This window comes from Ursus americanus, chromosome 12, assembly GCF_024610735.1.
Source record: "Ursus americanus isolate L20-20 chromosome 12, mUrsAme1.1.p, whole genome shotgun sequence".
Classification (NCBI taxonomy): Eukaryota; Metazoa; Chordata; class Mammalia; order Carnivora; family Ursidae; genus Ursus; species Ursus americanus.
The window spans coordinates 65027115-65315472 of NC_142138.1; the positions used below are offsets into that span (position 1 = coordinate 65027115).

At 39.4% G+C, this 288358-nt stretch overlaps 1 protein-coding gene and 2 non-coding genes across 3 annotated transcripts; all 3 read right to left on the reverse strand.

Moving 5' to 3' along the window:
- Positions 1 to 3622: 3622 nt before the first annotated feature.
- On the reverse strand, positions 3623 to 215678 carry SPAG17 (sperm associated antigen 17). The gene is made up of 49 exons (XM_087866202.1): positions 215572 to 215678; positions 204626 to 204701; positions 181934 to 182074; positions 181231 to 181314; positions 150003 to 150134; positions 137616 to 137802; positions 135682 to 135876; positions 132939 to 133120; positions 129388 to 129549; positions 128137 to 128209; positions 127819 to 127931; positions 123867 to 124004; positions 123665 to 123778; positions 122944 to 123094; positions 119725 to 119952; positions 119411 to 119629; positions 113427 to 113488; positions 112716 to 112829; positions 105616 to 105770; positions 101307 to 101489; positions 99676 to 99763; positions 86669 to 86908; positions 85565 to 85676; positions 83491 to 83649; positions 82179 to 82292; positions 68968 to 69143; positions 66806 to 66923; positions 62533 to 62711; positions 60459 to 60618; positions 53041 to 53258; positions 48385 to 48529; positions 46466 to 46620; positions 36463 to 36651; positions 34611 to 34756; positions 34185 to 34315; positions 31954 to 32081; positions 29491 to 29673; positions 28413 to 28526; positions 27842 to 27887; positions 25639 to 25738; positions 25369 to 25416; positions 22700 to 22799; positions 21853 to 21955; positions 19643 to 19771; positions 12718 to 12854; positions 11288 to 11472; positions 9283 to 9343; positions 6473 to 6617; positions 3623 to 3859 (listed from the first exon to the last, which is right to left on the reverse strand). The coding sequence occupies exons 1-49, from the start codon at positions 215676 to 215678 to the stop codon at positions 3720 to 3722; spliced, it is 6765 nt and encodes a 2254-aa protein (XP_087722328.1). The 3' UTR covers positions 3623 to 3719.
- LOC123795476 (small nucleolar RNA U2-30) lies at positions 41912 to 41981 on the reverse strand. Its single transcript, XR_006780523.1, has one exon. It is a non-coding gene; the product is annotated as a small nucleolar RNA U2-30 (small nucleolar RNA).
- Positions 42155 to 42234, reverse strand: LOC123795478 (small nucleolar RNA U2-19). Its single transcript, XR_006780524.1, has one exon. It is a non-coding gene; the product is annotated as a small nucleolar RNA U2-19 (small nucleolar RNA).
- Positions 215679 to 288358: the final 72680 nt, after the last annotated feature.

A 288358-nucleotide genomic window follows, 5' to 3' on the forward strand; every position in this document is an offset into this window, starting at 1 on the left:
TTGTTACATAGCAACACATAACTGATAGAGCTTCTATAGACCGAATTACTTAACGTGGTGATGCTTTGGATTCCTCATCTATAGATTAGGCACAGTAGTGTCTGCCTTCATAGAGTTATTGTGAAGTGCTTACTGACTCAAAATAAACACAAGATTTGGTACTATTGTTAACAGTGTGAGCTACACAACATCTAAAACTACAGAATGATTCCAGTACACACATACACACATAGAAGGGATGGGAAAGAAAGAGACTAAAATATCACCTGTTAGCTCTGGGCAATATAGAGAATCTTTACACTAGATGTTTGTCTTTAATGGAATAAGTACAGTAGGCATCTTTCACTCTCATTAACTCTGTGATAATATGAACAGAGGCATAAAGGCAACATCCTTAAGACATTTCTCCTATTAGGCAGATTCACGAAGTTACTTCTGATAGGATTGGTGCCAACAGGAATTAGGTATCTATTCGAAAGCTGTGCTGTAGTTTTGAGAGTCGTCTAGCTAGTGATGCAGATTTCACCACTTCTCAGTTTGGAGTAACTTCCAAAAGTCATGGAGTAGAACTGACATGAACCATGATTTCAGTGGTTCCCAAAGTATATTTTAAGACCCTTGGGGCCCTTAAGAACCTCTCAAGAAGTTTGAAGGGTCAAAATATTCTCAAAACAATATTAAAATCTGTAGTAATTTGAAGAGTGGTCTCCAAAAATTCATGTCTACCCAGAACCTGTGAACGTGACCTTATTTGGAAATAGGGTCTTTATAAATGTAATAAGATGAAGTCATGCTAGATTGGAGGGGGCCCTAAATCCAGTGACTGTTACCAGAAAAGAATGCAATGTAAGGAGACACAGGGAAGGAGGCCACGTGACCACAGGCAGAGATGAATTGGCGTGATGTAGCTATTAGTCAAGGCACACCAAGGACTCTGGCTACCACCAGAAGCTAGGAGAGAAGCAGGAACAAATTCTTCAGCCTCTAGAAGGAACCAGCCATTGACTACCTTGGTTTCAGACCTTTGGCTCCTGAACTGCAAGAAAATAACTAACTTGTCTTAAACCACCTAGTTTGTGGCAATTTGTTATGGAAGCCTCAGGAAACTAATAGTGATACCAGGAAGTGGGGTGCTACTGGAACAAATGCCTAAAAATGTGGAAGTGGCTTTGGAATCGGGTAATGGGTAAAGGCTGGAAGGATCTTGAGCAGTGTGATAAAATAAAAAGTCTAGGTTATCTTGAAATGACCACAGGTAAAAGTAAGGACTTAAAAACACTTTTGGTGAGGGCTCAGAAGGAAGCGATGGGGACAGGGAAAGCTGCTGTCATCTCTATCAACATGAACAAAATGTTGATAGAAGTATGAACATTAAGGGTGCTCCTGGTGCAACCCTAGACAGAAATTAACATGTTGTTGGATACTGGAGGAAAAGTTATAAGGTGGCAGAAACCTTGGCTGACTTGTGTTCTGCTTTTGGGTTTAAAGTAGAACTTGTAAACAATGACATTGAATATTTAGCTGAGGTTTCCAAGCAAAATATGGAAGATGTGGCCTGGTTTCTTGCTGCTTGTAGTAAAATGCAAGAGGAAAGAAATAATTTGAGGAAGGAACTGGTTAGCAAAAAGGAACCAAAACATGATGAGTTCGAAAATTCACATTCTATCCATACTGCAAAACAATGCTAAGGTGTACTCTGGAGCAGTCACCAAGGGAGTGTGCTGAGAGATTAGGTTTATGACCAAGGATACAATCAGGCATCTCAGCGGAAGCCAGGAAAAGAGGTGCGGTTATCCAGGAAGGATCTGTGGAGAAGCCTCATGTCTAACAATACCACTTAAGACATTTCCTTGACATCCATGAAGACTGACAGGGAATGTTACACCAGCAGAAATGCTGCTGGTTTGGCCTGATGGGGACAGAGATGGGACAAGATGAAGGAAGGCTCCAGACTTCTGGGATTCTATAAGCAGGAAATGGGCTGCCCAGAGGATAAGACTGTGTCCCAGGCCTCTGAAGGTCTAGAGGTTGAGGCTGGCAAAGCCTCTGTGGGCCCAGAGGGCAGATCAAGCCACAAATGATTATTCTAAGGCTTTGAAACTTCATGAAATTTGCCTTGCTGTGTCATACACTTGCTTTAGCCTAGTGACTCTATTCCTTCCACTTTCTTCCTTTTGGAAATATCTATCCTATGCCTTTTCCACCATCGTATGTTGCAAGCTGACAGCTTGTTTTCTAGTTTCACACATCCACCAATGGAAGGGAGACCAAGGCAGGGAATACCAGCGTCTTATGCATACTTGATTTAGAGGGATGAGATGTGAAACTCTTTGAGTTCATGCTTACTTTGATGAGAATTTAGGTTTGGAGTTAATGCTGAAACGGGTGAAGAATTTTGGGAATGTTGGGATGGGATGAATTTATCTTGCACATGGGATGGATGTGAGTATTGGAGGACCAGAAGCAGATTACACTGGGTTTGTCTCCACAAAATTCATGTCTATCAGAAACTCTGAAGGTGACACTCAGGATTAGGGTAGCCCCTAAATCTAATGAGTGGCGTTCTTATAAGGAGAGAGACAGAAATATATACACAAGGAAGAATGCCATTTTAGACAGAGGCAGAGATTAAAGTGATGTAGTAATAAGCCAAGGAACACCCACGAATTGCTGGCAACCACCAGACGTTAGGAGAGAGGCATAGAACAAATTCTCAGTCTCCAGAACAAATTCTCCATAGAATTTGTTCTCCAGAACAAATTCTCAGTCTCCATAGAACAAATTCTCAGTCTCCCCCGGCACCTTGATTTTGGACCTCTGGCCTCCTGAACTACAAGAGAATATCTGTTGTTTTAAGCCACCTGGTTTGTGCTACTTTGTCATGGCAGCCCTAAGAAACCAATACAGATTTGTTAGAGCAGTTCTAGGAAACTAATACAAGAAGCTATTTAGCTTTTTCTCTCATGAGCATACAGTAGAGTTTTCCAGAGGCTGTGTGATGTCTGATATCCTGACAGACTGAATATAGAGCAGGCAGGAGAATCCAACTGTGTTGTAATAAGCCAGACATCGAAGAAATTTGTAAAAAAATAAAACAATGTCCCATGAATAATAAATTTTTGTTTTGGAAAATAGTTATTTTTCATTAAAAAATAGATGTTAATATATTGGCGTTGTTATGGTTTTTATACTGAAAATGTTTTCCAGCTTTAATTCCAATTTAGTAAATGTGATAGATATGACCCACATGAATGAAAACTATTTGGGATCCTTAATAATTTTTAAGAATACAGAAAGAATCTTGTGTCCAAAATGTTTGACAACCATGGGCTTAACTGTAAATTTTCGGAAGGACATCCTGGTGTTGGTGCCCTTGCTTTTTGGAAGTTCAGCTTAACATTGAAAATCGTGCTTAAAAGAACTTTAGAATCACATTGAAGTAGGTTAGATTTTTACCTCATTTACTTAGGATTCTCTGAGCTTCATTTTCCTTATTTATAAAGTGGGAAAGATAACATCTATCTTCAGTAATATGAGGATTAGATATGATAATGTATATAAGGGAGTAGCTATTATAGTTATTTGAAACAAGTATTTCCACCCCACCAGGTTAAGTGGCTTACTGGTTTCTGGATGTAAGAAGACAGGAACAAACATGAGGTCTAAGGCCTCACATTTGAATGGTGGATGATCAAGGTTCCATTTGTTACTTACTGGACCTAACATTGAGAAATTTTACGGGACATGAAGACTCCGAGTGTAGAGGAAGAAATCGTTGAAGTCCTCTGGACCATGGGATTTTCTTTTCCCTGAGGAAAATCTTTTGGTCTGTTATCATAATTGCTACTTGTTAAAACTGGTAAAATACTTGTTAAGGACTATGACTTTCATGACCAAATGATTTGTATATACTAGCTCAGATAACATTTGAGAATCAGAACCTCTTCTCTAGCATCATTAGCTCCATTTTGGGTACTTTTCTATGCAATGTGAATTCTAGGCTTAGGGAATGAAGGATGGATATTGATTTCCTGGATTTCCCCTGTTCACCCAGTGTATGCTTCTCTGCCGACAGTGGCTAATCTTCCTACAGGAGCCATCAGTCACCATAACCAGGTTCCAAATCACATCAACATCCAGATATCATGCTTTTTTTAAGAAGGGATAGTTCTTGGGAAATGGGCTACGAAGTCTCACTACTGACATTAGAAGTAGATAAAAGATCTAATAAAACTCTCTTCCCCCTCTATCTGTGCCTAACTGATAGGTGGCCTTTAATCAATGAGCAAGGAATAGACACTTTATTAGCATAAATGTAAAATGACTTAATTGCTGAGACCGGCAGCAGGGATCAGGTACTCTGGATCAGCATCCAATAACCTGTATGAAGAGGATATGAAGACTTGATTTAATTCCTAAAGGAAAAAACTGGCTCTTTGGTTAGGTTCCTTCTATCACTACAGAAGAACCCTGCCATCAATATAGTAAAAAAAAAAAAAAAATCACATCCCCAATGAGGTCTTTCTGACTACCCCATTCTAAATCGGAATCCTCCTTAACACTCCCTGCACCCCCTTTCCTACTTTTCATTTTTCCCCATTGTACTTATTGGCACCATTATAGTCCATATTTTACTTATTTTGTGTACAGACTCCTCCCACTGAAACATAAGCTACATGAGGGCAGGGATTTTTGTCTCTTGTTCACTCTGCCTAGAACAGTTCCTAGTTTATTAGAGACACTTATCTTTGAAATAAGTGGACAGATGCTTTCAGCTCCATTTTGACTGAAATCACAGTCATTTGACACAAATTCCCCTAAATTTCCCCTTCACCTCAGAATGTCTGGATCCTTAGCCATCTTCACCCACTCCCTTGCCAAGACCAACCCTTCAGCTCTGTTCTTGATAATTCTCTTGATCTCCTTTAGATATTGCTGCTTTAATTACTTCCTCTCATTCATATTTTTTAATATTTCTCTTCTGATCCATTCCCTTCAGCCAAATCTAGCAATCTACTTAAACCTGAAATTTCCTTGACATCTCTATAGCATCTGTCAACTATGTCCATGTTTTCCTTGTAATTGTTTCTATGGCTTCTGAGATATTTCTTGGCTTTCTAATTGCTTGCTCTGTCTCCACTGCTTCCTCTTCTTCCTCCTACTCCCTAAACAGACCCCAGATCTCTGCTCCTTTCCCATACCTTCAATCGTCACCTCTGTGTAGATGATGCTTAAAATGATTACATCTCCAGTTCTAACTCCTCAATTGAGATCCAGTCCCACATATCCATGATTCATTCCTTGAGCCCAAAACCTTGGAGTTGAAATCTTAGGTCCTCTTACTTCCTCCTATCAATGGGTTCCACCTCAGATTTTACAGCATCCCCCCTCCCCTGCCTAATGTCTTCCCATCCATGTCTCTCTTCCACTTTTGCCACTTGATAGTTTCTGTCCTTACACTTGGTTTACTGAAGTGGTTTTCCAATGGCTCTTTGCTTCTATTTGTGTCCAGTGCTCTTCTTCAGCGTATCCAGCACAATAACACTGGATTCATTTTTATAAAAATATTCTGATTATATCATCCACTGGTTCGGAAATCTTCAGTGATTCACTCTTGCTTATATAATAAAGTTTAAGCAGGGATTCAGTCTTCCACAACTTGATTCCAACCAACTTCCCACTATGTTTCCTAATATTCCCTAAGTTCTCAATAAATCGAACTTCCTACACTTCCCAACACCTGGAGCTCTCCTATTGCTGTGGATTTGTTCATTCTTTCTATTTGAAGTCTCTTTTCCTCAAAAGTGCTTGCCTTTTATAAGACCCAGCTCAAATACCAAATAGGTACATCACTACAACACAAAGTACTATATGCTTCATGTCACTGGAGTGCAAAATGATATAGGAATCAAGTGGGAAGACTTTATTTCTGCTTCTAAATTATATGTCTTTTAAGAGTCCAATTGTCATTTTTATATATGAAAAAAATATTCTATACAGTACCTTGCATATAATAGTTTACTTGATCTCTGTATGGTATCCATATGCAAGAGACACCAGCATGAAGGTGTGTATGTGTGATTCTGTGAATATCCATTTCTCCTTTATAATAGGAAGGTATCTCCTACTCCCTAACAAGATTACAAGTTTGTTCTGATGACAAAGACTTGCTTTTCAAAACCATTCTAATTGTCTGATACACCATAGACAGCCATTAACATTGGCATTAGTTCAACTCACGGTTACTGTGCATGTACTGTGTAACAGGCATTTTGCTGGATGCTTACAAAGATGAATGAAGACAGTCTTCATCCTAAGAAATTTAACTCTATGGTCTTAAAGAATTAATAATGAAGCTAGGGAGTACGGGTGCGAGGGGATTAGAGAATAGCATTTTGACTTCTGGTTTCCCACTGTTGAAATGTAATTTTTGCTCTATTTATGACTACTTAAATTGAGCTTTAAAGGATATTTGCTTCCACAGGTAAGAACAGGACGTCATGTTCAGTCATAATCTCAATATTGTGCGAGATGTGCGTTGACCCCTTGACACCATCCTCTCCAACGGCCATGGCAAATAACTCCACCTTCAGTTCCGTCTGCAAACCAGCCGCCACCTGTAGCACACAATGTAGCTTTAGAATCAGACATATCTGGGTTCAGATCTTGATTTTAACCTGAATTTGGGCTAGTTACACTCTCTAATCTTATTTTCTCATCTATAGGTTTGGCGCTCATGAATGATTGACGTGATGGCATTTAGAAGAGTCACTTTGTGGATCAGTTAGGTAGAGTTCCATTGAGCAAATGGGACCAGGATAAATTGTTGAAGGAGAAAACAACCAGGTGCTATTCAGGACAAAAATGTCAGTGTGCTGATGGTGAAATGCAGGCAAACTTTTACAATACCACAGTTGTGCTCTCTCTTGAATGTCAGCAGTAGGTTTCTATGCGCATCCTTGTAGATAATGGTAAATCTAAACCAGGAGAGAACCTGAGCCCCACAACTTCCCTGCCCTGCCTCTTGGTTTATAGTGTGTCTAATGGAGGACCTGTGATGTGACAAAGCCAGCAGAGGGAGACAGAATGAGTTTAAATGCCAAAACTGCTTAGGTCTGAAAACTACATGGAAGAGGTCTGGACCAACAAAGAAGAAACCTGATATGTAATGAAGAAGAAACACAGGAAGGAACGGGCTTCTTGCCTTGTTCCTTGAAGAGAACACTGGCCAGGAAAGAAAGAGCTGTTTGTGTTCCTAAGCTGCCTCTCCAGGAGGTAGGTTAAAAAGCAGACTTGAGAACAATTATCTGGAAAAAAATACTCAGAAACCACCACATGGAAAGCAATTAGATACAAATATTTTTTTTCTTCAGTATAGTTTATAAATAATAGAACTGAAAGATGTTTCAACTGCTTCAACAATGTGCTTGTGAAGTTCTGCTTACTGGAGGGTATCCAACTCTCCACGTCTGAGGACCAGGCCCTTCGCCCTGGAGCCCAACAATGAGGGCAGGGCTGGGATGACGCCACTCCGCACGAGGCAGCTGGCACCCTGCCACCACTCAGGTCTACCCGGGCTCTGGGCATATTCCTTCAGTGTTGGCAACTAACCAAGCTGAACAGTGGTTAGATTTACATATGGAGAAGTCTATAGATTATATTTTTGCAGAGCCAAAACTTACTGTCAAAAAGGAAAAAAAATATAATAAAAAAACCTAATAGTAGAAAGTGAGCTTCAAAGAATACATGCTGGGTTTTTAGTACCTCCAAAGGTTGATCCAACAGTCATTTTGGCTTTTGGCATCACCCCGACTTTAAATGAAAAAAATTGCCAGCTTCTCAGAACAGTGGAAGAAGAGCTTGCTTTGATTTTTGCTTTTGCTTTATGTTGCGAAGTTTCTGGAATCTTGACACAGTACAATGATGAAATGTGACAGACAGACTCATGAATTGGTGGATCTAACCCCAACGTATATTTCTGTTTGGAAATGCAGCCTGCAAACTGCTATTCTATCAACCATAAGATATTAGGCCCTGAAAGGGACTAAGAAATTATTGGGTCCAAGCAACTTCTTTTGCAGATGAGGAAAGCAAGGTGCAGACGGTTAATTAACCAACAACAACACTGAGCTGCTGGTGGCACAGTCATAACAAGAGGCCAACTGATTCTGCACCCTATCAAACAGAACCTTCTGGGTCAATGTACAGCTGTGGCTATCTTAAGGTCTTGGGACTCAGTGAACACTGTGTGCTGGTTATGGAAGTGGATGCCCTTGCTTGGTATTCCCATGAGACTGTGCGTGTCCCTGTCTGTGATGAACAAGTATGTGTCTACCAGATGTCCTCACTGCATTCTGTCACTTAGTCATACATCGCGAGTCTCCACTATGTGCCCAGCTCTGGGAGCAACTTATGTGTCTACTCATTTTTAACATCCCCTGTCCCCTGTCCCTATCAGTGGCATTCAAAGTTGGTTGAAAAGATGGAAGGAATGTTAAGATGATGCACTGACCAAGAAATAAATGTTAAGATTTACAAGTGTGATTTTATTATGTTTTATATGTTATTTTATATATTTTGTCTATTTATAGATTTATAAACTTTTATTTACTTGATGCTACATTTCTGAAATTATAATTTAAAGCAAGTGGCAATATACAGATTTTTTATTAAATACCCCATTTTGGGGAATGTAGCAAATAAAGTTAGAATAAGGGTTGACATTTTAAAATTGGTATTTTCAGAGCTCTTTGGAGAAATGAGGCAACTGATGACTTTAATATACTACTATTTCTTAGAATGTCATTAAATAATATTCTCTGGCAAACAGCAAAAGAACAAACCAAATTTATATAAAATACAAAAAATAGCATATTTATTTTTCCTAGCAAATTTTCATTTTGCAGAAGAATTTATTACAGGATACCTTTAGGTAATCAGCTTTCCAAGTGCATGTCAAGTCATATTTAATTTTTAAAAAGGTATTTTTCATACAACTCTAGTATTGGGACAAATGAGTGAACTTCAGGAAAGTTTCCATCGCTGAAAGTTTAACTATTTACACATGGGATCTGTCTCACAGCTATTACATGCAGTACGCAATGTCAAGCCACACAGTGTACCCATACCAGGAATCTTTTGCGTATGATACTAGAAAAATTAGACTTACCCATCATTAAACTGAATGCGTAGAATGACTTAAAGAGCCCACTTCCCTGGGAGCACGCACACATTCACAAGAACACACACGGACACACACAGCAGATAGCGCGTAGGACTCACAGGCCCGGGTTTGTAAGTCACTTTCAGTCCTGTGCTGGGTGGGGGCTGCTTCACCCTAAACCTAAAGATGGAAAAAAGATGGAAATAAATTTACGTCATAATGAAAAAGCAATGAATAAACCGGGAAGTTAGGAAATCGGGAAGGTGTTAATATTTGCTACAAAGGAGCAGGGGGTCCATACCAATAGGAGAACAACCTAATCTCCACTTGGGAGAAGAATCTGAGGCCCGTTTCACAACTGTCTTTCCAACAACAGTTTTCATCAGCGTCAAACAGATTTCAACCCCAGTTTCAACCCTCGGTTATTGGATGCTGCTGAGGCGCTCGGCTCGGGCAGACTGTCGTCAATGTTTGGCTGCTCTGTGCGCTACAGCGTGGCCGCCAGCGTGAACACCGAGGCTGACTGCCAGATCATTAAGCTGAAGAATAAAGGCTCTTTTGGAAAGCGCTGGAGCATGGGAGCCAGTCTTGCTCTGTCGTGGTATGGGGCTTGCATGTTTGGGCAGAAGAGAAACAGAAAAGGCTCAGAGAATGTCAGAGAACTTGAAAAGCCCCGTGCTCACACGTGGTGCCTATTGATCTCTTTCCCTTCCTGTGGTTTGTGGGTTCTGCCTGAAGGTTAAAGACCTGGAGTAAATTAAAATGCCAGGGAAAGCCTACCTCCACGTTGACCTCAATCCCACTCCTACCATCAACTTTGCTGTCTGTGCTGTAGGGGCTGAATTTAACGAGCCGGGGAGTGGAATCTCGGAAGCTAAAATTCTATACTGAGTAGACAGGATCTGCGCAGATGAGTTCTACGAGTTCGAAGCTGATTCTCTGTTTTTCCCCACCCACCCTGTTGGCCGCAACCTAAAAAACCAATAATGTCTGATCCGGTGGCCTGGTTGTTTCTGAGGAAACAAACATAATTCCTGAAGCTGGGTATTGGCCTCAACTAAAATGGCACGTGGATCTTTTCAATGGGATGCGTCTGTAGCTTTTCCATTTGATGGCCAGTCTTGAGTCCAGAATCATAAACTGGAAGGACTTGCCACTTACACTGAGCATAGCTCTGCAAACGAAATAAACATTTATTCCACTTCTTATGGGGAACCCCCCCCCCCACATTGTGCTTAAGTTTAATTCAAAGTAGAATAGGGGAGCTTTTGTAATTGGGAGTTGTCCTGTATAGACAGAATATAGTGACCTGATGGGAAGGACTGAACTCCCATAGTAAGCAGTGAGCACAGCTTTGCGATAAAGCACCGTGCCACAGAGAGACAGCCTACAGGAGATCTGAGATCCAGCCTTGCTCTAGCCTACAAGACCTTAAGACATATTACTCTGATCCTTCGTAATAGTCTCTAAGGTCTATCTCTACAAGTTCCACACTTCTATTGATCTGGAAACGAGCGACTCTTTTTCTTGTCACTGAATTGCCAGATATAGTGTATTTTCAACTGGGAAGACAGGTTGTGAGTTACGGTCAAGACAGATCTTCAGAGGCAAAATGACCCTAATGATTCAGGTTATTTTTTTCCCCCCTTTTGCCTCAATTATGCAGAAATAAGGTAATGAAAATCACTTTTAGATTAGAGAGGGCAAACAGATGTCAGCCGGTATTACAGTTGGTGGCGGATTTGAGAAATAGACTTTCAGGTTTTGTGCATTAGTTCTTGTAACACTGGTACAACATCCCCTTCAGTCTTTCCTACTGCAGATCAGTCCTGAGTTGCTTCTGCCAAAGTATGAATAATGATTAATGGGAGGGCCAAGAAGTGCCCACCACATAGTTGTGGCTTGATAAATAAATACTGAGCTGATGAAGAATGAATGAATGAATGAATGAATGAATGAATGAATGAATGAGTAAATGATGGAATGAATGATGTGAAGATTCAGGAATCAAGGTGGAATTAAGAGTTCAGTTCAAATAAACATTCACTGATGGAGGCAGCCGAAGACAATGGTCCCAGCGTAGGAGAAGGGGACCTGAGTAGACCTTTGGCGCCTTGGCCTCACCTGCAGAAATCCACTCCCACATTCTTGAGCTTTACGGTGGTGGCATAGGTGTGTCCCTCTTTAAGCACTCCAAACTTGACTGACGGTGGGAGAAGGTGGAATCCGAAAGGGGATGAATTCACATTGTTAATAGCAGCAGATGCAACCGAGGATGTTTTCACTCTTCCTCCAACCGAATCTTGCACCTTTGCATTAAGAAAACAGTAATCAAATGAAAGAAAACGATTTCTATGTTGCGTTCCCAAGATAAGAAAAAGGCTCAACTGCCAGAGGAAAATAACTGCTTGGCCATGGGAGGAAATGAGCCTTAACATTTCTCCTGGAAAACTTACAAGAGCTCTGTAAGGAAGTCTTTCAGGCTTTGTTTTAAGGATAAGGAAGCTCAAGTTCAGAGACTTAGAAAGACATCATTTGCTCAAGTGGCAAGTGGCAGAGTAAAGTTTCAAACTCGAGTTTGCCTGATTCTAAACTTTATGCTCTTTGCGCCAGTGATTATCAAACTTCAGCTTCCATCAGAATCACCAGGGAAGCTGGTTAAGACCCAAATTGCTGACTCCACCTCCAGAGTTTTTCAATCAGTAAATCTGGGATGGGGCCCATGAATTTGCATTTGTAATCAGTTTCCAGGCACTTCTAATGCCGCTGGTCCGGAAATCACGCTTTGAAAACCACTGCCCTATGCGCTTGTTCCTCCCCAGATCGGCAGCATGGAGCTCACCTGGGAGCCGGCTGCAACTGCAGGTTCTCAGGCCCCGGTTACTCAGAATCTGCCTGCTAACAAGATCCCCAGGTACTCCTATCACATTGTTGGTTACGGACATTGCAATAAATTCTGTGGTGGCCATGAACATGGTGTGTCATGCAAGCATTGAAGGCTAACTCTCAAAACTGGGTTCCCAGCAGGGATGAGAGGGAATCTTAATCTCAGAGGCTCTGAGGAAGGAAGGAGCTTGGTGCTTTTGGAGAACTGAGAGAAACCCACAATGGCTAGAGTATGTGCAAGATGAGGGTAGAGAAGCAAACAGGGCTTGAGGTGATGCTGTCACTTGGATTTTATCCTAAGAGTCATGAGAAGGGTGGCCAATGATCCCCTTAGCCAGTAGTGTGCTGGTAAACTGGTTCTCTGCAAAGAACGTTGATCAGTAGCTTTTGCTGATTTCCATGGTGCAAGAACCCCAGCAGGTTGATTTCAAGCTACCAATGGTTTAAGAGCTGGCTCATAAAATGCCTCTCCCGAGCCCAGGTTACCTGGCTCCGGAAAAGCTCAGCCTTAGCTCATCTCTGTGTGACCTGAACGCCTTCATGGGGAGGTGATCTCGCACATACAGTGAGTAGCAGTACCCAGCGGCTGGAAATCAGCAACTTCAGTGAGTCAGGATTACATAAAATGCCGACTGGCTCTGGGAACTTGTTTCCCATGTCTGTGTTACCTTTGTGAGAGGTTGAGACTTGGGCTTGGAACTCAGCAAGTAGTGCGGCAACCTCACTTTCTCTTTCCTTGCTTGTCCTGCGACATCCTGCAGCAGTGACTGGGTTGGAATTTTCACAGGCGCACAGGATTCTGGGTCTGTTAGAAAGTTTGAATTGCGCCACATGGACATTTTATTCAAAGACATCTGAGGTCCTACCAGAGATTATGAGGACATAAACCAACTTGGGAAACTTTTCTCCTTTCCTTTTTAAAGAACTTATTTAAATAAATAAAGGCTTTTTATCAATTCTAGTGTTACATCTTTACATTTTACAAAGAGATTTTGCCTAACATCGATTCTCACAACACTCCTATGAGATGGGCAGGGCAGACACTTATTAGCATCATCTTTTTTAAATAAATGAGAAAAAACAAATTCTGAGAAGCTGAGTGACCAGATCTCCCCAGGGTTCTTACCATTAAATCAACAAGTACAATACAATAAACACTGACTGAAGGAACTCTTAAAACCAATGGGAGAGAAATGAAGAATTTTTTTGATTCAACTACTACATTTATACTTCTAAAAAGTGGCTTAGTATTTACAGATAAATTAAGCCAGGGAGTTAAATCCTCAGATCACTGAACTTGGCGAACGAGTGAGCAAAAGTAGGTAATTTACATAGCTGCAGCTGTATGCATTTCTCCAAATATCCAGGAGGTTGAAACAAAAACAGTATTTTAAATCATCATATTTAATATCTTTTCATGCATTCAAATCACCAAGAGAGGGAAGGCAAGGAAACCAAAATTCGAGTGTCCACCATCTGCAGGCAAGCACCACATGTATGTTTTTACATAAAGCATCTTACTTAATCCTCATAAAATCCTACGAGCTGAGGGCAATGGTGATTATAATTATTGTACGTTCGGCACTCTCCCCCTTGCCCACCTCTACCCCCAATTCCTACCACACATACTTCCGGTGCCACATCTCCAGCCCCAGCCATCAAGATGGCACATGACCCATGCACAGCCAATGCAGGCCTTTCATCAGGATATTCCCACAGAAGGCGACAGGGATAATCCCAGCTTGTCTACCGGGTTATGGATCTGGAAGCATCAAAATCTTGGACCTCTGTCACATAGTCCTTGCCACATGAACACAGTCTGTTCTTTGAAGGACAAGGTAAAACTGAACAGGGACAAGTAGGGATGGAGCAAGATGGAGGCAGGGGGGTTGCCCAGAGAGAGGGGCAATCAGACACTCTGAAAAGCCAGAGCGCCTGGATCCAGTCATCCCTGGGCTGGCACCATATCCACTACTCTGTGATGTGCTTCTGAGCACCAAGAAATGTCCCCCCACTTTTCTCTTCAGTGAGTTTGAATTCACTCAGTTACAAATCAAAGCATCTTATCTAATAGTATCTCTCTCTCTCTCTCTCTCTTTATTTATTTATTTATTTTTTACAAATGAGGAACCTGAAGTTAAATAACTTGTCGGAGAAACTAAAAGAAGTGGCAGGGCTGGAATGTGCATCTAAGTAAGTCAGCCCCCGCCAGGAACGCGCTCCTTCTGCTAGTGTGCGATAACAGAAAACCTATATACTGGTCTTCATCCCTGGTTCCCGGCACGGAACTCCTAAAACCCTAGAAATCTCCTAGACGATAAGAGCACTAGGAACATCTTTTGTTCTAATATTTGGTCTTTGACCCAAGTTCCTGACATGCAGCTCCTAAATGCATTGGACTTTCCTGGGTGATTGCAGTGTCTTTTGATCCAATGAGGCTACTCTTGGTGGGCTCTTGGATGGCTTCAAGATGGGGGCCATTCACCAGAAAGACCAAACCATGATTAGAAGCTTGGAACTTGCAGCTCCACCTTCATCCTTTGGGAAGGGGCGAGGAGATGGAGATTGAGGTAGTGATTGATCATGCCTGTGTGGTGAAGCCTCCATAAAAATCCCCATAGTGCGGGGTTCAGAGAGCTTCTGGGTTGGTGAACACATCCATGTACCTGGAGGGTTTGCACCCCAACTCCACAGGGGGAGAAGCTCCTGTGCTGGACCCTTCTAGACCTTGCCCTATGTACCTCCTCATCTGGCTATTCACCTGTGCCCTTCATCATATCCTTTATATAATAACATATGAGTTCTACCAAATTGTAAAGCCCTAGAAGGGGGTCCTGGGAGCCCCAATTGATAGCTGGCTGGTCAGAAGCACAGGTGACAGCCTGGACTTGTGACTGGCATCTGAAGTGGGGGGCAGACTTATGGGACTAAGCCCTTAACCTGTAAGGTCTGCAGTAACTGTGGTTAGTGTCAAAACTGAAGTAAATTGTAGGATACTTGGTGTCGTGGAATTCCTTGGTGTGGGAACCCCTCCCCCCCACATCTGGTCACAGAAGTGTTCTGTATAAATAGTGAGTTTTTCTAGACAACTACCCCAGTGTGTCCCTGAGCTGATTCTGGAAAAATAGCTGATACAAAGGTACTTTAATATTTGGATTGGGATGGTCCTCTAGTGGTATCTGAGTATGAACACAGGGCCTGACCCCCCCCCCCAAGAAACTATCATGGCTCCCCATTTCTACCCCGAGGCTGACTGTAGTATCTATTCACAGTAATTTTCTTTCCTTCCTCTCAGGGCATGGCTTTATTTGCTTCCTCTCTGAGCGCATCTTCCCTGCAGGTGGAGCATATTTCTCTGCCCCGCTGACCTTGAGCTCCACTACGGGACTTAAGCCGGCCAGTGAGAGTCTGTGTAAGGCGCACGGTGCCGACTCCGAGCGCTGTGAACCGGGGGGCAGCGCACACTGCCCCACTCACCTCTCTTGAGCTCTGCCCCTCCGCCCTGAAAGCAGCTAGTCCCAGGGGGTGCAGCCGCTTCCGTGTGGGAGCTGGATCACCCCCACATTTCACAGGCAGCCCTTGGAGTGCTGGTAAAAGTTTAACAACTGCCTCTCTGGAGAAAAACTGCCCTGGTTTGGACACTTTGCACATTTGCAGTCTTTGCAGATTGCACGCCCGGCCAACTCAAGCTATCGGTGTGGTGTCACTGAGTGTGGATTTGGGAGGAGATGGGCACACTCAGATCTCTGGGGCCTCATGGGGCACCCAGTGTGTCCACCCGCAGCCTGGAGCAGAGGCTGCCGTAGCCCACCCCCGAACCCCAAACCCTTAAAATGCTTGTTTTAAATTGCTACGGGATTTATACAGTTTTATTGCAGCAAATGCTGACAAGTACATTTTTACTTTACAAAATGCAGGCGTCCTCTAGCTGACTCTATTGACGACCAAATGAGAACCACTGAACTATTTATGCTAGTTTCCAGTTCATTTCTACCTTCAGGCTTTGGAACCCAGACCCCTCCCCCCACACTTTTGTTGTTGTTGTTGTTGTTGTAACAAAATATTCTTTTCTCCTTCCTACATCGGGAAGGAAGAGTAATAAAATACAGAGAACGAGGAGTCAAAAACCTCATTTTCTTGCCCTCGCAGATTTGCTGTATGACTTTAGAAGTTGCTTGACTTCCTCTAGGCTTCAGTTTCCTCAAGTAATATGAGAGCTGTCTCGGTGATCCAATCTTAAATCTTAAAACCTATGAAATCCAATTTCTTCTTCTAGGCCAGCTCTCCCCGAGAGCTTTCCCCATCTTTCTTTTTACTCTGAACTTCCTTAAACTGTATTATTTATATCAAAATGTAATCCACTACTTTTAGCGAGTGGCATTATTGCGTCTCATCTCAGAATCTCTGTGCCTGGGTCAGGGGGTGGGGGGAGGTGTCCTCCTTTCAAAGACTTTTTTCCTTCTTCAAAAACTCCCGTTTCTTAGAAGCTCGTGCCATCAGACTGTATTCCTGATGCCGTCCCCATGTACCTGTCATCTACTGACCTCTCAATCATTCCCTGGATTCCCCAGAGATCTTGACACCCCCGGTGGACTTCCAGTTCACCTCTTGGTGACATCACCTGACAACCCACCCAACACCCTGAGCTCTCTGAGTCTCCATCACCTTGTTTCTTCCTCTCTGCTTCTTCTCCACCCAGAAACTCCCATGACCGAATCTCGACCTCGCCAAGGCCAATAATGTTACCACTTTCAGAATCTGTTTCCACTTTCCTCTCTAGGTCATGACCTCCTAATCTTCTAGCTCATTACTCCATGGTATCTAGCACACATTTGACCTTGCTGAGACCTCTAATGAACTGACACTGTCACTTGAGACTATTGGTCACCCCCTTCCTGTTCTGCTTTCCTGTTTCTCTGGAATGGACTTTCTATCCTTATACCCGCTCCTCCCCCATCAGATTCGCTCATCTGCCCCATACCAAACATGCAAACCCACCTGCCATTGTATCCGCATTCCTTCCCTCTCCTGTCACTGTGGATGAGGGGGCCCTGTTTCTATCCAAGATCAACTCTGCCACTCAGGGGTTGCTCCAAATGTCCTGTCCTCTCACCTTCTATAGTACTTTGATCTCCTGCAAGTAGGCCCCCTCCTCCTGCATTGTAAGTTCTCTCTTGCTACTGAATTATTGTTTGCAAATCAACATCCTCCCGTATGTCTAATTTTTTTTTTACATCTCTCCCTTGGTCACACATCTTCCTCCAGCAGCAATGCCATTTCTCTCTTCTTTTCAGCAAAACTCTTGGGGGAAGGTGTGTGTTCCTGCTGCTGGCTCCTCTTCAGCCGTTCTGGACATAGCCCACAGCCCACGTCAGTTGGCTTCAGGCTCCGCCATGCCCTGAGAGAGCGCTTGTCAAAATCACCAGCAATCTCCATCTTACCCAGTCCGTGGTTATTCCACATCTTGCTGGGCCTTCCGGGGCCCTTGGATCCACTGGAAACACTGATTTTCATGCTCCTGTTTTTCTCCTACCTCACTGGCTTCTTCTTCTTAAGTAGCCTTTTGTGGCCCCTCTTCCGCCTGATCTTTACATTCCAGAGTTTGCCTTAGGGCCATGGTCCTCAGAGTGTGACCCTATACCAGCATCATCGGCACCACCTGAACCTTGTTACAACTACACATTCTCAGCCTCACCCCGGGTCACGCGGTACTTACCCTGGGAAGCACCCTTGGTTTCTCTTCTTCCTCAGCCCCACATCCAGTGGACGACCAGTGAATCCCGCTGGCTCTCCCTCCAGAATACGTGGTTCCAGTTAATTTGCTCCCCACCTTCTCCACCTCCACTGAGCTGGCCAGGTCTCTGCTGGGGCTCACATGTCCTGCCTCAGTGGCTTCCTCCCCCACCACGGTTTCCACTTGTCCGCTCCCCCTTTCCTCACCATGTGCTATTATCCACACAGCTACTGGGGTGATCTTTTAAAAATATAAATTAGTCGGGGGCGCCTGGGTGGCACAGCGGTTGGGCGTCTGCCTTCGGCTCAGGGCGTGATCCCGGTGCTGCGGGATCGAGCCCCACATCGGGCTCCTCTGCTGTGAGCCTGCTTCTCCCTCTCCCACTCCCCCTGCTTGTGTTCCCTCTCTCGCTGGCTGTCTCTATCTCTGTTGAATAAATAAATAAAATCTTAAAAAAATAATAATAAATAAATAAAAATATAAATTAGTCTTGTACCTACCCTGTTCAAAACCTTCCCGTGGTGTTTGAATAAAAACTACACATAGACTAAAACCCACAACTCCCTAAGTGGCATCACACAGTCTTATCTCTACCCCTCCCTCTGACTTCACCTTCCTTTGCTTCTTCCTTTGTTCATTTTCTTCTAGCTAAATGCCCATTTTTCTGCTTCTTCTCCCCTAAAGGTCTTCATACTTGCTGTTCCCGCTACTTGCACCATTCCCCTCCCCCAGTGTTTGCATGGCTGGCTCCTTCTCGTCATTCTGTCTAAGCGTGGATGTCCTTTCCCAGAAGGCCTTCTCATCCCCTAATGAAATGCCATCCTCTTCCCAAGACACTCACCATACATTATATATGGTTTCACTCTGTGCTAAGCAACCTGAATTTATCTAATTCATTTGTTTAGTTATTTATTGTCTAGGTCTGCCAATGTAGGCACAGCTCTATAAGACTTTAGCTTCTTAACTATTGCATTTCTGGGCCTAGAACATGCCTGGTGCACAGTAGGCATTGAACAAATTATCCACTAAATGAATAAACTTTAGACAAGAAATAACTTTAAAATCAGGAAGGCAAAAGGCAAATCCCTTAAGTCACCCAAAAATGTGGCAAGATGCTCCCCTGTAAGAGGTAACTAACGCCTATTGGCCGACTCCCAGCTCACTTTCAATACGGACCATGTCCACAGGCATCAAAAAGTGCAAATTCACCTACGTGATTTAAATTACTCTGTTTTTCTTTTTTCTGACCAACCATAAAGTTGAATTAACTTCAGTGAAATCAGTGTAATGTGATTCCCCTGTGCTACAATTACTTTGTATTATTCCAAACTTTAATTTCCACTACCTCGATGAGATGATGGGCTGCATACAGTAGAGACAACCCTGTTTCTCTTCTAGCACCTGCACATCAAAATACTGAAATGGCAGGTAAATCTGAGACCAACTACCGAATTACTGGCTCCTGCAAAAAAGCTACCAGGTTCCTGATCTTTAGTAAATAAAGCAAACTCTCAGATCCATGAGGGATAAAATCAAATGAGGCAATAAATTAATTAAAATAAAATAAATAAAATAATAATATAAAATAAAGAAATAGAATACAATAACAATCTAGAAAAACATATTTGCCATTTTTTCCTTTCAATCTGGGACTTGCAGTCATTCTCAAAATATTTTTTGAGATACTCTGATGTGCTAAGAAGCCTATGAAGTTCTTTAGCTCCAGGATCTGTGACCCTTTAGAATTGTTTCTATAACTGCCAACCACACACTCAGCTCCCACTACCATCTTCCCTAGTCCAAAAGGACATAATGTTCAGTTTTGAGAAAGAATAGGATAAAGCGAATGACTACCATACCTTTGGTAGGTTTTTCTAAATTTTCAGTTTGGTTCTGGCCAGCAGCCTCCTTGATATTCACAACATTCTTCAGTTTTGGAAGACCCAGTGGGGATTGTGGGGATTCCTCTTCTGAACCTGGCTGGCAATCTAGAAAGCCCCAAACAAATATTATAAAGTGATACTCTGGACGATGATACAAGAACTACTGATGTTTTTATTCTTCTTTGCAATGAGCAAGGTGCTCCCCCACCTCTGCCTTTAGAAAGATCAAATGGAAGGAGGCCAGGCAGAGTGAGAGGCTCTGCATTATATGATGCCGTGTTTGCCACTAACGAACAGGATAGTGTCGGCAAAGAACACACTCCCCTGGAGTTAGCTGGTTCTACAAGATAACACAATAGTTCTCTTGGTTGGGTTATGAAGCGGAGACCAAGTAATTTAGCCCACTCTCACCTAGCAAGAGTAACTGAGATGTGATTTTTTAAAAAAAAAGTCTCCAATCTTAAATCCATTCGTTATTATGTCGATGTAGCTCTTTATTAAAATATATCTAAGAAGTACAACGTGAAAAAAATTTAAAATAAATCTATCAAGGACAGCCTGGGTGGCTCAGTTGGTTGAGTGTCCCACTCTTGAATTCGGCTCAGGTAATGATCTCAGGGTCCTGGGATCGAGCCCAAAGTCCGGGCTTAGAGGGGAATCTACTTCAGGATTCTCTCTCTCCCTCTCCCCCTCCCCCTGCTCTCTCTCAAATAAGTAAATCTTTAAAAAACATAAATCTATCAAGGACTGGGGTTGCAAATACATTTCAACTTGTATGTGGGCCACCCTGGCTGAATGGTGGTGGCTGCCTGGAGAATTGTTGAGAAACCTGTGGCATCACCTCCTTTCAAGGGAACACTAGGCTGCATTGATTAGACTTGTCTGCCTGGGAGCACACGGGCACCAGCACCATCAAACTTCATCTCTAATTTCTCCCATCTTGTGTCTAAGTCATTGTTCCAGCCTTACTCTTTGCAAACTCTGCGGTAATCAGATGTTTTCTTTGGCTACTCATTCCAGGCAGCTGAGCCTCTGTATTGTATTGTGCAGTAGAAAACTCCTCTATCTGGAGAGTTTAACTACCTAGTTTATTAAAGAGAAGTATTAAATTCCATTTCATCCCTAAATTCTCCAACATGCATCTCTTGAAATGGAGACATTGTTCTATACATCCGTAATACCGTCATTACACCCAAGAAAACCCAAAGATATTCCACAATGCCCTCAACTATATAGTCCTCTATTCAAACCTGTGTAGTTGCTCCAAAATATCTTTCATAGCTGTTTATCTTCTCAATTCAGCATCCAAATTTATGTGTTCCATGTCGTTTATATGCCTCTTTAGTCTCTCTCTCTCTTTCTGAAAAAGATTTATCTATCCATTTGAGAGAGAGAGAGAGAGAGTGAGCAGGAGGAGGGGCAGAGAAATCCTCAAGCAGACTCCCCGCTGAGCAGGGAGCCCGCTGTGGTGATTTAACCCTGAGATCATGACCTGAGCTAAAATCGTCAGCTGCTGAACTGACTGAGCCACCCAGGTGACCCTAGTCTCTTTTACTATAGAACAATCATCCCATTTTTTTTTTCTTTTAATGCCATTGACTTTTTTGAAGAGTTCAGGACAGTTATTTCATAGAATGTCTACATTCTAGATTTGTCTGATTGTTTCCTCTTGGTTAAACTCAAGTTAAGGATTTTGGGCAAGAATTCTACATAGGTCCTAGACACTTCATGATGCGTTATATGAGAAAACACCTAATGCTAGGTTGTCACAATTGGTAGAAACTTGATCACTTGGTTAAGCTGGAAAATGCCATCACTCTCCATTGTAAAGACTCATTTTCCTCCTTATAATTAGGTATTATGTGAGGTGACAACTTGAGCTTGCATTTTTGCCCTGTTCTCCACCAACCTTTCATTACTCCCTTGATTGTAAATTAGTCAGGTCTTCTAAATGTTTTTAGGTGAATTTTAAGCATACAGGATGAAACTAAATTTTATTTATATCTTGATTTCCTCAACTCAGCCAAATTTGTAATATACAAGTCACAATAGGTTATGACACTAGCTAGTACTGAGACAAAAGGTGGTAGGAACTGGTTATGTCTTCAGACATCTTTGTTAGGTCTTTGTTAGGCATTCTTCATTTAAGCACATTTACAGTAATAACAGCTACATGAACACATTACCTGGATGAAGATCGGATGTATTCTCAAGAGTTGTTTTGCTTGCATCTTCCTCTTTCTTTGTAAAAGGAGGCAAGTTTTTAGAAAGGGTGTCCAGATAATTAAACTGAAAGGAAAAACCAAAAGACTTACTTCAGACTTAATGCAAGCCAGGAAGACAATCACCACAAGCACATCAAGTTGATAAGCAATGATGAAAGAAATTTTTTTTCTTAGGCTCTGAAAAGAAAGTTTGCAAACTAAAAGTTTTTCAAGAGACTGTTTAACTCAGTTCTAGATTTTGTCAAACTGTCGTAACTTCCTGTAACTTCTTCTCAGGCAGCTTTTGGTTAATAATAGCATCTGGAACATTCATAGCAATACAGGGAGCTCAAAACACATGAGAATATTCACTTTGCTTGAGAGTTTCAAGGTTTCCTAGAAAAGGAGTGCTCTGTCTCCACGGGCTTCCAAGAACTTGTAATAATTTAGGGCTATTTCAGCAGCAGAACGGTGCAGAAATTTTAATGGAATAAAAACTTCAAAATGGAATCTGTAAGAGGGTAAAAACAGGGAGAATTTGACCCAAACCGGGGCTTAGAATAGATGGTAGAGGGTAATTAATAGTGACAATGCAAGGCAGAGACGTGGAGTGGTAGTAATGCATTGGCAGCGAACTTCTCCTTAGGTGCAAGACCTGAAATTAGTTTTCCCTCATATGCTTGTGAGGACATGGATTTGATGAAAGGTAAAGTCAGTTGGGCTGATGCAGGCAAGAAACATCAGGAAAAGTTGACTACATAATGACATATGCATTGTATCAACTTTTGTAAAGACTCTTATTCAATTGTTGTTAATTACATTCAGTTACCTGAGACCGACAGAAGTTGCTCAATTCAGATGTGAAGTAGGGTGATATTACTTTGTTTCTAATTTCCGTTAAGTAGTTTTGTGTGTTTTCAATTTCCTTCCTGGTTGATATTTCCATAATGATAAAAAGAAGACACAGAATTTTAGCTTTAAATACCACAGAAAATGGAATCACCAACCATAAAACTGATAAGAATTAACTCATCAGATTTTTTTTTTTGTCAGTTTCTTTGGTTCATTTTCTGCTCCTTCTGGAATCAGTCACATTTCCTACTTCAGAAATCAGACTTTCCTTTAAGATAGGAAATGATGATGCCAGGTGGCAGTGTGTTTTTACAGTTGATCTCAGAAGACTAAAACCCACTTGGTTGACCTTTTTTGCATGTTTTCAATTCTCTGAGGTTTAAATGCCAGTTTGATTCTACTAATTTCTATAATTTCAGTAGCAGGGGTAACAAAAGCTAAAACCCAAACCTAAGGAATGGTTTAGGACTAGTATGATCAGTGATTACAAAGTAAAATAAGAGCAATCATGATAACCCTGCTAGTTGTCTTTCCAATATCAAAACCCTATATTGGGGAGGGGATACACCAGCTAAAAACTCCACTTTCCAGCCTTTCCTATATACAGGGAAGGCCAATGACAAGAAACTGAAGCCAATGGGTAAGACTCCAGATAGCCTTTAAAGAGGGCTGACACAGCAGAGAGGCTTTCCCTTTGTCCTTGTCTCATCTCTTTTCCTACTTCCTGAATTATGGATGAAATGGACACAGCTGCAGCAGTGACTTTGCAACTATGAGGTAAACTTGAGGATGGACACGATGTGCTAGGAATGATGGAACAGATAAAAAGAAGAAATCTGAGTTCCTGACAATGTTGTAGTGCTGCTTACCATGGACTGCCCACTTCTGACTTCTTTTGCATCAGGAAAGGTACACTTCTTTCTTGTGAAAGCACTGACTTGGGGGATTGTCTGTTCAATGTAGCTGAACCTAATCTCATTTGAGATAGTTCTCATTTTTAGGTTCTTATTACATGCCAGATATTTTACCAAGCGCTTTACACATCTACTCTTACACTAACTCTATGAGTTACTACTGTTATCCCCATTTTACTGCTCAAAATATCAAGGTGTAGAAAAGATAAGTAACCAACCTTAAATCACATAACTAATAAGAGGTGAAGTCTGAATTAAAACCTGGGTTGCTTGCCCAGGATCTTGATAAGTGCATATGCTAGTCAGCTGTTAGTCACCCAGCGTGTGAGCTGAAAGATACCTCAGGTATTAGATGGCCCAGTGGTCCTCATTTTACAGAGAAGCAAACTGAACTCCTGAGGTAAATTTTACTGAACTAAAACAACCAGCTGGCATCATTGAGCTGTAAGTAATCAAACTGGAACTGACTCTAGGTCTGCTGGCTCTGAGACCAGTGCCCTTTCTCTTATACTAGCTGGCCTGTCAGAAAATACTGGCCAAATCAAAATATCATCTTACTTAAACAATTTTAGTTTCCTATTAAAATATCTTCTCACTATTGCCTCACCTGATTCATTCCTGTCTATGGCAGTGTGGCCTATTGCCTACACCCTCTTAGAGCTGTTCTCACAAAATAAATCTCCCAGGTGATAAATCTGAATTCCTCTTTTCATTCTCCTTTCCAATCCCTCCACAGGGACACTTGTTGATCACCCTCCATTTCCCGGAAACTCTCTCATTTCTTAACCCTCCCCAGATCCGTTTCTGGGCTACCAACACTTCTCTTTCTATGACACAAATCTAATTAAGCATTTTACTTTCTTCTTCAAAAACTTTCGTTGGCTTGCCATTATCTTCCTGTAGGTTAACATCTGAAATTGTGAATGTTTCAAAAATTTTAAAAATGTAAATGGATAACACATGCACGTAATTCAGAAAGTATTAAAGAGTATGTAATAAAAAGGAAGTCTGCATCCCACACTGTCCCCCAAACCTCTCTATCTCCTTCCCCGTGGGTAATCGTTGTCGCCAGTCTCTTAAAACTCCTTCCAGGGATATTCTACGAGACAATACATACCTTCTAGTTTGACCTTGAATATAGGGGTGGCCCATAAGATGGAGGATTCTATCTCACTACTTCTCCCCCACATTCTACAAGGTAACCCAGACATTTTTATGAAGAAGAATCTTCATCTTTCCTGCAGTCATTTTGGAGAGGAGCTGTGCAAATGTGTGCAACAGTACCATATGCACTACTATATACTCGGTAAATGTATCTGGCTTCCTTTCCTGACAGGGTGGTATCCTCAGCTAGGAATGAAAGGAAACCAAAGCACATAATCCTTAGAGCACATTCCTCATCTGAATTATAAGAACCCTGAAGGTTTATGACTAGGCTCTGCGTTAAGTTCTAGGATACTTATCAGTATATTAGAATTACCAGGGCACAGAGAGTACCCGAGAACTTTCTTGTTTAGGAGAAGGAGTGGATCTATGTAATGGTCAAACAGGCTTCCTCTAGAGATAGTGACATCTTCACTCATAAGCTGAGTAAGCACTTGGCAAAAATGTAGAAGAGATTCAAATAACAGCGGAAAGCCTAGATGGTAGGACCTTTCAACCTGTCCCATATCCATGATTCCACAAAACTGGGCCTTTTCATATGCTTATGTATACTTCAAGACAGAATTACCTCTTTTGTTGCAACTTTTCTTTCCAGTGTTTTGCTTGTGTTGTATACCTGGGGAAAAGGAAAGGAAAGTATGATGGAAAAGGGCAATGCTCTCAGCTTACAAACAATACAGGATAAACCTCCACTGTATGATAAATCGTTAATAGTGTAGGAGGTGAGAGGCTGAGAATTCATTGATGTTGTCACCCAGAGTTAGAACACCGTGTCTCTCCATTTCCTCAATCACTGTATGCTTCACACTAATTGGAACTCATTATGGGATCAGCTTACCTCCATTTCTTTTCAAAGAAACCTGAACCAAATGTTTCTGGCAGATGTTCTGGAGGAGCAGGCAAAGATCGCTTGAATAAATCCATTAGGTGGGCTGCAACTTTAAAAAGAGACACATTTAACTTTTATCCTCAAATTTTTGATGGCATAGTGCATAGTCAGTGCCCGATTACTCCTTGAGAGGGTTTCTAAGAGCCTATATTTAATCTATCAAGTGTTTTCTAGAATTTCCATGACCAAGCTGTAATATACCAGTAAACCAGACCACTTTTAGGAAATGCCCTATGAGAGAACACACATCTTATTGTCAAAATGTAAAATGTAGTGACCTCTCTCATTTATCCCCAGCGTTAGGGGAATCAGTGTTTTACCTAACTGAATTTCTTCCTATCTGAAACACCAAAACTTAAAAAAAAAATTAACCATTTTGTTGAAACTGTTTTTCTAAAAAAAGAAAGATCTAAGGATATGAACATAACACAATAGTTATTTGATAATTTGGGTGGTTATTCTGAGCCTATTCTTAGAACATGGTCTCAGCGGGATGTTAACAAAGATCTGAAAAAATTAAAAAGATTCTATGTTTTATGGGTATATGATCTTGGAAAACACTGATTTATACAAGGTTAAATATGTTTTGTTGCTGTAGGACTTAGTTCATTTACACTGTGGCTCTCTAAGAAATAAGGCAATATACAGGATTATCCAAACTTATTTTATCATAAAATTCATTTTTGGTCCAGCCATTTCATAAACTAGTGTTTTGGGAAATACTCTGGGGAGCATTGACTTAAAATTGCCATTATTAATATTTCAAGGGCAGCTGTGAATATGCAAAACCCGGTTTGACTCTTGCATCTGTTTGTTTGTATGTTTGAAAAATATATTTAGTTCATCCTTCATTATCAGGCAGCCTGCCCATTTACCTCTATGGGGATTGATCCCTCATGCCACAGGTTACAAATTCAAATGCTACAAGGTACAGATCCCAGATAAAGTATAGGGCATCTAGTTAAATTTAAACTTCAGATGAGCAACAAATAATTTTTTAGTGTAAGTATGTCCCAAATCTAACATGGAATAACCTTATGCTGAAAGGTTACTTGTTTATCTGAAATTCAAATTTAACTGAGCCTTCTGTATTTTTATTTGCTAAATTGACAATCTTGGTATAACAGGCTACCCAGGTGACAGAGTGACAACAGAGTGGCAACTGAGGGTTGTGATCGATTCTTTTGTTCATGGTCATTCTAAAAGGGCAGCTGTTAATCATCTTTAGCCAAACGTCACTATGGGGTAATGTCCCATTTCGAGAGACAGAAAATTCAGATAAACAAAAATAACCGTACAAGCCAACACTGTGAGGGACACATAAAACACATCTGTGGGCTAAATGAAGCCTATGCCTGCCAGTTTCTGACCTTTGTCATACGACCAAAATAGAAAGGGAAAAGGTGACTAATATAACAAAATAAAGATTATTTTAAAAAAAAGGAAAAAAAAAAAAAGAAAATCCCAAACCACCAAATTCTTCCCTGCTTTCTGCTGTGAACTATGAAATCATATAACTAAGTTTGCTGGGGCTATATATTCCCCAAATGAATATGCTTTGAATGAGGATATTTTCTTAGACTGCTTGAACTATATATATATATATGCATATTTTAAACTATATATATGCATATTTTAAAATATGCAAAATTGAACTATATATATATAGTTTTATATATAGAGAGAAATATATATATTTGCATATTTTAAAATATGCAAAATTAATACTATGGACTGTTATATATATATATATATATATATATATACCAGTGCAAAGTTTGGGTGGTAACTGTAGTTGTTCAAAAGTTCTGTGTGGGGGGGAGGGGAGTGTTGGCTGGTTGATTGTGTCCCACTTGTATCCTAGCTATATTGGAAATACAAGCTGAGGTTAACCTAAACTTCAAAAGTCAACTGTTTTCATTCAACAAATCAAAGTTAAAAATAAATTAGAGGCAGTCATGGTTTTCAGGGATCCTACAATTTAGGCAGAAAAAATATGTAAATAAATCATTACAATACAACATGGCCAATATGGCAACAGAAATATGTATGTGGCACTTTGCTATCAGATGAAGGAATGACCGAGAAGTGAATTTAAGATTTTTAAATATTTTGCAGAAAAATATTAAAGTTAAAATATTAAAGTAGTTACCTTCAGTTACATGACTTGTTGTAGTTTCTTCCATTTTAGGGAATGACTGAAACGAAGATAGAATTTGTTAATGATGATGATTATATTACATACAAATTCACTTGCTTAAAAGCATTCTTCATGTGCTCAAATTGATATTTTATGGAAACTACTATAAAATAGTTTTTTTAATGCCAATACAAAATTTATTAGATTTTTTTAGCCATTCCTTTCACTTAACAGATTTTTTAAGATGCAAATCATTTTAAGTTGTAGAAATTCCTTTTCCTTCCTTCTTCCTATTTCATTCATTAATTCATTCAGTATTTCTGTGAAATCAGTTTCTCAGAAGACAATATAAACTTTTATTTAAGAGCCTTCAGAATTATTTATGATTTAAGGAAGAGCTTAAAAAGCATTTGGAAAATTCAGTACACGAGGAATCAGATTTCCCCAGAAATAAGAAATTAAAAGGAGGGAGCAAATGCTCCTTAGAAGTGGCAGAAACAGCTTTAGTTGGGATATTTTGTCTGGAGACACCAATATTGAAACAACAGCAAACATATTGGTACATAAAACATTTCTTTTTCACCATAACTAGCTTGAGGAGATCTGCAGCGTTGCCCCTCTCCTCCTCAGTTCTGGAATCTTTAACGGTCATTTCCTGTAGCTTGTCTTCTTTCTTTAGAATATGGTTTATATAATCCTAAATCAGCAGAATAAAATAGGTCAATAAAAAACAGAAATAAGGTAGAAAGAGACACCAAAAACAGTCGACATCAACTTGAAATACTACAAAAAGAGTAAGACTATGTAAGTTTGCAATGGTCAACAAACCAGGTACTGGTCAAGTAATCTGGAAAACCTTTTCCTTAATTATATTAATTGGCAAAGACCTGAAAAGTCCAAAGGCAAAGCTTTGAGGGCCAAAAGATATTAGAACTGCATGAAGACCCCAGAGAGGCCCGGCTTCTAACTCTATGCTCCAGTGTCCTCATCAATAAAATGTACAGACTTGGGTTAGATGGTTTCTAGAGTTCTCTCCAGGGATAGTCTTTATGATTCCATCTATGAATGTAAGTTTAGCCTTTGTCCACGCCTTTGCTTCCAAGAGAAATATACTTTACTTTTTCCATAAGTATCTATTTTCATAAAGAACTGGTCCCCTGCTCTATGCCAGGTGCTGGGTATATAACTGTAAACAAAAAACACACGATCTTGTTCTGAGACAGTTAACAAAGAAGACAGTGAGATCTTACAGATACAGCTTATACAATTGACTGTATGTTTACAAATTCTTAGACCATTTCCAAAATCCAACAATGCTTTTCTTCCATGGACAAGTATCAGATTAATAAACAGCTCTACCTTTTTCCAGAGGTCATTAAACCAGTTTCCCATACAGTAAGAAAGAAGGAGGACTCTGTATAGCAATCACATGTAAAATTATGTGTTTTCAATGTCTCAGGGCCTCAATACTTCCTATACCTTATGGGAACCATTAAGTATTTTCTACTTCTCAACCTCCTACCCTCTGGAAAATTGACATTCGTGCGTTGCATTAGATAAATATTGGTAGAATTACATAATTTCAGGTTCCTCCAAGAAACCAAGAGGAATAATTGTCCTGTTCCTGATTCTTCTGGGTCAGGTTACCCGAATTCCATTACCTTAAGGGAAATCTGCAACTTCAATTTCACCTCATCGTTTATGACCTCGTGCTGGATGAACTGGCGCATCTGTAGCACTTTGGGGCTCTTGAGTAGAGAGGCTGAGGCACTTACTAGCTGTTTGGACCCAAAGTCAAGGCCCTTCCAAATCTGAGTGCCAAATGGAGGTCCGGGAGTTTTTTTCTGTTAACAAAACAAAGCAAAACAACCATCGAAAAGAAAAGAAAAGAAAAGAAAAGAAAAGAAAAGAAAAGAAAAGAAAAGAAAAGAAAAGAAAAGAAAAGAAAAGAATGTTTGAACATTAATTTTATTTATTTATCTGTTTATTTATTATTTTTAAATTTATTTAAATTTATTTTTTTTTACTGAGCCCTTATTTACGTAGATACTATGCTAGGAACCAATTGTTAGGGAATACAATAGCAAAAAAAAAAATCTCTGCTCCCCCAAAGTTTCTCAAATATAAGGAAAATTGGTAATAGAACTGGGTAAGTTCCCTTTTTATAGGAATCTGGATATTTTAAAATCCTGCTGCATTATGTCTCACTGGATAGCGTTTAGGGGAGTAGTAAGCAATGTGGTATCATGGAAATGTAGCTACACTTACGCCAAATGCATGTGACTATTGCTTACTACCCACAAGTAGCCCAAGACAGTTGGAATAAGCAGTCTTTAACTTTCTGTTTTCATGTTCATTTTGCCCTAGGGAGATTGAGAGAAAATCATCCCATGGATTTGGGTGGTCTTTGAGCTCACTCTAGATTAAGCATGCTTTCAGAGTCTTTCCAAGGGCTCTTGGGCACAAATGTCCCCCTCAGGGTGGACTCACATCTTTATGTTTTCCTTGTAACCGATTTTTAGGAGTAGTGTGCTTTGATGCCCTATGTCCTGCAGAGTGTCTGATGTGTTTCATTGTTAGCTGCTCTTCAGTGTCTGATGCTTGGTCAGTGATAACCACTCAGACGTTTGCCTGGGCAGGGCCACTGCTACTGGGCATAGAAGGTCAGAGCTATAGGAGTTGCAGGGGAAGAGACTGAACTTCCTTCATTAAGCTTAGATGTGGCATATTATTGGTCATGAAGCACTACTTTCAACTTGGTTATAGCCTTAGTGAACCATTTGGTGTGGGCTTTTTATTTTTCAGATAAGGAAGTAGAGAGCCAATGTGGCTTGTCCCAAATCCCACATTAATAATTGGTAAGCTCAGGACTAGAATTCAGATCACCTTCTTTCACCATGTTGGTTACAGTCACCAAGTTCAAATATAGGACTAAGGTCTTTGTTATCTTTTTTTTTTTTTGAAGATTTTATTTATTTATTTGAGAGAGGGCTAGAGAGAGAGCACAAGAGGGGGTAGGGGTGGAGAGGGAGGGGGAAAAGGAGGATCCTCACTGAGCAGCACCCTGGGATCATGACCTGAGCCGAAGGCAAACTCTTTTTTTTTTTTTTTTTTTTTAAGATTTTATTTATTTATTTGACAGAGAGAGACAGCCAGAGTGAGAGGGAACACAAGCAGGGGGAGTGGGAGAGGAAGAAGCAGGCTCTTAGTGGAGGAGGCTGATGTGGGGCTCGAACCCAGAACGCTGGGATCACGCCCTGAGCCAAAGGCAGACGCTTAACCGCTGTGCCACCCAGGAGCCCCCGAAGGCAAACTCTTAACCAACTGAGCCACCCAGGTGCTCCAAGGTCTTTGTTATCTTAAATGTTCATTATCTGTGCCCTTGTTATTACCAGATTATTTGGGGGAGCAAACTTCATTATACATCAAAAACATTATCCTCCCTACCTAACACTAGTATGTCTCTCTGATCATATTATCAATGTCTTCATTGATTTAATAATTTAACATCTGACAATATGCTGGACATATTACACAAATTGCTTGCAAATTGAAATGTCAAATCTTGCACGATGCAGGACTTCATGATTCTTGCTTAAGATATTTTCTTCCATTCTTTAAAAAAACTTTAGGTGCGTCTTCTCTAATCTGACATAATTACAATGTTTACTTTTTAACATTGTAGTTGCAAATCCTTTGTATAATCCTTCACATTATTCTTACATGTTTCAGTCTTTGCATTAGTAAATTAGGGGAGAAAGGGAGTGTGAAAGACCTAAATTGTGTGTTAAAACTGACAGATAAGTAATGAGAGAAGGGAAGATTTATGTATTGCTTAATATTAGTAATTCCATGACAGGAGAGGTAGAACATGCATTACTCAGAGTGGTTGGTTATTTGAGCCTGCAACATCGGCGAAAAGAAATAAAACTGAGATTTAGCTAGTCAGGTATATGTCTCTAAAATCTACAAATGTTAAAGTCTTCAAATATAAAACTCCTGAGCCCATTAACAATTTACATAAGAATGAAAATATGTGAATATATAGGAGAAGATCCGAGACTCCAATATATTGATGGATGGATATGCAAGTGTAGTGACCTTCCAGAAGAAAAAATTTCTACCTCAATGGAGGGAAATGTCTCCCATGACCTTGACTGGAGATTAAGAGGAACAATTGTATCTAATTCTTTCTTCATTAGCCATGGTGATGCTTCATGAAGAGGGCGAAGGACAGTGATGCTCAGGGTGCCTGGTTCAAAGAGAGTTATCCGAGGATTATTTCTCTAGCAAAAAGATTCTGAGAAATTCAATAGGTTTTCACTAAATTCAACAAACAGTTTTTTAAAAAGATTTATTTATTTATTTATTTATTTATTTATTTATTTATTTGAGAGAGAGAGAGAGAGAGCGAGCACATGCAAGTGACAGGAAGGGCAGAGAGAATCTCAAGCAGACTCCGCACTGAGCGTGGAGCCCCCAACAGGGCTCTATCTCACAACCCATGGGATCATGACCTGAGAAGAAACCAAGAGTCCGACACTTAACCGACTGAGCCAACCAGATGCCCCTCAACAAACAACTTTCTGATAAGCAAGACACAGTGACTGCACTTAAGAACCTTATGATCTAACAAGAAAAGTAAGGTTTTTAGCCACTGTAACACCTAGAGACTAGGTTTAGATTGCCCAGAATTATTAACTGATGCCTTACCACCCTTCAAAAACCACATCCAAGTCTTGTCGGTTCACTTGAGCTCATCCGCTGACCTACCTTGGATCATTTGCCTCTGAGAGACCCTGTTCTGGGCTACAGGAACAACCAGCTTTTCTACCCAGACCTACTGCATGAATGAATCCCACTAGCAGTCAAGAGTGACTGATTATGTTATACTATGATTTAAATAATTCTTTGCCCACTGCTCACGGGAGAAAAATGAGCCCTCAGTGTTTTCTCATCCTGTCTCAATTCGCACCATTCCTCCTATGCATTGGCTACTTTGACCTTTTCCTCCCTGTTCTCCATGGCTTTTTGCTTTCTGCTCTGTACTGTCTCTTCCAAGAAAGCTTTCCCTCCTATTTTAATCAACAGCTACTTATCCACCAGTTCTTAGCTCCAGTGTCTCCAGGGAAGCCTTCTAGACTACATTGGGTTCCTGCTCTCTTGGAACCATATTCTTTTCCTTCAAAGACCTTATCCTAATTGATAATCATATAATCACAGTTACTGTGTGCTGTATAATTAATGCTTCTCTCTCTCATTAAACTCTAAGCTCTATGAAGGCAGGATCCATGCTGTTTTAGCTCACTACTGTATTCCCAATGCCCAGCCAGTGTGTTTGGCACATTGTAGGTTATCAAGTAGATGCTAGTTAAATAACTAACAAGGCCATTTGCACTGAATTCTCCTATAGTTCTACACATGCACTGCACAACCAGAGCTCCCCACTCTAAAAATTCACAAAGAGCAACATGCACATGTGAATGGATACACTAAAAGATACACTCAGTGTGCAGAGATGCAGGCATATTCATAAATAAGTGTAAAGTATATCCCACCAACCAGAGAACAGATAAAAAACGAACATACATAAACCTAGACGTAAAACATCGGTTTCATAGACAGATGACATCCAGGGTTATGTCTATGTTCAAATACACATATGACACACACTGATGATTCTTTCTTTTTTTTTTAAAGTTTCTTTTTAAAGTAATCTCTGCACTCAATGTGGGGCTCAAACTCACAATCTCAAGATTGAGAGTTGCATGCTCCACCAACTGAGCCAGCCGGGTGCTCCTGATGACTCTTTCTTAATGCATTATGTGTCTCTAATCTTTAGCCACACACTGATTTCTTTAAAATTGATGAGAATAATATAAACACACAATGAATATAATTATATATAACTTATCTCATATTTCAGGTTGGCTTTCTAACTCACACATCAAACATATTTTCTTTTCTTATTATACTAAATTCATCAAGGCAACACCTTCGAAATGACAGAAAAAATGAACTTACAAGGAATATCTCACTTTTCTTTTTTTCCCTACTAAGATGAAAGGAACACATAAATAGAATCATAGCTACATACCTAACATATCTAAAGACAGAGTCAAATCTGCTTACACGTAGGAAAGGGACTCATGCACAGTTTACATAGGCTGATGCTCAGATAAAGTTTGGAAGGAACATAAGTAACTGTAGACACAGGTTGACATGGCCAGGTGGCTAGTGGAGTTGAAAAGTGAGCAAAAGGAAGAAAATAGAGTTGACACGGGGGTAGGCTGCATAAAGAGGCTGGGAGCTGGTAAGCGGACACAGTGACTTCCAGACATTCTGGGTTCCCTACCTGGCTGTTCCTGTACTGGCTCCTGGAGAACTACAGTAGATGGTTCTCCATATGCCAAGGATAGGTATTCTTCTATGTCACTGTCGCGAAGAAGTTCCACTCCTGATCCATCAGCATAAATGACAAAAAACCTATTTGAAGCAATAAAATCAAATCACTTGAAGTATTAAAATGCTCTTTAAGCTTGGAATTTAAAATAAAAGTCAGTGGTGCTTGGGTGGCTCAGTTGGTTAAGTGTCTGCCTTCAGCTCAGGTCATGATCTCAGGGTCCTGGGATTGAGCCCCGAGTTGGGCTCCCTGCTCAGCTGGGGAGTCTGCTTCTCCCTCTCCCTCTGCCCCTCCCCCAGCTCTCTCTGTCTCTCTCTCAAATAAATGAATAAAACCTTAAAACAAATTAAAGTCATGGTATTATTTTTATCATATTACCTGGGCACGTGTTCACCATAGATTTGCAGATGATTCTTATAAAGATGAGTAGACGATAAATTATCATAGCCTTCAGCTTTTTCACTTAAATCCTCTTCCAGATTGTTTTCAGGTACCACAGTTGATATGCTGCCATCAGCCATAACCTAAGGGGCAAAGTATATAAGCAACTAAAAGAAAAGAAATGTCATGAGCTTCGTTTTCCATTTGAGAAAGCATGTGATTTTTTGGTATATTCAGAAAATCAGGGATATTTATTTTCAAGGTAATATTCACTGAGTACATTTGGCATTAATAAAAGTGAAAACCCAGTAGCACATCTCTACTTACAAACCACGCCTCAACTGTGAAGACAAACTGGAAGACAAACCAGAATGTACTCCGAGGAAGGTGATAAGGATAGCAGGGGACTCAAAATCTTATCTTTTGAGCTTTAGTTCAAGGAACTGGGGATTTAAACATTGAGGAAAGGCTACTCATGTGATCGTTGTCTTGAAATATTAAGGAAGTGATAGTGGGGAGAAGTTTATATTCTCTGATCACAAATGCAGCATCAGGATTCACGACACTAAATCTGTAGTATCAGCGTGAGACGCAGTATCAGCGTGAGACGCAGTATCAGCGTGAGAAGAAATGTCCCAGCCATTACACTATTTAGATATGGCGTGGGTCTGTCCAGGAAAGAGTGTGGTTCAGGCTGAAAGACCACTGAAGGGAATGCCCAAGAAGAGCATCAGTGCCTAGAAGAATGCTTGGCCTGAATGTCCCATATGTTTAAACCTAGAGGGGTTGGGCTTTAAGGTTCAATTTCAGTTCAGTATAAATTAAGATTTGTTAGCAGCCTGAACTCATGCTGGGAAGAATCTCATTTACTGAGCATCAAAAGAACCAAGCAGGATCAGAGCTAGTTTGCGTACCAAACCAAAGCTGGGGACTCTGTGCTATGGTTCCAAATCTGAAAAATAACTTCACCACCTATTATCTGATACACAAACTTCTGCTGCTGGGTGAGGAGCGAAAACAAGGAGAAATGCTTAGAGCAGGGGTTGGCAAAACGTTTTTTGTCAAGGGCCAGGGAATAAATATTTTAGGATCTGTAGGCCACACAGTTTCTGTTGCAACTACTCATGTCTACCATTGTATGCAAAAGCAGCCAGAGACAAATGAGCAGGGCTGTGTTCCAATAAAACTATATCATGACATGGAGATCTGAATTTCCTGTAATTTTTATGTGTCATGAAATATTCTTCTCCTTTTGAGTTTTCCCAACCATTTAAAAATATAAAAGCCATTTTTAGCTCATGGGCCTGTATAAAGAGGTAGCCATGGTTTGCCAGCTTTTGGCCTGGGTGTAAGAGGATAGTTATGGTATTGAAGGACGGAGAAACAAAAGACAGAGCTCTACCATCTACTAGCTAAGCACTGCTCTCACCTCCCCATCTTCAACCCGACTAGAACCCTCACTACCTGATATTTCTCACCATGGATTCTCAGCCTTGTCGAGCAAACTCGATCTCACTTTAACTTGGATAGAGACCATTCATATTGTCATTTCTTTTTGTTGGCATTATTTTTAAATGTTTAGTAATGTTTCTTTCCTCCCATTGTAATTCTTTATTTGGCTTTATCATTTCTACCATCCCAACTGTTAGACTTTCTATCCCCTGGAAATACACTTGAGAAGCAAAGATATTGACATTCATTACTGCTTATGCAAAGTATTGGCAGTAAGTGTATAACTAATCCCAAGGCAGCTAACGTATAGGGCTTCATAGAAACTCTCTAGTGTGAAATACCTCAAAAAAAAAAAAAAAAGTACAGCCCCTCTCTCCATACTAATGATGCACTTTACCTGAAAGGTATTTCCCTCAGGATCCAGGACCTCACAGATAACCTCTGATGTGTGCTTCATGATATACCTGCTAGCTCTTAGCTGCACACGTTTTTGGAAAGGATGGTATATATCACTGCTTGATTCATGGCAATATGTAGCTGAGCAATCCCTATCAATGTGGAGGCAGCCTGTGTTTGCAGGTAATACCTGGAAGGGTAACAGAAAGAGAGAAGTTATTGAAAATGTCATGTTCAACATGAGGGATTTGGAAAATCATTTTTAGGAAAAAAAATTATACATAGATATCAGCCATAAGCTGTTTTTTTTCCAGGAAAAACAAACAAACATTACCTAAGAGAGGACATTAGCCTTGGGAAGGGGTCCCTGATAAAGAGGCAAACTGAATAATTAGGGTACAATTCCTTTTATGTCCTCATAATTTATCTACTCACTTTAATATTTTTTCTAAGTAATTGCCTTGTGCCTTCTTCTGTCAGATACTTAGTATAAAATAATAAAAATACACTTTAACTGAAGTAAACACACTCACCTCTATTAAAAATGTTTGGAATCCTTCATGTTCTTGGGCAAAAAGTATCTCGAACAGAGTCAGATGCTATGGGACAAATGTTTTTAAGAGCTCTTATTTGTCCCCATTCCTCTGGTGGCTGACTCTCAAGTATTAGCTTTCATGTAATGACTTAAGTATTAGCTTTCATGTAATTACTTCTGATACAGATAGACTCATTTTTGAGACATAAAATCCATTGAGTGGATTTTACTATGTTCAAAAACATGTGCAGAAGTTATCACTAATTTCAGAACATTTTCATCTTCCCAAAAAGAAACCCTGATGCCATGAGCAGTCACTCTGTATCACTCCTGCCCCTAGCCCCTGGCAACCAGTGATCAGCTATCTCTATGGATTTGAATATTCTAGACATTTCCTACAGATGGAAGTATGCAATACGAGGCCTTTTGTGTCTGGCTTCTTCCACTTAGCATAATATTTTCAAGATTCATCTGTGTTGTAGTGTGTATTCATACTTCATTCTTTTTCATGGATGAATAATATTCCATTGTGTAGATTTGTCAAATTTTGTTTATTTGTGAGTTGATGGACAGACGTGTTATTTTCCCAATCTTGCTATTATTAACAATGTTATCAACATCTATATACAAATTTTTGAGTGATGTATATATTAATTTCCCTCGGATATTCTACTAGGAGTGGAATTGGTGGGTCATATGATAACTCTATTTTTAACTTTTTGAGGAACTGCCAAAATGTTTTCCACAGTGATTGCACCATTATACATTCTTATCATCAGTATATGAGGGTTCCAATTTCTCCACATCCTCACTAACACTTATTACTTACTGTCTCTTTTTTGTTCTAGTCATTTTAGTGGGTGGGAAGTAATATCTCATAGTTTAATTTGCAATTCCCTAACGACTAATGACGTTGAGCATCTTTTCATGTGCTTATTTGTCATTTATGTAACTTCTTTGGAGAAATGTCTATTCAGATCCTTGCCCATTTAAAAAATTGGGTTATTAGTCTTCATTGTTGAATTGTAGTAGCTCCTTATATATTCTGGATACTAGACCATTATCATTTTTATGATTTACAAAGAATATCTTCCATTCTGTAGGTTAACTTTTCATTTTCTGGGTGGTATCCTTTAAAACACAAACTTTTCTCGTTTTGACAAAGTTTGAGCTTTTGGTGTTATCTAAGAAACTGTTGCCAGATTCAAGGACATGAAGATTTGCACTATGTTTTCTTCTAAGAGTTTGTTGTTTGAGCTTTAATAATTAAGTCCTTGCTGCTTTTGAGTTCATTTCTGTGTATAGTGTGAGATACAGGTCCACTGAATTAGCTTGGCATGCTTATAAAGAAATTTGTTGACCACAAGTTGATAATAAATGAACGCTTAGTTCTATTCTATTGATATGTATGCCTATCTTTATTCTAGTACCACACTGTTTTATTACTGTGGCTTTTAGTAAGTTTTGAAATCAGGAAGTGTGAGTCATCTAACTTTGTTCTTTTTCAAGATTATTTTGGCTATTCTGAGTACTTTGAATTTACATAAGAATTTTGGTATCAGCTTATCAATTTTTGCAGGAAGGCAGCTGGGATGTTAATAAAAGAATGTAGGGAGTACTGCCATCTTAATAATATTAAGTCTTCCATAAACTTAAAATGTGATGTTTTATATTTATTAGGTCTTCTTTAATTTCTTTCAGTAATATTTTGTGGTTTTCAGTGTCTAAGTCTTATTACATTTATTTCTAATTATTTTATTCCTTTTTTAATCCACATCACCTATTTCATCCATCCCCCACTCACTGCTCCTCTAGTAATCATGAGTTTATTGTCTATGGTTAGGGGTCTGTTTCTTGGCTTATCACTCTTTTTTCCCTCTTTGGATTTGTTTTGTTTCTTAAATTCCACATATGAGTGAAATCATATGGTATTTGTCTTTCTCTGACTGACTTATTTCACTTAGCATTATAATTATATGCTTTAGATCCATCCATGTTGCTGCAAATGGCAAGATTTCATTCTTTTTTTATGGCTGAGTAATATTTCATTACACACACACACACACACACACACACACACACACACACACTACATCTTCTTTATCCACTCATCTATCAAGGGACCCTTGAGCTGTTTTCCATAATTTAGAAATAATGCTGCAATAAAAACAGGGGTGCATATATCCTTCCAAACTAGGGGTTTTATATTCTTTGGATAAATACCCAGTAGTGTCATTACTGGATCATAGGGTAGTTCTATTTTTAACCATTTGAGAAACTCCATACTGTTTTCCAAAGTGGCTGCACCAGTTTGAATTTCCACAAACAGTGCAAAGGTTTCCTTTTTCTCTGCACCCTCACCAACACTTGTTGCTTCTTGTATTGTTTTTAGCCATTCTGACACGTGTGAGGTGAGATCTCATTGTAGTTTTGATTTGTATTTCCCTGATGACTAGTGATGTTGAACATCTTTTCATGTCTGCATGTCTTCTTTGGAAAAATGTTCCCATCTGCCCATTTTTTAATTGGATTATTTATTTTGTGTGTTTGTTAAGTTGTGTAAGTTCTTTATATATTTTGGATACTAGCCCTTTATCAGAGATATCATTTGCAAATATCTTCTCCCATTCAGTAGGTTTTCCTTTAGTTTTTTGTCTATTGTTTCCTTTACTGTGCAGAAGGAATTTTGATGTTGTCCCAACAGTTTATTTTTGCTTCTGTTTCCCTTGCTCCAGAAAACATATCTAAAAAAATATAACTACAGCCAGTGTCAGAGAAATCACTGCCTGTGCCCTCTTTTAGGATTTTTATGGTTTCAGGTCTCATATTTAGGTCTTTAATCCCTTTTAGGTTTATTTTTGTGTATAGTATAAGAAAGTGGTTGAATTTCATTCTTTTGCATATAGCTGTCCAGTTTTCCCAACACCATTTGTTGAAGAGATGTATTTTATTCCTTTTGATGCTACTTTAAACAGAATTGTTTTCTTGATTTCAATTTTGGATTGCTCTTTGTTAATGTAGAAAAATACAATTGGCTTTTGTATATTGATCTCATATCTTCAAACTTGCTGAACTTTTTTATTAGTTCTAATAGTGTGTGTGTTTGTATGTACATTGTGTTCTTGGTAGATTGCATTCCTTAGGATTTTCTAAATACACTTTTATATCAACTGTAAAAAGAGAGACAGTTCTACTTTTTTCTTTCCAATCTGCTTGCACATTATTTATTCGTATTGTCTGATTGCCCTGGTTAGAGCCTTCAGTACAATGTTCAGTTGGAAAAATGAGAGCAAACATTCATGTCCTGGGCCTGATCTTAGGGCGAAAGCTTTTAGTCTTTTACCAAAAACAACGCTGTTTGTTAGCTGTGGCTTTGTTTTGTTTTATAGATGCCCTTTATGAGGTTGAAGAAGTTTCCTTCTATTCCTAGTGCATTGAGTTTTTTTTTTTTTTTTAATCATGAAAGGGTGTTGAATTCTGTCAAATGCTTTTTCTGAGTCTTATGTAGACGATCTTGTGGTTTCTGTCCTTTATTCTATTAATATGGTATATTATATTGATTGATTTTTGCATCTTGAGCCAACCTTGAATTCTTAAGATAAATCCCACTTGGTGACAATGTATAATCCTTTTTACCTGTTGCTGGATTCAGTTGGCTAGCATTTTCTTGAGGATTTTTATCTATCTTCATAAGAGATATTAGCCTGGAGTTATCTTGTGATGACTTTGTCTGGTTTTGGTATCAGGGTAATACTTACCTGATAGAATTAGTTGGGAAGTGTTCCTTCCTCTTCTATATACTGGAAGAGTTTGTGAAAATTATTCAGTGTTAATTCTTCCATAAATATTTGGTAGAATTTACCAGGGAGGCCATCTGAGCTTGGGCTTTTCTGTGTGCAAACTTTAAAATTACCAATTCAATCTCTACTTCTTATAAGTCTATTCTGATTTTTTAGTTCTTCTTGACTCAGATTTGGAAGTTTGTACCTTTCCAGAAATTTATCCATTTCATCTATGGTATCTAATCTGTTGACATTCATAGTATTTCCTTATAATTCTTTTCATTTCTGTAAGGTTGGAAAAAATGTTTTCTCTTTCATTCCTAATTCTAGTAATTTAGGTCTCTTCCTCCTTTCTCTTTCTCTCTCCCTACAATTGTCAATTTTGTTGATCTTTTCAAAGAAGCACCTTCTGGTTTTGTTGACTCTCTCTATTGTTTTCTATTCTGTCTTTTATTTATTTATATTATAATCTGTTATTTACTTCCATTTGTTTGCTTTGATTTTACTTTGCCTTCTTTTTCCCAGTTGCTTAGGGTGGAAAGTTAGGTTATTGATTTGAGATCTTCTTTTATAATATACACATTTAGGCAAAATAAAACTAGAAATTGTCTTTTATGCATTGCTTTTGCAGTGTTCCATAGGTTTTGGTACATTAAGGTTTTATTTTCAGTCATCTCAAAGCAATTTCCTTGTGATTTCTTCTCTGTGTTAATTTTCACATATTTGTGGATTTCCCAAACTTCTTTCTGTTACTGATTTTTAATTTAATTCCATGGTGGTGGTAGAAAATATTTTGTATGATTTTGATTGTTTTAAATCTACTGAGACTTGTTTTGTGGTTTAACATATAGTCTTTCCTGGAGAATGTTCCATGTGCACTTGACAATAATGTATTTTATTGTTGATGAGTGGAGTGTTCTGTAGATGTCTAGTAGGTCTTATTGGGTTATTCTGCTGTTTAAGTCTTTTATTTGTCTTTTATTATTCATTCTTTATTGTTCATTATTTTATCCATTACTGAAAATGAGCTACTAAAGTCTCCAAATATTATTGTTGAATTGTCTATTTCTCCTATTAACTATGCCAGTTTTTACTATTTTAAACTAGACTTTTTAATTTTTTTTTTTTAACTCTGAGCTCAGATCAAGTATAGAAGCCTTTATAGATTTAAAGGTCAGTAGTAAAACCTTTTCATCATTGCTCAGAACTCATTAGTCTCACACACACACATCTTGCCTTCCTCTTCCCCCAATCCCCTTCATCAAGTCCTCCGTTATACCTGGTCACCTTTATACACACACACACACACACACACACACACACACACACACACACACCTCCAGACACAAGCCCTTATGTTTTAAATTACTTTTGCTTCTCAGAACTGCAGAGATCATGTATCAGGTAGACTGGCAGGTCTTCTGATGCTCAGATTTGGCTATTTTCATCATTAATCCACTTCAGTAAGAGCAGATCTCAGAGAAAAAACTTGACATTTTAAATTGTATAATGTACAACTCTGGAAATACTTATGTGTTTTGGGAGTGTTGTTAGGTGATTAATATGTTTATAATTGTTGTTTTGTTTTCTTGATGGAGTAATCCTTTTATCATTATAACATAACCTTTTTGTCTCTGGTAATATTTTATTGTAAGATTATTTTGTCTGAATTTGTATAGCCACTCTAGTTTCCTTTCCATTATTTATTGCAGGTCTATCTATTTTCATCCTTTTCCCTTCAAACCGTTTGTGTCTTTGACCATATAAGTGTATCTCTTGTCAACAGCATATATGTGGATCATGTTTTTTAATCCATTCTTCCAATATCTGTTTATTAGATTTATATCTTCTAATTTTTTATTTGTTTTCTATGTTTAATGTTTCTTTTCCTCCTCTTTTCATCCATTAGTACCTTTTTTGTTTTAAATACACACTTTTAGTGTGCCACTTTAGTTCCTTTGTTTCTTTTACTATATATTTTTCCATTATTTTCTTAGAGTTTCTTGAAGATCACAAATAATGTCTTAATTTATAACCATTTAGATTGAAATAATACTAACTTAATTTCAATATTATATAAATCTTTGCTCCTATGTAGTTCTATTCCTTCCCTCCTAATTTGTGTTATTACTGTAAAAAAATTACATCTTTATCCATTATAAGCACATAGTCCTTGGAATCCAGAAAGCCTCATTCATGTGCAAGACTGTGTGCATGCCCAGAAAAGAACTCAGAAAACCTTAATCTTTCACTCTTGCTGATCAAGAGGATCTGCATAAACAGGGAGTGAAGACTGAGTAGAGTTATAAACTTCCAACTGGAACACTGAAAAAATACCCCAGTATGCAAACAGAGCCATCAGAAGAGGATGATTCCAAGGAATATGTCCGAGCTTTTCAAAACCTTACATGGGCTTCTGTTCCCCAGCTGTTCCTTCTAATTTTTTGGTTCACCCTCTTGTTTGTTATTGCCACTTCAGGCAGCTGTAATGTTAAATAATCACCTCCAAATGGGGAAAAGTCTGTGGTGAGTGAGCTCAGAGTCAGATCGAATAATGATAACCCAATATGAATGGGGTTTCCAGGAAACTGCCAAACAGGTCAACAATGATGGGATTTTTGGAAGGCTCTAAATCTATTCTTCCTCTTTCAGTGTTTGCTGGCATGCTGGTTTTCATTGCTATCCTGAATGTGAGGGTGTTGATTTTCAAGGCTACCGTGAAGCTAGGGAATAAAGGGGAATACGGCAAGTGAAATCACCATGAATCTTGCTGTACTTCCCAAGGCTGAGTTTTTCTCTTTCTTTGTTTTTCTGATTGTTGTAATCCTTTGGTTAATTTCCAGAGTTCTGAAAAAATTGATTTTGAAAATATTTTCAGTTTTCTAGTTGTTTTTATGTATATTTTTGGAGGTCCTTACTCTACCGCACTGGAAGTGTCTCATACTGACTATCCACCATCGCCCAGGCCCAGAGAACCCCATTTGACCTTAGCTAATTCTGAGATGTTTCTGTGGTTTCAAGCACATTTTATTTATTTATTTACTTGTTTATTTATTTATTTATTTAAAGATTTTATTTACTTATTTGATAGAGAAAGAGACAGCCAGCAAGAGAGGGAACACAAGCAGGGAGAGTGGGAGAGGAAGAAGCAGGCTCCCAGTGGAGGAGCCCAATATGGGGCTCGATTCCAGAACTCTGGGATCACGCCCTGAGCTGAAGGCAGACGCTTAACGACTGAGCCACCCAGGCGCCCCTCAAGCCCATTTTGGAGTAGGCACTGGTGGATGGTTAAGTTTGCAACTTTCCTGGCCTCCAAAACACCTCATCAAAATGGACCCAAACTGTCAGATTTGACTCTGTAACTTACTGAAAGCTGCTCTGGACAGAAAAAGATGTCCTGTAACACCCACTGTTGAGACACATACCATAGATCAGGTGAATATAGAAATGCCAAAAGTAAACCTGATAAACAAGACGTGCCCTTCTTTCTAGGAAGTTAACCTGGAGAAACATCCATGCTGAAGCCTAGAGACTCAACATGGCAAATACAGTGATGACCCACATTTTCTGCTAGAGATTGTTTTTGATTAACCCGATAGCCAGTTAGCAAATAGAATTCTCATGATTTTACATTCTCATATTTTACGTACGCTTCTCAAAGTTTACTATAAAATTTGCCTCTTCCAACTGATTTCACATTCATATATCCTCACCGAGTAGAAGATATAACCACATTCCATTATCATAAGGGGTTTGTTTAGGTATAGCTAACAAATCAAGGACTCTTGAAGTCCTTCTCCAAAGTATTCTTATAAATCCTTATTACATTTCTATATCTTCCCCGAAGGAACCACTTAGGCTGGGTCATACTGGCATAGAAGAGTAGTCTGACTACTCTCTTTCAGAAGCTTGTTCCAACACACACACACACACACACACACACACACACACACACACACACACATTGTCCCCAGAAAGACAATAGGTCTTCTGGTCTAGGGAAACTGGTTTCAGTTCCTAGAATGAGGGACAGAGGAAGGTTTCCCATGGGGGATAATAGACCCATAATGTGTCACCTTGTCTTCCTGAAGCCCTCTAGCTGAGTGGATGGTCCCACCCTCACTTGTGACACACGATAGTCATAGAAGATAACAACTGTTATACCTGCCTCCTATTTGCTGTCTTGGTTGATCTTTCTAGTGCTGCTAAGGTACAATGGTGGACATACCAAGCTCTACCTCTTTTTTTTTTTTATTACATTGCCTATAATCCAGCCTCGCTCATCATATAACCCATTGTTCTCCTGCTGGTGAGTGATGAAATGATGACCAGCCAACTGGGGTTTGGCAGAGGGTATTTTTGGACGCCATCTTTCAGTGCTATACAACTACAGAGCTATAATAGGTATTGGTATATTCATTTGGAGTTGTGTTTTTTTTTTCCCCAGTTGGGAAATAAGGTCTGTGTGTTTCTCAAGCAAGAGTGGTCAACCTTCCAATCCATTCTTGGGCTGTGTTTTGGGAGATTGGGCAAACTTGGAAGGAACAAGTGGCTACACAATAGTGGCAGACACTGAATGTCTTTAAGTTGGATCTCTTTTCTGTTTATGTCTCTTTCTCCAGTGACAACTGTCATTAGTTCTAAAATTCCTTTGCCCTCATAGTTGTAACCATTAGGATTTGGGACTATGATAAAAACAAGGCAAAAACTGGCCTCATCACAGAATCTTAGGGGATTCTCATGACATCTGGTAGCACACATGGTCCTGGAATATGGATGTTGCCAATCTGCTGGAAAAAATGGACATTTTGAATATTGTAGAAGAAAAGTTGCACCCCTTAGCCAGCTGCCACATTTCACAATTGTGTCTCACTTTCAGGACCTGCCTTGCCCCATAAGAATCTAAATGGAAGGAGAGGGAGCAGGATAACATTATTTGGAGAGATGTGAGGGATAAACTGACTTCAGCAGCTTTCACAGTAACAAATGTTTGTCACTAAGGTCTTTGTCATCTTCTGGTTTTGTGCGCTCAGTATCCTGTGACATCGTATGTAACATCCTGGCACTTGTGTCTCTTCTCCAGCAAGTGGAAAGATGAGGACAAATCCTTCCAAGGCTAAAGGGACTCCAGGCCGATACTAGGTGGTTGTGACTAATCGGGAAATATAGGAAGGTACAGGAGCTAACAGGGCTTCTCCCTGAGCCTTCAAGAACAAAGCCTTGCAAGCTGCCCTCCTAGGACCACGCAGATCATATGCTCCCTCCCATCCTGTGGGGACTCTAGGTAGAATGGAAATGGACTGGAGATGGGAAGGATGGGAGTGTGTGAATAAGGACAGAGGTGGCAGGAGTGAAGCTGGTCGGGTAAGCACAGGAGAGTTCATAAGTGTGCTTCTAACAGTGCCTGCCACCTGCCACATAGAAGTTCCCCAACAAATACATTCTGGTTTAAAATCTTGATCCAAAAATACCAAAGCATTGTAAGACAAGCAGGACAGTGTTTCTCTGTAACGGATGGTAAAAAGAAGATGACTAAATAAGAAGAGATTGGGAAGTGTATTCTAAGAACATGAGACAAAAGGAGCAACAGCTATACATGGCAGGAATGTTTACTGCCCCAGAGGAGTGGGTTTTCTTAGTTGAATGGACACCTCTTCGGGGCACTCCTTATTTCCCCCTAGACCCACCTGGTATGTTCCCTGTGGCTTTGCAATAATGGACGTCCCATCCCCAAAGGTGGCACAGCAGCTACTGTCCTCGCAGTTGGTGATGATAGTGGCATAGTGTGAGTTTTCTATCCGCATGCACTTCACCTGCCTGGTGACAGTTTGAGGACCTTCAGCTGCAAGCAAATGCAAGGTAAGCAGATCTGACCGGATGCACACATGGAAACACGCCTGCCTGCTGAGTTTGCTCTTGTCTCCTGGCTGCCTGGACTAGAAGTTGAGACCAAGCACTGCGAACTCACTCTACAGGGCTGGTGTGTGGCCTCCACACTGTCAGTGCAGAGTAATTCTTCAAAGAATAACTCTGCCTACTTAATTCAGTGTGCTGTTTTGTTCTTACCGTTATTTTTATTTTGAGAAATTGAAAACACCCAGAAGAGCATAAAACGTAATTTAACGGGGCGCCTGGGTAGCGCAGTCGTTAAAGCGTCTGCCTTCAGCTCAGGGCGTGATCCTGGCGTTACGGGATCGAGTCCCACATCGGGCTCCTCCGTTGGGAGCCTGCTTCTTCCTCTCCCACTCCCCTGCTGTGTTCCCTCTCTCGCTGGCTGTCTCTGTCACATAAATAAATAAAATCTTTAAAAAAAAAAAAAGTAATTTAACTATTCATATCCTTACCAATCAAAATTTATATTTGTTAGTATTTTGCCATATCTGTTCCAACATTCTTAATATGTATGTAAGAGGGAAATTACGGGTAAGTTGAAGTCTACTTTTCTCCTTATCTCTGGGTTTACTCCCTTCTCTTGAAGTTTACTTTTATCTTTTCTATAAATATATGTATCAAAATAATGTATAATCTTTTGTGGGCTTTAAATATGCACATATTATATTTTACCATATGTATCATTCTACCCTTACTCTTTCTACTTGACATTGCTTTGAGACTTCAGCCATCTTGATATATAGGTGTATGGGTCTGTGTGTACTTCATTCCTTTTAACTACTATGCAGGATTCTTTGTAAGAATACATTGCATTTTATTTTTCTATTCCACTGTTGACTGACATCTATTTCCCAGCGTTTTGATATTATACTTGGTGTTGCAGGTAGCACCCTGAACCTGTTTCCTTGTACAAATGGGTAAGAGTATCGTAAGAGTGTCTTTCTACACAGACCCAGAAGTGGCGTTATTGCGTCAGATGATATGCACATTTTAAACTATAGATATTTTTAAATTGCCCTCTCCAGTAACTCTTTTAATTCTCGCTCTAACCAGTGGGGTATGAAAGTTGTTCTTTTGCCAGTCGCTTGCCAATTTTGGGCAAGGAAACATTTAATGCATTAAACAAATAAACTCTGGAATTAAAGAAAAAGGAGTCAGGGAATAATTTGCCTTTAAAAATCTTGCTTAAATTTAGGTTAGGAAAGGCGTTATGCCTTTAGAGTCTCTGCCCAGGTTCCTGTTAAGTAGCACCTGCAGCTTGTTCTTCTCTCACGCCATCTCTCCGATAATGAGAGGCATGTCCAGAATTGAAGGCAGACTTTACTGAGGTCACCTATATGCAAATCAGATTCCATAAGGATCAACGGAAACAGGTCTGAGAGCTAACGTCCTGGGCAATGGAGTCGTGATTATTAACTTTTAGTTGCCACCAATCCAGACTATGTTTTAGCAGTGAAAATGGAAAAAGGGACTATTACTCTATATTACTATCCATCAGCCAACTAGAGCTTTTATCACTCCCATGTCTGTTGAGGATAAAAAAAAGTAACAAAATGGCCATAGAGGTCCTGCTCTAGACTGCACATGTATTCTTTGGTTGACAGATTCCAAAAATTATTTTTCTTATGTATGGGTTAAAAAAAAGCAGCGAGGTTCCTACTCATCTTAGTCTAAAGACACAAGTATTGTCACATGCTTGAAAGATAAAACTTACTTGTTTTGTTATCATCTGGAGGAGTAATACAATCTTCATAAACTTGATAAAAGGTTGTGATTCTGGTACCATCAGCGTGATCCACTATGCGAGTACCATCTTTTCTTTCCACAATGACCACTCTGTCTTCTCGAGTTGTCATGACCTGAACGTACAATGGCAGAGCGCGATCATTTGGTCAGGCGGTTAATCCCAAGAACGCTTATTTTTAGACCTCATTGAATACAATCAAAATCCTGGTTATCCATTTATAAGCTAAAGTTTATCCTCTATTTGGTCAAAGCTTTGCAACAATCCTGGAAGGCAGGCAGTGCTATCCCCGTTTTGTAGGTGAGGGAACGTAGGCTTAGAGAAGTTAAGAAATTTGCTCAAGGTCACTCAGCAAGCACCAGGATTGGTGTTCGACTAAGGCTGTTTGACTTGAAAATTGATGCTCCTTCCATTGTTGTATGTTTGTGAGAAAAAAGTTAACGTCACGACTGGCCTGGCCCCAGTCTGTCTGGGAAAATGACCCCAGGTCCTGCCTCCTTGAATATTACAGGTTTAAAGAGAGCATGGCCTGTGGAGGCTGCCTTGCCTGCTCTGCCAATCTCAGTCCAATGTCATCAGGACAGAACATGACGGTTGGTGGGGACCACAGGCCGTGGCTTCTCTGTGTCAAGCTGGTCCACACACTCACGGGCTCTTGTCTGCAGCTGCCGCTCGTGCCCCATGTGGGCTTGAGGGCTGAAGGAAGCTGTGCCTGTGGGTCGTTCCTGCATCTGCTGTCTTGTATCTCTAAAGCAGAGCAAATGCAGTTGCAGATTAAAGCCTAGATGTTCTGTTTGATTGTCAATTTTAGCCTGTAATCTCTTCTGTTCCAGTGGAGAGGATCGCTGTGGAAGATGGATAGAAGGTCTGAGAAGGAAAATAGCTGTTATCAACCAAGGCAGGAAGCCAAAGAGTGGTTACCAGGTCAGCCCAGTATGTCCCAGGTCTGCTCCGATGGGGAGTGCTGGCCATGTGCTGTGAACTGACAGGTGCTGGGGGTACAATAATGGATGAGACTAAAGTTTTAGTCCCTATCCTCCAGGAGTTACAAACCAGAGGAAAGACGGTCATTAAGGAAGACGCCAAAGGAGTCCTTTGAGGGATCACCCAGTCAGTGTCTATAGTGAGGCTTCTGATGTGGTCTGGCTTCGTCTCTGAGGAAGCAATGCCAGGGCTTGGGTTTGGTGCGTTGGTGCAGGGGGGGTAGCACGGGGGACTCAGAGGACCCCAGTAAGTAGTGAGGAGAAGGTGGGGGAGATGAGGCTAGAAGGTGAAGGACCAGATTAGAGAGAGCTTTAAACTCTACTTAAGGACCTCAGCCTTTATCCCAAGGAGAGCCAAAGCAGGACTAAAGAGGAGGAGTCACAGAAAAAAACTCACTCAGTCCTGGCAAGGGTTCAGTTTGAAAGATCAATCAGGCCCTGACATACAGTAACTCAATGGTTGACCAGTGAAGCTCTAAATCCCTGGTTGTGTGTGTGTGTGTGTGTGTGTGTGTGTGTGTGTAGATGTGGCAAACATGGAGATGCACGGCCTGTATCTCTCTTTGAGAGAGGACGTGCCCCCCAGCTGTGGGGTGGGGGCCATCAGCAAACAGCTTCCAGCTCTCAGGTCTTCCCATGTCTGCCCCAGGTGCAGAGAGATGCTTTGCCTGACTCACAGCGTTCCAGGGTCACTGTGTCCAGTGACTGAGTGAGGCAGGGGTATACCAGTCTGCTTCCTGCTACCAGACTGGGAACACTGGTGCAGAGCATACTGGCTCCTGCATCCCTGCCAGTTGGCTGAGGCTTTGTCGCCACAGCTCAGCTTCTCCCTCTGCCCATTTACGCTTCCTTCCCCTTCCTTGCACAGAAGGTGTCCAACTGGCAATAACACTATTGCAAATTATGTAATACATATTTCAATCATTGAGTATTTTCTAACTTGTTCTGTCCTAACTGTAAGGGACACAGTATTTCACTGAAGAGTCCAGATGGATGTGACAGTAGGTTTGTTAGCTGTGTTTTGACTCAAATATCTGGGGCTGTTGGAAGCAGATGATAATTGCCTTATCTCTTTATAGTAGGCAGGAATCATTATATGTGAGAGAAATGCATGCTGTCATTATTTTAGGTTCTTATCATTGGAACTCTCAGCCAATGTGTTTAATGAGAAGTACTGCTGAAGAATACACTGGTTGAGAGCATGAGCTCTGGAGTCAAGCTGCCTGAGTTCAAATCCTAACTTCATGGATGGCTGGGTGACTTAGGCAAGTGGCTTAACTTCTCTGTGTTCTACTTGCCTCATCTGCAAAGTGAAGGCAACACTAGTATCTTCTTCAGGGATGTTATGTGGAGTAAGCGAGATAATGTTGGTAAAGTGATTAACATTTAGTCAGTCATCAAGTCAGCGAGGGTTACTAATAGCTCTTCATCCAATAGAGATTTTTACATACTATTATTTAGAATTATTCAAATATTTCATAACACCACATAACACTGACACTTTCTGGTCACCATATGGAGGGAAAATTATTATTCTCAGTGGTGGTAAGAATACAGTAGCGAGAGTATTTACTGAACACCTGATAGTGTTGGATCTGGCATTAATCTTATCAACTATTTCAGGTAATGACTATTATCTCCATTTTGTAAATAAGGAAAACTGGATTAGAAGCTTGTCCAAAGTCACACAGCTAGTAGAGAGTGGGGCTACAGTTCAAACCCAGATCTGTGTTACCACAAGGGCGGTGCCCTCGCCTCTAATTTAGTGATACTTCATGTCAGGTGTCATGAAAAAACATCCATTTACAATTTTGTTTTGTACAAGCGTGTGATTTCTTGGCCCTTATTTCCCTGTGGCTAAGCGCATAGGGTCTGGAATGCAAACCTGGGGTCCACATTCTGACTCTACTACTTGCTGTGTGCTTTTGGGAAAATTATTTAACCTTTCTGTTTTTGCTTCATCTGTAGAATGGAAGCAACACTAGTCTTTTGTGAAAATAAAAAGAGAACAGAGCTTGGCAAACAGCGAGCGCTCAGTAAATATTATTATTACTGTTGTTTTTATTATTCTGTTAGGTGTCTGATGTTCAACGAATGCTTGAATCCAATGTTCATGCTTCAATAATGGTGATAGGTAATAATTAAGGAAATTGAGAGTTAAGAAATATTAATCGCTTTTACATATTATGCCAAATAATCTACATCAGGAACCGAATGAAAGGGAGTTATTTGATACCTACTTTGAGTCTCACAAAAACTACAGCTAGCAGACAAGGTAAGAGATTACAAAATTATTTCAGAAGTAGACTAAAGAAGAAAGGAAAACACGTTTGGTTAGGTGATTAATTCATCTCAATAGCGAGCAGTCATTTTGCTTCTGACCAGCAGCACGTGGTTCTAAACACGGGTAGGAAGTCCCAAACCCAGATATAAGGCACCTTTCCGTCATGTCATTTACATTCAGAGGGTACTGCAAAGCTCCACACGAGAGGTTAGAGGACTAGCCGAGGAATGGAAAGAGCTCAGTTTTCAGTCACCCACAACTGCTTTTAATTGGGATCCAGCACTTCCTGGATGTGTACTCTCGACCACATTACTTAACTTGCTGAGGCCCGATTTCCTCATCGGTGTAATATGATATTCATTGGTGTGGAGACTGAATGAGACAATGTACACAAAACCCCAACCCCCTAACAGAAAGCCTGCCACATAGAAGGTAATGTTGTTCATCCCAGGAGTTTTGATTTCACATCATAAGCCAAACCATTCTTTTCTTTTCTTTTTTCTTTTCTTTTCTTTTCTTTTCTTTTCTTTTCTTTTCTTTTCTTTTCTTTTCTTTTCTTTTCTCTTTTCTTTTCTTTTCTCTTTTCTTTTCTTTTCTTTTTTTCTTTTCTTTTCTAAGATTTTATTTATTTATTTATTTAGAGAGAAAGAGAGAGGGCATGCGAGTAGGGGGAGGAGCAGAGGGAGACAGAGAATCTCAAGTAGATTCTGCATAAATGCAGAGCCTGACATGGGGCTCAATCTCATGACCCTGAGATTGTGACCTGAGCCAAAACCAAGAGCTGGACGCTTTACTGACTGCGCCCTCGAGGTACCCCCAAACCATTATTTTCTATACCACTCATTTGTCACTTATTCTTAGGCTACAAATAAAGTCGTTTGTCTAGTTGCTCTGTAATGTTGCCAAATTCTTGAATTATTTAATGTGAACATCTCCTTAAATATACCGTACATTCTTTGAAGTCATGGATCATGAACAAATTTCTACCACTCATTTCAGTTGTGTACAAGAAGTAGGAACAAAGTATAGCCCCTCAACTTCTAGAAGATAAGACATACACACGAACACATTCAACATAAAGAGATATATCACACAATTAATCTTACATGTCTTAAATGTGGTATAGATATTCATGATATGTTTCTCATTTCAAAAATTAGTATTTCATGGTACATTTTCTAGTCAAATGAACCACACAAAGGTTTTGTGTTTGCGAAGATGGATCCATCTGTTCATCCCTCCACCCACTATTTACCAAGTAGTTACAGAAAATTAATTATTTGTCAGGTACTCTTCTAATGTGTTTTTTCAGAACTCTAATGATCTATAAATTTTGCATTATACAATAGTTTGCCATACCGTTCCACTGACAGGATCCGTGGCCTTAAAGGATAATAATGGGGTCATGTCTGTTATTCTTTCTAATCCTTTGGTGCCAATCCGATTTCCTTCAGGTGTGGTTGTAAACCAGGTGCCTACATGAACGTCCACAGGACTTACTGTTTGAACTGTCTCTGGGTGAGGCTCATGGGTTTCATTCTTATGTGCCATTGATGTCTGATTTTTGTGACTTTTTCCTGCAGAAGTTCAAGTAAAATCAAACACAATATAACTATAATATCAATTATATAAATTATCCATTAAGTTTTAACACATTGTAAGCTACCTCAGGCACTGTGGCATGGAAATTCTAAGTGGTATTCATCAATTACATTATTTCTCAAGGGGGAGAAATACCTATTCTGGGCAATTTCTGTATAATTTTGAGTGTTGCCTATAGCTCCCTGGATTCCAGATTTGGGGTTTTATACCTTAGTTTTTAAAGCCTACCTTTTCTCTCTACCTCAGATTCCTTCTTTTGACTTAATGAACTCCAGCATTTTACCAGATTTTTAACTCTTCATTCCCCTGATTTTGTCATTTAGTTAGTCACATTAGGAGACAGCTTTCTTTAGCTCTGGATCTGGAGAACTTTACCAACCAGGCATCTATCCTTCGCCTCACACTAGGGGAGAGGATTTGTACAATTCAACTACTACATTGATAATCATCTGATGCATCCCTCCTTCCAATCCCTCCCCACTACCATCTATTTGGAAAGGAATACAGAACTGAAAAAGCCTTATGGAACTCTGTGAATAATACCTCAATCCATCTATCATGGATAGATTTGCTCCATTTGTATAAATAATGATGAGTGATCTGTAGATGAGATTGGCCAGTGTTATCAAACCTCAATGATGAGGTAAACTCAGACCCAGAAGCAAATACAAGTAAAAACAGTGATGGATTGTTAACTCTAAGAAGATTCCTCAGATTCAGAGTATGAATGTGCATCAGAGCATGGATCTTGGCCTAAGATGCAGATTTAACTAATGGGAAGAGCCCAGTAAGACATATGCATGAAGCTAAGCCTCACCTTTGCCCTAAGATTTAGTTTGGACTTATTTCTATTTCCAGAGCATTAAGAGAACTGATAGACTTAAAGAATTATTTAGAATGACTCTCAGATAGTCAAAGTAATAGATAAAATAAAAGAGAGGTTAAAGTCTTTAATATATGCAGAAATGGAACAGAAGCAATATTTGAAGAGGTAATTACTGAGAATTTTCCAGAATAAATGAAAGCTATTAATCCATAAATTCAAGAATCCCAATTTATTCTCCCTTGGATAAATAAAAAGAAATCCACACCTAGCTAAATTATATTGAAATTCTAATAAGAAAAAGAAAATATTTTTAAGGCGGTTAGATTATCTTCACAGTAACAACAATTAGACTGAGAGCCAACTTTTCAACAGCAACACTAGAAGTAAGAAGAGTCTAAAGGATTTTTGTTAATATACTGGAGAAAAAACACCTATTAATCCAGAATTCTGTACCCAGTGAAATTATCATCCAAGGATGGGGACAACATAAAGACATTTTCAGAAAATATCTGTTATACAATAAATGGATTAGAAGCTCTGGTTAAAAGACAAAAATTATCAAACTGAATTTTTTAAATATTCACCTGTAAGTTGCTCACAAGAGATACATTTAAACATAAACCACTGAAAGTAAAATAAAGTATGAAAAAGTTATACTGCAAAGGGATTAAACAATAGCTGGTGTGGCTACAATAATATAAGCAAAATAGACATTACGGCAAAAAAGAAATCCAGAACAAAAAGCCATTGCATACTGATAAGAAGTTAAATTTGCCATGAAGATATCTAAATTTGTAAGTTAATAAAACCACATCCTCAAAGTATATAAAGAAAAATCTTACAGAACTATTAAAAGATATAATAATTTCAGAAATAAAGATTAAATTGTGAGGAGTATAGCACTGGATAGACTATTCTACCCTTATTTAAACATACTTCTGCTGAATAAATTGGTATAGTAGATTAAGACTATCTGTGAAGTTATACAATAGGGGTTGGCAAATTTTGACCTGTTGAGCCAATATGGCTTGCTGTCTCTTGCTGTAGTGTGTGAAATAATACTTCTTTTGACATTTCTATGTAATTAAAAAATGGAAAGAATAATATTTTGTGATATATAAAAATTATATGATATTCAAATTTTAGTGGAGGTGAGTAGTTGTTACAGAGACAATATGGCTCACAAAGTCTAAATAAATACTGGGTGTTATGTGCAACTAATGAATCATTGAACACTACATCAAAAACTAATGATGTATTATGTGTTGGCTAACTGAACATAATGAAAAAAATATTTACTATCTTGCCCTTTCCAGAGAAGTTTGTTGAACTTGGAAGTAGATTGGATAATACTGCTAACAATTTCGATCTAACAGCTAAAAGGGAACACTTTACTCAGTAACTGCAGGATACTTGCCCTTTTCAATAAAACAGATTTTTTTAAAACACTTGCCCATATTTGAGGCTATACATCATGTTTCAACGAATTTCAAAAGATTAGTTAAAAATCAATTATTGGTTTTCAAAAAATTATGAATAAATAATGAATATATGAAAATAAGTTCAAATAATAAAATAACGAAAATACTAAATAGTATTTCTTGTGAGATGGGAGAAGCACTTCTGGAATGACAAGAGAGGACCTTCAAAAAGCCATTCTTCCAAAAAAACAGTGAGAACACTGGAAAAAAAATTATCAACTCTTTCAGAGCTCAGGAAATAAACCAAAGAATTGCAAAAATCAGCTGAATCTCAGTAAGAACAACCTCTTTGTGGTGTTGTAACTTGCCCAATTCTCATCCTCTGTCTCCTGCGGCTCTAGCTGTGCAGTACCCTTGAAAAACATTAGCCTTGGAATCACAGTAGCTGTGAAAACCAACAGTGTGGCAGCTGCTGGAGGGGACTGATAGGCCTGGGATTCTCCCTAAAAGCCCCATTCCCAGAGATTCTTTTTTTTTTTTTTAAAAGATTTTATTTATTTATTTACTTGACAGAGAGAGAGAACCAGCGAGAGAGGGAACACAAGCAGAGGGAGTGGGAGAGGAAGAAGCAGGCTCCCAGCGGTGGAGCCTGATGTGGGGCTCGATCCCAGAACGCCGGGATCATGCCCTGAGCCGATGGCAGATGCTTAACGACTGCGCCACTCAGGCGCCCCCCTCCCGTTTTTAAAAAGATTTTATTTACCCAGAGATTGGTCATTGTTCACCTGCTCTGAAAATTCCCTGAAAATCCTCACTCTGACCTGAGTCAGAATTCACTCATTGTAAACAAACTTATCCTGGGGCCCTTGTTGAGACAATCGGTGGCAATTTTTCACAATGTGGCTGTCTCAGGCAGCAATAATAGTTGGGGCAAACAAGAAGCTGACCTAAAAACTCAAAAGGAAAAGCTGGAGAATGAGATGACTGTAGGGACTTTGAAAAACTCTGACATTTTCCTGTGGCTAGATGCACATGTAGGACTGTACTCATGTCCAGGAAAGACCTAAGAAACACTGAATCTCTCACCTCTGGCTGACCTTGAAGCTAAAGCTAGGGTCTGAACTGTGATAGTGATGAAGGAATGCCCCAATATGGACACAAATCCCTTTGACAAAGGCTGGGAGACTTTCTGGCTTGAGGCATGTAAGTAAATCCCTGCCTAATCACTAGCTGATCACTAAGCTAACACAGCAGAGACTTTAGCAACCACAGAAGACAAAGGAGAGAGAAGTGCAAAGTAAGTTCAGGAAAGTCACTACACAAACAGCAATAACAGCAAAAACAACAAACACTGAGGGTTGGGATCTTATTTCCAAAGTTGCTGCAAAGCAAAAAAGATTAGAATAAGAAAGCTCAGCAAGACTTCAAGACACAAGGCCAAAATACAAAAAAATCAATTGTATTGGTGTACACCATCAATGAACAACCCAAAAATAAAGAAAATGATTCCATTTATAATAGGATCAAGAAGAATAAAATAGGTAAAATTTAACAAAGCAATTGTTAATAATTGTATACTGAAAACTATAAAAAAAGTACTGAATGAAATTACGGAAGACCTAAATAAATAAAAAGATATTCCCAGTTTGTGAATTAGAGACAATATTGTTGTCAATGATCTCAAAATTCATCTACATGTTCAGTGGAATCTCTATAAAAATCCCAGCTGCCTCTTCTGCAGAAATTAACAATCTGATCCTGAAATTCATACAGAAATGCTAGAGACCCAGAATAGTCAAAACTACATTTAAAAAGTAAAACAAACGTGGATGACTCAAAGTTATAAAGGTATAGCAGTCAGGACAATGAGATGTTGGCAAAAGGATAAACATATAGATCAGTGGAGCAGAAATAAAAGTCCAAAAATAAACCATGACATTTATGGTTAATTGACTTTTGACTGAGATGCCAACCAAATCAATGGGGGAAATAATTGTCTTTTTTATAAACTCAACAGAATGAAGTTGGATCCCTATCTCATATCATATAAAAAATTATATAAAAATGGGTGTAAAAGCCCCTAATGCAAGAGCTAAAAGTTTAAAACTCTCAGAAGAAAATACAGGAATGTGTTTGTCACTTTGGATTATACAATTATTTCTTAGATATAATACCAAAAGTACAAGTAACCAGAGGGGAAAAAATCAGATAAATCGGACTTCAGCAAAAAGACACCATGAAAAGACACCATCAAGAATATGGAAAGATAACCCAAAGACTGGGATAATATAGTCACTAATCATGTATCTGATTTGTATCTGATCAGGAACTTGTATCCAAAATATACAAAGTATACTTACAACTGAAAAAATAAGAAGAAAAATCCATTACAAAATTGGGGAAAGGGTATGAATAGACATTTCTCCCAAGAAGATATATGAATGTCCACTAAGCACACGAAAAGGTATTCAATATCACTAACCATTAAGAAAATGCAAATCAAAATCAAAATAGGATACCACTTCACGCCCACTAAGAATCCCCTCATCCATGCTGGTGAGAATGGAAAATAATGCAGCTGCTTTGGAAAACAGTTTGTCAGATGCTTGAAATGGGAAACAGAGTTACCATTCTAGCAATTCCACTGCTCAGTATCTACTCAGGAGAAATGAAAATATATGTCCACACCAAAACTTGTACAGAAATGTTCATATCAACTTTATTTGCAATTTCCCAAAAGTGGAAGCAACCTGTATGTCCATCAATTGATGAGTGGATTGACAAAATGTGGTATATCCATACAATAGAATATTACTCGACCGTAAAAATGAAGTGCTGATACAAGTTACAACATAGATGACCCTTGAAAATATTATGCTAAATAAAAGAAGCTAGTCACAAATGGCCTTAGATTGTATGCTTCTCTTTATCTGAAATGTTTAGAATATGGAAATCCATGGTAACAGAAAGGAGAGTGTTGCTTCCAAGGTCCTCGGTGGTGGGGAGAAGAGAGTGTTGGCTCATGAGTACTGGTTTTGGGGAGAAGGTGAGGGGAGAGAGGAATAAATAGAGCACAGGTTTTTTGTTTTTGGTTTTTCCACAGGGGGTGAAATTATTCCGTATGTTATTGCAGTGGTAGATTCAGTACATTATGCATTTGTCAAAACTCTTGGAACTCTACAACGTGAAGAACGAACCCTAACGCAAACTGTGGACTTCATTAATAATCATATATTGATATTGGTTCATCAATTGTAACAAATGTGTTTAAAATAGGGACAACCGTGAGCCAGGGAGAGAGGAAGTGTAGGGGAATTCTGTACATTCTGCTCATTTTTTCGGTAAGCATAAAATTGCTCTTAAAAAATAGTCTATTAGATTTTGTTTTGTTTTGTTTTTTTAAAGTGAATGTGTCATCTTGGATGGATGGGCTTTATAGAAATCTGGAGCACACCATGCTGCAGGCCCTTTGGAACCCAGCTGGGCTGTAACAGAAGTGTCCACCTTTACATCAAGTCCTCTCTCATCAAAAAAGGAGGGGAGCCTTTGAGCTGGAAAGTTTGAAAGCTATGAGGACGCTTTCATTCACTTCAACCAAGAACCTTCGACTACTACTAAGGGAAAGCATATTTCATTAAATTTTGAGTAACCAAAAAGGAAATTCAGTTTGCCTCTATACAGGGTTACTGGTTACTGTGGGGAGATGTGTGAAATTGACAAAGAAGATTAAATCTTGGTCTCAGATCATTTAAGTCATATGAGAAATTGAGAAAAATTTGCAATGCAGGTGCCCAGACTCCAATCCCAGCTCTACCACTTAGTAGCTGAGAGACCTCGAGGAGGTTACTTAACCTCTCTGTGTCTCAATGTCCTCATCCGTTAAGTGGAATGATTAAAATATATATCACACGGAGTTGCTATGAGAACTAGCTGATTTAATGTTTTAAAGTATTCAGAATTGTGCCTGGTACACAAACACACATTTCCTACATATTAAGATCTCTTACAAATAAATATGAAAATAAGGAACATCCCAATAGTAAACTGAGAAAATATGTGAATAGAATTCACAAAAAGAAAAAAAATTGTTAAATGTTTAGCCTTACCAGAATAAAGAAATGCAAATTAACATAATAAAAAGATTGTTAATTATCTATCAAATCAAATGTAATAAGATTAAAAGAATAAGGAAATCCAGCATTAGCAAGGGTATGAGGAAGCAGATATTTTCATACTGCATTGGAGGTAGGGATATAAATTGAGAATATCTCTGAGGAGAACGATTTCATAAATTAGATTATAGCAGGCATGGTTGATTGCTTACTCAATTGTTATCCAACTTCTTTTTCCCCTACTAGTAGCGCTCATCTCCTAAGAAAAAAATCCAGAAATATCAGATGCTTGTTTTCCCAGCCTAGGTCCTTGGCCAGGTCTAGTCAATAGGATATGAGGGGAGGTCTGCTGTTAGGGGAAGGGGGTGGAATCTGGAAATGTTTTCCTCCCTGATAAAAAGAGACACTTGAAAGTTCTTGTATACTCTCTTTGCTTTTTGCTTTGAGAGTTATGAGAACCTCACACCTGGATCTGGGGTGGCCTTCTCCCAGTTCTCAGCTCGGAGGAAAAGGTCAAGAGAAGCAAAGAGATGCCTAGGTAGAACATTGACATCATTGATCTCCTCAACTAACCCTAAAAGAGTAGCCCAGGCATTAGAGCTAATGCTGTGTAAGAGCATATAATAACACAGGAAAATGTTCATTATTTATTACTAAAAGAAAAAATCAGTTCAAGAAACAGTGTATAATGCTATGATTCAATTAAGATATATTCGTATGTATATATATGTGAGTATGCATGAATATATTCATAGAAAAGATGAGAAGCATAAGATTTATTACAGCCATTATAAATTGAGAGGCGCCAATTATTACCTTTCTTTGGAATGCCAGTCTCAGACGGTACTGTTTCTGACTTTTGCTGAGAAACTGCGTCCATCAAGTCTCCGCTGTGAGGGCTTGGTGGCATTTCAACAGGAGGAACAACAGGACCTGAATCGGGACTACTGCTCACCACACCATCTGCGAAGAGAACCTGAAGGGAAAGCAGAAGTTCTTACGTTCTCAGAAGCAAGGAAGAGGCTGGTTAACATTTAACACTGTGTATCAAACTGGCATAGGTTAAAATTAATCTGAAGGAAAAATGCTGTTTGCAGACCTCCAGATTTAGCACAAAGCATATTATAGGATGGTAGCTTTGGAGTTCAGAGACTATAACTTAATAACCAGCACAATAATGTTGTTTAATGTTTTCCATTTACCTTCTATTTTGTTTCTTTTCTTTTTATTTCTTGTCTTTTAATGGATTGAGTTTTTATTTTTTATATTTATTTGTTTTATTTTTATTTTCTCCATTCTATGCAACTAGGAAAGTACCCACTCTATTTCAACTTATATAATGACTACATTTAAAATTTTATTACATATTCAAATGTTTAGTCTCTAGCAACATCTATCTCTAGTATGTGTCGCGTCTACAGGTATCATCAATACGTCTATCCGGATCAGTATCTATAGCCTACCAATGAACATGACAAAACCCCCACCAGTGCTGCTAATGATAAATCTAATGTCCATCCAGGTCTCACTCTGTAGTAGGTAACTGGTTTCCTTTAGGAAGCTTTTGGGATTGTCTATCTGTGCAGTCCCAAAATTGCACTATGACATATCTAGATGATCTTTTAAAGATAATTAGTATCAATCCTGCTTGGCACTTGATTGTCCTGTTTAATCTAAATTTTTTTTCTTTTTTTTTAAATTTGGAAAAAATTCCCCAGATTATTTCTTTCATTATTTTCCCCCTTCACTCCTGCTATCTTCTTCTTCTGGAGATTGTATTTTTTCAGATCCCTTTTCCATGTCTTTTAACTTTTCTCTCCCTCATAATCCACTTCCTCACCTTAATTTTTCACAATTGTTTTTTTCCTTTTTTTCTCCTTTAAAATTTTTAATTGAAGTATATTGACATACAATATTATATTAGTTTCAGATATATATATATATATATATATACATACATCACTGCAACACAGTGATTTGACACACGATTATCATTTTTAACATCTAAGAACTCTTTATTTTTTTCACAGCCACTGTTTTTTATTGTTATTTTGTAGACTCTTACCTCTCAAGTCTCTGCCTACATTTCTTTTATTCACTTTCAAGTTTTTTGTTTAACTATTTATTCTTATTTTTAGATGCTATTTCTTTACTTTTTTGATTATTCTGTAATTTACTTTCATGCAGTTGGTCTTCTCTAAGGTCGATGATTCTTGGGTGCATGGTCATGGTTCTCCTTGAGGATCCCTTTTCACTTCTTGGTGGTATATCCTGTGATCACAGAAACAGCTCCCCATGATCACTGGGGAGGGATGGAGCCGGGCATATGGCTTCTGGGTATTATGACCTGTGGTTCCCACCTTCCAGGTAGTAGTGAGGTACCTGGGGACACTAACTTAATTTTCTGGGTGCAGAGTTCCATCTGTGAAATGTCTGTGTTAGAACTTCTGATTTTTAATTTTGCTGAGGGCTTTCTCTTATACATGTTTTAAGCTTTGTTCTTGTTTCTTCATCAGTCTGATCTCATCTGACTTGCATTTTCTAGAATTTCTCCTAATCTTCTGATCCATTGATAGCACATTTTGTTGTTTTCCAGTACTATCACAAATTTATTATTTAAAAGTATTTTTTAAATAATTCTAAGGTGCCTTGAGAGGGGGAGGAGGTAAACACTGTGCTAGTCTGCAGTCTTGGATCATATATAGAATAAGTTTGTTTGTATCCTGTATTGCACAGAAGACTATACTATTCTCCATTTGTCATTTTAAGTGTCACTCCATTTTCAAATGAGTTATCCCTCTTGCCTGCCATAACACTGTTCTTTACCCACAGCTTGTTTGTATTTTACTTTACAGCTGGAAGGAGTATTATTTGTCTAACATTTTGTTACCTGTGTGGATCCATCCAACATGTATTTGACGACAGTGCCTTGCTTGGTGATAACTCTTGATGCCTCCTGATCCACTGGTGGCATCACGGTTTTGTAGAATTCATAGTGTTTCACCTTCTGGGGGAAGCTCTGCCGGACCATGATGTCCCAAGTGGGTTCCTCATCTGTAACATTCTGGTCTTAAAAAAAGAAAAGAAAGAAAGCCTTACTGTGAACTGGGCAATGCTGTGTAGCTGGCATTTTATCTTTTTGCTTAATTTTTTTCATTCTTCTGTCTACATCTGAATAATGGGGCAGTTTTCATATCATGACAGATGGCCCAGAGCACTGGTGCTTTGCTACCTTTTTATAGTCAAGTGTAGTAAATACAGTCATCTACAAGTACTTAATAGGCACCTTCTCCATGTATAACCCATTCTTCCAGTGAATTCTGGCAAAATTAGGAAGGAAGCAGTTTTGCTATCTTAGATGTTCCCTTTTCTCCCTGTTGGTACTTTTCTCTTTCCTTTGGGTAAGCTCTTGCCCCTGCATGCACAGTGCTCTCCTGGAGTCCCCTGGTTGCCTGGAGCCCCAGGGGAAGTTATTCAGGCTTGCCCTTCCTAAATCATTCATCATCTTTCAAAGTTAACCTAATCCCCTCATCTCTAACCAAATCCAGATTTTCCTCAAGGTTCTATTCTTAGCTGGTGATCAAGGAGAAAATCACCTAATAAATTGCTTCAAAAGAAAATATTATTATTGAGAGTTTCTGGCATATAGTAACTCTTCAGTTTTTGCTAACTGAATACTTTCCTTTTCTCAACTTATTTTTTTTCATTATAATAATATTTTTTTTTATTACCTTATGTTAGTCACCATACAGTACATCCCTGGTTTTTGATGTAAAGTTCCATGATTCATTAGTTGCGTATAACACCCAGTGCACCATGTAATACGTGCCCTCCTTACTACCCATCACCGGCCTATCCCATTCCCCCACCCCTCTCCCCTCTGAAGCCCTCAGTTTGTTTCTCATAGTCCATAGTCTCTCATGTTTCATTCCCCCTTCGAATTACCCTCCCTTTCTTTATCCCTTTCTTCTCCTACCGATCTTCCTAATTCTTATGTTCCATAGATGAGAGAAACCATATGATAATTGTCTTTCTCTGCTTGATTTATTTCACTTAGCATTATCTCCTCCAGTGCCGTCCATGTTGCAGCAAATGTTGAGAAATCGTTCTTTTTGATAGCTGAGTAATATTCCATTGTATATATGGACCACAGCTTCTTAATCCAGTCATCTGTTGAAGGGCATCTCGGCTCCCTCCACGATTTAGCTGTTGTGGACATTGCTGCTATGAACATTGGGGTGCATATGGCCCTTCTCTTCACTATGTCTGTATCTTTTGGGTAAATACCCGGTAGTGCAATGGCTGGATCATAGGATAGCTCAATTTTTAACTTTTTAAGGGACCTCCACACTGTTTTCCAGAGTGGCTGTACCAACTTGCATTCCCACCAACAATGTAGGAGGGATCCCCTTTCTCCATATCCTCTCCAGCAATTGTTGTTTCTTGCCTTGTCAATTTTTGCCATTCTAACTGGCATAAGGTGGTATCTCAGTGTGGTTTTGATTTGAATTTCCCTGATGGCTAATGATTTTGAACATTTTTTCATGTGTCTGTTAGCCATTTGTATGTCTTCATTGGAAAAGTGTCTATTCATATCTTCTGCCCATTTTGTGATTTGTTTATTTGTTTCTTGTGTATTGAGTTTGAAAAGTTCTTTGTAGATCTTGGATACCAGTCCTTTATCTCTGGCATCATTTGCAAATATCTTCTTCCATTCCGTGGGCTGCCTCTTAGTTTTTTTGACTGTTTCCTTGACTGTGCAGAAGCTTTTTATCTTGATGAAGTCCCACAACTTCATTTTTTCTTTTGTTTCTCTTGCCTTTGGAGATGTGTCATGAAAAAGGTTGCTGTGGCCGATGTCGTAGAGGTTGCTGCCTATGTTCTCTTCTAGGATTTTGATGGATTCCTGTCACACATCGAGGTCTTTCATCCATTTGGAGTTTATCTTTGTGTATGGTGTGACATAGTGGTCAAGTTTCATTCTTTTGCATGCAGCTGTCCAATTTTCCCAGCACCATTTATTGAAGAGACTGTCTTTTTTCCACTGGATGTTTTTTCCTGCTTTATCAAGGATTAGTTGCCCAAAGAGCTGAGGGTCCATTTCTGGGCTCTCTATTCTGTTCCATTGGTCTATGTGTCTGTTTTTGTGCCAGTACCATGCTGTCTTTGTGATCACAGCTTTGTAGTACAACTTGAAATCCGGCATTCTCAACTTATAAAGTGGTTTATCAACATGTAATGATGGCATTTCAAGGACTATATCAGGTTGATAAAAAATATTTTGGAATGGGGGCCCTTCATGATACCCTCTATGTCACAGAAGTATTAGTCATAATAAAATAATAAGCATTTACTGAGATGTTTATATATGTTAAATGCTTTGTATATGTATTTTATTCAGCCCACCTCAACCCATTAAGAGAGACACTTTCACTTTCCAGAGTTTCAGATGAAGAAATAGAGGCTTGGAAGGGTTATAGCTTCTCCAAGATCACAGTCAGTAAGTGGCAGGGCTTGGATTTGAACTGGTTTCTATGCTTAACTATTTTTTCATGCTGTAAAAACAACTGCTGCTACCCTGACCAAAAAACAAACAACGTCCCCCAAACCTAACACCAGAATACTATGCTCCAGATTAGAAAGTACGTTCTCACTTAATACTTGTGACACCCTGTTTAGTATATGATACAATTTTATAAATGAAGAAATTCAGGTGGAGAGGGGTTATGACCTGTCCAAGGTCACCCAAGAAAGCTCTTTCTTCTTACACTGGGTGACCTTCCCTTCCTCTGCCCAAGGCTGACCCTGATGAAAACATTGCTGCTTTGGTATTTATGTTGACTTGAATTAGGATATTCATAATATATGGAAGATTTTTTTAAAGATTAGGTGTTCCAAGCAGAGTTATTATTAACCACATTGTTTACGCTGACATAAGGATGAAAATATCAGACTAGGTAATGAAACTAATTAAAAAAAATGAGTGAAACAGGTATTAAGCTGGGATCAAGCAAACAAGCAAACCAACAAATATGGTTCTTATCTAGAAATATCCCTCTTAGTACACTCATAACATCTGACTTTGGAAGACCCTTACTGGCTGTTGCACAGTTAATCCCATCAGAAATCCCATCCTATCCACTAGGAATCCTTGGAAATAGAAATAAGGGTTCATGGTATATTTTTAATACTGATAAAGCTTAATGAAAAACAAAATTGAGACAAGCCAGATGAACTGCAACATTTAGTTTCTTTTCATTTGGGTAGCAAGTAAACATGACATTGCATTAGTTTTCAATAAGCATACTCTTTTTTTTATAGATACACTTTTCAAATATGTGTGTATAAGGGAATTATAATAAGGAGGATATTTGGTTGTGAATGAAAGGATCCACTGATACAACAAAACATTTATCAGATGAAGAAACATCATCTGGAGATAGTAAGTAATTGAAAGGGCCAGATACAGAACTCAAGTCCCAGGCCTGTCCTTGCTCTGTTGCATCTGCTAATTCTACTGCAACAGTGGGCTTCCACTGAAGTGATATTCAAATTCAGTCACTAATGTGGATGCCCCATCATGTCAATTAAAGAAGTCCTACTTGTACATAATAAGTTAGAGGCCATGTACAGAAATAACAGACTTTATAAAATTATATCTTAATACCTGGGAACAAGACTGATTTCCTTCAACCACTTAACCTGCACTTGCCTCCACTTACTTTATGCTCACTGTCCTTTGATTTGATCATACCAGCAAATTATTGTACCTGTCGCTCTTTGTAGAACCAGGAAGACAGTGTCCCACCCCATAATAGTTGTTAAGATTACTGGCTTTGCCATCGGTGACCAAGAATGACCTTTAATCTCTGCCACTTAGGAATTGAGTGGCCTAGGAAAGTTAATGAACCTCCTGAAGCCTCAATTTATTTTGTAAAATGGAATTATTGGAACTTAGTTTACAATACTTGTATATTTTCATATCTATTATGTACTTAGTGCTGGGGGTTCAAAAAATGCCAGTCATTATTATTATTAGCCTATTGTTCATTATCAACATGTTTAACTGGTAGGAAAATACACACACTTTCAATGGTGATTTAACAGTTTTCTATATAATTTTTGCTCCACTCCCTCCCTCCCCCATGCTGGCTAACTCTCACCTGTAAACTCTTGCCTGATGAAGGTCACCAGGAGTCCATTGGGGCAAGACACATTTAGATTTTGGAAGGTAGGAACATAAAGAGTCTCTTGTAAAACAAGTTCTGGTTCTACTTCTTCCTGTAAATAATTAAACACATGAATAATTGTCTGTCATTTTCTAAATGAGCTACGGATGTATTGTGACTAAGCAAGCACTTGCTGAGTGCTTACGATATGACTTGCCCAGGACTAGTGGGCTCTGCAAGGGAGCCTATAAAGTTACATGGGTCTCTACCTTTGTGCAACTTATATTCTGCTCATAGAATGGCACACAGACATGTGAAACAATTAGAGTACCAAACAGTTAGCATCTCTCCCCCAAAAATGAAGATATCAAAATTAATGAGAAAAATTAGGAAACAATCATGGAGGCGTTGGGGCTTGAAGTAGGCCTCAGAAGATGCCTCTGTTTGCCAAGTGTGGGTGTGAGGCCTGATCAACGTGCCCACTACCTACTTGGTCTATCTTTTAAACTTTGGGTGTTAGAGACGTTATGCGAGACGTTATGCTGTTAGGAAATGCGGCATTATTTTTCTCTAATAAGCATGCATTACTTTTGTAGTAAGCAAAAACAAAGAAGACGTGAAAAGATTATTTATAAATGAATGAAGTTTGGGTGTGTCTACTTTAAAATCCTAGTTAATTTTATGCTAACTATGCCTGAATCCCTTGTTTGGCTACTTGTACTCCAGAATGAAAGCTATTTAGTTACTCACAACCAATTTCTAATGGTAATCATCCCAGTTTTTCCAGTTGGCTCTCTTTTGTTAGCCTCTAAAATCATTCCAACGGATCCCCTGTTGATGCACTTGTAGTTTATTTTGACTAGTCTTCTACTGTTGATCATTTAGGTTGTTCTGCTTTTGTTACTAACAAATAATAAAATCTGAATAGTTAGCTAAAAATCAGTTAAAAGCACAAAGCAAAATTTAGAGGAAAAAAATTATGAAGTTCTGTAAAACGAACAATAATGCTCAAATACATGAACTTGTCATGACAAATTTATCATTACACTAAAACCACCCTTATCTCCCACCCTTCTATTATTGCCACTTTTTAAAAATTGTGGAAGAACTATTGGTTTGCTACCAAATTGCTTTCAGTCAAATTAATGAATTATCTGGGGCTATTCTGCTCAACTCTGTGAAATTTTTACTTATTAAGGGTCAAGTGTCCTGGCTTGAGAAAAGCCATCTAGTATAGCTAAGTAAATATGTTGCAGAGGCTAAGTAACATACAAACACCATAACTAAAGGGCCAAGGTCTGAAATCAGTAGCTCCGATCCCTTTCTAACATGTTTTTTTTTTCTTCTATTAAGTTGAGAATTTGTTCATTGTACAAACTGTACAGCTGTCCAAGCCAATTTTTAAGATTTCATCAGTGGTTTCCTTCTTGTCTATATTCTTTTGATCTGTATTTTCAATATTTAAGCTCACATCTACCCAATGGAAGTGCTTCCACTATTTAATTAGAGACGCTCCTCTTTCAATTCGTGTTTATTTAATGAAACTAAATAAAGTATTTAGAGAATGGTAGGAACTTAACCAACCAAAAAGCAAAGAATACCCAAGACCCAGAGTGGAAAAAAGGATGAACTCTCCATTCTGAATTTAGGATGAAAGACCTGAGTCAGTTTGTGTATGACAATATGCCTCCTGGTGTAGGGATCCAACTCCTGTGTGCAAATCTGTTCTTGTTCATTCAGAACTGAAACTTCAAGGATGTTAATGCGTCTGCACGATAACAGACATGTACTGAAATAACACTGTGGGTGTAACTCATGATTTTTAAAAAGTTGAAATTGAGGTAGAAGTAGGGTTTAAGAATCTACGGCAAGAGAGACTATGGACTCTGAGAAACAATCTGAGGGCTTCAGAGGGGAGGGGGGTAGGGGAATGGGATAGACCGGTGACGGGTAGTAAGGAGGGCACGTGTTGCATGGTGCACTGGGTGTTATACGCAACTAATGAATCATCGAACTTTACATCAGAAACCAGGGATGTGCTGTATGGTGACTAACATAATATAATAAAAAAAATTAAAAAAAATAAAAATAAAATAAAATACTCACAAAAGCTTAATAAAACAAAAACAAAAAGAATCTACGGCAAGTCCATGCACCTTTTTCTCTTCTTCTTTTGGGTGTTCCTCCTCTTTAAGAGATTCTTTGGGTTTTTCTTTGCCTTTTGTTTTTCCTTTCACTTTGCCTTGAGGAACAGTCTCCGAAATAGGAATTACTGTTGTAGTAAGTGCTGATGGGAGACTCAACATTGTTTCCAAATTAGGATCCTGATCCTCTATAATGAGAAGAAAGGAGAAAACAAGTAGATTGGACATTCACGTTTTATACGTTTGTTAACTACATATATACATGTCTGCATCGCAAACATGTTGCCATGCATTTATACCAGTTGGCAACAATTTTTACCTTGCCGAATGCGATTTTTCAGTTGGATAGATTTCAGGGGTAATGTAGTTGATTTAAAAATCAGAATTGTAAGTTAAAAAAATCTGAGGTACTTAATATTTTGACGTATCTGGTTGAGTCATTATTTCACATGTTCTTACCTTCCCATCTAGATTGTGAACTCCTAAAGACAGGGCAACAACCATCTATTTCAGAAATATTTACTGAGAGGTTCTTCTTTTTTTTTTTTTTTTTTTAAAGATTTTATTTATTTATTCAACAGAGATAGAGAAAGCCAGCGAGAGAGGGAACACAAGCAGGGGGAGTGGGAGAGGAAGAAGCAGGCTCATAGCGGAGGAGCCTGATGTGGGGCTTGATCCCAGAACGCCAGGATCACGCCCTGAGCCAAAGGCAGACGCTTAACCGCTGTGCCACCCAGGCGCCCCTACTGAGAGGTTCTTATATGCAACATGTTTGGAGCAGAGGGTAATAATGACAAAATATATAAAAAAGACCTTATGAAGCCAAAATAGTTTAATAAGAGTTATACTCAAATAGCTTTAATATGAGGACATATTAAATAGGAAAATAATGAGGCATATAAACAAAGAAATTCAGAAAAGAGGTTTTTCTAGTTGAGATGTTAAAAAGAAGTTTTAGATGTTGTAGAAAATTGATTTTATTCTGGGCCTAAAAGGATTGTCAGCACGCTCAAAGGTGAGCTGATCTCTGAAGGAATTATTGTCACAACCTTCTGAGCATCACTGGCGTCTTGAATTCTATTATTCTCGGGGCTCCAGGATAATATTCCACCTGGATTTCCTCTTCCTTCTCTGAACAGTTTTTTCCTGTCTCCTTTACTGGTTCTTCCTCTTTTGTGAATTCTTAAATGTCATTAGATTTCAGGGGTTTTTCCCTTTATGCTTACACAAGAGATGTCCTCAACTCTGCCTACTCGTAATAATTACTCATTGAATTTTTTGTAAAAAGCTCAGGCCCCCATCTTGACCCATTGAATCACACTCTCTAGGGATGAGGCACAGGCATTTATATTGGTGAAAAATCACACGTGATTGTGATACACAGCCAGGACTGAGCACCTTTATTATATATAGTAGATCTGAGTATCTCCCTCACTACTGGGGTTCAAACTGTCATTTACATGCCGATGACTCCAAAATTTACATCTCAATGCATGACCTTTCTTCTCAACATCAGATTAATATGTCCGACTGCCTTTAGATATCTCCCCCTGGTTATGGTACTGGAGACATTTTAAACTCAGTAAGTCTCTCTTCTCCTAGGAAAAGAAAGCCTCCTCTGCACTTAATCTCATTTAATGACCAACCAAGCATCTCATTTCCCAAATTAGTCAGTGAGGTATTTGCATTTTCTCTTTTTGACTGACCTCATACATCCAACCAGTCACCAAGCCATCAGAAATTTATCTTGAATGATGCCTCTTCTATCTATTCCTATCTTACCTCATATTCTCATTGATCTCGTACTTGATTTTTTGCAGCAAGTTTCCAAACTAGTATGGGACCTCCAATACCACCATTTCAGTGTACTTTCCTACTATCACTAAAATTATATTCCTAATATCAAATCCAATCATATCACTTCCTATCCTTTACTTAAACACCTCTAATGCTCATTGATCTTATAGGGCATTCAGTGCTGACATTCCACCACTCCAGCCACACTCAACTTTTCACCTTTCTGTAAAGATGCTATGCTTTTACACAATTGTATGCATATACACAAATGGTTCTTACGGTCTAGAATTCCCTTTTTCTTGTTGCTTTGTCTGGATAGTTTCCATTCATCTCTAAGATCCCACCTCAAATACTATACTTTCTCTCAGAAGTATTTTCCAGATGTCCCTAATACTATGTTTATATATAATTTCTAGCACTTCAGAAGTTATTTCTCTATTTATTCTTTTCCCATTAGACAATGAGTTTTTTTATTTAATTTTTTTAGTATGATGTTAGTCACCATACAGTACATCATTAGCTAACAATAATTATTAAATAGATTTTAAATAATTTAAATAAATAATTAATAATAAATAAATAATTTAAATAAATATTTAAAAACATTTATTTATTTCTTTATTTATTTATTTGAGAGAGAGAGAGGAGAGAGGAGGGGAGAAGAGGCAGAAGGAGAGGGAAAGAAAGAATCCCAAGCAGACTCCCCACTGAGTGTGTAGTCCAATGTGGAGCTTGATTTCACAATGCTGAGATCATGACTTGAGCTGAAATCAAAGGTTGGACCTGCAAATGATTGAGCCACCCAGGTGCCCCTAGACAATGAGTTTTTTGAGTAGGTGTACCATGGTTTTATTCGTCATTGTGGCTCAGTGCCAGCAAGATTCCTGACCCATAGGAAGTACAATACTTAATAAATGAATGGCATCCAGTTATAGGCAGCTGGAAACTCCTCCCTCTCATCCCCATCCATCTATTCATTCAGTAAATATTTATTAAGTACTACTACTATGTACTATGAATTGGGTAACCAATGATGAAGGAGGCTACAAGGAACTTATAATCGGTAAATCAAATGAAAAAACCCTCAGGTACAATGTCATGTGTTAAGTCTGTGATAGAGGAAAATCAGTGCTCCATGGAAACCCAGAGGAAGGACATCTAACACAAAATGCCTCCATAAAACTTATACTTTAGCTATACTGCACAGTTTGGCTTTCCATAAACAAGTCGTGCTTTTATATTGCTGAGCTTTCTCACACACTGTTCTTGGTATTTAGAATTCCCTTCCTTTGATTTTTTGCTTATGCAATTCCCACTCACTTTCAAAGACCCAGTTCACATGCTACTGCCACTTGGTCTGTGAAGTCTTTCTCAGAGCAAGTAACCTATAGGCTGTGACCTTGAAAGATGGGAGGAAGTTTAATTGTTGCAAAAGGTGGTGCACCCAGCAGGAAGAAGTGTTCTGAGCAAGTCGCAATGCATGAGAAAACAGCCAGAGGTAAAAGAAAGCATTTGAGGAACTAAAAATCACAAAAAGAATAAGGTAGCCATGATGTAGAAACAACCCAGACGTCCATCAATAGAATATATAAATTAAAGTTGCTATATACATATGATGGGATACTATTAAGGCTTGAAAAAAAAAAGTTCTACAATATGCAACAATACTGATGGATCCTTAAGGAAATTATGCTCAGTGAAATAATCCAATCACAAAAAGAGAAATATTGTATGATTCCATTTACATGTGGTATTGAAAGTAGCCAAATTAATAGAATTAAAGAGTAAAATGGTGACGGGGAGTCCAAGAGGGCAGAGGAGTAGGAGACTTTAGTTTCGTCTGGTCCCAGGAATTCAGCTAGGTAGCTATCAAATCATTCTGAACACCTGCGAACTCAACCAGAGAGCTAAGAAAATAGCTGCAACTCTATGAATAGAAAAGCGACCACTTTCTGCAAGGTAGGAGGTGTGGAGAAGTGTATCCAAGGCAATATATGAGAAGACAGACCGTGGGGGGAGGGAGCTTCTGTCAGCCAGCCACCAGCAAGTGATAGAGCAGCGGAGCACAAAATCGGAACTTTCAGAAGTCTGCCTCGGTGAGGGACATCCCTCAGGTGGCTACGCAGGAGCTGAACCCTAGCTGGGACAGTGTGGTCTCAGGATCCTCGGGTCACAGGAAGACCGGGATGCCTGAGTGCAGCAGAGCTCCCAGGCAATCAGAGCAAGGAAGCCGGCTGCAAAGAGTGAGCCCAGGAGTGGGCTCTCAGGTCTGGGTTGCATAAACCATGAACTGTGGCACAGTCAGGAGACTGATCTCTGAGCAGGGGCCCAACAAGAAGCAACAGAACTGGCGAGACCCCCTTTCCTCCCCCCGGGAGGAGCAGCAAGAGGGCATGCTGCTGGCGTCTGCAGAGTTTGGAGACTCAAAATGGGGTCATGTGCCTGAGATAAAAACACTCAAGCCACAGACTGGGTGAGCACAGAGTGCAGCCAGACTAGGGAGGCAGGAGTGATTGACTGCTTTTCTCTGAGTGCTCACTGAGGAGCGGAACCCTGAGGGTTTAGGCTCCAGGGCCAGAGACTGGGAGGCCACCATTATCATTCTGATCCTCTAAAGCTGTGCAGAAAGCAGAAAGCCACGGCAGGTGGGGGGAGCAAAAGCCATATAGAGCAAACCAGAGCAGATTACTTAGCCTGGCCCCCTGGCAAGGGTGGTACAATTCTGCCTGGAGCAAATATACTTGAGAATCAATGCAACAGATCCCTCCCCCAGAAAATTAGCAAGAACATCCAGCTGAGACCAAGTTTACCAATCCATGAGAACTGCAGAATTCCAGCGCTCAGGGGAATACAGCACATAGAATTCATGGCTTTTCCCCCATGATTCTTTAGTCTTTAAGCTTTAATTAATTATTTTTATTTTTTTTCCTTTTTCAACCAATTTCTTATTTTATCAACTCCTTTTTGAAATCTTTTTAAATTTTCATCTTCACAGTTACATTCTATCCTTTCAATGTATTTAATTTTATTTTTGTATATATAAGTTTTTATTTCTTTACAATTTTGAGATGTAGTTTCTTATAACAAACTGATCAAAATACACTCAGGAGACAGTGTTTTCCTATGTTCTGTTCAGCTGTCTGTTTATATCTTTTTTTTGTTGTTGGTGGTTTTTTTTCTCTTTTGGTTTTTCTTATCTTTTAATATCCAAGTCTATCCTTTCATTGTATTTAATTTTATTTTTGTACAAGTTTTTCTTTGTATAAGTTTTTCTTTCTTTACAATTTTGGGATCTAGTTTTCTAAAAAACAGACCAAAATACACTCAGAATCCAGTGTATTTTTATATTCTGCTCACCTGTCTGATTATATTTTCTCTCTCTTTTTTCCCTCCTGGTTTCTGGTCTCTTCTGATTTCTTTAGTATATATTTCTCTGGGGTTGTTGTTGCCATTTAATATTTTGTTCTCTCATTCATCTATTCTTCTCTGGACAGAATGACAAGACAGAAAAGCTCACCTCAAAAAAGAGAACAAGAGGCAGTACTAACTGCCAGGGACCTAATCAGTATGAATATAAGTAAGATGTTGGAATTAGAGTTCAGGATAACGATTATAAAGATACTAGTTGGGCTTGAAAAAAGCATAAAAGACACTAGAGAATCTCTTCGGGAGAAATGAAAGAACTAAAATCTAACCAAGTTGAATTAAAAGCCTATTAATGAGATACAATAAAAACTGGAGGCTCTAACGACTAGGATAAATGAGACAGAAGAGAGAATTAGTGATATAGAAGATGAAATGATGGAGAATAAAGAAGCTGAGAAAAAGAGAAATAAACAATTACTGGATCACAAGGGGAGAATTTGAGGGATGAGTGACACCATAAAGCAAAAGAATATTAGAATAATTAGGATTTGAGAAGAAGAGAAAAGAGACAGGGGAAGAAGGTATATTAGAGCAAATTATAGTGGAGAACTTCCCTAATCTGGGGAAGGAAACAGGCACCAAAATCCACACAGAGGCACAGAGAACCCCCCTCAAAATAAAAAATTAAAACAAACAAACAAACAACAGGTCAACACCCCAACATGTAATAGTGAAACTTACCAATCTTCAGAGACAAAGAGAAATTCCTGAAAGCAGCTCAGGACAAGAGGTCTATAACCTATGGCATGATATATTCAGGGTGCTAAATGAGAATATGCAGCCAAGAATACTTTTTCCAGCTATTATGTCATTCAAAATAGAAAGAGTGATAAAAAGCTTCCAGGACAAATAGAAACTAAAAGAATTTCTTAACACCAAACCAGCCCTACAAGAAATATTAAAGGGGATCCTCTAAACAAAGAGATAGCCCAAAAGTAATATATACTGGAAAAAAACAGAGACAATATACAATAACAGTCCCTTTACAGCTAATACAATGATATTAAATTCATATTTTCCAATAATTACTCTGAATGTAAATAGCCTAAATGCCCCAATCAAAAGAAACAGGGTATCAGATTGGATAAAAGAGCAAGACCCATCAATATGTTGTATGCAAGAGACTCATTTTAGACCCAAAGAAACCTCAGATTTAAAGTGAAGCAGTGGAAAACAATTTATAATGCTAATGGAAATCAAAAGAAAGCTAGGGTGGCAATCCTTATATTAGATAAATTAGGTTTTAAACCAAAGACTGTAATAAGAGATGAAGAAGGACAGTATATCATAACTAAAGGGTCTACCCAACAAGAAGATCTAACAGTTGTAAGTATTTATGCCCCTAACATTGGCACAGCCAATTTATAAGCCAATTAATAACAAAATCAAAGAAATACATTTATAATACAATAATAGTAGGAGACTTTAACACCCCACTCACAGCAATGGACAGATCAGCTAAGCAGAAGATCAACAAGGAAGGGCTTTGAATAACACACTGGATCAGATGGATTTCACAGATACATTCAGAACATTCCATACTAAAGCAACAGAATACACATTCTTCTCGAGTGACCACGGAACATTCTCCAGAACAGATCACATACTGGGTCACAAATCAGGTCGCAACCAGTACCAAAAGATTAAGATCATTCTCTGCATAGTTTGGGACCACAATACTTTGAAACTTGAACTCAGTCACAAGAAGAAATTTGGAAGGAACTCAAAAACTTGGAGGTTAAAGAGCATCCTACTAGAGAATGAAGGGTCAACAAGGAAATTAAAGAATTTAAAAAATACATGAAAACAAATGAAAATGAAATCATAACTGTTCAAAATCTTTGGGATGGAGCAGAGGCGATCCTAGGAGGGAAGTACATAGCACTACAAGTCTTTCTCAAGAAACAAGAAAGGTCTCAAATACATAACCTAACCATACACCTAAAGGAGCTGGAGAAAGAACAGCAAATAAAGCCTAAACTCAGCAGGAGAAGAGAAATAATAAAGATCAGAGCAGAAATCAATGAAATAGAAACCAAAAGAACAGTAGAACAGATAAATGAAACTAGGAGATGGCTCTTTGAAAGAATTGATAAGATAGATAAACCCCTGGCCAGACTTGTCCAAAAGAAAAGAGAAGGACCCAAATGAATAAAACCATGTATGAAAGAGGAGAAATCACAACCAACACCACAGAAATACAAACAATTATGACAACATATTATGAGCCAATATATGCCAACAAATTAGGCAATCTGGAAGAAATGGATGCATTCCTAGAGAAGTATAAACTACCAAAACTGAAACAGGAAGAAATAGAAAACCTGAACAGAACCCACAACCAGCAAGGAAATGGAAGCAGTAATCAAAAGTCTCCCAATAAACAAGAGTCCAGGGCCAGATGGCTTCCCAGGGGAATTCTACCAAACATTTCAAGAAGAATTAATACCTATTCTTCTGAAGCACATGTTTGCTTTTTGAAAGCAAAAACTAGAAATGGCAGGAAAATCTCCAAACTTGTTCTCTGAGGCCAGCATTATCTTGATCTCCAAACCAGACAAAGACCCCACCAAAAAGAAAAATTATAGACCAATATCCCTGGTGAGCATGGATGCCAAAATTCTCACCAAGACACTAGCCAATAGGATCCAACAGTACATTAAAAGGATTATTCACCATGACCAAGTGGGTCTGCAAGAGTGGTTCAACATCCGCAAATCAATCGATGTGATCCTCTCAATAGATGCAGAAAAAGCATTTGACAAAGTACAGCATCCTTTCTTCATTAAAATTCTTCACAGTGTAGAGATAGAGGGAACATACCTCAATATCAAAAAGCCATCTATGAAAAGCCCACAGAGAATACCATTCTCAGTGGGGAAAAACTGAGAACTTTTCCCCTAAGGTCAGGAAAATGATAGGGATGCCCCCTCTCACCACTGTTGTTCAACATAGCACTAGAAGTCCTAGCCTCAACAATCAGAAAATAAAAAGAAATAAAAGGCATCCGAATTGGCAAAGAAGTCAAACTCTCACTCTTTGCAGATGACACGATACTCTATGTGGAAAACCCAAAAGACTCCACCCCAAAATTGCTAGAACTCATACAGGAATTCAGCAAACTGGCAGGATATAAAATCAATGCACAGAAATCAATGGCATTCCTATACGCAAGCAATTAGACAGAAGAGAGAGAAATAAGGAGTTGATCCCATTTATAATTGCACCGAAAACCATAAGATACCTAGGAGTAAACCTAACCAAAGAGGCAAAGGATATGTACTCTGAAAACTATAGAATACTCATGAAAGAAATTGAGGAAGACACAAAGAAATGGAAAAACATTCCATGCTCATGGATTGGAAGAAAAAATATTGTTAAAATGTCAATGCCATGCAAAGCAATCTACACATTCAATGTAAACCCTATTAAAATACCATCATTTTTTTTTTTCACAGAACTGGAACAAATAATCCTAAAATTTGTATGGAACCAGAAAAGACCTCAAATAGCCAAAGAAATGTTGAAAAAGAAAACTGGTGGCATCACAATCCTGGACTTTAAGCTCTATTACAAAGCCATAATCATCAAGACAGTATTGCACTGGCACAAAAACAGACATATAGATCAATGGAACAGAATAGAGAGCCCAGAAATGGACCCTCAACTGTCTGGTCAACTAATCTTTGACAAAGCAAGAAAGACTATCCAATGGAAAAAAGACAGTCTCTTCAACAAATGGTGTTGAGAAAATTGGACAGCCATGTGCAAAAGTATGAAACTGGACCATTGTCTTACACCATACACAAAAATAGACTCAACATGAATGAAAGACCTCAGTGTGAGACAGGAATCCACCAAATTCCTAGAGGAGAACACATGCATCAACCTCTTTGACCTTGGCCACAGCAGCTTCTTGCTAGAAACTTCTGCAAAGGCAAGGGAAACAAAAGCAAAAATGAACTATTGGGATTTCATCAAGATAAAAAAACTTTTACACAGCAAAAGAAACAGTCAACAAAACCAAAACACAACCTACAGAATGGGAGAAGATATTGGCCAATGTCTTATCAGATAAAAGGCTAATATCCAAAATCTATAAAGAACTTACCAAATTGAATACCCAAAGACAAAATAATCCAATCAAGAAATGGGCAGAAGACATGAACAGACATTTCTCCAAAGAAGACATCCAAATGGCCAACAGACACACGAAAAAGTGCTCAACACCACTTGGCATCAGGGAAATACAAATCAAAACCACAATGATATACCACCTCACACCAGTCAGAATGGCTAAAATGAACAGGTCAGAAACGACAGTTGTTGGTGAGGATGCAGAGAAAAGGTATCCTCCTACACTGTGGTGGGAATGCAAGCTGGTGCAACGACTCTGGAAAACAGTATGGCAGTTCTTCAAAAAGTTGAAAATAGAGCTACTGTATGACCCAGCAAGTGCACTACTGGGCATTTACCCTAAAGATACAAATGTAGTGCTCTGAAAGGGCACTTGCATCCCAATGTTTATAGCAGCAATGTCCATGATAGCCAAACTAGGAAAGAGACCAGATGTCCATCAACAGATGAATGGATAAAGAATATTTGAGATATATATATAGAGATAGATGATGATAGATAGATAGATAGATGATAGATGATAGATAGATAGATAGATAGATAGATAGATAGATAGATAGATAGAATATTATGCCATCAAAAAATGAAATCTTGCTATTTGGAATGACATGGATTGAACTAGATGGTATTATGCTAAGTGAAATAAGTCAGTCAAAGAAAGACAATTATTGTATGATCTCATTGATATGTGGAATTTAAGAAAGAAAACAGAGGATCAAACAGAAGAGAGGAAAAAATAAAATATATCAAAACCAGAAAGGGAGACAAACCATAAGAGACTCTTAATCATAGGACACAAACTGAGCATTGCTGGAAGGGAGGTGGGTGGGGGGATTGGGAAACTGGGTAATGGACATTTGAGGAGGGGATGTGATGTAATGAGCACTGGATATAAGATTGATGAATCACAGACCTGTACGTCTGAAACCAATAATACGTTACATGTTAATTAATTGAATTAAAATAAAAAATGTTAACAGTTAGTTAACATACAGTGTTATGTTAGTTTCAGGTGTAAAATATAGTGATTCAACAATTCCACACATCATCCTGTGCTCATCATGACAAGTACACTCCTTAATCCCCATCACCTGTTTAATCATCCCCCTCCCCTCTGGTAACCATAAGTTTGTTCTCCTTTGTTAAGGGTCTGTTTCTTAGTTTTCCTCTCTCTTTTTAGTCCCGTATGATCTTTTGTTTCTTAAATTCCACATATGAGTGAAATCATATGGTATTTGTCTTTCTCTTACTGATTTATTTCACTTAACATTATACTCTCTAGCTCCATTCGTGTTGTTGCAAATGGTGAGACTTCATTCTTTTTATGTTTTATGTTGTTATTATGCAATTATTTCATTTAAAACTATATATATAAATAAATATATATCAAACAATATACGTCATATATATATATAGATATAGATATATATCTATATATATATATATCTCACATCTTTATTGTTCATCTATTGATGGACATGAGCCGCTTCCATAATTTGGCTATTGTAAATAATGCTGCAGTAAGCATATGGTTGTGTATATCTTTCTAAATTGGTGGTTTTGTATTCTTTGGGTAAATACCTGATAAATTATGAATCATAGGGTAGTTCTATTTTTAACTTTTTGAAGAACCTCCATTCTGTTTTCCAGAGTGGCTGCACCAGTTTGCATTCCCACCAACACTGTAAAAGGATTTCCCTATCTCCGCATCCTTGCCAACATCTGTTGTTTTCTCTGTTGTTAATTTCAGCCATTCTGACAGTTGTGAGGTGACATCTCATTGTAGTCTTGACTTGTTTTTCCCTGATGATGAGTGATGTTGAGTATCTTTTCATGTATCTGTTAGCCATCTGAATGTCTTCTTTGGACAAATGTCTATTCATGTCTTCTACTCATTTCTTAACTGGATTATTTGTTTTTTGGGTGTTGAGTTTGATAACTTCTTTATAGATTTTGAATACTAGCCCTTAATCTGATATGTCATTTGCAAATATTTTCTCCCATCCCATCAGTTGCCTTCTAGTTTTGTTGATAGTTTCCTTTGCTGTGCAGAAGCTTTTTATCTTGATGAGGTCCCAACAGTTCATTTTTACTTTTGTTTTTGTTGCCTCTGGAGACGTGTCTAGTAAGAAGTTGCTATGGTTGATGTTGAAGATGTTTCTGCTTGTGTTTTTCTCTAGGATTTTGATAATTTTCTGTCTCACATTTAGGTCTTTCACTCATTTTGTATTTATTTTTGTTTATGGTATAAGAAAGTGGTTGAGTTTCATTCTTTTGCATGCTGCTGTCCAGTTTTCCCAGCACCATTTGTTGAGGAGACTGTCTTTCCCATTGGATAGTCTTTCCTGCTTTGTCTAAGAATAGTCGTGGGTCCATTTCTGGGTTTTCTATTCTGTTCCATTGATATATGTGTCTGTTTTTGTGCCAGTACCATACTGTCTTGATGACTACAGCTTTGTAATAGAGCTTGAAGTCTGGAATTGTGATGCCTCCAACTTTGTTTTTCTTTTTCAGGATTGCATTGGCTGTTCTGGGTCTTTTGTGGTTCCATACAAATTTTAGGATTGTTTGTGTTAGCTCTGTGAAAAATGTTGTCAGTATTTTGATAGGGATTGCATTAAATGTGTAGATTGCTTTAGGTAGTACAGACATTTTAATAACAGTTGTTCTTCCAATCATGAGCATTGGAATGCCTTTCTATTTCTTTCACACTATAAACATTTTCAAATGTAGCACTTATAAATGTGAAATTAAGAACATTTGTTTTACATGGAATAATTGCATAATAACGATTAAATCAAGAATAAGGAAATCACTGAGGAAACAGCAACAATATAGTTGATAAAGAGTAGAGTGTAAATATCTTACTCTGAAATCATGATAAGCTGTGTCCAGAAGGGATAGGATTTTTTAGTGAATGTGTGTGATAATAGATTTAATACATAATTTGTTAGGCAGAGAATGACTTTAAGTGCTGGCTGAGAAACAAACCAAATATAAATTAAAAGACAAAACCCCAAATAAAGCAAAAATACTAACACATTTAATGGGCTCTTTAACTCACTAGAGTACTGCAATATTTTGCACAAGGTAAGAAAAAGATTATAATGATCTAATGGAATGATGTTTCTGCAGAAAAGGAGCTACATAGTAAGGTAGAGAATTGGATCACCATGATCTACACATAGTTTGAAGGCTATATAGCAGAGGGATTATATTTTGATTTTGTAAATTTTGTGTGTGTGTGTTTTTAATCTATGTGCTTAGATCCCTGTAAAATGCATGGGAACCCACAAAATTTCCTAATTGGTTCTTGGTTAAATGACATATAATTCTGTGGTTTGTAGGGAAATAGCTTCCAGTTGGAGAATTTGTTCATTAAATGTGGGGTAAAGAAATCCTTCAAGATGTCCAATGAATGGCTCCTTTAAGACTGTTATGTTTTGAAGCACACTGGGCAGTGCCACAGTCACAGGATTCATAAAAATATCATGTGGAAAACCAAGAGGATTCCTTGAGAAATCATGCCTTTTTGGGGACCAACTAACAGACTTATTTTCCTGGGCTAGTTAACAAAGATAACTGAAATATATATAATTTTATATGTATATGTGATTATATGTAAAGTTATATATATGATAAATTCTGTTTCAAATATCAAAGCACTGTTATTTTCTATGTATGAGTGATTATATATGTACATACGTGTAAACACACACATGTATGTACACACACATATACTCCCACCTTTCAGCAAAAGAGGGCATTAAATCAAAACATGTTTACCAACACGTGAGCAGATTGAGGATGGGCAGATGCCCTTGGTCATGGGACACTTATCTTTGTTATTGTGCTTATTTTACCTGGGGCCATTCCACTTGGTCCATAGTAACTTATTGAGAGGCAGATCCCATTTTCTAAGGTGGCAGAAAAAGATCCAAACTTGCTGACAGCTTTATTCTCTGCATCTGATTTTTCTAAAAGACAAATTCAAATCAAGGACACTTCTACTTTATTAAAAAGAAGTGTAAGCAAAACAGGGCAAAGTGGAAATCATGTAGATAAAAGCATGGATATGATTAATTAAATTATTAGTATGTATGTATGTACCAATGAATTATTATGAAATCATTAGAAAACTTTGTTCTCAAAGACTATTTAATGAATAGGAAAATGTTCATGATGATAAAGTAAGACATACACTACAATAGTGGCTACCACTGGAGTGGTAGAATTAGGGACAACTGTCATTGTCTTTAAATATTCTTGTATTTCCTAATTTTTTATAATAAACCACATATTCTTTTATCAAGCAAAACAAAGAAAAATAATTTAAAATTTTCTGTTTTACGTTCTTGGGTACACTCAAACTTGTCAAACATTGTGTTCTTGAGTTTGGAAAATCCTGGGACCATAACTGAATTCATTAGTAAGATTAAATTATATATCTTATTACTAATTTGAGTTTCAAACATCTTATTAATTAACTCTTCTCCTTTTGCAGGTATAACCCATGTCACATTGGGCAGAAAGCATTGTTTCTCCAGGCGGTGTTGCCTGGATATGTTAAATAATGTTATCGGGAAATTTCATGGTGTATAATCAATGAACATCCACCTAGAGCTCTCATCTACTAGCAGGTAGAGACTATCAAGACCAAATGTAGGATTTTTCTCTTGTCTTTGCAACCTAAGAAATTTGATACCATGGGGAGAACTAAGTGATAGAGCACAGAAGGAAACCCCGGCATTTGTAGTGAATATTGGAGAAAAGCTAAAACCAGTAGAAATCAATTAATGCAGACCCAAGTCCTAGAGACTGTACTTGATACACATTGTGTAAAACAAAATTCAGGCCAGAATGGATGTTGCAAATGCAATGTTACTACATAAATGTAGTAGACTCTGTATGACAACTTGAATCAGGAGCTGGGCATCCAGAGGGGGCAAAACCAAGTTAGCAGCCCACTACACATGCACCGTGTATACAGTGAAGGTACACATTACCTTACGGGAAAATGTATATCTGCAGAATGGCAAAACACTTGCCCTACCATCTGGAAAAATGACCCTAGTTGTTAAGTGGAAGAGACGCATGTGTGTTGCTGTCAGATGGGTGGGTTTGACACATTGCTGAAGTATTAACCTCCATGGACACAGAGATGCGGCTACTTACCTGTTTCAAGATTTTGCTCTTCCTCTCTTTTTTCTTTCTCATCTTCTGAAGAACAATACTCCTCTTTTTTTTCCTTTTTCACAATTTTCTTAGGGTCTTTTAAATGAATTATGAAAGTGTGCTTGTCCTTTTTCACTATCACCTTGATAAAAGTTGACCCTGGGGAAAATCATGGGATAGAAGATAGGCTGCTGCTGATGCCGCATTAGGGTCCTTGACAAGACATCTAAATAACGCAGCATAGAATGTAAGTAGGCATGGAAACATCTATGGACATCACTATTTTACAAAAAGATGCCTAAAGGAATAAAGTGATGGTGGAATCCCAGAAATAAATGGCAGGTGGATCAGGGAGATGTTTGCAGACTTTCTAATCAAATTACAGAAGAGAGCATTGGTTGAGGCTAATGTACGTCTATACTCAACGTGGTGATTAATCACATGAGTTAGTTGATGCAAAAGGGTTTTGCAGCTTATAAGGAATGACATCAATGGTAATTATGGTAGCTGTTATCATTAGCACCAGCAAATCAGAATTTTCCAAATGGGCACATTCCCTCTCCTAGTGTTCCGATTCATTTTTTGTCTCCTTTCTCAGCTTTCTCTTCTTTTTTTAAAATCTGGCTTATCCTTTTCAACTTCGATTGAGCTATCTTGTATCAAAAATTGATAGGATTGGGATTAAAATACTGTATTTACTGTGACCCCACCTGAAATTAATAAATGTGTGCATATATAAATTTCAATAAGTACAAGTAGTAGTTATGGAAAATAGAACAGAGCATTACAAAACTTGAGTCCAGTAGTTTTCTCAGTTATGTGATTGGGAGCTCTATTTTTAATTACTATTAATTGTACCCTATACCCAAGGATAATATTCAAAATATCAAATATGAAAACATATGATAATAAAAATATGTATACCTATATATTAATAACAATCCCTGTCATGTTTTAAATAAACAAACCTTATATAATTAAATGGTCTGACATTTGATGTAAGTTGCACCACCAACCACTGTTTAAATAATTTGAATTACTTTCAGGCCTTTTTATTTTAAAACTTATTGATACGATCTTTTGTTTGATGTGGCAGTTGCTATCTAATGATGCTTCCACTTGAGCCATGATTTCACATAGGGAACAGCATCTAACTTTTGCAATGACTTCCTTATTAAATTGATAGTTATATTAGATGACAAGAAAGGAAGAAGGAAAGAGAAAGGGATTGAGAGAGAGAGAGAGGAAGGGAGGGGAGAATAGAGAGTGAGGAGAGGTAGGCTGGTGTCAGGTAGAGTGTGGGGATAGGAGGAGCCCGTGTTGCCCCTTGCTGGGGGGCATAACCTAGTGGAGATTAAATAAGGCCCTGCTCAAGTTCCCACCACACTGACCTTCTCATAGCTCTCAGAGACAATAAGCTATCAGTTAAAGCCCAGGTTCTCAAATACACCTGAGAGATCTTTAAAGCACAGTGAAAAGACAGGCCCTGCAAGATGTCCCTGATAGGTTCCCTAGAGCCCAGATCCTGGGAAGAATTATACATTTCCTTTAGGGGTTTTCCAGAGTAGGTCCTCCTCAGTGCATCTGTATAAGGCTCCTCTCCCACTCAAAGGCTTCTGAATTCAAAAGCAACCTCTCTGTAGCAAAAATAATTGGGCCCTGGCAGCAAAACCCCAAGCTCTGTGCTCCAGAGCCCAAACTAGTAATTTGCTCTAAACTCAGTACGTGCTTGGTTTCTGAGATAACACTATGTGCTGTAATTAATATTAGTAATTAACTATTTACTTATTGTAGTTACTATCATGGTATTTCCCAGTCATATAGAAATATTTTAAGATTTTAACAACTAGAATGTTCACAACAGTGTGTCCCAGCTAACCTCTCACCTGGCCTGTGCTCTGCAGTCAATTATAGCAGAAGAATGTGAAGTCTGGAAATGCTAAATGTGGCGTATAATTGACAAAAGAGGGCACATTACCACTCTCACCTATCACACCAAGGGTACAAGGCCCCAAGATGATCTGAAATGGGTTAGAATCTTCCAAGCTATGAACCAGCTATGTTCAAAATGTACCTTTTTCAAATGTTGTCTTCTCTACTTCAATCTGTCCTCCGTCTGAAGGATACAGATAAGAATTTGTTCCTGAGATTTGGACGGGTATATCTCCCATATTGTATCCATGAAACTAGAAGGGAAAACATCACACTTTGAGTGTGGAACTGCAATTGACAAAAATCAACTCATCAGCGTGAGCCAGTCAAAGTTGCTGTAAGCTTAATTTCTGCTAAATGAATGTCTGTCCCTTTGCAGGCTCAGAGGACAGTGTCCATATTATCTTTAGCACCTCCTGGGATATTACAAGGACAGGCAGAATTAAAGGCGGTCCATGATTTTGAATCTGTTCACTGGAGCACCCTTACCGCTAGTGCAGATCAAAGCACCGTACTACTGAAAAGCAGTGGGAGAAGAAATCAACTTCTCTTTCACTGGCTATTAATTTTCTGTTTAAAGTGAACTGATATATTGAGGAATATTGACACTTTACACTTTTTTCTTGACACTTTATACTTCGGGAAGTCATATGGTAAAGACCTTTTTTGCTAAGTGCTGCTAATAGAGCTCCAAGTAGTTGTGATGCATGCTAACACCTGAGAACTGGCTTACAGTAGCAGCTAGAAAGGACAAGGGCTGTTACATTTCTGTCCATCTCTTTCGCATTAGGTTTTCCTCATACGCCTGCCTGAGGGACAGACTGTAAAGGGAAGGTTTTACCAAACCAGACAAGCAAAATACCTGGGTGCCTATTCAGCAAGGCCTGTCATCTGAGACAAATACAGCCAACCTTTGGGTTCACTTTGACTTTTCAAGTCTGCTTATTTACATTAACCTAAACGAATGCTTTTGTGTCAAATCTCTGTGTTCCTGCCTTTAGTAACCTAGTTTCATAGCACTCAAGAAAAACTGTCCTGCGGGTATTCCTATCTTGGTGACGGGCTACAAAGAAAGTCCTAGGTATCAGAGGGTGGAGTACGGGTCTGAGGTCATCTATGCTAGAAGAAACTCTAAGGCCTTCTGTGGTGTCAGTGAAGACTGGAACCTTGTGTTTTCACAGAAGCTGTGTTTCTCCCAAAACAATTAGTAAGGACCCAAAGAGGCTTTTTAGAACACTGATATTACCGGATAAAGGATCTCAGGTTCTGGTTGCTGGAGGGGCTCCTCCGCTACTTCTGGAATCCTCATTTGCTCTTCTTTAGATTTCTCCTTGGGAAGAGATTTTTTCTTCAAGGGCTTACTGTCTTCTTTCTCTACCTTTTCCTTGCCTTTCTTTTTACCGGCTTCCTTACCCTTCTTTTCTGCCTTTTTCTCTTCCTTTAAGCGCTCTTCTTCTGCTAATCGATCTTGTTCTTCTTTCCATGCCTATAAACACATAATTTAAAAAATTAACAGGATTTTGAAACAAATTCGGTCCCATTCAGGCTCATTTTGGAGAATGTTTCACATGCTTTTTGTAAGTGGTATCTGACAGATTAAGACACTGAGCTAGAAGCCTTGGAGTTACCCTTGATTCTCTTCTTTCACCCAACTTCTGTGTACCACACTCTGCCAAAGCTCTTCGGAGATCTCTCTTTACTCAGCTTCCTCTTTCACCTTCTGTTGCAATTTTCTTTAATCCAGGTATTCTCATCTTTATCCTGAACTATTACATCAGCCTCTTAGCTGGTCTCCCTGTCTCCTATACTTTCCACATGAGCCCAATCCCCAATTTAGGTCCTGGTTAATTCAGCAATATGGTGGACCAGATATTCAAAGAAACATTCCTGGCATAAAATATTTCAAAAATGATAGATAAATTGTAAAAATCATCATTGTAATGCCTAGCAGGGCTGGCAACAACGTAAAGGTACTAGACAGCACTAGTCTAGTGAGGAATATAAGTACTCGGGACAGAAGTTTCCAAGGGTTATATGCCCATCCCTGGCAGCCTAGAGCTGCAGTTTTAATGGGTTACAGGGACTAAAGAAATAACCTGGGAGGTCAGATTAGAGACCTCTGAATAGAGCAGGTATTTTTTAAAAATGACACCTTCACTGGATGAACTAAAAAAAATATCTTTCACTATAGAGGAAGACCATGAATTCTAGCTTGCTTCTTTGGCCCTATGTTAAAGGTGAGAAAGGGTGGGGGGAGTCTCCCCTGACAACTAATGACAATCCTGTCCTCACATAGATTTGTGGCCAAAATATACATCACTTAAAAATGTATTCTAAAAAGGTTCTGGGTAGATATGAGCACACAAATGAAAATCACAAAACATGAGGAAGTAAGCCAAAAGCAAGAATCTGAAGAAGAAATATACTGTGAAGACATATCTGTAAAGACTGAAGATACTGGAATTATCAAATAGAGGATATAAAATAAATATTTTAATCTGTTTAATCTTTTATTTGTTTAAAGAGAAAGAAGGATCCAAAGTATAGACAAGAAACAAAAAATTACCAGAAATAAGAAGGTGAGTTTGAAAGCTCTCTTATAAATGAAATAGAACTTTAGAAAATGCAGCATTTGAATAGATTATGGCTGAGCCATTTCCAGAGTTGATGAAAGACATGGATCCTGACATTCAGGAAGGTCAATGAGTTAAAAGCAGGAAGTAACAGTGGTGTGCTGACTTCAAAATAAGTCAGTCAGAGAAAGACAAGTATCATATGATTTCACTCATATGTGGAATTTAAGAAACAAAACAGATGAACATAGGGGAAGGGAAGGAAAAATAAAATAAAGTAAAAAAAAAGGGAGGCAAACCATAAGAGACTCTTACTATAAGGAACAAACTGAGGGTGGCTGGAGGGGGGGTGGGTGGGAGGATGGGGAATGGGCATTACTTGGGTGATGGGCATTAAGGAGGGCATTTGAAGTAATGAGCACTGGGTGTTGTATGCAACTGATGAATCACTGAATTCTACCTCTGAAACTAATAATACAGTATATGTTAATTAAATTGAATTTAAATAAAAAATTAAAAACAAACAAACAAACAAACAAAAAAACAGTGGTGTGGTAGACCTAGCTCATGTTGACTTGAAAGAGGTTACTGTTAAATTTTCCAGAATTTTATGAGCCGGTTGTTAACCACAGCTGTTATTTAAAATTAAATTATATAAATGCACAAATAACATATTTTTAAAAAAACATTAAATACTCAAAGCTTACCACCTTCCTAATTATTTTGTTACATTTCAGTATTATCTATGTTCTTGAGGTTATTTATATGAATTGTATCTGTATCAGAGAAATACAATATAATGCTATGCTACTGCATATTGCTTCCAATTCTACATTCAGTGCTGTCGTATTGATAGCCTGAATACAGCAGGCTATGGGCATATTTACACTACACATATCAGCAAATCCTACAAATCAGGGACCCACTGACTGTTGGTTATCCAAACCTATGACAGTGGTGGAGAAAATGTTAATAATGCAGATTAAATTTTAAAGTGTTATGTTTGGAGTTGTTGTTTTGTAACTGGTTAAAAATCTAGTTTATACTTCCTGTTTACATGATGTGCTTAAAATAAAAACACACACAAAGGTGAAAATAAAGAGATGCAATTTGCCAGTCAAATGTTATCTGACAGAAAACACGTATCCCTTTGTTTCTCTTTATTGATTTTAGAATCAGTTTTCTAAGGTTCATAAAATCTCTGCTGGGATTTGATAAGAATAACATTGAGTTTACAGTATATTTCATTTCCTAAATTGAATGTTCTCATCCATGACCATTGTATATTTTCCCACTTATTTAAGTGTTAAATGCCTCAGAATATGTTGTAATTTTCTCCATAAAGATTTTGCTTATGTTTTATTATTTTTCTTCACACCTTATAGTTTGTATTGTTCTTGCAAATAATACTTGTTTTCTATTATATTTCCTTTTTTTTTTCTTTTTAGATTTTTTACTTATTTATTTGAGAGAGCAAGCACAAGCAGGAGGAGGGGCAGAGCAGGGGGGAGAGGCAGTGGGAGAGGGAGAAGCAGACTTCCCGCTGAGCAGGGAGCCTGAATTAGGACTCTATCCCAGGACCGGGCTTTCATGACCTGAGCCCAAGGCAGTTGCTTAACCGACTGAGCCACATAGGCGCCCCTCTATTACATTCTTTAGTTGGTTATTGCTGGAGAATAGTAACTCCAATGGCTTTTTTCCATGTTAATCTTGTGTTCAGCAACCTTGCCAACTTCCTTAATTTATATTTGATTTTTTTAATTTAAATTCAATTAGCCAACATACAGAACATCATTAGTTTCAGATGTAGAGTTCAGTAATTCATATAAGTTGCATATAAGACCCAGTGCTCATCACATCATTGGTCCTCCTTAATACCCATCACCCTGTTACCCTATTTCCCACCCACCACCCCTCCAGCAACCCTCAGTTTCTTTCCCATAGTTAAGAGTTTCTCATGGTTTGCCTCCCTCTCTGATTTCTTCCCATTTGATTTTCCCTTCCAGCCTCTATGATCCTCTGCATTGTTTCTTATATTCCTCATATAAGTGAAACCATATGATAATTGTCTCTCTCTGATTGACTTATTTTACTCAGCATAATACCCTCCAGTTCTATACACATCAATGTGAATGATAAGATTTCATCATTTCTGATGGCTAAGTAATATTCCATTGTATATAGACACCACATCTTCTTTATCCATTCATCCATCAAGGGGCATCTCGCCTGTTTCCATTGTCTGGCTATTGTGAACATTGCTGTTATAAACATTGGGATGCAAGTGCCCTTTCAAATCACTACATTTGTACCTTTGGGGTAAATGCCCAGTAGTGCACTTCCTGGGTCATAGGGTAGCTCTATTTTCAACTTTTTGAGGAACCTCCATACTGTTTTCCAGAGTGGTTGCACCAGCTTGCATTCCCACCAACAGTGTAGGAGGGTACCCTTTCTCCACATCCTCACCAGTATCTGTCATTTCCTGACTTGTTCATTTTAGCCATTCTGGCTGTTATGAGGTGGTATCTCACTGTGGTTTTGATTTGTATTTCCCTGATGCCAAGTGGTGTTGAGCACTTTTTCATGTGTCTGTTGGCCATTTGGATGTCTTCTTTAGAAATGTCTGTTCATGTCTTCTATCCATTTCTTCATTGGATTATTTGTTCTTTGGGTGTTCAGTTTGGTAAATTCTTTATAGATTTTGGATACTAGCCTTTTATCTAATAAGACATTGGCAAATTTCTCCTCCCATTCTGTAGGTTGTGTTTTCGTTTTGTTGACTGTTTCCTTTGCTGTGCAAAAGCTTTTTATCTTGATGAAATCCCAATAGTTCATTTTTGCTTTTGTTTCTGTTGCCTTTGCAGAAGTTTCTAGCAAGAAGCTGCTGTGGCCAAGGTCAAAGAGGTTGATGCATGTGTTCTCCTCTAGGATTTTGATGGATTCCTGTCTCACACTGAGGTCTTTCATTCATTTTGAGTCTATTTTTGTGTATGGTGTAAGACAATGGTCCAGTTTCATTCTTCTGCATGTGGCTGTCCAATTTTCCCAACACCATTTGTTGAAGAGACTGTCTTTTTTCCATTGGATATTCTTTCCTGTTTTGTCAAAGATTAGTTGACCATAGAGTTGAGGGTCCATTTCTGGGCTCTCTATTCTGTTCCATTGATCTATATGTCTGTTTTTGTGGCAGTACCATACTGTCTTGATGATTACAGCTTTGTAATAGAGCTTGAAGTCCAGGATTGTGATACCACCAGTTTTGGTTTTCCTTTTCAACATTCTTTTGGCTATTTGAGGTCTTTTCTGGTTCCATACAAATTTTAGGATTATTTGTTCCAGTTCTGTGAAAAAAGTTGATTGTATTTTAATAGGGTTTTCATTGAATGTGTAGATTGCTTTGAGTGGAATAAACATTTTAACAATATTTTTTCTTCCAATCCATGAGCATGGAATGTTTTTCCATTTCTTTGTGTCTTCCTCAATTTCTTTCATGAGTATTCTATAGTTTTCAGAGTACAGATCCTTTGCTTCTTTGGTTAGGTTCAATCCTAGGTATCTTATGGTTTTTGGTTCAATTGTAAATAGGATCGACTCCTTAATTTCTCTCTCTTCTGTCTCATTGGGTATAGAAATGCCACTGATTTCTGTGTGTTGATTTTATATCCTGCCGGTTTGCTGAATTCCTGTATGAGTTCTAGCAATTTTGGGGTGGAGGGGTTTTCCACATAAAATATCAAGTCATCTTGGAAGAGTGAGAGCTTGATTTCTTCTTTGTCGATTCAAATACCTTTTATTTCTTTTTGTCTGATTGCTGAGGTCAGGACTTCTAGTGCTATGTTGAACAGCAGTGGAGATAGTGGACATTCCTGCTGTGTTCCTGACCTTATGGGAAAAGCTCTCAGTTTTTCCCCATTGAGTATGATATTCGTTGTCAGCTTTTCATAGATGGCTTTTATGATATTGGTGTATGTTCCCTTTATCCCTACACTGTGAAGAGTTAACGAAGAAAGTTTGCTGTACTTTGTCAAATGTTTTTCTCTGCATCTATTGAGAGGATCATATGGTCTTGCCCTTTCTTTTATTTATGTAGTGTATCACATTGATTGATTTGCGGATGTTGAACCATCCTTGCAGCCCAGGAATAAATCCCACTTGGTCATGGTGAATAATCCTTTTAATGTACTGTTGGGTCCTATTGGCTAGTATCTTGGTGAGAATTTTGGCATCCATGCTCATCAGGGATATTGGTCTATAATTTTTCTTTTTGGTGGGGTCTTTGTCTGATTTGGGGATCAAGATAATGCTGGCCTCAGAGAACAAGTTTGGAGATTTTCCTGCCATTTCTAGTTTTTGAAAGAGCTTCAGAAGAAGAGGTATTAATTCTCCCTGAAATGTTGGTAGAATTCCCCTGGGAAGCCATCTGGCCCTGGACTCTTGTTTATTGGGAGACTTTTGATTACTGCTTCCATTTCCTTGCTGGTTGTGGGTTCTGTTCAGGTTTTCTATTTCTTCCTGTTTCAGTTTTGGTAGTTTATATGTCTCTAGGAATGCATCCATTTCTTCCAGATTGCCTAATTTGTTGGCATATATTGGCTCATAATACGTTGTCATAATTGTTTGTATTTCTTTGGTGTTGGTTGTGATCTCTTTCATTTTTCTTTTTGACAAGTCTGGCCAGGGGTTTATCTATCTTATCAATTCTTTCAAAGAGTCATCTCTTAGTTTCGTTGATCCATTCTACTATTCTTTTGGTTTCTATTTCATTGATTTCTGCTCTGATTTTTATTATTTCTCTTCTCCTGCTGAGTTTAGGCTTTATTTGCTGTTCTTTCTCCAGCTCCTTTAGGTGTAAGGTTAGGTTGTATATTTGAGACCTTTCTTGTTTCCTGAGAAAGACTTGTAATGCTATGTATTTCCTTCTTAGGACCGCCTCTACTGCAACCCAGGGATTTTGAACAGTTATGCTTTCATTTTCATTTGTTCTCATGAATTTTTAAAATTCTTCTTTAATTTCCTTGTTGACCCTTCATTCTTTAGTAGGACGTTCTTTAACTTCCATGTATTTGAGTTCCTTCCATATTTCCTCTTGTGATTGAGTTCAAGTTTCAAAGCATTGTGGTCCCAAAACATGCAGGGAATTATCTTAATCTTTTGGTACTGGTTGTGACCTGATTTGTGACCCAGTATGTGATCTATTCTGGAGAATGTTCCATGATCACTTGAGAAGAATGTGTATTCTGTTGCTTTAGGATGGAATGTTCTGAATGTATCTGTGAATTCAAATAGGTCCAGTGAGCTATTCAAAGCCCTACTTTCCTTATAGATCTTCTGCTTCGGTGATCTGTCCATTGTTGTGATCATAAATATTTATAATTGTTAGATCTTCTTGCTGGATAGACCTTTCAACTATGATATAGTGTCCCTCTTCATCCCTTACTACAGTCTTTGGTTTAAAATCTACTTTGTCTGATATAAGTATTGCCATCACATCTTTCTTTTGAAGTCCATAATCATCATAAATGGTTCTCAACTCCCTCAATGTCAATCTGCAGGTGTCTTTGGGTGTAAAATGAGTTTCTTACAGATACCATATGGATGGGTCTTGCTTTTTTATCCAGTCTGACACCCTGTGTCTTTTGATTGGAACATTAAGCCCATTTACATTCAGAGAAATTATTGGAAGATATGAATTTAGTGCCATTGTGTTACCTGTAAAGTCACTATTTCTGTATATTGTTTCTGTTCCTTTCTGGTCTATGTTACTTTTGGGTGCTCTCTTCACTTACAGGATCCCCTTTAATATTTTTTTTAAGATTTTATCTATTTATTTGAATGAGAGAGAGAGAGAGAGGGAGAGCACTACTGGTGGCTAGGGGCAGAGAGAGGGAGAAGCAGACTCCATGCTGAGCAGGGAATCTGATGTGGGGTTCGATCCCAGGACCCAAGGATCATGACCTGAGCCAAAAGGAGATGCTTAACCAACTGAGCTACCCAGCACCCCACCCCCCTTTAATATTTCTTGTGGGGCTGGTTTAGTGAGCACAAATTCTTTTCATCTCTATTTGTCCTGGAAGCTCTTTATCTCTCTTTCCATTCTGAATGACAGCCTTGTTGGATAAAGTATTCTTGGATGCATATTTTTCTCATTTCTTACCCTGAATATATCATGCCAGTCCTTTTTGGCCTGCCAGGTCTCTGTAGATAGGTATTCTGCCAGTTTAATGTTTCTACCTTTGTAGGTTAGGGACCTCTTGTCTTGAGCTGCTTTCAGGATTTTCACTTTATCTCTGAAATTTGCAAGCTTCACTATTATATGTTTGATTATATGTTGATTTATTTTTATTGATTTTGAGGGGATCCTCTGTGCCTCTTGGACTTGAATGCCTGTTTTCTTTCTCAGATTAGGGAAGTTCTCAGCTGTGGTTTGCTGAAATACACCTTCTGTCCCTCTTTCTCTCTCATTTCCCTCACTCTGGGACCCCAATAATTCTAATATTTTTTTGCTTTATGGTATCGCTGATTTCTCGAATGCTCCCTTCATGATCCAGTAGTTGTTTTTCTCTCTTTTCCTCAGCTTCCTTACTTTCCATCATTTTGTTTTCTATGTCACTCAGTCTCTCTTCTGCCACATTTACCTTAGCTGTTAGAGCATCCATTTTAGAGTGCATCTCAGTTAAAGCATTTTTAATTTTGCCCTGATTGGATTTTTAGTTCCCTTATTTCTTTACTAAGGGATTCTCTAGTGTCTTTCATGCTTTTTTCAAGTCCAGCTAGTATGTTTATAATTGTTGTTTTGAATTCTAGTTCCAACATCTTAATTATATTCATATCGATTAAATCTACGGCAGAGCATATTACCTCTGGTTCTTTCTTTTGTTGTGAATTTCTCCTTCTAGTCATTTTGTCCAGAGAAGAATATATGAATGAGTGAAGAAAATAAAAAATATCAACCATGACCCCAGTGAAATATACACTAGACAAACCCGAAGAGATAGGAAACCAAAAAAGAAAGGAAAAAAAGGAAACAAGAGAGAATATAACCTCATAGGTGGAAAAAACAGGGTGATCCACTTAGTCCTAGGTGTATTTTGATCTGTTTGTTAGAAGATACTAAATCCCAAAATTGTAAAGAAAAAAAAAACATATGTATATATAAAATATATGCATGTATGTATATAAATAAAACTGAATACGTGAAAGGAAGCCAAAAATGAAGACTATATCTATAAATTGTAAATGTAAAAATGAAAATTTAAAAAAGACTTAAAAGAGTGGATAAAATAAGAAACTAGTTGGAAAGGAAAAAAAAAGAGAAAGACAATTTTAAACTGAATGACTGAAGAATCATGAGAAGAAACCTTGAATTCTATATACTATTTTCCCCTAGCACAGGAGTTTGTCAGTTCTGTGTGATCCATAAACTTGGTATTAGCCTAATATTCTTTCTGGTCTTCTAGGGGAGGGGCCTGTTGCCCTGAGTCTCAGGTGTCTTTGGCTGAGTGGAGTTGCACCACCTTTCCCAGGGGTCAGGCTCAGTGTAAGCTGTATTTTGTCCCCTGAAGGCTTTTCACACTGCTTAGAGGATGGGAAAAAAAAAATGGCGGCCTCCCAATCTCTAGCCCCAGAGCTGAATTATCATGGCCCCCATTCTTCAGTGCGCCCTCAGGGAAAAGCAATCAATCACTTTTGTGTGTGCCAAACTCTGAAGACTCCTAAGATGCACACCTCCACCAATCCTTCCCCAGGGGTGGGGGGGAGAAGGGTTTCTACAGTTCTGCCATTTCCTGGGCCCCTGCCCTGGGAGCAGTTGCCAGATCCTGTGCACACCCATACTGCTCCTCCAGAGGGAAGGAGGAGGTTCTGCTGCTTGCCAGGGCCCTGTTTGCAGAGCAGTTGCCTGATTGTGCCAGGCTTCATGGTTATGGCAACACCAAGATGAGATCCCACTCCCAGGCTCGCTGATTGTAGCCAGCTTCCCCGCTCCAATGCTTGGGAACTTTGCCACACTCAGTCACCCCTGTTCTTTCTGTGACCTTGGCGATCCTGAGACTGCACTGTCTCATCTAGTGCTCTGCCCTGCTTCACCACCTGAGCATCTTTCAGGCAGGGATGTCCCTCACTGGAGCAGACTTCTCAGAGTTACAGTTTCTTTGCTCTACTGTTATATCACTTTCCAGTAGCTGGATTACAGAGACTCCCTCCCCCCATGGTTTATCTTCCAATATATTCCCTTAGATTCACTTCTCTGCACCTCCTACCCTGCAAAAAAATGGTTGCTTTCTATTTGCTGAGTTGCAGCAATTCTTTTCTTAGATCTCAGGTTGGATTCACAGGTGTTCAGAGTGATTTGATAGATATCTAGCTGTATTCAGGGGACCAGATGAAACTAGGATCCCCTACTTTTCTGCCATCTTCCCTTCTCCTAGTAAAAACACTTCCTTAATTTATTTTCAAGCCAAATTAACCTTAATACTGATTCTTGTTAATAACAACATGGACGTCTATAGACTAATTTCATTTGTCATGGACACAAAAAGTCTAGATAAAATACTATCAGATCAAGCCCAGTTGTTTAATAAAATAAAAACCTACTATGAAAAAAATGTGCTATAATTCTTAATCTATAATGTGCATAAAAATGGTTCTAGGAGCTTATTAAAAATTAAAATTCCTTGATTCTACTCACAATGATGCAATTAGGATGGGGTAAAAGCATCTGTATTTTAAGTCTCTCCTCCCCAGAGACCCCTAGGCAATTATAAATACGTCATTGTATGGGATGAGGATTAAACTTTAGGAAATATTGAATAAAAATACAAAGGTTATTCATATTGTTAAATAAATCTCCACAATTCAATATATCAATAAAATAAAGGAGGAAAACCAACATACACTTTTAAAATTTTTTAAAATTAAGCAGCAACACATAATAAACTTAAAGGTTTGCCATGTAATTATTTTTACCACTAAGCCCAAGAAGCCAGGGAGGCTCACCAATATTAACCTACAATGTTTTGAGGTTTATTGCATACTGATGGGAGTGTGAAAGTCAGCTCTTGCCTACATGATATTTAAGTTTACAGCAAAGCTATTGCAATTAAAATTATATGGTGCTTGCAAAGGAATAATTGAGTAGACCACTGAAACAGAATACAGCATTCAAAAATGCATCCAAAAAAAGGTGAAGGGGGTTAAGAGGTACAAATTTCCAGTTATAAAATAAATAAGTCACAAAAATAAAAAATAAAATAAATAAGTACCTAATATGTTCTATAGTCAACATTCCAATTCAGTTGTGTGTGGGGGGAGGTGATTGAAGTCACATTTAATAAAGTGGTACCAGTAAAATGACAATCCATGTGGACAAAGAAAAAAACCCTTTCATTATACTATAAAAAATTAATTTCAGATAGATTTGATATCTAAATATAAAAAATATATCTATGAAAATATTCTAAGAGAGTACAGGAAAAGTGATGTATAATCAAGGTGGAATCAATCTGTTAGAAGCCCTGAAACCATAAAAAGAATGACAGATTAAAAAAAAATTTTTTTTGAAGAAGCTACAGCATACACACAAAAAGAGCATAAATCCTAATCCTAACCGAATAGCTGAATGAATTACCATGAAGTAAATGCTCCTGTAACCACCACCAGGTCAAAAATCAGACTATTTCCAGCTGCTCAGAAGCCCTCCTCAGGCTTCTTCCCAATCACTTCCTACTTGTACTGTCCTAAAGACAGCCATTATGCTAATTTGCAACACTTTAGCTTAGATTTGTGTTCTTTTAAGCTTTATGTAAGTGAAACATGTATAATGGATATAGTCTTTTCATTCTCTCTTCTTGTGCTCAACGTGATGTTTCTGAGATTCACCCATATTTCTGAGTGTAGCTGTTAGTCATTCATTCCCAGAGCTTTACCAGTGTTTCATTGTATGACTGAACCATAGTAGGAACTTCACTGATGAATATTTGAATTGTTTCTAGTTTGGGAGAATTAAAAATAATGCTGCACGAACAACTTTGTGCATGCGTCCTGGTGCACGCATGCATGCATCTCTATTAGGTATATACCTAGGCGTGGAACTGTTAGGTTAAAAAGAAATCGTATGCTTGATTTTAGTAGGTATGTCCAGTTTACCAAAGTAAAGTGCCCACTTATATTTCAACCAGCAGTGTATAAGAATTCACTTTGCTTCACATCCTTGCCAAAATGTGGTATTGTCTTTAAATTTTAGCCAAAAATGATTGATTTGACTACATAAAAGTAAAATATTTCTGTCTAAATAGAAACATAAATGGCACTTATTAATAAGGAAATTGTTCAATACTTTACATATATCCAAATTATAAACTAGCAATATTGCTATGAAAATAAGTTAGATCTCTAGATATTATCTGGAAGTGACAGTCATGATATGTTGCTATGAAAAAGAGGTATGTGGCAGAGTTAAAAAAAAAACAAAACAAAACACAAAAAACCCATACCAATCTAAATCAAAACCAAACAAATGAAGACCCTCTTTATATTTGTGCATATGTGTATGTGATGAGGGAACAGAAGGCAAGCTGAGGACAAAGTAGAAACTGATGCCCTGCAACCCCCCCCCCCATGGGATGTAAGTGACATTCCTCAGGCACCCCTGGCTGCCCAAAAGCTAAGGAAAAGAAAAACAAATGGTTAACTAACAGAGATCACAATCCTGCAAGACCTGAGTCTCCCTCAGTTGACACATGTCCTAGTGATTTACAAGGAAGAAGATTTCTTATCAACAGCCTAACTTCCAGAGACCCATAATTCAGTTTCCTGGAGCCCCAACATTACCATCCCCTCCATAAAATTGAGGGAGGCTGAGGCAGAAGGAAATGTAAATAAAATGGAATTTCTTTTAAACCTGAAGCCCATTGACAAGGACTTGTGATCATTCCTCCGGAAGACTCCCAACTGTCTTCATCTTAGTGCCTCATTAGAGGGAGGAACAGCCTTGGCTTGACAATAGCAAGGCCTCCAATATCCTGTGAGTCTTCTTTAACATATGAAAGTGCTTTCTCAGCCTCCCCTTTTCCTCACCTCCCCCAACCCCATGGTATATAATCAGCCACCTCTCACAACCCAGGGCAGCAGCTCTTTCTGCCCACGGGTCCTGTCCCCGTGCTTTAATAAACCACCAGTTTTGCACCAAAGATGCCTCAAGAATTCTTTCTTGGTCGTCGGCTCCGGACTGCACCCCACTGAACCTCACCTATATCCCACAACCTCATCACATGTATGAGTAGAGAGCATACCAAATAGTTATTATTTCTTATTTTCAGGGGCTTAGGAGAGCCAAAGTAATTTTGATTTATTATAAACTGTATATTAAGTTTGTAATTAAAATTCCAATTAAAAATTGGAAACAAAAAACAAACACCTGCAGCAGAAACAGAGTATACTAAGTATGAACAAGGTACTGCCCTGGATTTCAGTTATATAAAAATGAAGACACAGAGTCCTTTAAAGGTTTCATCTGGAGAAGGAGACAGCTCGGTGAAGAGACTGCTTTTTCATTGAAGATCAATTATCTCTGAGAGTTTAATAAAAAAATCACTTCTGTTACACCACACAAATTCTCTATCACACAATAAATTTGAATTTGTTATGACAAACATCCAGTGTCATTTGTCTTTCCTTGAATTACCTTGAGAGAGCCTTCTAAAATGAAAGGAATCTTTTCCTTCTCTTTTTCTTTTTCTTGATCCACTATCTCTGTTTTGCTCATTACTTTGCTACCTGTAACCAGAGAAAATTAAACTTCTTAGTAACTCTCTACAACAAAGTTTTAGAGAAGGACCAAATGTCTGGATTATAGGAGATCTTAAAGGCTGTTAAGTTCAACTCTGCATTCATTCTTTCTTGCTGTCTCCAAAATGGATGTCTGAACTCCTCCAGAGATGAGGAAGTCACCGTGGTTGGTGGAGGCAGTGCATTCCATTCTCACTGTGTTGTGATCTTGAAGCTTTTATTGAAGTGGACTCTCTCTCCCTAGATCTTCAACCTAATTAATCCTAGTTTAACCCCTTAAAAGACCACACAGAATAAATCTAATTTATATTGAAGCCCTCCTCTTGCCAGTATCGTCATTCTGTTTTGAAGATTCGTAAATTTCCTGACTTAAAAGGTCTCAAACTGAATGCAATACCTACCAAGTGTATTCCTATCCCAAACTGACCATTTTCTGGATTTCTCCCAGGAATCTAGACAGTAATTAAGCTTTTGAATCTATTCAGAAGCAGAATAAAGAAAAGGCAGTCAACCCACAACTTTTCCTACTCATAGGCAAGTGTTGCCCTAGATGCTATTGTGACAGCGTGGCCCTACCTCTCTTTTTTATATAGTCTCATCCACCATTCTAGGTACTTAGTGCTGTCCTTTTGTGCCCCCACCAGGAGGAAGGCCAAGCTGATGGGTGGATTGATTATATAAGCATTTTGGTGGATGGTGACTGATTCATTACCAACTTGGCTTTCTAATTCTTATTTTAAAATCAGGCCAAGGACAAATTCCTTTGGTAATTGACAGAAGTTGCAAAATCTTTGGAAAAGATATAGCTTTGCTTTTTTACGAGAAATCACTCTCAACTTCTGCTATCAGAAATAATGAATATTATTAACATGGAAAACATTCCCTATGCATGGACCTAGTGAGATATCCTTATTTTCCAGACAAGTTACCTCATTGCTTTACTTCTTTATCAAGTATCCTTCCTCTTTTTTTTTTCACCCTTTCCCTTCCCCCACAGCATCAAGGCCATGGCAATTAACAAAAATAAATGTATGTTTTGTTCCTACATCCTGTCAAGTGCCTGTCACAAGCCCGCAAGAATCCATTTTCCCTTTATTTTTAGGTTCCTATCCCCAACTAGTCTTGGGACTCTTCTGCTTGCTCTTCTAAGAAAGGTCTTGTTTTAATCTCACTTTCGGAATCTATAAGTTTTCTCATGGAGAGATACTGACTCTGAATTTGCCTCATATATTGTCAATAAGTCCTAGATAGCTGAACCTATCAACCTGGCATTTCCCTAACACCACATTTAATCTGCAGGACAGATCAAATCTTCCAGGTCTGATAGGCAGTGGCATCAATATAAGACAACTAATCAATTATCCCATCATCAATCTCATCATATTTGGAACACAGCTATTTTTCAGAGAAAGTGAAGAGTCACAGAAATTTATAGGCAACTCTTTTTCATACTTAAGTGTTCAGTCTTGATCACATTAACAAATAGGAGGATATCTTTGGATTTTACATGTAAGTTCAACCAGTTACTTACTTTTAGATTTTTTAATAGCATTACTCTTGCCAGGAGAAGTGATTTTGGCACCAGTGGATTTCAGTTCCAGCTCAACCTTCGTCCTAGCAATCTCCTCAGCCATTTTAGATTCCTGATATATGGCTTCTTCTTTTATGATCCAATCTTGAATGGATTTTGCCACAAGTTCCAAATAATTCCTTTAAAAAAGCAAAAAAAAAAAAAAAAAAAGAACAAATGACAGTTGAGTTACTCTTAGTTATAATCAATCAATACTTAAGATATGAACTGTGCAAATGAACTTTTCAAAAATGAACTGATCCTAAATTGTCCATGTAACAAACGCAATAGACTCAGATATATCCTAGATGTAATTTGTACAAAGTTACCAAATACCAGCATCCAGTGAGCATATGAAAAATGTCAACTTCATCCACAATTAAAGACATGCAAATTTAAAAATGTGATGTTTCCACCCTAGTTGAGGATGAAAAAGTTTGATACTTTCAATACTGTTAGCTGGAGAGTAATATGGTACAATCTCTTATTAGGGAAATTTTATATCATAATAGAAACTCTTTTAGTTGATGACAGCTAATTGACTCACTGAATTAACTGAAATGCTCCAGTCTTGCTGTAAAACTTACTGGCCTGCAAATACCCACACCCTAAATACTGTGCCCTACACTGCTTGTGTACTCAGGCTCACGCCAGTGAGTAGCTGCTCACCAGGATTCAGTCATATTTGTTCCCAAATCCATTCATTCTATTTATGCTGATGATTGTACTTATTTTTAATGAAATGTTATGTATACTTATAACATATGACTGTCCTGAGAGAGTTGTTTCTGAGGAAATAAGTTGAAATATTTAGGTTTGACAATCAAGATTTGTTACTGTCAAATTGTGTGAAAGTAAGGCCTAAGACTTAGAAAATAAAGCAAGAGAGGTTCTATACTCAGGTTATTTCACAATTTTCTTTCATTCTTGATGACTTTTAAAGAAGTAAACTGAAAACTGTAGACTATGAGTTACGGGTATGCAACATCTTCGTTGGGAAGGGAAAAGACATCTCAAACTCAATGTGTTCTCAAACTGACTGATCTTCCTCTCCAAACTGCCCCCTCAAGCCTTTTGGCATCTTAGCCAATGGCAAGTCTATACTTCCAGTAGATCAGCCCAAATGCTCTGAAGGCATCCTTGACCACTCTTATTTTCTCACACTCCTCTTCTAATCTGTCCGGAGATTCAAATGATTTTTTAAAACACAGATTTAAAATATATTCAAAATCTAATCACTTCTCACTTACTTCACTGTTATCTTCCTGGTCTGAGCCACCATCACCCCTTGCTAGGATGGCTGCAGTATCCTCCCAACCAGTCTCTGTGTCCCTACTCTTTTTTTTTTTTATTTATTTATTTATGTGACAGAGAGACAGCCAGCGAGAGAGGGAACACAAGCAGGGAGAGTGGGAGAGGAAGAAGCAGGCTCCTAGCCGAGGAGCCTGATGTGGGACTCGATCCCGGAACGCCGGGAACACGCCCTGAGCCGAAGGCAGACGCTTAACGACTGCGCTACCCAGGCGCCCCTCTGTGTCCCTACTCTTAACCCCCTGTAGTCTATTCTCAACACAGTCACTAGAGAGATTCTTTTCATTCTTAAGTCAGATCATGTCTCTCTCCAGTTTGGAGCCTTTCAATGAGTCTGCCTTTCAAACAAAACCTAGGGTTGTTTTTTTTCTATAACGAGGGAACACAGACAAATCAGTATTCAAATGAGATGACAAAATAGAGAATATTTCAGCATGTAATGTTTCAGGAATTCACCAGCCACAGATACTTTCTGAAAGAATTACTCACAAATGTACACCAGCTGCACTGAAAAAATAAATCCAGGAAAGAAGACAACATGGGATATAAATAAAAGGGCTAAAGAAAAAAAACAGCACAATTTGTAATTAAATGTAAATAACTGTGTTACTTGTCTGTGATTAAAAAATATTACTTAATAATTGGAAATAAAATTTCTATACAATTTCAAAATGGGAAGTAGGTGATTGGTTGGGAGTAAGTGAAAATATGTTAAAATTTTTAAAATTTTCTGTGAGATGCTATTAATACTCATTAATCCCAATTATGATATAAAATATTTAAATACATGATTCAAAAGGATAACCTCTAGAAGGATGTAAATAGAATGTATAACTTTAAAAACATCACACAGTAAGAATGAACTAAAAACTGAATCTAGCAAAAGGAAGAAAAGAGATTAATCCTAAAGTAGAAATATACCTATTAAATAGTAAGAATGAGGCCAAAGACATTACCGATAAAAATAGAAGTGAACAGATTAATTCTTTAAAATACAAAGTTTTAGGGGTACCTCAGTCAGTTAAATGTCTGACTCTTGATTTTGACTCAGGTCATGATCTCAAGGACATGAGATTGAGCCCCTTGTCTGGCTCTGAGCTGGGCATGGAACCTGCTTAAGATTTTCTCTCCCTCTGCCCTCCCCCCCCACTAGCCGTGTGCTATCTCTCTCTCAAAAAAATAATAAAATAGGGCTCCTGGGTGGCTCAGTTGGTTAAGTGTCTGCCTTCGGCTCAGGTCATGGTCCCAGGGTCCCAGGATCGAGTCCTGTATTGGGCTCCTGCTCAGCGAGGAGTCTGCTTCTCCCTCTACCCTTCCCCCTGCTCACGATCTCTATCTCTCTCAGTTAAATAAAATCTTAAAAAAATAAAATAGAATATAAAGTTTAAAAATAGTATTAATTATTATTGAAATCTTTTAAAAGACAGAGGATCTCAGAGTAGCTGAAAAAATCCAAGCTGATATTTAAAAGACATGTAGTTACAAATCAAAATGACGCAGAAAAATAAAAGGGTGGCAGATGGCTGGCTAGGAAGCAGAAAAGGTTGGTCCAGATCCTTGATGACTTTGGTGAGTAGCTGCACTATCCCTGAGACACTGCCCAATTCCAGATTTCTCACTACAGAAGAAAAATAATCTCCTTATTAGTCTCACCACTGTAGTCAGTTTTCTATTAACATAGTGAGACACAATTCCTAGTTGACATGTAAAATGATTGAGAAAGTTATATCAGTACATTTTTATATAAAAGAGACTGTCCAATTTCACCAATAACAAATGTGGTGAAATTCAAGGTCAAAAGCATTAAAGGGAACAAGGGAGACGTTTTATCATGATGATAAAAGTTACAATGCACTAAAAAGGATGCTTCTAAAAATACAGATTCAAAAATAAATTTAAACATACACACATATACACACAGTACACATGCAAAACTAACGGAGAAACACAAAATTATAAAGACAGACATTAATACATCTCTCTCAGGAATGGACATTTATCATGAGAATACTGTTTGATTTTATTCGACTAGACATCCAAAACCCAAATGTCACGCATGAAGTTGGAGATCAATGTAAATTACCAAAAGTAATTGAAGAAGAAATAGAAATCCTGAATAGAAGATTAACTTTAGAAGAACTGCAAAGGTTGAAGATAATCTGTTCCTCATCCTTCCCACTATCATCTCTTCCATTGGGCCTTGCCATCTAGCCTCTAGGGAGCCACTACCTCTAAATGGTTTTCTATGTGAAGTGTTCCTATGCTTCCCAAAATAATGTACTATATTATTTAAGCTGTATATGTGGGCAAAGGATTAGCACACGACCTGTTTCCCCAGTTATTCTCTAAGTCCATTCTCTATCTTTCTGTATCTCATTTGTACAGCTAAAACAATGCTGTACAAATAATAAATATTGGATATACGTTAGCCAGCAGAGAAAAAAAATAATGAAATATTCGCATCATTACTGAGAAGAGAGAACAAAGCTTTAAGATCGTGAAGAAATAAGGAGCTTGGAGGAAGAAAAAAAATCACTGATTCCTAGAGGTCTCAGTTTTCTGAGCAATTGGCTGCTGTGTTGATATGTCACTCAGTTGCCCTACTTTTGAGTCTTCCCCAGATCAAGTGGAGTTATCCAAAATTAGCATGCAGAATGTCATGCTTTATAGTTTCTAGTTGAAATCTTTCAGAGGCAGTTTTATTAGGACCTAAATAAATCAAGTGTAAGGTAACAGCACCCTCACTAGACTTAACTGGTCCAGGAATGATGTCTGTCTTCTTTAGTGATATAGCTTTGATGTTTATCACAGTGGCTAGTACACCTCAGACCTTTCAACTTGAACTGAATTGAAGTTTTCTTTGACTTGAAACACCTTGCTTAGACTAAGAAACTAACCAAGTAACTAACAAGCTAACCAAACTAAGATAGCTATTAACTACGTTATATTGGTTACCTGAATCCAACATTGGAGTGAAGAGCAATGTTCCAATCTTCACAATGCAGACGTTGTGTATTCATTGGATTATGAAAGACTAAAAGTAGAGAATTGTCCTGGGTATGATAATAAGAATCAATCCACCTGTACTGCTGGTTGGCTTCTTGAAGAACCTGAAATCAAAATATTTGATTGTTGTGTCTTCCCCCACCCCCCAGAAGAAGGGTCTCTTGCTAGGGCATATCTCAGCCCCCTTATCATCTTCCTTTTATTTGCACACAGTTAGTCTCACTGTTAGTGAGAATGTAAGTGGTAGATTCTTTTTGGAGCTGAATTCAGCAACTCTTACAGAAAAACAGATACTAGGTTCCAGGCATAGAGGCATTTGCTCAAGTGCTTTTTATTAAGGGTGGGAGATAATAATTAAGTCAAGCAGTTATTTAACATCTCCCATGCCTTCATACAGATCATCTCATTTTATCATCATTAAAACCCTCAGATATATAAGTACAATTATTTTTCCCATTTCAAAATACTAAAATCCTCATTTTTTCAGTGTAAATTGGGGTTGAGAGAGGATAAGAGATTTGTCCAACAACATAGAGTTCATAAGTTCTGGGGCCAGGGCTCACACCAGTCCAAGTGTCACCATTTTTGCACTCCAAAGAGTCTTCTCCACTACACCATGCTGTGGTATAGAGAAACGAGGTGAGTAGTCTTTCTCATACATACTATTTTCACATGACTTCTACCCCTGGCCTTTTCCAAAACATTCCACTCTCAGCATGCCCTGCAATTGCAGCTACCAATAGAGCAGCAGAAAGGGCAGGCACACTTGTGTCCTGTTTCCATTTTACTGCTAATCAATGTAAGGAAACATATCCACAGGAAAATAAATTAGATTGCCGTGGGTTGTTGTTTTTGTTTTCATTTTCAACATCAATCTCATGTAGGAACTTTGAGTTCTCTACTGTTTGGGTGATCCGAAGGCATGGAATTGCATATTGTGTTAGGAAAGGACTGTTATGCTTTTGCTTTCAATTTTACACTGGTAGCATTACCAAAATAATACATTTAGTTCCCCAATCTAGTCCCCTGTATGAGAGTCTTTATGGAGTGGCATTTAAACTATTACATCTGTTCCCTGAGAAGTAATACCAGAAATACACATGTGGTGAATATTTTTGCATTAATCGTTTTTGTTTGTTTTTGTTACATAGGGTACTTTCCATCACTTTACTTTTTGGAAAAGCAAATTCCTTTTAGACTTTAAACCCCCAAACCAAATATGTTCATTTCCGATGAATATGTATCTTTTTTTCCATTAGAGAGCTCTGCAAAATTTGTTTTCATATTTATTTTGGCTGCTAGAATTTACAGCACTAAGTTTCTCACAGCTATAGTTGCTCTCAATCAATGCGTGACAAGTTCTCATCTTTCCTCTTTTTTTTTACTATTTGGCTTTTGCCTATTATCCTATATAAATATTGCTGGTGCCATGAACTAGGTTTTTTTTATTATTAAAAGTAAACATGTACTTATTGCAGCATTATTCACAGTAACCAAGATATGGAGCCTGGGTGGCTCAATCAGTTAACCATCTGCCTTCGGCCCAGGTCATGATCCTAGGGTCCTGGGATTGAGTCCCTCATAGGGCTCCCTGCTCAGCGGGGAGCCTGCTTCTCCTTCTCCCTCTGTCCCCTCCCCTCAGCTCATGCTCGCTTTCTCTCTTTCAAAATGATAAAAAAAAAAAAAAAAAGATATGGAGACAACCAAAATGTTCAACCATAGTTGAATGGATAAAGAAGGTGTGGTATACACACACGCACACACACACACACATATACAATTAAATATGTATATACACAATATACAATGTATACTATATATATGTAACAAGTATTTATTATATATTTATATATTATATAGTATATATTGCATTATATAGTATTTATTGCATATATGTAATTAAATAGTACTCAGACATACAAAGAATGAACTCTTGCCATTTGCAACAACATGGATGGATCTGGAGGGTATAATGCAAAGTGAAAAAAGTCAGTCAGAGAAAGACAAATACCATATGATTTCACTCATATGTGGAATTTACAAAGCAAAACAAATGAACAAACAAAGAAAAAAGAGACAAACAAAAAAACAGACTCTTAAATACAGAGAACAAACTGGTGGTTGCCCAGAGGCGAGGTGGGTAGGGGACGTGCAAAATAGGTGAAGGGGATTAAGAGTACACTTATCGTGATGAGCAGAGAGAAATGTATAGAATAGGTGAATCATTATATTTTACACCTGAAACTAATATAACACTTTATGTTAATTATGCTTCAGTTAAAAAAATTAACACCTACTATGTGCCAGATACTGTGTAGGTTCTAGGAAAACAAAAGTGAACAACATAGATAAGATTTTCCTTTAAGGTCTGATTAAGACTTTTATAGATCATCCTGGATTCAGAGACATATCCTAAGAAGATGGAACTGATGGAACATCTGATGCAGAGAATGGATTGGGCGAGAGCAGATGGAGGTTGACTATTAGGAGGGTGCTGCTGCAGAACAGTGGGATGGTGGCGGAATTGACGTAGCAACAGTGGAGATGGTGAGGAGCTTTGATGGAATCAGAACGTGATGATGGATCAGACAAGCAGGACACAGGAAAAGCTGAGATAAAGGATGACTCTTAGCCTTTTGGCCTGAAGGTGATACTTTCTGAGATGGATGAGGAGAGAAACATGCTGAGGTGGGAAAATTACGAGCTTCATGTGAGACACTGAAATTGAGATGCCTGTCAGAAATTCAAGTGGAATCTGGAGTTAGGTATTCTAGCATGGAACTCAAAAGAGAAATCATTTGGAAGTTAAAATTTTAGGAGCCATTAGCATTAGGTCATATATATAGATGAAATCATCACAAGAATGCTTACAGCAAAGAGTAGATGGTTCAGGGCTGAGACTCCAGGCATTTCGATATCTAGACATTAGGTCAACAAAATTCCAGGCAGAGCACCAAGGAGAAATACAGAGTGAGGAGAAACCGAGAGTGAGGAGTGTTTCACAGTGAAGCTATCAGCTCTGCGATGCTGTTAAAAGGTCAAGGAAGATGAAGAAAGACAAATGTCCATTTGATCCAGCAGGACGGTGATCACGCACCTTCATGGAATGGTGAGGACAGAGCCAAACTGAAAAAAAAATAAAGTCTGAAATGAATGTCCATTGAAAGATGAAAGATTGAACACATGTACTCTTGACACCTCACTAAAAGAACAGTAAAATTGTTGGGTTTTAATGTCACGAAACTGAAGGTCACAGGAGAGGAGACAGGCAACAAGGTAGAAGGATAGGGGATGACGGACAGCGGACATAGAAAACCAAATTCTAAGGTTAATTTTACCAGAGGTCAGAAGTAACCTTACTTGTGTGCAAAAGTGCAGAAAGGCTCAAGAAATGGCAGTATTAGGTACTTTTGAGAGTGCGGTGAAAGTGGCACTGAAAATAGGAAGATTAAAATATTTTTAAGAAGCTCTTAGGGCCCCCAGAAGCCCTGGACAATTCTGAACAATGAGGTGGCTGCTCATCTCCCCCCTTAGCAGACAAAGGGAAGATTATTACCCACAGAATGATGCAGTGGAGTCTAAGAAAAGGGACCCTAGGCACTGCCAAGGGGGAGATGTACCACAGAAAAAAAAAAAAAAAGGAATTTCATGAAAGTACAAACTGAGGCCCAAGAAATATAAGGTGACCCACATGTGTAATTCTAAATTTTATAGTAGTCACACTTTAAAAGTAAACAGAAACAGGTGAAGTTACTTTTAAAAATATATTTTATTCAACCCAATCTGTCAAAAATATCATTTCAATATGTAATCAATATAAAAATTATTAATGAGATATATCACCTTTTTTCATATAAAATTTTTGAAATTTGGTATATATTCTTATACCAAAAAGATAGTATATACATTGTGATATACACAATAATAAGTAATATATACAACATTATATGTTATATATGTATATATATAGTATAGCAAACTAACAGAACATCTCAGTTTGGACCAAATACATTTTAAGTACTCGGAAGCTACGTGTGACTAGTGGTTACCACACTGGACGATGCAGATCTAGAGGCTGAATGGCCAGAAGCCTAACTGCCTTCCCCCCATCACACAGCTCCCAAAACCCTGACAGGTAAGTTATGTCTTTCGGTAGGAGATTAGGATTCCCCCCCACCACCCGGGAGAACCTACATGGCTTAAGAGTACAGACTAACATACCAACACTGATGGGTCTCGCAAGGAAACCACCCAGCCAAATCTCCCCAAATGAAGTCCATTTGTGGACTACTCCCCCCTGCTCTGAGCTCATGCATCACTTCCTATTATATTTTTAGTCTCATTATTAACATGAACAAAAGGGCAACTGTCATTAGATATTACTTTCTAATAGGAAAAATGGAGACCCCAAAACAAAACCAGGAAAGAAACTTGGGAAAAAAATAAAAAGAACTTGAGGAAAAAGAGATAATGCAGGGAGAAAACACTAAGGACTTCTAAGGACTTTAATATCCTCAGAGATAAGAGAAGATACAGTATCAGGCAATATGAACAAGATGCTATGGAAAGGTAATTTGCAATTATAAATAGAACTTTAGGAAATAACCCTTGATTATAACAGAAGCAGAAGGCCCAGTAGAAGAACTGGGTGAAAGCTGAGCTATAGCTCTTCTTGTTGTAAGAAGACAAGTGTTGGAAATTAGAGGAAAGGGAAGGAAATTAGAAGTTTAGTCCAGGAAGTCCAGCACCAGAATAGCAGGAGTTCCAGAAAGAAAGAGAAAAAATGGGAAAGGAGATGACTATCAGAGAAATGGTTGTAGAACATTTCCCAGAATAGTAAGACAGGAGTTTCTGAATTGTACTGGGCGTACCAGTATGATACTTGGAAACAGAACCACACCAAGGCATGGCCACAGGAAGTCAAGAACACTGGAACAAACAGAAGATCTTAAAATCTTCCAGAGAGAAGAAAAATACCAAACTCAAACAACTGATCAGGAATCAGAATTTCATTGTTTTTTTGTGGTTTGTTTTGTTTTGTTTTGTTTTGTTTTCCCCTCAAGGACAATCCAAGAAGCTAGAATACTACTGAGGAATGGCTTCAAAATTTTTAGGGAAAATGTTTTCTTCATATTTTTGCTTAATTGTTCAGAGGGTTTTTCTCTGACTACCTTATATAAAAAAGAATCCCCTCCCTAACCACTGTCACTTTTTACCCCCTCACCTGGCTTTATCCTTCTTATCATCTCTGCTATGGCATACAGTTACCTGTTTGCCCTGTTTCCAGCCACCAGAATGGATACTCTAGAAGGTCTGGAGTTCACTGCTAACTCTACTGCTGTGGTCCCAGCTTTTCCTATAATCCTTGACCACTAATGTTTCTGGCTGGAAAGAGAGGCCAAGGCTGTGACCAGGATGACAATAAAGGGAGCTCCCAGGTCCACAGCTGCGAAGCAGGTTGGGAGGGCTAGCAGGAATTCAGAGCATACGGGAGAGAGGGGGCTTAGACCGTAAAACTGATAGAATGCCTGTTAGTTTGGATGTCCTGAGAGGAGATTTTACTCTTTGGTAGAGAGCTTGGGGATAAGTAATGATAAATGAATAGTAAACTACACCAATGAAGAAAATGGGAAAACAATCTCCAGGGTTTTCAAAAATAGTATCAAAAAAGGAAATGTAATCATAGAGTATTTACATAGTTCAGCTATGAATAACATTTATACAAATGAAATAAAGTAAATATTGAATATTAATCTAACCAAAAATGATGATATGGTTAACAGCATTAGCAGATGGCAAGAAGTTCTAGTGTGCGTGTAGGAGTGTATGAGTGAGTGTGTACTTGTGTGTGTGTGTGTTTCTGTGCGTGTGCCCGCACCTACATGCACATGCTGCATGGGGGTTGGCAGAGCTGTTTTCTCAAGAGGGAGTCAATTGTTGATGATGCCCAACCGAAACTAAAACTAAACAAAATGTACTTGTGATTAGAGATAACTGAGTTAAGTAACACCAGAAATAGGTAAATAAATACTTCTACCTCTGGAAATTTAGGCATAGGGGTGGGAGAGAGCTGCTATTTTTCATAAGACTCTATATAGAACTTTCTGGCTTTAAAAATGTGTGGATGGAAAACTTTGATACTGGTCAGATTAAAATTAAAAAGATAAAACAAAAATTAGCACAGGTTGTTGCATAAAACATGGAAACAGAAAATGTAGGATCCCTTGTTATTTTGCATAGTGGTTAAGAGCACAAGTTCTGGGGCCAGATTTCTTGGGTTCATATCCTGCTTCTGTCACTCACCAGCCATGTGACCTTGGGCAAAAGTTACTATTGGTCAAGTTGTCTCAGTTTCCTACTATTTACATAGTTCCTATTTTATAGGATTGTTGCAAGGATTAAATGAGCAAATAATATTTACAAGCCATGGCAAGCATATGGTAAGTGCTCAATAAATGCTAGCTATTGCAGGTTCCATCGACCTGTTAACTGCACCAGGTCAATACTTTGAGGGGCGCCTGGGTGGCTCAGTCAGTTGGGCATCCAGCTCTTGGTTTTGGCTCAGGTCATGATCTCAGGGTCCTCGGGCTCCATGCTCAGTGGGGAACCTGCTTGAGATTCTCTCCCTCTGCCCCTCTCCTGTTCTCTCTCTCTTAAATAAATAATTAAATCTTAAAAAAGAAAGAAAGAAAATACTTTGAAATGTGATGAAAACTTAATAGAACGGATAGGCAATATGGGAAAAAAATAAGGTTGCTGTCCCATAAAGCCTGACTTTTGTTCTTGGAAAATATGTGCAGCAGTCGTGTACGTTTCTTCTTTTTTCTTTATAAAAACATCTCTTTGGAAAATATATTTTAAACTATTTTGGAGATTGCCTGGGCATGCATAGCTTAATTTGGGAATAAATTCTTTTATAGCTGAAGTAAATGGGAATATTGATCAGAATGAGATCTGAGACAGTGACCTAGAAGTGAACTGTTCTAAATCATACCATGACTCCCCAGACCTGTCCAACCGTCTCCTGGAGACTCACGGTCCATTAATACCTGAAGCAGAACTTTCGGCTTAAAATGTTCAGTGAAACTCCAGTCCATTAGACTGCGTTGTTGTGTTTTCTTTATGTCCTCTAACTCGGCTTCCACAGTCATCTTCTTGGGTTTCTAAAAAATCATAGGAGTGCAATTTCAGCTTTAATTTGTGTAAGTCCAAATGGAGGCCTCTTGGACTCTATCAACGAACCAGCATGCACTTCATCTAATTGGGGAGATCTGCATATGTATAAATCCATATGGCAACATTTTAGGAGAACTGCTGCCAGAAAGAGTATGCCTTTGAGTTTTTTTTTTTTTTTATGGGCAACATAATCTAAATATTTTTATTGTTAGGTTATACTCTTCTGAGTCCTGTTAGCAATTATAGGCAGGTTTTCTGAACTCACTTCAAGACAGCATTAGTTCTCCATGGCTGTATGGTCAGCAGGTGTTTGTGAGTTTGCCAAGCCACACTGTCTAGAGAGGAGCATGGAGCTTGGAAGTTTTGCTTAAGCCGCTAGTGAAATTAACTCCTTTCTCTCCAGTTGGAGCTGGGCTAAGGATGTCTGAGCAATCCCCCTCCTTCTCCTGCTGAGCATCTGCTTTGTGTGTGTGTGTGTGTGTGTGTGTGTGTGTGTGTGTGTGTGTGTGTGTGTCTCACTCTGGGTCACAGTTTTTTCAGATCATCTTACATGTCTCTACACTTTTAGGAAAACAATTCCTTACCTTTTCAAGAGGCTCAGCCTTTGTGACTCCTTCATCTTTGATCTCATTGTTCGTGGTCTGTTCTGTAAATCAAAGACACCAACATTCAGTTGTGTTTGGGCTTTGTTCTTGCCTTTGTCAGTGCTGGGCCTTTTTGCCGCCCATATGATCTATGTTTCTGTGCTGAAAAGGTAATTCATGAAAGGCATGTTTCATGCCCCCAAAAAGGTGTTTGTGTCAATAATTCTACCTAGAAGAGTTCCACTAAATCCTTTGAAAAGATCGCAGCTTCCTATATGAGGCGTTCCTAAATCATCAGATATTCTGCCTTCAGAGTATCTCCCTCACTTCTAAAAATGCACCTTTACCTTTTCAAGTTGCAAATACTCACTGATTAAGCTGTAGCTCCCGTGATTCTGAATCTCTCATATAGAAATGGATAAACTAGAGAGCATGTTCCAAGTTTGACCAAAGAAATGGCGTGGGTGATGAATATTCTGGTAACATATTTGTGAAGCTACTGAGTAACTGAGCCAACCTGGCCTTTTTCACCCTTAGAACATCAGCAAGTGGATCCCTACACAGTCACATATAAAATGGTTCCTCCTTTGCTCTCCAAACACACCCCTTCCACTCGCCTTGCTCATTCCTCCCAGACGCACCAGCTGCCTTGCTGCGTTTTAAAGTGTTTGCACTTGCTTTTCTTTCTGACATGCTTTGCTTCGAGATAATCACCTGGTTCAAACACTTACTTCATCCATATCATTGCTCAAACGTCACCTCCTCAAGAGCCTTTCTGCCTTTTACCCTGCTTTATTTTTAACCATAGCATTTACTGGTGCCTGATGATGTTTACTTGTGTATGCCTATCTCTCCATCTCAACTTGAATTCCTGGAGAAAAAGGAAGGTGACCTTATTTTCCATAACTCTACCCTGAGCACCCAGCCCATGGGAGGGATTCAGTACATTTTGTTTTGATTGAATGAGGAAAATCTACATCATATAATAAAACTGGAAATGTATGTAAAGCTATATAGAGAGAGCAGAACTGTGGTAGAAACTCAAAACAAAAGCTTGTTTTAGGGTAAGCATAAGATTCAGCTTCATTCTGTGGCAAAGAGAACCATATCTGCCCTTTTAGAAGGTGTAGTTAATTGTGCCTATCTACCAAGGATAGGCCAATGTTTTTCTTTCTTTTAGGAGCGTAGTTACTTACATTTTCGCTACTGGTTCCGTCTTGCCTTGGGCTGGTGGAGGTGACGGCATGAATGTTCCATTTTGATTTAGAGGAAAACTATAAAGTCAATTCAGTTCAGTATTTATATAAATACATCTACTCAAGAGAAAACTCAGGCCAACTATAACTCTAAATAGACCATGATGTCCCATGTGTCCTTGAAGCAACTGATATGAAATCTGTGGAATAAAAATTATTCTATTCTGTGGTCTGCCAGATTTCCGGGAGATTTGATATTCCCTCCTGTGTCCAAGGATCCAGCAGAAAAAGTCTCCAGTTCAGAAAGTATGTTCTAAAAAATTGTGCCTCGGTTATTTTGTCAAAGGAGAGAACATTCTAAAACTAATCTGAACTCTTCATTTACTGGTAGAGTAAAAATCATATTTTTTCTTTCTTTCGGATTCTGCCTTTGACCGCATAATCCTTTGACAGTGTGATTCAGTAGTTTTTGACACATCTGGAAATGGATGCTTTCTCATCCCTTTGAAAAACAGCTTTCCTAATCTGTTTTACTTTAGAGATAACAAGATCCCTCTGCAAAGCAGTTACTTTATTAAAAAAACACCCAACAAGCATAAAGGGCACATCTAAACCCATAGCCTCACGGTTATCAACTCTCAGGTTTTTCATAAATATCCAATAGGCCCTGTCAAGTTCAAAAACAGTCTCAGATGGAAATCCAGTGTTTGGTTAAGAAAAGCACAAATATTCAGTCCCTCACATCCAGGAAGAGGTTTTCATATGTATTTGATGCTAAGACGGTTGTGCAGGAAATACACGAACAATTTCTGCTCTGCTTAAAATGATTTCAAGTGGCTTCTTTAGAAATACGATTCAGAGTTAGGGGGGAAAGAAACGCAAGATCAACAGCAACAAATCCGCTTAGACATGGCAGCCACGGTGAGGCACCAGGGCTCAGCCCCCCTCCCCTGTAAGAGTTCCTTGATGCGGAACAACATACACCACACAGGATCCTTTACAGGCTGTGGCGGCTTAGCTCTCAAGACTGCTCAGCCTTGAGGATACACTAGCCATTACAGCATTTTTAGCCCTGACAATTTAGAGTTGCTCTAATCATCTATTTTCCACCAGGATCTGGAATGCCAATTGACATGGTTTGACCACCAGGTGGCAAAAGTTGCCTGAGGAAAACTATACACCAGTTGCTCTAAAGAAAAAAACAAACTACAAAGAAAAAAACCCTCAGGCCTTATATCTCTCCTGGCTGATTCTGGATCCGTATTAACACAAAGTGACGCCTTGGTCATATATTTACATTCCCACAGGATGCAATAAAGGCATAACATCCCAGGTCGACTTACTTGGCTTAATTATTTTTGTGAGCTTGGCTAATAGGTAAGGGGCTTAGAGAAATAGGGAATCAACCCTTTTGGTAACAAAATCCGGTTAAGAATCAGTATGAGGAAGAGACTGTGAGTATGGCTAAACCACTGGACAAGGAATTTCAGGAACCGAGGAAGCCACAGGACACAGTAGAGGAAGCATTGGTTTGGAGTTAGTGCTCTGTTGGAATCTTGACTTCCTACTCGTATGTAGTTGAACAAGTTGCTTAACCCCTCCGAGTCTCCAACTCCTCGTCTCTAGAATTAGGGTAATAGTATCTTACTCACAGACTTGAGGTTTATATCAAATACTAGTTAATATATGTAAAATGTCTTAGCAGAGTGCTTGGAATATAGCAGGGCAATATTAAACAAATGTTATCTCCTCTCTCCCCTGACCCCTCACCCTCACTTATCTGTTCTACTAATAAGCAAGCAGATTTTCCCTAATTCTACTTCATCGATGACTTTCTCTTTCACCATTATCTAAACTGATGAAAATGGCAAGATGACCATTCAGTCAATACTGACTTAATATCTGTTCTCTTGTGCCACAGACCACTTACTCTTGTTTAATGTTTTTTAAAATTATAAATTATAACACATACAGAGAAGTACACAGACTGTAAATGCTTAGTATAGTGAGTAATGAGAAAGGAAAGACCCAGCACTGCGGACATCATATGTGTGTCCTTTCATAACCATGACTTCTTGTTAAACTATCATATTAATCCTGATGTCTTTGTGTGGATTATTTTGGGTTTTCTACATAAACAATATTTACAAATAGTAACAGTTTTGTTTCTTCCTTTTCAAACCTTACATTTTTATCTCTTTTTCTTGCCTTACTGAGTTGGCTAGCATCTCCAATGTAATATTGAATACAAGTGTCTATAGTAGATAGGTTCCTGGTGTCGAGGGAAATCTTTCAACTTTTCATCTTGATATATAATATTTGTGGTAGTAATTTAAGAATAAACCTTATAAGGTAGAGAAATTTTCCTTCTCTTGCTAGTTTGCTAAGATTTCTTTCATAAATTGCTATAGAGTTTTAAGTGCTTTTTCTGCATCTATTGAGATGATGATACCATTTTTCTCAGTGTTAATTAATAAATTGTATTGATTTTTACAATGTATGTTTTTCCTTTATTCCTATTATAAAAACAACTTGTGATGTATTATTGTCATTTTGTATATTGCTAAATCAGTTTACTTATGTTTTATCCAGGATTTTTGCATCTATGTTCATGAATGAGTTTGATTTATAATTTTCTTTTGTTGTACTATCCCTGACCGTGTTATTATAAGGTTTATGCTAGCTTCGTAAAATGAGTAGGGGAAGATATCCATTTTTTATTTCTGGGAATAATTTTTAAGACTAGAATTATTTCTTTTTTTGAGTGTTTGGTATCACTAGTAAATAAGATCTTTTGAGTTTGGTATGTCCTATTCAGGAGGATCTTTAATTATTAATTTAATTTATTTAAATGATTACAACACTATTCATGTTTCTATTTCTTCTTGAGTCACTGTAGGTAAGATATACTTTTCCAGTAATTTGCTCATTTTATTTTAAGACTTAGTGGAATAAAGTTGTTAATATCCTCCTACTATTTTTTACATTTCTGTAGGATCAGAGGGAAGTCTATTTCTTTATTCCTGATGATTTTTACTCCTGTTATGGTTTTATTCCTAATATGGCTATTTACACTTCCTTTTTCTGTGGTTCACCTTTTATTTAAAAAAAATTATCAAATTTTAAGTCTTTTCAAAGAACCAGATTTTGTAGTATTTGTTCTTCCTTATTACATCTATATTTTCTTTTTTTAAAGATTTTATTTATTTATTTGCTAGAGAGAGAAGAAGAAGAAGAGAGAAAGAGAGAGAATGAGCCAGGGGAGGGGCAGAGAAGCAGGCTTCCCGCTGAGCAGGGAGCCCAATGTGGGACTTGATCCCAGGACCCTGGGATTATTACCTAAACCAAAGGCAGACCTTTAACTGACTGAGCCACCCAGAAGCCCACACATCTATATTTTCTGTTAATAGAAAATGTTTATTTTCTTCCTTTCACTTTATTTGGATTTATTTTTTCATCTTTATCTAACAACTTGAAGTTGATGTTTAGCTAATTAAGTTTTAGCTTTCTTTTAAAAAATGTATTCATTTAAATTTTTGAGCTTGTCTCTGAGTAGCCCTTGCTTTAGTTGCATTATAGAAATTTCGATATTCAGTATTTTCATTACCATTCAACTTGAAATATTTCCTTATTTCTATTGTGACTTTTTCTCTTTGAAAATTTGTGTATTTTTTCACTATTTTTGTAACTAATGTCCACCACAATTTCACTGTGGTATGAGAATATACTCTAGTTTTGATCCTGTGAAAATTTGCTGAGCCTTGTTTTATGGTCCGGTATACCGTTAATATTTTTAAGATAAGCATACCTGTGATCTCTAAGAAGCTATAGTATTATGGAAACTTAATATAGGCATATGAGTAATTGTAATAAGTAGTAGGAAATGATAGCTAATGCCATAAAGGAAGCACAGATTAATTATGACCATGGGAATGCTAAGGGAGCCATTTCGAGATGGACACATCTAACAAAGCTTCATGGAAATGCTTCTGAAATCTAACTGTAATCAAAAAGAGACCTCTAGGTGGAGGGTTTTGTGGACATAGAGATTGAAAACAAAAGGCTGTGTAGAGGAAATAGAGCCTAATTCTGTTTGGCTAGAGCATGGGACGAAGGAGCAAAAGGGAAAAAGCAGAAAGGTTTTGGAAAAGTAATTTGATACTACTGGAGAAGCATATGTAGCAGGCAAAGAGTTGGATTCTGTTAGTAGGGAGCCATTGAAGGTTGTAAACAGGAAACAAACAGCTGGATTTTAGGTAATTAATCTGACAGCTATGCATAAAATAGCTCAATAAATTTAGCCTAACAGTCTCCCACATAATATAACAATATTTATGATGGTATATTCTAGAGTAAGAGTCACTACCTGAGCTATAAAGAAGAAAGAGAATCCTAGTTCTTCATTGAGCACTGATTTTGTACCAAGCTCTATAGTGGGCAGTCACTATCTAATTGTAGGTATTTTTAATATTTTTTTCATATAATCACACTAACCCTATAAAATACTAATGAGGAAAGTTTTAATTATGTTCACCTTACTGTATTTATAAGGTAAAAGTGGACTAATAGACCTTAAGATATTTTTAAAAACAGGGGTCAAAATAACAAGTACTGAATAATAACAGTAGCAAAGTTTAATTTTAACTTAGATATTAAACAGTCTTTCAGTTGACACAGAATGGCATTTAAATTTAGATAATGTTTCTTGAATCATTTTTGGGGTTAGTACATCCTATAATAGTGTATACATACACACCTACACACCCACACACACCCACGTTTACTCACCTGAAGGCCCAGACTGGACCTGAGTCTTCAAGCTGGTCTCCTGCTCTGACGGCTGTATATTATCAGGGTCTAAGGGTTCCTTACGGTTTGGGTCAGAATGCTTCCTATTATTAGAATCAGACTGACAAGCATCTGAAGGTTCTTTAGTGATCTCATCCTCTTGCACAGATGTTGACCAATTCTGATCCACAAATAAAATTCTGTCTTTGGTTTCAGTGTCTAGTCAGTTTAAAGAAAATTCATTGGATATTATGCTAGAAAAATTGACAATCATAAAATGTAAGAATTCCTTTGATTCCCTCCATGCAGTATACCTGTTTGGTGTTTGGCCTCTTGGGCATTTGTTTTCATGATGTATTGCTGCCTTATCTGTGTAGCAAATCTGGCAGGGTTGTCCCATGGTATGTTGAACATCTCAGAATCTGTCCCATATATCATCTCAGAAGGCATTAGCTTTCCTTCTTCATTAACCTCAGAGAGTTTCAGGCTTTCAAAAGTAAACACTTTGAAGGCTCGTTCTACTTCGTTCCAGCTCAAGACCTCTGTAAGAAAGCAGAAACTATGCTGCTAGGAATGCTCTTATTACCACATGGTACAGGGCTGACAGAGGGGCACCCAGGGGATCTGTCCACCACAATGACAAGGGAGTCACATCATGCTGGGTGTTGACCTGACTTTAAACAATTTCGCAACAAATATGGGTAGTACCTAATAATAAAAAAGCTGCACAATCAAGATATGACAGATCAAGACAATGCTCACAAATGGCTTCGTAGCTTAATCAGTATTAGGTGTATTAGTATTAATTCACACGGACTCTCCAGGGTACCATATTGGTTGAATATGTTTAAAACTTATCATCTTTAAGCAAAAGCACCTTTGCTAGGGTTCTAATTTGAAGTAAAAAAATTACTCACTTGTGTCTAACATACGCTGTTATGTTCAGCAGGTTTTATTGTTCCTTAGGGCTCAGAAAAGGCCACTTTTCCCCTACTCGAACTGCTGTAGTACTTTTCAAAGGTTATCAGCTTTCAGTTGGCCCTATTTATTTGTGCATTTATTCTCTGACAGCATTTATTTATCCATTCACCCACTCCCTCCCTCCCTTGCTTGCTCACTCGCTTTTGTTTTCTATGTGTTAGGCTTTTTCATAGATCCCAGAAATTCAAAGAAAGGATTTGGTTCTTGCATTTTAGAAGTGCAGGGAGAGGGGTGGGAGGTAGGTACTAGCAAATAATCATGGGATTCCATGAGGAAAAGTAAAATGATTGTGGCAATCAATGGTTCTGGAGTAACCTCCACTTTTTCTCCAATAGAAATGAGGACACAGGGAGGGTTCCTTTGGAAAAAAACATGAGGAAATCCAGAAGAAGGACAAGGAACAGGTAAAAGTTACAGAATTAAGGAAAGTTTGCTCATTCATTCATTTTGCAAACACCTTTTGAGCACATATTGGTTGTCAAGGATTATAGTAAAAGCTGGGACCACAGCAGTAAAGTTAGCAGTGAACTCCGTATCTTCTAGAATATCCATTCTGGTGGGTGGAAACAGGGCAAACAGGTAAGTGTATGCCATATCAGAGATGATAAGAAGGATAAAACCAGGTGAGGAGGTAACAAGTGACAGCGGTTAGGGAGGGGCTTATTTTTATATAAGGTAGTCAGAGAAAACCCCTCTGCACAATTAAGCAAAAATGTGAAGGAAGTGGGAGAGCAAGTCCTGTGAATATCTGGAAGAAAAAGGATGGAGGCAGGAGAAATAGCAAGTGCAAAGACCCCGAGGCAAGGGCTTGGCCAACAGGTTCAAGGAATCACAGCAAGGCCAACGTAGATTGAGTGGAATGGAATGATGAGAGCTTGACAGGTGATGAGTTCAAAAAGTGGGTGGCAGGCCAGTTTAGATTATACTTTGAGTGACATGGGTGGCCACTAGAGAATTCTGAGTTAAGAGGGTACATGGTGTGACTAGCATTTTGGAAGGGTGATTCTGGTTATTGCGTGAAGAAAAGACTAGGTTAAAAGGTGAAAGCCTGTAGACCAATTGGAAAGCTATTGAAATAGTCCAAGTGAGAGGTGGTGGTGGACTGGGCTGCCATGGCGGTGAGGGATGTGGTGGGATTGGTTGTGGAGCATAAGAAACAAAGAGGAATCAGGGATGACTCCAAGGTTTGGAAAGAAAACAGTTGTCATTTACTGAAACAAGGAGAACTTTGAAGGGACAAATTTCGGGCAGTCAAGAGTTTGGTATTGGATCTGTTAAGTATGAAGTGCTGATAGAGAGGAGAGAAGAGGAGAGAAGAGGAGGAGCAAGGGTTTGGGATGGGACATGTAAGTGGGATATGTGTGATGTGGCAATGGTAGCTACAGAAACAAGAATCCTGTGCTGTGTGTATAGGACGAGGTGGAAAGAGCATGGAGTCATACCACAGGCAGAAGGAAAGATGGAGTGGGCAGGATATAGGCAAAGGACAGGCATTCTCAGGAACATTAGGAATGGGTGGTTATGTAAACAAAGGTCTCCATATACCCAGGCGGGGAGGCTCTACACTGCTTTTCCATGAAGTGATGGCATGAAAGTATTCAAAAGATTTTGTTGTTTCTTTATTATGCCTACTTAAAAATCAAAGAAGAAATCAAGAATAAAATATTTCATGATTTGCCTAGGGTGAGAAATGAAACGAGGTGATTTTCTCTTTTCTAGGGCAAATGCTTTCTTGTCAAATAAAGATGTCTGTAATTTCATGTTCCTTTTTGTAAATAGGAATATATCTGCTAATTGCCTCAAGTGGAAATAAAGTTGGGTTTTTAAAAAGATTTTATTTATTTATTTGAGAGAGAAAGAGAAAGAGAGAGCACAGCAGGGGGAGGGGGAGGGGCAGAGGCAGAGGGACAAGCAGACTCCCTGCTGAGCAGAGAGCCCAATGCGGGTCTCAATCCCAGGTCCCCTAGATCATGACCTGAGCTGAAATCAAGAGTCAGATGCCTAACTGACTGAGCCACCCGGGCACCCCTGGAAATAGTTTTTGAAGGAAGTCCCAGTGAACTCTTCAATGAGAAGCTGATTTTAGATCCTCCAAATTACCTCTCTTTCTGCCATCCTCAAAGAGCATAAAATGACCCCTCCTCCTTCTGTAAGGGGGGGGTGAACTTGAGTCAACACACTCTCGGCGCTACACCGTCAGGGGGGCTCTCTACTCTGCGCTCTTACCTAGGATAGGGATCACCATGTCTTCCAAAATGATGTCAAGGAGGGGATGTAGGGGGGGGGGGGAGCGGGGACAGGGGGAGGAAGGAAGAAACAGATTATTCTTGTCATGGAAACGCAGTGGACAGAAAACCCAGTGCATCAAATCGAAGAATGTTACGCATCGTAGCTGTCATACTACTGCTAATGACATTATTCAAGGTACTCATCTCAGCCTCTGAAAGCTCTTCCAATAATCAAAATACTTTTTGCAAATAGGAGTGTAATCTTAAGAAGCACATATGACCATAAATGAATGGGTTTAAGCTAAGGCAAAAAAACGCACTCACCATTTGTACAGAAGTGCATGAGCTCATGAATTGTAGCTAGACGTTTAGTGCTGTTCCATGGCGGGGGCAGAGGGAATTTAAGGAACTCCCACAGTGGCAACTTGGACTGCATCTCCTGCTCAATTTGAACTGGATCAAAATTCTTTTGGTCCTGATGAAAAAGAGTAACATGACAGAAGACATTAGAGTAAGCTGTCAAGTGCCTTATGCATATGGAGAAGGCAAAACCTGATACCTTCGCTCTCATTATTTGGAAACAGGGGAAATCAATGGTAATTGGGGAAGACAAACTGTTGGTATTTTGCTGAAGGTCAAAAAAAAGCTCGTTCTCACTTTGCCTGAGGTTCCCAGATTCTTCACTGGCTGTGACAAACTGTCGAAGTCTCGGATATATTCATCTCTCCCTTCCGAGATCCTTCTCTAGCTTCCACTAGTTTTTCACATTGGTAAGATATTTAAAGCAAATAACTGTAAGGTTTGAATGCAAATTTGGTGTACTCACAATCAATTACATGGTTAACGGGACCTTTATAACTAGACAAGTTTTCTTTGCTCCGTATGCACCTCTCTTTCCCGAGGTCTCACTCTACAAGCAGGTACCCATTTTGTATATTACTTTTACTTCCATTGGTAAAAGTAACTAACCACAATTTCTTCAATGAACAATTACAAATAGGCTTTCTTGCATCACTTCTCCTCGGGGTAACCCAGTTATTATTACCTTTAGAGCGTACTTCTTGTGGGCATGCGCATCGTGATAGTCCAATAGGAGAGGGCCTTTGGGCACTGCTGCGCTTTCATTTTCTTCTTTAGATAAGAATATTTCATGGAGATTCTATTCAAATTGAAATAGAGTGACTTAAAAAGAGAATCCATACTTTTTCAAAGTATGCAAGCTCTTTGGATATCTCATGCCATCTGACCTTTTTCTCCCTCTCTGTGAGACAGAGAGAGGGCAGGATGGACACAATGTGAGCTGCGATTCTGTGGTCCAGCCCATCTGCTCTAGGAGGCGGCTGCACCAGGCTGGGTGGGACAAGGTCTTCTTCAGTTGCCACAACCTGTTAAAATACACAGGTGGAAGGAGTCAGTTTAATGGTCGGCTCTTTACCGAAACTCACGTATTTCCATTGTTCTTGGTAAAAACAAGGCGGTTTCTATCAAAAAATGTACAGTGATGATACAAAGTGACAGCGATTACCAAAATAAAAGGGAAAATGTTTACAACCCATGCATTAAAGTAGATATAATTTTAATGTATGCATTAGGATAGATAACAGAAAACACAAATGGTAAACAGGAAAATTTACTGTGACAGAAATCAAAATAACAATATAATAATTTTTTTCTTAATGATTTGCTCCTTCTCTTAAAGAACTCGAAACCTCTCACATCTTTGGATCCAGGAAATATTTACTGAGTGGCTACCCTATGCCAAGCACTGTATGGGGCATATTCTCGTATATTATCTCATTTAAGTATCACAGCAACATGGTGGAGTAGATATTATCTTAATTTTACAGAGGAAGAGTTAGGGTGACTGAGGTTAATGACTGGTGCAAGCCCAAGGCTACTGAGTGGGAGGAACTGGGGTTCAGGTCAAGTCCTCATTCTTTCTTCAAGAGAGTGATAGATGGTCAGATCAGTAAGGGGTAATAGTCGCCTTTATATGGGGAAACTGAGGTCTAGAAAGATTATGTGGCTTGTTCAATTTTACCTGGCAAACAAAACAAGTTGAAACGTAATCAAAGTAGGCACCTAATTTATAGTTTTTCTCTTCACCTTAATCCTGCAGCCACCCTCTGTGATTTCACATACTTTTACAGGGTTTCTCTACTTTAGACCTTAAGACATTTTGAATTAGACAGTTATTTGTCACGGGTTCTGTTCTGTGCAGTGGAGAATGTTCAGCAGTATCTCTGGCCTTGATTCATTTGATGCCAGTATCACCCCTCCAATTGTGACAACCAAAAATATCTCCAGACATTGCCAAATGTCCCCTGGGAGGAAAAATCGGCTGCTGTTGAAAACCACTGCTAGAGATGGGTAACAAAACAGCCTCCCATCCTTCACCTTTTGTCAACTCCTTACTTTCAAAAGAGCCACTCATATGTCCACTCTCTATCTCGGATCATCTCTTGGACCCACTCCAATCACAAAAGACCACTCAAAGCTGTTCTACCTCTGAAACGTTAAACTCTAATACCCTGTCTTGGAAAATCCTATTCCATTTCTCTTATATTTCAGTTTTTTTCCATCCCATTATTAAGCATTTTTTCAATCAGCATAATCTATTATTGGTTGTCTTCTATGTGTCAGGCATTGAGGTCATCGGCTGGTGCCTGAAATATAGCAGGTGGCTAATAAATGTTTGTTGCTTTGAGTTGAGTTGAATGAAATAAGAAAGACTAAGATAAATAAAGTGACAACACTGCAAGCTCTATAGGGCTTTTCAGCTTTTACAGATTTATTGACATAATAAAACCACTGGTCTTCCAGAAAGCTTATGGGGGTAATGAAAGGCAACTGTGAGTGTGCTTATCTAATTGGTTAGAAAACTAAAGCAGATATAAAAATGTATACTGAAGGCAAAAGAGATGGTAGAGTCTGAACAGGAATTTAAAATAAACATTTAAATATTCAGAGAGATAAAGGAATGTGTTACATCCATGCAATAAAGACAATGACAGGGAGTTGTAAAAAGAAATTGGAGAATTTATAAATTAAATACATTTATTGTTGAGAAAAAAAACTTCAATAGCAGACTGGACTCCACTGAAGAATGAATTAGTTGGAAGTTAAGCTGGAATTCCCCAAAAGATAAAACTAATAGAAAATGTAAAAGACAAGGAGGAAAAAACAGAAGTTCCACCATCCATCTAATACAAGGATAAATCAATAGAAAAAATAATATTTGAGGGTGTATTTAATTCAGCAAATACAGATTCAGCGTCTGCTGTAGGTTAGGTGTGGTTATGGTATGCTGGGCATAGAGCGGTGAACAAGGTTAGATTAAGTCCCTGCTTGCATGGAGCTTATATTCTAGTGAGAGGGGGAAGGTACGACACAAAGAAAATAAGTTATTTAAAGAAGAGTCATTGTTTATAAGAAAATAAAACCAAGTGCTGTGGTAAAGAGCACTTTGTGTTGTCAGGGGCTCCCTTTGGGTCAGGTGGGAGAAAGGCTAAGGAATGCCATTTCCACTGAGCACTGAATGAGAAGGAGTATCCACCAGGCAGACATGTAGGTGTGGAACTTTCTAGGAAAAGAAGTTGGAGTAAAAAGCTAAGGAGGAATTAAGTAGTGTAGTTGAGGAAAACCCAGAAGGCCTATGTAGATGATGAGTAGTAAGAGAGAGAGAGAGAGTGTGTGTGTGTGTGTGTGTGTGTGTGTGTGTGTGGTGAGGGGGGCAGGAGAAGAGATGGCAGATCAGCCCAGACCCATATTTTTAGGGTCTTCCAATGTAAGGAATTCTGATTTTTTTCAGAATATAATCAGAAACCAGATTACAATCCTGTAGATTGTTAATAACAATGATAAAACAAAGCCCTACCTGGATATGGCCTTGTGTTATGAATTATGAAGAGAAAACTCTAATAGCTGCCAGAAAGAAAAAACAGATTACCTATAAAGAAAAAAGTATCAGATTGACATGAGATTTCTCAGCAACATTAGAAGAAAGAAGACAGCACAACAATGCCATCAAAATATTTTTTCACTCAGATAGACTAGGTTCTAAGGCAGTTTCTGACACTTACTACTCGGACAAGTTACTTAACCTTTTTATGCCTCAGTTTCCTTATTTGTAAAATGGGGAACAAAAATAGTCTCTGCTTCATCGGGTTGTTCTAAGGATTAAATGAGTTAATTTATAACAATTCTTTTCAAACACGTATAGAAAACCCTGAGAACTGACCACGTACCTCAGGTCATACAGGAAGCTCAGGAAATTTAAAAAGATTTTTTACATGCAGACCATGTTAACTGACCATAATGCAATAAAAGTAGGAATTGGCAATAAACAATGGAAATGAAAATAAAAGATTTAAAACTGAATAGACTGAAAGCATCAGGATGCAGCCAAAGAAATACTCAAAAGGAAATGCATAGCCTTAAGTAAAGCAAAAAGCATGAAAATAAATGAAGTAAGCTTTTGATTCAAATGAAATGAAAAATAAACTCAAAGAAATCAGCAAGAAGGAAATAATAAAGAGGAATGAAGAAATTAATTAAACAGAAAGTAGAAAGGAGTTTATCAATGAAGTAAAATGCTGGTTCTTTGAAAAGACCAATAAAATAGATATACCATTGACAACCATGATCAAGAAAAGAGCAGGGACAAATAAATAACATCAGTCATAACAAAGGAGCATAACCAGATGCCAAACAAATTTTAAAATGCATATAAGTGAATAAAGAACTTTATACGATATTGAAAGCACGAGTAAAATGGGCATATTTATTAAAAAATACTAATGACTAAAATTGGCCTCAGAAAGAGAAAAATCTGATTAAACCTACGAGTATAAAAGAAATTTTAAAGATAAAGACCATTAACCACCCATCCACCTGTCTACCTCCTCTTTCTTGTCCATTAAAATGACACCAGACACAGATGGTTTAAAGGATACGTCTACCGAAAGTTCAGGGAATGTGAGATCAATTGTTCCAGAGCATAGCAAAAGAAAGAGCATTAAAACAGATGATCAAAGTAAGCTTTCGTTTTATCTTAAGTGTTCTATAATCTTTGTAAAGGAGAATACACTCAGGGATTATGTGTGAGGTTTAAAACAGTTAACACCGAAACCAAAGAAATGAAGTGATGGACTCAAGGTTACCCACCTGGGAAAGAAGCCTCGGTGTGTACCCACCTACCTGTTCCAGCATACAATGCAGTATCAGGGGCACAGAGATGAATTCTTCTGGAATTGGATTCAGCAAGTCATTGTAGTATCTCATGTCTACTTCAGTTGTGAAGACAAAAGCTGCTGTAAAATATACAATACATCACTGCTCAGATAAGATGTGTTCTCCATTTCTTCCATCAAAATTTAATCCATAAATTCAAACTGTCACGGTGCACTAATGAAAGTGGGACGTGTAGGTGAAGGGGTGTTTGAAGGCAAGATGGAGGACAGTCAGTAGTCCTTAAAGCAACAGCTCACGGTGTTGGTTTTCGTGTTTCATACGTGCCTGATGGGGGCGCTTGTGGCTCCTCATTCTGTGTTTTCTTCTTGCCAGGGGTTGCAGCAACATGTTGTGATGCCTAAAAGTAGAAGAATTCCGAAGAGACGACTGAGATATCCAGCTGAGAGATGCTTTCATCAGACGCTGGTATTCTGGGGTCTGACAGGATTCTGAGATTGTAAGATTATGATCACATCACAGGTCATTGGCTAATATTAGGAGCAAATGAAAGGGTTTTGTCTGAAGAAGGGAAGAAGTTAGTGGGTATGGACCCTTCTCAGTTTTCCCTAACAGAGCCCATTGAGCCATGAAAGGTGTGGGGAGATGGGGCACTGGTCCCTGGGTAACTCAGAATCATACCATTCTCCCCTTTTGAGTCCTTCAATGGTTCCCCTTCACCTTCCAGGTACAACCCAAACTCTTTAACTGAGCACCAAAGGACATCTGCTTCCATTCTCCAGAGGGAGTTCGTGTTGTTCTCCATTTTGCACGTACTACCTGGGAGTACAGACCTATCCTGTGGTCCTGTCTTGTGCCTTAATACTTCTTTCCTTTGACCTCATGTCTATGTATGCCCATCTTTGCCCCTTTCTTGAGAATACTTTTCTGTCCCTTCCTCCACTAGGCTTTCCTGTAGGCAATTCATAAGCAGCCTTCACCACATCACCCTGCTGGGTGATGCTCTCCTGACTCCTGCCTCTCCCCCACTGGTCCTTTCCAGGTCAGTTTAGGTGCCATATTTTAGTGTTTCTACTGCAGCCTGAGCTGACTGTTCTCACAGCACACATCATGCCATGTTGAAACCACTGTTGACATGACTGCCATCCTCTTTAAAAGTTAACTTCAATGGGGGGTGGGGGGCTGGGGGTGCATCTTGTTCATTATTGCCAGCACCTTGCATAAGGCTAGTACATGGTAGGTGCTAAATAAACACCATGATTAATTTATCAGTAGCCCTCTCCTTGTTCCAGGTGTGATTTATTGTGCCATGGACTGAAAATGGCTTCTTTCATCAACTCTCCATGTGGCAGGTAATTAGGAAGCTTCATATAAGCCCTGACCACATGGGTACCCTTTAATGCTGTGCCTGGGGGGGGGGTCCCTTCTTGCTCCCACCCTCACTACCTAAATTCCAGCAGGCAGTATTTCCTTCCCACAAGTATTCATGTAATTTTTCCTTTGTGTGTTTTACAAATGTGAAAATCAACTTGTTCGGTTGATCATTCAGCCCACTAAAGACATTCCAGAAGTGCCTACCTCAGTAATTGACATGGCTTCCAAGATAGGTTTCTCATTAACCACTTGTGGGATATTGATGAGCTGCATACTTTCCAAATAGTGTTGGTGCTGCCTCTTCCAATCCAGGGTGTCATACATCAAACAGGCAATATTTTCAAAAATATCAGTACCCAATTCCAGCTACCAGTGAGAGAATTAATGACAGTTAGTTATTAGTGTTTTGTTGTTGGAATCAGATGTATGGTTTGTTTCTCTCTTAACAGCTAAACCAAGCACTTCCCCGACCACTGAATCCCAGCCATGGTGAGTGAGTCTTCATTTGTTGAACCCTTCTTGTCCATCTTGTTCACTACAACGCAGACTGTTCCCTTTGGAGGGTCGTATGGCTGCATAACAGTGTAAGAATCAACTAAATGAAAAACACCCTGTTCATTAATTTCAGTAACGTGGCCTATATTCTGATGTCTCAATTTCTAAAACAACATAATAGATAGATAATTTCAATAATCTCTTCTGTGCTACCTTCGGCAGAAAAAACCCCTAAGAAATAGATAATCTACTGCTTCTATATCTAATACCCACAAGTCTTATTATCTAGCAAACAAGTTGTCGATCCGATACCCCTATTACCTGGGCTTTCATTTCCAGAACTGGAAAAGTACTGTTACCACTAGGTCTGCCTGCCTGCAAGCAAAGAAGGGTTAAGTAGGCTTATCTTAGATCTGAGTTACAGAGTAAGGTAGGATGAGATAGCTTCTTGGGGAGGGGGGGGCAGTGAATCACAGTCTGGCAGGAGTCCAGGTAAGCGCGGAGCTCTGCCCATCTTCAAGGCATAGCTGCCAGTCTGGGCTTCACATGCCTACTCTAGGACTGAGCATTCTCCAGTTAAGCTTCAACCTGCTAGTCTTCTGCACAAATTCTGGCAGAGAAACATGTTTTTCTTTGTATTTATAAGAAATATGGTAGGACTTCTGCCCCTTCTGATCCCTTAGCTTAACTAGTTCATTCATTTTTAAATCAAACAGCAAATCACATGCTAAAAGCCAGAAAATTATTTCAGCAACTAAGGTCTTAACTTGAGATGTTGCAGATGTCTTACATGAGCAGTTAGCACTTCTTGATGGGCATTTATTTGATGTAAAGCTTTCGTTACCTTGGTTCAGCAGAAATATAGCCGTCTTGCTTGCAGACAAGGGTACTAATGCTTTCCTTCTTCCAGAGAAGAAGAGGACCCTTCGGCTGGCTTCTGCTTTGGCTATGAGGCCATTACCAACTTACATATATGGCTGAGCATGTGACATCATGTATCCACACCATGTATTTAGTCTATTTCTACGAGAAGTAGATTTATTACTTTTACGTTTCTCAGGTGATCTCAACTTTACTGTGAACTTTGTTCTTCAATATGAAACCCAAAGGCCTTTCTTTTCAAACCCAACTCCAAGACTGAACTGTTTTCAAGACTCTCTTATCCCATCATGCTCAATGCCGGGTTGTTCACCCACAAATCATAACTTATGATTGGGCTCTAAAAAAAAATACTGCAGTTGGACCCAGACCACAGCCCTGGCATAAAGAAGATATTCAATAAATACTTGCAAATTGATTGATAGGAGATCAGTGCGTCCAGGTGGGCGGCCCAGCCATAAGTGGTTGCCTAGACGACTGAATGTTTTCATTCCTGACTGTTACTTTTGTGACCCAACTAGATGCCCTCGATGTTAACTTTCTAGTTTGGAGGTCAAGACTATTTTACCATAACTAGTATTTCAACTGAGATGATAATATTTTTTCAACATAAAGTTTTCTGAACTTTAATCGCCATTTAAATTCTTCTAGTCTGTATTTTTAAAAAGTAATAGTCTTTAAAAATGGAGTGATTAAAATCTTCTAATGAACACAAAATTGTGGACACTGGAGGAGGAAGCAGGGTGCTGGGAATGGTGCTGGGTCTTTTGAAGCTGCGATTATGTGCCTTGGTTTTATGACATCTATGTACTGAAGGTGCAGTGGAATGTACTCCACCTTGGACTCAACACATTTCAGCTCTTGTCAGTCCATGCCTGGGGGGTAAATAAAATACAAAGAAGAGACCCTTAGCTGGAGCAAGAGCAAAAGATACTTGGCCTGAGGCTGACTTAGAAGACTCTTCTTATTGCTTCCTCTGAATTATGGCTCAGGAATTATATGGCTGTGACCTCCTATGCCCTATTGAACCAAAACGTACGCAAGTTCTCGAGATGGTGTGACATGGAACAGTAAAGGACAGAGGGTAGTGCATTCTTTTCTGAACTCAGGTTGAGGAGGCAGAAGAGTGAAAGACAAGGCAGGAAAGATGAAGATATCTAGATGAAAGGGAGGAAAGAGGCCAAGCCAAGGAAGCTTGGAGTAACCACTTTTGCTTAGAACAAGCTCTGCCTTCGACCACAGCTTCTTTATGTTTAGCTTCTTTTCCACGTATAGGTCAAGGCTAATATTTATTCTTACTATTGGCAAGGCATCAGGCCTTCAGTGTTCTGTTTCTATATAGTGACATCTAATGCTTTATGTTGACAGTCTTAATAACTCAAACTGATCTGTATATTGTTACTTATTCAAATCCCGTCCATCCTTTAAGGTTCGAATCTGGGTCTCCCTCTCCTCAGAGTTTTCCTTACTTCATCACGTGCACATCCACCTCAAGGTTGTACAATCAGGGACTCCAGTCATGAGAAATGTTCATGTTCCAACCCTGGAGCCTCTGTTTGTTGGAACAGGGGATCAACCAGACAGAGAGCTGAGAAGTTTTGTGTAACAGGGATGCCTGGATATCTTCCACAACATCCGTGAGAAGTAGTCACTCAACCTTCTCTTTAAAAACACCCTCGTGTATCAAATATTTGCTATTACTTTGTGGTGTATCCCATTTCTTCTTTTTTTGAATTAGTAGGAAATTTAGAGTGTGTTTCACATAACTGAGCACATAGGTGTATGGCACCTTGAACACTGCTTCTCAGTTTCATGGTTTTGCTCATGCCTCTCTGTAAGATCCTCAGTAGCAGAGACCAGTAAATGCTCTCAGAAAATGCCTATTAATTGTGGGGGTGGGGCCAAGTCATCCTATTAGATAGGCCTTGCTGGCCAAATATATTAAAAATAATATTTTGGCAATAAAATTAAGGACCTAGAAAAACAATATTTTGAACTGATATATAAAAAAAAGAAAGACAATATAATTTGAAAACCTATAAAATTTACTATTTTCACAATTAACATGTTATATATTAGGAGTCTGCCAAGAACATGGTTGTAGTATATATCAAAGTCTCATGCCACCAAATAAAGGATTACCATCTTTCATCTCCATCTCCACCTTATTCTTTGCCATTAATTCATACACTTAAAGCTAAAGAACCAGGCTATAACCATCACTGGGCATTCAGTCTTATCACTGTCTTGAAGACGAAGGAGTCTAGCACAAAGCTATGTATATAGTCAGTGCTCAACAAATGTCTGTGGAATGAATGAATATGATAAATGAAACTACACTACCACATGTCCAAACCACCCTCACAAATCCATGTACTAACCATCATCTCGCTGTCTGCCCAATCGGAAGGAAAGTTTTCTGCCTTGACCATGTATTCAAGTCGAGCAACATCAAAGAGATTTGTCTCAGGTTTCTCATTATTCAGGATTGGTTCCAGGTACTTCCAGAAAATTTCAAGTTCTCTTATGGCATTCTCTTTCTTCAGTTTCTCAGCCTCTATGTCTAATTATAGCAACATGTTAATACAACAAAATGAGAATGTTGAATTTCTTCCCACTTTAAGTGGATATGGTCAGTTATATGCATTGCAATATGTCTGTGCCGTAGCAGAAAAGGCAAACGAAGAAATATAATTTTGAGAAGGTTTTGAGCTTGGGTTATACAATTATGAAACCAGAGGATTTTACTTTCAAAATTGATATTAAACTTGAGCTTATCCCACCTCTTCATTTTACTCTTGAGGCCTAGAAACATTATGATAAGTTCACACATTTGTGGAGTTAAATGTGTTCGATATTTCCATTACCCTTAGATTGCATCTATGTGGAGCAGTTTTTCTGCGAAATCATTTTTTGACCATCTCAGTATGTTTGCTTCATAATTGGTTAGAAATGCTGCTGATCCAATTCTCCTCCCCACGTGGCTAAAAATAGACCAGATCAATGATTGATGCTTCAGATAACCTTTGGTCACATCCAAATAGATACAGGCTTCTCTGGGCCTTTATGTTCTGACTAAAATCATGACAGTTCCAATAAAGTTACACATGATGTTTTGCCTAAAATATTAATTTTTATTATACCTATAACTAAATGGGTTCTACTACTAAGACCTCATGGTTCTATTATGAAGTCTATTTTTCTGTGACTTTATTTCTATATATTAAATATTTTTTATAGAGAGGCTATGCACTTATGGGACATATTCTCACTGGCTTCAATAATAAGCTATTTAATATTACAATGATTCTTTGAGATAGGAGCAGCTGGGTCTGAGTCTCAATTCTTTTAGTTAAGAGCTGCCTCTAGGCTGTGAGTTCTTTTGGTAAAATGGAAAAACAGATCTTCCTTGACTTACAGTGGGGATGGGGTTATACTCCAATAAATGCATTATAAGTTGAATATTTGTTTTTTTTTAAATTATGTTCAGTGAGCCAGCATATGGTACATCATAAGTTTTTGTTGTAGTGTTCAATGATTCGTTAGTTGCATATAACACCCAGTGCTCCTCCCAACATGTGCCCTCCTTAATACCCATGAAAGTGATAAAGTACACCTAACTTACTGAGCATCATAGCTTAGCCTAGCCTACCTCAAATATGCTCAGAACATTTACCTTAGCCTACAATTGGGCAAAATCGTCTAACACAAAGCCTATTCTATAATAAAGGGTTATTTACATACCTCATGTAATTTATTGAACATGGTACTAGAAGCGAGAAACAGAAAGTCTATGTGGGTACAGAATGTCGTCAGTGTATTGGTAGTTTTCCTTCGTGATTGTGTGGGTGGCTTGGGAGCTGCCACCATCCAGAATCACAAGAGAGGATCATACAGCACGTTTTTAGTCCAGGAAAAAATCAAAATTCAAACTTCAAAGTATGGCTTCTACTGAACGTGTATCTTTTTCATACCATTGTAAAGTCGAAAAATTAAGTCCAACCATCATGAGTTGGGGACTGTCTGTAATAAAACACACTTCCGTGGATGGCAGTGGAAACTGCATAAATCAATGCACTTAAAACCCTTAGCCCTGAGCCTAGTCCCAAGGCATCTGCCCAATAAATGGTAGCTTTTACTTGCATCAGTGGTAGTAATTTCTAACTTGGAAGAGCCAATTTTTTTTAAAGATTTTGTTTATTTATTTGAGAGTGAGCGAGAGAGAGAGAGTGAGCGCGCACACATGAGCAGGAGAAGGGGCAGAGGGAGAAGCAGACGGCCCACTGAGCAGGGAGCCTGATGTGGGGCTCAATCCGAGGACCCTGGGGTCATGACCTGAGCCAAAGGAAGACGCTTAACCGACTGAGCCACCCAGGTGCACCCTGGAACAGCAAGTTTTTAAAATTCAGTGTTCTAGAAATTGAGATGTAGTTGTGTAGATTACAAAACACTTGTGCAAATGATATTATTAATAAATAACAATAAAAGCAACAGCATATGACAGAAAAACTTGAACTTCCAGATCACACAGGCTTACATAGGATCCCTGTTCTGTCACCTAAAGTACATAGTAACTTTCAGTTCCCTTCCCACAGTGGCATTCTAGCACAACTCCCTTGGATGAAGACCCTGTGGTCCCAAATGGCTGAATGGTAGCCATGGCTACCTAGTCTAAAGCTCGGAAGATAGAGTGCCCTCTCCGATTCATCTCAATAAGCCAGAAGCAAAGCAGAGCAAGAATCCAAGGCTGTGACCTCCCTTGGGCCATGTGGTGACTGTGGCTCCTGGAAGAACACATTATCTACAGTTGATCTATCCAGCCCACACATTAGGTAAAAATTATGGGTTAAATGTTCCTGAGAAATGTAGTTAGATAACCAAGTCTTCTGACCCATAGCCCAGGTTCTCTGGGGCTACACAGGGATATAAACAGAGTATGATTTTAATTTGCAAAATTTACAGCACCTGGCTAGTGCAAGCAGAATAAAGAGCAAATCAAAGTCTTAAAAGGATTTAATAACGAATGTATTGTGTGACTATTTTTTGGACAGAAAATTCTATCTGTACTTCACAGACAGTGGATAATATTGAAAGATTCAGTAAGTCGTGTAGCAGACTGCATACCTTCTGGCTGAAGAAGAACTTCCTGCTGCTGGCTAACTGCTGCCAGGTGTGTCTGCAGAGGTTCATAATTCTCTGAAGATATTTTAATCACGCTGCTGATGGGAATGCCAAGCTCAGTCATAATCGCTAATAGCTGAGGATTGTTGAAGCCCACAACTATAATGTAATGCTGGGCACCATCATCTGGCTCATCGTCTGTTCAAAATACCACAAAGAAGAGCAGCCGTCATTTTAAAAGAGAACAGGTTGCACTCAGCCAGTTAGATGGCTACATACATTATGCATGCGTTTATAATACCTCTGGCTCGCCAAAAACAGTCCACTTGGCTGGAATGCAAGCATGTTGACTGGTTTTCATTATTACCCTTCCAGTAAGAAGGCTGTGGCCATTTTACAAAATATTAAATCACTTTTGTAAATGAGATATAGTCATAATAGAAGGACAAACATACATGGGGCCTGTGCTCATGGAAAATGTGTGCTTGGGTTTTTGCAAAAAGAAGAAAGCTTAGGCTGTGAATTTTTTTTTTTTTGGTTCAATCTCTTTTGAGCAACATCTGGCTTTACTCCTGAATTACGAGTAGCTGCAGCTTTTTGTGGTATTTTATAAGTAGAGGTGTTTACAGGAGAGGGAAATATCGAATATGGACGTGCCCCCTACCAAAGTATTCTGTGTATTTACGTCCATAGGTGTGAATGCTAAGTGTGGGTTATGGAGCAATGATATATTTCTTGCATTAAATTTTAAAAATATATATTGTGCACTTTTCTAAAATGTTTCCCCCCTCTACTTAGCCCTGGTTACACTGTTTTATTAATGTTAAAACATAAGTTTCTCCTAGACTGTGAGATTCAGAGAGGTAAAAATAATTGTGGTACTTTCACAGTCACGCTGGGTAGTACACGAAAACGTTAAATCCCACAATAGCCCATTAAGATAAACTTACAAATAATGCAATATGCCCAAACTTTAAATTTTTAAGTAAGAATTTTTCTTCTATCCCTAAACAAATCTGCGTTGATATTGCCTATGGAAACCATAATATCATGGCTTCTAAGTCTTGTGGATTTACAGCGGAGTCCAAGTGACAAGGGGTGTGAGGGCCTGCCATCTCATTTATTTATTTATTTTTAAAGATTTTATTTTATTTATTTGACAGAGATAGAGACAGCCAGCGAGAGAGGGAACACAAGCAGGGGGAGTGGGAGAGGAAGAAGCAGGCTCCTAGTGGAGGAGCCTGATGTGGGGCTCGATCCCAGAACGCCGGGATCACACCCTGAGCCGAAGGCAGACGCTTAACTGCTGTGCCACCCAGGTGCCCCCTGCCATCTCATTTAAATGGGATGCAAATAATAACAGGAAGCTCCATTTGGGTTCAAGGGTAGGTGGCAATGAATTACTCACAAGCTGCACAGGTTAAACCAGTTTTACATCAAAAATCAAAAATGAAGGAAATTCTAGTTGCTCTAAGAGAAGCTAATAGTGGGAGAAGCTGAGGTCAGGTCAGGAAGCTGCGTGCTCTGTGTGAGTCTCAAAGTAACTGGTCTGATTTTAGCACCACCGTATTTCACTCATTACAACAATCACTTTCTAGTTTGCCTCATAATTATGTCTGAGTTTTTAAAATGTTCTGAACAAGGTAGTAAGCTATGTGGTGGCAAAATCAGCTCGTTATTTCATCCTTCATTTGCGTTATGAAAACGTGTCCGCAGCAAGACACGAGCTAAATAAATATTTGCTGAAAACATAAATGAATTGCAGAAAGCACTATTTTCCTATTAGGGTGTCATGGGTGGTATGTGATTTCTGATTTTATAAAGAGAGAAAAGCCTGGGAAAGATAAAGCATCATTACTGAAATGATTTCTCAAGTTGCTTTGTAGATTGGAAGGCAGGAAGTGAAAGGTAACCCACAGGAAGAGCATCTCACTGACCAATGTAATGTTTAGTGTCATCGTCTTCTCCCCTCCGTTTTAACTGCGTGGTCTTTTTCACTGTTGTGTTTGCCTCAGGCTGATCTTTTCCCTTTCCTTTGGCAACCTTGGTACTTGAGGTCTTCTTCTCCTTGGGAGATTTTGCTTTCCCTTTATCCTTTTCTATCTTGAATCTATCTTCTATTACCTGGAAAGAGAGAATACTTTTTCTCCAAATCATATGGTGAGCAAGCAACAGCTTTTCTACTGTTGGGTGAATTAATTCTTTATTTCGTTCAATTGCTTGTTTACACATTTATTTTTCAAGTAGTCATTCTTCAAGCTGGGATAGTGGAGATCCCAGGTTGGGCCCAAGGTGTGATAAAGCACAACCACGCGTGAGGACTGAGGGGTGGGTGCTAGGAGACCTTTTACACAAGTGAATTTCTAGAAGAGAATTCATCCTAAAGGAGACTCAAGTATGGGCCTATAAACTACCTTAGTTGTTGGGGGAGGGTGAGTGGGGGATTCTGAGTACCTTGTGATGGCTGGAACTTAGGTTTATCTTGCATCCTAACCCTGGGGAGTGTCAGTCTGAGTATTAGAGAGAGGTTGGCTTGTTCATTAAAAACAAAACAAAAGTTTTAAAAAGACCAAAAAAGTGGTGCAGCCACTCTGGAAAACAGTATGAAGGTTTCTCAAAAAGTTTAAAATAGAGCTGCCCTACGACCCAGTAATTACACTATGAGGTATTTATCCAAAGAATACGAACATAGTGATTCAAAGGGGCATGTGAACTCCAATGCTTATAGGAGCAATGTCCACAGTAGCCCAAATATGGAAAAAGCCCAGATGTCTGCCAACAGATGAATGGATGAAGATGAGGTGGCATATATGTGTGTGTGTGTGTGTGTGTGTGTGTGTGTGTGTGTGTGTGTGTATAAACTGATGGATATTATATAATGATGGAATATATACATAATGATGGAATATTACTCAGCCATCAAAAAGAATGAAATCTTGCCATTTGCAATGACATGGATGGAACTAGAGGGTATTATGCTAAATGAAATACATCAGTCAAAGAAAGACAAAAACCATATGATTTCACTCATATATGGAATTTAAGAAACAAATCAGATGAACATAAGGGAAGGGAAGGAAAAAGAAACAAGATGAAAATTGAGAGAGAGGCAAACCATAAGAGATGCTGAACTCTAGGAAACAAATTGAGGACTGCTAGAAGGGAGGTGGCTGGGGGAAAGGGGTAACAGGGTGATGGGCATTAAGGAGGGCACTTGATATAATGAGCACTGGGTGTTATATGCCACTGATGAATCAATAAATTCTACTTCTGAAACTAATTTTAAAAAGTAAAAAAAAAAAAAAAAAAAAGCAAAGAATAGTTTTCTCTAAAATCTCCTTGATAAAGTTTTTCAAAGTTTTAGTGTATTAACAAGTTTCAAAGGTTAATAGATTCTTTGGGGAACCTAACATTGACAAATTATTTTTATTATAATGCTACTTAAAAATGTATAGACATAATCAATGGTTGCTATTTGATACATTCAAAGATGGGATCAACACAAAACATCAGCTGGCAGAGCAAACTCTTTACACATTGTTCTGGAGCATATTTAGACTGCCATATACCATGTAAAGACCTAATTTTCCCACATTTTTTTTTCTTTTCAAAGAATTGCTGAAACCTTTGTGCATTATTTCATAATGTAATTACACTTTCAATGCGTTTGTTTATAAATACAAATAGATTGTGTTCATTAAAATTATGTGGGACGTACTGGAGCATAAGGTGGCCATACAGAAGATCCAGAATATGCTTCTATTATTTGCTTTTTCTATACTCCACACAATTGGAACAACAACAACAAAATTATTGTAGCAACACCTGGGCTCTGTGTTTTCCTGAGATCAATAAATCAAATTTGAAAAATTCCATTCTAATACATTAGAGACAAGGAGAGTAGAAGATATGTTGCTTTGGCACCCAGCTAACAGAATGTAACACAGAAGGGGAGAGAAGCATTTCTCTACTTCATGTGTCTTCTGGATGTTGAGGGCTCCAGAGGACAGTTTAGCTTTGGCACCCGGAAGAAGTGTCAGAGGTACCTATGGATTCTCCATGAGGCCCTAGCACCTGTGGCTCTAGTGGTGGGGAAACTCTGTCTCCTCAGCAGCAGTGGAAAGCATCAGGGAAGGTTGCCGATGTCACCACTAGCCCTGGGTGGAGGCAGCAAGGAGTGTACAAGGTAAGGGGCAGAGGTCTGAAAAGCCCCAGCATTTCTCTTTGCACCAGATATAAACTGGTGCATGAACTACAGCTGGGCTTCTCCCCTCGAGCTCCGAGCCTACTGGGGAAGAAAGAGGCAAAAAAGCACATACACAAACTGGCAAAAATATAACTACAAAATTTCAAGACTTTTAGGAAGGATAAAACCCAAAGATAGGCACACAATTGAGGAAACCTCTCTAATGAGTTGGTGATGGAGGGTGTCTCTGAGGAGGTGACATATGAATGAAAACCTGAAAGATGAGGAGTCATCTGTGGGAGAAGCAAGGAAGACAGAGTGTGTGCACGAAGGCCTGGAGTCATAAAGGAGGTAGGTATGTTCAAGGGACTGACAAGACATGAGGATAGCAGGAGAATGATGGGCAAGGGAAAGAGTAGCCCAAGCTGACGTGGGGGAGGCAGGGCATGGGACGGGTCTTTGGAGGTAGGGCTAACAAGTTTATATGTTATCAAAAATGTAATGGGAAGACCATAAAGAGTTTTAAGTGGAGAAGTACTATGCTTTTGCAAGACAATAAGCAAGAAGACTGGAAAGGAAACTCTCTAGTAATGGTCCAGAAAAGACCTAACAGTGACTCAGATTACAGAGATAGAGAAGTTGGGGTGAGAAATGACTTTTACTTAAGGTGAGCAGACGGACTCTTCAGAGACCATGTTAACTTTGAGATGCCAAGAAATGTCGGGAGGCAGTCAAGTACACACATTCTCTTCTGAGAAGAGAGATTTGGCTGGAGTTACAAAATCGGATGTGGGTCACATATAGTGATTAATTGACTGGAAGAGAGGCAATGCCCTGGGAAGATGTCAGTGGATGAGTGCATTACAGGGGCATATGAGGTCCAGTTAGGAGATGTGTTCACTGTCTGATGGAAAGGCCCAGTAGAGAGGGAGACGCTGAAGATAGCAGGGAGATTAAAGTCCTTGAGGAGGTAAGATGGAAACAGATCAAGAGAATGTGTCCATTTCCTTTGCTGGGAGGAAAGAGCATTTCTCAGTTTAATAAGAGGATCAAGAAGGGGGACGGCTGAGTGTGGGTTCAAGAAAGAGAGAGGTCTTCATGGTGTTAAAAGAATGTTTCAATTTTTTCAAGTGAAGAATGAGGCACAGTTATTGGCTGAGTACAGGCAGGTACTAGGTAAGAGGATTTGAACAGAGACGGTAACATGAGTCATGTCAGAAAATGGGAGGGCAAGCTTAGTGAAGAAATATGGTAGAACTCTCTGCCAGTGTTGAGAGCTTATTGGAAATTTTGAGATTGTTAATTTAAAATGAAACCAGAGCACAAATCAGTGCCCCTGAGTCCAATTAGCTTGGAGGCATTGGCAGACTCATGCAGGCGCTCAAACAGCCACACTGGGATCATGGTAAATCCACTGAAGTGAACACTCTGGGTAGCTCCTTGGTGGACAGCTAGCCTTGTCACAAAGAAGTCCTAACTCTGATATCAAAAGCTTCCAGAAACTTCCACAGCTGTGATTTTAAATAAAATCTCAGGGTGATCTTTAGGATGGAAAAGGAGAAACTGTTTCAGATTAAATTGTTCTCAAGTTCATCCAGAAGAATAAACATGGATATATTCATACATACATTCACTTATTCTATCTTTCCAAAAAAATACTGCCAAGTATGGAGGGAGTTTAAAACTAGTTTTTTTATTCTTTTCCTGATACGACAGTACAAGGGCCCTCTGGCCCTGCTGGCTCTCCTAGGTGGGGTATGAGCACCTGTGCAGGGTTGAGGTTCTATGATGTAAGGAACTCCCTGAGCCCTTTCTTCTGTAAGGTTTCTTGGGACCCCAGAGAGAGCAGGGCTGATCACAACCAAGATGTAAAATTAGCAGTAAATTACAGAGACTCAGCTCTGTAGTATGATAGGTGCTTTCCAGACATCATCATTTTCATTTGTTCTCACAATGCAACCTGAAAAATGGGTAGTTTTGTTCACGTTGTATAAGTGACAAATCAGAGTTTGCCCTCAGACACTCCGCCATAGTAGAAATACAAGCAGGTTTGACCTCAAAGCCTAAACTCATTAATTTCTCTGGTCCTGTTAGTCTCAGTCTTTGATATCTTCCTACCTTCTTTCCCAGGCCTTCTGGCCTCTTTCTACTCTGTCTTTCCAGGGGCTAAATACTACTACTTGCTGGATGCTTTTTTGTTTCTCCATAGCTTCACCTCCCTGACCTCCTCTTCCTGTGGAGTGGCCTCTTCTTTTTCTCTATTTCTTTTTGCTTTTGCGTTCCCTTAACAAGGCAAAGCTTGGTTGACCAGAGAAAAGCACCTTTTAAACACATTTCCATTGACACTGAAATTATCAATATTCATAAAAGTACCTTAAAAATACCGATAAATCCTGGTTCATTTAAGTAGCTTTTTTAAATTATAAAGATAATAATTATTGAAAAATATGAAAGCATATAGAGAGCTGACAAAAAACCACCAGAGAAGACGAGTGAAGAAGATCTTTTAGTGTGTTCTTTCAAATGATTCATCTTTTTAACATCATTGTTACGGTTCTCTCTACACAATTTAGTGTTCTGCATTTTCTGTTTAACAATGATGTTATCTTCAATGGGTAGAATTTCAAGAAGATTGCATAGTAATTTATGTAAAGAATGTCCTACGTAGAGCGACTATGTATGTACTTTCCTGGTGCAGAGACATCATACCATAGAGAACAGAAGCAAATGGAAGTACCTAGGTTCTTCTGGGCGCCATATCCAGGCAGAGAGATCCTTGGTGCATTTCTGAACGTGGTGCCCTACCCAGTGCCTTTGGCTGTCCCGTGTCTGACTCTAGTTGTGGTCCACCACTTCTCCTATATTCCATCTGTTCCTCACGCCTCTAAGCCTCCACACTTGAACTGAACCAGGACAGTCCCTTTGTCCCTGAGGTTCTTGACAATGATGACTGTTTGGCCCCTAGAATTCTACTTTGGTCAAAAAGTGACACATCCTTTTCTACCAAGCCCCAATCATAGCGAAATCACCTTCTGTCTTCTTCCCTCCCCTCTATTCTCCCATGTCGGAAATAAGCCCCTCCTTCTATGAGTTTATGTCTTGAGGTTTGGAGATGGGGGGTGGCAGAGAGTGAACCAGACTAACTGAGCATTCACCAAATTTGACCCCTTCCTAAATCATAAACTAAAATTTGTTCACACCAACTTTTCTTCTGGCCTTTCCTGCTTCCGGGTAGCGCAGCATGCATGTTCCCCTTCTGTGGTCATCTGCACAAAACTTAACTCGGGGGATCTTGCCAATTCAAGACAAAAATTTAGCAGGGGTGTATCCAAAAAGCCCGTCTTTCCACTGTGTTTGGGGAACACATGTTCCCAAGCATATGAAGGCAGAGTCAAGTACATTTTCTTTAAAATGCACTGCTACAAAAATCATCTGGATGCCCCTACTGTGAGAAGGCTGTGGCTAGGCAAAGAGATTTCTTACCCAGTTAAGCTACATAGCAGACGTAGGGCTCTTGTTTTAGCCACAACCAAAAGAAGTATTAGCATGTCACATACTTAGTTGAGTATCCAATGACACCTAGAATCCTCAGTCTTGTTATTCTCACTTTAAAAAGGGAAAAATACAGAATTCCCCCTCTCTCTAACAAGGCAACCTAGTTATTTGACACTTCAGAAGACTTTAGATTGTACTTTATTTTCTAAATGGCTCTTGATGTCAACATTCAAATGCTTTCAAATACCTTCAGAAACCTTGGTGGGTATTCATTATGTTATCACACTAAAAGGGAGACAAATAGTAAAAGTCAGTGGAACTGCGGGTGAATAGCTCTACTTCATCGTTTTCTTGTAGCTAACAGCGCATCTGCATATTTGTGTAGTACTTTGTGATATCACATATCTTCTATCATAAGATTCCCACAGTAGTATTATTAAGGGTATAGATAAGGAAACATGTTCATGGCGGTTAAGTAACTAAGTCACTCCATTATTATGTGGCTTATGAGAAACCATATCTGTCTTCCGAATGTTACTTCAGTTCTCTTTCAAGATTACTCTGTCTCACAAATGATCTATTGTTATGGTCACAGATGATAAGAGGACAATAGATGGGCTGAAAGAAATGTATGCGTCAAATATGGTTGAGAGACAGTAGATTAAACAATATTAAACAGATTTATTTTGTTTAATAACTCCTCCATCTTTAATAAATTAATGCGCTGTTAATCTCCAAGAGTTGTGCATAATACACAGTGGTTTTGAAGTTCATTTGACCGGTGCAGGGGGGAGGATTTTTTTTTTTTTTAAAGATTTTATTTATTTATTTGACAGAGAGACAGCCAGCCAGATAGGGAACACAAGCAGGGGGAGTGGGAGAGGAAGAAGTAGGCTTCCAGCGGAGGAGCCTGATGTGGGGCTCCATCCCATAATAACGGGATCACGCCCTGAGCCGAAGGCAGATGCTTAACGACTGCGCTACTGAGGTGCCCCGGATTTTTTTTTTTTTAATGAAAAACTGGGTCTAAACGCTTCTAGAACCTACTTTGGAAACACAGGTTATGGGAACATTTTGAGGCTCCATTTCTCCATTTCTATAAACCAATGCTAGGGAAATTATCCAAAATATGAAGAATTCTATACTATAAAGGTATTGATAACAACATAGCTTATTATTAAAAATATGGAAATAACTGAAATGTTTAACAATAGAGGAATAGTTGAGATAATTATGGTAGTCATAGAATATCCTATAACCAACAATAATGATAGATGTGGATGTTGAGGTAATGAATAAAATTGTGATACATTTTAATTTACAATGGTAATGTAAAGAAACAAATTCACAGAAAGAAACAAAGGAAACATCTGAGAATGTTAACATTAATTGTAATGGCGTTATGGCATTATGAACATGTTGTTTTCCCTTTTCTATATTTTCTATTTATTCCTTCCCCTCTGCTCTCCTCCCTGCTCCCCTGCCAAACAGAAATATGATGTACACAGTTGAGTTAGGGGCTCGCTTTTCTAGACAGCTGCCGTTGTGTAGAAAATGTAAGTCTAGGTATGTTGTGGGTTCACTTGACCCAATGATGCAATCTTCAGAACCCTGCAGAACATCCTGCGTGCCATATTGCCGTCTTCAGGTGCCATTCCTAATTCACAGAATCAAAACATGGCCATGACTGTGGTTGGTGATGGTAAGGGAGTGGGTCTGATGTCTGTCTGCTGTCTCTCTCCTACAAGGTTCTATGTGATTCAGAGGCTTTAACAGTGGATCAGCCAGTGTAGTTCCTACCTCAACATTCAGAAGGGCAGAGAGAAGGGTGAGGTTGTTCGGAATAATCTCAGGAAGTCTAGTTCTAAGAGATATCCCCAAAGACCAGGTGATTTTTGGGCAGGGGGAACGGGACCAGAAATGAAGCCAGAATTCCCTTGGGAACCAGTGGTTGCTTAGCTCTGTGGACTTTGTCTTTGGAGAGCTTTGTTCCTTTCCTTGACTCATCTTCACACTTTCCCTCAGGATGTTGTATGCAACGTAATTAGTGGGACCAGATGGCTGATGGTAGATCACTGAGCAAAGCCCTGCGTCCTACAGGGAAACATCTCTGGGCAAGCACTCTACTGATTGTGAGCCAAGAGTGCCATTGTGCATAACTATTGAGACACATTCGGATGGCGTCTGTACAGTGGTTAGGAACATGATCTTTAGTGTCCGGCAGTTCTGGATGTGATTCCCAGCTACACCTCTGAGCAGCTATTTAACCTTGGGAAAGTTGCTTAACTTTTCACACCTTTAGTTTCCCCATCTGCAAATCAAGAATAATACTCTGTACCTCATAAAGTCATTTGAAAGATTAAATGATATAACATGTGTAAAGAGCTTAGTATAATGCCAAAGAGTCAATAACGGTAGCTAAATGTGATCCTTAGCTGTTGTGACGGTAGCTATTTGTACTTAAAAATACTACTCTATTTTAAATCTGGGTGTTTCTTTATATTTTTTCCTCAAGTCCGTAAAAAAAGTTTTTGTTAATTAAAAGCATCCCAATTAGGAAAACACTTCTCTTCTACCGATCAGTTAGCTAGGGAGTCTTTTTATTATTTACCGTGAGTTGCTGAATTTTTGTAGCTCTTTAGATCCAACGGTTTTGTTGGTAGTATCCTCATTTTGATAATCCAGCTTCAAAGAATTCCATCTAGTCAGTGAGGCAAGTTGTTCCTTTCCTGAAACCACACGGGTCCCTCTAAACTGAGTTCCTGCTCTTCCTCTGCTTGATTTCTTAAAATAGTTTTTGAAGATTTTAACCACAACTGAATCAAAACTAACCAGCCCATAATTTCCTTGTATGTCCCTATGGCCTTTCTTTTAAAACAAAACACACACACACAAATGGCATTACATTGGCTGGTTTCCAGTATTTTGGGGTTTCAACTGGAGTAAGCTCTAAAATGTCTGTGAAAGTTACCCTAATTTCTCTTCGTCCCGTCTTCGGAGCCGGCTCTGGGCTGTTTGTGGCTTCAGCAAGATGTCTTACTACATTGACGTACTTTTAATTTGGGGTTGTTTTAAGAAAAGTTTACCAATACCATCTCTGCATAGTTCTTGACTGCAGACCTTCCTTCTCTCCAATTCTAGTACTTTGGAAAATAAGGCAACATGCACTAAGTATATGAGCCAGAAAGAAACAGCACTGCTCTGCTTTTGCATAAAAGGTAGGCTCAAAATATCCAAGAAACTATGGACTAATTATTTGAATTCACAAATTAAAAGCACAGTTAGAATATATTTGAATCTTTTCCTAAAACCTATGCAAATTTTCTGAACTGGACTCAGAGGCATAGGAAGACTAGATTTAATTTGGCTGATTATTTAAATGGTTAATTTTTTTTGTATTATAGCCATTTTTCATCTCTTTTTTTATGATTAAGCATTTCCTTTTAGTTGAATTCTTAATATATTTTAAATATATTCACAATAAAGTGCTTTGGCTTTAAATAAATGTTTAAATTAATATATAATGTGGAAATTGGAGTGAAACATAAAAATGTGAACAACGCTATAATATTCAGATAATGACTACATTAAAACATGGATCAGAATAGAAACAGTAATTTATTTTAAAATTATAATGAACAATATATATGTGCCTAGTATGTCGTTTCTCTAAATATTTGTTTCAATAAATGTTAATAATGAACAACAGACTGACAATGATAGAACTAAAAATGCAGAATAAATGTTATGATAATGATGTGTGCAAGGAAAAGTCATTTCTAAACAAAACACTCTCATTCAGATTTTAAGATATAACAAAATCTAATTTGGGATTAATGGTATGAAAGAGTCATTCAGAATTTCTGAAATTCTAAAATATATTTATAGCAACACAATATGTTTTCTTCAGGTATATTTGGAAGGAACCAATAAGGTGTTTCCAAATAGATCAGTTTTCAAATATTTCCAACTTAATTGTAATTATAGGCAGGCATTGATTTGCCTTTCAGAAATTCATGTGCTAAAGGCTTCATAACTGTTCCTCTAAAAAATATCTTCGCTTATATTATTTTTTATAATATTAATTAGCCAGCAAACTTTCCTCAAGGACAAAGCAAATGTAATTGTAAGCAGAGCCCACACTAATGTGCTACAGATTATTACAATCAGTAGAATCTAAAATAATGATATTTTTACTGTATTTGGCAACTGGAGCTCTATTATTCACCATTTATTTTTCTTTTTCACCACATATTTTTTTAAAAAAATTTTGGTTGATTAGAACAGGATCGAACATATAATGATCTATTTGTTTCACTGGGGATAAAGGACAGGGACCTAATTATATTAAGTTATTATTGTCCACATCTTCTCCCTAGTCTTTTCAGTAATTACCTGCTATGGAAATTTTTTAAGCCTTCATTTTTAAAAATATACTTCTGAAAATTCAGCAAAGGAGATGCAAAACACAATTTGGGTTGCACAGTTGTAGGCAACATAATTAACATTTGAAAGAAAACATCTACATACATTTCAGGTTGCTGTTAAAAAGCTGAAGAGACAGTCACTCTCCTTGTAGGAGTCTCAGAATCCCATCCTGGGTTCAGGAAAGAGGAAGAAATTGGGTCAAGCCCTCTTTTCTCTTTCGCATTTTCTAATCCACAGCATGGGTCAGTTTTCCATACTTTATACTTATTTTACTTTCTGCCAAACTCATTGGCTGACAAGCATTAACCTCAATTGTTCTAACTGACTGGTTAGGTGATGTTGTTGAAATGAACAGAGATTATATCATCCCTCAAACCACTCTCTTCTTCTTGCCTTTACTATGAGTATTTTCTGGAGAGTACTCCATTCCAATCAGTTTTCATCAATTTACTTAGCACTTACTCGTATGGTTGCAACTGAGAGATTTGGGGCTGGTGTTTTGGGAGCCCAATCTAAGGAAGACATCAAATTAGACTATGTAATTGTTGGCTCTTGATTGCTCGGAGTTCTCGTAGGCATCTATTACATATATATATACGTATATATAAATCTAAAATTCAAGCCCCAATTCCTCTGGACTTTTGAATTTTCAGAAAATAAACTAAAATTATTTCCATAGCTTCAGAATCTCGGAACTGTAGTGCTATAGTTCACCTTTCAAAGAAATGCTGAGCAAAATCACTGCAGAAATATTTTTTTATTGTCGTTAGCTTTAAAAACTTTTCCTGAGCTGCCAGGATATTCCATGTACTTTAAAATTCGTGAACTGAAATCTAAAACTTATTCCTATTACAAACAATAGCTGACCTGAAATAGTTGGCAAATAGGAAAACTGATACTCTGTAGCGTGTTAGGTATATTTGCCGGTGCTGTGGGAAAGCACAGAGCAAACAGAAGATGCAGAGATTTTCACAGGATTCACAGTCTACTTTTTATAATTCAGATTCCCATGTGACATGGGAATTTAAAAAGGCAAAAAAAGATGTTTCCATACTAGTTTCAAATTTTCCGATTTTTCTTCTGCCAAGTCTTCATGTCCCCGAATATTTCTTAAGGTACAAATCTCCTGCACATGATGAAAAGAGCTTCGATAGATGGAAAACTAGACCATCATTTGTGTTCGTATGAGTAGAGTTTTCCCCAGGAACGATACGTGCCACCCTAGTGAGATGTTATATGGGGAATATCTCTGAAAAACATACAGCCCTCTACTGCACATCTAAGGTGGCATTATTATTTTGTCCTACAATTATCCTGTCAAGAGTCCAATTCAAATAGGAAACCTAGATTTGGGGGTCTTGCAAAGGTGAGGAAGGTATTGCTAGAACGTGTTCCCTTTTCTCTTTCTTCTTCCATGAGCTGATTTTGCCACTTCCACTGAGAGGCATAAAGAAACAGCTTACATGGGAATCCATTTCATATACACATGGGCACACACACACTTTACACAAGTACAAACAGAAGCATTTGGCTTTCCAAAAACATTTCAGCATGACTGGGAAAATAAGAAAAGCCTCATATTTTGAGTAATGATAATAACAAATGGGTTTGAACCTGGGATCGTTTTGCTAAAGGTATTTTAGACTTTTTTTTTCGGATGAAAATATGAATCTTTGGAAAACACACAGATTGATTTCCATCGGCAAATGAAAAATCTACACGTGAAGAAACAATCAGGCATGTGATATGGGAGTAGAAGTGATGGATTGTTGCTGAAATATTCAGATTATGATGAAGGCACAGACGTAGCCCGCTAGTTTAATAGGAACTCCTACTGATAAAATATTTTAAAAAGTCAGAGCCCGACTTTGTAGGTTTTTTTCACATGACATTGACTTCTCCTGACTCTGTCTCTCCTTGATTCCCTTCTTTGCTACTAGCATGGAAATAGACTAAGAAAACAACCTCAGGCACATGCTCTGACTGTTGTCCTATTTCTGCACAAGGGAATTTATTTTTACTGGGTCTGCCTTTGAGAAAACAGAATTTGTCCAATGGATCTTTGGATGGCCTTTTCCCTGTCGTTGAGGCGACAGCTGAATGTGCCAGGTAACACTTAATGGAAGGCTTATGAAGAGAGGAAGTGACCTGGAGAAACCTGGCTCCATTTTCTCCCCTGTTTGCCCTCTTTAGAAGACCCACCACCATACAGTACCTTCTTTTCATTTTCCCGTCGCTGCTGGTCCTTCATTTTAATCTGGAGAAGCTGAAATTTCAAGAGTTTCCCTATCAGTGGTAGAGTGAATTTCTCTCCGCTGTCCATAATTGCCTTTGCTGCTATTAACACCTATGAAGAAACACAATTAATAGGAAAAGTGGCATTTTATAAGCTTTGGCTCAGTCTGTTGGTGATGAAAGGATGAAATGGTGTTTCAGTTTTGTAATTTTCGTCTTATTGCAAAGGTGCCTCGCTGCTGGCCAAAAGAATTAGAGAAAAATGCCCCATTGCCATAGAGAGGGGGCATTTCTCTTCTACTTTACAGAAATTGGGTTGTCTGAAAATGAACTTCTTTTTCCAATGAGGCACAGAGTGCGTCCCACAATGGTGCTAGACTCAGACTCCCAAAAAAGGGACAGAGGAAAGATATGCCAGGGGTCCCTTTAGGATGACTGATAGGTCAGTTTCGTGCTACAGAAAGTCTATTGTTTGGCGTAGCCAATCGTCTAAACTGTCAAACTTTGACTTGTTACAACAGTATAAATTAAATAGGGTTTTATAATAATGGAAATAGCTATGTTAGCCATCTTTGACTTCTTGGTGACCAAATTCAAATGAAAGATAAAAACTGCTTGACACAGAGGCACCATGGGAATGTTTCTTCCCTGCCCCCTCGCAATTTAATGTTGATCCTGTTGGTATGCAGCCTAATTGGGGTGAAATGAGGTTATTGGGTTTTCTTTGGGTGACGACAGCCACTAGGAACATACAGCTGTATTGTCCAGATGTGTGGCACTGACAGCCTGTTTTATGACTGCGCTTTTTACAGCTTGTTTCCCCTAAATTTCACACAACTCTCTAACATCTGGGCCCTTTTCCTTGGAGCCCTATAACCACTTTATTTACTGCAAAAAAATAAAATCATGTAAAATATACCATAAAAGGTTGTTATGTGTTTCTCTTTATTCACGTTGTCTCCCTAATAAAGCTCACCTCTGCTGGGAGCACTGTCACAAAAGTAATCTGGTCAAAGTATTTTGCGACTTTTGTTTTTAAGCACGCATTAAGATTTATTTATAACCTCAAGATGAATTAGGTGTTACTAAAATGTTCTGACACGTTGCTTTTCTCCCCCCTTGGAGCAATTACTCCTCGGGGCGCATATGGTGTCAATTTCAGACCCTCTGTCTCAGACAATGACTGCGTACTCGGCATCTCCTCGAGCTGCGTCTTGTCTGAGGTGCATACCAGCTCTTGGTCAGGGCTTTCCTGACCGATCCGGTTCCTGGTGACTTTCCACTTTGCCAAAGGAAATAACGGAGAGAAGGGGAGATGGTTATTTTGCTTCTAACTGCGGAAGGCCCTGTGGCTTATCCCAAGCCAAAAATGTAACTGGACCTCTTAGAGACCGTATTGCATCGCAGAAGGGGAAGGGCCAGGGAAAAGAACTCCTTTAAAGCTGCTGTTTCTGAAAACCAAAGGAACAAACCAAGTGTCAGACAGCTTTGTGTGTGTCTAAGCAAACACCCTCCATGGAACAGGGTACTTTGCTTTTTATGGGAGTTCTGCTCCTGCTACCACGATTTAGGGAAAAGGACATGACGGCTGTGATTTCTGGGAGCAGGAAAGCGTGAGGGTACACGTGCAGAGCCTCACCATTTAATGATGGCCAGATTCAAGAGGGAAGGGAGTCCTAAGGGGACGGACGGTCACACGTTTACCATAAAATGAAAGCTGTTCGATGGGGTCCAACCCCAACGGTGGATGTATTTGGTTTGCAATGACATTTTTCAATGCCAGTTCAACAGTGTGCTGACAGTCAGGCTGTTTTGTGACATTTGGTTCAAAATACACAAATTCGGGTTTTAAGAAACTCACAGCAGTCTAGTACGGGGCGTTTCCCGGTAATACAAATATAATGACAGTGTTGAAGGGAAGTCAACACTGGAATGGGTTACCAAAGAGTGGTGTGGAGTCTCTTTTCCTGATGACCTGTGAACACAGGATATTTACCTATGTCTGGGATGGTTTGGGTGAAGCCTGCCTGGCGTCCTGGTGATGGATGGGATGTCTCTGGAATTGCTTTCTAATCCCGTGTCTCTGTGAGTCTATGAATGTTACCTCAGTGTGTTAAAATGTATTCAAAGCACAACAAAATGTCCTGAGAGAAAGGTATTTTTCAGGCCATAAAAGTTATTTCTGGTCCATCTGAAACTGTCTGTACAGAGCTTGTTTTAAAACAAAAATCTGGCACAGCATCAAAATAACTGTGATCTCCTACTGTGAAATGGGGAGATTAGGGATGAGAAGTGTCACTGGAATCGCTGGGTACCTGTGTTCTTCTGATGCATGAGCACAGGGTGAGTCAGAGAAGTGGCAGGGCAAGGCAGCATTGAGGAGGGCCTGATGGATGCTCCCTCGTCCCTGAACAGCCCTAGGGAAACCCACGCAGAAGCAGGCTCCATGTCAGCGAGGCATAGCACTGCATGTGGCACCATGAGCAGGGGCAGAAACCACGCCTGCCTGTCCTTCCCCAGGGCTGCTCAGAGGATACTTGACTCCCACACGTGCCATTTTCCCTGTGTGCTTCCCCCCAAGAGGAATGACAGTGTGAATCCTTGGGATAATTTTTTTTTTTTAAGATTTTATTTATTTATTTGACAGAGAGACAGAGATAGTTAGAGCACAAGTGGGGAGGAGAGGGAGAAGCAGGCTCCCTGGAGCCCGATGTGGGGCTCGATCCCAGGACCCTGGGATCAGGACCTGAGCCAAAGGCAGATGCTTAACCAACTGAGCCACCCAGGTACCTCAATCCTCAGGATAACTCATGAGGACAAAAGTCTCTGCTGAGCTCAAAATCTGAGACTGAAAATTTTTATGGTTTGTGGGTCCCCCCCAGGAAAGGCAGAGAAAGAAAGATGTTTACAAGTTCAATTCTACTGAAAAGTCTTTCTTCTCACAGTCCATGGTTCACAATTCTACCCCATCAGGAGTCAGGGTTTGGTCTCAGATAAAAAGCAATTCCTTAGAGGGCCTTTCTTCGAAGCATGAGTCTTTGAGGGAAGATGAAAAAACTGCATTTAGAAAGAAATGCAGCATTTCAGGAAGACTTTGCTTCCTCACCGTACTTGGAGTAATTGACATAATGATCAAACCTTCAACCTTCCATCATTGTAAAGGCTACGCGTCCAGTATCTAGTCAAGGGATGTGTGTGTGTGTGTGTGTGTGTGTGTGTGTGTGTGCGTGTGTGCTGGGGAGACACACTGACAAGGGTGGAAGGTATTGGGATGATAATGCATACAAGAGAAAATGGGAGTGATGAGTTGGTCAGGGTTGGGGAATAATCAGACAAAAACCGGAGCTTCCAGAATGAGGCAGAAAAACAGTCCTATGTGGGTTAAAACCTGGGTACTCATCAAGCCAAAATACCAAATAAATGAGCCTGGCATGAGCCAGAAACTTAAAAACAGGCCTTATGGGCAAATGAGACTCATTAAAATGGAGTAAAACTGTTGCCAGGCAAGACTGTATGTGTCTCCTGGACATATTCAGGCCAGGCCTTTGGGCCTGCCAGGGCTTGGTGTGGGGGGGAGCAGTCCAGGCCAATCTACCAGAGGTATTTGGTTCTGGGAAAGCCTGGTGCAAGAGGAAACTTAGTTTGGGAGTGTAGCTGAGGAAAGAAGACACATCTGCATTTTCACATCTGTGAAGATCTTATTTTGAGGGTAGATGCCCTTTGTCTGTTAGAAAATTCGTGATTCTGAGCATACTAAGAAACACAAGCATTTCCCTCTTTATCACTGACCTGACTTAAAGACTTATGTCATATTTACTATCTTATGAGCTGATCCAACAAAAATATATCAAATAAGCCAAATTCTTTCCTTGCCTGGGGATCAGGCCCACCCACAGACACTTGTGCCCTCCCTTCCCCTTCTCCAACCCTCCTCTCTGTGCTTCCTCCCACGTTAACAGTAAGCTCGACATCTGCCTGGACAACAGTAAGAAGCGCTTCAAACATTCCCATGGAAACCAAAGGTATGCATGTGTGCAAGTGCTTGCACATACAAACACATAGGCATACATGCATGTGGATGTGTACATGTATATATGACAGATGATAGATAGATAGATAGATAGATAGATAGATAGATAGATAGATATGACTTCATGAGATCTGCGGCCTGGATTCCCCGATGAGTTTACAAGGAGGCATACGGAGCAGCTTTTATCATTGCCTAACTTGGTCATGCTCAATGCAGGTGAGTTCTGAGGAAGGGCAAAGATTTGGGATCTGCATTTCTCCTGCTCGGAGCAGGCCACAGAAGGTGGTGGGAAAAGTGAGGGAAAAGTGTGGCTGTGAGGGGTGGAGGAGGGTGGGGTGATGGGAGAGGAATGAGCAGAGGGAAGACATTCCTCTAGGAACTCCAAGTAGCCACCAGTTTCCCTAAAAAAAAAAAAAAAACAAAAACCAAAAACTTTTCATTTCAGGGCCCTTCTTGGGGGTCCATGATGTTTGTTACAGCAGCAGAAATAATGGGTGGGGGTACGACTTCACATTGAACCCATTATCCTTGAGTCAATGACTTAGGGTTGGTTTGGACATGCAGAGGCACCGGTGAACGGGGGCACAAGGCAGTACCTGGACTCTGTCCAAGCAGCACAGGACTGAGCAAACAGGTTTTTGACACACAGAATATCTAACTCTTGAAGGTCTGTATGTATTCTTTCATTCATTTGGTATCCCATTGTTTCAAGTAGCTCATTTCCTTAATATACGACTAAGTGCAATAGTTCATCATCATTGTAAAAACTGCAAACAGCACCAGAAGGATGTACAATGAAAATGCTTCCTGAACCGGCTCCACTATCCCCTTTCCAGAAGGAAACCCTTGTGTATCCTTAAGTAATTTCCTATACATAAAATAAGGATACACGTGTATATCCTGTACGTTTTAATACAACTGGGATCATGCTTTCACATGGGCGAGTGGCTTGCATTTTTACATAGAAAGTTATAGGACAGCTTTCTGTGCTGACATGTATTGTGTATGTTTGTATTTTTATATTATTTTCATAGTCTCTTATTGTTTGGACATTTGGGCATTTATTTTACCAGTGTCCTAATGATGGACATTTTGGCAATTTCAGGTTTTTTTCTTCTAGTAAGGGCATTATTTTAAATACTTATGGCTCTTTCCAAATGGAGATTTGAAAAGTTTGTAGCATTTTTGTTCCCACCACCACTCTGTGAAAGAATGTGTTTCTCCACCCCCCTCATTAATACTGAGTATTCTCCAGCTTTTCTATCTTTGTCAAGAAAAATGCTGAAAGATCTTTCTGTGATGGAAATGCCCTGTGTGCTGTACAAAACAGTAGCCACCAACCACATGTGGTTAATCGAGCACTTGAATATTGCTAGTCTGATAGGAACTGAATTTTTCATTTTATTTTTTCGTTGATTAAAATTTAAATAGCCTCATGTAGCTTAGTGGCTACTGTTCTGTGTGATAGCCAAAAGGGAAAAAAAAAGTATCTCATTTAAAATTATATTTAATTATCCCATCATTCTGTCCCTTTACCCCAAAACTGAAAGGAAAGATATCCTATCTGGCACCATCTTTGCAAATTTTATTCATGTAGGCAATGCTTAAATATAGTTACTAAATGATAACGGTGCACTCAGATTTACACAGTGCTCAGGGTGAAAGGTAATGGAAAGCTATGACTCCCAGGCTAAGGTCTTTGTTTCTGGCCACTCAGGGAGTTTGCCCCAGTAAGGTGAAGATGAACAGGGCTGGCGTGGGGCAAAAATGGGAAAGATAGAGTTTGCTTCTGGCTTCTTTATATTACCCTTTTCTCCTCTGCTGTGTTCCTCCTTCTAAGTACCCGGTGCCTTTCTGCCTTCCAAATCCCTCTTGCTACTGAAATAGAAAAGCTTTCACTTGGTAACTCACTTTGAATGAAGCTCATTCATACCAGCAATTTAGCCGTGTTTCAAGATTTGATCCCTTAGTTACAGGATGAAAGGGACTAGAAACTGTGAAATAATTTCAAACAATAAGTAATAGGTGTGGCTGTTCAGAATGTAGGGAGGGAGGTGGCTGTCCTTGCTAACCTGAAAGCTTGCAGTGCCTAAGGCTGGCTTGAAGGTAAATTCGGTTTCTGTGTTCCTGGTGCTGTCTGCTGGGAGGCCTGGAGTGACAGCAGCATTGAGGCCTTGTCCAGTTTTCCAGGCACCCGCCCTTGGGGCTCACTGCTGGAGTTGCTGATAGATTCCAGGACTGGGTCATACAGAGGAAAGGATCTGAAGGGAATGGGAAATCTCCCTGGGATCAGGGTCGGGGGAGCACCAGAGAGGCCGAGTGAGTGAGTGGGTGGGTGGTGGGGCAGAAAAAGAGTAAGGGGGCAGCTGGGTTCTTCCCCGAGGAAGAATAAAGGCAAAGGAAACTGCTCCGGGAGTAAGACCGGGGACTTGTCTGTGTGCGTGTGTGTGTCTGCGCATGTGTGCCTGTGCGCACACGTGTCTGTGTGCAGGTGTGCGCAAGACCTTGTGTGTTTATGTGCGCAGCTACCTTGGGGATGATTAAGATGGTTAAGACACTCAAGATACTCTGTATCCAAAGACAGTGTCAAAACGGAGATTGTGGAGATTGGAGAATCAATAAAAAAAATACTAACACTTTTGATTGGCACTTTAAAAAGACAGACTGTTGACTATTTACCATTTCTATCTAATTATCCTGCAGAACACGGGGTATTATGTTTGTCGTTAAACACAGGTCAGACTAAAGAAGTATAATTTATTCATCAAAGGGGACCGTGTAACTGTAGGAGCCATCTTCAAAATTTGCTGCTTGGTAGCATCATTATTTGCTTATGCATTCTGCGTTAATCTCATATGTTATATCTGTTTACAACATTAAAAAGTCAGAGGAACTATTGCCCTAGCGTGTGTTTGCATGTGAGCATGTGTGTGCATGTATGTGCATGTGCACACGTGTGTGTGTGTGTGTGTGTTTTACAAAACTTCCAATATTTAGATGGGCCTGATTCTGCATATTTGATGAAAAGGATGGATGAACAGAGGCTTTGTAAAGACTGAAAAGGCCCGCTTATTTAGAGATGCCCTCACAGGAAAGAATCCTGTGGGGAATTTTAGCTCCTGCGGTACAAGGGCTGAGAGACCAGCCGCTGGAAGTTATCATGACTTCCTGTAGCATAACGAGAAAGCACAGGTGCGCTTGTGTTCCGGTCTTCTCAGACCCCACTGGGCAAGCGACCGAATCCCCCTTAAACCTCAGCTTTTTAATCTACAGCAGGGTTTCTCAACAGTAGCGCCATTGACATTTGGCGCCAGGTAATTCTTTGTTGTGGAGGTTTTCCTGTGCCTTGAAGAATGTTTTGGTGCAACCCAGGCTTCTACCCAGCTGCGACAACCAGAGGTCTCTCCAGACATTGCTAAATGTCCCCTTGGGGACAAAATTATCCCTGGTTGAGAACCACTGATTTGCAGAAATGAACATAACTAGAATTGAATGAAATGACGCATAAAAAGACAGAGCATGGTGAATGACATATGCACAGTAAACCCTCGCTAATATCAGCTCTTACTGTGATTATGCTTATCTCCAGGGGGAAAAAATTGGAATTCGTGAAGGCCTTAAAAGGAATGGGGTGAAGCATGTTTAGGCTGGCAGATAGAAAGTGACCTTAATTTATTACCAGCTGGTGGTAACCTGGCTTCTCCTTTCATTTAACCCCTTCTCTGCTCAGACAGAAACAAATCAAGATCCATGCAGGAAAGGCAGAGATAAAGAGAGAAGGTGTGAAAACATATTTTGTTATGGCGCGGTGTATACTGGCAGGGGGAAAAGGAAGAGGAAGGTTGCTGTTCTTAATTTCTCCTAAAATTCGAGCTGGGGGACTCCTACGAAGAGCGTTCTGCAGTCTCACAGTGCCCCTTTCCTGCTCCCTGGGCTCCCCTCCTCCTCCATTCCTTCCACATTTACTGAGTGCCCAGCTATATTGCAGTCACTGCATTACCTGATCCTCTACACGTCTGGTCTACCCAATTCACATTCTTTAAGTAATGAATAATTTCCAATGAGACATAATTGGAAAAACAGCTGGAAGCGTAAGGGTTGCAGTGAGAGGATGCGGTGGAGAGAGAAAAAGAGGAAAGGAAAAGAATGGGAATGACTGAAACATATTTTCTCACTTTGAGCAGAGGAAAAGAAAATAATCAAGCGATATTAAGCTGTCCATACATAGGTTTAAAGGTGACAGGAGAGACAGGCTCCGTATGGACTGCAGTGCCTGTCTAATGCAAATGGAACGTTGTGAAGGTGCTCAGACTACAGCTGGGTGAGAAGTCATTATGATGATAATACTCATAGCAGGTGACTCCCAGATCGTTCTCAGCTGTCCGTCATTAAACTGCTATCCACCTCTCGGTAACGTCAGGGCTGTAAAATAATTCCGGTCATTGGACCCCTTACATCTGTGCTGAAATGAAATAATATTTGGCAGTAACAAGAAGTCACTGAAACTAAATAAACAACCCCTTTCAAGACTACATAAAAGTCGGTAACATAATAACATTTGACAGGGATTAAGACTTCTTTGGGGCTGTAAGGAAGTTTCAGAAGCAGCAATAACAAATACATGGAAGGTGGAACAGATCTATGCTTTCACGGGACGTAGAATTGGAAACGTGATGGATTTCCCAAAGGAGATGTGCGTTTCGAACATCTAATACGCACGTGTCAAAAGGCGCCGGACTGTATTTCAGAAACGTTTGTTGGGATTACTCTGCCAATGAAGGATAATGCAAAGCTTCCCTCTCTTTATTAAGGAGTGTTTTGGCTTTTGTATTTCTGCAAGACACATAAAGGCACATAGAGCTGCATGTGATAATATATGGGAGAATGATCGAGAAAGCTCAGATGTGCATTAGCTTTAGGTGTGTATTAGTATCATGTGGATCCATAATCATGGTGATCTTTTTTTTTTTTTTTTTTTGAGATCAAGACCTTTCCTTAGTCCCCAAATGCTCCCACCCCTCTGAAATCATTCTTGGTTCTTTCAGCTTGTAATGAAAGCTACAACAGAACAATCCTACAACTTTTTTGAGTCTTTCCTAAGGGGGTTAGCTCTCTTGTACTGGAATTATTGGCATCCAGGGTTGGTCTCCTCTAGAAGCTCAGAGGTCGGGTCCTTATCCTTACCTAACTCGCCTTTCTAAATCTCCTCATAGAATAGTAGGGATGTAGACACGTAGACATGTAGTTCACTCTAGCCCCACATCGGTGTGACGATGCTGTCCTCCGAGTTGTTATTTTCAAATGTTTTCAGCTACGGTTACAAAGCTGTAGGAATAGACTGTAAGTAGGTTCTCAGTCTAGGTAACGCACAGATGGTCACATAGCACACACTACATACAGGGAAAGGATGGTTCTAACAACCACACTATTTTTTATTTTAATCTAAGGACTGCACTGCTGGTGTTCTAACTCATTTAATTCTTGCCTTTCCTTCCAAGTGGATACTCTTGGTATCCCCATTTTATTGACAAAGAAAGTGAGGCCTGGTGATCACAGAGCCAGTAGTAGAGATGGGATTGGAAGTCAGGTGATCTTGTTCCAATCCTGCTCCCCATCACCATATTCTGTGGCCTACAGTCGGGCTTCTCACCCCTTAGCTGGGCTCCTGTCTGGGCCCTCAGCCCCTCCCCAGGCTCCACACCCAATCCTCATCTTGGCTTGAGGGATGAAAGACTTCTTATTTTTGTTTTTAAGATTTTATTTATTTAAGAGAGAGAGAGCAGGGGAGAGGCAGAGGGAGAAGGAGAGAAAGAATGTCAAGCAGACTGCGAACTGAGCACAGAGCCCAGTGTGGGGCTTGATCTCACAACCCTGAGATCGTGACCTGAGCTGAAACCAAGAGTCGGATGCTTAATCGACTGAGCCACACAGGAGCCCCTGGAGGGCTTCTTAGACCAAGATTTTATGTTTAAATGCTCTTGACACTCTTACTAGTTTGGCTCTAACCTGGTTTCTCCACTCTGAATAGCTGAGTTGTGTGTGTGTGTGTGTGTGTGTGTGTGTGTGTGTGTGTGTTTCCTGACACCTAGTGGGGACCTGAGACTCAGAACTCTGGGTCTTAATGGCTCTGAAGGGGGGCAGAATACACAACCTCCAAATATGCCACTTTGGCATAAGGATTATTTTGAGCTAAAAGCACTTAAAAAACAGTAGGTCTAAGAAGGGCCTTCCGATCTCCCCTTTTCTTAAGGAAAACAGGAGATAAAAACTTCCCTGTGAAAGATGCCCTCCCCATACCAGAGGAAATTAAACACTATCATCATCAAAGGATAAGAAGTTGAGACAGAGAAGTCTATACAAACAGGCCTTGCTAACATACTTTTTACTTTTCTTTAGCCTTCCCATAGAGTTCGCCTGCTTTTCCACGTTGCCTCTCTGTTCAGCTTAATGTGAAGGCCTGTAGGGTTTGCCGTTTTTTTGAGGATCTTCATTTCCTTATGAGGGCTCTCTCATCACATAAAACTTATGTCAGTGTGTATGTTTTTTATTCTGTTCATCTGTACAACTCCAATCTAATTGTCAGGCCCAGCTAAAACGAACTCCACGAGGGTAAAAGTTGACAGTTACCTTTCTTATGGCTCCCTCTGTGTCTTGTCCCAGGGTCTGAATACTAACTTAGAAATGGAGAAACTCAGGCTGGCAGCCACCTCTGTTTCCTAGCTTCCTCCTCCTTAAATCCTAAGTCATTCTCCTAAAATCCTGCCTCAGTCTGAGTCTGTACCTGAGACCCTGCTAGTCATCGACAGACCTAGCTCTCTAAATATGGCTGCTCCCTGCACTTCCTGCCTCCACACACCAGAGCATTAGACGCACCATCACTATTTGGCTTGGGTACCACATTCACCTCCCACACTGGAGGTTCTGGGTGCCCACCCATCATCCTTGCTTTCTTCCTCGGAGACTCTGACTTTGTTACAGGCATTCGCCCCTCTCCTACTTGGCTCATGTGCCTCAGAGCAACCATGGCTCCATGGGTGGACCTGTTTGTACAGGATCCTAGCCCCTGCCCCCTGCCCCCCATCCAGGGTTGGTTCAGGATGAGCGCATGATCTAGTTCAGGCCAGTGGGATGGAGGAGTGGTAATCTGGGGCTGCTTCACCTGTCATGAAAAGGTGTGAAGAAGCATTTCTGCCGCTATGTCACCTCCGTCAGCCACCTCACAGATAAAGGAAGGGTCGGAGCATTGAGGAAGTGGGGCTGGAGCCGTGGCCCATGCTTAGCCTGAGCCTTGCCTAGGCTTCCAGTTATACAAGCCAGTACGTTCTCTTTGGCTGAGGCCAGTTTTAGTTTTACTTGCTCAACTTAGAAGGTAGAAGTAGGGTGACCAAGTTGATATTGATATGGTGAGATTCATACTTTCTAATAAATGGAGATCTTTAACCACCCCCCCACCCCACACAAGACAGAGATAATCCAGGTGTGTTCCCCAGATCAGCAGTACCAGCATCCCCTGGGGACCCGCTGGGATATGCGGATTCACGGATTCCACGTCAGAGGATCCAATGGTGTCTCAACAAGCTCTCCGGTGATTCAGACGTACTTTCGGTTTGGGAGCCACTGCCTCACACCTGGTTTCTTTTGTGGCCTTTTATGCTAGTGTACTGAACCCACATGTGGTCGGTTTCACCCTAGAATCCCTGGCTCACTCTCAGTTATTGCCTCACTTGTTTTTTTTTTTTTTTTTAATATAGAGTCACCATGTTGCCCATTTCAGAAGACAGCCTGCAGTGGGGTTTCTGCTAATGTCCTGCCGGGTGAAGAATGTTTTCAATATGTCAGCACTCTCTGCTTTTTCCCAGGGTACTTTGTTCCTCCACCATTATGGGAAAGTTGTAGTGTTTCTCTAGCTTGATTGTGGGCGGTGTTCTTCAGGGATGGTGTTGCCCCTTAGCTTTCAGTTGATCCCAAACCTGTCCCACAGAGAGGGCTTGTTTCTCAGTTTCCCTATTCCTTCCTCATCTCCTTGACTCGTTAGTTAGAGAGGAGGCATAGAGAATAAGGGTGGTCCATATTCTCCTGGCTGGTCACTGGCAGCGCCCTTTATCAGCAGATGGATGCCACATCGTTCCCCATAAGTGTTTCTCTGGTGTCCCCTGTGGACCGCCTGCCCCAGAATCCCTGGGACCCTCATTAAAGATACAAGTGGTCCAGGATCAACCCCTAAAACTACCAAATCAGCCTCTGGAGGTGAGGGCCTGAGAGTATGAAATTATAACAAGCATTCTTGGGATTCTTCAATACCCTGGAGTTTAAGAACTAGGACAAAGGCTATTTATATACTAACACTAGAACGGCCAACAGAGGAGTGCCCCCAGGGTGTGGTACTTTCAGAGCTAAAACGAAAAGTCCCTGGCAGGCAGGATGGTTGGTCAGCCTGAGAAAGCAAGTTCAAGGTGAGCCATCCTGAGACTGTCTGCTACAGCGTTAGCGGGTCATGAGTCTGGCTTTCTCCTTCAATCTGCTTTCCCGTGCTAACTCATCAACCGATGGCCTTCTCCAAGCCTCATGTTCACCCCAAATCTTGAATCAGTCTATCTGAGGCAGCAAAGGTATTGACTTCCCCTTCTGGCAGTATCATTTGACATGATTATTCATCTCCGAGTCAGATCCTGTAACCTAACCACAGATATTCACAGGGCACTGGGATGTAGTAACTTGCCCACGGGTACTGGGGTTAAATGGTGGTACTGATGGTTAAACACAGCACCTTCTGATCAGAGTGGTATCTGCTTCTAACTTCTAGAATTGGCTAGTATTTTCTCCAGTGAACTCCAGAAGAGTCTGAAATGCAACACCAAGGAGTTATGAGCCAGACTGACAGTTTAGACACTCCCTTAACATTTTTATTCCTTAGGCTCAGACTCTTAACCCTACGCTCCTATGCCGGGTGAAGGTTTTGCTCCAAATGCTCTCAGTAGCTCCAGATCACTTCCTCGACCTGAACCTACCTCGTGTTGCTAGCACTCCTTGCCAGCACACTGTCTTCTTGGGTGTCCACCAAATACACATCGGAGCCTTCTCGCACACAGCCTTCTCCTGCTCGGGAGGCTCTTCCTCGGATAGCCACATAACTCCGTCACCTCCCTCAGGTTTTTATTCAGATGTTTCCTTCTCAATTTTACGCACTCTGGCCACCATATTTAAATGAGAAACCTGCCCTCTACTGACCACGCTTCCAACACTCTATGCTTTTTTTTCTCCATAGCATTTATTACTATCTAATATAATACATACTTTATCTTCTCTATTATTTCCCCTTGATGTAAGGGCATCAATTTTTATCTATTCTTACCCCCCCCCACTGATCTGAATTCAAAGCCCAGAACATAATAAACACTTAGTAAATAATTACTGGACCAATTAAATCAGATGGCCATTGTAACCCGTGTTTTATAATGCTTAATCGCAAATTTCACCACTCTCTGGAGCCCTTACTGTCATGATTCATCCATGCTTGGATTTTCCTGTTGGCCTGGATCATATCTGACTTAACCGGGGCCTTCTGGCCGGTGTACTATCAATGCTGTTTACCCTTCCTCAGAGACTCATTCTAGAGACAGATTGTTCTTGTGGTGCAATCCTGGTGATGTTCCTTTTTTCACCATCCAACTGTTGAGATGAAGCCATTCTTGGTTATGAGTTAATTAACTTGGCTCACACTTTAAGGTTCCATCTTGTCATTCATTCATCTGACATTTTACAGAGCACCCACTACATTCCCCATACTGGAGACCTAGAGACAAAAGCTGTAGCCTCTGCGCATAATGGGCTCTCTGTCAGGATGTGGAGGCTGACCACAGGGTGCATAGAGCATGTCCTATGGTATCCTGCTCCCTGCCCAGTGATGGAGGTGAGCGAGGTGTGGTGGCTATGGGAGGGCACCTCCTCCAAACACGTGTTTAATGACAAACATAATACCTTGTGTTCTGCAGGCAGCAAAGGTTTCCTGCAGGTGTCACTCCTGAGGGAGTCTTGAAGGATCCGTGGGAGTGACTGTGATTGAGGCTCGGTGGTGCGTGATGGCAGGAAGGGTGTGATCCCAGGCAAAAGGACTGCGGCCAGAGAAAGAGGCATATTCAGGAAACTAGAAAGTGGCTGGGGCTGGGATGGTACAGGTGACTGGAGGACAGAAGTGGCATAGGGTCATGAAATGGGAAGGGGCCGAGGGAAAGCTGACATTGGAGAGGCCACGAGGGGTGAGGACAACAGGGGCTTGAATGACATATTAAAGGAATTTGGATTTTATCCTGAAAGTAATGAGATACAGAGAGTTTTAAGCAGGTGAGAGACATGATCAGATGTATAGAGGTCTCCTTGTGAGTCTTGGCATTTTATCTTCAGTGCCTTCTCACATGGAGCAAAACGCAGGCTTTATGGGAGGTCCCGATAACCCATGGCAAACTTCAAAATGCTCAAATGTGTATCTCAGAGTTTACATTCTGTATCTTTTCCCTCCAGCTTTGATTGTCACATGCTCCTAGCGCTTGAGGGATATATGTTTATCAGAGGTATTCTAATTTGCCCAGAAGCTATAGACAAAGCTGTGGTTAGACAGGCAGCACGATTGACCTTGAAGAGCAGGGAAATGAGCAAAGCCTGAACGCCTTCTGGCCCTCCTCAGATCAGTTACTTTGGCAAAACCCAATAGGTTGGCCTTTGGATATCTTGACCTTTGGGTATTTACAAAGGCAGGGGCCTCTGATGGCATGTTCCTCTGTTCCTCCAGCTCCCAGAACAGCACTGGCACAAGTGCTCAAAATGAAAGAAAGAATGAAGAGGATGAATGAAGCACTGAGCAGTGGAGAACGTAAGGAGGAGTGAGAATAAGTGGAGCCGCAGTCCGGGTCCAGGCGGATGGTGAGGGGCATCCACAGTAAGATGGAGAGCTCCTTGTGGAGGAGGAAGGCCCCATTCCTGGCCCTCCGGGCAGCACGTGGACACAGGGAGATTGATTTCTCCAAGTGCAGGCTCAGAAGTGCCTGGGTGCTAGCACGGTGTGTCCTTGGACTTGGCCTGTGACACCCCTGATCGCCATGACCACAGCCAGGATCTGGAACTGGCCTTTTTAATGAACTCGCCAGGTGATTTTGAGGCATGCCACGTTGAGCACCACTGACATAAGGAGACAAGAAGAGGATAGAAATCGGATTGGCTCACACCAAAGAGTGTCCTCAGTCAACTCTTCCCAGACTTCTTATCTGAGATCACTCTCCCCGGGTCCCAGGGTCCTGGTCCTCAGTCTAATTCTCGTGGAGGCCCCTCCTGTGCCTTTATTAGCAGTGTCGTGCATGTGCCCTTCTCCTGCGGTGCACCGTTGACTTTGCGCGGGGTTTGGGTGATGGCTCTCCCTTTCATCCCGCACAGCACCTAAAATCTGTTTGGAAATCACTTAAAGCAAACATTCCCTATTCTGAACTCAGACAATAGAGGGTCCCCTCCCATTATCAGAAGAAATCTGAACATGGAATTACATAATCATTTCACTTTAATGAATTCCATACTCCCAAAATACAGCCAATAAACATGCAATTAAATGTTCAACCTTACAACTTTTGCTTATCGAATTGACCAAGAAAAAAAATGCAGTGTTGAAGAGGGTGTGGCTAAATTGGAACTGTTAGAAGGAATGTAAATTGGCACAAATTGTCTTGAATGCATTTTGACAATATGTGTCAAGAGCTTTAAAAAGACATATATTTTGACTCAGTAATTCCACTTCTTGAAATTTTTCATAAGGAAACAATCAGGGTCATAACTGTTGGTAAACAGTCTAAATTTAGCAAAGGGGGGAGTGGTTAAGTGAGTTATTGAATAGAGATATGCTTTCTATTATCTAGACACCGAATACGGATTTAGAAAGAGGCTACTGTCATAATATGTGACATATATATAAAGCATATATAAGATCGTTTCCATTTTTAAAAAGAAGCACACATCTCTGAATGATTGAATATTCCATAGACACTTCTGACTTCCAGTACTTCTTCCCTACTGCTATATGGACTATGCCTTTCCTACATCCTCCAAATTTTCTACAATTAAAGTGTATTGCTTTTAAGATAAAACAGCTAATAAATTATATACAGGATGTAAATGCTAAACAGCCCCCTCCCACGGAATGCTCCTTCCCATACACTGATGCCAACATTTCTACCTGTCATACTGCTTCTCACTTCAGAACCCTTCAGTGGCCCCCACACCTTCGAGATAAACTGTACACTTTTCTGCAGGGCATGCCAAGCCCTTTATGGCCTGGCCTTGACGTACCTGTCCAGTCTCACTCCTGGCTGCTCCTTCCACATCATTTATAATTCCTTGGTCATGCTATGCCATCTAGGTCTGCATGATTTTGAATGAGCTGATTCCTTTGCCTAGAATTCTCTTTTGTTACTTTTTAAAGTCCCCATTCAGCTCTCAAGGTTTTTTTTTCCTAAAGCCTTTCCCTCAAAACTTCAGGAAGCTTTAGTCATTGTTCTGTGCATTCATTATACCTTTTAAAACTTCTTTGTTATCATACAGTAATAGAATTGTTCATTTCTGTATCTGTTCTCCAGGCTGAAGGCTGGAATTAACTTTGTGATTGGCGTGTGGTAAACAGCCAATAAAGTGAGTGCTGAATGAAAGAATCAGCATGCAAATCCCACAGACCTTCGTAAACATTGTGCAAGTTGTGCCTTGTAAAAGGGCGCCCTGCCATGGGTGAGTGTGGGCTAACACCCAGCCAGACCTCCTCTCACCAAGCCAGTGCGCTCAGACTCGGAAAGCAAATGGTGCTATGCTGCTAATTAATTAATTAATTAAATTTCAAAAAAAAGATTTATTTATTTATTTTAGAGAGAGAGAGAGGGAGAGAGAGAAAGAGAGTGAGGACAAGTGGGAGTGGGAAGGGCAAAGGGAGAGAGAATTTCAAACAAACTCCACACTCAGCGGATCCCAAATGGGGGCTCGATCTCACCACTCTGAAGTCATAGACTGCCGAATGATTAACCAACTGTGCCAGCCAGGCGCCATGTAATATGTTTGTATTGTTATACATTGCTCTCTCTTTCTCTGTGTACACACACACACACACACACACAATGTACATGGAGTAAATGCTCACTTTTTTTTTAACTGCTAGGATACGTGATCACAATGGTTTAGGATTGCTAGCCCAGAGCACTGGGGTTTTAGTGATGAGTAACACATGGCTTCTAATGCTCATACCATTCACCACGGAGTAGGGGGAGTCACACACAAACAAACAACTGCAATATAACAGAGCAAGATGAATTTTGCCTGGGAGAATCCGAGAAGATTTCATGCAAGAGATGGCATCCGAACAGGGTTATTTGGCTGATAAATGGAAACATCGAAGTCTAAACTGTACATAATTCTCTTCAACTCAGTGCACTTTGCAATTAGCAGCGAAGGAGTATAACGTGAATTGAGTGTTGTAAATGACGGGAGAGGGATGAGCCAGAGTTAGCTCAAAACTGAAAAGAAATGGAGCCATGCGTGTTCTGTTACGGAGCCGGGTAGAAATCCTGGATTTCACAGTCGCGTCACAATGCCAGATCAGACTCTACCCCACTTTCTATCTATTCTCAAAATACCCCTGAATCCCAAGGACTTCTAGAGAAAATCCTAAATTAATTTCCACCAATTCATGTTTCTATTTTCCATATCTAATTTGGCTTATTGTTGCATTTTACGACTCTGTGCACAGCGGTCAGTTCTCTAATCAGGGGATGTTTGTTGCCTGGGGGATGATGTGAATGACTGATAAAACCTGTTTTCTGAGGCCAATAGTGTGCCTGCAGAAGCCTGCATTCGGCCCAGTTCTTTTTAGAAACTTCAAGACAAGGGGAAACATTTCCTTAGTAATCACACTAGAAAAACCTCCCGGAACTTGCTTTTTTGCTTAGTGCGTTACACATAACCCTCAGCTCCTTGACAGTAGGGACTGTATCTCCAGGAAGTAACAGAGTGAACCTTGAGTTTGGAGTCAGAATGTCTGGGTTCCGACATGGGGCTCTGCCATGACTAGCTGCTGGCCGTGGAGCAAATCACTTAACATCTTTGAGACTCTCCGCATTTGCCACCTGAGAATAGTAAGACGTACAAGGCTGTGGTTGGGATCGGATTTGACATTGGGTGTGAAAGTATTTTGCACTCAAAAAGGCATTTTCCGAATGTGAGCCATGGATATGACTCTTGTTTTCCTTAAGGGTCCCAGCGAAGAGCATCGCCCGCAAGAGAAAATGTCATCCTCCGAACAGTGGTTCAAAAACGACCGGCTGCCTGACCCATGAATGTGGAAGAGGTTTAGTTCCAACAAGCTCACTCATGATCAGGCAGAAATTGCTTCTGGTGACGGTGACTTGCACCATTATCCGCAGCATGGACCTTGCTGACCCCTTCCCCTCCTCTCCTTGTACAAAGGGCATTCCCCCAAGGTCCAGCTTTTATCTCCGCTAAATAAAGGCGTGCTGATAGGGTAATGGCTGCAATGGGTTAACATTCTGAAAATGCAGTTTCATTTCATTTAAACCAGGGTTTTATGGACACTGTGCTTGAACTCAACAGGCGGCTGTGGGGGCTATTTTTGGACAGGCAGGACTTCCAGCACCTCTTAAATCACATCACACGGCAATTTGCCTACTCCACCTACACACAGGGCGGGCCTGAGTACATAAAACAGGACGCTGGCCATGGGTGAGACGAAAAACTCTTTCCCTCATCTGATGACTAATATTTGTCTCTGCTTTCAGAAAGGGAAAGCACCATACACAGACCTTACCAATGCAATACATTTTCCTTTGCTTGCTCCAAAAAAGGGGGAAAAGAAGTGTGTGTGTGTGTGTGTGTGTGTGTGTATTCCTCCAATGATTGCGGAATCCTGAAATGAACTTCTATAGGAAACCTCTGATAATCTTCTGCGGACGGTTTTACACAGGGAATTGAAACAAGTTGGCAGGAAGAAGAATTCTTTCTGTGTAATTCAAAGCAGACATTTTACTGGGGGAAAAGCAAATCAGAAATTTGCTGTCAGTCCTTGAAATTTTATTAGTTACAAAAAGTAATATATTAGCCCTTTGCATTAAGTCCAGATAGGCTCTGTCCTTTTCTTTTTCTCAGTGATAGTCCTAAAATGAATCTTTGAGAATGCAGTATAAGACTAGCTCCTCATAAAGGGTGTAGGACCCCGCAGTGGTCACATGTCCCGTGTTATTAGACCCTGCTCTGCTTCTCTGTAGCTCCAGAGACAAATAAAAGGATAATATCATAAAACTTGGAATAACTAAAATAATTAGCTCTTCCTTCTCACTAATAGGATAATATAATTAAAGATTTCTTGATGAATGAGTGAGGCCAGAGTGAGTTTGTCTTTTCCACATAAATTTTAATAAAGGCTAATTAGGATAATGATAAACTTATTAGTTTGGGAGTGTCTGGGGTTGTACAGGACACTATGTTGGGCATTCTTTTTTTTTTTTTTTTTTTTTGGTCTTGCTCACCATCGGAGTTCTGTAGATTTCAAATGGTTATGCACATTACAATGCAAATAAGTATGAAGTTGAAATACGAAATTTTAAAGGCAGGGGTTTGTTGAATAATTTCACTTTTCCTTGGTAAGAATTTTTGTAGGATTGTTTTCCTATGTTTCAACATACTAAATTTGTAATTACATATGTTTTATACATTTCTTGAAGCAATGTAGAGGCCATATTTTAGCTAGCTTACATTTTCTTGCTCCTTAACAAGGTTTGAGGGTTGTTTTGGGCCAATCAAGTTTGTGAAATAGAAGAATTGATGCATTTTTAATATAAAAATATCCATTTGAAATTCATTCATTCAAATTAATATTCATTGAGTATTTAATATGCACGTAGCTTTTCTATAAATATAAATGAATTTCTGATAGTCAATTCTTTCACCTCGAGTTTGGCATTTCTTCTTCCTTTCTTTGCAACCAAAGATCAAGGAAAGAGAATTTCAGAAAGAGAAGTTGTATTAAAAACATGTAGAAGCATGAAAATTGTTACCATACTTCAATTCCAGCAATATTTTCTCTCCCTCCAAGGAAGCAGGCTTTCTGTATGTTTGCTGTATCTCTGACTGTTTTGGTGTGTCCTGCCCTCCCGCTCTCCTCTTTCCAACATACCCTGTCTGGGGACCATTGCCCTTTCTGCTAGAAGTTGTGAACAATAAGTGAGGTCAGCCGCAGGACTCAATGAAGAGCAGACTCGGTTGTAACTGGGGATTAAATCTATAACTCTTCCATCAGACTTGCTGCAAGGTATTAAAATGAAATAGCAGGAAACAAATACATTGTTTACAAAATTATCCACTAAGAGCTCGTAAGGTCAGAGCCGGGGTTCAATTTGATCCTGTGCCCATCATCCAGCATACAACAGAAACTCAGTCAACATCTGCTGAGTAAGGAGAGGGCTAGGATGAGGATCTGCTATATCCATTAGTACACGGTTATGTGAGAGACTGAGAGAGACGAAAATTCAGGAGGAAGAGGGGTGGATTGAGAGGATCTGGGCTGTGGTTTTGCAAACATTTTTGGACCTGTATTTATAGCGAACAAATATTTACCTCACAGATCACACACATACAAATACAGCTGCAGCCAACTAAACATCCTCGTTAACCACAGGGTTATCAGCCGCAGTTAGGAAACCACTATGTAGGACACGGAGCCCATTAAGGTAAGACGGAAGGGACTGGAACTGCTAGTACCTGGGAAGTGCCGCCGAGCCACTATTGCTGAAGTGGTCTGTGCTTTACTCTCTGCTGTCTCTACCAGGGACCCTCACTAGCCCTGCGTTTAATAAGCCAGGTCCTTTAGGCAACAAGCACCTCTTCCATGCTTACTATGCACCAACACTGAGGCAGGAATGTGAGGGCACGAAAAAGGAAAAAGACTAAAATATCTAATTTCCTCTTTGATATCTCCTCTTAGCTGTCTCTCATACATATCAGAATTGCCCCATTCCAAACCGTACTTTTAAAATTTCCCCAAATTTAAACTCCTATTTTCTCTATATCAGAAGATCTTTTTCGCTCAGTTTCTCATGCCACTTTGGAGTCTCTTCTGATGCCTACTTCTCCCCCAGCTCTCACATCTCACATTGGCACCATTCTGCTGATGTGCAGAATAGACTTTAATCTGTCTGCACTCTCCGTCTCTCCCTGGATACTCCTAGGGCCTCCTAACTGCTCTGCTCACTCCCATGTTTGCCTCCTGCCCTATCCCTATTTGGGCTTCACTCAACAGCATGAAAACATTTTAAAAAAGAACTCAGATGGTGTCACTTTCCCCCTTTAAAGGGTTTTATGGCTTCCCATTTCCTATGAAGTAAAAATGCAAACTCTTTCTTAACAAGGACCCACTTTGTAGGTCTGGCTTCTGCCCCTCTCCACCTCAATTTCTGTGTTCCAGGCTTGGTAGCCTCTTGTTCCTCTAACAAGCCGACATCTTTCCTCTCCTGCCTCACGTTCTTTGCACCTGCTGTTCCCTCTGCCTGAATATTCTCCCCTCCTCTTTTTAGTTGGCTCCTTTTTGTCATCCAGCTCATCTCCATTCAGTCTAAAGCATTCTCTCTGATCTAAAGCAATTATCCCAATTAATAATTATGTACATATTTGTTTGCTTGTTTGAGCTTTGCATAATGCCTGACTTCCCTATTTGGATATAAACTCTGCGAGGGCAGGGAATGATATCTGTTTTATTCACCAAAATAAACTCAGTCATAGATTTGGTATATAGTAGACACTCAAATATTTGTGGGATGCATGAAAACGAAGCATTTTCTAAACCTTAGTCATTGAGCATCCCTTGATGAGTTAGCCAAAGCTGTGTACCAGCTGTACTATGCAGGTAATATTTTTCTCTAAGCCTAGGATAAAGCAAGTTAAACAAATAATTTGGCTCTATCTTGAGCCACAAAGTTGGGGACATTGCAAATTAGTATTCTGTTTTTTTTAATGCATATTAAAATATATGTTTAACAAAATATAAATTTTGTATCTATAAACTGTCTAAAATTTTCTTGTGAGAAATGCAAGAATAAACAAGAAGTTCTTAATGAGTGAGGCTTGCTTTCTGTTAGGTGAACAGTAGAACCCTGGACTATGAGTCAGGAGGACTGACACTCATCTTAACTCTGGCTGGTGACAGGGAACAAATCATCTGAGGTTCCTAGGTTTCCATTTTCCCATTTACACTACAGAGATAATACCAGCTTTTCAGCTCAGCTCACATGAAGGTGTGAAGATATAATGAGAGAGTGGTTGCAAAATCCTTCTTTTTACCTAAATGTAGGATTTTATTATTATAATTACCATTTGAGAAACGGTACTACTGTTGTTTATTCCCTAGGGTGTTCAGTCATATTTATCCCTTATGTGACATAACAAAGAAGAAGAATGTTTATTAGTTTCCATCACGGCAATGAAGACTAGTATAATAGAAAAACCCAAATACCCTTTGACCATCAGTTTGCCTTTCCCCCCTTATTCACCTAGCAATTAACTTATCTTTCATTAGTTGCATTCCACTTGGTGAAAAGCCTGCTCATAATTTGCATACCAGTGTTCATAACAACATAATTCACAATAGCCAAGAGATGGAAGCAACCCAAGAGTTCATCAATGGTTGAACGGATAAATAAGATGTTATATGTACATACTATGGAGTGTTAGTCAGCTTGAAAAGGAAGGAGATTCTGACATATCCTACAATATGGATGGACTTTGAAGACATTATGTTAAGTGAAATAAGCCAGTCACAAAAAGACAAATACTATATGATTCCACTTCTATGAGGTATCTAGAGTTGTCCCAATTCGTAGGAAGAAAAAAGTAGAATGATGGTCATCAGGGGCTAGGGGAAAGAGAAATGGACTGTTTTTTACTGGGTATAAAATTTCAGTTCTGTAAGATGAAAAGTTGTGGAGACTGGTTGCACAACAGTGCATATATATATCGCACTACTAAATTGTATGCTTAGAAATAATGAAAATGACAAATGTGATGTTATGTGTTTTTTACTCTAATAAAAAAGTAAAAATAAAATACCCTGCTCATAGATGTTTCTAGTTCTTTCATGCATCTTAAAGTACAAAACTCCAACATTCACTATGACTGAGAATAGAAATTTAAAACATAAGAATAAACTATAATAGCTAAACTTTAATGGACACTTACTGTATGACAGGGACTACGCTAAGTGTTTTATATTTACTATCTCATTTAATCATCACTACAACTTGATGAGGCAGATACCACCATCAATGCTGACTTTACAAAGAGAAAACAGGTACAACAGAGTTATGGAACTTGCCCGAAGTCCCATGGCTAGTAGGTACTGGAATCAGAGCAGGAGCCCAGGCAGACTGGTTTGGAGCAATGCATCTAACCACTAAGGGTATGTCTCACCAAGCTAGCAGAAGGCACTCTGGAGATGAAATTCACTCTCGCTTATTTGCTTAGGATTTCAGACAGTTCTCTTTCTTTCCACACATTCATCTCTAATGCGTATGTATTAACTTTCCTCTCATTTTCCATCCTTCCTTCTTTCCTCTCCCAAAAGACTTAGTCACCTAACTATATAAACCTAAACTGTTAGAATGAAAAGTTCCAGGTGATCCAAACATTTGGGCAGAAGCCCCTCATCAAGGTGGCTCAAAAATAGGACTTAAGGTTTTTGGCACCTTCCTCATGTGCAGATACACCATTGCCTTCGCCAGAGCAGTAGGAAAAGCAATAAACATATCACAGAACTACTAGAGGCTTAAGGCTTAATTCTAATTACTAGCAGTAGCTTGTATTCAAGAAATGTTAAACCACAACAACCACTTGCAGAATCTCAACTATTTACCCTCAATTTTTATGTGATGCAAGCAGAGGGAAGAGAGGCTTCTGAGTCATTGAGGTACTTAACCTGACTGAGGCTCCACTCCTGCCAGGCTGTTGGGAAGATTAGGTTAGCTAATATATATGAAGTACCATGCACACAAGACTTGCAATAAACTATGCAGTCAAAAAATCATAACTAGTATTATTACCCTATTCAAAGGCAGATTATTCTCAGTCTCAGCTAGAGGAATAGAATGATATAGTCTTCCTCGTTCCTTCCCTGATATCCTTCCAGTCATGGTGGGTGTGGAGTGTAGAGTGTTGGAGAAGCTCCAGGATCTACCCTGGCCAAGACTGTGATGGCTGCTCTTCACGAGCTGAACCTTGCTTCGTTCTTGTGGCTGCTCCTCCACTGATAGCTCTGTCCTGGGCTTCTTGACTCGATTTTTGTCTTGTCTGGCAGTTCTCCCATGGGCTGAAAGTCCAACCAGCACCCCTGTCACCAGCGCTTGGATGGTGTGGTTTCCTGGGGCTGAATCCCAGGGGTCTCAGCTTCTTCTTCTTTTTTTTTTTTTTAATATTTTATTTATTTATTTATTTGACAGAAAGAGAGAGACAGCCAGCGAGAGAGGGACCACAGGCAGGGGGAGTGGGAGAGGAAGAAGCAGGCTCCCAGCGGAGGAGCCTGATGCGGGGCTCTATCCCAGAACGCCGGGATCACGCCCTGAGCCGAAGGCAGATGCTTAACGACTGCGCTACCCAGGCGCCCCCCAGGGGTCTCAGCTTCTGATTTCACTCCTCATCAGTAACTACTTGCCTTCTCCTGAAACCCATGGGCTTGGCCAACTGCCTGTGCCCCAGAGTGAAAAAGAGCTGGGGGGCATGATTTGGTTGTTTTTCAATGCCTTTGCTTGAGTTAGCTTTTCTTTGAAAAGAGAACTCCAGGTTTCTGATCTGAGAGGCAAACATTTTTGCTCCCTAGGAGCCCATTCCTAAGGCAATGGAGGTCTGACCTTCCACCCCCTCACTGACTCGCCTGGACTAAACTTTCTCTGCTGGGCTGCTCTGGCCTTCTCCAGGGCTGTAGAGGCTCAGGGTTGTTAACACATCTGACTGCTCCTTTTCCCATCTTGACAAAATTCATTCGGTTGCAACTTTTCATAATTCTTTACCCTACAACCATTTCTAGCACTGTAATTTCTTCTCATTTTTCCTTCTTTGGGTGAGAAATGCCTCCAAAGCCCAGATTTTGGCACAATAACTCCCAGATTGTTTTTATAGTCCCAGTGTAGTACTTCTTTGTTACAGCTCAATATTCCTAAATTTTGTTCCAAGTCTTTATTTTACATTTATAAATATCAGGTTGTATTAATTGGTTCCAGCTTTAAAAATGTTCCATCAGAGGTTATTTTCTGCTATTTTGATAGTGGTTTCGAAACCCGGAACACCAAGGCCCTGATGTGGGCCATGTTCTGCAAGCATCCCTCAAGGACCAGTGCGGAACGGAAAAGATACGCAGATCCTGGGCCTCGCTGTGTTCTTTGAAGACTGTACTGGCCATAATAGCTTCAAAGAATTTCAACAAGTTCCTAAGACATGACCTTCCCTTTCCGAAAACCACGTTGGCCAGGCTTGCCTTAATCAAGCTGTGCTTTTCTAAGCATCCTTTTACTTGATCTCCTGCAGCAGTTTTTAATACTTTCCCTACAAGTGAAGTTAAACTAACTGGCCTGTAATTTCCTGGTGTGTCCCTAAGCTCTATGAAATAACGGCATTAGGTTGGCTACCTTCCAATTCTTCTTGAATTTTTTTTTGTTTTGTTTTAAAACGCAGGATTGAAAAGGCCAGAGAATGCTTCCTGTCTCCCTTTTCCTTCGTTTTCTTCCACGACATACTGCTTTCTGGTCCCAGTAGATCTGCCATTTTAATAACTTCAAACCTCTTAAATGTTTCCACATATTATTTGTTTCTATCTCTGAAGCATGAGTTTTCCATTTTTCATTTTGACAAGCCTCCCCTCCCCCCTGCCCCAAATAAGGGCTTACAATTCCATTGAATAGACTGTTAATTTGAGGCACTGTTAAAAAAATGAGTTTCATATTAGAAATGTGGACAAGGGAGGCAACTAGATTATCATTAATTCTGTGGTCTTACTTGTGAGTTATTATGAATACACATTGGGGAAGGAGCTGAAGAATATATCTACATGCATAGGAATAGGAACCAACAAAATGAAATTACATCTGGGGATACTAATTCAATGTACCAGCAAAGTACCTTAAGAACGTGATGAAACTAATTAGATCTTTATATATAAAATTTGCAACCTGTATCTTTTTAAACTGCATTTGATTCACTACTTTTAAATCCAATATCAGAAGAATCTTTCCATATTTAATGCTCTCCCAGAATGATCTCCCAATAGAAAAGCCCATAAAATTTCTTAATTAAAATATATCAGTTAAAAAAATAACGTCTTATTTTTTTACTGGTAGGAGTAAAGAGGAAAATTAATAATTATTTGTATTCTTAAAACTACACTGTATCACATTATCTTTCAGGTTGCCCAGATTGTTTGTTGTATAGAATCGATTAATTTTTAAAGTAAGCGGGTCACCAACTAAGGCATACAAACTTTTATTCTTTATAGATGTCTTTTGTTTCAGCAAGCTTTTGTGTTTTTAAGAGTTTTTTGTGGTGACCTAATTTGTCTTTTCTGAATAAATCACAGGTAGGCAAACTATGGCCCATGTCTGGATGGGTGTTTATTTCTGAGTTGGAAGTATGATGATGGCCACCATGAAAGAAAGCCAAACACAGAGTGGAGTCTAAAACTTTTAAGACAGTTGACCCTGACTTCAGAGAAGTTTAATTAACAAACCCCTGTCCAATGGGTAGTTTTTTCTTTCTAATTTATCAAAGTCACAAAGTCCGAAATTTGTACATCTCTTAATAAAGCGCACGTACTACATATCAGATTTAATCACAGGTGGGAGAATCTTTGCATGTATGGAACATGTAGACCTCTCTCATGGGGAACATTTCAATCGGCTTGAATGATCCTTAATATTTTCCTTTCTGGTTTTGGGCAGGACTGAATAAACTTGCAAATGAACAAGTCAGATTCTCTCTGAGGACCATCAAACAGACACACACAGCCAAATATTTGTGCATATTCAGCAAACAAATTTAAGTTTAGGAGTAGATTTTAAAGCATGGATTTTATTGAGTGCTTGAAATATTTTCTCATAGATACCCATCTTCAGGATTTTAAAGTTGTAATTAAAGTACTTGTAGACTTTACCTTTCCTATTGAGTATATTTTATACCATGAAATTATAAATTTAGTACATTTTCACTCTTCTCCCACATCTATGCCTTTGCTGGAGCTGCTCCCTTTTCTTGGAATGCCCTCTCCCACATTTGAATGTCAAGACTGCCAAGATCTACTCATCCACAGGTGGACAGCTTAGAGCCCAGTGGGAAAGTACTGGGTTTGTGGTAAAGAAGAACAACTTGAGGCTATGGACTTAACTATGCCTAAACCCAAGTTCTTCAATATTCTAATTATAAACTTCCTACATTCGCTATGCCTCCATCTCCCTATATGTAAAATGGCAATATTTGTATCTCCTTTTAGAATTGTGATATGGGCTAATTGGAATTATTTATTTATTTATTTATTTATTTATTTATTTATTTATTTACTAGAGAGAGAAAGAACAAGAGAGTGCTAGTTGGGGAGGGGCAGAGAAAGAGGGAAAGAAAGAATCCTAAGCAGTCTCCATACTCAGCAGCATGGACCCTGAGACGAGGGGCCAGAACCCACAACCCTGAGATCATGACTTGAGCCAAAATCAAGAGTCGGATGCTCAACCGACTGAGCCACCCAGGTGTTCCTGGAATAATATATAAAAGATTAAAATTAGCTACCCTTTCTTTCCCTCCCAATGCCACCTGCTCCACAAGGCTTCTCTAGATCCCACCCACAACCCCACTCTAATGGTAATCTCATTTTCCTTTGAATGCCCATAACACTTCATCTGTCCCTCATGGACTTCAATGCATTATGTTATTCACTTTTTTTTTTTAAAGACTTTATTTATGAGAGAAAGAGACAGAGCGCGCACAAGCAGAGGGAGGGGCAGAGGGAGAGGGAGGAGCAGACTGTCCATGGAGCAGGGAGCCCGATGCAGGGCTCTATCCCAGGACCCTGGGATCATAACCTGAGCTGAAAGCAGACGCTTAACCGACCGAGCCACCCAGGCACCCCTTCATTTCTTTAACAAACATTTTTTGACCATTTGCTACGTGTTAGGTTATATTTTTTTTCCCTTTTTACCCCCAACTAATCCTTAAACTTCTTGAGGTTAGAGTCTTTATAATATTCATATCCACCCCCATTGTCTGTATAGTGTTTAACCCCCTAGTGTTGAACAAGAATGTACTTGTTAATTGCTTGGTATTTGGTAAAAACTGGTGACAATATATAATGCAGACAATATCTGTATATCCATTTTCATATAAGTACACATCCTCAACTAGGATTACAAACTGGAAATTATGTTCATGTGTAAGGCCAGTGCATGGGATCATCATCATTTTCATCCTCGTTATTAAATACTACAAGTACTACTAATAACATAATAAAGTAATAGCTAACATCCCTAATGCATAAAGGAGAATATTTTCTTCCCATTGCCATATGAGTCCTTAGAGTAGTTCCTGCTAGAGCAGAACATGGTTTCCAAAAAGAGAAGGTGAATGAACAAATGGGCTGTAGCCGTGCCTCTGTGGAATTACATTAACACAAATCTGAGCATATTTTCAAAGAACTGTGGTTTATAAATAAAGACTCTCTCTCATATATACAATCCTATGGCTAGATGAACTCTACAGTTTCAGGGGAAATTACACAATTTCAAAATGAGGCTATGTGTACACAACACCAAGCCATCCAAGTGAAAGCCTGAGCAAACCACTTAGGAATGCGGTCTTTGCTAGCCCAGACGTTTCAAGTCGTTATTGCAAATATGTAATGTGGTTCTGACGCTGTTTTACTACTCATGGATGAACTGCACTATGGTGACATTTCACTTTAATTTGCTGTTCCTAATTGACTGCAGGCAAGGAAACCAGAAAGCCAAACTGGTTAGAACTATGTTTAAAGTGAGAACGACTAGGCTCTGATTTAAGGCCAATGAGAGTAGCCTACAAACAGAAGTAAATGTTAAGGGTATGGCCTTCACAGCATCTACCTTGAATTCTCCCTCCAAAATGGAGGATACAGAACTCTATGAATTTCACATGCAGCATAAACAACTTTCTTAGATTACCTTTTCTTCCCCAGTGCAGAGTTTCCTTTGAGAAAGAAAATAAAAGACTTCCCAAAGAGGCTTCTGAGGAGTTTAACTGTGGCAAGTGTCCTAGTTGCTATAGCCTGTGCAAGACTTCAAGCAGAAACAGACTCATGAGCCTTAAAAGTTTGCGAGTCCCAAAAGTGTTTGGGTCTGGGCCTCTTTCATGGTCACCACTCACAATCACAACCGCCTTGGGGTTCTCAGTAGGCACTGCCTACTGCAGCTTTTCAACTCACTTGGGATGAGGTACCAAGTAACTGAGTTCCTGAACAGGTCCTAAGGGTGAAGGAACTGAGATTGGAAATGCACCCTCTTCTCCAGATGTGCATTCTGTCCTTGGCTGACGCTGATCAGGAGCCTGACTTTGTTTTGTGTTCTATATCTGTTTTTACTGAAGCAAATTGATGTTGATGTATGTCTGGTATACCCAAGGTCCAATCTCCGTGGTGCTCATCCTGCCTTCCCTTTTCTTCTGGAACCATTCAGGAAAGGGTATGTGAGTGGGTGTGGGAGGCTTATTGCCCAAATGCTCCACCGGAAGAATGTGGTAGAGCCAGATGTGAAATGGACCTCCCCTGAGTGAAGGAATCACGACCCAGAGTCACAGCACATATTGGAGAGGAATGGCTTTCTTACTGAACTCTGCAATTGTAACATTGTGCTATCCCACATCCAAGTCAAAATGTCTGTCCAGATTAGACATCAAAACTGGCCTGTTATCATCTCTGATTTTTACTGAGCATCTTTGAAGAAGAAAGAGTCCTTTGGGGGGCTAAATGGTCCCAGGCCCGAGAATTGGACAGGGATTTCTATGGCTACTTCAGAAGAAAACTTCCAATATTTTAAATCCAGGTATCACATAGAGTTTCAACTGGAGCAGACACATTTAGAACACCATAACAAAAGGTAGCAGGTATGTTATTTGACTCCAAAAGCACAGAATCACTTTTTCGTAATAGTGAGAACGGTGGAATAAGAGTTAATACTGTAAAATCCACACTATTGTCAAGCATAAATAAACCCAATGAAACTTGTTCAGATAGTACTCAGGCAATACTAAAGAGCCCATTAGGAAATCATCCAAGACCTGAGACACATAAAAACTTTATTAGATCACTGAAATAAAGTGCAAACAAGTTTGTCTTAGAAAGATCCAAAAATCTTTATGCTTTCAGTCTGAAGAGCCATAAAACAGTGCCTGACAAATTTTAAATGATATTCTAATTAATCACTGAATTTTTATAGCTTCTTGCGAGCTGTAAGTTAGATATTAACAAGGCAGCATGAGAGGCAATCCCCTTGTACTGAGCATGAGTTCTAAGTCTTTGCATAAACCCAATGGTCAGCCAGGCCAGACTTTTGTGTTAAGCATCTGCTAGAAACAGAAAGGACTACCGACCTAAAAATTGTCATTATTTTCATGTTGGTTAAAGTAAGATGGAAAATATGCCCAAATCTCATAGACTGATGGAAAATTATAACAGCTGTGTCTCTGTCTCGTTCAGGGAACACTTTCTGGGGGCATTTTTACATTGTTCCTTTGGTGAAACTAACACTTTGTAATACACTAGTCATACAACTCCCTTTAATACCATCACACACTCAAGAATTACCATGAAAAATTATGACCCAATTCTTTTGTATATAAAAATTTCTGATTTATAGTCTTTAATTGGATACAGCGATGGTGTAGACAATCTAGGACAATTTTATTCCTAGAAAGGGATTTTGTTAGAAGCAAGGCAGATTTTTTAAGTGCCTACCATCAGGCAGCTCCAATGAGGAGCAAGAATTTGCTTTCAAAGAATGAATTTAAAAATTTCTTTTTGAAGTGACTATAAGATTATTACTTCAATTCTCATTTTCTAAAAGTTACAAAAATCTCTTCAATGAAGATGTTCACCTACCTCATAATACAAGGGAGCGCTACTGCCTAGAGGTTTCTTTGCCTTTTTAGATGGAGTTCCGAGAAATGCATTTGATTCATCGATCTGTAAGAAAATTAAATTAATCTATAATGAAAAAGAAAGGCATACTTAAAGAATACTTAGATATAAGTAACTTTCAAATACCTAGGTGGCTTGAAGGGTTGAGAAACCTAGCAAGGAAGAGATATTCACTAACTAGGCAAAATATTTATAGTCACTTTGGTAAGCTGTTAGTAATCGTCTGAGTATAGGTCAGCTGACAGGACTTTTCTATGTGGTCATTCCTCGCTGTCCTCTGACAGCTAGGTTTCTCTGTAGACTTAATTTTTCTTGCTATGGACTACCCTGAAACAGCAAATAGTTTAGTCTTTTACTATTATTAAATATTTTATTGAATAAATCATTCCTCAGAGAGCCTAGCATGGAGCCTGGTATGGCCACAGGAATTTTGTTAAATGAATGAGTGCTGAAAGGGCCTAAAATGGGCCTAAATAATGGGCCAAAATAACTCTTCCGGGTTAAACAACACAAATTTATTCTAGCTAAGTTTTGTTTAAAATAATCCACCCCAATTTACCAAACAGCCCAAGGATATGATAGTTGCATTTATTTTTGTTATTTTATTCTATCATTTTAAGCACAAAAGTCTTCACGGGGCCTAGAGGTGGGAAGGGACAGGTACCTGCTGGAGAATGTCTTGCCAGGACACGATACTGAAGGATTTCCGCTGAGGGACCTGGACAGCAAGGGTGAGGGCTCGGATGAGAACATCATCCTCAATTCGGTTTCCAACTACAAAAGCGACGGAGCCCTTCCAATCATTCTGTTAAAACGAAACAAAACAAAACAAAACAAAACAAAACAAAACAAAACAACAGAAGGAATTAAATTCTAGATACTCCTGGGTAGGTAATTTTGTGTCAAAGGTTTCCACTAAAACAAGATAATTTTCCCTTTAAATTTTACCTTAAAAGGTAAGAGCTGACCACATAGTGTATGTAAATTCCTGACTCAAGTAGCCGCAAGGCGGCAGTGTTGTGCCAAATTTCATGCAACTTGACAAAAAAAAAAAAAACAAAAACCATTTTCTTGAGAAACTAGACCTTTCATGTTAAGGAAGACAGTGTTTAAAAAATGACATGCTTTCAGTAGAATGCTGTCCAAGAATAAGTTGGTCCTGGGAAGAAATAGTTCATTCATATGTTACAAATATATACTAAGATATAATCTTGAAAGCAGAAATCTTTGTTTTTGTTCCCTGATACATGCTAAGACTCTAAATAGTGCCAGAGGCACGGGAGGAGCTTATCAGTACTTGTTGAACGTCGGGTAATTGAATGAGTTGCCAAATGGGCCTTTATATGGGGTAAAAATGTAATCCCCAGAGTTTTTGTAAAGCACAGAACTAGAACACATCTTTTCCTCCTCGTGTAACACAAGAATCTCATTGCTAATTCACAAATGAGTCCTTTCCCTTCCTAGGACGTAGGCTAAAAAATTACACTTGGACACGAAATGTTGCGTCAAATAATTTAAAGAAATGTTATTAAAGACAATATTCTCTTTCAATAATCCCCCTTTTTTGTCTATTATAATGATAATTTCTCTTGGGAAGAAGCAGTTCCCTGGAGATTAAGAAGGGAATTTATTGAATTACGGGCTGGCTGTGTGGTGCTGAGAGTCAGAGTCACGAATACCAGGCCTATGGCTTTTGCACGCTAACAGTCGTATGGGGAAACGGAACAAATGAACACAATAAAGGCATTTGGAAAGAGAAATCAATAATAAGGGAGGGCAGCCTAGCCATGGGACCTGGCTGGGCCTTACTTTCCCCATTTATAGCATGAAGGGATTGGGCAGGGCAAAATTTAACGTCCCTCTAGAGATCTGACTCAAATAGGGTAAAACTCCCTGTTGGTGGATTCCAAAACAATGTCTAAGATGATGTGAAGAGATTTTACACAAATGTAATGAAATGCGTAATTTTCTGTGGTTCTCTCTGGTTTCTGTCCAGCCATGGTCAGGGTGATGACAGAACTAGGGTATAGGTGGGAGAAAAGACCTTACTGCAAATTCCTCCTTACCATCAAATAATCAGTATCCTTAAATGTCTCTTATTTCTCTCCGTGAAAACTTGCTAACTACCTAACAACCCCCCCCAATTTTCAGTTCAAAACAAAAACCACAAATGAAAGCATAAAAATGTGCATTTTACCTACAAAGTGTGTGTGTGTGTGTGTGTGTGTGTGTGTGTGTGTACATGTCAATGTGGCTCGATGCGTTTCCATATGTTACACTGAGTTTAAGAACTTTTCTGTTTGTTTGCTAAATCACCATAGGAAGACTGAGCATCTGTTTTTCTAAAATATTCTGACTCTGAAAAGTAAGTATGACATTTATAATGTATTCTTTTGGGAAAAAATTCCGCTATCACGAAACGACCTTTCCCATATTGGATGCCCTTCTTTTCTTTCGTCTGCTCCCACAGTCAAAACTGCAACTATAATCATTGAAAGAGGACAATCTCTTATATTCTCACAATAAAGTACACATGGTTCCTAAACAGGCAATACCCCAAACTTCCCATCAGTTACATTTTCCCACACTGAAGATTTTAACGACCTCCTCTACCTTACCCCCTCCCTGCTGCAAATGTCTTTGCCAGGATTTGAAAGCTAATGGTGACAAGGAGGGGTTGCCTCTCCACTGTTTGGGGGGCAAATCAGAAAAAGGGTATTGTAGTCCACCACCTATCCATTAGTATCTGGTGTCAAAGGCAGGTGTTGACTATTTCAGACCAGAAAAAAATAAGGGAGGAAGAGGAAGGAACTAACAATTATTGAAATTCGCCATGTGCCAGGCATATGTTATCTCACTGAATCCCTGAGTAATCCCTTTAAATAGGTGCACTAATACTTTATAGATGGAAAAACAGAGTCCCAACGAAGTCAAACAACTTGTTCAAGGTCATCATGGCAGAACCTCATAGAGACCACATACGTGGCTTACAATTTTGTGAACGTTTTAGAACAGTTTTGAGAGCAAGTCTTTGGGGTCAGAACGCCTTTCCATAATCCTTAAATTGCAGCTAATGGCTACCTCATTCATAGTAAACATAATAGATGAAGATCTGTATCACATGTTAAATGTATAAAACCTTCAAAAATAGATTATGGAGTAAATCCTTAAGACATCTTAAGGTTTCTTTCTTTTTTTCTTTTTTTTTTTTTTTTAAATCAATGATAGTTTTACAAAGGCTCAAAGATGTTAAGGAAATTTCCTGAGCTTGTCTCTTTCCAAGTTGAGTGTTCTTGTTACTTTGGTCTGCATGCACTTTAACACAAGATCTGTTCCTCCTGTTCACGGTACTATACTGAAAATTCTGGGCCCGGTTTCTCCACTGGAAGGGGTCTGGCGAGTCCAGCTGAGACTCCGTTTCCATTCTGTACTCGTTAGTCCCCCAAACTCCTGCTCCTGGAATAAGATCTCCTTGGCAAAACGGGACCCATGAAGGACTTTGTCTGAGTCATGGATTAATGTCAAATCACATTGCCAGAGAAGCCAGGTAAGCATGAAATGGACTGATCAGACAATAATGCAAATCTAGAATGTCTGCAGAGAAGGATGCACTCACTAGCATGCTGCACTAGGGGGCAGCGAGATGTCAGGAAATGCATAATATTCAAGTAATGAAGAGTAAGTTATTGCTCTGGGGTCTAATTAGGAAGAACCGTTAAATGAACAATGCTCAGCGAATGTAATTTATCAATCTTTCTCTTACTACTTCAGGATAACTACGGATTCCAAAATTTCCACTAACTGGCAGCAGTTTTAGAAATAGGAAATTGTTTTGGAAAAACGGGGACACAAATCGGATTTGGTAAAAAAGCTATTAAGAATACCCCTCCATCATGTATCCCACCCCGACATGCAGTTAAACACAGTCCTTAAATTTGGGTTTGCAGGGCAGCAGGACAAAGTGAGTATAGAGAAAACAAATGTGGACCATGGGTGAGAAACGAAGGTACGATGTGTACATTTGTGTCATCACACTTGGGAGCCCCGAGGTGCTGGCTACCTGTGGGTGAGTTTCGCACAGCTCAAGAGGTTTGTATTAACTCTTAGCATAAACCTAGACAAAGAAAACATTAATAATTTTAGGAAAACTACACTGGATGTATCCGATGGTGGAGGATACAGGATTTCAGTCTGGGCATACCTCAAAAGCCTTAGGAAATGAAGTCGGCTCTCCGCTGGCTGGAGGCATATACCGGACACAGTTATTGCTGAGTCTTGCTTTCTAGCCATTATTGATAAAGTCATTCAAAGGATGGAATGAAGTCATGTATGGACACAATCCATTACCCTTTATTTACTTTACCAGCCTCACCTAATTGAAGCTTGGCAGGAGGGCGTCTTAACCCAAACACAGACATACTACTCTTCCAAAGCAAGAAAGTATTCAGACCCCAGCTGTCTCACACACGCCTACTGTCCCAGAGACACAGGGTAGATTTATGACTCCTTTCTTTCATACATTGCAAACTCTCCAAATTTTACTTAGGCACTTCTATATTCTAAGATAATTACAACAACCCTTTAAGACAAGTGAGAAGTAGCTTTTGGACGAGGGGAAGGTGACTGCTTCCTTCTATTACCACAAGGAATCAGCTGGGAGGGGAATGGCAAGGACACACATGCTGTCTTCTGCTGCCTTTGCTGGCATGTGGCACGGGGCCTGCTGCCCTCAAAGACCTGAAATGAGATTCCCACAGCCCGCTCCCCGGAGCTGAGCCCACCCTGAGGAGCTCGAAGAACCAACAGTAGTCGCAACTTTTCTTTGGAGAAGATGTATACAAGCCCCAAGTCAAATCAGCTCAACATTAAAAAAGTCAAATTCTGTGCAGTTCTTTAACAACTGTCCCGATACGCAAACCTATACTTTCTGTCGATACTCTGCTGCAAGGATGACCTTCTTGTCAAGTAGATTCACTGCCAAACGGAGAGGGATTTGTGACTGTCTGTCTCATACCAGGTTTTCTCTTCAAAGGGGTCTTGGATCTCCATCAGCCGAAGAGTGTTAGTGTGGGCTGTTAGCCAGCAGAAGAAATATTTTTATTACATAGAACTGGCTGCTATAATCGTATTTGTTAAAAAGGGGTTATAACTATAAAATGAGTTGGGAATAGAGATTAAAAATGGGTGCGCATTGTTATCTAATAAACAGGAACAATACAACCGCCCAGGATGTGCGGTCATCTAACTGCTTTGACTGCCTTTACTAAACAATTTCTTATTATAGATTCTTCTTTAATGATCGATTCCTCACAATTTATTATAAATACTATAGCTTGACGCATTGTCATCATACTATTAGAACGGCTCCTTATTTAGGAATTAGTTCATGTGGCTGTCACATTTTCTCAACTAGATTATAAGCTCTTTAAGTCAGAAATTCTATTTGATCGCTTTTGTACCTCATGGTGCCCAGCAGAGAAATAGGAAATAAAGCAAGGCTCTCCCTATAAACAACTGTTGATCAGTATTTTAAAGCAACAGAGAATGTGCTTGGACACTGAGGATTTTGACCCCGAAAATCATAAAGCTCTAGAACGTAGCGTATCAGGAAACTGGGCAGCACATATAGAGCCCACAGCTCTTTTTGGGAGGAAAACGGGCTGTCTCTGATCCAACATGATTTCTGCCAGGCATCAGTGACAAGGGTGTGAGGAGTTAGGACCTGCAGCCATTCCTCTGCCAAGAAAGGTTTCCTGGGCATAGCTCAGACAAGCAACCAGATGGTAGGGAAAGGAAGCAGCTCTTCCATTGAAGAGGGGAAAGCCAAGGCTCACATACAAACGTGCATTGGCTATAAAACCATTCCTCCTTCTCGTTCCTTCCTACTGTCTCCTGTCATCCAACGAGAGGGAACTCAATGGCCTGCTCCTTCTTCCCCTCCACCTAACTGCCTCCAGGCTGCAAGTTCTGTGATTCCTTTCTCCTTCAAGGTGCCTCCGAAATTCTCATGGCGAGAGCATAAAGGGGTGGGGTGGGGAGAGAGGACAGACAGAAGCTGCACACGGTATCAGGGGTCTAGATCCAGAATCTGCCAGATGTGCCGAATAAGAGCCTGACACTTGCCTCCTGCAGCAACGTCACTACCCCCTCCATCCTAATCTTCCCCTCCATCAGGAGTGTGCTGGATCTGACTGCCCCCGCACTTCCGGGCTCTGGCCGGTGAGGTTGCGTTGATACCGTGAAATCCACCATGGCGGAAGTGTTGAAGCTACAGCAATGACAAGTGCCACAAATTAGAGCTTTGCCTTGGAGAACAGGTTGTTAAAACGTTTAGCAGCAAGTCACAGCTCCCTTCCCAGGAAGGCCCGTGTGTCTAAGACTGACTTAGGAATGACTGAATGAAACAGTGAAGACTGTCTCAGGGAAAATATTGACGGCAAAGCAGATTCTATCCACCTGTCACATTCCCCACTCCCATACCTGTTCAGCAGCGCATGGTGGGAGAAGTGATACTGTCTGCTGATGGATGCTGCTTTGGGTGGGATTCAGCCTTAAACACTATCTTTCAAAATGGGCTCTATGAAAAGCAGGTGACAAGGTAAGGACAGAGAGGCTATTATGGGAGGAGAAGGGGCAGCCTACTCCAAGGCTCTCCTTTTCTCCTGACCATCTCGGGGCTACTTTCCCACTCAGGCATCTGAGTCACTGGGACCACTGCCTCCTGGGGGAGGGTCCCCAAGTACCCCTCACCCACAGATGGTAAAATTCCCTCACACTTCCATGACCTGCTGGAAAAGGTCATTTTGATATAGTGATTAAGAGCCTGGGCTCAGGAGGCAGACTTCCTGAATTCAAATTTCAATGTACCATCTGCGTGTCCTTGGGCAAATTACTTAACTTCTCTGTGCCCCATGTATACATGAGGATAACGACAGTACCTGCCTCATGGGATTGTTGTGAAGATAGAATGAGAAAACCTATAGAAAGCCCTTCAGAGCACAGCACCTAGGAATGATCATAGCCATTATGAATATTATCGTTGGTGGGGGGCTTCTGCTCTTGGTAGTTGTTAAAACAAAGATGGTTATTCCATACATACTGTTCCAAGTGTGGAGAACTTATGAGTGAATCAAGAAAAAAAACCAAACAGAGTATCAACAGTTGTATCATGAAAAAGAAACTCTTCATTTGAATGACAGTCAATTTGTAGAGTAACTTGGTCTTTGACAGTGATAAACTTATTACCTGCTATATTTCTAAAATATTTAGGTGCTTGGAAGAGAGAGCAAAAGTCATGAACATACTATGTTTAAAATTCTAAAGGTATATAATTGTTAGAGCTATGGGGAAAAATGTGAGTGTGTGGCAGAAGGGAGCTCTAAGTGATTTTGTGATCGGTAGAGGCCAGGTCGAGACACCGACCCACATCCAATGGTGAAAGAGACAAGGGTTTGAGTCAGGGGAAAAGTGTGGAGCTGACTAAGGAGACGGTGAGCTCCAAGGTGGCCACACAGAGGTCTGGGGGACGACAGCTGCACTGCACTAATTCTTACTAGAGACAGAGACCAGCTCACTGGCTTAAAAAAATAAGAACACGGATCACACGCTTGGTATTTGACTTGCAAATATTAATCTGATTAATTTTGTGGATGCAGACTTAAAACACAGATATCAGGCAGGGCTAGTTCTTAAAAACAAAAGCAAAGTGAGTAAAGTTTATTTTTGGTAGAGAGTGTTTGGGCACCTCTTTCTCCAGATAAGACAGGCTCCCTGGCCTGTTGCTATATTCTGGCTCCCCTGGGCCCCTTACAGGGCTAGAATTCAGCATCCCCTTCCCCTGCATAGAATACAATCTACCTGCATCACCTCCTATTCAGCTCAGGGACTTAATTCTTGATTTGTTAACTAGATAAATAAACAGACCCCTCAGCATTAGTGACTGGAGCTGTCTTAAAATATTTTTTCTCTCCGTGCTATCTGCATTTTCAGAAAAGAATCCGAGCAACTCCTGGACTAACTCAAAGGGATGCCCTGCTAATGGGGGTATGTTAGCAGTGGTCTGGGCTAGTGGAAAAGGCTCCCCTAGAGTCATATCACCTCAACAACCTCCTACTTTGCCCATGGGCCTGGCATATCGTAGCATTCAATAAATGTCTCTTGAACTTAGCAGCCAAAACCACACAGTAAAGAGAATTTTTACACACGTTTAGTATGGGAATGACAACTAAGTATGTGGCATTTTATCAGGTACGCTCAGCACTTTGGAAGGAACTATGCCTCTGAATCACTGAATGTTTGAATTAAACAAAGAGCATATTCCTTTGATAGAGAGACAACACCGTAATGTCTTCTGTTCACTGATGAGAACACAGCAGTCCAGAAATATCTTCACTGTGCATGCACATGCTATCTGTCTGGTTTTCCTTGTCTTCACAAATATTAAATATGATCACTGATTAAAATAATTGAAGTTCTGGTGCAAAAGACACAGAGCTCTGAAGTACTGTCAAATTCTCCCTCTGCGGTTTCTTAGACAAATGACCTTGGGCCTACCTTTGTGACTCAGTTTCTCACTTGTAAAAATGGATCTAATAATATAACCTTCCAAAAGTTTTTGCTGGTCTCTAGTAAACAAATACACCTAGGATCATTTTGCACATTGTAAAGTACTGTGCAAAGGTAAAATATTAATGTGTGTAAGGGAAATAGTATTTCCCTTAGAAAGTTCTGCAAAGATGGGTTAAAAGAGGTGATCACTTCTTTAATTTTGAATATGGATATGTCCTGCAGATCTTCTTTGGATGGTTTAGCCTCTGAGCTTGGCTGTTTGATTGTTTTTCTTCCGTTTTTCAGAGTCCTCGGCCCATCCCACCAATCTAGCACATGAGCCTAATTTGGTTTTGCTCCATACATCAGAGAGTTTTAAGACAGCTATTAAAACACCACATGGAAAAGCTTTGTAGGGAATTCTACTCCACAGAGAAACCACAGAAACCACTACACACCTTAACTATCTCCCCACCCCCAACAGTTGGCTAAAATTACGGCTCCATTATGTTCGTACAATCCAACCAGTTTTATTGCTTGGAGCAAAATCTGAGGTCCAAAATGAACTTCAGAACATAAAAAGTAAGGCAAACCTCAAAAGGAAACAAGCTTCTTTGGGTTTTCAAACAAATATTACATATCAGAGGCATTCTTCTAACGGAGGAGGCCAAGCAAAGCTAAGAGGAGTCCTGCTAATTGCTCCACAAATGTAAAATTGGAATCAGGGACTCACCCAAAGAAAGGAGGTCTCTTTTCATCATCAGATATTAAAGGCTACAACCTTTCATCAACTCCATCCTCAGACATGAGACCCTCTTGTCCCTCCCTCAAGTCTCTTCAGTGTTGTTACTATCTCCCACATTAAAAAATAAGACGTATTTTCAAGACTCAATATTAGCTCATTATTACCCTATTGTAGCCCTTTTCTTTGGTTTTTATTCCCCCCCACCTTCATTTCTCTATTTTTAAATGTCATATATCCACTGAATATTGTGGTATGTTCCATAAATTTGTATAACCTTGGCACTGGGACTGCTCAGAGGAAACAAATAACCAGCCAGTACTCTTTCTAATGAATCATTTATGCCCCATAGCTGCTTTTTGGATAGTTATGTGTCATGGACAACTCATTTCCTTGCACTTAATTCAAGTGTCCTCATTTACCATTTGTTTACCACACAGCCACTGATGGAGTTTTTTGTTTGTTTTGTTTTGTTTGTTTTGGTTTGGTTTGGTTTTTTTGTTGTTTGTTTGGTTTTTTTTTTTTTAGCCACTGTTGGAGTTTAATTTCTACATCCATCTAGAGTGAGTACAGAAGCTCCAAGGACACTTCTGAGTACTACAAGGATATAAGACTGTCTTGATTATAAACACTCTACCTTATTCTCCCACCAATTCAATGAAATACCCAAGAAATGCCAAAATTTCAGCCACCAAATTATGATGCGGGGAAGAAGGGGCATCCAAAGATGGTCCTGGGGCAATGCCAGATCTTCTAGATACCCAAGGTCGATCATGCTCATAGGGAATGATGGGTCAATCTGAAAACTCCCAGAGGTTCTCTCAGAAAAGCTATGAGGGTGCACCTTGAGCAAAAGCGTGCTCGGGAATCTGTGCTCTGCCTTAATTCAATAAGAAATGAGCAGCAGTTCCACTCAGCACGCCTTTATTAAATCAGTGTGATTAAATGTCTCTGCTGTAAGAAACTGTAGTGGTTACACAAAACCAACTAAGACAGGAGTTTGAAAAGTAAGCAAACAGTGTTTATGTTTCACAAGAAGTTTCTTAAGAGACCTTTCCTTTGTTCAGGCTGCTTAACGGCCCCAGTTGCTCTGATGGGCCCATCAAAGCAATTAGAATTTGCAGCTTTCCAGAGCTGGCATCATGCAACGATCTTGACTTTCCCAGCCTCCCAGGAATCAGGAGTTTCTCAATGAAGGCAAGAGGTGGTGGAGATGTGTCTCTGTGAGAAAACTGGGGTAAGACCACCAGGCTGACAAAGGGTAAAAAGAATTCAGCAGTATCAGTCAGTCCTGGCGGGAGGGCAGAATAAAGCATGGGTGACTGTCTGAGGCAGTTCTTGAGATCTTTTTCCTAGAGCGCTCATGACTTTCTTCAGATCTTCACACCAATGCCACTGCTTTAGGGAAGAGTTTCTTGGGAGGCTGACGAGAAATTGGGGTGGAGGAGAGTCAGGAGGGAGGGCGTCACTGAAGTCAGGGGAGGAGCGGTGTATATCGTCAAAGGCAATTAGAAGGTTACCAGTGACCTTAGCAAGAGCAGTTCTATTTGAGTGAAACTGCTTCCTGCTCATTTCTTCATTCCTGCAACACTATATGCCCTCATAATTCACATATCTCCTTTACCATATGAAACTCGTGTAAGGACCATGTGACTAAATATTCCAAGTTAATGATTATGATAAATTTCAAGCCCTCAATCTGGATATGGTTATTAATTTTCTCCAATTACACAAGTACATGGGGTCTATTTATTGGTTATATCAGGGCAGTAATTCATTATAATTATTCCTCTCCTATTGATTCCCTAATATAGTCCTTACAATAGGTCTTTCAATGGTGTAATAAAAAGAGCACTGGTTTTAGTATCAGAAAACCTGGTTATTAGTCCTGATTCCAACCACATGGGCTTGGAAAAACATTCAGGTACTCAGAATCTGGACTGTAGTAATACAATGTTTATAGCAGAGAGTCATTCATTCAACCAATATTTACTGAGGAGTTACTAAGTGCCAAACATTGAAATGGGCATTAGGAATAGGATGTATAGGCATAGGGCATAATCACTATCCCTAAACCACATCAGCCTGGGAAAGACGATACACAAGTGAAAAGAGATTATTTATAGAAGTATTTCCTAGCTATAAAGCACTGTGCAGTGTATTCATTTAAATTATTATATTGTTCATCCTAATTTATTCACTAATAATTAACATTTACTATGTGGGTACCTATGTTGTATGTGCTGTCCTCGAAAGGGAGGATGCAAAAATAAATAAAAGCAATTAAAAGAAATGAACTAAATCTGTATATTTCAACATGGAAGACTTCAAAACACAATGTGGAATAAAAAAATTGCAGGATGAAATATGAGAGACTATGGACTCTGGGAAACAAACTGAGGGTTTCAGAAGGGAGGGGAATGGGGGATTGGGCTAGGCCGGTGATGGATATCAAGGAGGGCACGTATTGCATGGAGCGCTGGGTGTTATATGCAAACAATGAATCATGGAACACTACATCAAAAACTAGGGATGTACTGTATGGTGAATAACATAACATAATAAAAAATTTTTAAAAAATGCAGGATTGGTAATAGAAAATGGAACTAAAAAGTCATCGTACAGTAACATACAGTAAACAATACTATGTATTATTCATGGATATAGATAAATAGGTACATAGGTAGGCTGAAAGGATATACATCAAATTCTTGATAGAGTTTGTTTCTGGGAAGAGAGAAAAAGGGATGGAACAGGGGATGACAGTAAGGACAAAGTTTTCAGGGTTTTTGTTGTTGTTGTTGTTGTTGTTGTTGTTTTGGTGTTTACTTAAAAAAAAGCCAGCAAACTAACAGTTGTCAATTTCTCATGATACAATTTTCCATGGTACAAATGTGCTTATTATATTATCCTTTGAGCTTGTCTGCTCTTTAGAAAATCTGTAAAGAGGTCTGCTTTCAAAAGATCCACAGTCTAGTAGGGGAGACAGATGTATGTATGAAAGTCACAATGTAAGGTGATACGCATTTTACTAAACCACATCTCTCCCTGTGTCTTAGAAAAAGTTTCATGGGAAGATGTCACTTGAAGAAATAGCAGAAGGAATTCTTTGACTATGTCTCCTGCTTGTCTCTTTGCTGTCTACACAGTGGCCTCACTTCCACTGCCTCAGAGAAGCAAGACTTTCTTGCTTAGGTTTCCTCCCCTGTTCATATTTCATCTCAATACATCCTTCGCGAGTCTCAAGAACTTGCTCCTTTTGCTTAGGCTAAGGAAGATTCTGACCCTTCTCTGCTGTTCTAGAGCCAATGACCCACTTTCCTTTGACCTTGTCTATAACTTTGTTCCTTCCATTCTCCCATCTCTCCCTCTCCAGTTTTCCAGCCCTTTTTCCCCTTTCCTCTCTATGGTATTTCACACTTAGATAACTATCTTTACCTAATTCCAGTCTTCCTACTAACAATTTCCCATCCGATCTTCTTTTCTTCATGATTGAACTCCCCAGAACATGTGACCTATACTTAAGGCTCCCATATCTTGATAAGCCCCATGTTCTTAAATCCTGTAGTCTTATTTCCAACTCCCTTCCTGACCACCATTACCCACCACCACCCACCCTATTGAAATTTCATCTTTGAAGGTCACTAATGATGTCCTCATCACCAAGTATGGTTGTCTCTCCCTATTCTCCCTATGTCTCCATAGGTGGGAGAATTTACCCTTCTCCTTGATCTAACTTCCAGGATTCCACCCTGTCCTCATTCTGTCTTTACTCCTTTGGTCATTCCAACTCTGACCATCAGGCTCTTTCTTTTCTTTCTGTTTCATACATGAGGATCTTTTAGATATTCCACAGAATTCTGTTCTTAACCTGTTCTTCTCCTGGCACATACTCTCTATTGAATATTTTAGCTGCTCCCACGGCATCCACTACTTTCTCTCTACCGACAACCCCTAAGTTTATGTTTCCAACCATGGACCGTGAGCTTATTTTTGACTTCCTGATGAACATTTCTACTTTGATGTACTACCATCATCTCAAAGTCAGCATGTCTAAAAACTGAGCTCTTTGCCTCTTTGTATCCTAAAAACAAACAAAACAAACAAAATCTCCCCTATCAAAACCAGTAAAAATCATCTAAGTTCATTCTGCTGAATTTGTCTGTTTCCGAGACTTTGCATTTCTCCCAATCATCGTAACTTCAAATCCTTTCCCATTCTCCTCTTGGATAGGCAACTACAGTTACTTTCTTCCCAGAGTTTCTTGAATCTGCCCCTTCCTTTTTACTCTCATGGCTATTCCCCCAGTTCAATCTATAACTACCTTGAATCTGGACTATTGAAAACACCTTCTACAGGGTCTATTCAAGCCTCCAGGTTCTTCTATCTCCAACCTGTTAATTTTCCTAAGACATCAAATTCATCATTTCACTCTTCCTTCACAGAATTTATTTTAATTGTCTAATTCTTGGACTCCAATGGGATATGATATAGTCCAGACTCTGAGGACAGGAACTCAAAGCTCTTTACATTTCCTTCCTCATGTATATTTAATACCATATCAACCATTACTTTTCTAAACTCTCACAGTTCAGGCAAATTGTTCTCTGCAAATTCTTGAGCTTCAACTTTCTCATTTAAATAGGAATAATATTTTTAGGGTGTTTGTGAGGGTTAGCCATGATGGTGTGTGAAAAGAACCTAATACAGAGTCTCATTGGTGGTTAACTGTATATCATAAATATGCCATTTGTTTTCCCAGTTCTCTGCTCACCTGGTTCTTTTATACAGAATGCCTTCCTTCCAGGGGATGCTTCATTTGTCCCAGCCCATGCTTCATTTGTCCCAGCCCAATAGTGATCTTTATGTCCTCTGTCTGCCTATAAAAACTCACTGTCAACACTATTTAGTACTATGCTAGTAATATAGTTACATACATTGTGATCACTCTATTAGTGTATGTTTTAAACATTAGTGTGCATCAGACTCACGCTTGATAAAGCACAAATTACAGGGTTCTACCCTTGAATCTCTGATTCAGTAAATCTAGGGTGGGGCCTGAGAATCTGTATTTCCTATAAGTTGCCTGCTATTGCTGTAGCTTCTTTTATTTATTTATTTATTTTTGTTGGTTTTTTTGGGGGAGAGGGGCAAAGGGAAAGGGAGAGAGAATTTGAAGCAAGCTCCATGCTGAGTGTGAAGCTTGCTTAAGACTCTCTCTGTCCTTTTCCCTCTGCCCTATCCCTCTCTCTTCCTCTCCTCTCTCTAAAAAAGAGAGAGAGAGAGAGAGAGAAAGAGAGAAAAAGAAAGAAAGAAAAAGAAAATTATATTTTCCTCTGGAATGCATTTCAAAAGTTATATTTTGGGATGGCCTATCTTATATTCTGGAAATTCATAAAGCACTAAGTAATTTCCCTAAGGGAATTACTAACATCCGAAGGGATGTTTCTGTGTCAAGGACCACTCTCTGCCTTCTCTGAAACAGATGATGGATGGAGGAAGGAGGATTAAGAGGAAGGTGTCAATAGCAAAATAGGATAAGAAATGAAAATGGGGAAAACTTTCAGAAGATAATGAAAGGGTAATTCTGTCCCCAAATCTGGGGAAGATAATGGCTGGCCACTTAATAATGGCCTACTCTCCCTGTAACCTACCCACATCTCAGCTACTTCTGGGCTGAAGGCATATTATGTGAAAAGGCTCCTGCTCAACAGCTGGCATTTTCAATGTTTAGAATTGACTGATGGGCAAGGTCTATAAAGACTGACATAAGAAAGATCTGGAAAGGCATCCACCTTGCCTAGCTTGGCTTTGTTTTAATCCCACCTTTTCCAATCTAAACTAGGGTATATGGTCTTTTCTGCTGAATTAATTTAAAACAATATGTCAGGCACAACTGTTCTGTTTCTACATGTTTGTTTGACTGAAAACTTTCATTGACCAAATTAAGTGGGATGAGTTTAAAGACTTTTTCAATAGCTGAAATTCAAAGTAGAGAGGAAATTTTCAATCTTGTTTTTGCTGGAACACTGACTTCTATAACATAATAATAATTTGAGATGGTGGTGAGGCCAAGAAACAGATAAAGCAAAAGGAGGAATCGTAAAGAAGCTGAAAGCAAACTTTCACTGAAGCTACAATTGGATAAGTAAAGTGACTCTTTATGGTGTATGCCATGAAAGATGAGCTGGTTTCCTCAGCTGTGTCGGTGATGGTGCTAATGAGGTTACAACCAGAGGGCCAGTTCCTATATAGACTTCACATGACCAGAAATTCTGCTTCACATGACCAAAAGCTTTGATTTCTAGACAAGATTGCTCGTCAATGAACTCAAGGGGGACTAAGCAAAAACCTTCTGAAGCAAAACAGGCCATCATTACTTTAAATATAATTTAAAGTGTATACCCTTCTGACCTACTGTTGTCTTCATCACAGAAAGTAATAGTGTAATACATCTATAGTTATTTCCATAGCAAAAGTTGAAAATGTGGTCACAAAAAACCATTTTTTTCCATGAACATTTTCCTAGGTTGGTGCTAAATGTACAAGATATGCAAGACAAGATAAACAATAGGCATTCTTTAATGCTTTGCTTTGTAATTACAATAACAAGTGTAAATAAAGAAACCATTTTTATCCTTGCGCTGCCTTCTAAATATCTGATATGAAGATAGAAGTGGTTGAACTGAATATTCCTAATTTTAAGCTAGTTTAACAAAAACTCAAGGATTATATACATATAAGGAGTCATATACATTTTTAGAGATCATATGCTTTTTCATTGGTGTTTATATAATTTTGGGGGTTACTTCTCTGTTTCTATTCAATCTATGCTGCCTGAGAAACTTATTTTTGCCTGTGCCACCCAGGGGCATACATTAGAACCATATTTAGTAGAAGACGCCATAAGAACAACACAAAGAATAATGATTGTGAGGGGTGAGGAAAAGGGGAGGCCAGGAAACAGAATTTATTTAATTTTAGAAAGCATTTCACAAGTTTTCATACTCCAAATATTGGGTTACTATGGAAGTAGAGGAAATGTTTTGTCATGGTTAGAGAACACAAAGGTAAGGTTAAGCAGGCACTTCTCTGGATGAAGCAATATTAACAGTGGGGAGCCCTAGGGATCATTCTTGGATAGGTCTTATTTAACTTCTTTTATTCAAGATATGAAAATAGATTACAATGAAATCTAAAATTGCAGAGTCCAATCCTGGGAGATTTCCTTCATTGTCATTTAGTCTAATTCCTTTATTTTGCAGATAGAAAGAAAATCTATAACATTTTGGTCAAGGTGACACAGAAGCAAGAAGCATGTTCTGATTTCCAGACAATGGGCCTTCCTCTGCCACCCTGACTTGCCTTCATTGTTGGATGTTGTGAGAGTGACACGGCACCATTAAGCACTGCAGGGAGATTTCACAAAACTCTGTGAGCTGAGCAAGCACATATGTCCAATGAGATTCAGTGTAGGAATTCTAAGTGAATGCTTTGGGGAAAATATAAATTAGTCACAAGTGTAGAGGTTTTGATGATCAATTATAAGAAATGTGTCAATATGTAATGCTTTCCCATAACCATCAGCTTAATATGTTACAGATCTATTGAAAGGCCTTTGTACATCATATCTGGGAAAAATGGTAGGAATTAATTAGAAAACATTACCCTACCATTGCACAAAACCAGTGTCTTTATTCTTGGAAAGCTGTGTTTTAGGCATGAAACCTAAGAAAGGATTGAATAGCTGGAAAAATTCACAGAATGGCAAATAAACTAGTCATGGAGAAGGAGGGACTTCAGTGGGACAACTGACTAAAACACACTTAGGATACAGAGGGGGAAAATACACAGTATGTCTTTGTCTTTTCAGGCTGTTATAATAGAATACCATAGATTTGATGGCTTATAAATAACAGATATTTATTTCTTACTGTTCCAGATTCTGGAAAGTCTGAGATCAAGGAACCTGCAGATTCGTTGTCTGGTGAGAACTCACTTCCTGGTTTATAAATGCTTCTTACTAAAACCTCATATAGCAGAAGTGGTGAGGGATCTCTCTGGGGTTTCTTTAATTAGGGCACTAATCCCATTCATGAGGGCTCCACTCTCATGACCTAATCACCACCTAAGGCCCTACCTCCAAATACCATCACAGTAGGGATTAGGTTTAAACATATGAATTTGGGGGTGGGGGAAGCAAGGCACAGTTAAAAAAATAATGGAATTAAAAAGATTGATAAGTGGCTTGTACTCTCATATATTACTGATGGGGGTTTAAATTGCTGTAAACCCTTTGGAAAACTTTATGGTAGTAGCTACTGAAGCTAAACCCATGCCTATCCTATGATCCAGCATTTCCATTCCTAAGTATATGCCCAAGAGAAATGAGTACATATGTCCAAAGAAAAATTTGTACAAGATGTTTATGGCAGCATTTTTTGTATTATTTCAAATTAGGGATGACCCAAATGTCATTCAGCAGGAGAATGCATAAATAAATCATGGTATAGTTACACAATGGAATACTACAATGCCATAAAAAATAATGCACTATTTATATTGCAACAGTATGTATGAATTTCACAGGCATTACATTGAACAATGAACTAATACATTGTGTATTAGTTCATTTCTATAAAATTTATATAAAGTTCATTTATATAAAATTAGTTGATTTATACAAAATTATATAAAAGCAAAACAATTGATGATGATAGAATTCAGAGTAATGTTAACTCCCTGGGGTGTAAGTATTGACAGGGGAAGGCTTGAGGAAACCAACTGTAGGGCTGGATGTGTTCTGTATCTTCATCTCGATGAGGGATTACAGGGGTGTGTACATATGTCAATATGTACTGGGCTGCACACTTAAATATTACTGTTGCTTGTCTTCCAGTGATAAAAAAAGAAGAAAAATGATGGAGGGTGGGAAGAACGTGATTTAAAGGAGGGTAGTTTTAGTACAAATAATAGGAAAGACTCCTGCGTTTGTTTTGTCATTTCTCCAATTCAGATTGACTATGTTCCAGGTACTATGTTCAGAGAGGATACCCAAAGATACTATGACTCACTTCTTGTGCTTGAGAATTTCACAGTCATGTGAGAGAATAGACCCATGTCTAAAATGAACAACTCAGGAAACCACAGATGTTGGCAAGGATGCAGAGAAAGGGGAACCCTCTTCCACTCTTGATGGGAATGCAAACTGGTGCAGCTACTCTGGAAAACAGTATGGAGGTTACTCAAAAAGTTAAAAATAGAGCTACCCTAGGACCCAGCAATTGCACTACTAGGTATTTACCTAAAAGATACAAAAATAATGATTTGAAGGAGCACATGCACCCCAATGTTTATAGCAGCAATGTCCACAATAACCAAAATATGGAAAAAGCCCAGATATCCATTGACTGATGAATGGATAAGAAAGATGAATGGATAAGAAAGACTGATGAATGGATAAGAAAGAAAGAAAGAAAGAAAGAAAGAAAGAAAGAAAGAAAGAAAGAAAGAAAGAAAGATAAGAAAGATACAATGGAATATTGTATTACTCAACCATCAAAAAAGAATGAAGTTTTGCCATTTGCAATGACATGGATGGAACTAGAGGATATTATGCTAAACCAAATAAGTCAGTCAGAGAAAAACAAATGACCATATGATTTTACTCATAAGTGGAATTTAAGAAACAAAGCAGATGAGGGGAAGGGAAAGAAAAATAAAATAAGATGGAAACAGAGATGGAGACAAACCATAAGAGACTCTTAACTCTAGGAAGCAAATGAAGGTTGCTGGAGGGGAAGTGAGTGGGGGGATGGAGTAACTGGGTGATGGACATTAAGGAGGGCACCCGGTGGAATGAGCACAGATGTTATATGCAACTAATGAATCACTAAATTCTACCCCTGAAACTAAAAATACTAACTAATATATTAACTAACTTGAATTTAAATAAAATCTTAAAAAAATAACTGATGACATGGTAGGTACCATCATCATGGTATTAATAAGAACCATGGAAACATGATGAATTGAATGTGGGAATGGAAAGTCAGGGATAGTTGCATGGAGGAAGCACATTTGAATTGTGACTTCAAGAAAGAGAAGAAGCTCAACAAGTGGTGTAGGGGAAGGATGGGTAATAAAAAAAATCCTATATGTATGAAAGCACAAAATTACCCAGAAGGTGTGAGTTGTCTAGTTGTCAGGCATGACAGGGAGTCTGGATAGGGGAGGTAAGATGAGGCTGGAATAGAGCAGGAAGATTGTGAAGGACCAGTAAGTAATTGAGACTGAAGCAGGAGGTGACATGGTGATATTGGTATTACAAAAAGACAACCCAGGTAACCTCAAAAGGTACATAGAGGGGAGAAGAGGAGGTGGTGCTGATTGTCACTGAACACACACAGATGTGCTGATCTAGTAGTTGAACTGAAATGCATGGGTGTTTGGTAGATAGAATAAAACTAACTGTGCTAAGTGGTAACATAAAGAATGCAAAATCTAATAACCTGTTAGTACAAACTGATCGTTATAAGATGTTGCTATGATCATTGGTAACTGGGCTTGCTGGCATTGTGACATCAAGGTAACTTTTGCAGCAGTGTCTATGGATCTGGACTATGTCATGGTAGGCAGCAAGGCTACATTGCACAGCTTTTAGTAAGCATTCCAGGCTTCCGGAGGATCCCAGTTAATCATTACCCTCAACCTCAAACTATTGTTTCTGACTTGTTTAGTTTTTACTTTTATTTTTTAATTTTTAATTTTTAAAATTATTATTATTTTAATTAGGCTCCACGCCCAATGCGTGGCTTGAACTCACAACCCTGAGATCAAAACCTGAGCTGAGATCAAGAGTCGGATGCTCAACTGACTGAGTCACCCAGGCACCTAGTTTTTACTTTTATTTTTATTATAGTGCAGTGCAATTCTGTGTGTGTAGTTTTTGATATAACATATACATTTATGATAAATATCTTACATGGAAATCCACAATGAAGAAACTTCAAAGTCTGGATATGTTTCTAAAATTTCTTTTAAGTATCATGACCAGGTAAATATTCTGGATTTTCATGAGATCAAAGAAGAAAACAGTAATCAACCACAACATGTATGTTCTGATACAGTGCAAAAATCATTACGACATTAAAAATGTTTGTTTTCCAAAATGAAAACAACTTGATTCTTTCAACATAAAAATCTGATTAACTTATTATTACAAGTGATATAAATGTTGGATGGAAATAGAGCTCAAAGGTTATGCTGTTAAAAGCTGAGCAGGCGAAACACTTTTTAAAATCAAACTGCCTATCATGTTTTGTTAAAGGTCATGATTTCAAAAAAGAAAATTTCAATCATTAATGAAGGAAAATTTAAAGAACACAATAAATCAGTTTCATGCACTAATGTGCTTAAAATAAAAACTTTTTTTTATCAACGTGTGTCAATGGGTAATTACACAACATTTTTAAACGTATCATCAGAACTTTTAACACCATCTAGTATGTAGTTAAACATAAGTGAACGTTTTGACACATGAAATACTTGGTTAAAATCTGAAAAATAATTTGTATAGGTGTATCACAGCAATGTAGCCTGACGGTCTTGACTCCGGCCAAGCATTTATCTACTGAGATGATAAAGGAATCTTTTGGAAAACATAGAAATCAAACCAGTAAAATTTTAATCACTATCTATAGAGCTTTAAGAGTTTCATGTAAAAGGATTTTGATTGTACCTAATACACAAAATTCAAGATGCAGAAGGGGGTTAGGTATTTTTTGTCGATCTGGTAGAGCAAGATGGGAAATCATCTGTGATATCTCAAACCATTTCAATGGGCACCAAGAAAAATGGTTTCACTGAGAAGTATTCACATGAAAACAGTGCCAGAGTGGTAACATGGAGAATGCCTGGAATTTCAGTCCACAAGTTCGAAGAAAGTTCCAGATGTTCGTTTTCATCCCAACTCAATACATTCAATATATTCAGCTAATGCAATAAAAGATGTACATCAAAGAGATCAGTGTTAGTAACTTCTTTGTGAATTTTCTATTTATTACCATATATTAAACAAACACCAGAGATAATTAAATAATATATCTGAAGAGAGCTCAGGATTGAACATTAGAGAAATACTATGACCCCAATGGGCAACCACTGAGACAAAATCATGCCACGCCTGTGTGTTCGTTTAATGTAAATCATGAGGTGGGAGTAGTTAAACATTTGAAAAGTGAAATTAACTTTCAGGGATTTGGTTGTTTTTTTTTTTTTAAAGATTTTATTTATTTATTCGACAGAGATAGAGAGAGCCAGCGAGAGAGGGAACACAAGCAAGGGGAGTGGGAGAGGAAGAAGCAGTCTCATAGCGGAGGAGCCTGATGTGGGGCTCGATCCCAGAACGCCGGGATCACGCCCTGAGCCGAAGGCAGACGCTTAACCGCTGTGCCACCCAGGAGCCCCTAGGGATTTGGTTTTAATGAAATATTCTACTAGAAATTTCACTACCTTCTTTAGCTTTATAAGAGAGAAAGGAAAATATGTTGCCCTTATAAAATTAATAAAGCAAACTATAGAGAAGCAGAAGATATAGAGAAACAAATTGAACAAAGGGTATAATTTGAAATAAAACAAAATAATTATAAGAGAAAAACTATTATATTGTCTAATAAATTACACAGAAATGGGTTTATTATTTTATGACAAAAATGAAAAGTATAATGAATTAATAACCTCTTTCAATTTATTCAATCCTAAACTTTAGCCACATTATGTATGCTAACCAAGTAGGTTTGGGGTGATCAAAAACTTATAAAATTAAACCAGCTGATTAAATATGACAGTCCAAGAAATGGTTTTGTGACTTAATAGATAATAAAGAAATTACATATATAAAAACCCAGACAGTATTATGAAGGCTACAAAAAAATTTCAATGTAGTTATAAGTTCAAAAGCTGGAATTATAAAAAGAGCAAAAGTATAATTGATTACTTTTAGCATGATGAATGTTATTGTTGTTATTGAGAGACATTCTCTACATACAGAGAACTACAAATTACATAATGACTACCAATGTAGAAGGAAGGTTATAGGAAGAGCCTATGTACATTCTTCATGTCACCTCATGGCTCAGACAAAGGCAACTTTTAGGACGTGAACCCCATCAACCAAAGGCTGTACCAACACTGCGGAAAACCAACAAATGATTTTGAAATCACTAGAAAAATGTGATGACTGATAAGTACTAAAAATTATACCATCTGGCAAGGAGTTTCATAAGGTACACATGGTATAGTTTTTATAGAGAATAAAAAGTGAGTTTAAGTTTTTTAATTTTTTAAATGTAAATGTTGATTTACATATAGTTGTGATAGTTAACATATTTTTAAATTTTCACACCTGGATGAAGACAGGCAAGAAGGAAGTTTAGAAGGCTGCTGTAATAGTGTTGGAAGTTATGAGGGGTGAAAAAGAAGGAACTGAAATAGAGAGGTGACAGTAGTAGGAGTTGCTGACCAATTCGATATTAGAAGAGGTGGTGCTGGAGTGTTTCTAACTTCAATGAACAGGATAGTATCAGTTTTGAACATACTGAGTTTGAAGAACATGTGTAACATCCATATGAAAATACATAAAAGAGTAATAACACGAATAATTATTGTTTTCATATGATAACATAATAATTATTATTATTAAAAATATTTATATTGGGCTACACATTGTTCTGTATTCCTTCCATACTTTGATTTTCATATGTCCAGTAAATACAGTAAATACAGTAATATGATTATTATTAGGAGCTCCTTCTTATTGAGCCCCTAGTATTCCTCCATTCAGCAATGTTATTTGAGCCCCTCTATATGTCAGCAGGATAAATCCCTGCTTTCATGGATCTGAGGTTGTCATGGAAGAAAACAGACAACAATGAAATATATGTAAAGTAGCAGGTCAGGAACAGAGTCAGGGTTAAGTGGGTGGAATGTGATGGTGTGGTTTAAATAAGATGGTCAGGGAAGGAGATATTCAAACAGAATCCTGAAGGAAGGGAAAGAGTGACTCACATGATTATCTTGGGAGGGGCCATTTTTGGCAGAGGGCACAGCAAGGGCAAAGATGGCAATGTACTTTCTGATGGACCTGAAGATTGGCAAAAAGGCCAGTGTGGTTACCACAGACTGAGTGAAAGGGTGAGTCATAGAGGATTCAAGATCAAGTCAAAGTAGTTGGCAGAGGACACACACACACACACACACACACACACACACACACACACACACGGTCTTTTAAGGCCATTGTAGAGCATTTGGATTTTACTCTAAGTCTTACATATTGAAAGAACCACTCTAGCCCTGTATGGTGACAAGACTCTAGGTCAGCAAGAATGGGAGAAAGAGACCAAGTTCTGAGGCTATTGTGCTACTCGTAGCTTAGGCAAGAGATGATGACGGTTTGGATTAGGATGTAACAGTGGGGGTGGTACCAACAGGATAGATTTTAGATACATTTCCAAGGTAGAACCAATATGATTTACTAAAAGTTAATTATGGGGTGCATAAAAGGGGGAGAAAACTTATGAATGCAAGATTTTTGGCCCTAGTGACTCACTGGGTGAATGATGAGACCACTCAATGAGAAGGTGAAGAGCAGGTTTGAAGGGTAAAATCTGGGGTTTGGGTTTGGACATGTGAAGTCTGAGATAATATGTGCTAGATGACTTTAAATCCTTTCAACAGTCCAATATCTGCAAGGGAGGTATGACCATTGTCCCTGTTTTAAGGTTGCAAAAACTAAGGCTTTGAGATTTTCTTCAAGTTCCTATAACCAATGGGTTGGGACTAATCCTAGAGCTCAGCCAGGAGGCAGAGACAGTATAATATACTCAATGTATTTAATTCAGAAGTATTTCTTGAAGATCACTATGTACTTATTTATCACTCTTAGGTGCTGTGACCAGGAAGGAAGGAATTAAATATGTTAACCTTTAGCTGCCTTCCAGGAATTTGCAGTGTTGAAAGGGAATGTAGATATAGTAGATGAGAATGAAATTGTTGGACCACAGCTCGAAGTAGAATAGCAGTAAAGATAAGAATCACTGGAGTAATTTAGCATAAGGAGAAAAGTCAGTAGGGACAGAACCCTCTGACTTGAGCTCCTTTTTGGAAGATATGAAGGGGGATTTTAATGAGAAGGAGTCGGATGGTCTTCAGGCCATGAACCTGCATGGGTGTAGTCAGTATGTGCCTGGGGATACCACAGAGACCATTCAACCGAAGTAGAGAGAAAAAAGATGGACGGGCAGAGAAAGGCCAAATTAGGTAGGGCCATGAAAGCCAGGCAGAGCATCTTGGATTTTATCCTATGGGTAACTGGGAGCAAATGATGGTTTCTAAGGCTAGAGCTGAAACATGGTCAACATTCACCATTTCTTAACTAACATTTTCCTAGAGGGTTGCCAAACTCATATTGGCAACACTGATATTTTACTTATAGTTAATATTTTTCATTTGCAATAAAAGTGATCACATATAACTTCTAGGTAGATATTTTGACATGCTAATTCCTTTTGGTTCCAAACTCATTCAAATAATACATTTTTGTCCAAAAAGGAGAAATTATAATGTGGGGTTATGAAAAGTCCATTTCCCTCTTAACATTCTTCCTAGCAACTCAGTTGTTTTCATTGGCTTCTATTAAAACAACCTTTGTGTGAACTGGCAATTTGTTTTGTAAATATCAATGAAAGCATATTTCAGAAAATATAGTAATAAAAACCAACCCAATTTCAGAAATATGCTTGCTGCCAGACATCAGTCTTCGGCTCATATTATGAGTATTTCCAGTAAGTCTTAAATACACATTAACATGAGAAATACCTCACTGTTTAAGATCAAAAAAGTTGAAAAATCCTTCACTGCCTCTCAAATACTGTTTAAGGATTCTGCTCAATAAAATGTATTTCCCTTTTTGATAAAATATATTTGTAATGGTTCAAGCAGTTCATTTTAATTGAACATTTTCCCCCGGAAAAAAAACTGACTTAAACTGTTTATTATCATCTTAATATCTATGTTTTATAACTTTGTTTGTTTAACAGGTCTAGGATATTAACATTTCAGCAATACTTGTCTTGAATCCTTATCCACCTTATTAAAACTTTACAAGAATTATAAACTTTGTCTAAGACTCAAAAGAACTCTATTATTATTTTTCAAATGTGCACAACTCAGCTATTGTCACTAAATTACATTTAATAAGAGAAAAATATTATTCCTCAACTGAAGTACAATAAGGAGAGACTACCAGCTAAATGTTCTGAAGAACTTTCACTTGAATGCCTCCTGGTTGGCAGACTAAATATCTGAGGAGCGAAACCGTATCACTGCATAGTTGTTTTCTAGGCACTGTCATAATCACGCTATGTATCTGCTGTGATGCTTTTTTATGTGAATGTTTTCTGCCCCTTCCTTTTCTCTTAGAACACATCTCCATGATCTACTAACTGTCCCTGTTTCCACGCTATAGATTTCTTCATGTTTCTAAGTAAATCAGTGAATTAATTCCATTAATATAGTTTGAGTGTGCTACCTTGTGCCCACAACCATGCTAGTCATTGTGGGGTAGGTACAAGGGGTATAAAGCTATGAAGCAGCTCACATTATACTTGTGCTCTGTAAAACATGACCCGATAGCACATAATTCAAGGCATTCTGTAACTAAGTACTGAGTTATAAGATAAAGCCTAGAGCCAAAAGGGAAGCTAGATCACTGCATGTTTAAGAACCAGACCTTGAAATGCTTAGATTGTCAGTGGTGTGAAAGGGGCAGGTTTGCCCAGATACCCTGGGACTCTCTTCCTCTGAGTGAGCATAGTAAAGGAGGGTACTACCATGTATAGCAGCAATTTGTGTCTTTGTTGCAAATAATATTACTTACCTGAAAAGCGTCATACATTTCAAAGTATAGAAACATACGTTGAAAATGAAAATATAGGAACTGGAAGCAAGACCTCCTGAGTCTCAGTAAGGACCTCAGTATATTATGGTATATTTTTAAGTATACAGTTATTTATATTACAGAAGAATGGAAGTCTTAATCAAGAAAGTAAAATCTTAATAATAAATGTAAGGCAATTGAAAATAAGTGTCTGCTCCCTTACGTTGGGTATTAGGGACGTAAAATCATAATTACAAAATGAAATCAGTGAATTAGAATAGCGAAGCTCATTCGGTTAAGGGCTATGTGGATTGCTATAAACTTTTTTGCTGTTTTTTTAAATGTTCTTTGTGGTGGGTCACAGTAAGCAAATGGAATAGTTGCTATGCCTAAAAGTGGTCTCATGAGTTATGACTGCCTTTTTCCTACACATAAAAATGAGACCTAAAACCAGGAACAAATGAGAAGAAATAACCATCCTCAGATAATCTGAAAATATGAAAGGATTTAACAAAATTAGTAAAATCCCCCAAACCCTACCTGCGAGATATCTAAATCAACCCAAACAAATTTTGGGAAGCCAGGAATTGTAAAGAACACATTTGAGACAAAAATCCATAATATCTTAAAGGGAAAAAAGGGGATTTTTATCTGACTTCTGAATATTTTCTGTAGTGTTATCATGCTGTCACTTACCATAGAAAGCATTGTGAGGTTCTTTTACCCTGTGTTGACAGAAAAGTTCTGACCATAACACAAAATTCCAATTGAAACATATAACTCAGTCATTTTAAATCTATGTGACATTTACCCAGAGACAGGCCTTGTGTAATCTGTAAGCTCCTAGAGGGAATGGTTATGTTGTTTGGATAATTGTGGAAAATTCTCCTAAACTGTCACGAACAAAGCTTCCACTAATCTCCACTTTCTCAGCATCACCTGTCATATGATGACAGAAATGGAAAGATTGAATAGATTACAAATTCTCTTAGACCACAGTGACATCAACAAAATGGCAGACTAAGCAGTTAGGTGCCCTCTGTACCCCCTGGAAACATTAGAACAACAACTAGAGACTGACTAAAATAACTGTATAGGAGCTCTGAAACCAGTCAAAGATCTAAAGCAACCAAGTGAATGCCTAATCAAGAAAAAGCCACATTCAATATGGTAGGAAATTTTGTGGCATTTGTACTCTTCCATGTCCCACCCTTTCTCCCTGAGAAAGGACAGCCTTTATAACAATTGGTGCTGGGAGAACTGGGAATCCCATGCAAAAAAATTAGGTTGGACCCTTACCTCACAGCATATACAAAAATTAACTCAAAATGGACCATATATCTAAAGTCAAAGTTAAAACCATAAAAATCTTAGAGGAAAACATAGGAGAAAAGCTTCATGACACTGGATTTGGTAGTGATTTCTTGGATGTGACACCAATTGCACAGGCAACAAAAGTAAAATTAGATAAATTGAACATCATCAAAATTAAAAACTTAGTGTGTCAAAGGACACTGTCAGCAGAGTGAAGAGGAAACCCATGGAAAAGAAGAAAATATTTGCAAATCATACATCTCATAAAGGTTTAATATCCAGAATATATAAATTAGTCCTACAATTCAACAGTAAAAAACTAACAACTCCATTAAAAACATGGGCAAAAGGGGGCACCTGGGTGGCCTAGTGTGTTGAGTCTGACTTTGGTTCAGGTCATGATCTTGGGGACCTGGGATCAAGCCCCATGTTGGGCTCCCTGCTTATCGGGGAGTCTGCTTCTCCCTCTCCCTCTCATTCTGCCCCTCCCCCGCACTCGTGCACATGCATGATCTCAAATAAATAAATAAATAAATAAATAAATAAATAAATAAAATCTTTAAAAAATATATGGGCAAAAGAAGATATATAATTCGGGGTACCTGGGTGGCTCAGTCGGTTGAGTGCCTGACTTTTGGTTTTGGCTCAGGTTGTACATGATCTCAGGTTTCTGGGATTGAGCCACACATGGGGTCTGCACTCAGCTTGAAGTCTGCTTGAGATTTTCTCCCTCTGTCCCCTCCCCCTTGCACGCACACTTTCTCTCTCTCTCTCAAATAAATAAATAAAATCTTAACAAAAAAGAAGATACAGAATTGGCCAAAAGTACATAAAAAGATGCTTGATATCACTAATCATTAGGGAAATGCAAATTAAAACTAGAATGAAATAGCACTACACATTCATTAGGATGGCTGATATATATATATATATATATATGTGTGTGTGTGTAATATATACACATATATATGTGTGTATATATATATATATATGTATACACACATGTATATGTGTATATATATATATATAGTATTAGTTAGGATGTGGACACTTTGGAACACTTGGTGCATTGCTGGTGGGAATATAAAATGGTATAGTTACTATGAAAAATGTTATGGCAACTCATCAAAAAATTAAACATAGAATTACCACACTATCCAGCAATTCCTACTTCTAGATATGTACTCAAAAAAATTGAAAGTAGCAATTGCACTATTGGGTTAATTTACCCCAAAGATACAGACGTAGTGAAGAGAAGGGCCATATGCACCCCAATGTTCATAGCAGCATTGTCCACAATAGCTAAGTTGTGGAAGGAGCCGAGATAACCTTCAACAGATGCCTGGATTAAGGAGATGTGGTCCATATATACAATGGAATATTACTCAGCCATCAAAAAGAACGATTTCTCAACATTTGTAGCAACATGGACGGGATTGGAGGAGATAATGCTAAGTGAAATAAGTCAAGCAGAGAAAGACAATTATCATATAGTTTCACTCATTTATGGAACATAAGAAGTAGGAAGATCGGTAGGAGAAGAAAGGGAAGAAGGAAGGGGGGGTAAACAGAAGGGGGAATGAGCCATGAGAGACTATGGACTCTGGGAAACAAACTGAGGGCTTCAGAGGGGAGGGGGGTGGGGGAATGGGATAGGCCGGTGATGGGTAGTAAGGAGGGCACGTATTGCACAGTGCACTGGGTGTTATACGCAAGTAATGAATCATGGAACTTTACATCAAAAACTAGGGATGTACTGTATGGTGACTTACATAACATAATAAAAAATTATTATTAAAAAAATTGAAAGTAGGGACAGGGAGTCAAACAGATTTTTGTACACTGATTTTTTTTTTTTGTAAAATGTGTAGAGTCATATCAATAGCAGCATTATTCACAATAGCCTAGAATTGTAAGCAAACCAAGTGCCCGTCAATGGATGAAAGGACAAATAAAATGTACTCCATACATACAATGGAATATTATTCAGCCTTAAAAACAAGGCAATCTTAATACCTGTTACAATGCAAATGAACCTTGAGGACATTATGCTAAGTGAAATAAGCCAGTCACAAAAAGACAAGTACTGGATGATTACATTTATATGAAATACCTAAACTAGTTAAATTCAAAGAGATGAAAGATAGAATGGTGGTTGCCAGGAGCTAGGGGGAGAGGAGTATAGGGAATTCTCTAAAGGGTATCGTTTCTTTTAAGAGTTGTTTATTTATTCCTCAGAGAGAGAGAGGGAGCACAAGCAGGGGGAGCGGCAGGCAGAGGGAGCCCAATGCAGCACTCCATCCCAGGACCCTGGGATTGTGACCTGAGCTGAAGGCAGAGACCCTTAACCAAATGAGTCACCCAGGCATCCCTAAAGGATATAGTTTCAATCAGGGAAGATGAAACAGGTTTGGAGATGGTGGTCATGGTTGAACACCAATATGAATGTACTTAATGCCACCAAATGGTACTTTTAAAAATGGTTGAAATGGCAAATTTCCTACTTCTTATGTTCCATAAATGAGTGAAACCATATGATAATTGTCTTTCTCTGCTTGACTTATTTCGCTTAGCATTATCGGCAGGAGAAGAAAGGGAAGAAGAAAGAGGGGGGGGTAAACAGAAGGGGGAATGGACCATGAGAGACTATGGACTCTGGGAAACAAACTGAGGGCTTTGGGGGGGGGGCAATGAGATAGGCTGGTGATGGGTATTAAGGAGGGCACGTATTGCATGGTGCACTGGGTGTTATACACAAGTAATGAATCATGGAACTTTACATCAAAAACTAGGGATGTACTGTATGGTGACTAACATAATATAATAAAAAATATTATTATTTAAAAAAAAGAAATGGCAAATTTCATGTTATTATAATTTACCACAATAAAAAATACAAATAAAAATATCTTAGACCAGAATGTCTGGAGATAGTGCCTTCAGTCACCAAGTGCTTAGGTTAACACCTCTTCCTCTCACTGTGGCCTATAGAGGCTGCCTTGACAGTTGCATGAAAAGATTTTAATTTATCTTTAAAATCATCTTTAACTCCCTAAATGCTGCTGGAGATCATAAATATAATGTCTATGTCACTTACAAGCCCACACTAAAGATGTATTTTTATAATCTTATTGCCATTGTGCCTAAACATTTTCTTTTTATCTAATTTGAGGTATGATATTTCACATATAGTAATAAGATAAATGTTCTGATACATAGATAGCAAAGTTAGTGAATGACTGTTTGATTGATGGAATTAATTCGGGAGCAATGTACACCAGAAACAGTCTAATCTACATCTGTCTTTCTCAACTTAAATGTCCCAGATTTATTTAAGGCATATATTGGTCTCCTTATCTAAAGTAATCATCCTCCTTCATTCTACCTGATCGAATTTTACCCATTCTTTAGGGCTTAGCTAAAGGCAAGTTATTTTATAAAACATTTCCCGACAATCCCAGCCCACATTCATCTTCCAAACGTCTAGTCTCTATCTAGTCATTTAGTGCTTAGTAACAGACTGCCTTGTATTATTTGCTATCATTTTGTGTTTTAGAATCAACTAAAATGTACTAAAAAATTAGCAATTGGGGGTTCTGGGTGACTTAGTCCATTGAGTGTCCAATTCTTAGTTTCGGCCCAGGTCATGATCTCAAGGTTGTGAGATCGAGCCAGAGTCAGGCTCTGCACTCAGCATGGAGTCTGCTTGAGATTCTTTCCTCACTCTCTCTCTGCCTCTACCCTGCTCTCTCTCTCTCTCTCTCTCTCTCTCTCTCAGTAAATAAGTAAATAAAATCTTTTAAAAAATTAGCAATTAGTCCATCCTGAAAGGGCAGCCCAAAATACTGATACAAGGTAGATTCACTGAAACCAAATTGTAAACTTGTTTGTTCTCTTTAAAGTCTAGTGGAGAACATAGGTAATAACTTCTTTGACATCGGCCACAGCAACTTCTTTCAAGACACTTCTCCAAAGGCAAGGGAGGCAAAAGCGAAAATGAACTTTTGGGACTTCATCAAGATAAAAAGCTTCTGCACAGCAAAGCACATAGTCAACAAAACAAAGATGCAACCCACGGAATGGGAGAAGATATTTGCAAATGACAGTACAGATAAAGGGCTGGTATCCAAGATCTATAAAGAACTTCTCAAACTCAACACCCAAAAAACAAATAATCAGGTAAAAAAATGGACAGAAGATATGAACAGACACTTGTCCAATGAAGACATACAAATTGCTAACAGACACCTGAAAAAATGTTCAACATCATTAGCGATCAGGGAAATTAAAATCAAAACCATATTGAGATACCACCTTACACCAGTTAGAATGGCAAAAATTGACAAGGCAAGAAACAACAATTGTTGGAGAGGTTGTAGAGAAAGGGGAACCCTCTTACACTGTTGGTGGGAATGCAAGTTGGTACAGCCACTTTGGAAAACTGTGAAGTTTCCTCAAAAAGTTAAAAATAGGGCTACCCATAACCCAGCAATTGCACTACTGGGTATTTACCCCAACGATACAGTTGTAGTGAAAAATAGGGCCATATGCACCACAATGTTCATAGACAAACTGTGGAAGGAGCTGAGGTGCCCTTCAACAGATGACTGGATAAAGAAGATGTGGTCCATATATACAATGGAATATAACTCAGCCATCAGAAAGGATGATTACCCAATATTTGCATCAACATGGATGGAACTGGAAGAGATTATGCTAAGTGAAATAAGTCAAGCAGAGAAAGACAATTATTATATGGTTTCACTTACTTGTGGAACATAAGGAATAACATGGAGGACATCAGGAGAAGGAAGGGAAATATGAAGGGGAGGAAATCAGAGGGGGAGAGGAACCATGAGAGACTATGGACTCCGGGAAACAATCTGAGGGTTTTAGAGGGGAGGGGCGTGGGGGGATGAGGGCATGTATTGCATGGAGCACTGGGTGTTATACCCAAACAATGAATCATGGAACCCTACATCAAAAACTAATGATGTGCTGGGTGGTAGCTAACATAACATAATAAAAAAAAAAAATAAAGTCTAGTGCAGCGCCATGTAAACACGAGTTCAAAATTACTACTGATATGGATTCTTTAATCAGTTAATTCTAAAAACTGGCTTATGGAAGACTGAAAGACTTTCCTTTCTCTCACCCCCAGTACACACACACACACACACACACACACACACACACACACAGGCTATATATACTGGCACACAATATTTCTACTGGTAGCAACCATACAGAAAGAAACTTTGGGTGCCAAGGCAAAACATTTTTTGAGTACCCACTATGTGCAAAGCACTTTTGCTAAACCCCGTGAATAAGGAATTCACACCTCTATAGTCATTGTTAGCCCAAATTCAGAGGCTATTTCATTGGTGGTTAAGGCATGCCTCTGGGCCTTGGACTGCTGGGTTAATACAGGAATTTTCCTCTTGGAGCAGACATGAAATCAAACTGAGAAAAAAAAATATGAGAGGAGGTAGAGGGCAGTTGTCTTCCCCTGCTATTAAAAAGCGTGTATTCAACAAACTGAAGAAGTTCAGCCTTTGTAGTTAAGACTACATATTACTTCGAGTTCAAATTCTTTCTTTTAATATATAAGATTTATTGAAATTATACTGTTTGAGCAGAACTGAGAAAGCTGAGTATTATTTCAGGTTTTCCAGCCATAAGGAAAAATAGTGCCTTTAGGTTTTCCATTCAACTAGGAAAATTATAGCTTCATATTTGCAACACTAAAGCTAATGCAGTGTCAGCACCTCCATCAAATTCTGTTGTTCAGCAGTTTATAATTCAAGCAGAAAGTTTCACTCCAAGCCCAAACTTGGCCTACACAATCTCAAAGAAAATGGAGAAAAAGTTATTTTGGCTAGGGCTGACTTATAAAAGCAAAAAAGAGGGTGCTTTTACAGAGTATTTTTGAAAAACATCTTTCAGAATTTGAGAATGTAACTGAGAATTATTGAGCTGACATCCTTCATTCTTAAAGTTATAGAAATAACCCCAGATTCCATGATGTCATGTCAGCATCAGCAATATCTTAACTACTTTCATGAAATTCTTCATCAGGTAGAATTCCATATCAGACAGAATTAGAGAAAAACAACGTTCTTAGAGAAAAAACAAGTACAGTCGAAAATAAAGACAAATAAGTAAAACTAAGACTTTGGATATATTTTTCCTTTAAGTACTGATTCTCTAGTGCACTGTCCATACACACAGAATATGAAAAATTTTTTTTTTCCAGTTTCTAATGTACATTGACTGGCAGGCTGGAATTCCCAGAACCAACCTTTCTTCATCCAAATGTTATCTTGGACTTAGAAACAAGTAAGTAGAAGTGGATTCCCAGCAACAAGTGACAAGAGCTATTGGAATGCCCAGTGAACTAAATGTGGGTGGGTGTGAGTGTAATTTTGGAGTGCCATCTGGGCGACTTCACTGAAAAGGATCCTGAGGTGTCAGAGCTACACCGCCTCTGTTCCCCATCACTCAGCTTTCTCCACCCTTGGAAATCGCACGGATTCACCCGGTGTCCCCTCCCTTCTTCCCTCAACGCCCATTCTCCGCAGATGGGACCCTGGGTCGTATAGTGGGAGGAAGGACCGGGCTTGGGAGAGCGGTATGAAGAACTATCTCGAAGGGGCGACGGTGGTGTCTGGAGAGAGGCGAGCCTGGAGGCGGTGTCTGAAGGATCTAGCAGGGCTTTGGCTGCCGGGGTCAGAGAGGACTTACGGGGCTCCGGGCTCACCTGATTGAAGTGTGCACCGATGAGCGAGGGTTCCCACAGCTTAGAACTGTTGCTCTCAGTCCCGCCTTTCTCTTTCTTGGGTGCCATGCAAAGGACCGGAGGAGCATTGGCGTCTAAACTGGGCTCAGGCCCGGACTAAGCGTCCCCGCTGCCATAGTAACTGAAACCACGCCCAGTTCCTGAACGGCTTCGGTTCCCCTCCCCCGAACCTGCTTTTAATCCACAGACCAACCGCTTCCGTCGCCATAGCAACCGAGCTTCCCAGAGCGCTGCAACCCCGAGGCCGGACTCCCAGATCCCCTGATTAAATTTTAGGATTTTCCAGGGATATAACTGTGCAAATGGGAGAGGTCAGGCCGAGGCTGGCCTCAAGCTGGTCTGGCTACTTCCTTTCACTCGCATCGCCCCTCTGCTGCTTCTAGGAGCCTTTCTGGTCCGAGGTTTTGTCTAGAAACTCAAATCCCTTGAATCCCGTCCACGACCTCGACACCAAAATTTTTCGACCCTGGGCAACCTAGAATGGAGAACTGATTCCCTCAAGAGACATCCCCTGCCATTTTCTCGCCCATTCTAATCTGCCCCAAATGTTTCCTTACGTGAAGACAAATTTATCTCCCCGACCTCCATCCTTTTGCGTTGGTCTTGGGTCCTCCTCCCAGGGACTTCCTAAGCAAGTCGGATCACTTCTCCAAGAGATCCTTTACATAACTATAGTCGGGATTAAGGTCTTCTAGGTCGTCTTCTCTGCCTAATCAGCGCCAGTTCTCTCAAACTGGCCTCCACTGGTAAGTAGTCTCCCCCCCCCCACTCACCACTACTTAAAAGATGGTGGTCAGAGTCCCCCAAATAATAATGACAGTAATAATAGTAATGGTAATAACAACAGCTCCTGTTTCATGATCACTGCTATATCCTGTACATAGTTCTATCATGTAATTCTTACAACCACCTTCTTGCAAGTCCCACAGTGTATGACTGACAGCACCACGGTTAGAATCCAGGATTGTCCGGGTTCCCAAATGCAGCGCGCTTAACCTCTACAACAACAGTTTTAGGACTGCTGCCAAAATGAGAGATGTCCCCCTTTGGGGGGCTAAACTTTCTTTTATTTATTTTTTATTACAATAAGACTGATTCAAGGACAGACAGGGGCAGAACGCAACCAACGGTGTTTTGCTTTTAGTACCTATAAAATGCAGTGTTTAACTATTCCCCTGAGCTCTGCACTTGCCAGGAGGTGAGATGCTTCAATGATCCCAAAGGACCAGGGATGGCTAAGGCGACGTACGTGACCCGCGTCTTAATTTCATTCAGCACAACCTACCAGCTGACCTTCTACAGGGGAAGATGTTCTAATGCTTTTTATCGCTTTCTTTGAGGAATAAATTGTGCGTGAGGGCCAATGGTGATATCCAGCCACTGCTATCCTACTTCATTTGGGGGGTTGGTTTAAAGATGCTGCTGCTTCTCAAGTCCTATTCATAATTTGGACCAACGAAGGGAAAGTTTCTCTTCCCACCATAGTTCTTTAATATAGATATTAAAGAGAAAGCACAATTTCTAGACAGTTTTTTTCCACAGGAAATTTACAAAAAATCATCGACTTTTCCTTTCTTGCTGCAATATGTGTTTTTATCTCCTGGGAGGGACTAGATCCATGCAGCCTGGTCACAAGCTGTATCTCGAAGCCCTCTCTTGTCATGAGAGTAAAATGTCTGATGCAATAGTGAGTCCAGAAGAATCATGCCAGAAAGAGGTTTTCTTGAGGGTCCCCACTGCAATCACCTAGGCTGCCACTGATCCATTATCATAGAGATTCCTCCGAAATTTTGTTCGTCATTAAAATTTTCTTTATTAGATGAAAATTGTCTTTGGGTTGCAGTTTGAATATAAAGATGATCGCTCACACACAAAAAAATTTAAGTAATCATTGATTACATGACTCTTCATTTTGATCATAACTTTTCCCATAGGTTTAAACCGTCTGGGAAGAAGGTCTTGCATTTTTTATTAGAGAAGCAGTAAAAGGTTTGTTGGCCTTCCCGTTAGATTTTATAAAAAAAATTAACTAGATGTTTATGTGTGCCATCCTATGTTACTAATTTTCTTTCTTCTTGAATGTGAACGCATATTTTCAATATAAAACATTATGGACAATCGGTTCAGCCAAATCACTAGCAGATGACTAATAAAATAGGTTGCAGATAAAGAAATGAAGGGGAAAACCAGAATGAGGAGAAAAAAGTTAAATTAAATGTTTTTTTTAATTGCAGAGAAAGTGTCACTAGCTTTGTCTTATAAGTGACAGCTGTCTAACCCCAATTTTTGCAGCAATAAAATTTTTGTGACATATATTGTGGTAAAAACTGACTAGCTCTTCATCAAACATTTCATTCTCATTGCTCCTACTGTGAGAGTCGGACAATATTTTTCAGCTTTCCTTATCCTTCGATGGGAACATGTGACTGAGTTCTAGCCATGGGACATGAGCAGAATGGTACATTGGCACATCCAAGCCTGGCCCTTAAAAATATCTCCCAAGCATTATTTGTGCTCTTCCTCAGTCTGCTTGGATATTGGAATGACACTGAAAGCCTTGCGTTTCTGAATGGTCGCCGTGGCACAGAGGTTCCAAAGTCTCCCTTACCCCTGAGCTCCACCCTGTTTTCTCCACCAAAGGCATGCTTGGGACCGCTAAGTGCATGAGAAATAGATTTTTATTTTCTTAAGCTGCTGAAATATTGGCGTTTGCTATAGCAGCTAGAGTTACCCTAACTACTCTAACATTTTTGATAATTTTCATTTGAGAGTCAGTTTTTAATAAATCTAACGGTAGCCAGCCTTCCCACAATGGCCTGAGAAAACGAGCTCGTGACTTTTCAAGTAGCCGGGATAGAGTGCTGGCCGCTGTGGGAGGCTGAAAAATCCAATCCTTGCCCTGCCGGCGACTGCAGCTAGTGGTACCCACCCTCCTGCACCCTTCACCTTGCCCTCCACCTGCTTCTACAGCACATTCTTTCATTTCTTTATCAAGCTAATCAATTCCTTACTTTAAAGAAGGGGTCTGCATAGTAGAGTAATACAATAAATTAGCCTGCTTATGTCACATACACCTAGGGAGATTTTTGCTCACTTTTCAGAAAACGAGCCGTGACTCCTCACTAAGACATCTGTGAACATAAATTATGATCTAGCAAATGATTTAGAGGAACTGAACATTTCAAATGTCAGAAATAAAGATTTCAGGATGGAAAAATGTACTTCCAATATAATCTTTTATAGTTTCCTTTGTAAAAGTCCTATAGAATAGAAGATTTTGTAGAAGACATTTTTTATGTGGAAGATTTTTTTTAAAAAACCGATTTAGACAATTTGAAATGAAAGTTTTATGCCTTTTGCCTACTTTTGGCCTATTTCATTATTCTAGGGAAAGTGGCACTCTAGATAATTTATGATACAAAAGGGGAAGACATTATACAGTAACCAAATTTATAGGAGGTTTCATCATAGAATTGGTCTGTTTAATTTCAGAAAATAGGTGTGAATGACAATGTTCATAGTTTTAAGAAGTGAAAGCCATTCAGCTAAAAAGGGACCCTGCCAAGAATAGAAAAAAAAAGCATTGCCATCTGTCACACATTTATGCTTTTTTGGTATAATAAATTGTTTCCCCAACTAAATATAAGTTGAAACTTTATAAGCATATACTTTACTACATAAATTTTCCCATATGTCAGTGGCTAAAACAAAACTAGACCATTTGGAGGATTTTCTTTCACATTGGTAGGGTTACTCCCGGCTTGTTTCATTTAATTTTTGCGTTTAATGTTTCGTTCACCAAGGACTGTCTACTTTTAGGGATGCACTGTTTCTTAGGGATACATGATTATGGAAAAATTATTTTTTAAAGTTTTATGCTTCAATTTTATAGTGTTCAGTGAACTCTTATTTAGGCATGAAGTCTAAGCATTATTTCTCATACCTGCAGGGATCTAGCCAGCTCTTGATGCATACAGTGTCCTTACTGTTGTCAGGTAACATTAGGAGCTCTGGACCAATTCATTTCTAAGCCAATATTTCAGGTATTCAAAGTACATTTAGCTACAACAATCTGCTGGCCTTTGGCTAAGAAGGCCTCACAGATGTGCACTGATTTTTCGGATTGGCACCCTACATCTAAGAACACTTCTCACAATGTTTGTGTTATTTACCATCATGATCTTTGTGCTTCTAACCTTCAAAATACAATGTCATAGCACACTGTCCTTGAGTTTTTATTGCGTGTGATGCAGAGGGCTTGATCTCTTTCAGCTACAAGTTTCAAAACATATGGAGAATATTACACCTGCATTCTATGGTCAGCATTAGCTTCCTATTCAGTTGTGAGTGCAATTTAAAGTGTTGACTTTAATCTTTAAAGCCCCTCATTGTTTAGAAGCCGGTTACTCCAGATATCACATCTCTCTCTATGCATCATCGTGGCAATTAAAATCAGCTGCAGTGCTTGCAGGTCAGAATCCCCAGGGAATTGTGGGCGGCTTGGGAGTCGATCATTTTCTAAAGAAGAACTTCCCTAAGAACGCTCTGTTTCTGTGAATGATAAAAACAATATTCGAAGTTTACAGTTTGGGCCTTGAATGTCCTGTCACACATCTAGAGGTCTCTGAAACTGTATTTAAGTGATGCTGATTTAATTTTTATTTTATTTTTAGTTATTTGTGGCCAAAAATTTAGAATACCAAATCTATCTTTTAATGAATCAGAAAAATAACAGTTGTATATATTAAAAATAGAAAAAGCTAAAATTCATCTGTTTTATATTTGTTAGTGTGGGAGTTTTCACTCCAGTATGCTCTCACTCCAGTTTTTCTTTGAATCTAATTTTAAATATCTTCAGTGAAGGGATTTGCTGTAAATCCTTTGGGGACTGTTTCAAAATCCATAATTCACGGTAAGTCATTTCTCTAAATGCTTAGCTAAATGTTTGATTTCTTAATGTTTTATCAGATGTCTGTCACTTATAAATTTGTGCTATGCTAAATAATAACTTTCTTTTTACTGTGTACAAGGTTCAAAACCTATGGTTGAGGTGAGCCTACATTAAATCATACGCCAGACCACAGAACAATCTTTTGGGGAGAAAAGATATTATACGTCTATCTGTGCCCATATCTGTATCTATATCTCGATATTCTATTGTTTATGTTTCTCTGGAGAACACTTACTAAATACACTGGTCTTTAAGACTGCATTTTATTTATTTTAGAGACAGAGAGAGAAAGAGAGAGAGCACGCATGGGTGAGGGGGGAGGGGCAGAGGGAGAGGAAAAAAGACAATCCCAAGCAGACTTCCCACTGAGTGTGGAGCCTGACTTGGGGTCCATCTCATGACCCTTGAGATCATGACCTGAACTGAAATCAAGAGTCAGACTCTTAATTGACTGAGCTACCCAGGTGCCCCAAGACTGTGTTTTTAAACAATTACATTTCCTGTAGTTCAATGTGTGGTAAATTCTTTGAAAAATCACATTTATTACAACACACAGTTTTTATTATATGTATTTTATTTGACATATTTTTTTCAGATATTGATAAGCATTGACTTCTATGTGAAATATAAAGAAATATTCATAATACTGGCATCTTTTATGTTTTTAAGAAATTTAAGAGGAGATTTCATTGAAATGTAGAGTCTTTCTGGTAACAATATAATAGGAAGGAAACTTTCTGTTTTGTGAAGACGTCAGCCTGAAAAAGGAGGAGGGATTTGATAAGATTAAGGAAAAGTTCCTACACTCCATTTCTGTCCCTTTCGGAATACACATTCTCAGAAAACATCCAATGAAGGTTCTGCCTTATGGTTGATATAAATGGAAATACGGAAAAAAACAGAGGAAAAAGAAAACACTTGGAGTCCAGCATTAGGAAGAAAAGGAAGATTATAAGAAAAGACTCATTCAAACATAAAATAATTTCAGTCAATGCACAAGTCAATCAGAACAAATACTGGTTCTGAAGGTCATATCAGAGGCTGCTTTCTCCCTCACGCTATTTCTGAATGAATCTATTCAGGTCTTCCACCATTTCCTTTACGGGAGCCAACCGTTTCTAGGTTTGCCTACCAAAATAATGGCTTCATTGACTCTTAGATTTCAACTCTACTATATTAAACAAAACAAAACCTCATTCTTTGTTATGCTTTGATTGTCGTATTTCATTTTTTCTCTTATGCATAGCAGTGCCTTCTTTATGCTCTTAAAGGTTTTTTTCCCTTCAGCTGGCTATAATCTCTAGGCTTCTAATTTTGTTCACAACCAAGTTATACAATTTGACAATCATCCACATTTTAAAACTTTTATGATTATTTTCGTGTAACGGTATGCAGCCTACCTGAGCCAGCTGTCTTAATCCTTTAGAGTGTGGCCATTTTCCCTACTATACTTTTGGGTAATAACCATTGCCAATTTATCCCACTAAGTAAATTCCTCATTTTATTGAAATTGTTTTTAGAAAGCTTAAGTTACTCACATTTATACCCATAATCTCTCTCCCTCCCCCTTCACTCTAGTAGGAGTTTGAAACCCTATTAATCTATTTGTTACCATAGTTTCCAAAATGCCTCAATATTGGCTTTTTAACTTGCCATATAATCCGTCCTCAACACAACAGATCTATTAAAAAATCAGAGAATCAAATCATGGTGCTAAGAGGCATTCTTGAGATCATCTTATACTAAGAAGGAAAAAATTATTTCTCCTAGGCTCCGTTCCCTGCTTCAACCCTCGCTGGCTATGTGACAGCCTTGGACAAATTACTTAACCCTTCTTTGTTTCAGTTTCTTTATGAAATCGGCTAATCATGTTTGCATTATAGGGTTGTTGTGAAGATTAAAGTACTTAGTAGATATAACTGCTTAAAAAAATTGGTGTATACCATGCCCTCAATAAATATTACCTAATATTTTTTGAATAAAGTTTTTATCTTAGAGTATTTTTAGATTTACAGAAAAGTTGCAAAGATAGTGCCTGGAATCCCAATTTACTCCACCCAGTTTCTCCTATTGTTAACATCTTAAATTAGTATGTTACAACTAATGAACCAATATTGATATGCTATTATAAACTAATAGTTTTTACCTAATGTCCTTTTTCTGCTCCAAGATTCCATCCAGGATATTACATTTCATTTAGATATTCTGTCCCCTTAGGTTTCTCTAAACTGTGATAATTTTTCAACTTTCCTAGTTTTTCAGGACTTTGACGGTTTGAAATAGTAAGATATTTTATAGAATGTCCCTCAATTTTGGTCTGTCTGATGTTTTTCTTATGCTTAGACTGGGGTTATAGGATTGGGGAGGAAGAATGAAGACATAAAGTGCCAGTTATGAGTATGAGCATGATATCACATGATACCAAGGGTACATGCTATAAACACAACTTATTGAGGATGTTAACCTTGAATACCTGGCTAAGGTAGTGGTTAGTAGGGTTCTCCACTATAAAGCAGTGCCCTCCACCACCAATTTTTGATGCTATATTGCTTGAAGGGAAGCCACTATGTGCTGCCCACACTTCAGATATGGGGAGTTAATATGATCCACCTCCCTGAGGGAGGCAGTGTCTACGTAAGTATTTGGAATTCTTCTGTATCAGAAATCTTTTACTCCCTCCCATTTATTTATTCAATCATTTATTTCTATCAGTAAGGATTCATGAACATTTAATTTATCCTTCAGGTTATAATCCAATACTACTTTATTTATTTGGTGCTTAGCTTAATTGTTCTAGCTTTGACTATAGGGAGCTCTTTCAGTTGACTCCTGGGTCCCCTTGACATATTCTTCCTTCATTGTTTTCTCTTTCTCTCTCTCTCTCTCTTTTTCTTTAACCCCTTCTGTACTTTCTGGCACTACCAGATGTTCCAGGCTCATATTGCATATTCCCTGCTGCAGCTCTAGAATCAACCATTTCTCCAAAGAGCCCTAGTTCTTTTTATTGGAGAGCGGAATTAAAAACACAGATCTGGGTACTGGGAATGCTTGTAGCTACCAGAGTGTTGTTGGTTTCTAGGTGTTTTTACTAGGCAGAATTAAGAAATAAGCTATGAATATATGCACATAATTATCTCTATATACCCATTTGGGTAACAAAAATTCATACTGATCTTTATCACTCTAATCCAATACCACATGATTCCTTCTACCCTGCTCGCATTTTATTAGCTATGCATTCATTCTACTCATTCATTCATGTTGACTGTCTATTATATGCCAGGACCTACGCTCAGAACATGGTGGATGCTCTCCCTACTCTCATGTGGCTTAGAATTCAGTTAACAACTTAAATTTTTACTTTAGTTTTTTTTGGTACTATGAAGGATTGACACCACTCACACTCACAATAGTCTATTTTCTTTTTTTAAAAAAAGATTTTATTTACTTATTTGACAGAGATAGAGACAGCCAGCGAGAGAGGGAACACAAGCAGGGGGAGTGGGAGAGGAAGAAGCAGGCTCATAGCGGAGGAGCCTGATGTGGGTCTCGATCCCAGAACGCCGGGATCACGCCCTGAGCTGAAGGCAGACGCTTAACCGCTGTGCCACCCAGGCGCCCCACAATAGTCTATTTTCACATCTGTTTTTTCCCATCATACTCCATTCCCCCACTTTCAAAACTGTACTATATCTATTGACCATCCATTTCCCTCTCTACCCTCATTTCTCTTCCTTCAACTCCTTGTCCTCTGGGGTTTTTTATCTCTCATTAAAACACACTCAGCATAAAAGTGATTGGGACACTTGATAAACATATTACTACTTCCTGTTTGCGTGGCACATTTTTAACCTCTTTCACATCTCATTTTGACTACAAAGTTCTTTAAAGAATGATCAGGTTATTACTACATGTCTCCAGAGGCAAGGGAAACAAAGGCAAAAATAAACTATTGGGACTTCATCAGGATAAAAAGCTTTTGCACAGCAAAGGAAACAATCAACAAAATTAAAAAGCAACCTATGAAATGACATATTAGATAAAGGGCTAGTATCCAAAATCTTCAAAGAGTTTATCAAACACCCAAAAAAGCAAAAAATCCAGTCAAGAAATGAGCAGAAGACATGAACAGACATTTAGACATACAAATGGCCAACAGACACATGAAAAAACGTTCAACATCACTTGACATCAGGGAAATACAAATCAAAAACACAATGAGATACCACCTCTCACTGGTCAGAATGGCTAAAATTAGCAACTCAGGAAACAACAGATGTTGGCAAGGATTCAGAGAAAGGAGAACCCTCTTATATTTTTGGTGGGAATGAAAACTGGTACAGCCACTCTGGAAAACAGTATGGAGCTTCTTCAAAAAGTTAAAAATAGAACCACCCTATGACCCAGCAATTGCATTACTAGGTATTTACCCAAAGGGTACAAAAATACTGATTTGAAGGGGCACATGCACCCCAATGTTTATAGCAGCCATGTCCACAATAGCCAAAATTTGGAAAAAGCCCAGATGTCCATTGACTGATGAATGGATAAAGATGTGATACACACACACACACACACACACACACACACACACACACACACAGGAATATTACTCAGCCATAAAAAGAATGAAATCTTGCCATTTGCAATGACATGGCAAGAACTAGAGCACATTATTCTAAATGAATAGAATAAAATCTTGCAATTGCAATGAAGTGGATGGAGCTAGAGAATGTTATGCTAAGTGAAATAAATCAGTCAGAGATAAAGACAAATACTATATGATTTCACTCATATGTGGAATTTAAGAAACAAAACAGATGAACATAGGGGAAGGGAAGGAAAATAAAATAAGAGGAAAACAGAGAGGGAGACAAACCATAAGAGACTCTTAACTATAGGGACCAAACTGAGGGTTGCTGGAGGGGAGGTGGGTGGGGGATGGAGTAACTGGGTGATGGGCATTAAAGAGGCGTTTGATATAATGAGCATGGATGTTATATGCAGATGATAAATCACTAAATTCTACCCCTGAAACTAATAATACACTATATGTTAACTAAATTGAATTTAAATAAAAATTTTAAAAATAAATAAATAAAAAATAAAAACCCATTTTACTATTAAAAAAAAAGAATGATCAGGTTATTACTAAGGTGTTTGTCCTTACTGGCATCTTATGATTGCTACAGACATGCATGAATTTGTATGGGATGCATCATAGAGGAGGTCCCACATGGTCTATTTATTTACCTGACTCCTGCTGTCAGGAATTGAAGGCCATGACTTATTCTCCCATGCAAACAGAGATAATCTCTACTGGTGCAAAACTCTAGGGTCTCCAGTTTTAGTGTTTTTGTTTGCTGCTTGCTGAAAAGAAAATCTCTTGGTATTTTCATATATTGTTACAGTTAGTGTATATTTAATTCTTAAGTTAAATTCAACCCAATCCTTCTTATTGTTTGAGGGGAATTAAAATTATCTCTGTCCACAAAGGAAATTCACTTGTAATTCTCTTTTTCATACTGTCCTAGTTTTGTTTTGATAACAAAATTATATTAGTCTATCAAATGGATTGGAAAATATTTCTTCTTTTTCTGTTTGCTGATAGAGATCTAATAAGATTAGAATTATCGGTTCCTAGATTTTTTGGAAAAGATCACCTATAAAACTGTGTGGGCCTGGTGAGGATTTCTGTTTTTGTTTGTTTTAAAGATTTTTATTTATTTATTTGAGAGAGAGAGAAAGAGTGCATGAGAGAGTGAACAAGAGGGGGGCATGGTCAGGAAGGACAGAGGGAGAGAGAGAAGGACACTCCCCGCTGAGCAGGGAGCCCAATGTGGGACTTGATCCCAGGACTCCGGGATCATGACCTGAGCTGAACGCAAATACTTAACCAACTGAGCCACCCAGGTGCCTCTGTTTTTTTTTTTTAATGTTTTTTTATTATATTATGTTAGTCACCATACAGTACATCCCGGTTTCTGATGTAAAGTTTGATGATTCATTAGTTGTGTATAACACCCAGTGCACCATGCAATACGTGCCCTCCTTACTACCCATCACCAGCCTATCCCATTCCCCCACCCCCCTCCCCTCTGAGGCCCTCAGTTTGTTTCTCATAGTCCATAGTCTCTCATGCTTCAGTCCCCCTTCTGATTACCCTGCCTCTCTTTATCCATTTCTCCCCCTACTGATCTTCCTAGTTCTTATGTTCCATAGATGAGAGAAATCATATGATAATTGTCTTTCTCTGCTTGACTTATTTCACTTAGCATTATCTCCTCCAGTCCCATCCATGTTGCAGCAAATGTTGAGAATTCGTTCTTTCTGATAGCTGAGTAATATTCCATTGTATATATGGACCACAACTTCTTAATCCAGTCATCTGTTGAAGGACATCTCGGCTCCTTCCACAATTTAGCTATTGTGGACAATGCTGCTATGAACATTGGGGTGCATATGGCCCTTCTCTTCACTACGTCTGTATCTTTGGAGTAAATACCCAGTAGTGCAATGGCTGGGTCATAGGGTAGCTCAATTTTTAACTTTTTAAGGGACCTCCACACTGTTTTCCAGAGTGGCTGTACCAACTTGCATTCCCACCAACAATGTAGGAGGGATCGCCTTTCTCCACATCCTCTCCAACAATTGTTGTTTCTTGCCTTGTCTGTTTTTGCCATTCTAACTGGCGTAAGGTGGTATCTCAATATGGTTTTGATTTGAATTTCCCTGATGGCTAATGATTTTGAACATTTTTTCATGTGTCTATTAGCCATTTGTATTTCTTCATTGGAAAAGTGTCTGTTCATATCTTCTGCCCATTTTTTTTATTTATTTGTTTCTCGTGTATTGAGTTTGAGAAGTTCTTTGTAGATCTTGGGTACCAGTCTTTTATCTGTAGTGTCATTTGCAAATATATTCTCCCATTCCATGGGCTGCCTATTAGTTTTTTTGACTGTTTCCTGTTTTTTGTTTTTTTGAAAAAAAATATTTAACATTTGATTTGATGTTAATCAAATTTGATGTTCCTTAATGGTTTTAACATTATTTAGGTTTCCTCATTTTTCTTGAGTTAGTTTTAAGCAGTTACACTTTTCTTAAAATTTTTGCATTTTTGTTTTAAAGTTAATGGTATGAAGTTATAGTATTCTCCCATTACTTTTATAATTGAAGGTAGGTAACTGTATCTCTTCATTCTGAAAGCTGTGCTTTTTTTCTTTTTTCTTGAACAATCTTTCCAGAGATTTGCTCGTTTTATTAGTCTTCTCTAAAAACAACTTTGGGGGGTCCTTGGGTGGCTCAGTCAGTTAAGTGTCTGACTCTTGATTTTGGCTCAGGTCATGATCTCAGGGTCATGAGATTAAGCCTCACTTCTGGCTCCACGCTCAGCGTGGAGCCTGCTTGGGATTCTCTTCTCCTTCTCTCTCTGCCTTCCTCCCACTCTCTCTTTCTAAAAAATGAAAATAACAAAAACAACTTCGGGCCTTTTGATTATCTCTATTGTATGTTTGTTTCTTATTTTATTATTTATTATTATGATTATTTATTTATTATTTTTTACTCTCATCTTTGTTATTTCCTTCTACTTACCACATTGTATTCTATTATTTTCAAATTTATAAAGGTGGATGCCTAGTACATTAATTTTAGTGTTTTTTTTCTTTGCTACTATATTTATTTAAGGCCACACAGTTTCCTGTAAGTACTATTTTAGCTTTATACCGCAAGTTTTGGTAAGTACTATTGTATTATTGGTATTGCTTTATATTTTCTAATTTTCATTGTAATTTCTTTTTGACCCATAAGTGATTAGAAATGCAATTCTATGTTTCCAAATGTTGGATTTTTTTTTCCAATTATCCCTTTAATATTCATTTTTGACTAAATTGTATAATGATTAATTTGTTCTGAATGATGTTTATTCTTTGAAATTTATTGACATATATTTTATGGACACATTTACACTCAATTTTTGTAAATGTTTTATGTGTACTTAAACTGAATGAGTATTCCTTATTGATGGAAGTAGTGGCCTTTTCAAAGAGCTAAGATTGAGTTCTTATTATTCCTTTTTTTCAATATTCTTATTGATTTATTGTCTGGTTAATTAGTAACTATTTAGAAAGGTGTTAAATTCTCTTTCCTTAAAGGTAGATTTTTAAATTCATTTTTGAAGTTTTATCAAATTTTGTTCTATACCTGTTGAACTGTGTCATTTGATTCATACAAGTTTAGAATTATTATGTCTTATTAGTAATATGCAACTTTCTATCATTGTGTAGTGATTCTGTTGCTTCTAAAGAAGGATTTTTGCCTTAAGGTCTATTATTTTTATATACAGATTACTATGACTCTCAACTGATCTGAATTTATTTCTACTATATTATTTTGTACTTTCTCTTTGTTCTGCTTTTCTAGCTATCTGTGTTTTTGTCTCCTTTCTTGTCATTTTATTATTATTATTATTTTTATTTGCTGAGGCTTTTGTTTCATATTTCATTTATATCTTGTACTAGATACAAGTTGAACACTCCATGTATATTATTTTAATTACCTTAGAAATTTTAACATACATACTTGTATTATTGAAGTCTCCTCCCAGACAAAACAAGAACTTTGGACTGCTTTAAATTCCACCAACCCCTTGTCATTTGCACAGTACCATTGGCTAGCAATTCATTTTATTTTGTCTTCTCCCCAAAAAGATAGTTTGCCTAGATGCTTAGATATGCCCACAATTTGGGTTATTCTTTATCCATGATTTCTTCTCTCATCTCACACCTTTCCTCCTGTATAATTTTCCTTCCTTGTGCAGTTCAACCCTTCTAATTTATTTTAATGATAATCCGTTGGTGATAAAGTATTTTAGATTTCATGTGTATGAAAAAGTATTCATGTTACTAAGTTGTTAAAAGATAATTTTATTTGGCATACAATTCTAAGTGGATTATTACTTTCTTTCAGAATGTTAAAGAAATTATTTTCCAATTTTCTGGGTTCCATGGTTGCTGACAATTCAGCAATAAGTTTATTTGTTGTTTCTTTGTGTAGTCATTATGTTGTCTCTGGTTTTATCAGGATCTTCTCTTCACCTTTGGTTTTCTGTATTTTCACTATGATGTACCTAGTTATGGATTGCTTTCTATTTATCCAGCTTGGGATTCCTTCTGCTTCCTGAACCTGCCAATTAGTATTGTTAATAAATTCTGGGAATTTTCTCATCAGTTGTGTCCTCACATATATCCTGTCTTTCATTTTCTTCTATTGTTTTCATTTGAAACCTCAAGATGTATGTTTGATCTTCTTACTCTATTCCTCATATTTATTGGTTCTTACATTTCCCATATCTTTGTTTCTCTGTACTGAGTTTTCTGTAATTCATTCAGATTTATCTTCTAATTCACTAATTCTCTCTTCATCTATGTCTAACAATTCTTTCTTTCTTTCCATTTAATTTCAACTCTAGTATGTCTATGTGATTTTTTTCATATCTTCCTTGTCATTTACTTTCTTTTTTTTTTTTTGAGTGTCTTGTTCCTTGACCTATTTAATATTCTTACTTTTTCTAAAGATTTTATTTACTTACTTATTTGAGAGAGAGAGAGAGCACAGGAGCAGGGGGAGGGGGAGGGGCAGAGGGGAGATGCAGGCTCCCCGCTGAGAAGGGAGCCCTATGTAGGCCTCAATTCCATGATCTGAGCTGAAGGCAGATTCTTAACTGACTGAGCCACTCAGGTGCCCAATATTCTCATTTTTTTCTATTAACATGGTAAGTGTGCTTATTTTATATTCTTATTTGATAGTTGTATCATTTGAAGTCTTAAGTGAGTCTGAATATACCTTCACTGTTTTTGGTCTTACTCATGGAGCACTGTTTTTTTGTATATTTTTATTATTATTATTATTATTATTATTATTATTATTATTATTATTATTATTTTCTCTGAGTTTATATTAATGAAATACTTAGGGCCTGAATTGAAAGTGCCTTTCTCTCATAGGTACATGTATGCTAATGCTAGACTTGAAGTTTTGTGGTCACAAACCTACAAGCCTATGAGCGTGGGCTTTCAGTTTTGCAGTCTCAGGAGAGATTTATTTTTTACTCACTACTAAGGCTTTGGCAAACAAGTTTCTTTGCTGTCAACCTTTCTGGAGTGGGATTTATATATGTATACATTTAGACTTTCTATTTCACCAAAGGTGTACTGCTCTGTAGTTTCAGTTTTATGTGGGGGTCCCTACTGATGACCCACCTTGGGTAAGCCCGAGGAATTATTTCCAGTCCGCCCACTCCTGGCCGAACTGATAGAATGAAAGTTGAGGGTCACTTTGGTGTTTCCTTACTTTTCTGGTTTCCTGAATTCACTCTGTCTTTGGTCTCCAAGATTTTCCTCATATTCCTGTCAGCTCAATAGTATTTTTAATATTTTTTCAAATATTTTATTCAGAATGTTAAGGTTTTTTTAAGGAGAAAGTTATTCATTGTATTTAGTGTTTCATACTGTCAGATACATAAGTATTATAATCTCTTTTCAACTAATGTCCATCCTAGACAAGGCAGCTTTTAATTAAAACAACAAAATGATGGCACAATAGGTAACCTCTTTCCTTTTAAATTGATTATCCCCACTTTTAAGAATTCCTGTCTGACCAGTTGGTAAACATCCACTAATTCTGCTTCCATATATGCAGCCTCCTGTGTATATCTGTTTTTTAGGAAAAATCATTTTCTGTGTGTGAATAAGATTTATGAGTTTATTTCCCTGAAATGGATATTTGTTCTTTGCTTATATAATACTGAAAATGAAGTAAACTTGTCCAATGATAGAAACACTTGAATGTGAGGGAGAGAACCTACATAAGGTGGTAAAATCTCTAAAAAAAATATGACCATAGGAATATTCTCAGGAAGAGTCAAAGGTAATGTCCTTTATTCTAATCCCCCCAAAAGACTTTGAAAATAAGTGTAAGCCAATAATGCAACAGAAGGATCTTCCGAGAGTGAGACTGAATAAATCTTCCAAGTGTGGAGTAAGTGTCATTGCAATCAAAGACATTATCTACCACATGAGAGGGATACTGAGCACATATGCAGTGCATAGGAAATCCTCTAGTCAAAGGTCACATGTTAATAGGCAACAAACTGTACAAAATCACTTACTGGAGGAACAGCATAGATATAAAATGCAGATTTGAATGAAACCACACCCTGGATTTACTCCTTTTTCCTGGTGTACGGGGAACCTATGTTGCCCTTGGGAAATGAACAATGCGCTAAGAAATATTAAGGAGGAGCTTGGTGGATGGAAACAGATGGAGTGGGCTGCTGGCAGTATAACGACTCTGTGAATTGCATTTCTTCAGCATTTTGAAGTGGGAGAGAGCAGAAGAGAAAAGCATGAACAAGAGCAGGAAGGTACGGGGGCTTAAGTCTGCAGAACAGAAAGGCTAGCAGTGGCAACCAGATGAAGAGATGTCTGGGGAACTTGTTTGAATATTCTCTGGTTCAATAAGGAAAACCGATTTTGGCTTGATTCAGAGCCCCTTTACAATTGCAACTCCCCCCGCCCCCACCCACCACACACACACACACACACACACACACACACACACACACACATTTATTTCCAGTGACAATATGGAATAATGGAAGATTTTTATGTTCAACTTCCTGTTCAACTTCCTTAAACAAAAAATATCTGATTTGTCTAAATAAGTTGCATTTCCAACTCTGAAAGGCTGGTATAAAAGGATCTGCTCTAAAATTAATCTACCTGAAAATCACAACTATAAAAGACTAGTTTTATACTTACTAAATTCTACTTATTAACCCAGGAAAAGAGAAGGGACAGATATCTTCCAAACCTCCCAAGTTAAAATTCAGAATGTTTCCAGTATTACATGAAGTAGAATATGTTTTTTTACTTTACTTACCTCTTTCATTCTCATTGGAGCCTTAATATTTTAGCTATTTGTCTGAAAAGAAGACATGTACTTTACATAACCTAATCCTTGCTGATTGGAATTCAAGCTGAGGTAAATATGTGTGGTGAAACTTTGCTTTGCAGAAATTCAGTATACTGAAGTTTAGCTGAAGTTTAGCTCAAATGTCTAACCCAGAATGTTGTGGTTCTGAAATCAAGAGTTAATCATCTATTCCCCATGCATTGTATATTTTCATCATAATCCTAATTAAAATATTTCTGATCATGGTTGATAATTATAATGAGAAGACTTTTATTTAAGTTTTCAGAGAGATACCATCACCAAAAATGAGACAAAATTACTAGTTCTTGCTTCTGTAATTATTCTCACAAATATTCTGAAAAATATCATGTACTCCATGGCATTAGCAGCAGAGTTTAGAAAGCTGCCATAAAATCAACATTATGGTAGTGTTTGGCACATATAAACATCAACAAATGATAGCCATTATGGATTTAATTTTTGTTATGATTATTATTGACCTTATAAATAGGTTTCACCGGTAACTTGTAACCTGTTTGTGCTGACAGTCTCTGATAAACAAAGACCAACTCACATATATAAAATACCCATTTTTTTTTCTCTTTTGTTTCATTCTGGCAACTAATGCCTCTGGTTTCTCTGCCGTATTAGAAACCTCCCATATTCTATCTCCTCTCCTGACCTCCCATTCCCAGTGGAGTCTTTATCTTATTTTTCTGCTACTGATTCTGTCTCAATGTTGGGAAACAGAATTCTGTCCCTTCTTCAGCCCAGGAAAAGGGAAGGGATGAATATTTTCCAAATCTCCCAAATTTGAAAATCTGAATGAATTTCCTTAGAAACATAGTCTAAGTGGAGGTAACAAAAATGAGTAAGTGACATTCGGGCCTATAAAATGCTCCCCATGCCATGACAATAAAGAAGCTAATCAATGAGAGGACCAGATGAAGCTGTGCTCTGATTCAGGGAAGGAGCCCCCAAACCCTGGCAATTTCAAAGACGAGCTGAAAAGGACTTGGATGAGGAAAGAGAACATTACAGGTAAGAGAGTTGGTACAGGCAACCACGACAACCTCAACCACGACAAAAGTGTGTGTGTGTGCATGTGTGCTCACGCATGATGTGTTGGTCAGTTGGGGTGGGTTGGGGGGGTACAGTCATGGGACCAGGATGATTGTAATCAAGAGTGTGTTAAAATAAAGACAGGCAGGATAGAAGGTTGTAGCCAGTGTAAAGTCAGATTATAAAAGTTCCCCTCAGAAAATTTCAAAGATTGGGGTGTCTGGGCGGCTCAGTTGGTTAAGTGACTGACTTGTGATTTTGGCTCAGGTCATGAACTCATGGGTCTTGAGATCTGCCTCCTATCTGGCTCCCTGCTCAGCAGGGAGTCTGCTTGGGACTCTCTCCCTCCCCCACCCACTTGTGCACACTCTCTCTCTTAAATAAATAAATAAATAAATAAATAAATAAATAAATAAATCTTTTTTAAAAAAGAAAATTTCAGAGATGCACATCATGATGAGTTTGACTCCTGGGTCTTGAATCACATTAGGTTTTACAGTAGATCAGCCTAATTTCCATCCGTAGGCTCAGTCTTAACCCAGGTCAAGAGAAGACAGTCATGTTTTTGGGACAAGAATGATTTTGTATTCTTATTTTAATCATCAAGCTTTTGTCTTATTCCTGGGTCTGAGACCTGCCCCTGTGCCATGATCCTAGTGTTTGGGTTTCTATCTTGTTTCCTCATTCCTGGGGTCTTACCTTGTCCAGAGTCTAGAAAACAGTGCCTTCCTCTTGTGCTGGGATCCTTCTTCTCTGTTTAGCTTCTCCCAGCCGTTTCCCTTTTATACCCTTGCCCTTACCCCCTTTTATTTCTGTATACATCGGCTTCTTTTCATGAAAACTAGTCCCTGTCACTCACACCAGAACACTTTCAGATTCAAACAGATTCTTCTTGAAAAGACCACCTGTAACCTACCCTATAGACTATCCTAATAATGGGTGTGTCTGTAACATTTCTGTTGTCTCTTTGAGTCTTCTCTGTCTGCTGGTTAAGAGATTATAGCAATGTGGAGATAAATTTTCCTTCTGTCATCCCCTACTCAAGAAACTTTCATAACTCCCTATCATTTCCAATATGGAATCCAAGTTCCCAAGACTAGGAGTGACTTACTTTTGAAGAGAAGATAGCATTCTTTGTTCCTATTTATTTGTGCCTAGAACTTGGCACATAGAAGGCACTCAGTAAATCTTTGTTAAAAGGATGGATTTTGTTTGCTTTCTAAGTTTTTCTCTATAATCTGGTCCCATTCTACCTGTCCCCCTTTCTTCTTTTTAACACATACATTATATTCCATTTACATTTGTCTTTGAATAGCTCTTCCCGGCTTTCTCTTCTTCTCCCCACAACATCATGGCTACCATTATTTCCATGCCTTTGCTCACTATGATCAGCCACTAAATTATCTCTTCCCCTCTGTAATTTTTTCTCAGATCAAGCCTTGCATCCTTTAGGAAAGCTTCATTCGTTATTCTTGCCAATACTAACAACTTCATTTTTTTCATAATTGTTTTATGTGTCTTAATAGAGTACATGCTCAGGGAAAGGAGTCCTCAGACATATTTTATTTCTCTTTTTGTTTCTACCATGCCTAGGTCAGCATTGGGCACACAGCAGAACTCTGGGCTTGCAGTCTGGTTATTGATTGCTGGAGGCTTTTGTCCCAACCATGGAAAAGGCAGTTGCCTCCCCACTCGACTTTCATGTTCTCTCTCTAAGGGCTCTGGTATTTCATATCTGCCTTGCTGGCTGGGTCTTGCACTTAGTAGGTGCCAGAGGCAAGAGGACCATGTTCAAATTCTGGCTATGGCTATGTGTATTAGTTAATGTTCTCCAGAGAAACAGAACCAGTAGGATACAATCTGCTTTACTCAGTCTACCAATTCAAAGGCTAACCTTTTTTGGAAACACCCTCACAGATACTTCCAGAAATAATGTCTAACCAAATATCTGGACACCCATGGCTTAATCAGGTTGACATAAAATTAATCATCCATCATACTGTACAATCTTGAGTAAGCTGTTTTAATTTGTTAGCTTCAGTTAACTCACAAATAATAAGTAATAATAGTAATTGCCCCATATGGGTTCAAAGGAAGATAAGATGTGATAATGTGTATGAACAGAGTTTTATAAACTATAAAGTGCTTGGTAAGTATTGGGTAGTTTTAGGGGCTCAATAAAACTTGAATGAACATGTCAGAGAATTACCTATCATTCTGCGTGTAGTGCCCAGATGAGGAGGCTCTGAAATTTATGACAAAACGGTTTGACAGAAAACTCACAAGACACTAGCCATCTCATCTATATTTACGGTGGTCTTTTAAAGGTCTTTCTTGATATGTTATTTTCTAAATTTTCTTCTTCATTTTAATTAGCTTATAAAGAGTTTTCCAGTTACCCTCACCATCTTAATAAATACTTACCACATACTTCACTGTTTATTTTTTTCTCACTTGGGTCATTTAAACAATCATTTCTTACTTGGGTCATCCTAAGTGGGATTCATCACCTTCTAAGGAGAGGCTTTGCTTAGCCTCTCTCTGGAATCCTCCATGGAGATGCTATATCAGTTACCGGGGCAGGTTAGTGGTTACAGATCCCCCTCACACATCTCCTCCAGGAACTTTCTGCACCTCTTCTTCCCTGCTGTCATTCCTATAGTAGGAATACCAAATGGGAAGGGCCCCCATGTTGGTGAGACCAAGTGCTGAACTGCAAATGATAACTCATTCTGATGTGGCGTTGACAGAGGAAAAAGGCTGAGGGAGGCATGTGGTGGCACTGGTCCAAGGAGAAGTATCTGGACAGTCTTTGACAACAGCACATGCCTGGCTTAGGATATTTTTTTCTCCATTTGTTATGACCAGCTCTAAGAATAGGGAAGAACTTGGCAAAAAGCCCCAGAGGGAAGGCTGTTCTACTCAGCTTTTCTAACGATCAACTACTGAGCTATATTCCCTTCACGTGGAGCCACACTGGAGGGTGTGGATGGTGGGTATGTGTAAATGTCTTATTTTTCGGCACAGCGATTTCAACTCTAAGTTGTAAACAAAAAATTAGTTACGACGTAGCTCATCACAGTGTGTTTATAGTAGATTGGAAGAGAATCTACATTTCTATCCAAAGGATATTGATTAATTTCATCAATTTCATTGATTACATCAATATGATGAAATATTATGCACTGATCGAAATGATATTTCAGAAGAGTATTAAATCACACGGAAATTCTTCAAGGAATAAAAAAGCAAGTTACCAACATGGTTGGCTTGTGCTGTCTGATCTCAAGTTTCCATGGGTGTGAAAAACACATTTTTAGGAGTTAGGCTGCTTTGGTTCAAATGCCAGCTCTACCACTTAATATGTGTGTGGTCCTGGGCAAGTCTCCATGTCCCTCCATGCCTCAGTTTCCTCATATGTTAAATGGAGAGAGTAATTGTGTCAATCTCATGAGACTGTTCTAAGGGTTAAAATTAATCCACAGAGTGCATGCAACATCAATTCACAGCATTTATGGAGTAGATATGAGCTATTCTTACATAATTATATATGTATAAATAAAAGGGAAGGATACATATCAAAACAAAAGTTATTGTCTCTGCATGATATGATTATGGGTTACTTTTATTTTCTTCATTTTGTATATTTATACCTATAAAACTTCTATAATAAATATATACCACTTTTATAATTTGAAAACATAGTGAACATGATTTCAATGGGCAGATTATTAAAAAATATAGAACACTAGTTTTGTTTTTTACAAGGAGGATTCTACAGACTGTATAAAAATATATCCTGCAAATAAATTAATCTGAAGTGCAAAAAGTTCTCTTAGGTCATTTTTCTGGGTTCAAAATCCTGTTCAACCCTAAATATTTAATTGGAGAGGCATTATAAGCTATTTTCCTTTAGTAATACCAGACTCCAATTTTTGGTTTATTTTGTTAGATGAACTCCATGACTTATAAAGATTCAAACAGACAAATATACAGAGAGAAGTCTTATGGAGAACTCTGGTGCAGAGACAGAGGGATTGAGAGCCAAATCAGAAAATTAGGAGCTTTGAGAGCCAGGGCAGAGAATTAGGATCTTATGCTTGAGTAAAAAAAAAGAAGGGGGAATGAACATGGAATCACATCTCTGATAGAGTAGGGAGCATCTTGGGTTGAGTATAGGGTGGTAAAGGTATGTCTATTTTGGAATCAGAAAGACCTGGGTTTGGTCTTTAACATCTCCCCTTGTTACCCTCACTCCTCTCCTCACCTCCTCTCCTCTCCTTTCCATTTTTCATTCCTTCATTCATTTAACAAACTTTCTTTAATTCTATTTTGTTGTAGGTATTTTGTAAGCTTTGGTAATAAGAGTTATATAGAACGGGTTCCGTATCTTCAAGGAGGGTAATGGTCTGGTGGAGGCCATAGATAATTTGATAGACAATGACACCATGGTGTGGTCCGTGCTTTGGTTTAGACAGTCAGAAGATGTTGCAAGAACAACAGGAGTGTTACTCACACCTGGTTTGGTGACAAAGTGGTTGGTAGTGAGCATGTGGGACCAGAAAAGGGGCCACAAGCTGAGTGGCAGGAAGTTAAAGGTAGATGAAAATGGAAGAGGGGACAGCACATCGGATGCACACAGGGTTGAACAGTAGTTCAAGGAACCTGAAAGCGCTCCATTGGATAGGAAAGATCGGTGTCGGGTGCGGGAGCAGAGAGAAAGGTGGGCAGAAATCAGATTGTGGTGGGCCTGGTGTGTTAAGATGAGGATTTGCTTTTATTCTGAAAGCATGGAAAGCTCTGAGCAGCTTTTTATTCTTGAAAATTTTGGAAAGTAACTGATAGATTTGGGGCAGGAAGCATCAAGATCATCTCTGCATTTGGCTATATGATCTTGGGCATCATAACCTTTACAAGCTCCATTTCCATAAAATCTGTAAGCTGACTGAACTAGAACCCTCCTTGCTGGGCTATTGTAAAAAGGAGAGTGTCTAGAGGGCGCCTAGTACAGTACCTGGTTTATAGTTATGATGTGGTAGATGTCTCCAAAAACAACGAACTATGGCTTGGTAATCAGGGAGAATGTCGAAATTGAAATAAGTTCTGTCTTTAAATCTCGATTCTGCCACTTCCTGGCTCTGCGACGTTGAGCAGATTCCTTGACTCCTCTAAGTAAACACCAACAACTTCACAAGATTAAGTCAGGAGAGTGCTTGCCAAACAAAAAGTCTCTCTCTGTTCTTTTCCTTTCAAGGCTGCAGGCTTTTGGAAACGAACCCTCTGCTTTATGAAGCAGACCATCGCGGGGTGGGCTATCATGCTCTGAGGAGTAATCCCTGGAACCCTGAACAGCAGACCAGCCTGTCGGGAGCCACATCTGGAGGTGCCTGCACACCTGGGGAAAGGAAGGAGAGGGGCCGGCGTGCCTGCAAGGGAGTGAGCGTGAGTGTGTGCACAGAGCACTTCTGGAGCACGACCTCGCCGGAGCGCCTGCTGAGCCATTACTTAAGGGCCTACACAGGTGTAGACCAAATTCCAGGCCTAAATCAAGGAAAAGTATTTCCACATGTTCCCATACAGAGACTGGCGGGGCGAAAGCCGCTTGGAGCAAGGGAGGAGGGTAGAGGCGGAAGTGAGGAAGCAGCGGAGGAAGGCAGAAAAACAGAAGAGCTGCCAATGTAAAGAATTCATTAGACGAAAGTCATGTTGTGACCTCCAAGATGAAGATGAGTGAAATTCTTGTATGATTTAATATTCTGTGGACATAGTCCAAACCACACACTCTCTGTACAGGCTGAGGTCTTCTACCTCCACTTCGGGGAAGTCCTACTACCCATTACTCTGCGTATGGCTGACTTGGTCTGAGCCTCTTTGTAACGTGCTGGCAGGGTCAAATGCAGAGGCTTGACTCCGGCTGCAATCGTAGAAGCCTGGACAGGGGAAGTGTGGAAGGCCTGGAAGCTTGGCTGGCGCTCTGCAGGAGGAAGGGAAGCATCCCAGCAGAGTGCCATGCCAGCCATCAGGCAGCCTTACTTCCTGGGACACAAGTGTTAGCCATGTGATTTCCTCCAGCACTCTTGTGCGCTCAGATTAGCCCAGTGGTTTTTAAACTTAAAAAAAAAAAAACAGTATCAGAAACATCTTCTTAAGAACCCGATGAAGCCATGACACCCCTTTGAAAAACAAAAACAGAAATCTGCTCTAGAATAATCATAATAAAACCATTGGCCCTCGTGGGAAGTTAGAATGGGGTTGTGGGGCCTTACCCACAAGCTACTGTCTGCTCATGTAGGTCCGCTCCTGAAGGGCTTCACAGAGAAAGTGTGAGAACTATAGGTCTATCCCAGCTCCCCCAGTTTGTAGATGAAATGGAGACGCGAGAGACTAAGAGATTGTCCAAGTGCCAGTCATTAGTTAGGGGTCGAGTCAGGACTGAAATCACATTCCTCTGGTACATTTTCGTACCAGAGGTGCATTTTCCTAGCCCCAGGCTCATAGCTGTTTGCTTTTCGAAGGGAGGTGGTTACCGTGATGTCGGGTCTAATCGGCTGGGGGTTACAAGAAGCAGTGGGAGAATTTGAGGAGCCTGATGCCCTCTCTTCTGTAGGAGCCCTAGAGGAAGCCTCCACACCTGGTCCTCACTGGGTGCAAAATACACATCTGTTGAATTGAAAGGAAATGCTGCGGTTTCAGGCAAGAGTCCCTGGGAGCCCACAGTCCCCCCCAGTCTTAGACATTCCCTGTGTCAAAGAGACTGGGACTCTGAGGAGCTGCCTCCTCCCAGGAATGCTCTCTGTTCCTGGAAATGGGCCCTGGGCTTTAGACTCAGGCCAAAAAACCTCAAATTGCTACTTTATTGTTTAGACAAGCAAATTCATAATAACCTGCTGCATCTCTCGAGTGGGAAAGAGGACCAGAGTAAAGCCTGCCTGCCACTCTTGTTGAGCTGGAAGTCTCCTTTCCAGCCAAAGAACAACTGGTTTGACACATGAATATTTATTAGCCATAAAAAAAATCATCCTTTGAAGATTCTGGCTGAGCTTCTGATTTTCCCAAGGCATTCAGTCAGGTCCTTCATTTCTTCTCCAGCGGACTGGATCCCCTCAATGTGGAGCGTCCTGAACCATCCAGAAACAAGGTTGCCTGCTGAAATCATCACGGCTCTGATGAGACAGTGGTACTCACCAAACATTCCATCTGCTCCCTCGCACTTGCCAAATCCCTTGCATTTAGGTGGGGCCGTGAGACTAGTTCTGACTAATGAAATGTGAGCTGAGATGGTGAAAAGCCCATGTGCAAATCTCCAGGCTCTCCTTCACTGCCACCAGCAATCTCCAGATGGTGAAGCCCCCAGCAGTCTAAGACCTGAGTCATTTTGATAAGCAAAGTACCATCCCACAGTGGACCCATGCTGGACATATATCATGGATGAAGTGTAAACCGTTGCTGTTTTAAGCCACTGAGATTTCACGGCTAATTTGTTATGTGGCATAACCTAGCTAATCATGACTCATACTGAGGAATTTGGGTTCGAAGCAAGAAAGCCTGCAAACTTGCTCTGGCGGGAGCTACACTGGTCAGTCCCAGGCTTTCAATCAGCAGTGTGCTGCTGGAGCGGGCTTGTAGCAGCTTTGGACCTCTGATTGTACGCACTTTCCCCCCACTTTGCGTTCAGTGATGTTGCCTTGGTAACTTGTGGTTGGCTCTGGTGGGAGTATTCACTCCGCAAAACCGGCCAAGGCTGATAATCGTGTCCTTCCCCCCCACCCTGGCAAACTGGCTGCTAAACGTTTACCAGTGGGCCACTGATTTCAAGTCTCTGCAGAGAGATTCAGGTGGAGAGTAGGAAATGAGAAAGGAGGGTCTTTAGTAAATAAGAATGCCTTACAGCCCTAATTCTTTCCCATTTTCTATGAGGAGAAAATTTGGTAGAGAGACACTCTGCTAGATACGGTTTTCTCTAAATCATATAATAAAGCAGTAAAATACTGTTTTTGACAGCATCCCCTAAACAAGAATTCTGAGCTCATTTTATCTCAGCTGTTACCTTTGCACTGGATACGAATGCCAGAGGGCATCTTTGACCGTAAGTCCACTGCACCTGGCAGGACTCTGTGCCTTTCAGATTTTCAAGGGAAGAGCTGATAAGGAAGCCTTTATTCTGATTTTGCTATTTGCTGCCCTGTAACCTGGGGAAGGTACTCAATTCAGCATTCTTTTCTCCTCCCACCCCCAAATTGTTTTATTATTTTATTACTATTTTTTTTTTTAGATTTTTATTTATTTGACAGAGAGAGAGCGCACAAGCAGGGGGAGCGGCAGAGGGAGGGGGAGAAGGAGGCTTCCTGCCGAGCAGAGGATGTGGGGCTCATCTCAGGATCCTGGGATCTGAGCCAAAGGCAGACACTTAACCAACTGAGTTACCCAGGCACCCCTGTTTTATTTTTTAAAGATTATTTTCCATGTATTTCTTTCCCCTTTCTCACCACTATCCTTCTTCATGAATACAAAGCAAACAGATTCAAAGTTGATTTGCTGGGAATTTGATATTTAATTTAAAAGCTTAATGAAGTACCATTTTATTGAATGATATTTAGTATAATTGTCTGAGGGCTACAAATATGAAGGATTTAGTTCCTTAATATATTACCTATATTCCCACATACAAAAAGAAGTACCATTTATAAGAAACTCTTCACCTCGACTGCACATTCATGACAATCCCCACTTCTCACGACAGTCATAAACTCTAAGAACTGCGCGGAGGAAAAGTTTCCAAGAGACTAGAAGGAAAGGTCTTGCTTAGCTACCTAATACCACAAATTAGTAGACGCTCTTCTTTCTAGTTGCTTTTCTGCTTGTTCTTTCTGGCATTTTCCCAGTTGTTTCAACTGTGAAATGTGGGTGGTATGGGGGGGGAGGTGCTTACATACAGACTTAAGAAAAATATCTCATAAAAACTTGACTTATTTTATAAGGAGTTATAAAGTCATTTTGGTTGACATATTACATTATTGGGCTTGAATATTAAATATCGTTGGTGAATAGCTTATGTTTCATTGCACTGGCAAGTGATACTGGCTAAAAATAAGATACTAGGATGCTTTTCCAGCTTATGTCATTCTGAGAAATGGACTTGCCCTGACCTTCTTGACCTCAATTTCTTCATTTGTAAAATGAGGGGTTTGGCTCAATGATTTACGGGGTCCCTCCCAAGTCAAATTTTCTTTAATTCTTTGGGTATGTCACCATATATCCATTTATGTGATACACACGAACAGCCTAATACACATCACGCACTATGGTGAGGATAGTAAATACAAGGTCCCGGCCCTCAAAGAACTTCCCATTTAATAGGAAAGACAAACAATTAAAAAGGCAACTACAATACACCACAACAAATGCTACAATGTGGGGGAAACGGTGGGTACAAATGGAGGACCTGGGATCGGTGCCTAATCCAGTTTTGAGGTAGAAACATAACAGGGCTCAGGAATAAAGAGAGATTCAGTACCTGTGGGGCTGAAACGAGGGTGGAGCAAGAGAGGCAGAGTGAAAGCAGGGGTGTGCTGGGCTGTGCACAGACACCCCCCCTCGTCCCAACCCTGAGTGTGTAATCTGAGAGTAGGCCTGAGGTTGGCCACAAGGAAGACAAGAGAAACTTCTCTAGGAGAAGAGAACAGCAGGTGCAAAGGCTTAGGGGCAAGAGACAGAACTTCAGGAACCTTCAAGTGCCTTAGTGTGTCTAGATTCGGGAGCAGAGTTAAGGTCCAGATATGAAAGGTGAGAGGTGAATAGGGCCAGATCATGAAATGTCTTATAAATTAAGGTATTTGAACTTGCTCCTTAGGCTAACAGGTATCCAGGAGGGATTATTTTTCTTGAAAAGGGAGTGGTATAACTAGACATGCTTTTTAGAATAGTCCCTCTGGCAGCCATGCGGAGATAAGGATAGGGGTAGAGAAAGAGGCTGGGGGCCAACAGATCAATAGGGTGGTGGTGGAAGTGGGGATGGGGAGAAGTGAACCAAACAGCCGCTAGAAGTGTTGAAGAGTCAGAACAACCTGGAACTGGTGACTCTTTGAGTAAGTTGGGTGTTAAGAGAGAGAGAAGTAGGATGCTCAGGGATCCTGGTTTGAGAAAGTGAGTGGAAAATGGTGCTGGTTACTGAAATATGGAACACTCAGATTGAACAGGGTTGAGAGCGGAGGCGATGAGCTCAGGCTTTGACTTGTGGCGTGTGAACTCTGAGGGAAGAGGTCTGTTCGATGGCTGCTGTATGGGTTGGTGCTCTGTGGAGAGACATGGGTGTGGCTACGGATGGGCTGGTCAGGCATCTTCCCGTAAATGACATGGGAGAGCAAAGAGAATGGATGAAATTGACAGGTACAGTGAGAAAAGAAGGCCGAGGGGACACTGAGAGCCCGCTGCCCCTCTTCAGTAAAACCATTACAAGAAAAACACATCTTTGGAGCCATCACTGGGGTGTGACGGAGGCTGGGAGAGCGAGCGGTGTGTTCAGCTGCCTTTGGTGCAGTGGATTTCCCAAGTCACTGAAGAACTTGTGTTAGTCTGTGGTTACAGAGGCTGCTTGTGGCAGCTGGTGACTCCGGACTCTGACTGCAGAGAAGGAGCACAGGGGCCCTCCCTGCCTTGTGGTTTTGGAGAGCGTGTCGATGCTCATTCCTGAGGGGAGGGGAAAATTGGGCAGATTTAAATTTCTCTTTCCCTCTATGTTACAAAAGTAAAAAATTAGTGACTTTTTTGGATGCCCCTGTCTAAATGTTCACACTTGAGAGAAAATTGTGTTCTCCAGGAAGTAAGTAATAAATCTCTCTCACCAATGGAAGTCACTACATCCTGAAACAACAATCATCAGCTGAAAAGCAGAAAAAAGTAAAACAAAGAAAAAAAATAAAACATTCCTTCCCTCCACAAAATGCTTGCTCCTAACACGTGTCCCTATCAGACAATAGAGAGCCCCATTAGGCTGACAACTCGGACTTCTTCGGGCCTTGCCCAGAAACATAATTGGCTGTGACCAAATGACCATGGAAAACTGCCCAGAGTGTGAAAATGTTTAGTTAGGGTCATTGCTGGAGGGGCTCTGCTGTGCAAGGCAGGTTAAATGAGCAAACCAGGCCAAACACACACAGATGTGGCCAAGGTTTAGTGTGAAGAGGAAGGGGGGTAGTGAATGAAATATTTGGACATGTGCCCTTTAAGTCTTTTACATCTTCATTTTGCAAGCTGTGTGTGTGTGTGTGTGTGTGTGTGTGTGTGTGTGTGTGTGTGTGTGTGTGAGAAAAATGGCCGAGCATGTTGCTTTTTATCCTTTACTTGTGTTTTGTACTTATATTCAGGGTCTCTAATTTTTCCTCTGCTTCTGGTCTTGCTTCCTTCATATCCAACTTCCAAACGGTCACTAGATAGAAGTGCACCCCAGAACCTGCTTCAGACTTTTCAAGGGTGTCCCTGCTCCTACAGCTGTGGGTCTCTACACCCTGAATGCAGAGGGAGGAAATGCCTGACTCCCAGGAGACCTGGAGCAATTATCCCAGAAAGAGGAAGCTTCTGGAAATCTCAGTTTTAATTTAAAAATTCAAGCAATTTTTCTTGATTTGTTCCATAATATATCCATTGTTTTAATAAAAATTATTGTTTTAAACTACTTATCGTTGAGGAAAGATTAATGCTCCAGGAAGATGCACTGCTTTGTCCCAAAAGTATGTGTCATAAGCTTGAGAACTGGGCCCTGGGGAACCAGTCCATGCTCCTATACAAGTCTCCATCAGCTGGTCTCCTCCACCTGAAAGTCTACAAATTAACCCAAAGCAAGTTCCTGCATGGAGGTGTGGCAAGGTATTTATTCTCTGATTGTGTCTATTAACATAGAACTGATTTGTAGATAAAATCAGTCTATTTGATGTGATGGCACAGAAGTTAGGAGAGAGCTAGGCAGTTCTAGGCTTGATTCCTTGCTCTGTCAAACCAAAAATATAATCTCGTGAAGCCTCAGTTTTCTCATCTGTAAGATGGGAATTATAATGGCAATTGTCTCCTAGGGTTGTTGTGAGGATCCAATGAGACGTTCATAGAGTAGACAGCATGTACCTGTCACATAGTAAGTGCTTGGTACATATAAACTATAGGAATTATTTGCTACGGAAATAATTTTAGAGGTGATTCAGATAAATTTATAGGTACTGAATGATCACAGATAGATACGATTGAGTTGGTTATAGTAGACAATTTGCAGAAATGAAACAATTTAAAAAAGACTACTTTGCATTGTGCCAGTGGATACTTCAATAATACTAAGATCTAAAATATGATTAAGAAGGATTTTAGAATTCATTATAAGTGTGCATTCAAGAAAATTCTAGAATCATATCAGTTTTGGTTGACTGAGGTAGTTATGTTTAATTCTGGTGAGCACACTAATTATCTTGACATTCTGTATAATACAGTTTATTGTACTAATATGTCTTTCCCCAGAGCAAAAGTATCTTGAAAACTTAAGCAAAGAATATAAATAAATACGAACATCTGGTAGAGGAGCTGAAGCAGATGTGCAGATTGAGGTACATCAAAGAAATGCGCATTATTATCTTGGTGAGTGCCTAGCACTGCATAATATAAACAACTTGAAGAAATGGAAATCAATTGTCCAGAGGCATCCATGCATGTAAAAAGATACCTGAAAGGAAGAGATATTATTTAAACAATAAATCGTTACAATATATATAGTTAATGCTCATATGGATAAAAGGAATCAAAAGATGAGGGATTTAAGACACAGAAATACCAAGGGTTTGGCTCTGTTCACTGGAGAATGATTTCCTTAAATGTGGGCATAAGAACATCTCTCTGCAATTTTCTCACACAGCATTGCACACAGTGGACAGATCATTGTCCCTGAACTGATAGGTTAGATGCGGTGATAAATGGACACTAATGTATATGCAGAGCTATGTGCTCATGGGACTGCAGAGTTAGAATGATCATGTGACATGACATTTTTAATGCAGGGAGCAGTGAAATGGCCTTATTCCCAGAAAGATTCTGTCTGACGTCATGTAAGTTATAGCTATAGACCTTCAAGTCTGAGGTCAAGAATTGGGCCAGAAAAATAACAGGACTTTAAATTTATTGGTAATAAATCCAAATATATTAGTTTCCCTTGACATAGTGCAAGAAAGAAAAGGGTAGTGTGCCTGCTGCTGCAAATAATTTCTCTAATATTTTATTGATGACACAGATTCTTTCTGAAATCCTCATAGGCAATTTCTGCAACAAATATGGGTGTGATGTCTTTCTTCTGATGATTTTAAAGGTCCAAACCTTGAACTTTGGGTAGGTTGAGAATTGCCTTCAAATGCAGTGACTCTTCACTAGTGAGAAACCAAAAAAAACAGGGGCACCTGGGTGGCTCAGTTGGTTTAAACATCTGACTGGGCTCAGGTCAAGATTTCAGAGTCCTGAGATTAAGCCACGTGGGGCTCTGCACTTGTGGAGTCTACTTGTCCCTCTCCCTCCCCCCTCAGCTTTTCCATGCCCCCCCATCCACTCTGAAGCTCTCTCTCTTAAATAAATAAACAAATAGATAGATAAATAAATAAACAAAACAAAAACAAAAACAAAAAACAGCCCTTCATTGTGTCCTGCAAGCCGAGGATCATGAATTTAGCAAAAATAGTCCAAAACGCCTTTCTAAATGTCACAGTTTTGGAAGACTAAGCATAGTCTAAGGACGTATTAAATAATATAGTTGTAATACAAGTAAATCTGGGTGCCTAAAGGCAATGTGCAGTATCCCTAAACGTCACAAATATGACTCCATAAAGCGCTGAAATATAATAAAAAGCTTTTACTGAACATCTCTTGAACCAGGAGCAAAAGAGTATTTTTTATTTTAATTCAGAAAACTTCCCAAAATTTCTCTCTACAAAACTCTAGACCGACTGGCTCTCCTATTTAATTCATCACCGGCCCCTTTCTCACTCTCGTTTTCCCATTTTGTGGATCTTTTCTTGTCTTCTCAGGCTATAATAATGCTTTTTCTTACGTGGTATGACCTACAGCATTCTCTCTGCTTCTTAAGTTCTGCATCTGGGTTTGTGACTGTGCTTCGGACCACAGGGCTCAAGTGTCAGGCAACGCAGCACAGGATCCTCTGTAGAACCCAAGAGAAGGAAAAACTGTCAATACTTCCATGTTTGTGCTCATGGACAACATTACAATGCCATTTACTAAAGCAATAGAGGAAATGCCACACAGTCCTGTACAATAACTGCTCAACGGGTCACCTAGGCAGAGAGGCAGAGAAGGAATTCTTTACTTTCAGCCAAGGTGATCAAGAAAGAATTGATGGCAAGCAATGAAGCATGGAACACTACACCAAGACTAATGATGTACTGTATGGTGACTAACATAACATAATAAAAAATTTTTTAAAAAAAGAAAGAATTGATGGGGAAGGTGAGCAAGAAGTGAGGAGAGCTTGGACTGGGGAAGAGAAAAGAGCTAAAGGGTTTTGTAGGTAATCAAATTTTTTGAGAATGTATCCTAAACGTTATGGATGTAAACTCCTTGAAGGCAGAGGAATTTGAAAAATTCTTAGTGCATAGAGTCATAGAAAATAAGTTCTGTTTGGGATGAATGTAACCTGCCTTTCTGGAACAAATATGATTTATGGAATAAATGATATGTTTGTGGCATGTATAATTTGAATATAATCTTGTGGAAGATCTGAATCCTTCCGAGATACCCTTTAGAGCAGTATTTTCCAGACTTTTGGGACTACCATTGTAGTAAGAAATGCATCTTTAATTTGTACACAGAGTCTGCGTTTGCATATGCATGGCTGCCCTTAGGCATGCACATACAGGTAGGTACACAAGGGGAAAGTTTATAAGACAGGCTTACCTTTACACTTGCACTGCACCGCTAATTTCTTTTTTTTTTTTAAGGTTTTTGGGTTTTTTGTTTGTTTTTTGTTTTTGTTTTTTTTTAAGATTTTACTTACTTATTTGACAGAGAGAGAGGACAACCAGGCCGAGCGGGAGAGGGAGAAGCAGGCTCCCCGCTGAGCAGGGAGCCTGATGCGGGGTTTGATCCCAGGACCCTGAGATCATGACCTAAGCCGAAGGCAAATGTTTAACAGCTTAACTGGCAGAGCCACCCAGGCCCCCTGCATTGCTCATTTCTGCTCTATTGTAGCTGGTGAAAAAGACTGGTGATCCTAGACCCACTGAAGACATTTCACAGCCTCCAATGAATGGAGACTGGCAGTTTAAGAAATAAACTGTTCTGGGGGCGCCTGGGTGGCACAGCGGTTAAGCATCTGCCTTGGGCTCAGGGCGTGATCCCGGCGTTCTGGGATTGAGCCCCACATCAGGCTCCTCCGCTATGAGCCTGCTTCTTCCTCTCCCACTCCCCCTGCTTGTTTCCCTCTCTCGCTGGCTGTCTCTATCTCTGTTGAATAAATAAATAAAACCTTAAAAAAAAAAAGAAATAAACTGTTCTGCAGTATAGATGAAAACAAACCCAAAATAAAACAACAAAAATGCACATAGAAACCAAACAGTTACTATTAAGTGTGTGAGTTTGCTGGGATATGAGGATAGCTGGCCTGTGGATACACTGATATAGTGTGTGACCTTTCAAGGACATTTAGAAAGTTTAGAAATAGGAACAACAACACCCATAGCAAAACAAATGCCAAGTAAAACCAAATGATTGTGTAAGCCAAATAAAGCCAGCCTGGGCCCGATCTGACCCAGGGTCCCTTGGTTTGTCACTTCTGCTCTAGAGGGTAGAACGCAAAATCAAAAAGTTTTAAACAAATTGCAAATGGCTTAAATATGAGGGTTGAATTTCACTCGAGTCATTGAGTATCCCCATCTATCGTCAATTTCCTCTCTCCTCAAGCATATTAGCAGTAATTGAAGAAATTGGACCTTTTAATAAAATTAAAACAACTATATGAAATTTAGAGGGAGATGCACAGATCCATTTATCCAAATAAAACTACCCACTGACAACTTTCCCAGTGGTGTGTGTGTGTGTGTGTGTGTGTGTATAATTGTTGTCACTATTGTTCTTATTTTGCTCATAGCTCGTGTTTGAAAATACCTAAAATTTCAACATTTGACTTTTTCCTTATGATATGAAAATATCTTTCTTTAAATGTTCAGTTAGCTCTATATGTGATCTTAAATTGCGCCTTCTTGCCCCATATCGACACCCAGAGACGGTTTTTTTTTTGCACAGAAATAAATTTTAACTTAAAATAATTTCCACACCTACTTTGTTTAAAGAAGAGCCACGAAACATTAAATTTAATTTATGAAGCCCTCTATTTGTGTTCCAGTCCCCTGCACATACACGCTGTGGTAATGCTGTGTCTCTATATGCCAATGACATTAGAGTTTCTGGCAAAATTCAATATGTAATCAATTATCACCTGTCATGAATGACTTTTAAGATCAGCCAGATATTTTAAAAATACCGCTTAGCTCCGCTGAGCAGGGAAATCTCCCTCTGAAAGTGGGATGGCCCTCTTCCTTAAATCTCTTATTCGAAGGAGTTTGGACAACTTTCAATTTAGTCAATATGAAAAAGAGTCCAGCAACTTCCATTTTAAAAAACACAGAATTTTAGCTATTTCAAAGCTGCTTCAAGAGTATGCTTGTTGCTTAGAAAAGAAATGATAACATATCTTTAATCTTTTTTTTTTCCTTTGTAGGGGAGCAAGAATCTCACATGCACCAGTTACAAGTCCGTACCTCTTTTTTCCCCTCGCTTTTATCCTTGTTCTGATTGAATGCAAACCACCAATTGAGAAGGGCTGGAATCTGCCTCCTAGGATTCCAATAAGTATTGTACTTCCTTTTTTCTTTTGTTTTTCTTAATTGATTTTCTCAGAGGAAATAAAAACCAATCATTATCCTACCAGCCAGAGAATATCACCAGTCCCCCAACATGCCAGCTTTTCTAGGCTTAGACACGTAACTTTGTTTTCTCAACTATTATCAGATAGCTTCGTGATCTGCTTCTCTCCTAATTAATAACATATTGTGATCACCTCTTTATATAACATTTAGTTGACTTCTCACTCGATCAAGAGAAGGAAGCTGTAAAGCAATCCCCCCAAATTGCACAGAGTTTCAAACGCAGTGAGATAATTCAGGGTGGTCCACGCTCATCAACATTTGCTCTCTCAGCCTCGCACACCCATTCCTACATACTCAGCAAGTGCCCAACCCAGCGAGGATCACACCTGCGGTTTGACCCCAGAGTGTAGAGGCTGGGGAAGCCAGTGCTACTAGATTGAAATTATGTAAAGGCACAGAAAGCATAGCCAGTCACTTGGTGACACCAGCATTTGCCTGTGTAAAGAGAGGTCAGAGCATTACTGCTTTTAAACACAATCATTGCCCTAGCACCAGAAAGTTGGGAAGCTACTTCTGATCATTTATTTCCAGAATGTAGGCTATTGGATTTAACAGGTTAGCAAATGCCTAATGGATAATGCTAAAAACATTGTCTTATCTGCAGTAGATGTGCAGTTAGTGCCCTCAAGACGTGATCTGCCTGAACCATCTGCGTATTGATAGAGAAACATAGAGCCATTTCTTCCCAGTCTCAAGCTGCAGTAAGTTCCCTGGTGAGGCAGTTCCTATGGATCCCACTGTCTGGCATTGCTGGGCAGACTCTCTGAAAAGGCCTGCGTCTGTGCGAGTTGATTGCATTGCAGGGCTGAGGCCTCACTATCCCCCTTTGTGAGGGGGCCGGGCTAGACGGTCAGATGACCTGTTCCAGATTCAGCATCTGCGCGGCCTCTGATGAGATCCTCAGGCCTGCCTCTAAGGAAACAGGCTTTCTTACACCTCCAGGGGGCAGCCCCACACCAGCTGTTCTGAGGGACAGGGTCGGATTGTTGGGAGGAAGAGGGTAGGATTTCTGTCCCTTGCTCAGGCCGACAGTGGCACCCAACACAGTTGCTGACCAAGACACCTGCACAGCACTCTTCGGCTCGGGTGTGGGGTGGGGCAGAGACAAGCCATCTTTATTGGTGGCTAAATAACCAAGGCCCCGAGTCTCAGTTCTGACACGTGTAGAGATTTTCAGTGAGTTCTAGGGACGTGCAGGGGCTTGTGTCTACAAAGTGACCACCGGTGACTGGGCTTGTCATGGAACTCTTTTCCCCAGGGTTTGAAGGCATAAAAAGCCTGCATATTCATGGTATATTCATGCTTAATAGCCATAGTTTTTCAATAGCAGGTTCTAGAATCTATAGGAGGCAGAGGTTTGTGAGGACTTAACACTTGGTTTGGTCCATTTTTAGCTCTATGGATTTGCACTCCTTTCTTTAGGGAGAGATCAGAAATGATTCTCTATTGATAGATCACATTTTAAAGTGAATTAAATGACAGAAATATTTTTTAAGCATTCTCTATGGGAGTTGCAACAACACTGAGTCTCTTTTGCTTTCAATGAATTTGTATTTTAGCAGGATATCCAAGAACGCAAAATATGCATCTAAATCACTGAATCGCTCCCCTTTTTTGTGGGAGAAGTGCTGGATGCCTGGGAGGCTTGCACAATGGAGCTACATTAAAAGAGGCCTGTTCTAATGTTGGAGGCAAATTGAAGTTTTCCCCAGTTCCCAGTCGTAGGAGAAAAACACCAAGTGGCATATCAAAAAGCTAGATAGTAATCACTGCAAAACCAGCTCTTTAAGGAAGTACAACTGTGCTGTGCTGATGATTTAAGGTGACACACAGGCTAAATTACCATCATTTACTGCCATTTCCCTGAGACGTGCTGCTTAGAGGTATGGTCTCATTTATGAGTTCCCAGCACAGTCAGGGCTGCTTGAGCCGGAGTCGCATGTATATATATTTCACGTGGACACACTCAAACACATACATGCGCACACACACGCACGACAAATTGCTACAGTAGTCCCACTCCAGGAATTCAACTACAGGGAAGCACCTGGTCGATGCTACCTTTTAAAAAACTAATGAAAACGTTCGTATTTGCACATGGCAAGAAGTCTAGAGACAGGTCAGTTCTTAGCAGAGACCTCTCTGGGAAGACGCTGCAGAAGAGCAGCTTAAATTCTCATCTTAATAAGTTCCAAGGTACTTCACATGTATACCTCATGACTGCCCCTTCCCAGATGGAAGCTGATCCAGCTAGTCTTGGAGGTCTACCCGGGTGGGGGAACTTAGAAATGGGTTTCCAGGCTGAGCAAAGTGAGATTTAAAATCTCAATTATTGTGTCCATTTCATTTTTTAAAAGGTTTATTTATTTATTTATTTATTTATTTATTTATTTATTTATTTATTTATGAGAGAAAGAGAGAATGAAAGTGGTGGGGGGGCAGCAGAGGGAGAGAGAGAATCCTTTTTTTTTTAAATGATTTTTTATTATATTATGTTAGTCACCATACAATACATCCCTGGTTTTTGATGTAAAGTTCGATGATTCATTAGTTGTGTATAACACCCAGTGCACCATGCAATACGTGCCCTCCTTACTACCCGTCACCAGCCTATCCCATTCCCCCACCCCCCTCCCCTCTGAAGCCCTCAGTTTGTTTCTCAGAGTCCATAGTTGAGAGAGAGAATCCTTAAGCAGACTCCCTGCTGAGCACAGAGTCTGACACAGGGCTCAATCTCAGGCCCCTGAGATCATGACCTGAGCCGAAATCAAGAGTCGGCTGATTAACCAACTGAGCCACCCAGGAGCCCCTATTATGTCCCTTTTTAACCTAAAGCTCATGAATCTATGATCTTGCTTCATAACATCATTTTAGTAGCAATACTTAATACTCAGCATTTTGATACCCATTATATGAATTAACGCTCACAACCACCCTGTTGTGATGATACTACTAACTCTATTTCCAGAATAGTAAACTGGAACTCAAGAGTGTTTAGAGAGCTTGCCCTGTGCCTGACAAGGGGACAGGGACAAAACCTGACCTTGAGCACAGCAACTTTTCACAATAAATCTCATGTTTCTTCTGCATCATCCTAAATGCCCGTAGGCTGATTTCCTGGTAGACTTTCATAATGTGTACTTAAACATCAGACAAAGGATGCCCAGAAAACATGATTGATCAAACGAGGCACATTAAAAATTATCCTCACCACCAAATGGTCACATCTCTACGCAGGCTCAGCTGACACTTTGGAGCCCTTATCTATGCTCAGGAGGATTGCAGTTCCCTGTTTGTGTACATAATACAGTGATTCCAGGAGGATTAAGATAGAACATTCCCTGTCTCCTCCCACTTTGTCTGCCATAGGTTCTCTGGCCCTTAATGGCAGGACTTTCATTGTATCTCCAGCACCTGACTCTGTCGCCCCCACCCCTTCTCGTGAGTTGGCACTGTTATTAAGAAAGCAGCCAGGAGGCAATCTCCACATCACCCTTAGCCTACCTGAACAGCCTGTCCCCATGAAAGGCTCCCATCTTCCACCTCAAACATGGCCACCCCAACCTGGGCATTAGAGAGTGTCAAGACTTATCCCTTCTTTCCCCACACCACTGTACCTTAGGCAGTCAGAAGTCTCCCAGCTCATTCCTTGCCATCAGACTCTCCCCTCCCAAACTGGCCTGGAGGCACAGGTCCCTTCAATCCCTGGGATGTTCACCATGCCCTTGGGAACTCACTGCCTGTCTTCAGCAAAATTCCCCTGATCCTCAACCCCCTCACTCTCTTATCTTAGCCCAGACCTGGCTCTTCTCTGAGGACACGTTTCCATAGCTCTCTCAGGCAGTGTACGTTTCCTTTCCTACACCCAGGGTGCCTGTGTTGGCCTCCTCATTCTTCATTCGTAACTTTTTATGGGCTCTTCTGGACCATTCTCCTTTCCCCCCTTCTCCACCTCTCCTCCGCCCAGCTCATTGGAAGTTCATGCTCTCAGTCTCTGACTTTTACTACTGTTCCTGTTGTAGTCAGCTACAGACCTTTAGGTCACTCCCCTTATCCCCTGAATATTTTAGCACCTTGCTGATGCCCTACTCTTTAAAACTACTCCTGTAATAATTCACGACATTTTCAAATCCTTTGCGGCAATTAATGCCCTGAACAATCTGTTCTTTGACTCCTCCTCCTCTTACTAAACCACTCATTCTTTTTTTTTTAAATATTTTATTTATTTATTTGAGAGAGAGACAGAGTGAGAGAGAGAGAGGACAAGAGGGGGAGGGTCAGAGGGAAAAGCAGACTCCCTGTTGAGCAGGGAGCCCGATGCAGGGCCCAATCCTGGGACTCCAGGATCATGACCTGAGCTGAAAGCAGATGCTTAACCGACTGAGACCCCCAGGCACACCAACCACTCATTCTTATAGTTTTATCCCAGTTTAGTCACTCCCAGTAACTGTCCTCCAGATCGCACTTCAAGTATTCCTCCTGGTGACCGGCACTGCCCATCTATTTAACTCATTCCAGCTACTCTCCTGTCTCCAACAGTCCCTAACTCCACAGGAAGCTACAAGCTATTTGTTATACTCCATTTTCACTGTCAGTCATTTTTTCCTATCTCCACTTTTCCTACTGCCTTGGATTCTGTGGCTCATCATTATAATCTCGACCTTACATACACACTCGACTCACTGGTTCCTCTCTCCCTCTATGATACTCATCTAGCAAAACCACAACTCTGATTAAACCAAACCTATCTACTCCATATCATTCCCCCAAAGCTGCACATAGCTGGTAGAAAACCATGCAACCTAGTGGGCTGATGTCACATTTAAGGCATGAGCACGGGCTGCAGGTGGGCCACAGTCCTGTCCAGCAAGTCTGTAGTTCATTTCCCTTTACCATTCGCCGCACCCCTCTCCCGCATGACTGTGCCACCTCTTCACCATTCTTCTGAAACCTCCAGAATCTCCTCTAACTTCCCTCCTGGCCATTACCTGGCTTCTTATTTCATGAAGAAAACACGAAACCTAGAAAAATATGTCTATCTGTTTCCATATTTTCCTTTTTCTGTCCTATTATTATGGGTGTGCTAAAACCATCTACCTATGCACTTGAGCTTATCCCCTCTCTTCTATCCCAGGGCATCTCTTATGGGATGAACTGTGCCCCTCCAAAGTTCATGTGTTGAAGTCCTAACCCCCAGTTCCTCAGAATGTGACTGTATTTGGAAATAAGGTCCTTAAAGATGCAATTAAGATTAAATGGTGTACTATGGATGGACTGTAATCCGGTATGACTGGTGTCCTTATCAGAGAAGATTAGGACACAGGTAGGCATACAGAGAAGGTCACATGAAGACAGAAGACAGCCATCTACAAGCCAAGAAAAGAGGCCTTCAGCAGGAACAACCCTGCTGACACCTTGATCTGACTGACTGGAGGCTGCCATCTAGCCTCCAGATCACACAATAAATTTCTGTTGTTTCAACCCCCCAGTCTGTGCCACTTCGTTATGGCAGCCCCAGAAAACTAATACAGCTTCTTTCCTCAAATCTTTCATATTTCTCCGATATCATCAAATTTTCCCTTTCAACTGAACTATCAATGTCAGTGTACAAACAAACAATTTACCTACTGTATTCCATTGTTAAAACAAAACAAAACTCTGCTTTGACCTCACACTGCCTTCCAGCTCTGCTCTGTTTACAGGAAAGGAGTGGTCTCTGTTCTCTGTCTCCATTTATTCTCCTCTCAGACTCCTCTGAATCAACTCTAGTGGGGCCTTCAGCACCACCACTCCATCAAAACAACATTTCTAAATTCAGCAGTGACCTCACAAAAGTGGGCTTTTCTCAATGCTCACCTTACTCAGTATATCTTATAAGGTTTCTTTTGAAAGACTTTTCTTGGCTTCTGGGCTTCCTCTTTTTGGTTTGGTTACTCTGATCTCTGGCCACTCCTTTTCTGTTTTTTGCTTATTTCTCCTAATTTTTGCTACCCCATTTAATAGTGGGGTTTCCAGGGTTCAGTCCTTAGACTTCCTCTCTGACTACACTCACTCTTAGGTAATCTCATTCTAGTGTCTTGGCCTCAAAAACCATCTCTATACTGATGACTCCCAAATTTGTAGCTTTAATTCTGATTCTTCCCCGAACTATAGACTTCTTTATTTGCATGTCGATAAAGATTTTGAGTTTGACTTGCTCAAAACCTACCTCTTGATTTTTTAACTGTCCTCCAACCTTGCTTCTCCTATATTCTTCCTCATTTCATTAATATTATTCCAGTTTCTCTAGGTAAATCTTTGGAGTCAAGGTTATCCCTTCTCTTCCAATCACATCTCATGTCCAATTCAAAGTGGTCCCCTTCGGTTCTTCCTTCAATACGGCTAGAATCCAATCACACCTCAGCACCTCCATGGCATCCCCTCTGGTCCAAGCCATCATCCTCTGTCTGTTGGACTAGTGCAACAGACTTCTAGCAGCTTGCTTCTTCCATCTTTGCCCTGAACGATCAATTCTGCAGCCAAAATGATACTTTCCAAACTTGTCAGTCCCTGATGTCCACAAGTCCTTAACTAGCATCCAATTTCACTCAGAGAAGATCCCAAATCTTTACCACAACCCAAACGGGTGATGTGGTCTGGCCCCCTGACACCTCTCTGACCACCTTGTCTCCCAGGCTCCCCTTGCTTAATCTGTCCCCTTTGCCCAGGTCTCTTGTGGTTCCTACAACATGCCATATGCCCTCTTGCCGCAGGGCCTTTGCAGGTGCCACTTCCTATCTCTCTCATGCTCTTTCAGGGATTATCCTCATTGTTCTTTCTCTCGTGTCTTTTAGGTCTGTCTCCTTAAAAGAGATCTTCCCCATACTCTGTGTCTCCAATTGCACCTCTGTCCTCCCCACCTTCTCCCCTGCCCCGCTCCCCAACTCTGCTCTGCCTTCACAGGGCCCATCATCTCTTTTTATATTTGTATTTGTTCAATGGATGACAAGAAAAGTGTAGATATGTACATAAAGAATTTTGGTATGTTTCAGATGATTTTATTTAAAAAAACAAAATTTTCTTGCATTTTCATTTCCCTGAACAATGGTCTAGAATTTTGTTGCTTAGAAAAATGGCCTTTGATATAGTCCCTAACTTTGGTTAAAACATTATTTTGAAATATTCTTTATGAGGAAAACGCCCCATTTTTAACACCATCTTCAATGACAAGGAATCCAAATCTAAAGGCTTATGTTCTTACAGAAACCAGGCTAAGCCTAATGACATTCAGGAAACAACTGAAAATATTTAGACTTTTATTTTGTCTATAGTGAAAAGGGAATATATCAGTTAATGTCTTCTGGGTCTTATCCTGCTGCTTTAAGTTTTCTATGCTACTTTCTAGTTCTTTGTAGATTTATTTTACTCTGAATCTGTGATTACAGGGAATGTTTTGTAGATGGATGCCTGCTTTTATTAGAGTCTCAATTAAAAAAAAGTGGAAACAGAAGTAGAAATTGGTAGTAGCAATAAGAGGAAATGGCAGAAGTGAATGTAAGCAAGGCCCAAACAAAATTAGTAGTGTGAACATCGTTTTTGCAGGTGTGGTGAAAACTCTCTGCAAAGCAGGCTCACAATAACATTTTTGAAAATTTATTTTATTGTTTTAAAGATATATTTATTTGAGAGAGAGAGAGAGAAAGTGTGAGTGCATGTGCATGCACATGAGGGGAGGGAGGGGCAGAGGGAGAGAATCTTCAAGCAGATTCTCCGCTAAGCGGGGAGACTGCCATGGGGCTCAATCCCATGTCCCATGAGATCATGACCTGGGATGAAACTAAGAGTTGGTTGCTTAACCGATTGAGCCACCCAGGCACCCCAGAAACATTTTAAATTAGGGAGTTGATAGCAAGATGAAGAAATTACTAGGTAGGGGAGCAAAATACTTGTTGAAGAAATTAGACATCATTTTCTAAGAGACATCCCTCAAAAACTACTGTTAATGGAAACAATCAATATAGATTTGTCAGCTTTAGAGAAGAAATGTGCATTCTGTATGTATTTCATAAATATTGGTGATGGAAAATCCCAGGGAGGGGCTTCTGGGTGGCTCAGTTGGTTAAGCTGCCAACTCTTGGTTTTGACTTGGGTCATGGTCTCAGGGTCATGGGATGGGGCCCCAGATGGGACTCTGTGCTCAGTGGGGAGTCTGCTTGAGGATTCTCCCTCTCCCTCCTCATTTGCTCCCCCTGCCACTTATACTCTCCCTCTCTCTCAAATAAATAAATAAATCCTAAAAAAAAAAAAAAAAGCCCATGGAGTTAACCACCATCAGTAATTGTTACTGTCTTTTCATTGCAAAACCAAATTGAGCTCTCTTCTAGTGACCATTTATTTCCCAAAGTTGTATGCACATGTCCAAACACATCAAATTGTATTCATTATATAAGTACAGTTTTTTGTAGATCAATCATACTTCAGTGAGGCTGTATTTAACATGAAAAAACCTAAGGTTGCATGTTCTTTGTTGTTAAAAGATTTCTGCCACTTTAAAAATTTGGAATTTGGAGTCATCTTTTCCTTGTGAATAACAAGCTTTTAAAATTTTTATTATAACGCATAAATAATGTTTTCTCCATCACTTCACCAACAATACAAAAATATTTTCTATCTCCTAAATGCTCTACTGGATTAAAGAAAATGATTGATTTTACCTGATTCCTCTGAATGCTGCAGGAATGGTAATAGTCCCTAACTCTTTCTTGGACATGGTAATAACACTAGAAACTTGGAAAAAAGAAATATATTCCTTAAAAATATACTCTCTTAGACATCTCTGCATAACAAATAATAATCATAAATAGCTATAATAATATAATAATAAATGGCTTACATCTATATATAACTTCATAATTTACAAAGCCTATCATTAACACTTTGTCAGTTAATCCTGCAATAATTATATAATGTATGGCTTAGGTACACTTTAGAGAAGACAATATTTAAGTTCAGCCAGCTGAAGCTACTTGTTAGAGATACAGAACTAAGCAGAACAAAGTTAAAGTCCGTTCTTATTGTGTTTATCTGTAGAGTTTGTACCCCTTTAATATCCCCCAGCTATAATAACGTAATAAGGAGATAGAAGACCTAAACGTGTGCTGCCATCCCTGTTTTCAAGGTAGGCAGGAAGTGGAAGGAGACAAAAGCTTGTATGCCTGAGACAAGCAGCCCAGATGGAACTCCAAATCCTGGGGTGGCAGCAGCATGTGTGAGAGCATAGAGTACGGAGTTGGGCAGAGAAGACATTTAAAGACAGGTATTTGCTCCCTGAAATGTTTGATTTTTAGACCTGACTTCAAAAGCAGTGGAAAACCATTCCTCAAAGCCTGTCTTCCACCAGGTTTCTAGTCTCTGAGATCAACAACTGCAAGGCTCTTTCTACTTCTAGTTAGAGGGATTGAATAAATACTCGTTTAGAACTGCCACCTCCCCCTGACAAAGTCTCACAGATGAAGTGTAAAACTGAGACTCTGGCCGTTTGTGCTTATTAAAGGCCCCGTGGTACCTTTTACAGGAATTGGGTGATTAACATTCACAGTCTTGGCCTATTTCCAACCAGGGGAAAGGAACTGAGCCTCCACACTGCCCGCGTGCCCTGTCGTTGCCACTGGGTGGATGACAGCACACATACACAGTGTGGGGACGGAGACCCTGGAAGACTGGTCAGGGTAGATTTGAGAAAATCCCATTCTCACTATGTTTTGACTTAGGACATCTGAGGACCACCTGGATGCAAGAAAGCAAATTGACTCCTATCTTCAAAGGAGTGGAGAAGCAAGGCTTTCGGAGTAATTTCCTTCAATCAATTTCAACTTCACTTCCCTGGGCTATTTTGTGGAACCAACATTTTTTTCCTTGCTGTGAAAGAACCGGCCGGAGGCAAGGAGCAGATGCATTTTCCAGAACACCTGGTAGATGCCCACTGACAGTGGTGGCTTTGCTCTAGGTTCTGAATGGCCATTTTAGGGCTCAAATATCACACCCATATTGTAACTTGGGGGTAGGTGGCACAAAATGAACAGCCTCATAATTCTAAGTTATTGCTGCAAATGTGGGGGAGGGGAAGAGTAAGAGGACCAGGAGAGAAATTTTGCAGAATTTGGAACCCATTCAGATGTCATGTGTTTTGAATATCAAACCTTCTGGTATCCTGCTTTGCATATTCTCTGAAAGAGGGCAAATCACTCTTAATGAGATGCATAAAATCAACTCGTACTTATTGAGTGACTTACGAGTTAAGTATAAATGAGTCTGAGACACTGAACCTTTCAAATGATCCAATGTTCACAAATGGAAGGGAAAACAATATGCAAAACATAGAAAGGACTTAAAATATTCCTAGAATAAAGCAACCCCTTGGCTGTAGTAGAGTGTTAACAGAAAAAGCACATGTAACCCTAAGGTTTTGACTTTGGAAAATAAGTGGTCACTGAAAGGGACTTTAATTTGGTGGACAGTAACAAGAAGTACTGATGGCGGTTAGTCATGGGATTAACTCCCTGGGCTTTTTCATCACTAATATTGATGAAGTACATACAGAATGCACATTTCTTCTTGAAAGATAAAGGAAGGTGACAAACCTACATTGCATGAAGTCTTAAAACATGTTTGGGTCTGAGGCTACAGGAAGAAGGCAGAGACAAATGTTTGGAAACTTAAGTGAAATGAAAGGGGGAGAACAGGTTTGAGGATTAAGCTGTTGCCACCCATGTTTCTTTGGCCTATTTATTTTAGGATGAGGCCTAGCTATTCTTGATTCTCTGAGGGGATTCTATTTCCTTTTATTTTCCAATCACAGGCACTGCTTAACACCACTTAAGCCAATAACTCTCTAGATCTTACCCCATGGGCCCAACTTCTGGCAAAGTCCAATCTTGCCTCTCTTCTGCTAGTCCACAGGTCATTTTAGCTATTTCAAAGGCCAGAAGAGGTTGTAAATGTGTGACAAGTCATTAATTATTCAGGAATTGTTGTCATTATAGAAGCAAAAAAACCCAAAACAAAACAGGCCCCCCCAAAATTGTTTGGTCAAAGAATGTGCATGGGAAAATTTGAATAGATGTAATCATACGCTGGACAAAAAATGTTTTGCACACTACTTCTTTCTTCGTGTTCCTGTATTCTGGCAAAAGGGCCAAGGGAAATGTTGGTTGAAAGCATGAAGGAGCATCTCTCTTGTGTGCCAGTGAATGACTATTTTCTATTAAAGCTCTAGTTTTGGGGGCTTAATAAATTTATCAAACAGATATTTACCGAACAAGTACCAGGCACTATGTTAAGTGCTAGGAATATAATGAAAAGCAAAGACAAGACACAAGACACTAAATAAAGAACCTCTTGAGATAGGCATGGGTACCAGGCAGATCAGAAACAATCTCAAACAAGGCCAGCAGAAAGTTGAAAGTAAGAAAACAGGATTTTATCCTGCTCTTTCTTGCAGCAACAGCTGTGGCCTCTTGCAAAGCAATTAAGCCTGTGGGTAGGATTCCAGTCCCATCTCATCTCAGCAGCATTGCAGTCTTGGAACGTTCTTGAAGGGAGACTTAATCGATTGCATTCCTTTGTTTTTGCCTTGGCATCTCAGATGGTGGCATTCCCAAGGCTGATTAGCTTGAAGTTTCTTCCCTGTGAAGCCAAAGCCACCATGTAATTTCCATTAGACCTGAAAATGATCCTGATTTAAAGCATAGATGGAGTCCATAAGCCATCGTCTAATCATACTTAAGAATTATCTGGCCTGGGCTATATGTTCTTCCTTTCTTTAGTAGTAAAACCATTCTTTAAAATATGTCACTCTTTGTGGACATTCAAATAAGCATGATGACAGCCTAGTTTAGAATTGAGTGGTGCAGTAAATGGGGAATTCTGATGCTGAATTTTATGACTTCGGGTAAGCCACTTAAGTTTCCTCCTTTCATTTTTTCTTTTGTGTTCTTCCAGTAACTTTGATGGGCCAGTCTTTGAAACTGGATTTAGAATGGGGTAGAGAGTAGGTGGATGGGGAGGGGAAGGGTCAACAGAGATAATAAAACCTGCCCCCTGCTCTGAGAAGAGCACAGTCTACTGAGGAAAGAGACTTTTAAAGCCAATGATTAGAACACCACCAGACAGAACTGTCACGGGGGGTGTGCAGGGTGCTGTGGGAGCACACAGGAAGGAGACTTATTGTTTCCAGGAGACTATGTAGGGAATTTGGCAAGGCATCCTAGAGGTAGTTAGCAATGAGCTGCATTTTGGGAAATGAAGATTCCCAGGGTAGAGAAGAAGATAAGACCCACCTAGTTGTTCAATCCTTCAAAAGGTATAATCTTTCATTCTACTTACCTCTCAGAAATATATTGAGAACAGATACATAAAACATAGTAGATTTGGGAGTCCAACTCCTCTGTGAATGCCAAAGCACTCAAGCCCCACCAGAAAAATGATGCCACATTGGTCTTAGAACTTCTGATGGCTTCTCCATCCCATGCCAGGGAATGCCTGTTAATCTTTTTCCCTTGGCAAATGAGAGGAGAAGACTCGCTCACAGCTGTCCTCTTTATCCCAACCTTGCTCATGCTGATGCCAGGACTATACAGCTTATGGCAATGATGGCTCTCAGAGCTGCTGTGAGAGACCAGTGCAGTGTCCACGGAGTGAACATTCCCCTCTCAGGAGAAAGGCTGGGGTCCTCCTTGTCCCACCACTTCAGTGGGAGGCCTTTCCTACTCAGCTGTCTAGGAGACATGAGCTCAGCTGCTCAGTTAACTCTAAACAGTCTTGCAAGTAAGAGTCTCCTAGTTCCCATGAGCTTATAGCCACCAGCACATCCATTGCCTTTATATAAGCAGGGCTGCCTTGAGGATCGAGGGCAAAAGCACTTGCAGACATTTCTAAGGCAGCCCAAAGCCTCAGAGTTATAGGGATTTTGTGTCTAATTAGTCAATAATGAAAAGGACAAATATCAGCTAATGCCAGTAGTGCTCAAAGTTATTCAGAGGGCAGAATTTAGATTATATGGCTCTTCACAGCTAGATCTAAAGCCTGTGATCCTCTGACTTCAAATGTTATGTTAAGACTCTCACTCTCAAACTGGGAGACTACATTTACTCTATGGGAGTAGGGATTTTAAAGAGTTATTTAATAGTATGTGTTTCTAAGAAAGGATTATATAATAAAATAGGTGTTACATTTAGTATGCTGCATGTGTGAATACTCTAGTCATCTTCATAGATAGTAGCATCAACATTAACAACTTTATTGTATAAAAATAGAAAAAAGGTAAGTAGGTTAAGTACAATGTGCATTATTCAAAATGGTGTAATCCTTCTTGCTCATTAAAAAAACCACAGTAGCTTCAAGAATAAACATCAAAGAAAATAGAGGAAGCAGCTGGGTTAGGAGATATATGAGGCAGGATGGCCAGGTGTTAGCCTTTTTCTCCCCCTTTTTGTTTTGTGACCTACAGCATGTTGTCATTATTTTTAGGGCCTTAATTTCTGTGTCTCTCAAGTGAGGGGTAGCAATGCTGGCCTCATATTGATGTCATAGAGACAATTTAAGAAGAATGACAGGTGTACATTAAAGACTTTCCTGAGGTAAGAGGTGCAAAAAGGTGGCCCATGCTCCAGCTGAAGCACTGGTGGGGTCTACACGTTTGGCTATGGTGACATGTTTCCCTACATGAGACTTGTGTGAGTGCATTCAGGGCTTAGTGCTTATGTAAGATCCTCAGTCTTCCATTGTAGTTTTTAACCCAAATGGAGAACGACCTCCCTCTTTCTTGTCTGCCACCCCAACACATGCTGCATGAGGATCCTAAAACATAGACACTGGGCTCAGCTTGGCTAAGTTATTCACCAGGATAGGCCTTCTGAACCTCCTTTTCCTTCCCTCTCTCTCTTCAATTCACCTATTCATGCAACAGGTATTTATTAACCACCTCCCGTGTGCTAGGTACTGTTCTGAGCAGGTAGTCCCTATTCCTTTAGAAGGTACAGTAGCATGGGGAAGACAGGAAATAAGTAAATGGATGTTATATTTTCAGATAATGGTTTATGTGCAAAGGAGAAAATCAATGGGATTTTGATTGAGAGAGAGAGACTGGGGAGCTGAACTACCCTTGCTTCAGACTCTGGAGGCCTGGGGTGGGGTCCAGGAATATCTGTTGCTAACCAGAAGGTCAGCAGATTCCACTGCAGCTGGTCCTTGGACCATCCGTCTAGCACCACTGCTTCAGGGAATGTTCTAAGTGTGTGACCCTCAGGGTCATGGTCTCCTTTGTGAGTGGTGGGAGTGGAGTGGGGTGTGTTTCAGGGTGAAGGTTAATTGCTCTGCGCAGATTCCCACCTGAAGCTCCCTCTTCCTGTCACCCTTTCTCACTTCCAGCAGCTGCCTTCTGTGTAGGGATGGGCCTTGCCACCTGTTGGCTATAGCCTCAAATTCAGGGGGTTAATATGTTCTTATCTGAAATGACAGAAAGAGGAGGAGGGGGAAACGAATTGTTAACATGGTTCTCCTTATCTCTCCTCTCCCTGATCCTTTTCCGACCCCTCCCTTTCCCTGATCCTCCCACCACCCTCTCAAATCCGCTGTGAGCAGCTGCTGGCCTCCTGGCCCATGGGCCTCCTAGCCAGCTGTCTGACGTCACACATCAATCTTCCATCTTTACTGCAAATCTCTACTGATCACATTTCACATTTCCAGGACTCTGGCCATAAAGCCCCTTTCTCTGGTGTAATTAGTAATTAGATGAAAAATGTTAGCTAACAGACACTCAATCCCCATCTGTCAAGTGAGGAAATTCCCATTCAAGAGGAGGCCTGACCGCTCTATCCAGGTGATAGAGCACTTGTGGTCTGCTCTTTTGCACTAAGTGGTTCTACTGGAATGTGAGAGTTTTGTTTTCAAGTGTCTATTTGGCTGTACACATGTCCCTCTGTATCTGTATAATCTAATTCATAATTTTAAAAATCACTTCTTTTCTCTTCTCTCCCACACTGCTGCTAATATTAAGTCAATGGGAACATCGTTAAAAGAAGTTCCTCTTACTAAAGCATACTTCCTGGGCTGTCCCTTGTACTTCCTCATGCTTACCTCCTGAGAAGGCTGGCTACAGCTGCCAGCTGGCTGATGAAGGGTCACAACTGTGAAGATGGGAGGTAGAAATGGCCTACACAACACTTGCAGATTTGCCTAAGTGAGGACATTTGTAGTTGAGGGTAGTCTTTGCTTATTGTTTCTGTCACTTATAAAAGGATCTCATGAAATATTCTTCAAACCCATGCTTTCTAGTGATTTAGTTATTATTTAGCTAAACATGGGTCAATGGCAGAGTATGGATACCCCAAACAAACACACAAATAAAGCTCCCCAAATCCAATGTGTCTCTAGAGAGGTGATAGTTGGCTGTTTTGAACCACAGCAGGCTGGGTGGATTACTTCCAAGACCTAAACTTAATGAGAACACAGAAGCACCACAGTGGTTCAGAGACCAACCATCAAGAAGGTAAAAGAGTTTTAGACCTTGTCATTTGAAGAGCAGTTGGAGAATTGCAAGATTGAGAAGAGAGGCTTGGAAAGAATGTTAGTTGTTTTCAAGTAAAGGGTTCACATGCTGTAAGAGGTTAGATTCATCCCACCCAGAGATCCATGTGGGATGACAATTATAGGGAGTGGGGTTTTAGCTTGATATGTGGGACACTGGCGTCAGAAGCTCTGGGGCTGAATTCTGCTTCTGCCACTTATTAACTGTCTGATGATGGACAAATTTATTAACCTGTCCATACTTCAGTTTTCTCATCTGTAAAGTGGGGATAATAATTGTACTTTACGGGGTTGTGAGAATTAAGTGAGTTGATACATATACAGTTTTGCAACAGTGTCTGACACACAGTAAGCACTGGCCATTCATATTACTACAAGATGTTGCATGATCATCTGTTAGGAAGCTCCATGTATCTCCAAGTATTTTCCACAAAAGACACTTTCCTGAAGATGCCACATGAGAAAAGTGTCCTGATATCAAATTGGTTGACCTTCCCCTTTGAGATGCAGGATACACAGAACAGTAAAAGAATGCAAGTTACTTTTGTTTGACCAAATATATCCCATTTCTCTCACCATGGAATCCCCCTTTAGTGGAGAAATATATTGCTAAATAAAGTATTATACAAAATGTACCCGAATAAGAGCCAAATGATAAAACTGGCCAACCAGTTGTGCTGGCCAGAGAGTGGTTACATTTGGGGGCGGGGGGTTGTTAAGAGTTGATCTCTGGAAAGGACTTGGGCTGGTATAAGGGAAACTGTGTGAGGGGAGCCAGTAATGCTGCTCTTAAACACCAGCCCTGACACTGTGGAGACACCATATGCATTACTTCTCCCGATCTTTCTGCCTTGAAACAAAAGTGTAGGAAGGAAGCAATGGAGAGAACACAGAACATTTCATTCACTTAACATTCACGGAAAAGATATTTGTTTATGTCAGGCCTTGTGATAAACAATGGAGACACAAGTCAACGGAGACCCTGTCCCCCTGCTCAGAGGCACTGCTGTGAAAGCATGAGCTGAGCACACAGGCTTGCAATATATTGTGATCACTATCCTTGCAGAAGTTTAAAAATCAAAGGCCCAAGAGAACAGGCAGGAGGGAAAACTAATAATTCTGACTGAAGTAGGTTTCTGAAGGTGAAGGTGGTTTCCTCTCAGCTCTGCCCTGTGGGATGAAGAAGAGATATTTATTTAAAGGTGGAGACATAAGTGGGGAGGAGATACACATTAGGGAAAGGCAGATCAGGGAGAGGGACCTGAGAGAAAGGCGCCAGGACAAAGACGGAATGAATTTTTTGCTCAAAGACAAGAAGACACAAAAATGATGTGACATTTAGAGATTACCCAATTAAGGGCTTAATAACCAAGAGGCCCTGAGGTTTCATATTTGCTTCTATTGCTTGAGACAACACTTTAATCAACTATTCCCTTTTTTGAACTCTGTGAGTCTTTTCATTTGCAAAATGGAGGAGGGATGGAGTAGTTTTCTAAGACCACCTCCTCCTCTAATAGTCTTTGATCCCATGACAGATGATCTGGGATTCTCAATGCTCTATGTTCCTACCATAGCCTGATACCAGCCAGACCATTCTGTGAAATTGTAAAAACTTCACCTCAAATCAACCACTTTTAACTACCTAATTATTGGTTTTGCACTTTCCTGACCTCTTCATTTTCCTTTCTCATCCCTTACTTTCCAAGGGAGAGATTTGAACTCAGAATTCCAAGTGTGGCCTCCCCTAGGGGTGCAGAGATCATCCATCTTCTATTCACTGGCATGATGATTATGTCTCCAGCTAATTCTGTTGCCACAAAACATTGCAAGCTCATATGTTTTTGGTTACTTGCTCCCAAATGCATTACTTTGCATTTTTCTAAGTTGAATACTGTTTCATTCTTTTCCACCCATACTTCTATAATCTCTTAATATCATTCATGTGTTCAATGCTTGCCCACACTGGGGTCTGCTTCTTCTAGCCTGGTACCATTTGCATGCTCCATTAATCTTTTTAAAAGAACACTGCATCTAGTACTTCTCCCCCATGTCACTTTGCCTGTTACCTCACAGCCTGGTCTTAAGGATTGCACTCAGATCCTAGTGCTTAGTAAGAAACATCACTTTGCGAATGCATTTAAACATTCCAAATGCTCCTGCTTTATCTAATAACTGCTTAGTTCTTATGGGTTTTAACATCCTGCAGTTGGATGTTGTCATGAAGTTAATATTATCTAATACTCCCATTTTACAGAAGAAGAAACAGGCCCAGAGCAGTTAAGTGTACAATTGGCAGGGTGGGGTATGGAAGAAATCAGCTCATAAGGTTCCCATCTTCCAGACCAGGAGTGGAAAGGGTGCATAAGAATCTCACTAACCTGGAAAGACCAGGAGAGGGGAGAAATGAAGAAAGGATAATGTTATAGATTTCCTTGCTCTGAGCAGAGCTGCACAACTGTGGTGACAATTAAATTGTCAAGCCCTAAGGGTCTCATTTGCCCTGAGATGCATTCACCACACATCCTATACGCTTTCCCTTTTCATGAACCCCTAAGAGGCCTGCAAGGAGGTGGGGCTCATCTATCCTCAATAGCTAAGAAGCCATGTTCTAATGAAAAATACTGTTCAAAATCCCTTTCCTCTTTTCCCCACTTGGTCTTATGGTATTTATTATTAGCTAGATTCCTGGGATTCTTCTCCAGTCTTCATCAGCCTTCAAAAAGATAAGTGGTTTCTTCCGTACACTTTTTCATGCTCCACAACATAGTTTGTTTGCTGTTAATCTTGGTGCATTCAGGATTTCCAAATATATCTGCTAAAATGATTTACAGTTCATTGTACATTGTACCATATTCATGGCTTCCTAATTTACCAACCATTCGCCTGAGTTGTGTAAGAGGTCGAAAAGCTTAGTTCATTATTTTCTGTTGCCTGGTCATTATTCACTGACTTTTTTAGAAGAATTGTTTTCCAGTGTTTTCTCATATCATAACAATCGTAAACAAAAAATCTTTATTCTTTTTAGACTGTTAGGCTAGCATTAAGTCACTCTGTTTTTTTTTTCTGCCAAGTTTTTCCTCCAAGTCTTGACTGAGGCTGGGCCTACATGACACCAAAACATCCAAATGAAAAAGAAAAATTCAGTTGAACCACTCAGATGTTTCTCCACCAAATCCAGATGTTTGGCAAGTATGGACAATACTTCTGGATAATGAATGATTCCCCTACAGTCAACATTTTCATCTTACTGTTTTAATTAATAAAGACACAGCTCAACTATATGCACTCTATAAAGAATGGTAGTTTCTGGTAGATTCAATCCCTGTGTGAGAAGAACCTCTGACTCACTAGCCTGACCAAGGTTGGGGTGCAGTCATTTGTCCTGGGTGGATATGATGGGTTTGTTACCATGAAGAATTGTGGGTTAGGAAGTGGGTATCATTCCCAGCATAAATAAAAACAGATGCAAAATTTCAAGGGAATAAGAATCAGGAACTTGAATCTTCCTTGGCTGCAGAATTGTGGTAAATATTTCAAAATATCCACACTATCCAGTTCATTTAGTTTGCATAATTTGCCTAACTCGCCCCTTAATATAATTAAATGAAAAACACATATTTTGCATTTAGAGACTAATTGTCATTCTGAAAGATTTGAAGTACTAAACACATGGTGCCTTTTACGTTCTCTCAATATTCCAGTGAAAAGAGTTTTTATTATCTCAATTTATCAAATAACTAGAGTGAGGTAGGCAGTTTCACATAAAAGGTAGAAAACATTTTAAGTGTAGACCTAAGTCTAGAATTATAGATTTGAGGGACTTGAAAGGTCTTTTAAGGAAAATCCTCATCCTGATCCCCATTTAGTACATTTGTTGAGTGGCTATCCAAGCAGTTCTGGAAACAGGGAATGGCCTTATTCTTTTTTACATTTACCTAAAACTCTACCTCTCTGTGGCTTCCATTTGCCAAACCCTGACTTCCTCCTTGGCCCCACAGAACAAGTCAGGCTGTCTTTTGGTATTTGAAATAATTTGTCACATCCCACTTGTCCTGAAATTTTAGCCAAGACTTCTTTTCTCTAGCCACTTCTTCCTTCCCATCATAAGGTCTGAGATTCTTCCCCAGATGTGTTCCAGTTTGTCTCTTAAAGCGCTAGACTTAAGGAAGGCCGTGCTTCCTTAAGGCTCCCCTCCCCTAGCCTCTTATTCTACCTGGGGTAGGCCAGACCTAGATGGCTTCTACCCTAGGCTCTGCTTCACCTCTGAGTCATCCTCACCTCAGAGGCCTGATTTTCTGACAACGAGTAGAAACTTGAGTAATGCCTCCTTCTAACACAGCAAACTGCTTCTCCCAGCAGCAGCAACTACCACCCACCTTCTCCTGGCAGGGCTCCAAGACAAGGTGAGGGCTCTGAAACTTTTACACAGCGCTAAATAGGTTAGGGACTCCGACAGGTACCCTGGACCACCTAATGATGGAAAGTTTGACCTAGCAGGCAGTTAATCAACAGCAGCCATTCTGGTGCTTAGGCCAGAGGTGAGGAGCAAAAGAACATGCTCCCTCTTTGTGCCAGGGATTGCCCCCTTTTCTCACCTGGGCTCTGTTGAGGCTCCCACACATCTGTAGTCTCTTTACAGCTTCTGGCAGCCATTCTTGAGGCCCCAGAGGTGAGTCCCCTGGTACGAACAACTGGATTTTCCTCCCACCTTTTGTGTTTCTCCCAGATACAACGTAAAATTGCCTGGTCCAGAATTCTTTGAAATGTGGTTTGTACCCCTAGCACCTTGGGTTCATAAAAGAAGGGTAAAATTTCTTCCTTGTATTGTGACTATAAAAACCCTTAACCTAATTTTCCAGCTGAGCCAATTTCAAATTAAATAACTTCAAGTCAGGAACATCTGGACAAGACTCTAACGGATTCTGTGATAAATCAGCAGCTGCTGTGGGCGAAAGGTCACTCTAATTCCAGATTCTCTGCCTAGAAAACGCCAAGGCAATAAATAAAATTACCACACAGATTCTGTAAAAGCCACAAAGGGTTCACACAGGAGAGAGAGTGGAGGCAAGCAGGATGGCCTTGGGTGGCAAGGTTGGCAAGCCCTGTGAAGTTGCTGTTAGCTTGAATGAGTTGATGGTGGTGCAAGCCAGAGGTGACTGGTCAGCCTCTGTGCCCCCTCACTGCACAATCCCGCGTATCATTGCATCCCCAAAACAGATCCGATAGGTTATATAGGTAAAGACTTGATAGGGGAGGTGGCAGGGAAGAGGGTAAACATCACAGACTACCTAACAAAACTTCATAAAACTCTATTCCAGCATCTCTGCCTATCCCCAAGAGTCCCTTTATGGGCCTTTGCCCTTCATCTTTCTTATCTCTCTGGTTCTCCTGCTCAAGGCCAGACTTTCCATTTTCCTTTCCTCTGTGTACTGACCCCCCCTCCCCCACTATCCCGGGGCTCGTCTCCATCCTTTTTTTTTTTTAAGATTTTATTTATTTGAGGGGGGAGGGGCAAAAGAGGGGAAAGAGAATCTCAAGCAGACTGCACGTGAGCGTGGACTTGGCACTTGACTCGGGGCTCCACACTGGCTCCATCTTGTGACCCTGAGATCATGACCGAGAGATGATGACCTGAGCCGAAACCAAGAGTCAGACGTTTAACCGACTGAGTCACCCAGGCAATCCCTCCATCCGTGTCTTATACAGAGCCTTGTCCTTGTCGCAACTTCTCAGCTTCTGATCAGCAACTCCACATGCATAGCTCCAGTCAGCAGGTTAAGGACTCTTCTGGGGTCCCCTTGTCTTAGATAGGGGGGGTGGCAGTGCATGGGTTTGTCACTAGAAAAACATTTCCCTAGTCATTAACAATTTTTCCCCGACACACTGGCAAAATTTTTTGGACTGTGTCTAGCACATAAAACTGTACAAAAACCTGTAGCTTCTAGCACACTGTTGTTAAATAATGTTATTTTAAGGGGGGGGAAGCTCTGATATTCATCCATCTGTTCTCTTTAAACTTGAAATTTCCATTAATAGACACTTGATCATTTTAAGGACTTAAATACTTTGTGGTTCCTAAAGTTTGGTGTTCAAAATAATCTAGTGAGGGCCTCACAATGGCTCCTGCAAGATTCTAACTATATAGATTTGGTCAGGGGCTCAGGAATCTGCATTTTAACAGACTCTGCCTATGATTCAAATGTAAGTGGTCTGTGGCTCACCTTCGAGAATACTGTCCCAAGAGTCCAATTTCTTCCTACTATCAATACATTCCTTCCTCTCATCCCTACTGCCAGATCAATTTTCTTGAAGCCCTGTTCCAAACATTTCCATGCCTTTAGCCTGTGTGTTCTTCCTTCTCACTATGCCGAGCCATAGCCACCTGAACCTCTCTCTGAGTCTTACCTGAATTATCCCAAATCACTCAGCCACCCTCCCTGCTCCTTCCTTCATCTCCCTACAACAAACACTCAAAACAGTAGCCTCAGATGCCACAGAGGCGTCCTTTAGTAATAAAATCCAGAATTTTTTCTCTGCTCAAAATTCTCGATCGGCTTTTCATCTTGCTCACAGTGAAAGTCTTTATAATTACACCTAAGGCCCCTGAGATCTGACCCCAGCCATCTCTCTGACCTCATTTCTTACCACTCTTTCTCCTTCACTCTGTCCCAGCCACAAAGACCATGCCAAGGCTGTCATGTTTTCTGTTCCCTCTTTCTCCATGAACATGGGGGTGGGCTTTGCCAACAAGAATGAGATTCTTGGGTGTGGAGCATCAGGAGAGTGTCTGAGAAAGCCATGGGAAGGAATGTCATGTCAAGTCAAAGCCTCATCCCAGACACAGTTGCCCTGATGGCTCTGGCTGAGTTTCTTCACTGTCCCTGCTGGACCGTGAGCTTTCTAGCACTGCTACCCTCACCCCGTTCTTTTGTTCACCATTACTCTCCTCTTTTCAGCTTATGCACAACGTAGAGCTCACTAAATGTTTGTTGAAGACATAATTATTTTATTGCTATATAGACTGCCTTTGTCTGTCTACCCTTGATAGATATAGATTCTGTCTACACATGAACCAGTTATTTTTGTCGTGTCCTTTGGACTGCTGTTTTTGTTTTCATGCCTTAGGGCCCACCCATTAGGCTCCAGAAGTCAGAGTAAGGGAGTGTGACTGGATTAGCACAATCCCATTCCAACAAAATAATAGGAAATACAGATGGAAATAAATTTCCTTTTGATAACTGGGTAGCAGCAGCCCACTTTTCATAGAATCACTGAATAGCACCCTTAAAAGGGTATCCAGGTTTATTATTTTTTTTACTGATTCATAATTTCCTGGCAAATTGTTGGCCAGTCTCTGCTCAGACATCCCCTCCTTCTAAAGCAGCCCTTTGGCAGCTTGAATTATTTTTTAAAATGCCCCTTATACTAACCCAGACCTACTTGCTGCCACTCATGGTTCTAGTCCTACTGTCTAGAATTATACATTTCTTAGATTATGCAACATACCCTTTGCATAGGTGCTGGCACATATAAATACTCAAATAATGATATTTTTTCCTCACATGGTGGTCTCCACTCTCGTAATCATTAAAAAGAACCATAATTTCTCTGTGGGAAGAAAATTCATAAAATAATTTCTTTTTAATAAGAACCTTTCCTAATTCTGGGTCCTATCATTTGGAGACTACTGAATGTGGCTCAAAGGATAACCATCACCAGTTTATTTCCACTCCACCAACATGGTACCCCTTTTCCTCTATGTGACAAGAATGTACCTCTGTCTGGAGAAAAGGCCAGAGTACTTTGTTGAGGTGGTAGTTTTGGGTTCCCAGGATAACTTTAAGGCACTCAGCCCTAACCAGAGTGATGGCTGCCCTGACCATAGGAGGTTAAGAATCAGCTATTATTAAGACTTCCTCCCTCATCTGTTCAAGTTGTGCATTTGGATTTCACTGACTTTCTGGTTCCAATATTAACCAAGCTTTTGACTAAGCTTCTGTCCTCTTTTGGTATTGGATGGACAACAACCACAGCCTTGCTAGGTTTCAGTATATTCTGTTATAGTCTGGCTCCTTGAAACCTTTACTCCTGGATGACACTGAGGAGCCACTATTCAAATAGAAATATTTGTTATATATTTCAAATAGAAATATTTGTTGGATTGAAGTTGTAGGGAGCAGGAGAAAATCACTAGTCTCTACAGCAGTTCCTTCTCATGGGGATATTCTGCCTATCATCAGATTTATGTCAGGCCCAGACTTTGCTGCTGTGTTTCAATGTTCTTAAAGACATTGTTGTCTGTATCACTGCATCATGAAGGACACTTTTCCATAGAATGTGCAGAATAACATTTCTTAGGGCAGAGGAAGAGAGATGCCCCACTTGGTTGGTTCTTGTCTTACAGACACTGTGATTCTTGTAATTAAGTATCTTTCCCTCTTTTTTTTCCCTTTTTTCCCTGGTTTCTAGGAAGCTTAGTGTCTGATTTGCAGTTCACCTATAATACATACACAGAGTCTTATGGCCTTCATATTCTACATCAAACATTTTCTATGTTAATCATTAATCATCTTAATGTTCAATGTCTATTCTTCTTTTACATTAATTTTTTTCATTGTAAAAAACACCTTTGCACTATGTGTCCTTTTTTTTTTTTGTAATCTTCCTAAAGTTCTTTGAGAAAAGGGCAGAGTTAAAGTAAATAATAATCCTTTGCTATAACAGGTGTTCCCACTAGGCTCATCACAACACCAGCCACTATCTGCACAGAATTCAAAAAATCCAAGGGCCTAGACATGCAGGGCTTCCCTTACTGAGGGAACAAAGAAATAAGACCAAAGTACTTATGCAGACTGTAGCTAACAAGTGATACTAATGCCCAGAAGCCCACCCTGAAAGAAGCCTGAGAAATATGGATAGACTTCCCAGGGACACAACCACTTAAGACAAACTTAGTCATCAGTAAGACAAGTCTCACCCCTGTATGAGTGTTTTCATTCTGTGGATGCAGCTAGAAGGTCAGCTGGTCCCAACTGGTACAGCTGTCTGCAGCTGGGGACTTTAGTACCCCATAAGCCAACAGCTGGGGAGAGAGAGGCACTGTAGTTTGACTGTCTCTGCTCAGAAATGCTATCAGCTTTACACACCTCTTTGGCAGAGGAAAGTCCCCACGCACCGTGGGTTCATTCATTCATTCATTGGCTTCCCACCATGAGTCAGGCATTGTGATAGAAGTCTAAAGAATACAAACATGGGTGAGGCACAGACTTCAAGGAATTGTCAACAAAATAAGCCTGGTATATAAATAGCCCTAATATAAGGTGAAAAGTGTTAAGCACCAAAAGGAAGCATAGGTAAACTGTTACGGGAGTTGAGAAGAGGGAAGAGTTCCTTTTAGCTTAAAGATCAGAGAGACTTCCAAAGAGTTTGAACTGTATCCTGAAATGAGCACTGCAGGCAGAGAGAACTGTAAGAGCAAAGACATGGAAGTGGTTAAGTGCAGGATATGTTTGGAGAACAATAATTAGGTCAGTCTGGCTGGGGAAACATTGAGTGAAGGTAGGAAGTAGTGGGAGATGACGCTGAAGTGGCATTAATAGTGAGATTGTAGGGGCACCTGGGTGGCTCAGTTGGTTAAGTGTCTGCCTTCTGGTCGGGTCATGATCTCAGGGTCCTGGGATTGAGCCCCAAATTAGGCTCCCTGTTTTGCAGCGAGTCTGCTTCTCCCTCTCCCTCTGTGATCTCTCTCACTCTCACTCTCTCTCAAATAAATAAATAAATAAATAAATAAATAAATAAATAAATAAAATCTCTAAAAAAATATTGAGACCAGGGAATTGCCATAATATTTTTAGCAAGAGATAACACCAGGAAAAAATGCTAGATATTTCTGAAGTAGTTTTTTTTTTAAAGATTTTATTTATTTATGTGACAGAGAGACAGCCAGCGAGAGAGGGAACACAGCAGGGGAGAGGGAGAGGAAGAAGCAGGCTCCCAGCCGAGGAGCCCGATGTGGGACTCGATCCCGGAACGCCAGGATCACGCCCTGAGCCGAAGGCAGACGCTTAACAACTGTGTTACCCAGGCGCCCCTATATATTTCTGAAGTAGTGTGGACAAAGTAAGTCACTATCAAAAAGACAGATGTTCTCAGCTTCTGCTTTATGCTACCTTCTCTCCATCTCTTCCACACTGATATACTCTTTCATGCAAAGTCATAAGAAATTCCCACTGCTTGCAATCCCCAGTGAAGCTAGTTATTTCCAGCTTGCCAAATTTTCTTCCTTGGGAGGGACAGATATGCTCAAAGTAAACTGAAAAGTCAAGGCAATTTGCAGGGATTATGTTGGAAAAGAAAATCTAAAGAGTTCAGACCCATTTTTATTACTTTTTGATTTAAGTAATTACTTCAATTATTTACTTCTTCATAGGGAGAGGTTGAGTTCTTGAAAGCAGGCTCTCTACCGTTGCTGACCTAAATGTAACAGCAGCGCTGAGATGAATGAGCCTTCAGATTCCTGCGAAAGGTCTGCTATCATTGAACTTGAGAAGGGGCTGATCCTTTTCTTTCCAAGAGTTAATAGCCAATTTGATTCTCGATTCCTCTTTTGATTACATCACTGTTCTTCAGGACCAGGGACTCTTGGGTGTAAGTAGAGCTTCAGATCCTCAGAAAAGCAACTTAAATCTGAGTGGTATCCCACAGTCACTGTGGGATCATGACTAAGGTCGATCCAGATTCCCAAGCTTTAGCCAGCCCCACCCAGAGCCTCATTTCCTGCCATGCCTCCACCTTGTTGCCATGTCATTGGAATAACTTCCCCAAGCACCTGCTGTTTCTAGTGTCTGTGCATTCACACACATCATTCTTCCTGTGTGGAAGGCACCTTCCTGCCCTTCACAACTTGCTGAGTCCTCCTTGCCCTTCGAATTCAGCTCATTTGTTTCTTACTTGAGTAGCCATCTTCGATCTCCTATCTCATTTATTCCTATCTTCTGTGATTCCAAATCACCCAGGTTTACCTCTGGTGTAGCACTTCATTCAATTCTTAAATTGACACCAGGTACTAGGCTGGGTTTTGCATAAATCAGAAGTAATGAGACAGACAAAGACTGCAGCGTGTGTGTATACACACACACACACACACACACACACACACACACACACACACATATATATATATATATATATATATATAGGGAGAATAGCCTATTAATAAATGGTCACAGGGCAGAACAGTGAGTAGTACTCTAATTGTTGGCTTTTTTTCCTGATTCTCCTGCTGTGCTGTGAGTTCCTTGAAGGCAAGGAATTAGTTCAGTAATCTCTTTTTTATCAGGTGCTTAATAAATATTGAAAGAACAAATGGAATTTGACTATTAATGAGGAAGACTCCAGTCATTTCAACCACTCTAGACATCAGGTCTTGAAATTGCAGTGAGGTGAGTAGTTGTCTGACTCATTTAGCATCATATTGGAGTCACTGGGATTGGAAGGGGCTTTAAGGGAATCTGACTATACACCTGGGTTGAACAGAACCGTCCCAGTTGACATCTGTTGTTCTGCCATCCTGTCTGGGTTAGGATTTATTCCAGAATTTTTCAATGACATTCAGTTATTTTATTAAAGTAAGCCAGGATGAGTTTGGTAGACCTCCACTTCTTATTCCTAGATTTTTCCACGGCTGGTCTCATTTAGTAGTATGTGAGAAATAGTTAAAAAACAGTTCTCACCTTAATACATATTAAAATCTAAGAGGCAGCCCACGGAATGGGAGAAGATATTTGCAAATGACACTACAGATAAAGGACTGGTATCCAAGATCTACAAAGAACTTTTCAAACTCAATACACGAGAAACAAATAAACAAATCAAAAAATGGGCAGAAGATATGAACAGACACTTTTCCAATGAAGACATACAAATGGCTAACAGACACATGAAAAAATGTTCAAAATCATTAGCCATCAAGGAAATTCAAATCAAAACCACACTGAGATACCACCTTACGCCAGTTAGAATGGCAAAAATAGACAAGGCAAGAAACAACAATTGTTGGAGAGGATGTGGAGAAAGGGGATCCCTCCTACATTGTTGGTGGGAATGCAAGTTGGTACAGCCACTCTGGAAAACCGTGTGGAGGTCCCTTAAAAAGTTAAAAATTGAGCTACCCTATGATCCAGCCATTGCACTACTGGGTGTTTACCCCAAAGATACAGACGTAGTGAAGAGAAGGGCCATATGCACCCCAATGTTCATAGCAGCAATGTCCACAATAGCTAAATCGTGGAAGGAGCCGAGATGCCCTGCAACAGATGACTGGATTAAGAAGTTGTGGTCCATATATACCATGGAATATTACTCAGCAATCAGAAAGAATGAGTTCTCAACATTTGCTACAACATGGACGGCACTGGAGGAGATAATGCTTAGTGAAATAAGTCAAGCAGAGAAAGACAACTATCATATGATTTCTCTCATCTATGGAACATAAGAACTAGAATGATCAGTAGGGGAAGAAAGGGATAAAGAAAGGGGGGGGTAATCAGAAGGGGGAATGAAACATGAGAGACTATGGACTATGAGAAACAAACTGAGGGCTACAGAGGGGAGGGGGGTGGGGGAATGGGATAGGCCAGTGATGGGTAGTAAGGAGGGCACATATTGCATGGTGCACTGGATGTTATACACAACTAATGAATCATCAAGCCTTACATCGAAAACCGGGGATGTACAGTATGGTGACTAACATAATATAATAAAAAATCATTATTAAAAAAAAATAATAAAAAAAAAATCTAAAAGACACTAGTGATGACCTATCTCTCTTTTCCTGAGTCTTCTTTGTACAATGTAACTAACACTCCCTTTTCCTAGGACAGCATACAAGGTGTTTGTTGACAAACTCCAGTGCCCTTTGTCATGACATAAAAGATGCTCAAGACTACTAGAAAATGACAGAAAGTCATCCTGAGTCAGGTCAGTAGAAACATGGGAAATTACTGAGTAGGTGAACTTGAAGTATGTGCAAGAAATATAGGCCTGACAATCTTGTCATAGAAAGAGCAGTCTGAGTTCTCTTGTTATAGTGGTTTTGTTATTTACAGTATGGCAGAAATCTACAACTATTTTATTGTTTGGCAATACTTTCTTATTTTGTACTAAACCCACCAGTAGCAGTTAAGTTAAAAAATGGAAGTGCAAGTTTAATGAAATATTAAAACTGAAGTGTTTCTCAAGAAAATTGATGATAAAATAGAACTTGCAAAAAGCTGTACTACAAAGCTGTGATCACAAAGACAGCATGATACTGGCATAAAAACAGACACATAGACCAATGGAACAGAATAGAGAACCCAGAAATGGACCTTGGCTCTTTGGGCAACTAATCCTTGATAAAGCAGGAAAAAACATCCAGTGGAATAAAGACAGTCTCTTCAATAAATGGTGCTGGGAAAATTGGTCAGCTACATGCAAAAGAACGAAACTTGACCACTCTCTCACACCATACACAAAGATAAACTCTAAATGGATGAAAGACCTCGATGTGAGACAGGAATCCATCAAAATCCTAGAGGAGAGCATAGGCAGCAACCTCTACGACATCGGCCACAGCAACCTTTTTCATGACACATCTCCAAAGGCAAGAGAAACAAAAGAAAAAATGAACTTGTGGGACGTCATCAAGATAAAAAGCTTCTGCACAACCAAGGAGACAGTAAAAAAAAACTAACAGGCAGCCCAAGGAATGGGAGAATATATTTGCAAATGATACTACAGATAAAAGACTGGTATCCAAGATCTACAAAGAACTTTTCAAACTCAATACACAAGAAACAAATAAACAAATCATAAAATGGGCAGAAGATATGAACAGACACTTTTCCAATGAAGACATACAGATGGCTAACAGACACATGAAAAAATGTTCAAAATCATTAGCCATCAAGGAAATTCAAATCAAAACCACACTGAGATACCACCTTATGCCAGTTAGAATGGCAAAAATTGACAAGGCAAGAAACAACAATTGTTGGAGAGGATGTGGAGAAAGGGGATCCCTCCTACATTGTTGGTGGGAATGCAAGATGGTACAGCCACTCTGGAAAACAGTGTGGAGGTCCCTTAAAAAGTTAAAAATTGAGCTACCCTATGATCCAGCCATTGCACTACTGGGTATTTACCAGTAGTGAAGAGTGAAGAGACGTAGTGAAGAGAAGGGCCATATGCACCCCAATGTTCATAGCAGCATTGTCCACAATAGCTAAATCATGGAAGGAGCTGAGATGCCCTTCAACAGATGACTGGATTAAGAAGCTGTGGTCCATATATACAATGGAATATTACTCAGCTATCAAAAAGAACAATTTCTCAACATTTGCTACAACATGGATGGCACTGGAGGAGATAATGCTAAGTGAAATAAGTCAAGCAGAGAAAGACAATTATCATATGGTTTCTCTCATCTATGGAACATAAGAACTAGAAAGATCAGTAGGAGAAGAAAGGGATAAAGAAAGGGGTGTAATCAGAAGGGAGAATGAAGCATGAGAGACTATGGACTCTGAGAAACAAACTGAGGGCTTTGAATGGGATAGGCTGGTGATGGGTAGTAAGGAGGGCACGTATTGCATGGTGCACTGGGTGTTATACGCAACTAATGAATCATCGAACTTTACATCAAAAACCAGGGATGTACTGTATGGTGACTAAGATAATATAATAAAAAATATTACTATAAAAAAAGAAGCATATAACACCCACTGCTCATCACATTAAGTGCCCTCTTTAATGCCAGTCACCCAATTACCCCATCCCCCGACCCACCTCCCCTCCAGCAACCCTCAGTTTATTTCCTATAGTTAAGAATCTATCATCCTTAGCGTTTCCTGGATAGTAAATGTGTCTACCAGACATTTAGATAAGCAAGGGTGCTTGATATTGTGACTTATAATAAGAAATACATATTTGGTCTTTGTCCCTTCTCCAGGCATGGAGCTTTTAAAACCCTTGGAATTCCTTATGAAGAGAGCTATAAAGGTGTCTTTTGCTGTGTTAATGAGTAACCTCTGGAAAGCATTTAGGATAGGAGCTGGTTGCCCCTGGAGCCAACTAGGTGATTAGAGGGCTGGAACTTTCAGTCCCACCCTCTGACCTCCTGCGGAGTGGAAAGGAGCTAGAGATGGAGTTCAATCACCAAGAGCCAATAGATTTAATCAATCATGCTTCTGTAATGAAACCTCCATAAAAACTGCAAAGGACAGGATTTGGAAAAGCTTCAGGACTAGTGAATATGTGGAGGCACTGGGAGAGTGGTGCCCAGAGAGAGCATGGAAGCTCATGCCCCTTCCTTCATATCTTGTTCTATGTATATTTTCCATCGTCCTCAGTTATATCCCTTTTATAATAAACCAAGAATCTAGTGAGTAAAATGTGTCTCTGAGTTCTGTGAGTCTCTCTAGTAAATTAGTCAAACATAAGGAGGGGTCCTAGGAACCTCCACTTTATAACTGGTAGGTCAGAAGCCCAAATAATAAGTCTGGGGTGCAGTCTTGTAGAACTGAGCCCTTAACTTGTGGAATCTGATGCTACATCCAGGCAGACAGTGTGACAATTGAGTTAAATTGCAGGATACCCAGTTGGTGTTGGAGAATCAACTGGTGTAGGGAAAAAAACTCACACATCAATGGCAGTACCGGAACTATAAGTGCCAATGTTAAAAAAAAGAGAAAAAAATCTTAACTATTAGTGAGAATTTAGAAGATAAATGACATCTAATAATAAAAGAATAAATATTTAATGATAAGTAATAATTAATTCACTGTGTTTCTTCACCTGTAACACAGATATAATAATAGGCATCTATCTAATCAGCATTTTTATGAGGCTTTAATGAGTTAAGCATTGAGAATGGTCCCTGGAACCTGGTAAGCAGTCAAGTTTGTATTTGTTCTTCTAGTTGCTGTTGTTACAATTATTATTGTTCTATAGTATAAGTTTACTGAAATATCTGTGCCAAGTCCTACAGATATTTGGATGATGATTAAGATACCATGAAAAGACAGTCTTTGTTCCCATTGGATATTCTTTCTTGCTTTGTTGAAGATTAGTTGACCATATAGTTGTGGGTTCATTTCCAGGTTTTCTATTCGGTTCCATTGACTGTGTGTCTATTTTTATGCCAGTACCATGCTGTTTTGTTTACTACAGCTTTGTAATGTAACTTGAAGTATGGAATTGTGATGTCTCCAGCTTCGTTTTTTTTTTTTTTTTTTTTTTAACCTCTGGCTTATTCTTTTCTTTTATCTTATTTTATTATTTTTTTATTTTGATGTTCAATTAGCCAGCATATAGTACAACATTAGTTTTTGATGTAATGTTCAATGATTCATTAGTTGATGTAACACCCAGCGCTCATCAACACACATGTCCTCCTTAATACCCTTTTTTAAGGTTGCTTTGGTTATTTGGAGAATTTTGTGGTTCCATACAAATTTTAGGATTGCTTGTTCTAGCTTTGTGAAAAATGCTGGTGGTATTTTGATAGGGATTGTACTAAATGTATAGATTGCTTTGGGTAGTATAGACATTTTTAACAATATTTGTTCTCCAATCCATGAGCATGGAATGTCTTTCCATTTTTTTGTGTCATCTTCAATTTCTTTCATCAGTGTTTTATGATTTTCAGAATACAGGTCTTTTACCTCTTTGGTTAGGCTTATTCCCAGGAATCTTACTGTTTTTGGTAGTTGTAAATGGGATTGTTGCCTTAATTTCTCTTTCTGCTGCTTCATTATTGGTGTACAGAGATGCAACAGATTTTTATATGTTGATTTTGTATCCTGAGACTTTACTGAATTCCTTTATCATTCTTGCAGTTTTTTTGTAGAGTCTTTTGGGTTTTCTATATAGAGTATCAGTTTGTCTGCAAGAAAGAATATTCAATGGGAAAAAGTCTCTTCAACAAATGGTGTTGGGAAAACTGGACAGTAACATGCAGAAGAATAAAACAACCACTTTCTTAAGCAAAAATAAGTTCAAAATTGATTAAAGACCTAAATGTGAGTCCTGAAACCATAAAAATCCTAGAACAGAGCACGGGCAGTAACTTTGACATCAGCTATAGCACAATCTTTCTAGATATGTCTCTGGAAAGAAGGAAAACAAACAAAAATAAACTATTGGGACTACATCAAAATGAAAAGGTTCTACACAGTGAAGGAAACAATGAACAAAATTAAAAAGCAATTTTCAGAATGGGAGAAGATATTTGCAAATGACATATCTGATGAACGGATAGTATCCAAAACATATAAAGAACTTCTAAAACTCACCCAAAAAATGAATAATCCAATTAAATATGGGCAGAAGACATGAATAGACATTTTTCCAAAGAAGACACACTGATGGCCAACTGGCACATGAAAAGATGCTCATCACTTACCATCAGGGAAATCCAAATCAAAACTACAATGAGATCTCACCTCATACCTGTCAAAAAGGCTAAAATCAACACAAGAAACAAATGTTGGCAAGGATGTGGAGAAAGAGAAACCCTCTTGCACTATTCGTGAGAATGCAAACTGGTGCAACCACTCTGGAAAATAGGATGGAGGTTCCTCAAGAAGTTAAAAGTAGAACTACCTTATGATCCAGGAATTGCACTACTAGGTATTTACCCAAAGAATACAAAAATGATAATTCAAAGAAAACATGCACCCTGATGTTTATACCCAAATTGTGAAATGAGCCCAAGTGTCCATCGACTGGTAAGTGGATAAGGAAGATGTGGTTGCATATGTATATGTATATGTGTATGTATTTGTATATGTATTGTATATGTGTACTGGAATATTACTCAGCCATAAAAAAGAATGAAATCTTGCCATTTGCAACAACATGGATGGAGTTAGAGAGTATTATGCTAAGTGAAGTAAGTCAGAGAAAGACAAATACCATACGATTTCACTCACGTGGAATTTAAGAAACAAAACAAATAAACAAAGGGAAGAAAAAAAAGAGAGAGAAAGGCAAACCAAGAAACAGACTTTTAACTATAGAGAACAAACTGATGGTTACCAGAGGGGAGGTGAGTGGGGGGGGGATGGGCGAAATAAGTGATGGGGATTAAAGAGTGCTCTTGTTGTGATGAGCACAGGATATTGTATGGAAGTGTTGAATCTCTGTATTGTACACCTGAAACTAATATTGCACTGTAAGTTAACTAACTGGAATTTAAATAAAATTTTTTTAAAAGATACCATGAATAAAAGAAAAACCTGTAAAGAAATGACTACAATATCCTGTGGCTATGTGGGAAGACCATACATTTTCACCTTTCACAGTTTGCATAAACCTGGGCTGAGCAGTGTGGATGGAAAAGCTCTGAGCCCTGCGAATGCTGCAGAACTAAGTACTGTTCTCAGCTACATACTAACCTAAACCTACTCATCTAATAAAACAGAGATAACAGTACCCACTTTGCAAGATGATTAGGAGGGGATTATATCAGACCATAGTAGTAAAGAGGTCAACATAGTGCCCAGAAAATGTAGATGAAAAGACATTTAAAACACTTTTGAACCCATGAAGTCCACTTGTCTCTCACCTAGACAAAACTAGTGTGGTCATTTCTGACAAGGTCAGGCTGTTGGCAGGAATAGCTGACAGAACAGTAAGGACAAAGGTATAACTCTTGATGGACTCATGATGGAGGCCATTCTAGGCAGATTTCTCCAGTCACTGCAGCACCGTGGGTTAAGGAGGAAGGAAAATATTGATGTTTTATTGAATTACTCCTATAGGTCAGATCATGTATCACCACTGTGATCTAAACAATGAGGCGGTACAGGAGGAATGCACAGCTGAGACTGATGAGATAAGCCTTTCCCAGCTCTGACTTCTCCAAGACCCAGTAAATTGCTTCCTTTATTTAATTACAAATTAATTGAAAACACTCTCATGCTGATAAAACAATACTAGTTCTCGATTTGTTGATAATAGCCTAATCCTCCTGTAATAGTCCCATAGACACCATCACATGATTATGTCATCAATTTTACACTTGCAGGGTCTGGATAAACATGGCTGCCTGAGGTTCAAGAAAAGGATAAACAGAGAGAAGAGTGCTTTATGAAGGCCAATTTATAGGTAAGTTTGGTGTCAGATGGTTCTGGGTCAATTCCCAGCTCTGCCAGTCACTAGCTAGGAGGCATTTTAGTGCCCTTGGAGCTCTTGAAAATTAATAAATACATGAAAATGGCTAACACTCTGCTTGTCACATAATGCAGGATTCATTGTTAGTTGTGTTCTTTTTTTCTCTCTTCCTCTATGCGGTTAGGGGAATTCATGATTTGTTTATCAGGTCAGAGGGTCATCTTAGTCCTAGGAGGTCAGAAACTATGATACCCTCTCCAGCATCTAGATCACCAGATCTGGTCTTCTGTATCTTCCAGAGCAATTTGCAACCCATGGTCACTCCTCCCCACTTGGTATATGCTTGCTTATGCCTGATCACCAGACCATTATACCTTTCCAGAGTAGGGAAAGGATCCCATCATGTGAGGTAGGCACCAACACTACTGGCTAGCAAAGCTCATGTACTGGGAAGAATGGTCATTCCTGGGTAAGGCAGCTAGAAAAATGTTATTGCAATTAAGGACAGGTACACATAATAGAAAATGGAGCAACATTCCAAAGCACAGAACTCATTTTAAAAGAATTAGTAAGAATGAGTTAATGTTAAAGCTCAGAAGACTCTGGAGGCCAGGCCATTTACTAGGACAAGATATATGGTCCTTTTTAAAATAAGACTCGTCACTCATTAAGATTATCAGAATAAGATTTTACCAGGAAAAATAATTTACTTTCATGCAGTTTTATATAAAGCGGAAAGTGGGATGCTGTATCCTTATTATTTCAGTGGCCAAATCTTTGAAAGCAGGGCAGAAGAAAATCAGACACTGGTTAAGAAAGAGGATGGACTGGCTTTTCATAGTTTTCATCTTCAAGAAGGAAAAGGGGACAGAACATGAGCATGTCCATAAAGCAGAGAGGGACATTTCTATGAGACTGGTCCAGGAAACACGAAAGATTCATAGTTTCACAGTTCTCAGACCACTTTCTACTCCCCTACAAACTCCCACAACCCTCAACCTCTGGAAGAGGGCCAAAGGGAGCAAGGAAGGTCTTCTTTTTCAACATACAATCAAAATTCTTTTTAAGTGTTCATGTCATTTTTGAAGGAGTCTTTTTTTTTTTTTTTGGAGAGAGAGAGAGAGATGGGTAGGGAAGGGTCAGAGGGAGAGGGAGAGAGAGAGAGAATCTTAAGCAGGCTCCCTATCCAGCTTGGAGTCTGATGTGGGCTAGATCTCATGACCCCTCAGATCATGACCTGAGCTGAAATCAAGAGTTGGATGCTAAACCAACTTACCACCCAGGTGCTCCTACTTTTGATACTGTCTAAAAGAAACCGAGCTCAGTTTAATGGATATGGTGTGAGAAGTTGGACAGTATTTAAGTAAAACCTCAGTCAAAATAAAAAAAATCTTAAAGCAGGAATGAAGGGACTTATGGAAAGTGTATCTCATGAGGTCAGGAAGAATTACTTGCTCTCTCTTCTATATCATGTGGCTTATACCTCTTCACTGTGCTTCCACATGGTATGCCTGACTTTCCTCTAGGCATGAGAGTTTTGAGGACTGGTTATCAGTCATATTCATATTGAATTTCCTTCACCCACTGGATGTCTGACACAGCAGAAAATCAGTAACTATTTGCTTTATGAAATAAACTAGAGAGAGAGGGACAGGGAAAAAAATGGGAAAAGGAACAAAAGAACCAAAAATTCTTTCAATCATAAAAATATGTTTGCTTCAAATTTAATCAGAAAGTAAAAGCTGATTTTGCATGTATTATAAGAAAAGACATAATGTTTTTGGATCTGACAGTAGATAAGTCAGCATCACCTCATACAACTATTTAAGCTACACAAAGACATTACTGGAATCAGAGTCACAACAACTTGCACCAGAGTGCAAACAATGGCTTCACCAAGGTGAAGATAAAGTAAACTTCTCAAACTCAAATCACCTTTAGGCCAAGCCTATCACGCTGACTGAGTGACTAATTTGCTCTGTTGAATCAGATCATCTAACTGGCGAGGCCAAGATTAAATACTGATGGCAGATTCTGGCAATCCAGATGTCTGCTAGATCCCATCTTGCTAAAACCAGAGAAAGTATCAGATACATTTTTGATTTGTCTTGCTGATAATTTCAAATGTTTCAATGTATAGGAATGAATGATGGGACTCCATCCAAAATTTCATTCTAACCAACCAAAAATAATGGGTTTATATCAAACAGAATGTGTTCAGCCACAAGTATCTTAATATCTGTGTATTGTTTAAGCAAGTACATTAGTTCACACAAATGGAAGAGCAATGATAGTGTGGATTTCTGAGTTGGTTCACCCAATTGTTCAATGGTGTCCTTCAGAATTCTGGGCATTCTCTTCTGCTGAACTATGTATCAGCCATGTCAATTTCATCTTAAGTCAAGTTTCTTTCATGCCAATGGGATGGTGGCTGGTAGCAGTTGGGTCTACTTTCCTTTTTGCATCTAATGGCAGAAAGAAAGAACTCCATTGGCTTTCTTTTAAAACAGAAGAAAAAAAATTCACCAAACCTTCAGTAAATCCCCCCTCACATCTTATTGGCTAGTATTAGGTAAAATGTTAATTTCTGAATCCATCACTAGCAAGGGGGCTGGGATTTCTGTAAGACCTATCAGACATCCTTGAAACTGAGGGTAGGAGCTGCCTCTTCTGTCTTATAAGTAGCATGGGAGAGGGGAAAGACCTCAACCTAGGGATATGTTTCTTAGGAATAGGGATAAGAGAGTGGGGAAAATGAATGCTGAGACAGCAAACAAGAGGCATAAAAGGCAGAGCTGTACCCAATATACATTCTGACAGACTGCCAAATGGTCAGGGGTTAAAATGAATATCTGGCTAAAGTCAAGGCTTAAGTCAATTGTTGCCATTATAAAACTGACTTTTGGGATAAGGATAAATTGAAAAAATTTAAAAATTTTTTATCATAACTTATTACTTATAACACTGTTGGTTCATACACACAAGATGAAGGGAACATTATATGTGTTAGAAAGATAAATGCAGAAGGATTGCCTCTCACTCTCCAAGTAGTGGAATGGAAGCAGGAGAAGTCTCCAAATCTTTG

What these genes read in the sequence shown, in the direction of transcription:
- SPAG17 (XM_087866202.1), bottom strand. Translation starts at nt 215,678, where the DNA reads ATGCTCCTCCGGTCCTTTGCATGGCACCCAAGAAAGAGAAAGGCGGGA. An exon ending in TCGGTGCACACTTCAATCAG is followed by an intron (nt 204,702 to 215,571) that starts GTGAGCCCGGAG and finishes GCCAATCTTCAG; the next exon opens with GTCCATCAGAAAGTACATTG. An exon ending in GCCAGTACAGGAACAGCCAG is followed by an intron (nt 32,082 to 34,184) that starts GTAGGGAACCCA and finishes TCTTTGAACCAG; the next exon opens with GCACCCTGAGCATCACTGTC.